The 245,289-nt window shown below is 33.2% G+C and overlaps 20 protein-coding genes, 3 long non-coding RNA genes, 3 other non-coding genes and 4 pseudogenes across 34 annotated transcripts; 15 read left to right on the forward strand and 15 right to left on the reverse strand.

Annotated features, from left to right (window-relative positions):
• Positions 1–4,460: 4,460 nt before the first annotated feature.
• LOC120116161 (26S proteasome non-ATPase regulatory subunit 8 homolog A-like) lies at positions 4,461–7,052 on the reverse strand. The gene is made up of 6 exons (XM_039136715.1): positions 6,874–7,052; positions 6,460–6,538; positions 5,755–5,857; positions 5,225–5,488; positions 4,841–4,952; positions 4,461–4,740 (listed from the first exon to the last, which is right to left on the reverse strand). Exons 4-6 carry the CDS (start codon positions 5,317–5,319, stop codon positions 4,600–4,602), a joined length of 348 nt encoding a protein of 115 aa, XP_038992646.1. The 5' UTR covers positions 5,320–5,488; positions 5,755–5,857; positions 6,460–6,538; positions 6,874–7,052; the 3' UTR covers positions 4,461–4,599.
• A 7,149-nt stretch (positions 7,053–14,201) lies between these two features.
• LOC120116165 lies at positions 14,202–14,944 on the forward strand. The gene is made up of 3 exons (XR_005515533.1): positions 14,202–14,211; positions 14,644–14,729; positions 14,810–14,944. It is a non-coding gene; the product is annotated as an uncharacterized LOC120116165 (long non-coding RNA).
• Positions 14,945–14,993: 49 nt separating this feature from the next.
• On the forward strand, positions 14,994–15,423 carry LOC120116064. The gene is made up of 2 exons (XM_039136625.1): positions 14,994–15,013; positions 15,105–15,423. Exons 1-2 carry the CDS (start codon positions 14,994–14,996, stop codon positions 15,421–15,423), a joined length of 339 nt encoding a protein of 112 aa, XP_038992556.1.
• A 3,575-nt stretch (positions 15,424–18,998) lies between these two features.
• On the reverse strand, positions 18,999–20,093 carry LOC120116065 (annotated as a pseudogene).
• A 2,206-nt stretch (positions 20,094–22,299) lies between these two features.
• LOC120116115 (COPII coat assembly protein SEC16-like) lies at positions 22,300–25,151 on the forward strand (the record flags this gene model as incomplete). The annotated part of the gene is made up of 4 exons (XM_039136666.1): positions 22,300–22,453; positions 23,107–23,551; positions 23,622–23,858; positions 23,983–25,151. Coding segments are annotated over exons 1-4 (1,965 nt in total), but the record flags the coding sequence as incomplete, so codon positions are not given.
• Positions 25,152–26,197: 1,046 nt separating this feature from the next.
• Positions 26,198–35,539, reverse strand: LOC120116114 (protein TOPLESS-RELATED PROTEIN 2-like). Its single transcript, XM_039136664.1, is given in 26 exon segments — positions 26,198–26,463; positions 26,553–26,725; positions 27,183–27,368; positions 27,580–27,675; positions 27,957–28,045; positions 28,048–28,084; positions 28,169–28,351; positions 28,441–28,551; positions 29,642–29,788; positions 29,869–29,970; positions 30,459–30,626; positions 30,709–30,943; positions 31,243–31,370; positions 31,492–31,587; positions 31,670–31,765; positions 31,846–31,919; positions 32,032–32,101; positions 32,313–32,422; positions 32,523–32,661; positions 32,785–32,894; positions 32,986–33,115; positions 33,195–33,375; positions 33,591–33,749; positions 33,833–33,946; positions 34,182–34,361; positions 34,791–35,539. Coding segments are annotated over 26 exon segments (3,387 nt in total). The 5' UTR covers positions 34,871–35,539; the 3' UTR covers positions 26,198–26,270.
• A 2,909-nt stretch (positions 35,540–38,448) lies between these two features.
• On the reverse strand, positions 38,449–42,651 carry LOC120116116 (ADP-ribosylation factor-like). Its single transcript, XM_039136667.1, has 6 exons — positions 42,397–42,651; positions 41,306–41,396; positions 40,332–40,447; positions 39,722–39,781; positions 39,573–39,638; positions 38,449–38,684 (listed from the first exon to the last, which is right to left on the reverse strand). The coding sequence occupies exons 1-6, from the start codon at positions 42,451–42,453 to the stop codon at positions 38,493–38,495; spliced, it is 582 nt and encodes a 193-aa protein (XP_038992598.1). The 5' UTR covers positions 42,454–42,651; the 3' UTR covers positions 38,449–38,492.
• A 1,565-nt stretch (positions 42,652–44,216) lies between these two features.
• LOC120116066 lies at positions 44,217–72,123 on the forward strand (annotated as a pseudogene).
• A 5,162-nt stretch (positions 72,124–77,285) lies between these two features.
• LOC120116067 (cation/H(+) antiporter 11-like) lies at positions 77,286–79,863 on the reverse strand. The gene is made up of 3 exons (XM_039136626.1): positions 79,618–79,863; positions 78,474–79,478; positions 77,286–78,389 (listed from the first exon to the last, which is right to left on the reverse strand). The coding sequence occupies exons 1-3, from the start codon at positions 79,861–79,863 to the stop codon at positions 77,286–77,288; spliced, it is 2,355 nt and encodes a 784-aa protein (XP_038992557.1).
• A 10,865-nt stretch (positions 79,864–90,728) lies between these two features.
• On the forward strand, positions 90,729–101,275 carry LOC120116117 (D-xylose-proton symporter-like 2). The gene is made up of 14 exons (XM_039136668.1): positions 90,729–90,841; positions 91,396–91,493; positions 92,220–92,298; positions 97,182–97,241; positions 97,361–97,427; positions 97,533–97,657; positions 98,079–98,180; positions 98,325–98,693; positions 98,780–98,827; positions 98,939–99,001; positions 99,612–99,692; positions 99,923–100,021; positions 100,347–100,484; positions 101,010–101,275. The coding sequence occupies exons 1-14, from the start codon at positions 90,797–90,799 to the stop codon at positions 101,139–101,141; spliced, it is 1,506 nt and encodes a 501-aa protein (XP_038992599.1). The 5' UTR covers positions 90,729–90,796; the 3' UTR covers positions 101,142–101,275.
• A 2,685-nt stretch (positions 101,276–103,960) lies between these two features.
• On the forward strand, positions 103,961–104,032 carry TRNAP-AGG. Its single transcript has one exon. It is a non-coding gene; the product is annotated as a tRNA-Pro (tRNA).
• A 329-nt stretch (positions 104,033–104,361) lies between these two features.
• On the reverse strand, positions 104,362–105,062 carry LOC120116119. The gene is made up of 2 exons (XR_005515530.1): positions 104,808–105,062; positions 104,362–104,749 (listed from the first exon to the last, which is right to left on the reverse strand). It is a non-coding gene; the product is annotated as an uncharacterized LOC120116119 (long non-coding RNA).
• A 3,410-nt stretch (positions 105,063–108,472) lies between these two features.
• LOC120116118 lies at positions 108,473–109,042 on the reverse strand. The gene is made up of 2 exons (XR_005515529.1): positions 108,678–109,042; positions 108,473–108,646 (listed from the first exon to the last, which is right to left on the reverse strand). It is a non-coding gene; the product is annotated as an uncharacterized LOC120116118 (long non-coding RNA).
• TRNAP-UGG lies at positions 108,859–108,930 on the forward strand. Its single transcript has one exon. It is a non-coding gene; the product is annotated as a tRNA-Pro (tRNA).
• A 6,112-nt stretch (positions 109,043–115,154) lies between the features above and the next one.
• LOC120116120 (protein kri1-like) lies at positions 115,155–118,263 on the forward strand. 2 transcript variants are annotated; one of them, XM_039136670.1, is made up of 3 exons: positions 115,155–115,643; positions 116,022–117,843; positions 118,034–118,263. In XM_039136670.1, exons 1-2 carry the CDS (start codon positions 115,170–115,172, stop codon positions 117,810–117,812), a joined length of 2,265 nt encoding a protein of 754 aa, XP_038992601.1. In that variant the 5' UTR covers positions 115,155–115,169; the 3' UTR covers positions 117,813–117,843; positions 118,034–118,263. The 2 variants fall into 2 exon arrangements, with proteins under 2 accessions (XP_038992601.1, XP_038992600.1); XM_039136669.1 differs by having other exon boundaries at positions 116,022–117,833.
• Positions 118,264–120,326: 2,063 nt separating this feature from the next.
• Positions 120,327–126,551, reverse strand: LOC120116121 (ATPase family AAA domain-containing protein 3-like). Its single transcript, XM_039136671.1, has 8 exons — positions 126,024–126,551; positions 125,654–125,749; positions 124,147–124,257; positions 123,752–124,061; positions 123,318–123,408; positions 121,992–122,322; positions 121,297–121,445; positions 120,327–120,956 (listed from the first exon to the last, which is right to left on the reverse strand). The coding sequence occupies exons 1-8, from the start codon at positions 126,378–126,380 to the stop codon at positions 120,440–120,442; spliced, it is 1,962 nt and encodes a 653-aa protein (XP_038992602.1). The 5' UTR covers positions 126,381–126,551; the 3' UTR covers positions 120,327–120,439.
• A 1,815-nt stretch (positions 126,552–128,366) lies between these two features.
• On the reverse strand, positions 128,367–133,464 carry LOC120116123 (cellulose synthase-like protein D3). The gene is made up of 4 exons (XM_039136672.1): positions 133,231–133,464; positions 131,674–132,569; positions 130,425–131,232; positions 128,367–130,287 (listed from the first exon to the last, which is right to left on the reverse strand). The coding sequence occupies exons 2-4, from the start codon at positions 132,537–132,539 to the stop codon at positions 128,533–128,535; spliced, it is 3,429 nt and encodes a 1,142-aa protein (XP_038992603.1). The 5' UTR covers positions 132,540–132,569; positions 133,231–133,464; the 3' UTR covers positions 128,367–128,532.
• A 4,117-nt stretch (positions 133,465–137,581) lies between these two features.
• On the reverse strand, positions 137,582–141,075 carry LOC120116124 (annotated as a pseudogene).
• Positions 141,076–142,195: 1,120 nt separating this feature from the next.
• Positions 142,196–150,701, reverse strand: LOC120116125 (annotated as a pseudogene).
• Positions 150,702–152,100: 1,399 nt separating this feature from the next.
• Positions 152,101–156,045, forward strand: LOC120116126 (histone acetyltransferase MCC1-like). Of its 2 annotated transcripts, none has more exons than XM_039136673.1 (6): positions 152,101–152,338; positions 153,167–153,384; positions 153,475–153,619; positions 153,927–154,026; positions 154,113–154,341; positions 155,709–156,045. In XM_039136673.1, the coding sequence occupies exons 2-6, from the start codon at positions 153,263–153,265 to the stop codon at positions 155,860–155,862; spliced, it is 750 nt and encodes a 249-aa protein (XP_038992604.1). In that variant the 5' UTR covers positions 152,101–152,338; positions 153,167–153,262; the 3' UTR covers positions 155,863–156,045. The 2 variants fall into 2 exon arrangements, with proteins under 2 accessions (XP_038992604.1, XP_038992605.1); XM_039136674.1 differs by having other exon boundaries at positions 153,475–153,604.
• Positions 156,046–158,736: 2,691 nt separating this feature from the next.
• On the forward strand, positions 158,737–164,854 carry LOC120116068. Its single transcript, XM_039136627.1, has 11 exons — positions 158,737–158,847; positions 158,964–159,019; positions 159,786–159,852; positions 160,504–160,627; positions 160,720–160,811; positions 161,387–161,592; positions 161,864–162,052; positions 163,149–163,302; positions 163,436–163,499; positions 164,502–164,558; positions 164,642–164,854. Exons 1-11 carry the CDS (start codon positions 158,737–158,739, stop codon positions 164,716–164,718), a joined length of 1,197 nt encoding a protein of 398 aa, XP_038992558.1. The 3' UTR covers positions 164,719–164,854.
• Positions 164,855–167,851: 2,997 nt separating this feature from the next.
• Positions 167,852–171,337, reverse strand: LOC120116127 (WEB family protein At3g02930, chloroplastic-like). 2 transcript variants are annotated; one of them, XR_005515531.1, is made up of 4 exons: positions 171,226–171,337; positions 170,494–170,722; positions 167,948–170,370; positions 167,852–167,914 (listed from the first exon to the last, which is right to left on the reverse strand). XR_005515531.1 is itself a non-coding variant. In XM_039136675.1 (3 exons), exons 1-3 carry the CDS (start codon positions 171,240–171,242, stop codon positions 168,055–168,057), a joined length of 2,562 nt encoding a protein of 853 aa, XP_038992606.1. In that variant the 5' UTR covers positions 171,243–171,337; the 3' UTR covers positions 167,867–168,054. The 2 variants fall into 2 exon arrangements, 1 of the variants encoding a protein (XP_038992606.1); XM_039136675.1 differs by having other exon boundaries at positions 167,867–170,370.
• Positions 171,338–185,284: 13,947 nt separating this feature from the next.
• LOC120116128 (V-type proton ATPase subunit H-like) lies at positions 185,285–191,667 on the reverse strand. The gene is made up of 12 exons (XM_039136676.1): positions 191,589–191,667; positions 191,181–191,252; positions 190,365–190,490; positions 190,076–190,178; positions 189,920–189,992; positions 188,683–188,748; positions 188,448–188,559; positions 188,034–188,195; positions 187,793–187,918; positions 187,355–187,480; positions 187,013–187,192; positions 185,285–185,819 (listed from the first exon to the last, which is right to left on the reverse strand). The coding sequence occupies exons 2-12, from the start codon at positions 191,208–191,210 to the stop codon at positions 185,571–185,573; spliced, it is 1,353 nt and encodes a 450-aa protein (XP_038992607.1). The 5' UTR covers positions 191,211–191,252; positions 191,589–191,667; the 3' UTR covers positions 185,285–185,570.
• Positions 191,668–194,806: 3,139 nt separating this feature from the next.
• LOC120116129 (putative gamma-glutamylcyclotransferase At3g02910) lies at positions 194,807–195,479 on the forward strand. The gene has a single exon (XM_039136677.1). The coding sequence runs from the start codon at positions 194,922–194,924 to the stop codon at positions 195,471–195,473; it is 552 nt and encodes a 183-aa protein (XP_038992608.1). The 5' UTR covers positions 194,807–194,921; the 3' UTR covers positions 195,474–195,479.
• Positions 195,480–196,171: 692 nt separating this feature from the next.
• On the forward strand, positions 196,172–196,243 carry TRNAC-GCA. Its single transcript has one exon. It is a non-coding gene; the product is annotated as a tRNA-Cys (tRNA).
• Positions 196,244–200,092: 3,849 nt separating this feature from the next.
• Positions 200,093–204,701, forward strand: LOC120116094 (F-box/kelch-repeat protein At5g60570-like). 2 transcript variants are annotated; one of them, XM_039136642.1, is made up of 3 exons: positions 200,093–200,288; positions 202,039–203,499; positions 204,305–204,701. In XM_039136642.1, the coding sequence occupies exon 2, from the start codon at positions 202,067–202,069 to the stop codon at positions 203,450–203,452; it is 1,386 nt and encodes a 461-aa protein (XP_038992573.1). In that variant the 5' UTR covers positions 200,093–200,288; positions 202,039–202,066; the 3' UTR covers positions 203,453–203,499; positions 204,305–204,701. The 2 variants fall into 2 exon arrangements, with proteins under 2 accessions (XP_038992573.1, XP_038992572.1); XM_039136641.1 differs by lacking the exon at positions 204,305–204,701 and having other exon boundaries at positions 202,039–203,727.
• A 10,005-nt stretch (positions 204,702–214,706) lies between these two features.
• Positions 214,707–215,535, forward strand: LOC120116130 (protein CDI-like). The gene has a single exon (XM_039136678.1). It carries the CDS (start codon positions 214,769–214,771, stop codon positions 215,531–215,533), a length of 765 nt encoding a protein of 254 aa, XP_038992609.1. The 5' UTR covers positions 214,707–214,768; the 3' UTR covers positions 215,534–215,535.
• Positions 215,536–227,938: 12,403 nt separating this feature from the next.
• Positions 227,939–231,218, forward strand: LOC120116131. Of its 4 annotated transcripts, none has more exons than XM_039136679.1 (4): positions 227,939–228,080; positions 229,125–229,388; positions 229,462–229,563; positions 230,331–231,218. In XM_039136679.1, exons 2-4 carry the CDS (start codon positions 229,205–229,207, stop codon positions 231,065–231,067), a joined length of 1,023 nt encoding a protein of 340 aa, XP_038992610.1. In that variant the 5' UTR covers positions 227,939–228,080; positions 229,125–229,204; the 3' UTR covers positions 231,068–231,218. The 4 variants fall into 4 exon arrangements, with proteins under 4 accessions (XP_038992610.1, XP_038992612.1, XP_038992613.1 ...); XM_039136681.1 differs by having other exon boundaries at positions 229,155–229,388; XM_039136682.1 differs by having other exon boundaries at positions 229,175–229,388.
• A 1,360-nt stretch (positions 231,219–232,578) lies between these two features.
• On the reverse strand, positions 232,579–235,903 carry LOC120116133. Of its 2 annotated transcripts, none has more exons than XM_039136684.1 (6): positions 235,815–235,903; positions 235,110–235,503; positions 234,137–234,447; positions 233,980–234,045; positions 233,243–233,661; positions 232,579–232,876 (listed from the first exon to the last, which is right to left on the reverse strand). In XM_039136684.1, exons 2-6 carry the CDS (start codon positions 235,439–235,441, stop codon positions 232,619–232,621), a joined length of 1,386 nt encoding a protein of 461 aa, XP_038992615.1. In that variant the 5' UTR covers positions 235,442–235,503; positions 235,815–235,903; the 3' UTR covers positions 232,579–232,618. The 2 variants fall into 2 exon arrangements, with proteins under 2 accessions (XP_038992615.1, XP_038992616.1); XM_039136685.1 differs by having other exon boundaries at positions 235,110–235,497; positions 235,670–235,903.
• Positions 235,904–237,323: 1,420 nt separating this feature from the next.
• On the reverse strand, positions 237,324–238,961 carry LOC120116135 (50S ribosomal protein L17, chloroplastic). Its single transcript, XM_039136687.1, has 2 exons — positions 238,663–238,961; positions 237,324–237,854 (listed from the first exon to the last, which is right to left on the reverse strand). Exons 1-2 carry the CDS (start codon positions 238,877–238,879, stop codon positions 237,445–237,447), a joined length of 627 nt encoding a protein of 208 aa, XP_038992618.1. The 5' UTR covers positions 238,880–238,961; the 3' UTR covers positions 237,324–237,444.
• Between the last annotated feature and the right edge of the window lie 6,328 nt (positions 238,962–245,289).

The following is a 245,289-nucleotide window of genomic DNA, read 5'->3' on the forward strand; positions in this document are numbered from 1 at the left end:
TATAATATAACTATTTCAGAATAATTCACATGTAAACATAAAAAGCAAATTAAGTATCTAATTCATATAACTTGTTATATTTAAATCATAATGACTCGTATTAACATGTATTTATTTTTATTTTTAAAATATAGCCCAATGCATTTTAATCGAGAATATAAGGTACGTGAGTCTAATCGAGTATGCGCGCTATGTGCAATTAACAGTGCCCTGTAAATATAATTGCACTCGAAAGTGTCTCATTGATTTACACCATATGTGCCATATAATTATGTATCATATAATCACACCACCTATGGCATGCCATTTGTATCTCAAACTCTCAATTCATACACATTAAGCTTTTATCATGATAGCGTATCGTTTATCATATAAGTTCATTAATATATGCTAGTAAAATAAAAATAACAACAATATGTGTGTCGAAAAATTCATGCTTAAAAGCATTTAAACAAAACCATATAAAATAAAATTGCAAAGTACATTTTTTAAAAGTTCCCTTTTAATATTGAATAATTATATAAAACAAGTTAAACGCACTCACCTTAAACCATACTAGTAAGTCTTAGTGTCAATATTGCTATCGCTCTGATCCTTTGCTTTTCTCTCTTTGCTCGGTTTGACTTTGATTACGATCACGATCTTCGCTATGGATTCACGAAATAATGGAGAAGATGGAAGGAGTTTACTTGAGTTTTTTCATACAAATATCTCTTAATTTATCTTAAAAATCAATTAAAATTTATTTTAGCCCAAAAGTCAAAATTACCTTTAATGAATCCTAATTTTTACCACCATGTCATCCTTTTTATCTTCATTTTACTATCATTAAATAAATATAAAAATCTCATTTATCAATTCCCATCTTCGCCCTTTCAATTTTCCAAAAATTCAATTTAGTCACTAAATTTCACTAGAAAATTCCTTCAAATTCCACTAATTCACATCAAATTATACTAATTAAAAATATCAATATAATTTTTCTAACCTCAAACTTCCTTCAAATTTATGTAAACTTTCGATTCGATCTAATTATCCGAATATTTTATCGAACTTTATCGCTCAATAAACTTTTATACCAACTTAAAATCAAAATTCTAAAACTCACTAAAATTATATTCTTTGGCTGAACTACTCAATTGCAGACCCAAAATATAATTTTTGAAAATTTACACTTTTAATCCTTAAACTTTTACAAATTTACACTTTAATCTCTAAACTTTCAAAATTTACTTTTCAATCACTAGTCCAAAATTTGGGATACTACATTTACAGTCTAGATTTGATGAATAAACTAAAATATCTCTTGTTAATGAATCTTTTAGACTTTCTGAAAATTTGATTAAAAATATGAGCAATATTGTAATTATGGAAAATCTAAAATTGAGATATTAATAATTAAGAATTTAATTATTCAATTCAATTGTGTTACATGTAATTTAGATTCAGGTGTTGATATTAGTGATAAATTAAAAACTTTCATCTTTAAAAACTCACATAAAGCAAAAAAGAATTGAAAGACGATAAAAGAAAAGAAGCAGAAAGCTCATCTTCTAAATATTACCAAATAAAGTCGACTCTTCAGGGAGAAATTTATTGTAACATCCCAATCTATGGGTTAGTGACTAAATTGTAAAATTTTAGAACTTGGTGACTAAAGTATAAGAATGGAATAATTCAATGATTCATTTGGAAATATTACCTGAAAGAGGTAAGTAATTATTTGATGAAGTAAAGGGCAAAAGGGTCTTTTGTAAGGGAAATTATTAAATTAAAGAAAGGTTATATATTAATCACGTGGAAGGGAAGAGAAATCTACAAGCTTCTAGAGTTCTCTTTCTCTTTTTCTTCCTTCATGCGTGAGAACCCAAAACAAAGGTGAGTTTCTGGTTAGTTAGTTTCTTGTTAAATTTAAGATTGGTTTATGATTATTAGATGATAACTAAGCTCAAGGAAAGCTTAAGTTATCTTAAAATCAAAAGATGAAGGAATTAGAAGAGATTAAAGATTGTGAGTTTTTGAATGAAATTTTGTTATAGAGTTAATAATGAGAATTGGAAGTTGGATTTGACTTGTCATCAATCTAAATAAGGAATAGGAAGTGTTAGGATGAGATTTAGAACATGTTGATATTTACGTATGATTCTTGAATGCCATATAAATGATATGATTTGGAGGTTAAATAAGTGATTATTGAGTAAGAGTGTAAATATGTGTATGAAAGTTAGGAATATTAAAGGAGGGGAAAGATGAAGAGTTGAGATGAAAAAAGAGTGAATTTCGTGCTTGAAATGGAATTTCTGGGTTGTGTGCATCAATGCATCTTCAATGTATATCGATGCACTCTCAAATAAATGAACATCGAATGCAATTAGTGCATCGATGCATAAGGAGTGCATTGATGCATCTGCTTAAAATACAAACATCGAATGAGATTTATGCACCGATGCATAGATAGTGCATCGATGCACCCGTCAATGGATGCATCGATACATAGTGTAATGCATCGATACATACCTTCATTACGAGATAAAATTAGTCTTTCTTTTAGCTTAAGAAGTGATAGTTTAGAATATTTCAATTAGTATACTGATAAGTATCAATGTATTTCTATGTAGATATAGAATGAAAGCTTATTCCGAAACAATCGAAGGATTAGGATTGATTCAAAGCAAACAAGGCTAAGGTGAGTGCATATGATTATAGTATATGATTATATGTAAATTAGACTTGCGATGAGTCTATTTCCATGTTATTATTTTATGAATGCATGAAAATAAGTATAGTTGGTAACCGTTAGTATGTGAATATGTATTGTTATGTTCTTTTCTATGTGATGATGTGACTCTGTGATATAAGTTATATGATCATAAACTATGTAAATGATAATGACTTAAGTAATGACAAGAGAAAGTGATATAAGCTATGTGGTATAGATATAAATGATTATATGAACATGTAATATAAGTTATGTGATGAGGATCTATGTTTTTATATGTCTATGAGAAGTATGTGCTATGTGATGTATATATGAGCTATGTGATCTTATGAGAATATGAAAAGAGATATGTGAACATGTGAATTATATGAAAAGTTATATGAATTACATGAAAAGAAGTTATATGTCTACATCTATATGTGAAAGAAGCTATGAGCTTATATGAACATATGATATGAAAGTGTATATGTGAAATGATATAAGTGAAAATGCCCATGTTATGTGTATTGAGAGCTAGAGGTATAGTTGACATGCCAAGAGTCGAGGGTCTACGAGGTCCTTCGGGACATAGTGGTCCCTCGGGACATATATATTATATGTAGTCTTTTGGGACATCTACGTGGTCTTTTGGGACATCTACGTGGTCCTTCGAGACAAATTCTACGCGCCCCTAATGAGAATTATACGAGCTGTGGTGACAGCATGGTGCACAACCTCAATAGACTCACATATTTACAGTTCTCACATGTGTACATGGGCTAATAAGAGATGATATTGAATGCAATGTATGAGATATGTATGTTTTGGATATGAATTATATGATAGGATATCTGTGTGTTAGAGATTATTGTATATGTTATAAGATATATGATATGAACATAATAAATCATATGAACAAGAGAATAGAAATATGAATGATAATAAAATGATAATGATAGGAATGAAGATAATTATATACATATATGGATTTGATGGATGAACAGATATATGTTTGGGTATGCTATGGTAGCAATAATTGTTCATGCATGATTACAAGTAATAGTTTACATTATATGTTTATTTGCCTCACTAAATCATAGACTTAGCGTGTAAGTGATTTACACGTAGGTTTCGAGAAGAGTAAATAACAATGTGGAGCAAGACAGGTCAGTTCTCCTTACAGAATGCCAGATCAGAAAATAGGTGAATAATATATATTTTTGTATATAAAGTTCTAGTTGGCATGTATTTCAAAAGCGTATATTGTATAAGTTCTGAATAGTTTTGTAAACGTTTTGAATAAGTTATATGTAGATGAATAAGAAGAGAATTATGCATGCTCTGATCGGTTTTTGCAATAATGTAAATGTATTTTATGTAAGTTAGTCATCTATATGTTATAAAAGTTTTAAATTACTCATTATTTTATACAAGTAAATGTGTTGAAAAGTTAATGTGACACCTCGAACTCGTATTCGGGTTGAATACGAATTGGGGGTGTTACATTTATGCTATTAGGATAAACAATAATAAGATTGATCACCCAACTTCCATTCTATTTTCATTTTCACTTTCATTTTAACCACTTTAACATCAACAGTAACAACAAACTCCACAAACTTGTCTAATTTCCAAATTATTTATGAAAAATTAAGTGATCAAATGTGAAGTTTTTTCATATATTAGTGTCCAAATATATGAAAAAACTTCAAAAATATTGAGCATGGATCAAATACATTCTCGCATATTCAACATCCTATTCGAATCAAGGTAAAATAGATTTGAGCAATTTAGAAGCCACTAATGTATAGGTGGTTTGAAATATGAAATCGAAACAACTTTTTTTAAAGTTTAAATATTTTGTAGAAAGTAAAATCCACGACAAAATGATAGCAACTTGCCTAGACAATCCGCTCCAACTCCCTAGCATAGCTAAGAGTTTGGTTAATCAGTTGTAGGGATGGGATCTCCTTATATGGCGTAGGTTCTTTCGCCTTCTGGAAGAAGACCGATCTGTTCTTCACCTCCCACTCAGGATGCTCCTGCAGTCAAGGTGTACAGGTACAAATAAACTTTGCTTTCCAAAGCCTTTGAAAAAAAATCATTTCTAATGGTTATTATGGATGTTCCTCGATCGCTTACCTCTTTGACATATTCCAAAAGTTCTTGATCAGATGAGAAAAGTAACATTTGGCGGGCATCATTAATTGAAAGATAGTCGTATGCCTTCTCACTGCATCCAGCTATTTCATCTCTGAAAACGACAAGTTATGAATAAGCTAAATACATTGAGCAATAAGGAAGAATACGACATGGATCAGATTACTAAAACATGGAAGCACCAGCAGTACAAAAATCTTAGATGCTGAAAACATGCGGTACCATGAGCACTGTGTCGTGAAGTCATTGAATGAACCTTAGAATTGAAATAGTTGCAAATAAAACCATAATTTAAAAGACAGTTTGTCAAGTTTTTAAAATTGTTATCCTCTGAATTATCCTCAAACATGAAAGACAACTGCTTACCGCACTGTTTTTGCCAAGAGATCCATGAAGTAGACATAAGTTTCATGAGGAGCATTCTGTCTAGCACTCAAGACGCGATTGTAAGCCCCTTCCATAAATGATTGCTCCAGCTCCACAGCATGTTTGATGCAAGGATTCTCCAAAGCAGTGGCTGAAAGAAGTTCCAGTTCGGTATGGAACTCAGCAATTCTGTTCTGGACAAGAAGCCTCAAGAGATTAAGACCTAAAATCAGGTACTCTTGCTGGGATGGTGGAAGACGGGTACTGCTCCAAGAGAAAATTAAAACAATTACAATCATTTCCCTAAAATAAATAATAGAGGCTTCTACAGAAGCAAGGAGCAGAAGTTTCCTTAGATTAAAGCTAAGGGTTATAGAAATTCAATATTAGATACAAAATCTGTCCATATTTTATTAACAGTGACGCAGAGCTTTATAGAATGTGACAGCAGCAATGCTAAGGTGATAGACAAAATTCCCAAACTACAGAGCAAAACCCTTAAGCATAACCCTGAAAGACAAACAACTAACCGAACATCTGTATAATAGGGCTTCAACTGGAAAAAGTCCCTCTCAAAGGCATCTTGATCCTCAATCTTAACACTGAGGACAACAGCATGTTCATAAATTTCCCCTGAAATTGTCAGTGAAAGAAAAAGGATGATTGGTAATCTTCAGACAAGCAGAGACTCAAATTCTGATTTTTATCCAAATGGGTTAAAGAAAAAATTCATCTAAAAGCCAAACACACTCAAATTTTAACTGTTTCTCTAACTCTTCATTTTCTTGAAGTACCCATGTTGAGACATAGGAATGATGATTTAACCGTCAAATAACTCTCCAAACACATGACAAAAATTACAAAAAAGTCAAACATACCCACATAAAACACAAATATGTATTCAAAACTTACGTCTCAAGCCAAGTAACAAAGCTTTGACTAGATCCATACACCAAAAAGGAAGTCTAATGATCCCAAGAGAAGTAAATGGAATCTTGTATGTTCCTAATCATATTTTAGACAAGGTTTCATAGAAGTTCTTCAACAGCCTTTTCAAGAAAGAAAATTTACAGTTATTCCTTGCGAAATGAAGCTTCATCTAGTAAGTTACAATTCGTATAGTGTTGGGGTCTTTTCCGTATGGCATCCTATATGTGAAAGACAGTGCTTGATGGACCAAAATAGAAACGAAAAAGATATGACCCAAAAAAAATGAGTCGCGTCATGAGAATTACTTGCTAACAGCAATTCATTAACCGCATTAGGTGTATTTTCAAACAGCGGAGGAAGGCTCTTGAACTTTGTGAGCAACACCTGCAAATAGAAACCCGAATTACTTGAGCAGCATTTCAATTTAAAACTATTCGAGAACTAATGGAAAAAAAAATACTACCTAGCGAAAAAGAGTGTTTCCTTTTTCCCATTCCTCTCGTTTTAACCCATCGATTTCAACCCCAATTTCCATGCTCAAAGACAGCTAATTCATAACCAAAACATCCAACACAAAACCCTTAAAAAATTAACCCTCCAAAGAAATTAACAATCTACATCATGGGATCTATCATTTCGAGATAAAAAAAACGCAGAAATCCAAGAATTTTAACCCAGATAAAGAATGAGAGGAATTAGGTTTGGAACAAGTTCAAAACCTTAAGTTGAGAAAGGAGATTGGCGCATGTATCGAAATCTTTTCTAACAAATGCAGCTTTGAATCACTCGAACTGCTGCGAAACTTCTGTTATATCCATTCGTCTTACTCTCTCTCGAGCTTTCGTGTTGCCGAATCAATGGAAATTCCTTTTATTTCTTTACTTAACACCCTATATCAAAATACTAAATATATTAGGGAAAACGAAGCTCCCTTCTTCTTGATTTTCTGGTTTACCCATACCCGACGGTCGGGCAGGATTGATTGACCGATCATATTGGGTTGGGCCAGAAATAAAAATTTTGGCACACAAATCGTCCCTCAATTATATATTGTTGCTTTCCTGAATCCTCAAACTATTTACCTTTATGCTTCAAAAACAATGTAGTGTCAACCTTCCCTTTTGAAAAACATTTTTCAATTAAAAAATTTGACAATCTTTCATACCAAGCTTTAGGAGCTTGCTTTAAACCATAAAGAGCTTTTGTCAATTTTAAAACATGATCCGGAAAATTTGAATCTTCAAAACCTGGAGGTTGTTCAACATACACTTCTTCTTTTATAAAACCATTTAAAAATGCACTTTTAACATCCATTTGATATAATTTAAATTCATTGAAACATGCAAATGCTAATAACATTCTAATTGCTTCCATCCTAGCTACGGGAGCGTATGTTTCATCATAGTCTATGCCATCTTCTTGAGTATACCCTTGAGCAACAAGTCTAGCCTTGTTTCTCACTATATTACCACTCTCATCAAGCTTATTCCTAAATACCCATCTAGTACCCACAGTAGATTTATTACTAGACCTTTCAACTAATGTCCATACTTTTCTTCTCTCAAATTGATTTAACTCTTCTTGCATAGCCATAATCCAATGTTCATCATTTAATGCTTCTTTAATATTCTTAGGCTCTATGCATGAGATAAATGTAACATAATTACAAATATTTCTAAGAGAAGATCGAGTTGTTACCCCTTTGGATGGATCACCTATAATTTCACCATCCTTGACATAGTTGTACTCTCTTGGATAAGATACTTCCCTTTCTTCAATGGTTGGATTCTCAAGAGGATAATGAGTTTCCTCATTTTTCGTTTCTTCCTTTTGATGATGGTTCTCCAACGTCATGTCTAACGTCATTTGTATTTATAACACCTACATCATCATTCACACAAGAATCCTTCCTCGGAAGGGGATTATCATCGAAAACAACATGTATAGACTCTTCTACAACTAAAGTTCTTTTATTAAATACACGATAGGCTTTATAATTTAAGGAATAACCCAGAAAAATTCCTTCATCACTTTTAGCATCAAATTTGCCAAGGTTTTCTTTTACCGTTGTTTAAAACAAAACATTTACATCCAAAAGGATGAAAATAACTAATGTTAGGCTTTTTATTTTTGAAAATTTCATATGGAGTTTTCTTTAAAATTGGCCTAATCATTACTCGATTTACAACATAACAAGCGGTATTTGTGGCTTCCGCCCAAAAATATTTTGGCAAATTATTTTCACAAAGCATGGTTCTAGCCATTTCTTCTAAAGTTCGATTTTTCCTCTCAACAACTCTATTTTGTTGAGGGGTTCTAGGTGCTGAAAAATTATGGCTAATACCATTAGAGTTACAAAATTCAGTAAATCCAAGATTTTCAAATTCAGTTCCATGATCACTCCTAACACTAGTTATAGAGTAAACTTTTTCATTTTGGATTACTTTTGAAAACGTGATGAATTGTTCTAATGCTTCATCTTTAGTATTTAAAAAATAGAACCCAAGTATATCTAGAATAGTCATCTACCAAGACAAATGCATATTGTTTTCCACCCAAGCTAGTAGTTCTAGTTGGCCCAAAAAGATCTAAATGGATCAATTGTAAAACTCTACTAGTTGATACATCATTAATGGATTTAAAAGAAACTCGCTTTTGTTTTCCTTTAGCACAAGCATCACAGATTTTATCATTATCAAATTTAAGCTTAGGCAACCCTCTTACTAGTTCTCATTGAATTAACTGTTGCAAAACACTCATACTAGCATGTCCTAGTCTCCTATGCCATAACCAACTATCATGTTCATCCTTAACAACTAGGCATAAATTAGTCATATCAAAAGAATCTAAGTATATGTTTCTTATTCTATGACCAACAAGCATAATCCGATTAGATGCAATGTCAATGACTTTACAACCATTAATTTCAAATAAGACATTGAATCCTTTATCGCATAATTGACTAATACTCAATAGATTATGCTTTAATCCATTCACATATAAAACATTTTTAATTTGTATGGAAGAGGTATTACCTATTGTACCAATACCTTCAATGTGACCTTTTGAATTGTCTCCAAAAGTCACTTCTCCTCCATTTTTGGTGTTAAGCTCAATGAATCGGCTTTTGTCTCCGGTCATGTGTCTTGAGCATCCACTATCAAGGTACCATGAATTTGAATTTGTTTCTCGTGCCTTGTAGCAATGCTCATTTCCCTACAAACATAGATTAATTTTTTATTTTTGGTACCCAAATTCTTTTGGGTCCATATTCATTAGTTTCCAAAATCCTAGTCCCCTTAGGTATCCATTTGTGTAGGATATTTTTATCTTTAGTAGTAATGAGTTCTTTAGGAACCCATATACTTCTAACAATTTTTCTATTAGAGGTTCTTTGGGGACCTCTATGATTGTAGTTTCTAAAACTTTTTATAACAAAGTTGGATTTTGAATTTCCACATTTTTCAAAATGTTTTGTTCCAACTTTATCAAAAGAAGTTTTAAGATCATCAATTTTCTTTTGATGGTCATCATTGATATTTGAAAGTAAATTTTGCAAATCTAAATTTTTCTTTTCAAACTCTTCTAGTTTGATTTGCAAATCTTTGATTTTACTTTCAAGATCGTTGTTGGTTTTGGATATGAGTTTGTTTCCAATTTTCAATTTTGAAACATCATTTTTATATTTTAAAAATAATTTCTCATAATCCAAAGCCAACCCATTATATTCCTCTAATAACTCATCATAGGATAAATCATCAAAATCAGATGAGTTAGAGGTTACCTTAGAATCTTCCCCAAATACCATCAAGCACAAGTTAGCTACTTCTTGTTCCTCTTCATCGGAACTTTCTTCATCGCTCCATGTAGCCACATGAGCCTTGTGCTTATTCTTTGATTGACCCTTTTTCTTCAATTGTGGGCAATCATATTTGACATGCCCTGGCTTTTTGCATTCGTAGCAAATGATTGAGTCCTTCTCTTTCGGTTCATTTTTTAGGCCTTCATTTCGTTTGAATTTTCTTCCTCGATAAGGTCTCATCATTTTTCTGAACCGTTTGGCAAACAATGCCATTTCCTCGTCATCGTCATCGTCATTCGAATCACTCTCATCTTTTGTGGATTTGAGAGCAACTCCAATGTTTTTCTTCTTCTCCTTCTCCTTTGGTGTCTCGTCAATCTTGTCGAGGTCCACCTCATCTTCGAGCATCATTTCATGAGTGAGGAGTGACCCAATTAGCTCTTCAAGAGTTAAGGACGTTAAGTCCTTAGACTCGATGATTGCCGTCTTCTTTGATTGCCACGATTTTGGGAGGGAGTAGACTAACTTCCTCACAAGCTTTTCATTTGAAATGATCTCTCCATATGATTTGAGACTATTTACAATCGTTGAAAATCTATCCGTCATAGCTTTGATATCTTCATTTGGTTTCATCTTGAAATTTTCATAGCTATGCGTTAGAATACTAATTTTAGATTTCTTTACCTCATCGGTACCTTCATGAGTGACTTGAAGTTTGTCCCATATTTCTTTGGCAGTTGTACACGATGAAACTCTTTCGTATTCATCTGGTCCAAGAGCACAAAAAATGATATGGATGGCTTTGGAGTTGAGCTAGAACATTTTTGTCTCTCCTTCACTCCACAACCTTGGATGAGTGAGAGGTTTGATGTATCATTCTTCTACAGCATTACATGCTCCCATGTCACTTGCTTGAATGAAGTACATCATTCTATTCTTCCAATAGGCATAGTTAGCTCCATTGAAGAAAAGAGGCTTGTTGACGGGCATCGAATCGAGACCGGAGTCGAAGTTTGAAGCGGAGGCCATTGATGACTTTGATTATCAATATAACTCTTCCCGAATCGACTCAAGAGGCGATTAAACCTTCAAATGAGTTAGGCTCTGATGCCAATTGTTGAGTTAATCGATTGACTGAATCGGCCAAGAGGGGGGTGAATTGGCAATAAAAATTTTGGTGGAAGCTTTTGCAGAAAATTGAAAGAAATTGCACATCGATTTAGAGTGGTTTGACTTTATCAACCAAAGTCTACTTCCACTACCTTAGCTATTCACACTAAGGATTTTCCAACAAATTCACTAATTTTTTCTTTCTTTTGAGGCCAAAGAGATAACCTTACAACTCCCTCAAGAATATACCCCAATTCTTGAGAACACTCTTTTCTCAAAGAGAAATACAAATTTGCAAACTTACAAGAAAAACCTCACAAGGCAAATATGTTTGCACAATTCTAGAACAAAGAAAGAACACTCAAGAATAAATACAATTGAGCACAATAAGTGTTCTTGAAAGCAAAATGAATATTGAATGAAAAATAGGCTTGAAATGCTCAAACTTGAGGTTTGATGCTTTCTCTTTGATTCTCTCTTGATTCTAATTGCTTGATGTTTCTTGTTATTGATCAATGGCTGCTAAGCTTGCTTAAATACACCTTGAATCACTTCTGAACGTTGGGGATGATTAGAGAAAATAATATAGCCGTTTTAGTGTGAAAACAATTAATAAAACAGTTTGGAGCGTGGGGGGAATCGGTACCCCCTATGGGGAATCGGTTCCCTAAGTGTAAAATTTAAATATTTCGACCGTTATACAAGGGGGGAATCGGTACCCCCTGGGGGGGAATCGGTTCCCTCTGAGCATTCTGGATTTCTCGGAGCCAAACCATTCAGGGGGGAATCGGTACCCCCTTAGGGGGGAATCTGTTCCCTCTGAGCAATCTGGAATTTTTGGCTTTGAAATGGTTCGAAATACTTTGTAAAATTATTTTGAAATTGTTTTAAGTTTAAAACTTAATTTTACACTTTGAGTAAGGATTAAAAATGATCTTTGAAAGATTTGGAGTAATGTTTTGATATTCGAATAATTCTATCGAATATACTTAGAAAAATTATTTGGAAAATCTTAAAACTCATTTAACTTAATTTGTTATATTGAAATATCAAAATATTTTCAACAATTTATTTACTCGAATTAATATAAAAATGCCCAAACTGTATATACTTATTTTCTTGTTTAGGTGCCTAAACTTCTTTTTGGTCAATGTAGGTACCTAATGTTTTCGACGCTACCATTTTAAGTGTCTAATTTGTCACAACCGTTAAAAGTTAGTCAACCAATCATTGTTTGGAATGTGACCTAATTTTTAATTTTCTGTAAATTTTTTAAATATAAAATTCATAAATTGAAAAAAAAACAATTTTTCTTATTTTTCAGGAAATACTCCAAAATTCATAAAACTTCAAAAATATCCCTAAAACCCTACCAATGATCACTTACTCACCTGCTGACCACCATCCACAGCCCCTATGTAGCTCTAATCTGATTAAGATTTAGGTCTTAGGATTTAGGGATTTTGAGGGTTGAACTTACGAGCCTACGACAAGGGGATGATGGGCCGACGACGGGTGGGTAGGTAGTTAGTAGGGACGACAAAGACATGGTACAGTCGATGAGTGGGGTTAATGCTTTGAGAATAAATATTTTGGGACTTTTTTTTGGATTTTAGAGAATTTTTGAGTTTTTTTAAAAAAGTAATAAAATTTTTAACTTTTTAAAAAAACTATAAACGCGCCAGGTGTCATAATTTGAGGGATTGATGAGATTTTTTAACGATCGTGACAAACCAAATACTTAAAGTGGTAATGTTGAAATGTTAGACACCTACATTAACAAAAAAAAAGGCATCCAAAAGTGAAAAAAAATATAATTTGGGCATTTTTTGGTAATTAAGCCTATTTACTCATTAAACTTTTGATTTGCTCATATTTCAGTCACTCGAGTTTTAAATCATAATTGGAAGGGTGACATGGAAGCCACGTGTGCTAACTGCTTTTTATTGACATGGATTCCATGTGTTATCCATGTCATATTTCTCTTTTTTGATTTTATAATCTTCTTCCAAAGTTAAAAGTCTTACAGTTTCATCACAGTGTCATGCAAGCATTGTAATTATCATTCTTCGGCGTCTCCTTCAGCCACTCAAGATATTCTACTCGTTATCTCCTACTACTCTATCCGTTTATATTTTTCCAAAACCACTTTAAAACTCAGCCACAAATTTGAAACTTATGAAACCTTAAACCACTCTGATATATATAATACCCATCATTCAACCAACATGGAATTAAGATATACAATTTGTTTCCTCTTTCTCCGCCTCCCCACTATTATTATTAGGAAGAATATGATTCATTGTTGAGAAATCAAAAGTAATATGAAAGCAATGATTTTTTTTTTCACAAAAAAGAAGAAAGTTTAGGGGTAATTTCATAATTTTTAAAAGAAAATGTTCATTCATGATGTCATTTAGTATTTAAAAATAGAGCGACCAAAATAAGAATAAATCAAAATTTCAATGGGTAAATTAAAATATTTTAAACTTTAATGAACAAAATAAGAGTGAGAAAACATTTTGTGATGAAATTTGTAATTTACCCTTTTATAAAACATGAGAAATCTTTGTCGTTTATTTTGCTGAAGAACCCAATGGGGAGTTTTGGCTTAATCTTGGAAGTCAACTCTATCAAATTCATCATATATATTTTTTAAAATGTTTACAGTTGCATGGCCTTGGAAGAGAGGAAGAGGATAAAATACATCATTGTACAATAAGACAACAAATGCGATATCAATTTTTTTTTATTATGTAAATCATCAATTTATCAAAAGTTACAAAAATATTCAAAATTAAAGCAAAATATTGATGATAATTTTAAAAAAATGATTTTAATTTATTATTATCTATTCTTAACTAATATTTAAAAATTACACGAACCAAACAACGTTAGTAGTTAACAAATTATTGTTATTTTTTTAGCCTTAAGGTCCCGGATTTGAACACCACATATGCATGAACATGAGTATTCAATGTTAAAAATTAAGAGTCTTTAAACATATATTACATTGTATTTACTTCAGACTAATAAAAAATTTAACAAATTGTATGATAATAGTTTAAAATCATCAATAAAGAATTTTTTTTGTCATCAATGTCTTAAATAATAAAATATATCTTTATCTAATATAAAATACAGCGTATCAAACAATAACCCTATTAATATAATTAGTAATATTTCAGTTTTTTAAATAATCTGGAATGATTATAAAAGTAATATTTGTTCAGAATCTTTTTTAATCATTAATAACGTAATCAACTGCTCGAATTTAAAACCTCAATAATAATAACACTCTCTTTTAACTATTAAGACAGTTTGACGAGTTCAAATTTCATTTCCTTTTTATTACCGAAGAGATGAACAATATTTCATAAATATATATTATTAAAATAATATGATACTGTTAATAAAAAGTCCTATAAATATTGCATAAGTTACATCCCAAAGCCATCACAAACAATATACAATCGGTAAATATTTGGTTTCAGAAATCAAACACAGGTTTGACATATTGTCGTTTTTCTCATCAGCCAAGCAGAAAATCTCAGAGTTTTCCGGGAAAGTGCGAGAGAGATGGACATAAAAAGCATTACCGTGGTCGTATTGGGGATAATATCAGTGGCTACTGGCTTTGCCGCTGAATTCACAAGGGTTAAGGTAAAATAATAATAATTAAACCATCAATTTTGAAAAATCTAAGATAGTGAAATTTCTTTTAATTTGAATTTCCATTTTAGGCTTCACAAGTACAGGTAGATGTTTACGGACGATGTTCGTATCCTCGTAGCCCTGCGCTTCTTCTAGGAATAACTTCCGCCGCAACGCTTTCCATCGCTAAAATAATAATTAATTTCGCCACCGGCTGTTTTTGCTGCAAAAGAAGAGCCGCTCCACCGCACGCCTCATCTGAGCGCCGCCCTAATGCCTTTTGCTTCTATATTGTTTTTTCGTAATTTTCAAACACATTATTTTCTATTTTCTCCTCTCTATTTTTTCCCTCAACAGCAATGTTTACTGAGTTTTGACCCGCAGGATCACGTTTATAATAGCTCTTGGTCTATTGCTAATTGGTGTTAAGCTCAACGAAAGACATGACGACGCGGTTGTGAGAGACGGCGTCTACAACTGTTATGTCATCAAACCTGGAGTGTTTGCCGCCGGAGCCATTTTGGCCGCTTTAAATGTTCTTATCGGAGTCTTATATTATGAAACCCTCAACTCTAAAGGGAAGGATGCCAGCAATGTACTGAGTCCGAAACAAGGTGGCATAACCCTGGCACAGCCTCAGCTTCCCGTAGAGAATCCGGGGTTCGTGCATGGAGATGCCCATAAAAAGCACCAAATCGGTTGATCGGAAAATACTTGGCCGGTTTCTTTGGTGGTTGGCAGTTTGGATACTCTGCCGGCGTTGAAAAGGTGCAAAGATGGCGTTGGAATGGGTCAAATTGTTAAAGCAGATAATAAGTTTATTTGAAATTTATACTATAGATTAAGCATGTGATATAATCGATTCGTATATTATATAATATTTTTGTTTTTGTATTAATAAAAATGATCTGAAACCTTGAAATATATATTTTCTTTTAATTATTTTAAAAAATAGAATGATTGTAAAATATTTGGGCACCATTAATTTTAGGGTAAAATACACAAATGGTCTTCTGATTATAGAATGTTATTTTGTTGAATCCTCTTACTATTATAAATTATAAACTGCTCACTTGACTATTCATATGTTCTAAACTCGTCTATTTTTGTGAAAAATTTAACGACAATCTAAGTTGGACATTAATTTGCTGATCAAAATATGATCCCAAAATCTCAAACGAGTATCATATCTTAGTCAGCATGTTAATAACGTTCAGCTCAGACAATCGTCAAATTTTTAACGGAAAAATATGAGTTTGGAACATAAGAATAGTTAGATGACCATTTAGTAACTTTTAATAGTCGATAGACTCAATAAAATAATATTATATAGTAGAATTACAATTTTATAACTTATAATAATCGGAAAACTCAATAAAGCAACGTCATATAGTCGATGAACCATTTATGTAGTTTACCTTTAATTTTATAGGGTAATTGTCACTAAACTATATTAAAATAAATTTTAAACATTAAATTTAAAAAAAAGTTGCATCATGGACATTAAACATTTAATTTTATTACGTAATATCGATCACGCCTTTATTGTCATTAAAAAATTAATATAACATGTTAAATTCATGAAAATCATCTGATTTAACTTTTCACGCGTAACTAAAATGTAATTTTCGATTTTTTTTCAATATTTCTAAATATTACTTCTAGAAAATCATTTTCCCCCAAAAAAATGTATGAAATTTACAATTCATTTTTAAATCATAAAAATAGTTTTTTTAAAAATTATAATTTTTAAGTCATAAAATTATTTTATAATTTTCGAGAACCAACAATTTCAATTATCAAAAAACGAAATTATATTTTATTAAATAATGTGATTCAATTATCAATTTCAATTAGGAATCAATTTTTATATTAGGCTTTTTTTTCTTTCTTTTTTTAGTATGAAAGCACCGTTAAAGCGAAAGCAGATTAGCCGAGGTACATAGATAAATTCCAAATTCCAACAGCGTCTGGTAAGGTTGATAATGCGCGCTATTTATTGCCAAAGTTGAGTGATCAAATTGAAAATGTTTAAAGTTTAATGACCAGAACAGGAGTGTGTTCAAATTTGAGTGATGAAATTTAAAATTTATCCCAAATTTAAAATCAAAACTCAAACAAGCTCCAACCGTAATATTTAAATTGAAAGCATGTGGTAAAGTTCACATAGCATGACATAAATATAGTCAATGCATTACTTTTTCAGTAAAATAATAAAAATAAATTTCTTTAAATAACAACTAATAGGCTTTAACCACTAATCCAAGCTTTTACAAGAAACAGTCCAAGCTTTTCATAGAAATCTGTCGCATTGGTAATAAAATTAAAGCATTGGTTGGAATTATTTTCATAAAATATTACCTGTCAAAATCTACTTGCATCGGTTTTACATAAACTAGACATCCATTTCCTGATTGTTCAGACAAGAGTACAAAATCTGGATGTTTACTATGACTTTTTATGGAATAGTTTGGAAACCAAATATTCATGCAAATTTCAGATTGCCTACTTTTGGCATAGTTTCTCGTTACCTGTTCCCAGCTGCCAAAAGTTTCTTCCACTGCTTACTCGGAACCAGATGTCCAGCAAAGGTGAAAACCTATAAAAAGTTGGGCATAACGACAACTTTACTCCCCAACATTTGTATAAATTGTTACTTTGCAGTATATTTTTTTTAGCATTTTACGCCTAATTTCGTCAAAACCGACCTTGTTAGGTGAAAGTCGTTAATTGACTAACGATCAACTAACGTTATTGATGTGGTATTTCCACATGTGTTCAAATTGTTGAAGTGGCACGTGTCACATCAGTAACATGTCATCACTTTTAGTGACATATGGCATATGTGACATATGACATATCATCACTTTTAGTGACATGGCACATATCATGTCATCAATTGGACACATGTGAAAATGTCACGTCAGTAATATGAGTTGATTGTTAGTCAACTAACGGTTTTCATCCAACAATGTCTATTTTGATTAAAAATTAAAACATTTGGGGATAAAATGTTCCTAAAAAAATAGATGACAAAGTGATCATTTATGCAAACGTTGGAGCATTTTTATCACTATACCAAAAAGTTTCAAGCAATGAATATGTTAATCATATATATACCGTGCAGTGCTGAAAATGTTGTGTTGGTGGCAATGCTACTTTTTTCAAAAAGGATAGATGATTAGAGTTTAGCGATGCTTATTTGTGGGGTGAAGATGCTCAGTTGAACCATCTTCTAGGGCTTCAATTTGAATGGGATGCCCTACAATTTCCTTCTTGTTCATCTTCCTCGTCAATGAAATAATAGATACAAGTTCTTTTTGGTAGCTTGCTTCGACTTTCAAATCCACATCATCAACATGGATCTTGTCTTCCCACTAATATTATGATGGGCAGAGAATATTGGATCAAAGTGACACACCTTGTCTTCTCTGTTTCTTTTCACAGCATCCATTTGTACAGTAGCACCTGAATAGAGAGCGTAGGAAAATTGATTACCACCAATATTTAGACAGGCCATGATGTTTTCCGGACTAAACATCAAATTCCTCAAGTAAAAAATGGGTACAGTGGAGGGTATATAGGACCATAGGATGCCATGGTTTCCCTGAGGTTCTCAAGTTCCTACAATTTGATTAGGTCAAATTAAAGAGTACACACACATACATATATGCAGGATCACAAATCAGATAATAAAATTCTGTGTTTTATATTATTTTCATGCAAATTTTTATATTGGCCTCCTAAATTTTTATACACAGTTGTTCTTGGTAAATGTTGTCACAAACAAGAGTTGTTCTCAGCATGGTTGTTCTTGATAGAAGTTGTCCCGAATAAGAGTTGTTCTCAGTAAAAGTTATTCCGAAGAGAATTATTTTTAAATATTCTTGAACAACAATTGTTCCAAGTACGACGACTTTAAGGATTATTCTTCCAAAATCTATATTAAGTGAAACAATGTAATACCTGTTCTAAAAAAGACATTAAGTAAAACAATATCGATACTTAATTTGGAGGAGATTAAGTGAAGCAACACTAATTACCATCTTCTGAAATGTAATTTCCTGAAAAGTGAGATTGTTTATGAGAATATATAAAATATTAGTGGTCAAAACTAAGTATATACACAAGAAAATCATGTAACAGCAAAAGCAGGATCATCTCTCTCTGGGACATGCAATTTCCTTCATGTAGAAGAAAGCATTTATTTAGGATGCAAGATAACATTCCCAAAAGAATGCATAAAACTAGAATTAAGAGAGAGAGAGAAAGTTAACCTCAGTGCATAGTGATGCCCTCATCAATATCTGGTTGTGTCTCAGAAGAATCAGACCCTGACTCAGATTCAGAGGAAGTTGTTTCAAAATAACAGGATTCAACAACTTCCAAGAACCCATTTATATTACCTTCAATCAAGTAACTAGGTGAAGGATAAGAATCACATTCCATAAAACGGGGGTGATATCTCAATCTGATTGGGAGGAATTTCTTTATAATCCAAGACACCAAAGGATTCAGGAGGCAAGTACATGCATCTGCTCCTATTTGCTCCCATCCACTCTACTCCTGAAATAGAAGCACCAAAGTCAGGTTGCAGGAAAAAAAAAATGAATGAATGAGGGACTTCTAATTTTGCACTACGTTGTTAAAGTGTTCCTACTGTGACATCTTTTCCTTTCATCTAAAGAAGATTTACCATTAATGTTCATGGTTCTTCCCATGCTAGAAACCCTGCTTGAAGGAGATGTAGTGCCATCAACATCCAAAACATCAATAGATGTAAGCTCTTGCTTTATGCATGCAGTCTTGAACTCAAGGTCCTGCAATCTTCTCATGCAGGGGATTTTAGAATGAGCATTTTCCCAACATTGTTGATTTCTAACTTGGTCGTTTTGCAAGTGTATAGAGCTACTCTCTATCTCATCCTTGATGGAAGTATCCAGACTCCAGGATTGATTTAATTTTGAGTTCTAAGGTCTCCCATTACTAATATTGAAACCACCAGAATCCATTTTAGCAGAAGTAGGTGATTTACTTCTTGCATCATAAGGTCTATCTAATTTTCCTTGTTTTCTCAACAATTCCTTCTCAAGTTCAAGTGCCTGACGGATAGCATCTTCCCTTCGAGCATATGTTCCCCTTTTCTTGTGAGGATTCTGCCCTTTCAATGCAATCATCAAACTCCCCAGATCGAAATGCCTTCACACGCTTAGACTTTTCCAAAGTATACCAATCACTGAGAAAACCCAAAAGAAGAGGTTAGAAAAAATAACTTACGAGCCAAAATAAAGCGAAATGTAACAGCAAATTTTACTTGATAAATATTCTAATAAGATGGAAGTAAAATAGAGCTCTCAACCAAGATTCAGCCATTACATCACAAAAGACTATTGTTTGAAAAATAAACAAACTAGGGACAATAATGTAAAGAAATCCCATGAATTTCTCCAAATAAAATGACCACACAATAACAGTTGCAAACCAGTGGAAACAGCTCAAGGCTAAAATGTTATAAATTGCAATTTGAATAGTAATTTGAATAACTTAAATTTTTTAATAATTAGTGGATTGGTTTTCAAGTTTGAATCGAGTCTCTCAACTATGTATAATATATGTATATGACGTGTGAAAAAAATATGAAGAAACATATATGTATTGTATATGGTTATAGAAAATCATTCTAATTGAAATCAAATAATATCATAATATTATAAATATTACAATTAAATTTAAACAGAAACCCAAGCAACTCGACTTGAATTTTATAAACTTGACTCGAATTTTATATACTCGATTGGACTAAAAAAAGGTTTCAAATCAAATTTGAGTTATTAAATAAGAATAGTCAACTCAAATAACTCAAAAGATTTTAACTCAATTCGACTCGATCGACTCGATCAAAACTCACCCCTACTCACAAACATAAGTGTAAATATAATTATAACTTAAAACTTCTATAATTACAAATTTTGGAAAAAAATAATACAATAGAATCAAATATTAAAATATATTTAAATATTTATATTGAAAATTGAACTAAATCTAAAACATAACCACAAATGATTGAAATGAACATTAATTAAGACATGAACTTGGGATCACGTCGTGCAATACCACATTGCACTTTGTATTTTACTTATTTAAAAAAAATACTTTAATTTGAATATTTTAGAAATTTTATTCTTATAAGTAGGAGTGTTCCATAAGTCATTGTACTATAAAAAAGGGTGCATTTTGATTTTTATCTTATATATTTATATGGCTTAATATAAAAAAAATCCTCAAATTATATATCTTTTCTCGTTTAGGTATTTAATTTTATTCAGCCAACGTAGATATCTAATTTTATAAATGTTATCATTTTAAGTGACTTGGCTATAGCGTATGTTAAAAAATTTTGTTATCTGACAGATGTCATAAAATATATCACATCCACAATAAATATTGATAGTATATTATAACTAACGATCTTCATCCAATTGTATTCGTCACTATACTTAACACATCTGCCCGTTTGATTTTATAATCAATTTGAGTGTCGTATTGCAATGTTTTATTGCTACCATTACGAGTTCTTTTGTGAAATACTCTATATCAATACAAAATTCATGAATTCGCTTTGGACCTAAAGTTCTCGAATCATAAATCAAGTAGTTCTAGAAATTTTATTGTATTTATTGTGTTAATATCAGTGTTTCTCATTTGGGATGAAAGTTTATAATGTGGTATGTTCTGAAAGTTTTCGTCAGTTTTTAATTTTCTAACCACTTGTATTTATAAGGATTTCGTCATACGTAATCAATGTCGTCTTCTTTCAGAAAAATCAGAATAAGTTTCAGTTCAACAAATAAACATTTTCTAGAACCATCGATAGCGAGCTTCATAAGTAATTTATTATAGCAGGGTTAAAGTAATTTTTATTTTACATAAATAATATTTTTTTTAATTGAGAAGAGTCTAGTGAATTTTTCTTTATTTATTTTTAAAAATATATATTTCTTTAATATTACTTAATATTTAAAAGAATAATTGGCGGAGGCCAACGTCTGATTGGATGTTATTATGTTCATTATTTTTATATGATATTGTGTTATCTAATATTTAATACAATAAATTGATTTAACTGTCTAGATCATTTATATTGGTCTTAGAAAATACTACTAATTTGATTTTTTGTTTGTTTTCTTTATTTTTTAAATATTCTTTTTTGAAAATTTATTTTTGAATAATTGGTTTTTTATTTTAAATATTGGTTAAATTTATTCCCATTCAAGGAAAAAAACATAAAATTATACGAAAATGTTTCTCTTCCAAAAATTGGAAGAGATTCATATAATTTAGGATAAAATAGGAAGAAATTCATGTGATTAATTATTTAGGAAACCTTTATTATTGGATTTTAGTAAATTCATATAATTTTTAAAAGATATAACATCCTATTCCTAAATTCAAAATTCAAATCCAGCCGCTCCAACGGTCATATGATCTAGGATTTTCTTCCTTCATTTACACCTTTAAAAGGCCGCATTTCTTCACTCTTTCACCCAAAAGAATTTCTCTGTAACCATACAAGCCAACAAACTCTTCGTTTGTTTCTTTTACTTTGATCTTTGAAAAAAATGGATTTCCAAAGCCTTACAAGGAAAGAGCTTCAGTTTCTTTGCAAGAGAAACAAAATCCCAGCCAACATTACTAACGTTGCCATGGCTGATGCTCTCAACGCTCTTGAGCTGGTAAGCCTTTTTTTTCGTTTTTTCTTCTGCTTTTTTTTTTCAAAGCTCTTTTGGATTTGCGTTTTTTATTCTTTGTTTCAATCTTATGACAATCAATTTTTGTGGGTTTTAATATCAGGTGAATAATAATCATTCTCCTGGTATACAATTAGTTGATTCTTTAACCATGAACTGGTTTTGTTTGGTTTCCAAGAAAAACATGTGAAAATCAATAATGCTATTCAAAAAGAAAAATGAACTTTTTTTAAATCAGATGAAAAATAATCATTCACCTGGTATACCGTTATTTGATTCTTTAATTATGAACGAGTTTTGTTTGGTTGCCAAGAATACATGAGGAAAGCAATAATCTTGTTGGAAAAAGGAAAATGAGCTTTGTTTTCAAGAATCCATTTACCAGATTTTAATATCAGATGAAAATAATCATTTACCTGGTGTCATAGTAATAACCCTTGTTGGATTTTTTATTGTGAACAGATTCTGTTTGGTTGCCAAGAAAACATGGGAAAATCAATCATTTTATTTGGGAAAAAAATAAACTGTGTTTTTAAGAACCCATTTACCTGATGTTAATCTCAAAGGAAAAATAATCATTATCTTGAAACTAGAAAAATGTTCATAGGAAAAGATTCATTTTCTGTGTTAATGATTAGGTTGAAGGACTTGAGGAGCTGCATAATCAATCTCAATCCCCAGAAAAGACTGTGAACAAGGAAATTCCTGGTACTGTTACCCGGACTTTAACTAGGAGAAAACCTATCAAGGATGAACATCAAAGCACACAATCAACCATCCGAACCCGAAAAACTGCAAGAAAAACAATGGGAGTGGAAGAAGAAAACAAGAACTTGAATGTGCCTGAGGTTGAGGTTAAGGATCAGAGGAAGAGTGATATGGTTGAGACTCCATTGGCCAGTGGTAGGAGCAAAGTCAGGGCTCAGAAAGAAGGTTCACTGCAGACTGTCTACGGTACAAGGCGGTCGGTGAGGTTGCTGGGGAAGAGCATGGCCGGATTGTGTATCAAGGAGAGTGAGAAAATGCCTGCAAAGGTTGATGAAATGGTAGAAGGTGAAGATGGAAGCAACAATGGTCAATCTGGTAAGTTTATTTCTTTGAATGAATTTGGGATTCCATTTTCAGGTTTTTAATTTGATCATCTCATTTGCAGGAGCTACATTAGAACTACCGTTGGCTCGGAATTTAAGTGCGTCTCTTGAAGATGAAAGGGAATTCAAAGATGATGTTGAAGAAAACATCAAGTCTGTCAACAATGTAGAAACAGATGTGACTGATGAGAAATTGATACCTGAGGATGGTTCTTATAGTAGAACAAGCAATGAGAAGACTGAGATTGAAGGTGAAGACAAGATTGCAGATGATGCTCATGGAATCATAGATCCAAAGGGTATGAATACTACTAATTATTTTCCACTCTTTATCTTTGTCTTAAACATGTGAAACTCTTTTCGAATTTGTTTTTTCAATCCATTTATAATTCTCTTCGGCAATGGTTGTTGTCACACTTGCAGATTTTGATGGTAATGCTGTCTCTGAAGATTCCATCACCTTAAATGAGGAATTGATAGCTGATAAGGCTGATGATGTTGCTGTTTCCAATGATCCATGCGAGATCGAGAACTTAAATGAGAGATTGGTAGCTGATGAGACCAATCATGTTGCTGATGAGAAACCGGTTGTTGATGAGACTAAATCAATTGAAGTACTGATTACAAATGCCGAGGATGTACCTGAAGAAGTTTTTGATCAGTCTTCATCAGCAGCAGATATGGAGGCAATACATGATGATGTAACCATACTTGCGAAAGCTGAAGAGCACGCTGATGCTGAAGTATCCCAAAACGTTTTGGTTCTCCCTGCGGAAGGTCATATGGATTCCTCAGAAGAAAAGGGGAATGAAGAATCTAATGATGATGATGCATTCCTTGATGAATTGGACATCAACAATGACACAGGATCTGAAAGTAAATCACTAGCTGAAGAGCAAATCACTGCTGATGCTCAAAGTATTCCAGATCTCCCTGCAGAAGGTCATATGGATTCCTCTGCAAAGAAGGGAAATAAAGAATCTAATGATGATGATGCATTCCTTGGCAAATCGGACATCAACAATGACACAGGATCTGAAAGTAAATCACTAGCTGAAGAGCAAATCACTGCTGATGACAGCACAGTAAATGAAGAATCTGATGATGGTGGCAGCACAGTAAATGAAGAATCTGATGAGGATGAGGATCCCAAGACAAACATGGTTTATGAAGAAGCATTGGTTGATGCAAATGTAACCGAAGCTGAAACCACCCTTGTGAGTTCATTCCACAGTGCTTCCCAATCTATTGTGGACGACATAGCTCAGAAGAGGGTAAACTATGGTGGTTCGGAAGCATTAATCAATGTCTGCGTAAAGCCAGCGGAGGAATTTGCAGACACAACTCTTGTCTCAAACAGTGAGACTATTACAACCTCAATGCCACTGTGGTCACCATCAAAAGCTCAATTTTCGCATCCAAGTAAATCTTCAAACAAGAAAGAGACAACAGTAGTAGCCAAGGTGACCCAAGTGTCGGATAACCTTAACAAGGAGAACATTGTGGAGAAGGAATTAGCGAAGCAGAAATTGGAAAGTTTGAGTTTAAGACAACTAAGGAAGCTAAACAAGATGTTTGACAAACTAGAGATCAGTGAGAAAATGAAGAACAAAGAAGATAATAAGGTGAGAGGTTGTTACATAAAATATTAGTGCTTTTAAAATGTGCTTTTAGTGTTAATAATTTCATTTTTTTTGGTTTTGCAATTACAGCACCCATCTGGGAAGAGCAGCAGAACAGCCTTGCAAATGTTGCCACAGAATTCAATGAAGAGTGAAGATGATGATGAGAAGCAAAACTGAAACACATTGGTTCGGGATTCAAAAATGAAGAGGGGACAAGGGAAAAAAATAAGAGAGAGTAGGGGTGAACAAAATCTGATTTAACTTAATTTTTTTTTTTTAGTTTTGAGTTATTCAAAGTCATTAGATTTGAATTAAGACAATTGGAATTAATGAATCATTTTTAAGTTAAAATCAAATTCGGAATTTTCAATTTGACAAAATTCACAAAAGAAAAGCATCATTTGGTTCAAATTTTTCTTCGCCTTTTCTTTTAAATATATTTTAGGGCAAACTATAAGTTTAGTATCCTACCTATCATTTTTATTTTATTTTGATCACTCAACTATCTTTTATTTTAAATCTTATCAAACGTTACTTATTGGTCAACATAAGATAATATCACATCATCATTGAAAATTTGACAATGAACGCTCAAACACTCTACAATATTTGCTCAAACCCGAAACTCTAGAGATAAACAATATTCATTTAACCATTAATATCACTTAATTCGTATTACCTAATATGATTATTTTATAAAAAAAGGGGTACAAAATCTAATGACTAATAATTTTATTATGATTCAGAACGTAGTAGACAATCATGCAATAGAAGTTTATTCGCTAGTATTTATTTCTCGAAAGAAACACTTTCAATGACAAATTTAATATTTAATATATTTTAAATCAACGTAACACGAGCTTCTTGTTCCGTTTTTTTATTGATTAAAGGATAATCTTTGCATGCATAAATCGTCAAGTTGGCGTGGTAAAAATGGAAAATACTAACAGTAAATAAATAAAAAAGCAGGGAAAGCAAAAGCAACCAACGTGGTAAAAAAAATACAACGAATATTAAATAACATTGGGAGTGATTTTAAAGGCAATTTGATTACAAAAGTAGAACACTTTCGACCTACATTAGTTTTTACCTACTAGCTAACTCTGTTGGTTGTTTACCAGTTAATGAAGGATTTGATGAACTCGAAGGATTCTGGTACCCGTTATCTTGAGAGGGCTCGACCACGTGCACCGCCCCATCACTCATCCCCAGAGCAATCTGGTTCAGTTCCGATGGGTGAGCAGCTATGACCACGGGATATGCTGCACCATTGCTGCCGCTGCGGATAAGTTGGTTTTCCTTTTTTGGTCAGCGAAGCAGTGTTTAACCATTGTCTGTAAAATTATCATATATTCATGAGCTTCTCACCTGACGGGTAACGAAGGTATATACGCGGAAGGCGCTATTCGACATCTGAGTCTCAAGTTGTCTGAATCAAAAACTGCAACAGCGCCATCACAAAAACCAGCATAAACCAGTGAGCCATCGCAGGAATATATTGCACTCGAAATGGGAGCATTGAGCGCCTCTTTCGGAGACCACTGCAAGAATATCATATCATCGGAAGAATTCTCAAAAGGATATCGAAAATGAATAAAAAACAATATATATGATTTATCATCATGCACAGACTACTACTAAAATCTCGTGCGACTACACTGTTATAGTAAACTCATTGTGGTTCTGCAAATTTATGAACTAAAACCATTCAACTAGCAAATAACCACTTACACGACTTCGGTCGGTTGTATCATATTGCAAATAAGCAACAATTTCATGATTAAAACATGATTTTTAATTCAATATTGACTTATGTATTCATATTTTAGATTGAAAGGCATAAGTCTCTCCAGATCATTGATATTGGCTTAGCTATTCTCGAAATACCCGTCATCGTCAGAGCATAATTCAAGTTCGGAATTTCAACCAGACAGGTACAACCGAATGAAAAATGAGAAATTACTATACAAGGAAAATAATGTGAGGTAGACAACTTACCAAGTGTAAGCACTCGAGCTTGCTGTCATAAATGGCTATTTGGCTTTCATGGACAACCAATAGATGAGTTTGGTCATTGTGAAACTGGACTTTGGTTTCTCCCGCTAAAGGAAACTGACGACCAGCCGGTGCTTGTATGAACCTCGATTTCTTTTTCTCCCATCCATCTATGCTCCAAACACACAGCTGCAAGGGAAACAAAGTCATACTAAAAAAATTGGTTAAACTTGTCCCATGGTACTTGGACCCGGGGATGAATCAGGGATATGGGTATGTGTCCAACATAGTATACTCGATTAACATTAAAGTTGAAGACACTAAATACAAGGGCAACATTTAATTATCGATATATCTACTAAAGTTGATTTATACGGTATTCATTCAATAAATAATTAACCTGCGCATCAGCTCCTGAAGACACCAGAGAATTCAAAGTCTGCGAAAAGGCAAGTCCGGTTATCCGGTTTTGGTGGCCCTTGAGTTTGGTTTTGACCTGCCAAAAAACATCCAATGGCATACAAAAACTTAATATTATTAGTGGGATGCTACAATGAGCTTCAGCTTCACGTGAAATATTTTAGCATTTCCATTTCAGAAACCACTAAACGATTGAATGATTTTAAAACCTTTCATCACAACCCTTTTTTAACAAAAAATCTTGCGGAATGAAGGAGGTTAACAAGGAAACAAAATCTTGTTTTCTAATACTTAGGGGAATGAAGGAGGTTAACAAGATAGTTTCTACAGAAATCCAAGCTAGAAATAATACTTCACCTCATCAACTCGGACATTGTAAATTTGAATTGTAGAATCTTCCATGCCAATCGCAATAATATTATTGTCTTGGGGATGAAATGCCAAAACGTGGCCTCCGGAGGAGGGGACATAAAGGTGGTCATCACCTGTTAAGAATTAACCCACATAAGTCGTGCGGATAACTTCAATGAACAAATAAAATCAAGCACGGGTTTTAAGTGAAAAATCACCTTAAATGTCATCATGTTGAACAAAGAAACCTTCCCTCCTGATGCGGACATAACGTAAGAATCGTTTTTAGATAATGCAATACATGCAGCAGACTCTTCAGCAGGTTTAGTCTCGTTTATATCATTTGTCATAGGAGTGCCACTAGGTGGCTGCCACAATTGCGGTGCAACATACGCAGTAGCCTTCAAGGATTAGAGATGGACAACTATTAGAAATATGTGTTTAATAACTAAGAAATACGGATTTTCTCATTTAGAGACACGAGACAAACCTTGCCTAAGGGACTCCTTTCACTGCGTTGCCATTTCCAAAGCTTGTGAACAGCATTCGAAGCAAGGGCCAAAAGAGCAAGACCAGAGTTGGTATACAGCAGCCTAACCACCTGCAATTAAAGGTCACCGACCCTCAATTACGGAAATATATAAAGCTAAAAGTTGGACACAAATATAGAACAATTGTCTCTGAATAGAAAAAGATTATACATGCATAAGGCATACCATACCTCGTGCACAAATTAACTTAAAAAAATGATACAATTTAACTTAATTTCTCACTACAGGACCTACAGGTTAAGCATTAAAACAGTAAAAATGAATGCATATATCACATCAGTCTAATTTTTTAAATTATGCTATTATCCCGAAGCATGTTGGAAGAGACTAAAAGAAACGATGTATAGATGACCATGTACTCCGTTCCTCCTATAATGGATGTAACAACAGACTAAATATGATAGTTTTGCTTAGAATTGAATATCTAGGAAAGGAAAATAATGGATGTAACAAAAGATATAGCATCCAGTCATTTAAATGTTTTTCTCAAGTTCTCAACTTTCAAAAATGATCTAAACCTATGTTACTCAGACTCATGTGCAAGTAATAGACATGGGTATGTGTCTAACATGGTATATTCAATTTTTTTTCAAGATTTCCATGTATTTGGAAGGACCGAGGATCATATCCCTATACCAATTTCCGAGTAAATGTAGAACACAGGCATCAAGTAGGGATACTTCAAGAAAAATGGAGTGCTGGGGGTACCGTATATACAAATTAATATGCTTCCAAATGTGTTTATATCATCTCTTTTACAGCTTCAACCAATGAACAGCAAAACTACTAAAATATATGCCCTTATTGAATACTTGTATAAAGTATCTTATTCTTGGCATGCATCGGGATGGAGAGATGATGCATTTTTTATACCACAAAAGGAGCTATTATCAAGCCAGATTCAAAACCTGCTCCGTATAGCATGAATGAGCTATTGCATTAGGTAGCAGGTTCAAACATGGCAAAGCATCTCATCCGACAGAAGATTGAAAAGTTAAACATGTTAAATGACCCACAAATAAATATCAAATTAATACCACCAAGGAAAGAAGATAACCATTGCCATCATGCGAGTAAGTTTGTTACGAAAGAAACAGTTGCACTAAAATCTGACAACCAATTGTTCTTCTAAGTGCCTACCTTTCCCGCCGTTATGGCATCAGATAACCGTAGGACTTTCAGGTGAGATGGGTCATTAATGTCAGGAATTTTCCAGCCCTTTACCTTGTCTGAATCATCAGAAACTCGTGGCTTAACATCCACAAGCCTGCTGCTGTCCATGGTACCCTATGAAGTACATACAAATGAAATAGGAATCCTGGTAACACCAAAGAAAAAATGCAGCTAAAACAGCAGGCTGAACTTACAAGGCTGCTAATAGATACAGAAGTGGAGACTCTATCCGGGCGTTCAAGGGATGGTGCAATGGCAACATTTCCAACAGGACCAAGAGCATTAATGATCAATGGCTGTAGAAAAAAGTTCGAAAGAAGTGAATAAGTAACCTATTAGCAACATAGGAAGAATATTCACAAAAAATAGACATGCAGAGAAAGCCGTAAAGATTCTGAAGCCATTTATGTTGAAACAGTCAAGAATTTTTTTACCTTTATGCAGTATAACAACACTAGAAATGAGTTTATTTTGCTATGCTACCAGATATTGTATGGTCAAACAAAAATAATATATTATTCCTTGTGATTGCATCGTATAATAGCAGTAACACCTAAAATTGCATGCTTCTATTCCAATATTCTGACCTTTTTCCTGTAAGAAAGTCAACCCCCAAAAAACACACAAACATGCACCAAGAAATGTCTCCTAGCAAGTTACCTACCAAGCCAACAGCGCATGCAGTTCTAGGATAGTTTATTTCCTCCAAGGGCGTGAGTTACATAGCATTATTTAGATAAGACAATTGCCAAATCCAAGGAATAATTACAAAGCCAAAAACTACCTTAGAATTGGCAGGTTCAGAAGGGCCTCGATTTTTATCAACAGCCCGACTCTCCAACATCTTTATCAAGCGTGATCCATCACTGTTAGCCAAGATTTTGATACCATTATCGCTCGTTGTAACAGCCAACAATGAACCTTCCTTGTTGAATCTTAGTCTGGGACTGGCCTGTAAAAGGATCAGAACAGACTATTATGACATGCAACTTAACTACCAGAAAGAAGAGAGAAAAGCATGTAACAGTACTAACAGGCAACCCGCCATCTGCATCAACAGCTGTCAACATGGCAGTATTATCCATGTCCCAAAACTTAATCTGGAATTCATCACCAGCTGCTAAGAACCTGTTCCTCGTTGTGTCGAACTGGACAACACCTAAAGAACGCTTCCTAAAACCAGAATATGTTCTTTTGATCGCTCCTTCACTCTCGTTCCATTCAACTAAATGGGATTCACCATCTTTACTTGTTCCACAAGAGAAGAGCCTGCGGGAATAAATCAGAGCTTCTGTTCACATATGTATATATAAAGCTTGAAGATAAATAACATCGAAAGTAACCTTAAAACAAAATTATAAACTACCAGAAATTGACTATCTTTGAGGGTGAGATGAACCACAGAAGAAAACCCCCTTACAATCTTCTTAATTTGAAAGAGTTCTAATGCATTTGAAATGCCAAAATCTCAATGCATAATTATGTAAATATTATGTGTGGCAACATTAAACTTTCAAATAGAAAAGGGAAGGAAAAAGGGAAGGCATTCAACAAATTAAAAATTTTACCTAGTTCCATCGTCACTATATGCTATTGTTGTACACCAAAGTCCAGGAGCATCATAGTCCACTCTAGATCCCAGGCAATCATATAACCAAGCTTTAATCTTCCCATCAATGGCAGTGGAAAAGATAAACTGCTCATATGAAAGAGTTCACAAATATTATGTGGATGGAAAATGGCCTACCCATGAACGAACACATAGAAGCAGAAAACAAAGAGTACAACTGTATTAGTAATTTCTAAATGAGATTTACCTGAATATTTTCCTTATAATGAGGGCAAACAGAATATACAGGAGCTTCATGACCTTCAAAAGTATGAAGTCTACGTCCAGCTACAGTTTCCCATACCTGCCAAACATGAGACCTTTTCAATATCGGTAAAACCCATTTTCTTCAACTTAAGGAAACAAACAGAGTTTAAAGTTAATACCTTAATCGTCTTATCGTCACCACATGTGACAATGCATAATTGCTTGTTGGGATAAGCAAATGCTATGTCATTAACACCTCCAACATGAGCATCAATCTAGAAGGTATAATAAGCTGTTAAGGACCATTTTTGTTGCAAGTTTCAATAGATATTATTACGGATTGTGATAAGCTTACCTCCAAATGCTGCCTTAATTCTCCAGTTGGATTATACTGATATATCTGGACTATATGCTTTGAAAACGCAACACCTATAGAAAAAGCAATATACAATTCAAGAATATAAAAGTTAACTTCAAGGAGGGGAAGACAGAGAGATCAAACGGTATTTAATTTTCAAGCAGAAAACAGAGGGAAGCTTACCGAGCATAAGTCCATCAGGTGCCCAAACACATCGATTGACTGATATCACAGCATCATTCAATAGAGCCGTCTAGGGTAGAATAAATACAAAAGATAGTATCACGCCAAAGTTAATCGATATCACAGCATCATTCAACTTTCAAGCCCTTATTTTTCCATGTTTTATGTGGTGGGAAGGTAGAATCCATCAAATATATATTATACAATTGTCAGGAAAGAAAATTTTGTAAGGGTCAATAAAGAAAGATGAACTGGTAAAACCAGAGGAGGTTATACAGTACCTGTAAAGGCATGGAAGCAGCTGAGATATCCCAAACCTTGAACAGTTTATGGCCCAATCTTTCCCGAGATCCTACTTCCCAAAGGCTGATGTCACCAACATTCGTGCCAACTAAAATAAAAAGGTAAAACCATCAATAAATAAGCAATGAGTGCTAAACTTTTTAGAATTTTTGTAGCAAAGTGGCGTGAAGAAGAAAAAATATATTTACTTAGGAGAATAGTTTGTTGTTGAGGATGAAAGTCCATGCTCATGACATTAGATCCTTGATTAAGGGCCCGCACAACTGTTTTTGGAATGTCATCCTGTGAGTATACATTGGGAGTGTGTGCTATACCAGAAAAGGATACCTGCAGAAGCCATATGTCAGCACATTCTCAGTATTTAAATGGATTCGAAGAAAATAATAATATTGTAAAAAAAATAACTGGGGAAACCCAAGACAACAAAGGAATTGTCAAGTATATCCGCACCTCGTCAGGTTGGCCAGTGCGAATGCGCTTCATCAAATGCTCAGAATCAGCAGAATGGTAATCCATCCCTTGTATACCTGATGGTATCCTTGGTTGCTTGAGGAACGCAGCTAAACCATCACAGGAAATTTATCGAATAAAGCAAGTTTACTGAAACATTATTACAACAGAGTCACCAAATGCCAACTACACTGTACCTACCTGCATTTGAGGGTTGGACAAGACTAGGGGGACCTGCTGCCACAGCTGCACCATGAGGTAAAGAAGGATTACCACTTGAAATCCAACCCGCAATAGCACCAGAGGATGGGGAAACAACAGGATGAAATGACTGCACATCAGAGGCATCTAAGAATTTTTGAGAATGTTTAATATATTTTGAATGAGAAAAAATAAAACAAAATACTTACACCATGGGCACCAATAGGAGGGAATGCCCCAGCCTTAGGAATTGGTCCAACAAGGGGACTGCTAGTCGGAGGAGGAGGTCGAGCACCATTAGTAGTGGGAGAACAAGAATGATCCATAAAGAGAGTTTTAATGTCAGGGTTTGAACGAGGATTTTTGCAAAGCTGATGCTGCCAATTCAGACTGAAAAAATAAGAGAAAATGAGCTAACAGAGACTGAACCAATCTAGAGTCAACTGTACCAATTGTTGTTTATGCCCTTTGTACAAGTATCGAGGTACTAACGGAAACACCAAAACCCAGACGTTTCTTTCACAAGGGATGAAAATACAAAAGATGAAACTAAAGAATACTGAACAAGATTTAGTAAAATAATCATCGAGTGGGTAAATAATAACCTCTGGTTTATTAAGGTCCTTAGTCGTGAACTCTTAAAAGGTGGGAATGCAAGCTTATCGCGAAATAAGGGATTTGCTTCAATGAGCTTCTTAAGCTCTACAAGCATTATATTTCGAGCGGATTTTGTGTCACCATATTTTGAAAGCTGCTCATTTTGTCTGATAACAGAAAACAAACAGCAAAATTTAGCTTAATTCAATTAGGTAGCTGTCAAGAGCAAAAAGAAAGCACAAGCACACACCTAAAGTTATCAAGAGTAAGCAACTGGGTAATCTCCTTAAAAAGTTCCTCATTGAAGGATGCAAAAACCTTCAGATCCTTTACAAGAATTTCAACAGCCTTTGCTCGATCCTGCCTGATAGAAGATAACACATAGAATAATCCAAACTTAGAAAGAAGCATGATAGAAAACTGCATAACAGCCAAGACAGCCTCAGGCTGAAATATCTTCCCAAGTTCAAGATAAGCTATCTCCGCTACTCTATGAAGTGCCCCTAACTTGGGAAATATATATGTGTAAGAAGCACAGAGTTTGAAAATCCTAGGCATTCGACAAGCAAGATGTTAATTGCAATACATTATGTGCTCACCTGTCAAGAGCTTCCAGATACTTCTGCTTCCTAATTTCAAAGAAAATCTTCATCGAGTAACGATTATCTTCAACCTTCGTGAACCCACAGAGATAACGCTCAACTTCGTCCCATTCACCAGCCTGGACTTGATCCTCAAAATGTTTCATATTGAAGAAAAAACTAGACTCCTGTTCTAACCTAGAGCACACCATCACCAAGCCACATACAAAGGCAGACAATAAAAGCTATAAGTGTCACATGCCAAAGCAAGGATTAGTAGAAACCTATTCAAAAGTCAATTAACTCGAGCCTATCAAACTGCCAGTGAATGAAAACAAAGGTATGAATGCGCTATTTAAAAGAACTGAAAGATCATGTTCTTGTTTTTACATTCTTATTTCCCCCCCTTCTTTTGCTACTAATAAAGCAGATTTCTATAATGCCAATCAAATATACATGATTTTCACCATTTGCAACACAAAAAGGCATTAGCTAACATGATGGAAATATGCTCTTCCCTCTATCAGCCATAGGCCAAAAAACTCTTAAGCCATTATCATCCTAACCTAGCTCAAGAGCCAAAAAGTTAAAATGAAGCAACATAGCTAAATGAAGCAATGAACTTACTTATGAACAGTTTCCTTGAACTTTTCCTCGTCCAGGAACTGTAATATCAAAAACACCAGCTCCCTACTCAAGGAAGACATTGTCCCGGGTACCCCTAGTCGCTCCAGTTCAAAGATTAAATGATGAACCAAGAAATCAACTTTTTTTTTCAAAACTAACCCAAAAACACCTTACCACACCAACTAAAACCCAATAATTGAAAAAAGCCCTAAGAAATACCCAGAAAATGGCATTCCTTCAACTCCCATCTGCAATCACTTTAACTTCCAATATCACTCATTAAACACTCTAATTTCACTGTTCCAACAAACCAACCATTCAAGCTGCAGCCCGGAACACCAAAGCTCCTTTGGCCAAAACAACAAAAACCCAAATTGTTAAAAACAATAACCAGGCAAAATAACCCTTTCAAGACTTCTTTTACAAGCAAACCCCAACCTTCACATAAACCCTAGTTTCCTTTAACCTTAAATGAAAGATCCAACAAACTGAAGCAACAAAGTCTGAGAATTAGCTAAAGCTTGAATTTCACTCACAACCAAAAGTCTGAAACTTCCAAGCTTTATTTGTGCACACTAAGAGAAAGAGATTACCAAAAAATCCAAAAAGAGTAAAGTCTTGCCCTTTGCTGTAACACCGTAAAAGAGCAGGCAGAGTAAAAAACTATAACAGGGCTAGTTTTTTTTTTAACTTTGTTTTTCTCCTGCAACAACCTTAACTTTAGTCTGAAAAAAAATTAGAAAAGGGGTAAACTCAAACTTTGATTCTCTTTCTCTGTCAGTATCTTTTTGTTTGCAAGATTAGGACAAAGGTCTGCTGGACTTTTTTTTCCCCTTTTTTTCTTCTTTTCTGCTTATGTCTCTCACACAAATACAAATTTGTCCGATTAATTGGTACGACAGTTGGATGCTCTTTCAAGTAATAACATGCTAGAATCTATAGAGTTGATGGTGAAAAGTGAAAACCATGAATGGTTTGGTGTGAATATTTTAATTTTTTTATAACTCATTTGCCCTTTCACAGTGAATAGCTCAATATAATATAATTAGAAATAGACCTTAAAACAAATATTAATAACATTTAAAATATAAATGTAATATTAATATATATATATTGTATTTGTATTTTTAAATTTTTATATAAAAATATTTAAATAAATAATTAAATTTTATTTTTTTTAAATTAAACTCGTATTTAACAAGATTTGTATAAAACTTTTGTCATTATATCAATAATCATTTTTCTAAAATTTTACTTTAATCTTTTATATATTTTTTCTTTTACCTAAATTATAATTTTAACAAAATTTAATTTTATAAATTGTTTAAATAAAAATATGGAATGAAAAAGAATGATATTAACATGATAATAATATATGAATAAACAAATCTAATGGGGTGGGGTGTAGCTGTCCCTTTATTAAAGTGTCACATTAATTGTTCCTATCAGTCTCTACGTTTTAGACCTTTTATATTGTGTTGGATTTTTCTTATTAATATAAAAAAATTCTCAAGTTTTGTATATTTTTTTAATTTACATCTCTAATTTTTTAGATTAATATAGATGTTTAATATTTTTTCGTTATTATTTTAAGTGTTTGTATAATAAAAATAATTAAAAAAATTACATCAATCACTCAAAATATAACATGTGACATGTTTATTAAAAATATATTTAAATAAAAACTTAATTTTAAAAAAAAGTAAAAAAAAAACTCATATTTCTAAAATTCTTAATTCAAAACTTTCAATTATAATCGCCAACATCTCTAGCTGTCATCACCAATTGATCACTTACTCATCGTCAATCATCTAATAACTGACGACAGTTATTTATTATCGACTCAAACCTTTAAATTGTTAAAGTTCTGGTACTTAAATCTCTAATCATTGCGGACACAAAACAACAATTGCTTAAATTCCTAATCATGGCTGGCAGATCAGCTATGATTGCAAACAATTACTTGAACAATTGTTTCGTGGCATTAGGTTACATTAGAAGAGACTTATACGTGGTGGGAGTGTATTTATGAAAGTTTACATGGCATTGGTGGCTGCCTTAGAATGGTTGTTCGAAGGTGAAAATGGGTAGGCGTTTAACGATGATGACAGCGATTGGTGATGATGGTGATAGAGGCATATCTTAAGACTAAGTATCTTTTGAAATTTTATGAATTCTTAGATATTTTTAAAAAATTAAAAATTAGGTTTTTTTTAAGACTTATGAATTTAGTTTTTTAAATATAAGAAAATGTGTTTCTTTTAATTTAAAAAAAATGGATAACCGTCATATACTTGTGTCGATAAAAAAATTAGACGCATGGATGAAAAAAAATATTTTAAATTTTTTACATTAATCATTTTTTTATATTAAACCTTTCTTGAAGTGTGTTTTAGTTTAAAAGAATGAAGGTTTTAAGTTTCATACTCTTAATATTCGGTTACTTTATTAGGTTTTAGATTAAGATTTTAATTTAAGTATTTTGATTTGGCATCAATTTACATTTGTTGTACACTTCTAGATATGAAGGTTTCTAGAGAAAATACCTACGGTTGAGTTTTTAGAAGAATCTTCAGATAAAATATTTATACAATTTTATACCTCTCAAGAAATCACAACCATTTGATAGTACTTTTGACATGACTCACATGTTATATTAGAATCAAAATCAATTGACAATTTACCACATCAATCAGACATACTTATCACGTCAACTTATGAATAACTCTTATATCTATTGAAATTTTTTAATTTCAATCCCTATTTCCAATATAGTCATCTCCCACCATCACCTTTGTTGCCATCCACCCACCCGTCATCATCCTAAGTTTCTAAATCTGGAATCCTAAATTTAATGGAGAAAGGGATTTACACGCTGGAAAGAAAAATAGAGATGGCTTAATATACCACCTTTGCCGACTATCGGGAGAGGCTTAACACAGGGGGTTAGGGCCTTGGGGGTGGGGTGGTGATTTGCACACTGGGAGGGAAGGGATGCGCGGGGGAGAGGACTAGGGAAGAGGGCCGACGCTCGGAGGGACAGATGGAGGAAAGAGGGCTCGCATGGTGCTTATAATTTAAAAAAAAAATTATTTTTAAAATGATTTTTTCAAAAAAAATATATATCATATATAATTTATCAGATTTTTTTAACATCTGTTATGATCGAGACATTTAAAATGATAATATATTATACGTCTAGATTGATAAAAAAAATAGGCACTTAAATGAGAAAAAATATATAATTTAAACACTTTTTTTATATTAAGCCTAAATTAAAAGAATAAAATACTTGTCACAATTTTAATATAGTTTGTGAGAGAAAAAATAAATCAACACTGATAATAATCCTTTATATAAACCATTAAAAATACCTCTGTGTCAAGAAGAAGAAAAAATACCTCCAGTGAATAAACAACTTCCATGGAAAATTGTGTTGCGCCTGCTTTCTTAATATACACAATGGTGGAGTTTAGTTTTCTTTTAAATGCCATTGCCAAGCACCTCTACTTCACTCCATCAGCTTTAAATTAATTAAAATACCTAGGTTTAATTTCCAGTTTTACAAGCTTTCAGTGCCTCTGATGTTACCTGGAGATTAAATGAAGTGTTTACCAATTATTTTTCTCATTGTCAAGCTTTGTTTTAATGCCATAACATAAGCAAGGAAATGGCTTCTGAGTTCGAATATGTGAGAGATCATTAGATTGTTGATGAACCCAGTGACGAATACCCTGCAGCTCTCATCTCCTTGAGAGTTCCAGATAGCCAGTCTAACCCTTCGTAGAGGCCGTCTCCTCGAAGTGCGCAAGTCCCTTGTATGTGCCATTTTCGATTCTTTAGATTGAAAAGACCTAATCCCTCACACACCTCCATCGGGGTCATTGCCCCTTTCTGGAAAGAACACAAGATCAAATAAATGAAACATATTACGTGTGAAACTGTGAAAGAGCTTCAGTTTATGCACAATGAAGCAAAAAAAAAAAATGATAGTTTATTCATTCCAACCGGAAAGCTCGAAAGATGCTTATTGCATATTTCTCTATTCTTCAATCAAAATGAAAAGGAAGGAAATTATATTGCCTTATTCATCTCAGCTATCCAGTTCAAAAGAGAAAAGGCGAGAAGGATGAGGGAAGAAAGACTAGCCCCTCTCATCCGCCTTAAAACAAAACCAAAAATGACGTCTATTAAAAATATGATGTTAAACGGTACCTAATGACTAAGCTACTCTAATTCTTCATTTTTTTAAGAACTACTCGGTCCAACTTATATCTGGAAATGGAATAAATATCTATATCCGACATTCACACCCCAAATTAACATAGTCTGATCGCAACATCCATATTTCACAAGTGAATCCGCCAAAAGCAACATTTAATAATGTTGAGTCCAAGAGAAGAAAAGCACCCAAGCAGCAATTTCAAATGCTTTCTCCATCATTATGCCTCACATAGTAAAGACTAAAGAGGCACCGCATTATGTTACCAAGAGACCAAGAACACAGGATAAAACAATGAACTGAATGAAGCCATGATATACGCAGGCTATATATGACACTTCTCACTGAACCAAATAAAATGGGAGGATCCATCAAGCCAACAGCAGCAGGTGAAAAGGAAAAACAAGAATTTATTTTTCAAACCTAAAATATAATTGAAAATGTTACTTCAAGTTCAAACAACTAAATGCATGTGTGCTCAATAGTTCATCAAGTAGATGCCACATGCATTTTGTTATATACATAAAAAGAAAGGTCTATAACCACTACTGAAATCATACCATGTCTTGCTTGTTGGCAAACACCAAGATGACACTATTGCACATAAATGGGTCGTTGATGATGGCCTGGAATAAAAATTAAGAATGTAAAGAGGCAAAGTTAAACCCAAGTATCTAGCAAGTTTGTGTACGTTTTCTAAATTTACAACCTGAAATTCTTGTTTAGCTTTGCCAATCCTCTCTCGGTCCAAAGAATCAACAACATAGATCTGCACAGAAAAATATAGTACAGATAAGTATGAATGTGCTTATCATTTTAATCAGTAGAGCATAACAAAAGCACAAAACCATTTAAGAAAATAAATCTTCTAGTTTTGATTAAAGGTTGTAAAGTCTTAACCAGCAGAGGAATTTATAAAATCCTCCTATGTTTGACTTTAGCCTAATCTCTCAAATTTCAATAATATAAGTTTCCCTCTGAAGCGACAAAAACGAAAATTATGAAATGAAACAAATTAAAGCAAAATCGGGGAAACAGACAGCTATAAGATAAAAAGGGGATATGTCTACTATCATATACCAAGGATTTTTCAAATAATATAACCAACCAATGGAAAATTTTGGGTCAAACTCAATCAAAGAAACATTACAAGTTTTTTCCATTCTTTTGAGACAGAGCTGATAATTACCAGGCCATACTAGAAGGCATTTTCAAATAAAGTAACCAACAACGGCACAGGTTAAGGTCAAAATCCATCAAATGAAACAATACAAGTTTTGTCCTTCCTTTCAAGAGAGAGACGAAGAGCTAATCATTACCAGTCCATCTGTGTTGTTAAAGTAATGCCTCCAAAGTGGTCTTAGTTTCTCTTGTCCACCAACATCCCAAACTGTGAATATCACATTCTTATATTGAACTTTCTCCACATTGAAACCTGGAAGAGACAGCAAACAGACTCAACTGTCATATCAACTAGTGTATCCAAATTTCACAACATCCAATATTGAGCCAAGAAGATATTTAAAAAGAGAGAGAGAGAGATGGATCCCAAAGATTATAGAAGGAAAAGGAAACAAGACTACAAAACTAATCAATGATATATGCCTATTGGAAATTTTGGAAAAGAGAAACAATATTCCAAAGATCAACAAAGTAAAGTAAATTATCAAAACATATGGCAATCACGCTGAATGAGCCTTCAGACAGCTCAACCACTATGTTCAAATAATTCTTGAGTATGAAGAATAGAAAAGCATGAACTCTCTGTCCCAGACAATAGCCATATATTGCTATAGAAAGCTGGTGAATGACACAGTTAAAGGAAAATTTCGAGAATAATCAGTTAACGCATGTTACTACAACTGGTCTAAATTAATCAGCAAGGCAAGCCACGAGGACAACTACCATGGTCAAAAAGTATAAAATTGAATATAAGATTTCCTTAGACCATATAATATCTTTTGTAGTGATTTGGTATATCTTTTTATAGATGCAAGAGCATCTGCTTGAACAGTTATATTAGCTTCTGTAGCATTAAAGTTTTACTATTTTTAAGGTAATCACTTTTAGTAATATGGTTTTAGCCCATCCAGGAGCAGCACTTCTAGAGGACAAACAAAAGAAAGGACTAAATTATAAAAGCCTATTTATGTTTATACTGACAGAAATGGAAATGAGTACTGCCAAGAGCTCCTGTGTGAACAAACAAAACAAAATACCAGCAAAATACAAGAGCCTCACTCATATACTTGACCCAACCTAAAATCAAATTGTTATGAGCCAAGTTGCCTACCAATGGTGGGGACAGTTGATAAAACTTCTCCAATGTGCAGCTTGTACAATATAGTTGTTTTGCCAGCTGCGTCAAGGCCTAGCATCACAACCTAAATCATCTCAACAAAAACTACACATAAGAATAAAGAGTAAAGGGAAATAAATAAATAAAAATAAACAGCACTTATGTCTGATAATAACCTGCATATGTGGTATAAAAAGAAACGAGGAATATGGTACAGCTTAAGTCAGAAAGGTGAAAACAATATACTACTTAACAACAAACCAGTGGCTTGGACACTATATTCATAAGGACAAGCAAAAAGGTCTGCCAATTTTAAATTTTCCGCTTATACATTATCTATTATACATGCTATTAGTAATAGAACATGTGTCTAAGTTGTGCATGTTGGAATATGTACACTCTTGCCTAAGGAGAAGAAAACTAATGGTGAGTTAAGATACTTCAACTTCTCAGCTATTAGCTATGGTGAGTTAAGCTAGTTTAACTTCTCAGCTACTTACAAGCCAAGACATTTTATTTCTACCAACAACATGATAAATGCAAATACGTGCAGAATTCAGCTGAATTTATGACACAAAACGCCAAATTTTGATATTCCCACGTCATAGAAGAAACAAAAAATCGAGTTTTTGACACGACAGACAGCAGGTCTTATATGATGCATATACATTCCAGAAAACATCAAAAAGTTACAATCAACAACAACTTGATTTCACTATAATCAGGTATTTCTACGATATGGGACGATCCCAGTTTTTAGCACAATTTAATGAAAAGCAATGAAAAGATTGAGCTGAATTTAATGGACATCAACAACTTGATTTCACTAACTAATTAAAGAAAATATCACCAAGTATCTAACAGGAAATTATATCTTGAGCAAAATTAAATCGCTTTCATGGCTTTCAATCTAGAACCAAAAGTAAGAAATTTCATCAATTCTACATAAGGTCATTAACTATAAACAGGAAAAATAAGTTTTTTTTAAAACGAAAGTGGAGAAAAATTCAGTTTAAAGAAAGGAGATAGAAATAGTCAATTATTAAGCAAGAAAAAAGGAAATAAATATGGAGAGAAAGAAGTACCCTCATCTCTGTGTTACCAAAAAAGATATCGAATAGCTTGCGAAAAGCTTGACCCATGCCTTGTTAATTTTCGATTCTTTCTTTCTCAAAAAAATTTCACTTGTGATTTTGAAAATCTTCCCTTTCTTCTTAGGGTTTTCCGCTTGATCTCTCTCCAATAAAAAATATCAAATATTTGGATTAATCACAGAGAATATTTTCTAGAAGTAGAAGAAGAAGAAGAAGAAGAAGACCAGTTTTTTTTTTTTTTTTTTGCTAACGATGATCGGTTAAAAGAGAGAGGAACGGAAAGGGACGTGTTATAAGAGAGAAGAGGTCGCGTTTGTTTGCTGAACAGAATAGCTACCCCGGGCCCATATGGACCAAGCCTGATTATGCATATGGAAATCCCTTCTAATTTTTTGGGTAAACTAACCTTTAGTGCCTAAATTACCACTATTGTTTCGTTATAATCACCCAACTATTTCTTAAATTTCTGTAATAGTTTGATACGATTATAAGGTAATATATGATTAGAATTTTATTAACCAAATGATAACGTATACATATCATACAAACGCAATTGTTTGAACTCAAGATCTTAAAAGAGAATAATATTCCCTTTTATCACTGATGTCACTTGATGGATTCTTTTTTTAAATCATATCTAACGTTACGTTTTAGTTTCATTTTGATTATCTGATGTTTTTTTAAATTAATCTAGGGGTAGTATAATGTAATTTCTGCTCAAATATAACTCTCAATCATTTGACATTGAACGCTCACACCCTGACATTCATGGTGCTTGAACTCGGAATCTTAATTTATTACAATAATTCTTATACCGCCAATAACGCTTGATTGATGCTTATCATTCTTCTTTAAATAATTGATATTGCAGTAACATGGCAACTTCTAAAATTATATAAAATAGATTTATTTTTTCAATATTTGTATTTACACATTAATCAATTTAATATTTTTTTTAAAAAAATAGCTTTAATATTTTATACTATATCAATTTAATCACAACATTAGTAGTTTGATTGCATGTATTTAGTTAGCAATTATTTTTCGTTGTTTGTACTTTTCTTAATTTTTTAATAAGTTTTCTCTTCATTAAAATACATAAATATTTTAACTTTGGTTGTTTTCACATCTCCGAAGGTGTAAACCAGTGCACACTGGTATGCTACAAACAGTGTAATTGCATAGCCGTACATTGAGTGTAATGAATCTTTATAAAGAAATGTGGAGTTGGCTAAAGTGATGTAGAAATACATCGATAATTATTGTTAAGTTGGATAGTATCTGCTTTAGGAATGTATATAGGTCGAGTTAAGTCGAATTTTTGGCTAATCATATCTGACTTAAAAAATATACATTTTCCACCTAAAATTTGATTTGAACTCGATCTGCTTTTTTAAGATAAAACCCGAATTCGAACTTGACTTAATCCGACCTTAAATAAATATATTTATAAGAATATTAATTTTATTCTATAAAAATATGGATATAATTAAATAATAACAATATAGAGAGATAATATTACAATTATCCTTAAATATACAATGTATAATTATATTATTTTTAAGTCACGTCATGTCAATATTTTTAACTTAAACTCGAACCTGACTCGAATATATTTTCTAAAAAGCCCAATTAGATCCAATTCGAATATAATTTTTTCAAAAAAAAAATCAATCCAATAAAATCGATTCGGATCGGAATCAGTTGAGTTTGGATTCGTCCATCCCTAATCTCAATATACTCTAATAATCGTATTATTCATGGTACCTGTTAATTTGATAGAATTTTTTTAACGCTTCCTTGGTATAGTAATGCTTTGTGATAATGAAAGACATTTGTCCAAATCAATGTCACATGGATGTATGATAAATACATTCAAATATTATTATTAGTTATTACACAATACGATAATCGAAAAATTCTTCTGATAATTTTTATCATAGTTGAGAAAGAGGATACTGACTTTAATTTTTTTCTTAATAACTTACACAAACACACACACACATATATATATATTTATTGTTAAAAAGACAACATATGCATAATTTGTGATAAAAAAAAATAGGATTACACCAGCGATTGATCGTTTGGACCGATCTTGAAAACCTTCACATATCTTTCATCATTATTATGTTTGACATATTGCAATAAATTATCAGGGAATATACAAAAAGGATTATCAACTAACTTTGCTTTGTATATGTATTTTTTTTACTATTTTAATATGAATTACCATTGTATTTATTAATTTCTATAACTAATTGATATTTAATTATTAGGGTAAGAATTGTTTTCCTACCTATTTGAGGATATATTCGAATATTTGGAAAGAAAAAATAAGAAAGGTTATGATCATAGACTTAAATAACAATCTGTTATTAAAATAACGACAACTATATAACAGTAATAATATCGTCTATAACCGTTATTGCTGGACCGTGATACTCATAATGATCGTACTAAAATTTATTATGTCCACGTTCACGATAAACGTAACATAATCACAGTTTAAATTAGTGGTGTTCACTACATTGCTTGCATCCTTATAAAGAAATTGGTTCAATCATTTGATGGACCATTGATATGATCATATGACCATCAATTTGGTTGAGGCGATCATTCTTCTTTGAATGGGATGTGCCATTTGCCTATAGCTTTTATTGTGAAAGCAACATATTATCAATTATCCAAGTCATTTGAGACTATTGGAGAATAAGCAGTTACTTTGATGACTGTTATGCATATTGCCAATTCAAAACTTAAGGATCTCCTAAACACATATGTTATGAAATCATATGTCATGTTCGTTTAGAATTTTTCATGTACAAATAAAATATTTTGAATTACCGAATTAGCGCTATCTTTGAAAAGTATAGTGCAAAAACTATATCGAGTTAAACTACTTGAACGTTGGTAAGAATGTAGGGTATTTTAAAAACTCCATTATCCATGCTTACACATCATTGTTACATGTATGTTTATCCATATTGATTACATGACACACGTTAATAACATATACAAGTTTAAGACCATATTCAAGCTTTATGAATATAAGTTTCCTCATATCATTAGCGAACAAGAATGAAATCTGATTAGTGATGAGAGTATAATGCTACCAAATACTTCATCATGTTCACAAGTTAGAAGATTTTCTGGAATTAATTAAGATTTAAATTATTATAATTATTAGAAAAAATATCTTACGATCGAAGTAACGTTTATTGTAAAAACTCATGAGTCACGACACAACAAAAAAAAAATTGTCTTACTTCGTTAGCATTTCATAATCAAGAATTATAATATTTCAATTATTCATTTGTAATTTTTTTTGATAAATTACACATTTAGTACCTAAAGTATATTAAAATATAGAAACATATATATGGAAATATTTTAAAATGTCTCTATATTTCTTGAGTATATAAATATATTTCTGCGCTGTTAATGGGTCTGGAATACCATATCAACATATCTTATGTGGATGATTCAGAGGTCTTTAAGGTATATGGGAATTCAATTTCCTTTATTTGTAATTATTTCTCATATCTGCTCTTCCCATTTTTTATCCTTTTTGAAGTTGGTTTCTAAAGTATGATGTTGCTTTTCGTCTGGTTCAATAGGTTTGCTTGGACTATTGGAACTCCTTTGTCTTGGAGCTATTTGATGCACATCATAACATGGATAATCCTGCAGTAAATGCAAACATGATGGGACTGCAGGTATCAGGATTATTTATTCTACTTGAAGGATTTGTTGCAAACTATTTGGAATGCAGAAAATTACCCTGAATCTCCATTATTGCTCAAGTGTTATCAGTTCTATATGCATTACATTTGTTACGGTCCCAGGTATAGGATCTCATTTGAATAGGACTGCGTTGGCAAGTTGTTTTCTTCTTTCGCTTTCTAGCTATGATTCTCGTCAAAGGTAGAATCCACCTTTAGACTCCTTTGGGAGAGAGTCGCCTGATCTCTATTTTAGGTTTTAGATACATAATTTTATTCAATATCAAAAGACCTCTTATATAGAGGTTACGTGGAATAAAAGACTTGATTAAGGAAACAAGTCTCCTGGTAAGGAAAGACTTCTAAAGCAAGAAATTTAAATTAAGTCTCCTAGTGAGAAAAGGCTTCTAAGAAAGCAAGAAGTTAAAATTGTGCAATATAATAAAATCCAGATAGTAATATTCTGATTACTAATAATGATAAAACTGATCTTTCCTAAAATAATTATATTCTTTTTCCCAGAAAGAAAATTTTCTTTTCCTAGTAATTAAACCTAATAATTAATTTAACATTACTTGCCTCTTGAAAAAAGAGCTTGTTCCCAAGCTCGAGATTGCATGGTTTGCAATTTGTCCCTTTGGATCCGGCTTAGGGTCATCTTGATTTGCCACCTCTAACCAGAATACTCATTGGCATAGATGTCCTGTTAAATAGGGTTCGTATAACAAAGACCCATAGACCTTAGTTCAAGCATCTCTACTTGATTCAATCTTTTGAAAATTGATGGGTTTTCTGTTTTCGAGTTAGATACTTGATTCTGCCAGGTTGTACTTAGCAGGCCAATGTTTTTGGTCAGCTGGTTTTTTTATCTCAAAGGTTCGATCAAGATTCATAGCTTGAACCAAATCCTGTGTTTCTGCATCTTCACATCTATTTGAATTGAATTCGACAGTTAAAAAATTAAGGCTAAAGATGTCAAAAGCCCTAAAACTTTTGGGGGGAAAATCAATTTAGTCCCTGAATCTCTTTGTTTGCACCCAATTAAGCTTATACTTAAAAATTTCATCAATCACTTACTTTTGCAAGTTTAGACAGATGATTTGTTAGATAAGATCTCTCTCTCTCTCACACACACGCACACACACGATTTCTACTTTCTATGGAGATTGATATGAAATTGGTATAATTCTAGATACACTATGGTAATTTATTATTATTGTTGTAAGTAGATGCTGGCTGTATTTTTAGTGAATATATAACTACTACGGAATTTTCCTGTTCTAGATTACTGCAGAAGGGTCACATATTTCTTGTTAATGAATTGAGTCTGGCAGGTGCGTTTGCTTCCTGGCATGGTTGATGGCATTGGTGCCCAACTTCTGCAACGAAGCCAACTTTATGCTGCTACAATGTCGAAGTTAAGAATGCTCATGATCTGCCATATGGCTAAGCCTGAGGAGGTTCTGATAGTTGAAGATGAAAATGGCAATATTGTTCGAGAGACGTTGAAAGATAATGATGTTCTTGTTCAGTATAAGGTGATAAATCTATATAACCAACTTTCATGAAATCTAATTCCCATTTACAAGGGCCTAATCTTTTATTCCCCTAATAATTGTGGACAATTGGATTCAAAGACGATTTTGGTTTCTTCTTAAGAAAGTTTTATTTGCTTTCTTTTTGAAATTATTTGTATGCTTCACCCAATAAGATATCCAACTGGTGTATTTATCTTGTCTGAAGATGCCTGTAAAGTAATTTTTCTTTTATCTTCCAAACACTATGTGACAGGCTTTATTATACCAACAACTAATGTTTTAGAAGTTTTTCTTTTTTGGTTGTTATTTTTCATATATATATATATAGTAGTAGTAGTTTTCTCCTGGTTTCTATTGTTAATGGAGTTATATGTTGCAGATTATGAGGGAGACGTTGATTTATTTGTCTCACTTAGATCATGAGGATACTGAAAAGCAGGTATAGTGCTATGAGACGGGATTGTCTCAGGAAATGCGGGTTAATATACGGCTAATATACGACAGTACCGGATATATTAAAATGTATTTAATAAATTCGGTTTAGCGGTACCTATTATGTTGACAACTAATAATGTTTTAGGTAGAAAATATGAAAAACTATTAAAAAATTTGGTAACCGGTAAACTTTGGTTATCGGTAAGTATCTATCCTTTTTATAAAAGTGTCCATACTTTTAACATATCAAGTAAATTTTACCGGTTTTGTCATAATGAATATGGTTTTGTCATATTTTTACCTGTTATATTGTAAAGTATCTATCCTTTTTATAAAAGTGTCTATACTTATTTCACTGTGAAAATATATTTATTATTATCTTTGGTTAATATTGTTAAATTTAAATTCTAAATAATATTTTATAAAATATCAAAACAATCAAATAATTTTTGTGTAAATGAAATTATTAAATTAATATTGTAGGTGGAAAACATGAAACACTATTAAAAAAAAATTGAAACATAAATTACATAACTTTAAAAAAAGTATATATCATTTTTATAAAAGTGTTTATACTTATAAAAGTAGGTCTAAGTCATGAAGAAATATTAAAAAATTGTGCTACCGGTTCGTGTCGATCCAAATTAAAAATGTGTCGATCCAAAACGATATAAAAGGTAAAATTATGACAAAACCGGTATAGAAATGATAAAACCGGTAAAGCGCTACCGGATACATTTAAAGTGTCGGTACTTTAATATAAGGATCGACACTTCGTGAATTTAAAAGAGAAGCAGTTTTAAATCCTATAAAGTGTCGATACTTTTAAAAAATGTATCGATCCAAAACGATATACCAGGTAAAAATATGATAAAATCGGTATCAAAACGATAAAACCGGTAAAAGGTTACCGGATATATTAATAGTGTCGATACTTTATATAAGGATCGACACTTTGTGAATTTAAAAGAGAAACAGTTTTAGCGCCTATAATGTGTCGATACTTTAAAAAAATATATCGATCCACAACGATATAACAGGTAAAAATATGATAAAACCGGTATCAAAATGATAAAACCGGTAAAATGATACCGGATATATTGAAAGTGTTGATACTTTCGTAAGTACGTGTAATAAATTATCGACACTTTCAAAGAAATAGGTAATTATCCTTTCGAAAGTATCGACACCTGACATAAAAGTATCGACACTTTTGTATTTGTATCGATTAAATATAAATAACATATCCGATGAAAATATAAGCTAAATATCCTCTGAAAATAGATAGAACGTACGAGTTTTTGAAATCGAAGCGTAATTGTTGCTGCATTTCAGAAGGCGTTTCTAAAGCGAAGTTTGTTTGTTTGTTGTTGCAGTCGAATCGAAAAGTATGTTGTCGAAACCCTAATTTTTTATTATTACAGTAATTGCGATAGGGTTTTTATGTGTTGTTTGGGGTTTTGGAGTAAAGAAGCATTTGTGACCGATTGCAGGTAGAAAGTGATATTCAAGGAAAAATATAAATGTCGATACTTTTATTAAATATTATAGGTAGAAAATGATATTATATGTTGTATAAATGTGCCGACACATTTTGGTGTGGCCATTCAAATTCTTTTGAAGAAAACCGTTTTACCACAAGAGTAGTTATCTATATTTGTATATTGAATAAAGTGTATATAACAAAATAATTTGATTTGCGTAAACTGATATATGAAGGAAAAATGGAGTCAATGGGTTGGAAAATTGTTGGTGGAGCAGATGACTTTGAAATTGAGGCCGAGACTCGAAAGCAACCAAAGGGTGTATATATGTACTTCTAGTAAGTATCAATGTCTTTTTGTTATTATTGTTGAAATGGTAATTGGATTAAAGTATCGATAAACTTTAAATTGATTACAAATTTTAAATGTTGATAGTATGGCCGAATGCAAAAGGATGAAGGAAGATGGCACACAGAGCGGTTCGGTATGTAAAATGAAATTGACATTGAGTAGTATTTAGTGTTAATGTATTGATTAAGAAACGTTTATGTTTTATATTAGGTGACAAAAGATGTGAGGTCCAAATGGAATTCAATGAGTGATGCTGAAAAGGAACCTTACATCACACAGTCAAGGAATGATAGTAAAGAATACAAAGAACGGAGGAAAGCACATGAAAATAAGGTATTCATTAAACTTGTAAATACGTTGATACAAAATATATAAGAACTATAACATTATATATTGTTAAAAAATGTAGGAAGTGTCGACAAGATGCAGCATTAAAAGGGTGAATTTATTAATTAAACACCTTAAGGAGAAGGATCAATTGAATGTGCTGGGAGAAATAGGTTTTGGATCGTTGGTAGGAGTAAGGGATCGACCTATTCGGAGGGAATTGTGTCGATCTTTGATGGCGCAATTTGATGTCAGACAATGTATTGCTAAATATGGTGATTTTTCATTTCCTCTCGGGATCCCATGTGCTGCAGCCGTATTGGGGGTAGAAAATGAAGGCAAAAGTGTTGTAGAAGTCTGTAAGAGTAAGGACTAGAAAGCACTTGCCTCCAACTATGGTTTGAAGCATAAGGTGACATATGCTGAAATTGAAGAGGAAATAAAAAGTGGATCTTACGTTGGGGATGAGCTGAAGGCCAGAGTTCTATTATACATTGTCGGTATCTTTCTTTGTCCAACGGGTAATACGTCAACGAACAAAGAACATATGAAGCTCATTTGTGATGAAGGCTTGAAGGGTGAATTCAATTGGGCTGAATATATCCATTCGAGATTGATTGAATCAATAATCACCTTTAAAAAGGGCAGCAGAGATACCTCAAAGGGTGCATAGCAATCTTAGAGGTAAATGAGTTGAAGAATTTTTTTGTGTTTTTATATAAAAATATAAATTTTATTATAAATGCAGGTTGCACTGTTTGATTTTTGGTCGGGCTGTGAGGCAGTGCCGGCTTATGAAAGAACCGGAGTGGCACGCATCCGTGCATGGGGGAAGGAAGAGGTGGTTAGAGTGATGGTGAAGTTGAAGTTGGATAGAACGAAGAAGCAAGAAAGGGTAATAAATGTAATTAAATAATATTAAGAATATAATTAATGTCTTAATATTGTAATTTAATTTTGAAGGTTATTGGCAAGGATGTAGAGGAGGCGGTGGAGGCAGAGGAGAAGAAAGGAGGGATGGTTGTATTGGGGGGATGACGGTGAGTGGGACGACGGTGAGGGAAAACAGAGTAACTTCGACATTTTGATGTCTGAATTGGCTGATATCAAAAAAATCCAATTTGAAATCATGCAAAGACAATCAAGAGTCGAAGAGAAACTTGAGAGAGTCGAAGATACACTTGAGAGGCATAAGGGGGTAGTGGAAGGAAAAATAGATGGAGTGGTGAAAGAAGTAGAGGTGTTGAGGGGTGAAAGAAGTTGGGGTGTTAAGGGGTGATATTAAGATGGTGACGGGTGAAAAATTTGAGGGAGTGGTGAAGGAGGTTGTGGAATTGAGGAGTGAACTTACGGGAGTGAAGGGGGTGGTTGATAAATACTTGGATGAAGGAGATCAATTGAAGGGTGAAATAAAAGAGATGAAGAGCTATGTAGAAAAAAATACGATGAACTGAAAAAATATGAAGAAGAAAAGAGGGAGGAAAGAAGAAGAGATGGAAGAAATGAGGAGGAAGGAAGTCGATGTCATTTATACATCGGAGAGTGTTATAGCAGCAGATTTGGATTCGGAATGTCCTGTACCCCAGAAGAAGAAGCAGAATGTAAGTTGAATAAAAGAAAACTTAATTTGATTTTTATTATGTTGTTGTGACAAAAATTTGTATGCAAAATTGTAGGTTGAAAAAGTGGATATTCCAAGCGGAATTGATGACATCGAAGCTGCAATTTGTGATTATTTATGGAATAGCGAGTTAGAATCGGAGTAAGTGAAATATATTGCTTTGTGAGTTATATTTAATATTTCATGACAACATATTAATCCTAATGATTCATACAGATATTCTATAATATCAATGGGAAATCAATTCGCTAGTGTATACGACGTTGCAACATTGAAGCCTACGGAATGGGTTGACGGTGTGGTAAGTAGAAAGTAGAAAATGTTAAAACTTATTGAATATGTTCTGATTGTGTAATTAATTTTGTTAGGTTATTGATTTGCTCGCCTGGACAGTATGCTACGATTCTCAAAAGTCACTCCGGAGGATTGGCTACCTTCCATACCACTTAGCGGTGAGTTAAATTAATAAATGGAGATAAGTAGTGTTATAGACGGTAAATTAATAATGTTTGTTGCGTAATTGCAGCAGCAAGCGTTGGATGACAACAGCAAAGAAAGTGTTGAGGGTATTGCTAGCTTCTGGGGTCCCATACTGAATAACTATGTGAAATTCACCGACTGTGAGAAGGTAAGACACCATACCAATTGCAAATGATGTTTTCGGATATAGAATGTTGAATTTTGTCAAATTGGGTGTGAAATTTGTTGCAGATCATGATCACAATAAACTACCATAATTCACATTGGTATCTGTTGGTGTTGGATATAGTAGATCGTGTTGCAACAATATATGATAGTATGTTTACAACTGAAGCAGCTAAACAGAGAGTGAAGGATGCTAAGAGATTGGTATGTATGTATGTATGAAAGGACATTATGTAAATTATAATGCATAATTTTTTTGGTGCATAACTTCTTCTATTTTAATGCAGATTAAAATATTAGATTCTTATAATAAGAAATGCATTTGGGTTGAATCCTGTGGATCTCTAGGAAAGTATCCCTTGAAAAATTTCAAATTTGTGGAGCATAAGAAGAATAAGCAATTGAATGGGTATGAGATGTTATCACAAATAGAAAGCTTAATTTATGCAGTATTCATCATAATTGACATGTGTGGTTTTCAAATTTTGTAACAGACATGATTGCGGCATGTATGTGATGATGTGGATGGAATCGATCGGTTCTACAGGGGCAACTGGTGATTTTGTAAGTAGATAGAAAAATTCGTTTGTGGTAAAATTGTTAAAAGTCGTAGATTGAATGCTGTAATTGACAATACTTAACGTTCTGACAATTTGAATATAGGTTGTTGGAGACTGGGATCGATCGCGAATATTAAACGATCTCGTAAGCCACAATCAAAATGAACGAAGACATGAGATAACAAAAGCTGCCATATTACATAAGAATAACAAAAGGATGCAATGATGTAAATGTAAGGTTAATTTTGTATAAGATTTATAATTTTGTATACGATTTATATTTTTGTATGTGAATATAATTATGAATGAGATGAGAAAAGTTAGCAGTATGTTGTTGTACATGTTTCTTATACACATTAAGGGTCATGTTGATACTTTGAAGTAAAAGGCAAATTTACAATATGGCCAACAGGGTGCAACCATAAAGTGTCGAACCATATATAAAAAGTGTCGATCCCAAAAAAATCGAAACCCAAAAGTATAATGTAATATGTAATTTTTCAATCTAACTGGTACAAGTATACCGGTTTTATGAGAGAATATGTCTAAATAATGTGTCGACACTTGTTTAGTTTGTGTCGATATTTTTGGTCCAGAATGAATGGAAAACAGGGTGCAACCATAAAGTGTCGATTCATATATAAAAAGTGTCGATCCCAAAAACATCGAACCCAAAAGTATAATGTAATATGTAATTTTTCAATCTAACTGGTACAAGTATACCGGTTTTATGAGAGAATATGTCTAAATAATGTATTGACACTTTTTTAGTTTGTGTCGATATTTTTGGTCCAGAATGAATGGAAAACAGTGTGCAACCATAAGGTGTCGATCCCAAAAACATCGAAACCCAAAAGTATAATGTAATATGTAATTTTTCAATCTAACCGGTACAAGTATACCTGTTTTATGAGAGAATATGTCTAAATAATGTGTCGACACTTGTTTAGTTTGTGTCGATATTTTTGGTCCAGAATGAATGGAAAACAGGGTGCAACCATAAAATGTCGATCCATATATAAAAAGTGGCGATCCCAAAAACATCGAACCCAAAAGTATAATGTAATATGTAATTTTTCAATCTAACCGGTACAAGTATACCAGTTTAATGAGAGAATATGTCTAAATAATGTGTCGACACTTGTTTAGTTTGTGTCGATATTTTTGGTCCAGAATGAATGGAAAACAGGGTGCAACCATAAAGTGTCGATCCATATATAAAAAGTGTCGATCCCAAAAACATCGAACCCAAAAGTATAATGTAATATGTAATTTTTCAATCTAACCGGTACAAGTATACCGGTTTTATGAGAGAATATGTCTAAATAATGTGTCGACACCATTTAAAAAGTGTCGATATTTTGGTTCAGAATGAATGGAAAACAGGGTGCAACCATAAAGTGTCGATCCATATATAAAAAGTGTCGATCCCAAAACATCGAACCCAAAAGTATAATGTAATATGTAATTTTTCAATCTAACCGGTACAAGTATACCGGTTTTATGAGAGAATATGTCTAAATGTCGACACCATTTAAAAAGTGTCGATATTTTTGGTCCAGAATGAATGGAAAACAGGGTGCAACCATAAAGTGTCAATCCATATATAAAAAGTGTCGATCCTAAAAACATCGAACCCAAAAGTATAATGTAATATGTAATTTTTCAATCTAACCGGTACAAGTATACTGGTTTTATGAGAGAATATGTCTAAATAATGTGTCGACACCATTTAAAACAGTGTCGATATTTTTGGTCCAGAATGAATGGAAAACAGTGTGCAACCATAAGGTGTCGATCCATATATAAAAAGTGTCGATCCCAAAACATCGAACCCAAAGTATAATGTAATATGTAATTTTTCAATCTAACCGGTATAAGTATACCGGTTTTATGAGAGAATATGTCTAAATAATGTGTCGACACTTTTTAGTTTGTGTCGATACTAATTTAAATATCAAGTGTTTTTCCACCGTTCACTATATATAGTACTCTTAATCGAGAAACCATAAACATAAAGGCAAGCAGGCAGAAAATAACTCTTCCTCTTTCTTCTAGCGTTATCATAAGTGACGATCAGATATTCAGGTAAATTTATCGATATTTTATGGGTTTGATTGATTTTTATATTGGAGTTTTTTTCCTGAATGTGTTTGTGTTCCATTGTAATAGCATCCAACAAAAATGGCTCCAAAACGTCAGTGTCAGAAGCGAGGTCTTTCTCAAAGCTCTTCTCAACCCAGTTCTTCTCAACCACAACCTCCTTCTGTAACAAACGATTCTTCTGAGGAAATCAGGTCCTTCGAAACTCTGAACTTTAGATCCGATATGGAGAAACAAAGATGGCAGACGAGTTTTAAAGTAAGGAAGATTCGTCCCGAACGTGTCATTGACCTGGGTTTCTTGTTTGATGATAAATATGCATTTAGTTTTAAATCCACATTTACATCTTGGGGTTGGCTTGAATTCCTTGGTGTAGAACCAAGATATATCCCAACTTAGTTAGAGTCTTCTACAACAATGCTTCCTTACAGCACGAGCCTAATAAGACTAATATAATAGGGATTAATACACATGTCATGGGGAAGGATATATATATATCTCCAGAAACTATTGCGGAGGGTTTAGGTGTAGCGAATACAGGGGATTCAGATGAAAATGGTGTAGATTGGTCTACAATTAAACGGGTTGCTAGAAATAGCCCAATTCACCTCGATGTAGAGTCGAGAGTGTTTCACAAAATGCTCACATGGTATATCCGGCCTAGTGGGGGGAAACATTCAACACTTCGAGACATCGATTATTGGTGGATAGCAAAGTATAAATCCAAAACGGCTCCAAACATTGCAAAACTCATATTTAATACAATTGTATATATGGTCACAAAGGGAGCAACAATTTCAACTACACTACCATATGGATGTGTCATCACCCATCTGTTGAAGAAGAAGGAAGTTGATTTTTCGCATGACGCCCCTGTTCGATTAACCCGCAAGATTGACATGGTATTTATTAAAAAAGCGGGATATGATTTTGTTGAAAAACTTGGTTGGAAGCGTATCAAGGAGGTCAGATTAATCAAGAGAGAGAGGAAATGGACCCCGTTGGCCATGAAGAAGAGCAACCAAGTGGAGACGCAATGATGGAAGAAGCTCCAGTTGCAGAGGATGTCACAATTAAGACCGTGATGGAATACATGGTCAATTTTCGGGAGCATATTGATTCCCTTGTGAGTGGAATGCGATCTGATATTTCATCATTGCAACATGAAGTCTCCATGTTGCGTAACGAATTACGTCAACGATATCAAACGAGTTAGGTAATTCATTATCTATGTTTCTTAACATTTACACGTTCTGAACTTTATTTTATTTTCTTTTAACAGATGTGGACAACCAAGCGGTCAATGAAGATGAAGTTGACGATGAAGATGACGATGATGATGACGATGAAGCTGACGATGATGATGATGATGATGATCCAAACAAGTATATCGTGTCTGCAACGCCGCCTTCAAGAAAACTTTTAATTTTTGATCTCAATGGTGTCCTTGCCTACATCCCAAGACTGCCTGGAGGTTTTAATTCTATTCTTTTGTATCCATTATTTTAACATATAAGCGTAGAACTTTAATCTCATTTTCTTCATGTTGTAGATGTTGTCCTCAGAAGAGGACTATTTGAATTTATGCAATTTTGTGTCGATAATTTTGTTGTTGCCCTTTGGTCTTCAAAGATGAGGTTAGAACATGTTTGAAGCAATTGAATTACTGTAGTCAAAATCGTTAATATACATTTGAATGTTAACATTCAAACTTGATTACAATCTCAGACATAACGTCGACCGTGTACTTGAGAAACTACCTGTATTTTCCGAGCATTTCTATTCGTGTGGGTAAGATGAATGTCATTACAGTTTGCTGACTTTTCGTGTCTATGATTCCTACATATTATGTTCGACTGTTTGTGAACAGGATCAAAAAAAATGCAAAACATACGATTCTGTTACCTACTGTAAAGATCTCAATGATGTTTGGAACGCGTGTCCAGATTTTAACGAGCTAAATACACTTTTGGTCGATGATTCAGCGGAAAAAATGATTTATAATCCGGTAAGTTGCATTTATGCAATATGTTTTTCCAGTTGAACAGGTGTTCATACATTGATTATTTTAACAACTTATGTGTTTATATAGAAATACAATTACATATGTCCACATACCTTTGACGCTGCTTCCCATTCGAACGACAATGCTCTAGGTATGACACAAATTTATTCATGCTTATGCGAATTTAGTTTATTGTTAGTAAAATTGCACCTCATTAGTTTGATAATTGAAATTATTTATGTATGTCCTCAGAAAAAGGCGGAAACATACGAGAGTATTTGGAAAATTTGTTGAAGGCCTCTAATGTTCCGGACTTCGTTAGAAATAACCCTTTTTCATCGGATTAATTTTGTTTGTCGGTACATTATTTGAACATTCTTGTGCATTTATATTTTGGTGTGATTATATTGTGTGTATATTTTCATTAATTATTCCATATTTGCTTCTATGTGTACATATAGATTTGAGGATTGTTGAAATATCAATACTAATGTATATTACATCTGCTTGCAAATGTATCGAAACACATGACTATAACATTGTTTTCGATGATATCCACAACAAAGTGTCGATTTAAAAAAGTGTCGATTGAAAAATATAATAGATAATTTTGTAATATAATCGGTATAAATATACCGGTTTACTTATAAAATAGGTAAATATAAGCGCTACCTATTACATAACTTACATATTATTAAATTAAAAACAATAAACATATATATTACATATTTATTATTATCTTTGGTTAATATTGTTAAATAAAAATTATAATATTATTTTATAAAATATCAAAACAATCAAATAATTTTTTGTGCAAATGAAATTATTAAATTAATATTGTAGGTGGAAAACATGAAACATACTTAAAAAAAATTGAAACATAAATTACATAACTTTAAAAGAAGTATCGATCCTTTTTATAAAAAGTATGGACACTTTCAATATAATAGGTAAAAATATGATGTAATAGGTAGCGCTTATATAATGTAATAGGTATCGTTTATATAATGTAATAGGTAGTGGTTATATTGTAAAGTATCTATCCTTTTTATAAAAGTGTTTATACTTTTTTCACTGTGGAAAACATTAATTTAAGGTTATCTTTTGAGTGAGTTTTAAGATATTAATTTAGTAATTATAAGCGTCTAATGATTTATTTTTTACATTACGATATATATTATTATTAAATTAAAAATTCTAAATATTATTTTATAAAATATCAAAACAATCAAATAATTTTTTGTGCAAATGAAATTATTAAATTAATATTGTAGGTGGAAAACATGAAACATACTTAAAAAAAATTGAAACATAAATTACATAACTTTAAAAGAAGTATCGATCATTTTTATAAAAAGTATGGACACTTTCAACATATTATAATGTAATAGATAATTTTGTAATATAATCGGTATAAATATACCATTTAAAAAAGTGTCGGTAATTTTAAGTAACGCGGTTTTTCTTCCTTCATTCAAAATATTTATATGTACATACAATAGGAGTCATGTTGATACTTACGATATATGGAGATCGTTGTCATTCCATTCCGTCTTCGAAAAAATCAGTTGATGTAGGCTGTGTGCTTGTACTCAAACTGAGCTTGACTTGAGGACATGTTAGTTTGTTATGTCCCTCACCGTTGCAGTACCCACATCGCCTAATTTTCTTCTCGACCTTGTTCTTCGGCACTTCTTTTCGCTTGAGTTGTTTTCGTTGAGGGTCACGAACATTGTTTACTACAATGCTCTGGTTGACTGAATGATTCAAACCAAACGAGTTTTCTAATTCTTCTATTAGTGTTTTCATCTCATCTCTTGCGGTTTTGAAAGACTCGTCTGTCTTTGATGCAATGTAGCATAACCTACTTGACGTTGAATGTAGAGCAGCGAACCTTGCCATTTGCATCACTTCTGGAGACACATTCAAATCAACATAGCTGGGTGCAGAAGCCTTCGCATCATTAGTCCACCTACTTTGAATCAAAGTCCCGGGCAAATATGTGTAGTCCAATTGCTTCAAAATGTGAAGTTGATGGCGACACGGAAGTCCAACGGTCTCGAATTTTTTGCAGGAGCAAATTAGAGTTTTCGTACGAGAATCAAAACTAATTTCAAATTTCCTATTTTTTTCCTGCGTACTTTGACAAAATATAATGTTGACATTCATCTGATAAGGACTTAATCTCTGCCTCAATCCGGTACAATGTCTCCCGTATAAGTTCATCTTGGAACACACGAAAAGATTCGCGGGTAAAAATCACAGCGGCATGGCTTTCAAGGTCGACTAGTTTTGTGATCTGGAAGGGCTTCGTATGGGAACTTAAGTAATCCGCTTTCAACTCGTTCATACGCATTCTACTAATTCCATCTTCAATTGCACGAACAACATCTAAATATGTCTTCTCGTGTTTCAGTGCAATAGCTAGTGAAGCATTCATAGACTCGCACCTTTGTGTTGAGCGAATATTGGCAAAGAAATGACCGGTTAGATATGCTTGTGCCCATAAGTGTCGTATATTTCCCTTCTCAATCACCCATGGATGCTTTTGGACGTTGAATTCTGAAACAACCGAACGCCATTGAATATCAAATTCCTTGGTTGTCCACCAGGAAGCCATGCATTTTGAGAATGCTGCTGTAAACTTTGGGTCACCAATGTTAGCTTGTGCATTGCGAGAAAGATGCCAAGAACATAATCTGTGCTTAGCAAAAAGGATAACAGATTTGATAGCCCTCTGCATTGCCCTATCCCCATCGGTTACAACGGAAATAGGTGATTTATTCATCATGGCTTCTAAAAAATTATGTAGCACCCACTCGAAAGATTGAGACGTCTCGTCAGCGATTATGGCAGTGGCAAACACAATTGTGTTATGGTGATGATTGACACCAACAATAGGCATAATTGGTCGACCATACAAATTATCTTTGTACGTTGTGTCAAACGCAATTACATCACCGAAGCATGTGTAATCCGATCTCGATGTAGAATCCGACCAAATAAGATTATACAATGCCCCCGATTCGTCTACCGAGTATGTCATAAAAAACTTGGGATTATCATGTTTCTTATAATCAAAGTAGGCAATAAGCGCATTCACATCCCCATCGACGATTTCCTTTGCTTTACCTCTTTGAAGTGCATTGTAGAGGTCTTTATGTGTAAATCCAACATTATGATAGCCCCCTGCCTGCTGCGTTAAATAGTTCATTACTTGTGACGTGCCAACACCGACCTCTTTCAATGTTGTTGCCTCATCGATATCAGCCTTACTTACAGCTCTATTAGAACGCATAAATGGTGTTATAGCAGGTGTGCACAATGCATGATTATGTTTATGATCAGACTTACTTATAACCCACTGATCGTTTGTATTTGTTGCTGTAACTACGACTCTATCCTTACATCCTGTTCTTGTGACTGGCGTATGAGCATGTTGACGATCAACAGTATTGACTTTTGATACTCAAAACCCTTCTTTGGAACAACAAAATTCTTGTGTCTTCACATTCCCTTCCACGTCAAGCCGTGTTGTTCCCTTACGTGCACTAAACCCATGATCCCGTGCGAATCCCTTGTAAAAGTATCAAGCTTGATCACGTGAACAGAATAGCTGACCAACCAATCTGTCAGATTCATCAACATTATGTACTTCATGGCATTCCTCGGTTGGCTTAACATTGTCTACATCAGTATTATATATGGCAAAAATTTTGTTGTGCAAGTTCAGTACTCCAGGAGTTGATGGAGATGTAAGCAAAGGTTCATTTTGAACATGTTTCAGTCGTGCTGCTTTCAATAGGATGTGGCATTGGTAGTGGTAGTTAAAGGGTGCGTATAACATTAAATTCGCAGTACATATTTAGGTATGTACAATAACTACAAGTATATTTCATTAAATTAGGTATATACAATAACTATTTAGGTATGTACAATAACTACATATTTAGGTATATACATCTTTTGAGTGAGTTTTAAGATATTAATTTAGTAATTATAGGCGTCTAATGATTTCTTTTTTACGTTACGATATATATTATTATTAAATTACAAATTCTAAATATTATTTATAAAATATCAAACAATCAAATAATTTTTGTGCAAACGAAATTATAAATTAATATTGTAGGTGGAAAACATGAAACATACTTAAAAAAATTGAAACTAAATTACATAACTTTAAAAGAAGTATCGATCCTTTTTATAAAAAGTATGGACACTTTCAATATAATAGGTAAAAATATGATGTAATAGGTAGCGTTTATATAATGTAATAGGTATCGTTTATATAATGTAATAGGTTGTGGTTATATTGTAAAGTATCTATCCCTTTTATAAAAGTGTTTATACTTTTTTTAATGTGGAAAATATTAATTTAAGGTTATCTTTTGAGTGAGTTTTAAGATATTAATTTAGTAATTATAGGCGTCTAATGATTTATTTTTTACGTTACAATATATATTATTATTAAATTAAAAACAATAAACATATATATTACATATTTATTATTATCTTTGGTTAATATTGTTAAATTTAAATTCTAAATAATATTTTATAAAATATCAAAACAATCAAATAATTTTTTGTGCAAATGAAATTATTAAATTAATATTGTAGGTGGAAACCATGAAACACTATTAAAAAAATTGAAACATAAATTACATAATTTTAAAAAAAGTATCGATCATTTTTATAAAAAGTATGGACACTTTCAACATATTATAATGTAATAGGTAAATTTGCAATGCTATCGGTATAAATATACCGATTTACTTATAAAATAGGTAAATATAAGCGCTACCTATTACATTATATAAGCGCTACCTAGTATGTTATTGTACTTTATAATATTTCTGGTTAAATAATATAACATAACCGGTCTAAATTTTAACCGATCACTTATTTAATCAGTCACGCCGTATATTAACCATTTTTTAAGGTTCGCACCGCATAACTACCCCTATGAGACATTTATAATTTTCTGTTTTCTTAAAGGTAAATGATGTTATGTACTGCTTCTGACATTATTTTCCCGAGGTTGGTAGTATAATGTGTTTGCTAATAACAATGAAAAGTGGTCCTCTCTTTCCCTTTATCTCTCTCTAAACAACATAGACCTCTCATGGGGGTAGTCCGGCCCATATGTGCCAAGCCTTTGATAAGGCATATTCAAATTCATGTTGGCCTGGCTCAAATTAATAGTTAATAATAAATATTATTTTATTTAAATTTGATTATAACATATATTTTAATATTTTATTACTTTTTAAAATAGTAAAATGGGTTAACCTGGTTGGCTGGAATTGTTTTTGGACAAGGAAATTTAATACTTATTGGGGCTGCAGCCCAGCCCATGGTGCATCAGAGAAAAAAGAATCTCTCTAATTTTGATAACCTAGGGAGACTGAAGGTTTCCACTATAGTTCAGTCTTGGATCTTTGTATTTCCCCCCCTCTAGGCATCTTAAGCATCAACTATTTTCTATTCATCATTCTTTCTCTGAAGTTTATGGAAGAATTTTAAAGTATATGATTAAATTTTGGTTTGTTTCATTATCTATGTAACACAGATGCTAAAGAAATTGAGCAAGCAATTGACTGGTGAGGATTGGACTTGGAACAATTTGAACACATTATGCTGGGCAATAGGATCTATTTCTGGTTCTATGATGGAAGAAAAGGTATCCTTTACACCAAGAATTGTTAGCTGTTGTACATGATGTGGTTTGTCGTATATGTATTTACTTGCATGAGTTGCTAGCCACTCTTACTTGCATCCATTATACTGATATATGTTAAAATGTTTGGTGTTAATGACAGGAAAACAGGTTTTTGGTTGCGGTCATTCGTGATTTGCTGAATTTGTGTGAATTCACTAGAGGGAAAGACAATAAGGCTGTTATTGCTAGTAACATTATGTAAGATATAGAATTTCATTAGTATTTGTAGACTATTTCAAGCATGCTTCATTTCGCTTACAACCCATGCTTTTATTTTGATGGCATGGCTATCTTTTGGTCACCTTGGCATGTGGTTATTGGTGACGTAGGGATCCTGAAGGATCTTATTTACTGCGTGTCTTCTGCATGCTATACTTGAAAAATATTAATTTAATGTTTGTTGGTTTTATTGCAGGTATGTTGTTGGACAATATCCAAAGTTTTTAAGGGCTCACTGGAAATTCCTGAAAACTGTCATAAATAAGCTGTTAGAATTCATGCATGAAAAACATCCAGGAGTTCAGGTAAACTAATTGTGAAAATAAATAATAGTTATCTTAATGTTTGATCAAGTAATTCAATGATGAAAACACTCATGCTTAACATTTCTGATGTGCTTGTCATTCTAGTATACATTTGTTATTGGTTATAATGTACAAATAAGTTAGACATTGCCTTTTATCTAATTGTGTTAATGATGATATCATTATATGAATTTTCTACTGATGATGGTGATAATACTAGATTTTGGCTATCATTTTTTTACTATAAGGTCCTAATATAATATGCCGGGTACTTCAGGATATGGCATGTGACACATTCTTGAAAATTGTTCAGAAATGCAAGCGAAAATTTATGATTGTTCAGGTATTATCTACTTTGACATTTTGCCCCTATGGTTATAACCTCTTATACGTGTACCCGTGTCAAAACCTTGTTATATTGATAAACTCCATCTTGTTAATTCAGGTTGGAGAGAATGAACCATTTGTGTCTGAACTTCTATCCGCTCTTGCAAGTTGCAACAACGGTTGCTGATCTAGAGCCTCATCAGATTCATACATTTTATGAATCGGTATGCCTCTTTTCTATGCCTGAACTTTTCTGATCCTTGCATGTCTATTCTGTTGCTGATGCTGGATGATCTTGTTCTTCCTTTTTAATTTTAGGTTGGTCATATGATTCAAGCGGAATCTGATCCCCATAAGAGAGATGAATACTTGCAAAGACTGATGGCTCTCCCCAACCAGGTTTCTCATTGATAAAGAGGAACCGTTTATCCTTCTTTTTAATTTGCTCTTGTGTCCTTGATTCTGTATCATTGCATTTAGATGTGATGAGGTTATGCTGGTAGTCTGTTTCTTAAGGTGTTGGTTATGCAGAAATGGAGTGAAATTATCGGGCAGGCACGTCAAAGCGTTGATGTCCTTAAAGTTCAGGATGTAATAAGAACTGTGCTAAACATACTGCAGGTATTCTTCTTTTATATGCAGTCTTCATTTTTTCTGTTGAATTTTTTTGGAGTATAGTTCACCTAGGTAATTTTTCATATTGTTGGTAGGTATCTGCCTTCTGTTGAAAGATAAACACATAACTTTTTGTCGGGTTGTATTGCATTGTTTGAAAGTTTTTCATTTATACGGAGGGGAGGATTCTTAATTGCTATGATAATTGATGATTCATGTCCATGTATCCATTGACTGGATTCGTTGGTGGTGGATTAGAGCTTTTCTTTTCTTGCAGACTTGTTATTTGTGATGTATGCATCCTGTGGTTAGAACTCAATGCTTTTCGGGATTTAATGGGACTTAGACTGACTGTTCACCTTGCAGACAAATACAAGTGTGGCTAGGTCTCTTGGAACATTCTTCTTATCCCAGATTTCTTTAATATTTCTGGACATGCTAAATGTATACAGGTAAACCTGTTTTAGTTGTTCAAAATGCAAGTTTGAGAATGGAAATGCAATGAACTCTCTTCTTGCTATTATGGACAATTTATGGCGTTGTAATGAATTGGACAGGATGTACAGTGAGCTTATATCAAGTAGTATTGCAGAAGGAGGACCCTTTGCTTCAAAAACATCCTATGTGAAACTTCTACGGTGAGACCAACTTTTAGTCTCCCTTTTTTTCTTTGTTCCATCAAAAAAATTATTGTTTATTTATTGTATTTATGAGGCAGATCTGTTAAGAGGGAGACTCGAAAGCTCATAGAGACATTTTTGGACAAGGCAGAAGATCAACCACAAATTGGGAAACAATTTGTGCCCCCAATGATGGATCCAGTTCTTGGTGACTTTGCCAGGAATTTGCCTGATGCTAGAGAATCTGAAGTTTTGTCACTTTTTGCTACAATAATAAACAAGTATGTTAATGATTTCACAGTCTTTCATATTTGTTAACGTAATATTTAACATTAATCAACAACTTGTTGAGTACTTGAAGCACTTGATCCTTCAGAGATTAGGGTTAGGATGAATTTTCTGATAAGTGCTTATTATCGGTATTCGGCCATGTATGCTTTTCATATTTCTTCTTAGGCCCAGCTGAAAAGTGATGTTGGAAGCCACTGAAATTGCCATAATTTTTTATTCCCTTGGTAGTGCAAATAGTTTTGTTTTTTTATGTTGGTGTTTTATTCCCATGTACTCCTGACATTTTTCATTGGTGTGTCAGAACTCTTCTAAGCTTTAGTTGGATATTTAAATTATTTAAGGTCAAGTGCAGCATTCTATTTGTGCCTAAAACATCGCAACATTGACCTTGTATTTATCATACTTGTTCTTGCTAAGTAATGCAAATTCTCTTTAGTATTTTTATTTTGTTGCCAATATAGCATGATATCTTACATATCTTATTTTGGTCCTGTTATTTATTCATGAAGGTATAAAGCTGCAATGATAGATGATGTTCCTTGTATCTTTGAAGCTGTTTTCCAATGCACAATGGAGGTGAGTCTTTTATATATATATATATATATTGATAAGAATTGTAGACCTCATTAAAAACCCCCTTCTTGATTATAGGAGCTTATAACCAAGCTCCTTAATCAGTGGAAGGAGGAAAAGAGTGCCTTAGAAATTTATTCAACACCTGAAATTACATAAGATACATCCAGAAAAACACCCCTTCAAAAACAGAAAAACAGAAGACACCCAAAAGCAACCATAACCAACACCACTGACTTAGGGTAAACCAATTTAGATACCTGATTGGTTTACCTCTTACAAAACTACCACCACCCTTACAGACTCAAAGCTTGTGCTTTGCCCAAGAAAGCACAAAACATACAAACCAAAAATCTACAGACAATCAACCAATCCCCTGCTTAGCTAACTTATCAACCTCCATATTACAGCTCCTAGGAATCCATCTAAGAACAGCGTCCAAAGCATAAATAAGAGCCCCAATTTCCTGTACCAGATCCCGCAAGGAAGTAGGGGCAGGTTGTTGTTTCTTAATCCAATCCACTGCGCTTTTTGAATCACTTTCGATAATAAGTCTTCCCTTCTTACACCAACCCGATGAATAGAAAAAATCAATTCCCTCCTTAATAGCTTTTAGTTCTGCCAGAATAGGAAGAGTAGACCCTGCTGCTATAGAGAAAGTGGCTAAGGTCGAGCTATTTTTTTTAATAAGAATTTCAGGCCTCACTAAAAACCTCCTTCTTGATTGAAGGTGCTTGTTGATAAGCTCCTTAATCAGCGAAGGAGGAAAAGAGTGCCTTAGGATATTATTGAACAAAACAATAATATACAAGATACAACCCTAAAAGTAAAGTAAACAGACAGGTCAACACAAGGCAACCTTGTGACCCATAAACATAAACATTTAATCAACCAATTCCTTCTTTAGCTAAGGAATCAGCCTCTAAATTGGCTGTCCTGCTTACCCATCTAACCACACCATCGAACATATTAAGCCAATAAACAATTTCTGTAACCAAATAAGCATAAACATGAGGACATAATTCAGCCCCCTTAACCCAGTCCACTGCCATCTTGCTGTCACTTTCAATAATCAACCTGTCTTTGATCCTCGTTCGAAAATCAGCATAGAACATTAGCCCCTTTTGAATAGCTTTTAACTCCATAAATGTTGGAGGCCCCGGACCTACAGGCTCCTTGAAAGACCCTAATGTAGTTCCAGAGGAATCTTTTAAAACTCCTCCTAAACCACTCTTCTTCCAATCCTTAGTCGTAGCTGTATCAACATTAATTTTCACAAAACCCATAGGAGGAGGATGCCACGGAATAGTAGACACAATCATATTAGAATGGGTGGAACAAACGTCCCCTAAGGAGGGGTCTGAAATGAGAGAGTCTTTAAGAATATGCACCCCTTTATTCTTCGCTAGGAACCATGAAGCAACCTGCAGGCTCCTTGAAAGACCCTAATGTAGTTCCAGAGGAATCTTTTAAAACTCCTCCTAAACCACTCTTCTTCCAATCCTTAGTCGTAGCTGTATCAACATTAATTTTCACAAAACCCATAGGAGGAGGATGCCACGGAATAGTAGACACAATCATATTAGAATGGGTGGAACAAACGTCCCCTAAGGAGGGGTCTGAAATGAGAGAGTCTTTAAGAATATGCACCCCTTTATTCTTCGCTAGGAACCATGAAGCAAGCCTAAACCTTGCTAAGAAGAAGAATTCAACCTCATCCAACTTCCCTCCTTCAAAAACAATTGAGTTCCTCAATTTCCAAGTAGTCCAAATAACTACACCTGGAATGAGAGACCAAATCGGAGAATTAGTCTTCAACGCATCCCAATTCAAGAGAAAACTTTTAGCATTATAATGAAAAACAGTTTGAATCTTCCAGAAGTTGAGAAATTTATTCTAAACAGCCCACACCACCGAACACGAGAAAAACAAATGTGAAGGAGACTCTTCCTGCATCATGCAAAGAGGGCATAACAAATTCTGAATTCCTTCTATTCTTCTTTTCACCAGTTCTGTTTTAACAGCCAACCTCCCTAGAACAACCTGCCACAAAAAGGACTCCACTTTTGGTGGCAGCTGACCCCTCCAAACAATCTTACTCCAGAAATAGGCCTATCCGAACATAAAGAACCTGATGAGCATAGATTGACAGCAGATTTCACAGTGAACACCCCATCCCCATACCCTTTCCAAATCATCCCATCCGAATTATCCAAATTTAAAGCAAAAGCCAAGATGATAGTCATCAAATTAGTCCACTGCTCTATCTCCCAGTCATTTAAATTCCTGCGAAATTGCACATCCCAAATCCAGCCGAAAGAGCTATACTCCCCAAACTCAAATAATTTGCCTGTTTTGTTAATCGAAATGGAAAACAATCTAGGGAAAATTAATAGAAGTAGATAATCCAAAGCCCAAGTGTCCTGCCAGAATCGAATAAATTTACCATCTCCAACTAAAAAAGAATACAAACTTCTTAACTTTGAGCCGATAGGGTCATCTTTAAAGTGGTTATTAACCACTGATCTCCAAATCCAAGATACTCTATTTGGAGTCTTACTATCAAACAATAACAAAGAAGGGTCCAAATTATTTAGAACAAATAAGATCCCTCCAGACAGACCCCCTTTCATTTGCAAACCTCCAAGTCCATTTTTCTAGAAGTGCTCTATTCATCAAATTTAGATTCAACACACCCAAAACCCCCTCCATCCTTGGTTTGCATACATTCGACCAGCTAACCCAATGGATCTTACTTTTTTCAACACCCCCACCCCATAGGAAATTTGACATAAATGAATTCAGGGTTTTATGAACCGAAGCTGGTATCTTAAAAAGAGATAAATAATAAATAGGAAGTGAACATAGTACTGACTTAAGCAAGACCAGTCTCCCTGCTAAAGAAAGAGAGGCAGTCTTCCATCCTGTTAATTTTTTGGAAAAATTACTGATTACAGGATTCCAGATAGCAGCAGAATTCCTAGAAGCCCCCAAAGGAAGCCCTAGATATTCAGAAGGAAAGCTTCAAACAGAACAACCAATAGTATTAGCCCACTCATTCACCTCCTCATCATTCAAATTCACACCAAAAAGCTTGCATTTCCTCAAATTGAGCTGTAAACCCGAAATAACTTGGAATACACGAAGCACCCTTTTTACATTTAGAATTTGCATTTTCGAAATGTCAAGAATGAGTAATAAAATGATGTATATAAGGGTGAGCAAAACTCGATTCGATTCGAAAAAACTGATTTTTTTTTAATTTCAAGTTTAAGTTGAGTTTGAATTTGAAAAATTCGACTCAACCAAAAAATCAAAAACTTATCTAGATAATTTGATGGTTGTTTGGTCCTTGATTACCTTATTCCTTAAATTTTTCCTTGATTTTAAGTCTATTTTTTACCAAATTTGATCCAAATGCTCCTAAACTATTGTAGAATACCTATGCATCTTCAATTCATCTTTTTGACAACAAATATTTTATTTTTTTCAATTTAGTCCCTCAACTTTGCATGATTTCCTCATTTCTTCAATTCCTTCTTTATATTAATTCTATGTTTTGACCAAATTTGAACCATATGCTCATCTACCACTATAGAATATTTACATAACTTCAATTCCTATTTTTAACAACAAATTTAATCTTTTTGCAATTTAGTCCCTTCGCTTGCTTTTTATTCAATTTGGTATTGCATTTCTTTTTGCAAATTCTCATCAATACTTTATATTCCCATCAATACTTTGTCCTCAAAATACCTTCGAAAGATATTTGTAAGTTTAGATTGTATTTGATTTATTAAATAACATTACAAGGTGAAAAAGAATATGAAGAAATATATATGTATATTTTATATGGTTAGAGAAAGTAGATGAAGTTGTACCAATTTATAGCATAATATTATAAAAATGTGATTAAATTTGAATAGAAACTCGACTCAAAAAAAAGTTTGAATGATAAAATTGGACTCATCAACTCGATTAACACGAATTTTTTTTACTCGATTCGCCTGGATTGAATACTCGCCCCTAGTTGTATACATGTCATTAATAAAACAAAGGCCCCTCAAAAGTTGTATTCTGTTATTTTATTTTTTTGATGGTGGGAATTTTCTAGATTGTTTTCTCCTTTACTTGAGATTTGACTAAATCTGGATTAGTATGCGAAATTGTATTCTGATATTTAACATGTCATAAATGCATTATTTTATAATATTCTTGCTGAAAGTCTGATGCTGATGGCCAGTTAAAGATGAAATGGTACAGTTTGGTCCTATGTTCCTGCAATTGGGTTGAGTGTCGGATACTCGTATGTCTGAGATCAGTATGCTCAATTTTCCTAACTTTTCTACATATATGGAAGATTGTAACCCAATACATACCCGTGTCTGAATAGTGTTGGACACTGTACTTCAGGGAAGATGAAGAGTCAACCTAACATAGGTTTATTCTTATGCTGCATTGGCTATAATTTTCTTGTTCTCATGACCTGCAGATGATAACCAAAAATTTTGAAGATTACCCAGAACATCGCCTTAAATTCTTTTCATTGCTTCGTGCCATTGCTGCACATTGTTTCCCTGCACTTGTTCAATTTTCAAGTCAGGTTAGTGATGAATTTCTTATTTTTGCAGATCTATTATAGCTGTCCTTTAATTAAAAACGTGAAATATTTCTTTAAGTTTCTTTTCTAAGCTTTAATTTTATTGCTAAGAATGGATTACATAATTCTGTAATCTTCTTGTTGGATGCTCGAAAGAGTTTCAAGGCAATTGTTGTTTATTACAAATTTTTTCCCCACTCATCTTCATCAGCAACTAAAGCACATTATGGATTCAATCATTTGGGCATTCCGACATACAGAAAGGAATATTGCAGAAACTGGTTTAAATCTACTATCGGAGATGCTGAAAAACTTTCAGGTCTGCTAGTGGTGCGATTTTTCATTTTTGATAGTTGTGTTGATATATGAAAAAGATGCTGAGTTTTTGGTTTTGTTAACTTGGCAGGCTTCTGAATTTTGTAACCAGTTCTACCGATTTTGACAATTGAGCAAGAAATTTTTGCTGTCTTGACAGACACATTTCACAAACCTGTCTTCAAGTTGCACGTTTTAATTTTACAGCAGCTGTTCTGCCTGGTTAAGTATCATACTTTGCCTTGATTGCTTTAATTTTGGATCGAAGTTACTCTTAGTTAATGAGTTATTTTCAGGTTTATTGACTGAGCCCTTGCGGGATGCTGCTACGGTTCCATATCCGAATAACGGAATATTTGTTCGTGAGTACACGATAAAACTTCTAGTACATCATTTCCCAACATGACTGCAGCTGAGGTAAAATAACGGATTCATATCCAATCAAATTATTTTTTTATCCATAGAGTTGATAAAATCGGTTATATGCGGATTGCAGGTCACTCAATTTGTGAATGGACTATTTGAGTCGAGAAATGATTTGTCAACATTTAAGAATCACATACGGGACTTTCTTGTGCAATCAAAAGAATTTTCAGCTCAGGTAAAAGAATTTTCAACATTTAAGAATCACATACGGAACCTTTTTAGCTTCAAGCTTATTAATCTATGTTACTCCCAGTGGAGTTTAAAATAATGTTGTTTGATAAATATCGGGTTTGCTTTGATGACCGAGCTGATCATTTAGCTGTATTTTCTGCAGGACAATAAAGATCTCTATGCAGAAGAGGCTGCTGCACAGAGGGAAAAAGAGCGGCAAAGGATGCTTTCAATCCCGGGGCTAATTGCTCCAAACGAGATGTTGGACTCGTAGATGTGGCTGATTTTTCCTTGGAAGTTAATTTCTTAAATTTGATATGGGGGAGGTTGTGCTTTGGTTTCAACAGCCATATCCTTGAATGTATACAGACAACAATTTCGCCCATTGTTATTCATCTTTCCCATAACGTGCTACTTTTGTGGTGAACCAGGAAGCTGCTCGAGATCACAATTGCTGCTGCCGGAGATGCTGCATGTATGTCAAAGTGGTAATGTGTAGAATATTTAGGTAGGAGAAATACATAGTTCCAAATTCAATACAAGAGTTTTGGGGTCCAGTTTGATATTTGTACCGTTTAGAGGTATTGATAGATTCATACTAGGGTTAAAAGGAACACTAACCTCGGAAAGTTGTGCAGGATTCAATTTTCTTCTTTTGCTTTTGGGGTTTTTGATTTAAGTAGAATGCCATTATTATGTGGTTTTAGTTTCAGTGTTTTGCTAAGAGGGGCCTTTCTCTATTTTGTTATGAAGAGACATATTTTTTAATTGGTTATAATATATTACTTCAACTATTGCCTTAGTCATGGTTTAAGTTTTTCTTGTATGTATTACTTCAGTTATTGCCCAAGTAATGAAGGACCAAATTGGAAGTAAACTAAAGTTTAAAGGACTTAATTTAAATAAATGTAAATTTTTAGTCTCAATTGTACAAGAGCAATGTTAATTCGGGATTAATTTAGATAAGTTCTAAGAAATCAATTCAAGAATAATAGGGACCAAAATAAATGAAGAACAAACTTATAATGATAGAGTGTGAGACACAAACAGTCTAGGGGTATGTGTTATAATTTACCCATTATCTTGGGTATAAATTCTAAATTTAATTTTGATCTTTCATTTTGACACCTTCATGTCGTTTCTCTACATTTTTTTGTCTCGTTTGTTATTTTTGCTAATTGTTGTCGTCGGTTTTGGTTGTTGTAGAGTACCTTTATCATTATTAGATTCCCTTTGTCCCCTCGATTAAAACCCTAACATTGATATCTTTTGTCGTCGGTCATTGTCATGTAACGCCAAAGGCAATCTCGATTTTAAAAGTCTATTGTGCTTTTCTATTGAATCAATCGAGTTTAGTTATGGTAATGACGGCTAATTATGTTTATCATTTTATCTTCTGTTTTCGATCGAAGAGTGTTGCTGTGGGCTTCCACGTGCCAATGCGTCGTCTGGGCAACCGTCTCCGGTGATGCCGTGATTGATTACCTTATGTTGCCTTAAATCCAAGTCCACTTAGATAAGGCCCAATTTAGTAGCCCATAGCCCAACAACTTATTAGCCATCCATCCCGTTGGTGACTCAACTAGTCTTGGGCCATTGGTCAGTCAAAGTTAGGCCTCATTTAAAATTGAACTGGACTATTGATCAGATCAGATTGGACTCGATCTGTTTGACAAACCTATTTACATTTTGTCATGACGTGTGTTGCATACGTCTAGCTGTAGGAGATCATCTCTTGAAGCGGCGACGGCTGGAACTTTAGTAAAACCGTGGCTTTTGGTTCGTATGAATACTTTAGAATTAGAATCTAATTTCGGGTTAGGTCGGTTTTTTTAAGTGTGATATTTGGGTCGGGTCGAGTTTGGGTTTAGGGTGAAAAAAACTCGAATCGAAAATATATATAATTTTACCTTATATATTTAAGAATAATTACAAGAATACCCCTCTATATATAATTTTTTTCAATTAAGTCACTGTTTTTGTTGAATAAAAATATTTTTTTTATTATTTCGGGTCGGGTGAAACTTTATTTTGGTCTGGTCGGGTCGATTTTTTTAAGTGTGATATTCGGGTCGAGTTCGAGTTTAGGGTGAAAAATATCCGACCCGAAAATATATATAATTTTACCTTATATATTTAAGAATAATTACATTAATACCCCTCTATATATAATTTTTTTCAATCAAGTCATTGTTTTTATTGAATAAAAATAATTTTTTTATTATTTCGGGTCGGGTCGGATTTCTAATTCATATATTCGGGTCGGGTCAGGTGAAATTTTATTTTGGTCGGGTCGGGTCAGTTTTTTTTAAGTGTGATATTCGGGTCGAGTTCGAGTTTAGGGTGAAAAATACCCGACCCGACCCAAAAAATATATAATATTACCTTATATATTTAGGAATAATTACAATCATACCCCTCTATATTTTTTTCAATTAAGTCACTGTTTTTATTGAATAAAAATAATTTTTTTATTTCGGGTCGGGTCGGGTTTTTAATTCATATGTTCGGGTCGAGTCGGTGAAACTTTATTTTGGTCGGGTCGGGTCTCGGATGGAGGTTCCCTTGTTCTCGGGTCGGGTCGGGTGGACCAAAAACCCGACCCAACCCAACCCATGACCATTCCTAATTGGGATGATTTTAACTTATAATGTTTATTAGCATGATTTTTATAATTTATTGAAATTAATAATCAATCAATAAAATTAAAATTTATTTTTTAAATTTTTTTATAATATATTGCTACATGTAAATTTATAAAACAAACTAAAATTAAGCAAAAAAAAAGGACAATTCTGTCATTTTACATTACTGAAATATAATTCATCTGACATGTATGCGAACCAAACAAAATATGAAATTGGATTCCAATTCCTGACAGATTTCAATTCATTCACATATTCCAATTTCCTCAGAAACATTATAGCGAACCAAACACCACCTAAAGTTCCCGACTTTGTTAATGTTATGGGCCTTATTTTCTTGCAGTGATTTGAGCTTGTAATCAAACTTTACATATAGGTCTATAATAAAAAATATTAGTGTTAATAAAGCCCGTTCATTTTTCACATAATCTCTATCTATATATATACACACACATAAGAATGATAATAGTAATTAATAAAAAATAACCATAATAATGATAATAATACTTATAATAGTAAAATAAAAATGAAAATAAGAAAGATAAAAAGAAATTTACATTTAAATTAAGTACAAGATGAAAATGAGTGTCTATTCCTTCCACCGATAATAAATAAAGTAGCCAATAAAGATCCCAAGAGACTTTGGCCAACTGACGTATAGAAACCCTACAGTCATTTATAATATCCTTCATAAAAATATACAGTAGGGGATGATTCCCCACCTCTAGAGTGAAAAGAAGAAGATAGAACCACTCTTGATCGTGACTAGAGACTTTACTGTAACCAATCACACAGCATGACCCCGAGGGAATCTTAAATTCAAATTTATAATTTTCACACAATAAACTTTAACTTATTAAAAGATTTATGGCCTCATTTCAACCATCCTTGCTTGTAGGTGAAGGACTCGCCTTCTACTGTAGACGTTGTTTAAGTCTTCTCCATTCCAACCAAAAAATTTAAAATAAAAGTAAAACTTCAAAAGAAAGAGAAGTTAAGGATCTAAGAACCCTATCCCTAAAAAACCCTTTAAATAATGAAGGGATACATCACCCTCAAATGGTTTAAATATCGCGCATCCTGGCCACTCCAATTACAAGTCAACACTTGTGTAGTTTGCCGTAGACATTCAAGAAAAAATATTATGATGTCCCCCCAAAAGAGAGCCAATTAAAGAGGAATACATCTTCAAATGAAAGTCTCGAGTCATACCACTATAATATATTCCCCTGACTAAGGGTAGATACGATGTTATACCTTGAGAGAAGACCCTCTGAAAACTACTAAATCTCCGTCAATAAAGACCCCTGAAGACTCCATCATCTGAGAAGAGCCACTAAAAATTCCCAGGAAGCATCATACAATCTCTTGAACCATCATCCGTTGGGATCGCTCTTCAAAGTTCATACCCCCAATCTTTGAGGAGACATTTGATATAGCGAAATCTAATATATAAACAACCATGCATGCATAGTCTTCCAACCTATTAGCAGACATTGTGACCATAGTCTTGACACCAGACATGTAGTCAGTGTATTTATACCCCGAAGGAAGGATGAAAGAATGAGTCTTTTTCTCTCTTTTCCAGCTTTTTCATATGTACTATTGATCTTCTCTCATACGCTACTTTTTTTATTCTCACTCTAATAAAGAATCATCGACTAACAACTATCTTTGCTTCGATAGTGACTCTCTATCCAAACCAGAAAGTGTGAATCGCCAGCGACCAATGCAACCCTCCATCATCTGAGAAGAGCCACTAAAAATTCCCAGAAAGCATCATACAATCTCTTGAACCATCATTTGGGATCGCTCTTCAAAGTTCATACCCCCAATCTTTGAGGAGACATTTGATAGCGAAATCTAATATATAAACAACCATGCATGCATAATCTTCCAGCCTATTAGCAGACGTTGTGACCATAGTCTTGACACCAGACATGTAGTTAGTGTATTTATACCCCGAAGGAAGGATGAAAGAATGAGTTTTTTTTATCTCTTTTCCAGCTTTTTCATATGTACTATTGATCTTCTCCCATACGCTACTTTTTTTATTCTCACTCTAATAAAGAATCATAGACTAACAACTATCTTTGCTTCGATAGTGACTCTCTATCCAAACCAGAAAGTGTGAATCGCCGCGACCAATGCAACCCTCTCGTTCCCATCAACAATTTTTGAAAATGGTTTGATCATCATAAATAATTTTGATTAAAAAGATAAATATCTTCGTTATTTCTCTTCTTTTTTGTGGATTTCTTTTCCTTTTCGATCTATCATTTTTTTTAAACATTTTTTACTTCTCTCCTTTTTCTTTTGCAGGTTATGTTCAAGTTTAGTTTTGGTTGATGGGTGGAGAGTTGGTGTCTGACTGAATTTTGGGTAAAAAGAGAATGTGTGGTCAAGGGTGCGTTTGGGTTAGGTGGTGAATATAGAAAGAGTTTCATTAGTGTGTTTGGTGAGGAGGTTGTAGGTGAAGTTTAATGTTGAGAGAGGCATGAGGAGCATGGGTACACATGCTAAGGAGAGAAAAAGATGAATTTGGGCCTTTAGAGAGCATGAGAGTTGGCTTGGTGTTGAGTGAAGTTGGGCTTGATTGATTTAGACCTATTTTTACTCGAATTAAATATAATGTCTATTGTATCAATTTTTGTGTAAATTCGATATTTCAAATCATGTTAAACATTTTATTTTGCATATGTGCAATTGGTCTCATTCGAGGCACATTATTCTAAATTCTTTGAACAAAACAATAAAAATAAATATTTATAAGAAAATTCAAACTCATAATTAAAAAATTTGAAAAAAATCGCCTCATTACACCTATAATGAATAAAATTTTTAATATATTTGAATGTGACATAATCTGATCTAAATAATTTTGTTGCTGCACAACTAGAAGAGATGCCATGATATGTAAATTTGTGGATGCAAGAAGGTCTCCAATGATCCCTAGCTCGGGAAAATCACTCCAGTCTGATAAGCCCATCATTTGTATTGAATCCACCTTGTGGCGTCTACCGATAATGATCAAGTAATAGCCATCTGCAATCGATCAAACGAAACACACGGCTTGCATCCCGTTGTTCAAAACTTATTTTACATACATCATATTGCAAACATTACTAAATCCATTGTGCTTGGTATCTCTCAATATTCCAACATCCAGAATCATGTCTCAGTTCATGTCATTAACATGGACTTCATCAATAATGAAATGGATCACGGTCAACTTCACCCGTAGACGCAACATTCTTTTAACTGTCTATAAAATCCTGTTGTTGCACAACTAGTACGGATATCCTACAATTTAAATCTGGGGATACAAGAAGGTCTCCGATGACCCCTAGCTCAGGAAATTCACTCCAGTCTGACAGACCCATTGTTTGGACGGAATCCGCCCCGTAACGTCTACCTACAATAATCAAGTCATAGTCACCCACAATTGATTGAACGATCCTCGATGCTTGTTGCCCATGTTTCGAAACTAGAACTATATACTTTACGTCGCAACCATGACTATTGTCATTTTGCTTAATATCTTTCAATACCTCAGCATCCAGCATCCCGTCCCAGTCAATGAAATTCCCGCTGTCTTCATCAGCAATGAGATGGATCACAGTTAACTTAACTTTAGGGTCACGGGCAATTCGTTTGGCTAATGTTAAAGCTTCTCTATCATCTTTACCACCTAAGAAGATCATTCCGACGGAGTAAGTTGAGGTCGATGACATAAATAGTTTCCTCCTCCTGTCCACGAGGATCCCCGTCGAGCAAGGGGCTCGGTCTAGGACGTTGCAGTTCATGTTCCTTATCACATTGTTGTCATCTTCAATAGATCCGTCAACAGACCATTTTCTATGAAATGGAAGAAGTATGAAGGATACTTCTTTGTCCAGGGCTAGAGTGCAGACGTCTTCATGCATCAGTTTACTCGGAGAGATTGCTGTGAATGCGTTCACTGTGACTGTTTCCCAATTGTTTTTCTCATATTGATTGAAAGCAACAATGTGGTGGTAGGAATTGACAACTAGATTTTTATGCTTTTGGTGAGCTATGAAGACCGGAGAGTCACGACCGACTAGTTCGATCAGGTGAAGGGCGTAAACAACGTTAGGACTCTCTTTCGTAGGGTATGTAATATTTAGCACATCGACCAGGGCCGAGACATGTTCAGGTCGATGAACACATGCAAGAATCCGTAGCTCAGAGTTAGGTTTTAAGTGCATTATGTTTCTTTGTTGATAGCTTGCGTATTTTCTTGAAACCGGGTCGTAAAGGTACTTCACCAGGATTGGGATTATAGTCGCATTTACTAGAACAACAAGGGTCAACATACTAAAAGTTTCATCCGATAAAACCTGGGGAACCAATAAAAGGAAGATTAGTGTTTTGTTAAGAAAAATAACGAATAGAGACACATGAATTCTGTTGATTCTGATTACCTCACTATCTTTGTAACTGGAGAAATATGAGAGTTCCACGATGCCTTTGCTGCTCATAATGAGAGAAAATGCCAAGGAGTCCCTTATCGGAATCCTACTCCAACATGACGCTATCAAACATGATATGAATTTGGCAAGAAATGTGGCAATAACCAAAATGCAAGTAAATCTGACTCTAGACAGATCAGCCAACATCTTCGTTGGATTAACTCTCATTGTAGATGTAGTTACGTAGATTACTAAAAAGACACCGTTGGCTAAACCATCGAACTTTTCTACCATGGTAGATCCTAGTGGCGGTCCGTCGGGGACAGCTAAACCAACGAGAAAAGCCCCGAGTAAAGGACTACGATCAAGCCAATGGGTAAACACGCCATATGCAAAAGCTAACATCATGATGATCACAACGTACACTCCCTTAACTGGCCTACCTTCTGGTGTTGTTCTAATTACCCAAAACATCCATGGACGAAACACACAAAAAAGAAGAAATAAGTAAAAAATCGTTGCTCCTGCCCACCCCACAGCCAATGATGGTGACATTTTCCAATATCCTGCCAAAGTAAAGCATTTATATAGAAATATGTTGCTCAAGTCACTTACGGCCGCCGCTGATAGGGCCAGTCGTCCCAACTCTGAATTTAGGATATTGAGCTCGCCGAGAAGCCATGCGACGACAGAAAAATGTGTCACGGATTGAGTGACTACCCCCACCAAATATTCTATTGTTATTCTTTCACTTTGATTAGGCGTTTTGTAGATCTCTTGAACAATTATACTAACCAAAAGAGGACATAAAAGGGATACAATGCCAATCACTACGGCTCTCCTTGTTGTCTTTAATGCCAACCTCGCGTCCATTTTCACTCCCATCAGAAACGAAAATATACAGAAACCAAACCCTGCTGTAGTATCAATGACTTGTAATACTAATTCATTTCGAATAAATATGTCTCGAAAACTTTCTATTTTCCCCAGCACTGCAGGCCCCATGATCATGCCAGCCTAGTAAAAAAAAGTTAAACGGAAGATATCAGCCATAAATCGAGGTAGGCTTTTGCTTGCTTCCTATGTGAGAAAAATCAAGATATATATAAAAGAGAAAGAAAAATAAAATAAAACTGTAGGTAATTATTTAACATACAAACATCTGTGAGGCAAAGAGGGTGATTCCAAGAGGCTTGAGGATGCCATACACGAGATGAGTGACCGTGAATATCAAGAGCATCTGTAACTCTAGAAGCGGTAATGAATATGTGAGAATCACTGAAGGAGAAGTCTGATTTTCCCAGATGCCGACGGAATTGATCTTGGGTGGTAAAGCCATGCAAACTTCGAATGTCCCATTCCCAAAGGAAAAAGGTGGCGGCGGCGGCGGTGGTCCAGCCATAACGATCGCTAAGATTATTGTATTAATGAAGGGAACGTAAGAGAATTGGTTGTGATGTCATCGTCATGCTTCAAATATAAAGTCAGAAACATTTTTCTTTGTTTTATTAGTAATGTTAACGATTTACAGTTGTTTTAACTAGATTTTAGGCTACCTTGTTCTTTGATATATTTACTTTGAATATATATAGTTTTGGGTTGGCTTTCATCTAACTCATACCAACCCTTTGAAAATAAAAAGTCATATTGATTCTAATAGATAGACGGTTATGGTTATTTTTAGTTTTTTATTTGTTAAAATGATAATATTGTCTATCTTTAATCGGACAATTATTACTTGTATTCTATCATTATCATTCTTATATTTTTCTTGTTTTATATTTCATCTATTCAATTTTATTATGCTATCTTATTTAAGGGTAAACTATACAAATGATCACTACAATATGAGTAAATTTTTCTTTTTCTCACTAATATTTGAAAGTAATAAGAGTAAATTTTTTTCTCACTAATATTTGAAAGTAATAAAAAAATCACTAACGTCTTTGTTTTATAGTAAATTGGTCACTTGACCGTTGACACTTGTTACCTTAATAACAAAAGATTGATATGGAACGTTAGGATTTAGGTTAGGTTGGCTTACTTAGCACCGTTGTATATGAACGAGCTTGAATGAGAATGACATTCATATATGGGACTCCTAAATTTTGGGACCCTGTGACGTGTTACATGTCACATTTATAACAGACCTAGTGATTCCAATTGGTTCCAAGCCATGGAATCACCGATGAAAGCTATATGCTTGTTACTAAAGAGGTGGAAGAAATTGTTGGGATTAAACCTGGGAAGCCTGCATTGGCTCGGTAAGTTGCCATCTCCAGTAAAGGTAACCTGAGTCGGGTATCGGGAGATGAAATTTTTACTGTCCTTGATTGCACCTCAGGTTGTGCCATTGTACAAAGGCCCCATCTGTCGTTGGTGTAGTCATAAGCTATTTCTTCTTCTACAAAAAGAAGAGTTGTTCATTAATATCACCCCATAACCTAAAGCTGGTGAAAAAAATTAAAAAAAAAAAGTTGACAATATCCATACTTTATTGTCCCTCAAGATACAAAGTTGGTGCCACAATTTAGCAACATGTGCTTGGACTTTGCTGTCCTTACATAATTTCTAATATATGATCTAATGAGCACAAAACTCGTTCAATAATTCATACACCAATCACATGTTGCCACCAGCTGCGATAAGTGCAGTTGGTGACAGGGTCAGTTTTGTTGCTGTGTTGCGTGGTGATGATGCCAGGTTTGTTGTAGCCAAGACTTGGAGGGTGGATTTGCTACAATTGTTCATGTTGATGTTGTTTTTATGGAGTCTAAGGTTGTGCTTTATGCTATTCATTGGTTGCGTGGAGGTGTGGAGGTGGAGAGCAACTGCCTTTTGGTGATAAAGTCTCTTTCGGAAAATGAATCAACCATTTCAATGAATTCAAAGGAAAATGACATTTTTGTCTTTGGTCAAACAATGTCAAGTAAGTCAATTTAAGTGTTTAATTAGTCATATTAACCTTACGTTACTAGAGTATTAACTTTTAACAATTCAGTGACTGATTTGTTATAAAATAATAAGTGGGTTTATAATCTTTCTATGTTCCGTGACTATTTATGTGGTTAATTCTTTATTCACTTTTGATGTTTAATATTTTTTTCGTTATCATTTTAAGTGTATGGTATGTCACGACCGTTAAAAAATTCGTTAATCTCTCAAAGCACAACATGTGTCGTGTTAATATTATTTTTTTTGTTGAAATTTTTACTTTAACAAACTTAAAATTATTATTATTTTTACATAAAGAAAACCTAAATCTATTTAAAATCTAACCCCCCCCCTAAAATCTTAAATAAGACATACGAACCTTAGAACCTTACTTGTGGAATGTTTTTCCACCATTTGTGCATGGGATAATAATCTTACTAGAATTATGAATACAAAGTTGAAACAAAATATTCCACAAGTGAGATTCTAATTTTGCCATGTGCATTATTTAGAGATTTTAAACCCTAAATCTTACAACTTAACCCTTAAATTCTAAACATAAAAAATTCTAAATCCAAAACCTTCAAAATAATTCGCATGGAAGCATTATAACATCTCTTGTAGAATATTTGTTTTATACATCCATTGTATGGGTTTCTAACCCTACACGTGTCCTACTTATGCACCTTAAACATTAAATCTTAAAATATAACCCCTAAACCCTAAAACTTAACATTAAATATTAACACTAAAACTTTAAATCATAAACCTTAAAAAAGGCACGTGATAGCATTAAAACCTCGTTTTTGATATTTTTTTCACCATCAAAATATGAGTATGTATATATATTCTCCTTTTGTTTTGAAGGCAATAAATTTGAGAATCTGTGTACTCTATACATACTCGTTTTAGATTTTATTTTGTGTTTCATTCATTTAATTTTTATTTTTTTAGAATGTCAATTAAAAATATATGGTAACTTTTTAACTCGTCTGTGAATTTGAAGAATTCTATTATGATAATATATTAAGTAACCATTCTATAGTTAGTATATTTAAAATATTTTATATAAGTTTTGATAGATAACTATTTATATCATATAAATTGCAAAGCCTTCTTATTTCTTAGTTTAATTTATTTTAATCATACATCTATTATAATTATATCATGTTTAATATTATCAAGTAGAAATTTATATTTTTCTGTCGAATTTATATTGTTAATCAACCATCACCACTTATTGCTTTTGTCGTATTAAGAATTTAAGAAAACTGAAAAATTATTATTTGTTTTCTCTAATTGATAAAGTTGCAATATATTCCTTTTATAACACTCAAGTGCTGAAATTGTTACTGAAACTGTTACATCTAACAGCCTAACAACCCTAGGCTTAACTCACCTACAACACAACACACACTAGGGAACGTGAGCCTTAGCACACGCTATGCACTTTATCTTCCAACATTCTCTCTACTTCTTCTTCTTCTCCTTTCTTCAGCAAACAAACGTTCACTCTCTCACAAAACGTTGTAAAAGCTGCTTTGGACAATGGTTTTGTTAGCCATCTGTAAGTTAATGAGCAGCAGGGACATAGCTAACACATAACTGATTTCCAGCAATTTTTCCCCTCACAAAATGAACATCTAAGTCTGCATGCTTGGATTGAGCATGATGAATTGGATTTGCACTCAATGCAATCGCACTGGTATTGTCATACCAGTTGATGGGTTTCTCATGTCGAACCACTCCAAGAACGGTCAGAAGCGTATAAACCCAAGCAACTTCTGCTGCAACATCAGCTAAGCTACGGTATTTTGCTTTCATGGTGGACCTCGAGACAACCTTCTGCTTCTTTGCGTTCTACGACACCATGTTATCACCAACCAACACACAATGGCCTGACATAAACCTTCGATCATCAACACATCCACCCAAATCAACATCAGTAAATGCCACCATACGTAGTGCCGCCTTAGATGGTGAAAAAACCAATCCATACTCCATTGTTCCAGCCAGGTATCGCAAGATACGTTTGGCAGCCAACAAGTGACACTCACGTGGCTCACTCATAAATTGAGCTATCTTACTCACACTGTAGACAATATATGGTCTCATATGACAGACATACAACAATGCTCCAACCATGATTCAAAATTCTCGAGCATTCGACATGTCAGTATTCTCTAACATCTCTAAAACAAATTTATTCTGAGTTAAGACTAAAGATTCATCACAACATTGAACCTCAATTCCAAAAACAATAGTGCATATCATCAAGATCCTTCAACGAGAAATAATCATGAAGCAAATGAATCATTAGTTCAATTTCAACAACCAACTGCCCTGTAACAACAATGTCATCTACATAGACAAGAACATATGTATACTCCCCGTGAGCATGAGAAATAAAGAGTGATGCATCAGCCTTCGATGCACGAAACCCCATTTGCATGACCTATCCGTCAGCTTGGTATGCCAATTCCTAGGCGCTTGACGCATCCCATAAAGAGCTTGTGAAGCTTATAGACGAGCTTGTTGCCATCCGTAGCAAATTGTTCAAACCCAGGTGGTTGCTGCATGAAAACGTCCTCTCAAATCACCATGTAGGAAGATGTTGTTAACATCCACATGCCACAGAGACCATTTGTTTATTACAACAAGGGATAAAACAAAATTCAAGGTCTGAAACTTGACCACTGGGCTAAAAGTTTTTTTGAAATCTTAATCGGGCACTTGTGAAAAACCCTTGGCAACAAGACGTGCTTTGTAACGATGAACCGTGCCATCGAGATTTTGCTTCAACTTGAATAGCCATTTGTAACCAACTGTTATTAGTCCAGCTAGCAACAGTACCAATGACCATGTACCGTTTCATTATAGAGCAGTTAATTCATCCTGAACAACAACTACCTAGTTACTAGACTGCATGGCCTGATGAACATCAGCAGGTATTGCAGTATCTAACTCAGCAAGAAATATCCTTGGCTTGAAGATGTCATGCTTAGTTATAGTAATCATGGGATGAGTACTAACAACAGGTAAATTATTATTATTATCACTAACTTCTTCAACAATATGCTGATTTACTTCATGACCATTAGCATCATTGGTGATTGTAGCAACAATTAGAGAGGGAACAACAGACAACAGAGAAGGAAGACTAACTTCATCGCCCAAACTAGAACCATGACCAACTTCACCCGTGACAGCAATTGCCTATAATGGTGTGATAGTATAAGCCTGCAACAGTACCACCACTTGAGGACACACCTTGCGACTCTCAGCAATAACCTCAAGTACTACTGACCATAGAGAGAGCGAACCCCGACGATCTACAACCTACTTTTTTTTTGCAAAAGGAAATACAAGCTCATCAAATTTGACATACATGCTAACAAAGACACGTCCATTTGAGTCAAGGCATTGGAACCCTCGATGGTGAGAGCTATATCCCAAAAACATGCAAACTTGAGACTGTGGCATCAACTTGTGAGGTTGAAAAGCTCTAAGGTGCGGGAAACACCTACAACCAAACACCCACATAGCTTTGTAGTCTGGCTTCTTTGCAAAAAAAATTTCAAAGGAAGAAATATTGCCTAACATTTTGGTTGGCAGCCTGTTCACTAGATGAGCAGTTGTAGTGACTACATATGACCAAAATCGTATTGGGAGAGATGCTTGAGCTAACAACACTAGTGCCAACTCGATCAAATATTGATGCTTACACTCAAGAATCCCATTATGCTCAGAAGTATGAGGACAAGTAACCCTATGCAAAACACCTGCCTGAGCTAATTCATTCGACCAGTTTCTGCACTCCCCACCCCAATCACTTTGCACTACTTTGATTGGTAAGGAAAATCGAGTCTGAACCATACTTTGAAATAACCGAAAAGCAACAATTGTCTGTGACTTTTCTATCAACAAATAGACCCATGTATGCCTCGTGCAAGCATCCATAAAGGAAATATAATATCGAAATCCAACCGAGGGCTCAGGTAAAGGTCCCCAAAGATCAATGAAAATAAGCTAGAAAGGTACATCATAAACTATGGTAGATTCAACAAAAGGTAACTTGTGACTTTTACCCAAACAACAATTAACACAAGTTTGATTCGCATTATTTGGAATGATAACATCAATGGACTTACAAACCGATTTCAAACTAGAAAAAATTGGATGCCCTAAGCTTCTATGCCAAAGTTTAAAAGAATTACAAGAAGCATCAACTGAAAAAACCTCTGCCTTATTACTAGTATTCGATTTACTTTCCAATGTAAATGTATAAAGACCCCCTTGCTATTTCCCTCAAAGAAGAACTTTGCCCATCACCTCATCACGAACGCAACAACCATCAGTATGAAACTCGAAAAAGATGTGATTATCCATAGCAAACTTTGACATCGAGTGAAGATGTTTAATGATTTTAGGCACATGTAACAAATCGACAAGTAACAAAGCTTGAGACGATGAGCATAAGACAGATCGACCAACCATATTCACATTAAGTGAAACTTCATTCCCAACCAAGAGATTACCTGGACCATCAAGATCAGTCGGGTGAGCATTATTGGAAGCATAATGAGTCACATGATGCGTAGCACCCAAGTCAACAGCCCACTGAGCACGAGAGGACGAGGCCATGGTGGCTTGAGGCATGCCACCAGCTTGTGTCGATACAAAAATAGCACCATGCTTGTTGGCATAACATACACAACCAAGATTGTCAATGATAACATAGTTAGCACTACTCGACTCGCCCTTGTATTGTGACCGAGCATTATTTGTAAGAACCGATGCAAAATCACAGTCAAATCAGTACCATCATCTATCAATTGAGTGATCGATCTTACCACACAACTAACATTGTAGTCGCGTTTGACCTCTGCCACCATATCATCTGCCACACATCGAGGTTTGATGCTACTATTTGTGATCATGAGTATTACCATATCATATGGAGTTGATGTGCACTTGTCCCTGAACAACATTGACAGTCATAGGAAAATTCTCAGCCTGAAAATCAAAATCGGTCAGTTGTGTCTCCGCATCCACCAGGATAGAGTAAATCCGATAAAGAGGAAGTGTATATGGGCTAGAAGTGATCACAACCATAAACGATTGATACTCTCTCGGTAAACCCTTTAAAATGCTAACAATATGCTCCACCTATGACATCGGGTTGCCACACGACGCAAGTGCATCACAAACCTCCTTAATATAAGTGAGATACACATGCATCGAATCATCATATTTCCTTAATGATTGAATCTTGTAGTGCAGATTCATCACCATCGTCATGGATTTGTTGGCAAAAAAATTGAATAACGGTACTCTAAACAACCACAGTAGACTCAACACCAATAAACTGAGGCAAAAGATGAGCATTGATCGTAGACACAAGCCACGAGGGAAGAGCATTATCTTGTGCCATAAAATATTCAAACCCCTCATTAACAATGGACGCACCATTGACATCAACAATGAATTCAGGTGGAACCGGTATCGTGCCATTGAGAAGCCTCTCTAGACGATGACTACGAACCGTGAGAAGGATTTGCTATTTTTAGAGAAGAAAGTTTGTCTAGTCCAAGACAATGTTTACATTCTTATTTGTAAACATGACGACCGATGATGAGGAACTTCCAACAACTGAAACAGCTACGAACCACTCAAAGAAAATACAATAACGAGGAAGAAGAAACCCCATAACCCTTAGCGAAAGATACTATATAAAGAATTTAAGAAAAGTGAAAAATTATTATTTGTTTTCTCTAATTCATAAAGCTACAATGCATTCCTTTTATAGCACTCAAGTGTTGAAATTGTTGCTGAAACTGTTAGATCTAACATCCTAACAACCCTAGGCTTAACTTACATACAACACAACGCACACTAGGGAACGTGAACCTTGGCACACGCCATGAACTTTATCTTCCAACATATCGCTATTAATTGATCATCTTATTATCATCGTGCAAAATGTCTTACACTTTGTCGTTTAGCCAATCGTCGTCCACTAGTTCATCGTTATCATCGAACCTACATCGTCACCTAACTTGGATCAATGAATTGCATTACATGAACCTCTGATCATTTAAATGGGTTTATGAATTTTGTATGATGACAAGGGGTCAATCAACCACTAGACGTCCGAGGATAGAAAAGGTGGACAATGATAATTTATTGAATAATGACATATGAATTTCGTATGACTTTTGAACATTCTAATTTCATCATTAAATTATGACTCTCATTTTAAATTGATCCTTAAACTTTTAAATCTTTCAATTTCATCTCCAAATTCATCTAAATATGTAATTAATTTTAATCATAGTTTAGCCTAATTTTTTTTATTTCATACATATAATAGTATAGTTTGGCCTAGTGATTTTATTAACAAGAATGTGATTAGTATATACATATAGTTTGAGATAAAATTGAAATGTTGAAAAAGTTTGGTGACCAATTTAGAATAAATGATATAATTTGGGGATGAAAAATAAAATGTTCAAAATTTGAGGACTAATTAGAATAATAATCTTAGTTTATGGATGAAAATAGAACTTTTAAAAATTTAAGGACCGATGTAAAAAGAGGATCATAGTTCGAGATTAACTCTTAATTGTTTACCAACTGAAGACACCTAATTTTGTTCGTTTCAATTAATATTATTATGTTATATAATATTACAAATTATATTATATAATTATATATATTTCCATTTATTTTGTTTTTACATGTTCAGGCCCAAATAACGTTTTACAAACCTAGCCATAGCTCAGCAGTGGAGTGGACCCGTTACACGCAGGCAGCCCAGGACCAGCTGGAGCGAATTGAAGCTGCAACCCGAACCAGACCCGGGCTGTAACCCGAATCGGCCCTGAAGGTTAGGGTTTCCAGAACCCTAGCATGCCAGTCTCCTCAGCGTCGCATACTCGTTCCAGCCACATCCCCCTTCATCCGTAGACTCCTCGCCATAACAGCAACCCACGACCGTGATTCTCGGCACAACAAACGTGGTTTTCGACACCAACAAACCGACACCAACAAACCAATAACAAACAATAATAAACAAGTTCAGTTGGAGCCAAATTCTCTAAAAGTATGACTCTTTTGGACTATAAATAAAGCATGTAAGCTCGACAATACACAAGAAATATGACGGGGAAATTATACGAAAATAAAGAGATTCGGGTGAGGGAAAAAAGTATTAGGGAAAACAGGGGAATTTCGAAAAGAAAAATAACAAAGATTCGAAAAAAACAAGACAGAAAAGAAGAAAGTCTCACCTTGAACCCAGATCTTATAGCTGTGGCCTCATCGGATTTCGAGGAGCCCATCGCCGAAGGTAGAAAAAGCTTCCTTTTTTCCTATATCTAGAGGTCTGAGAAAGGTTTGAGGTCAGGAGGGTATAGAATATAGGCTCAGGGTAACGAAAGGTGCATTCGAGGGGGGTTTGTTCACTCCGACAGCCGTGGACCGCCACCGGCGGTGAAGGCTTTTCCCTTTCCTGGTGAGTTTTGAGAGAGTTTCAATCTCTCTTTTCCCTCTAATTTTCAAGACGAAGCAAATGAGGGATATGGTCGGTTTTGGCCTTTGGTTGTTATATTTATATATAACGTGAAACGATGCCGTTTTATGAGGGACTAGGGTTGTACTTTAACGCATGGTATAATCACGTTAATGGTCCCTCTGATCTGGTAATTTTATCTTTTAGTCATTAAATGAAATGATACTATTTTGTATCGAATACTGGTTATTTTTAATATTTATATTTAAACCCTATTTTGTATATTATGTTATTTTCGTTTATATTTGACTTTGGTTTTGATATTTGTTAATATTTCATTTCAGTCACTATTTTATATTTGGGTTTAATTATTGTGTGTTCCTTTATATTTTTGTTTAGTTCATTTTAGTCCTTTGAGTTGTTGTTTTTATCAATTTTGATCCTCTAAATTTTTTTTATATTTTTTAATTTTTTCTTTTTTTTCTTTTTCATATTGATTTTATTTTATTACTTTTACAATTTAACAATTTTTCTCTCTCTATGATTTATTTAATATTTTATTAATTTTTTTTATTTTATTTCATGTTTTTCTTTGATTTTTTTTATTTTAATCTATTTTTTAATCTTTTTCTCCTTTGATTTATTTTTCTTATTATTTTATTTATTATTTCTATTTTATTTTCTTTCTTTTTTCTCTCTTTTGATTTTATTATTTTATTATTTTTTTCTTTTGATTTTTATTATTATTATTATTTTATTTTATTTTTATTTTTTTTTTATGTTTTTCCTTTGATTTATTTAATACTTATTTATTATTTTTTATCTAACATTTTTGATTTTTTAGAAGAATTTCATCCAATCAAAGGTAAGTAATTTGATTTGAGTTTTTAAATTTCAATTAAAATTTTAAAATTTTTTCGATTATGACAACCGACAAATTAATTGATACTGAAAGGGCAGTACAAGGGTGTTAATCATTCCTTGACTGTGATCGACTCCCGAGCCTGACATATTTATGGTAAAACGCAGATCATGTAAGATGGTGTCCGATTAACCTAAATATTTTTCAATGATCGATGGCGACTTTAACCCATTTTTTTCAAGTCGAAGCCCAATTCCATACCCACACAAAAAACGGTCGCGACACCAACCATAGTATTTTTTTTATTAAACCATAATGATAAATGAATGTGGCGGACTAGTGAACGAATTATAAAGTATCTGACACCCGTGCTGATTTTTTTTATTAAACCATAATGATAAATGAATGTGACGGACTAGTATAAAGTACCTAACACCCATGCTGATTTTTTATTAAATTTTACTATTGATCACTTAATTATTTACTCTTTTTATTTTTACCATTTATTTTTTAATTTTATAAATTAGACCATATAACTTTTAATTGTTATCAATTAAGTCACTTGCCTGTAATAATTAACAGATAAGGTGACATGGAAGTTAAATATTTTGATATAATTACATATTTTTTCCCTATTACTTATATTTTTTATCAATTTAATTCTATATTTAATAAATTAAAATAAATTTAACCATCAAATCAAATGGTACCATGTATTATTGGTGACAAGTGTCATGACATTGTCACCATTTGGCTGGAGGGTTAAATTAAATTAATTTATTTTAATTTATTACATATATAACTAAATTGATAATATATAATAATAAGGAGCAAATATTGTAATTATACCAAAATATTTACCTACCACTATCCGTATCCGTTAACTCTTTAACGGCAAGTGGGGAAAAATTGTCAAAAGAGTTATATCTATTGTTTTGTCGAGAAAGAAGGAGCTCAAAATCTTAGTCATTGTTAGTCTCTTTTATGTGTTAACTGTGTTGCAGTCTTCAGATTTCCAAAAGAAGCATGGCATCGGATCATGAGCAGCCCAGGCTTTCCTCTCTTTTAAAGGTTTGTTTTGTGTATTCACTGCTCAATCTGGATTTCCTTTTCACTCTGTTTGGCTGCCAAGAAAATACTTTAACGTGTATGAAAATGGACAATATTGGGTATTACTCGGTATCTTTGTTAAAGAGTTTGACTGAAGTCGTGAACCGTTTTGTGGCTCTTGAACATTAATATTTGTTATATATATATATTTTTAAAGTTACCTTGGTGTTTGCTTATCAAACAAAGGAAGGATTTTGTTTCTTTTTCCTTTTCCTTTTCAAGAGCTGGAAACTAACTAAAAAAACCCAGAAAAGTACAAGCTTAATACCTTTCTTCTAAATAGTTTTTGAGTAAAACAAGTTACGAATGCTTCTTACTTCATATTAATGCTTAAAATTGATTCACTTCAATGAGTTTTTGATTTATTTAAATTCATGGTTAGAAGACATTAATGTGCCTTTAATTTGTCAGTATATCATTTAGAGTCCCTGATTTCTCTGTAACTAACCAATAGCCTTCCCTTTTTGCAGCATGAGTTAATTTTGGAGTTGTTAATTATATTGTTATTTTATTAGGATGGAACGTCTTCTGGTGAGATTGGTCAGGAACATGAGCCTCTTATTAATGGGGTTTACAGTTCTGAGAGCTATTCTGCTTCTGCGACTATCTTTCCGTGAGTTTCTCCTCAAGGTTTTTATTTATGGTTTGGTTTTTTTTCTTGAATTATCTTTAATTATGCAATAATAAACAATAAACATCCATGCATTTGTTAAGACATTGGCAACCATATCTTTCTTACCTTGATTGTAACATATGATAACCAGTTGGAAAAATTGTGCTTCGCCAAATGTTCAATTAGGTGCTGGTTAAACTTTTATGATTCGGCCTAGTATGAAAGAAATTCATTTATGGGAATGAGGGGGATATGGTTATGATTATTCCATTATATGCTTCACTTGTATTACCATGAATGTGGCTGTTATTTAGTCGTTTTGAAATAGCATAGTTTGATCAAGAATTGAGTTGCAATCCGAGTTTTCCCTGGAATTTGTGGATCTTTTTCTTTCAAGTGAAAAATATTTTATCATATCTGGAGATATACTATGACTTAAAGAAGTTATTCGACGGAGTAGAAATGTTAATGCTGTGTAAACATAAATGGAAGAAGTTTCTAGTAGAATGTTTACTCGAGAAATATTCTCGAGTCTGGATCCTTCATCAATAAATTCATCAAAACAGACAATTTAGGGAACAGTCCATTGAATTTTCAAAACTACCAATCAAATCGAAACTAATATAAAGCCCACTCTGTGGTTAGCTGATTATTTATTGTAACTTCAATTAGGAGCCTACACGTTTGTGTAATGTTATTTCTTACTGAATGTCTTTCTGATTTCAGATTTCTCTTCCCAGCACTCGGGGGACTCTTGTATGGTTATGATATTGGTTCTACATCCTGCGCCACAATTTCTATTAAGGTATACTTTGTACGAAGTATTGAGCTGCTGTAATGATTGTTAATTATCATGCTTTGATTGTAGTACCATTTGGGTATTTATTGATTAATTCCTCAGATTATATTATACCCCTAAGTTTTAGAGAAATATAATTCTTTGTTTTTTTATTTCTTAACTCACTTACAGAAAAGAGAGTCCTGTCCTTTTTAAAAGCACCTCTTGTACAAGAAATCTAACCCAAGTAAAATTCTATTTAAAACTTAAATTAAAGATAAACTAGAGATTTATCTTAAGCTAACTATTTACAATCATCTTATCTACAATCTACGCTCCCCTCAAGCTGGCGAGTATATGCTATAGAGTCTCAGCTTAGATGTTCGTCAAAAGTAATTTTAGGAAGTGCCTTGGTGAGTACATCGGTTAGCTGCTCACGAGTAGAAACGAAACTAAGCTTAACTATTCTATTTGTAACATTCTCAGAGATAAAGTGATGATCTAACTCCACATACTTTGTTCGGTCATGTTGTACTGAATTTTTGGCAATGTTAATTGTTGATTGGTTATCATAGTTAAGTTCAAAAACTTCACAATGATTCTTTTTAAGTACTGCCAAATACCTTCACAAATTCCTAGTGCCAAAGCTCGAAACTCAGCTTCTGCGCTGCTTCTTGACACTACATTCTGTTTTTTATTTCTCCAACTCACCAAATTACCCGACTCGAGTGTAATACTCACTGGTGAACCTTCGAGATGCGAGCTCTCCTGCCCAACTTGCATTGGTGAAGACTTCTATCTTTCTTCTCTTATTCTTAGTGAAAAAAGCCCATGTCCTGGTGTCATTTTAAGGTATCGCAAGATTCTAGTTACTGCTTCAAGATGCTCCTCTCTAAGATCATGCATAAATTGACTTACAATGCTAACTCAAAAAGCAATATCTGGCCTTGTAAGGGATAGGTAAAAAGTTTATCTACCAATCGTTGATAATGTTCCTTGTCAACGAGAATGCTTTCTCTATCAGTTCGAAATTTCAGGTTCTGCTCCATGAGTGTCTCAGCAGGCTTACAACCTGCCATACCAATCTCCGAAAGTTAATCCAAAATATACTTCTGTTGATTAATCACAATTCTAGTGCTTGATCGGGCTACCTCCATACCAAGGAAGTATCGCAAATTACTAAGGTCCTTGGTTTCAAATTTGGTTGCCAAGAAATCATCACCAATGATAATTATATCATCAACATAAACAATCAAGATAGCCTTTTTATTTTCTAAAGAGCTTTTGACAAACATAGTAGGACCAGTTTGACATTGAAGATAGCCTAATTTTGGTATAGCCTGATTACACCTATCAAACCAAGCTCTAGGTGATTGTTTAAGGCCATATAAAGATTTCAGTAGCTTACATACTTTGTTTGGACTAGAGTTTGCATTTAAACCAGGAGGTTGTTGCATATATACCTCCTCCATTAGATTTTCATTAATAAAGGCATTCTTATTGTCAAGTTGATGAAGAGGCCATTCAAGATTCACCGTAAGTGATAACAAAATCTGCATTGTGTTGAGCTTTTCCATGGGAGCAAATGTCTCCTGATAATCAGTCCCATAGTCTAGAGTGAAACCTCTCGCTACCAGCATAGCTTTGAACCTTACAATGCTCCCATTTGTATTGTATTTAACCGTGAATACCCATTTACAGCTCACTACCCTTTTTCTTGGAGGTAAATTAGTCAAAACCTAAGTCTTGTTGTCTTTGAGTGCCCGAAGTTCCTCTTCAACAATCTTCTTCCACCTAGGATCTTTTAATGCTTCATTTACAGACTTAAGCAGTAAAAGCCTTGAATGAAGGCACCAATTTTCCGTAGGTTACATAACGTTGTATAGGATGAGTAGTATTCAGACACCTTTTCTTTGAGTAATAGGTAGATTAGATGTATCAATCGAAGGAGCAATGTCAACATTTAAAGAATCCATGCAGTGCTCATCATGTAAGGGAAATGGAATTGGGTTCGGCTCTTTAACAGTTCTAACCGGTGTAGTAACATGTGAAACATATCTTCTCTTCCTCCTTGTATAGACATTGAGTTCCCCTTGTTCAAGCCGAGTTGCTGAAGGAGGGTTTACCGTTGTAGGAGAATTTGGTTCAATTTGTAGTAAGCGCTGAGTTGATTATGGTATAGGAGTAGGATTATCAACAGGTAATTGTATTGTTTGAGGCTGAAATTCATCCCAATGCTCCCCTGAATTTCAGAATCTGAGGAATAAGATTGAAATTCATGCAAGATAACATCCATAGTAATGTAGGATTTACGAGAGACAGGAGAATAGCATTTATAGCCCTTTTTAAGAGAAGAATATCAAAAAGAAAAAAAAACACACACTTGACAGGCCTAGGATCTAATTTACCCCAAAACTGCTTATGGATGTGAACAAAGGCAGAAGACCCAAAAAACTCTTATCGGTAATGTGCAAGTCATAGGTTTGAAAAACGAAAACTGCTGAAGAAAGGCATCTCTTGATGTTCTAAATCCTAAAACTCGACTTGGTAGACGATTTATAAGATAGGTAGCAATAAGTAAAGCTTCTCCCCAAAAGTGTTTAGTAACATTAGAAGAAAAAAGCAAAGATCGGGTAACCTCTAAAAGATGTTTGTTTTTTCTCTTTGCAACCCTATTTTGTTGATGAGTGTCGACACAAGAACTAATATGGATGTCTTTTTCTGCAAAAAAGTTGCCCAAGGTATTTGCAAAGTATTCAGTCCCGTTATCACTCTTTAGGATAAGAATTTTACGATAAAATTAAGTGTCAATTATCATATAAAATGCCTTAAAAATACTCCCGATTTCAGATTTTTGTTTCATTAAATATGTCCAAGTGGTCCTAGTTTGATCATCAATAAAAGAAATGAAGCACCTAGCCTCAGAAATGTTCTTAAATGTGACTATGGATAAGAGAAAAAGGAATGTCACTATATATAAGAGAAAAAGGTTGAGATGGTTTATAAGAGGACGAAGGATAGGGGTTTCGTTTATACTTTGCAAATTCACATATATCACAATGAAAAAAGGTTGGATTTTTATTAAGAAACAATTTTAGAAACAACATCTAAAGATAATAGAAACTGGGATGGCCAAGGCTAAAGTGTCCTAACAGAATTTCACTAGAGCTTAAGTTAGACATATGAGAAGAAAAGAAAATAGGATTGTTGGTGCAACTCGACAAGATTTTCTTTTAGGAGGAGATCGACCTTCAATGATAAAAAATCCACCACACAGATCAGCACTGCCAATCACTTTCTCCGAACCCATTTCTTGAAAAACACAACCACAAAAACTGAATTTAGTACAACAATGAAGATCAAGGCACAACCGACTAACTGATAATAGATTGCACTTAAGATTTGGAACATATAGGACATTTTGAAGCACAAGATCATTGTTAACAAAAACGGATCCAATGTCTGTACTGCAACTAAAGTGCCATCAACAGTCTTCACATGTTTTTGGATGGTTGGCTATGAAATTGTTAGAAACAGGTTGTGGTTTCCTGTCATATGATCAGTAGAACTAGAATCGACTATCCATGAAAGTTGAGTAGGATTGGAGAGAAATGTGAAGTTACCAAACTGACTGACAGAGGCAGAATTGGTTTCAAGTGACGAGAATGTCTGTCGAATCAATTTTTGGAGATCTTCAATCTGCTACGGATTAAAGCTGGTTGTATTTTTTGCGGTGGCGATGTTTGCAACAGAATCCTTTTGCGGTCGTATGCGCTGAGGTTTTCAGTCAGCAGGCTTACCATGGAGTTTCCAGCAGTTCTCCCAAAGATGACCAACCTTACGACTGTGATCCCACTGTGGCCCCCCTAATATGATTTTGCTAGTAAATGTAGCATGAGTTAGAAGGGCAGAGCCATCAAGAGAGGAAGTTCCAGCTAGCATGAGTGTTTTTCGACTCTCTTCCCTACAGACTTCAAAATATACCTCCTTGATCGAAGGAAGGGGTTTGTTGCTAAGGATTCTCCCGCGGACAACATCCAAATTTTTATGCAAGTCATTCAGGAACTGAAAAATCCTCTTTTGATTCGTTAGTTTCTTGTAAAGTGCTGCATCATTCACACAATGCCAAGCATTAGTTTCATATAAGTCAATTTGTTGCCAATACCTGGTCATTGTGTTGTAGTAACGAGTCACATTCATGTCGTCTTGCTTCAAATCAGAAGTTTTATTCTCGATCCTAAAAAATTCAGAAATATTATCAGTGCTGGAATAAGTGTCTTTAACAGCACATCATACATCATGCGCAGTTTCGTACAACAATAAATTTTCCCCAATTGCAGGTGACATTGTATTTATTAACCAAGACATGATCATGTTGTTTTCCTGGATCCATTTTTCATACCCTGGATCTGTTTCTTCTGGTTTTGTGGCTCCCCTGTAGTGTAGCCTAATTTTCCCTATCCAGTGATATACATCTTCACAGATTGAGACCATTTAAGATAGTTATGGCCTGGTAATTTGTGGACTGTTATTGAGAAAGAGGAAGACTCAGTCAGACCATCAGAACTTAAATTGTTTGCGAGGCTTGAATTAATTTCTGAAGAATTTGTGGATATCGTGATAGGTTTAGGAACGTATCCAAGCTGATACCATGTAAGGTTTAGAGAAATAAAATTCTTTGTTTTTCTATTTCTTAACTCAGATACAGAAAAGTGAGTTCTATCCTTTTTAAAAGGACCTCTTGTACAAGAAGTCTAACCCAAGTAAAAGTCTACTTAAAATTTAAATCAAAGATAAACTAGAGACTTATCCTAAACTAACTAATATTTACAATCAGTAACAAAAATTTTATCTACAATCTAAAATACCATGTTTCTGGAAGCTTATCTAATCCTTTTATTTTGCTGCAGTCAGCTACTATAAGTGGAATTTCATGGTATGACTTGTCTTCAGTCGAAATCGGTCTCATTGTGAGTGCCAATTTGTTTCTCATTATTAGCACAAGATTTATTTTTCTTTGAAACATATATTTGTAAGTTGCAATGCAAAGAACTTACCTCACAAATTCTGTTTCTGTTGCTCTCTACAGACTAGTGGCTCGTTATACGGGGCCTTGATTGGCTCGATCTTGGCTTTCAGTATTGCTGACTTTCTAGGTTCGTTGATTTAATTATTTTAAATTTTTATGATGGGAATCCTTTCTTTGAACTTGATTATAAGGCTTTTTCTGATGAAATTGCAATGGTTTATCTGAATTATAGGACGACGAAGGGAGTTAATTACGGCTTCCATCATGTACCTTGTAGGAGCACTTGTGACAGCATTTGCACCTAACTTAGTAGTTATGGTTATTGGACGTTTTGTGTATGGCATAGGGATCGGACTGGTAATATACTAAATGCTCAAGCATCAGCTTATGAGTTTTTTGGATGACCATGATGTAGCATACACATCTATGTTTAGGGTTTATACATACTGTTTCTGTTGAGACATATGCAAATGTATAACCTCTATGCATAAAAGTTTATCATTTAATGAAGCATGTTACAAGATAAAATTTCTGTACATTGCAGTATACTCGTATTCCAGGAAAACGCATTCAATAATTAGCTGGCAGGTGAGACATATCATTGGAAAACATCATCTATACCTATAAACAAGAATTTACTTATTTGTTTTTGTCAGTCATTGGAAAAGCATCATCTGTACCTATAAACAAGAATTTACTTATTTGTTTTTTTTTCATTTTAAAAATAATCTAGTTCTTTTTGCATGAATAAATGAATCTTAAGTTTATTCACTTCTAGGCAATGCATTCTGCTCCAATGTACATTGCGGAGACAGCTCCAAGTCAGATTCGTGGTGTACTAATATCTCTGAAAGAGTTCTTTATAGTTCTTGGGATGGTTGTAAGTACTTCAACTCTTCTCTTGTAAGGGATTTTCATTTTGTTTTAAATCATTATAACTTGATCTCTTATGCACCAGTATCTGCTTTAAACTTTTCCCCTTTAATTGGAACTTGGAACAGTAAGCCACGGGATATTTTTGCAGGCTGGTTATGGAATTGGCAGCCTCTTAGTTGAAACAGTTTCTGGCTGGCGCTATATGTATGGAGCTAGTACCCCTTTGTCAGTGATCATGGGAATTGGACTGTGGTGGCTTCCAGCATCACCTAGATGGCTGCTATTACGTGCCATCCAGGGAAAGGGCAATATGCAGGAGTTAAGAGAAACTGCAATATGTTGTTTATGTCAACTTAGGGGTCAATCTATTGGTGACTCAGCTTCTCAGCAGGTAGATGAGATTTTGACCGAGCTTTCTTATGTTGGTGAAGAAAAAGAAGTCACACTAGGGGAAATATTCCATGGAAAATGCTTGAAAGCCATGTTTATAGGTGCAGGTTTAGTTTTGTTTCAACAGGTATTTACCATTAACTAAGGAGCTATGTTATGTAGATATTTTCTGCCTGCAGTTTGACTGACTTTGTATCCTCAATTTCATGATAGATCACCGGTCAACCAAGTGTTCTGTATTATGCTGCATCAATATTTCAGGTATCAAATTGATTTACACTTATGATACTTGCTGCAAATTTAATGCGATTTTCTGATGGATCTGGATAGAAGAAGACGTGTACTCCATTCTAACTGACAAAAATCTAATAGAGTGCAGGATTTTCTGCAGCATCTGATGCTACCCGAGTCTCAATTTTACTTGGTTTACTGAAGGTAGATTCTTTTCCTTAACAGATAAGTTTTTTCAGAAACTTTTAATTTTCTATATGTTTACATATTTATGTTTTATTGCTTCATGCATTCGTGGGTATACATATCTGCTCAGTAAAGTTTCATTTACTTAGTTGACACAACACACAAGATGCTTGACTCCTCTATTCAACCATAGGAAAGATATTCACTAACATTTTCGAAGTCTAGAGTGTTAGCCTTCAATTTACTCAGTTGACATGAGATGCTGGACTATGCTATTCAACCAGGAAAGATATTCAGTAACATTTTCAAAGACTATAAGGGTTAGCCTTGTATTTACCAGATGTATGATGGGGTCCTTTGAGAAACTAAAGATCTTTGGTGTCCTGTTCCAATTCTGTTCATTGCACGATTAGCTATCTCCAATTCTCCAGTTGTACAAGCATCAGCATAATGAAACATTTGTTACATCCTATAAGATATCATCACAAAAAAAATTATTTGTTTTAAAAATCGTTTACACCTATAAGATGGCTCCCATTTCTCCATTCTGCATAATTGACATATCTTCCCCAAATTGGGACTTGGCAGCTGTTTCAACCAGAAAGTCTTGACATGTTTGTTGCTATAGTTGATTATGACAGGAATAGCTGTTGTAGTTGTTGATAGGCTTGGGAGGAGACCTTTATTATTGGGTGGAGTTTCTGGGATGGTAAGTCTCTTTATCTCTTTTTTTTTCTTGATCTGTTAGAGGCAAAAGTTTACTTGCTTTGTCTAATTCATTTGGCCATTCTGTTGGCTCCATGTTTCTACTTGTTCGAGTCTTATTCTTAATCCCTGCAAGTAAATAAATCAAATCTGAGTTCAACTATTTGACTTGAAATTCCAGTGATAATTTAAAACAATATCCTATTATGAAATATGTTGTTGTCTGTGCAACAGGTTATTTCTTTGTTCCTTCTTGGATCATACTATCTTTTCCTGGATGATTTGGCGGCTATTGCTGTTGTTGCACTGCTGTTGTATGTTGGATGTTATCAGGTTATCATCTTTCCTTTCTTCGTGTTAATTCTCTTTTGCACTTTTTGTAATTCTAATATGACTGCTCATCTTTAGTAGAACTCATTAATGCCATCATTACCTTATTGGTTTCTATTGATGTTGGTTAGGCTGAAAAATTATTACGCCCAAGCCATACTTCTATTAATTATTATTTGTGTCTAAAATTCTTTTATGAGCATTTGATTAGTTGTACTAAAGACTTTTTGCCATTTCTCACAATACTGGATTATTAATTTTGGATTCAAATCTATTTATTTATTCATTTATTTTTTGGCTTTTGTGCCTTGTAAAACTTGTGTTGCAGCTATCTTTTGGTCCTATCGGCTGGCTGATGATCTCCGAGGTTTTTCCCCTACGCCTCAGAGGGCGAGGACTTAGTGTTGCTGTGCTTGTGAATTTCGGAGCAAATGCACTTGTAACATTTGCATTCTCTCCTTTGAAGGTACATGAGCATTTCCAACATATTTACTGTCTCAATCATGACTCCTTTGAATGATTTGTTAATTTCATCCCTTAGATGCATCCTATCCAGTAATACAGAGACAGTCATAGTGTCTCTATAAATGTAAGATATGTCTGAAGTGAATAAATAGTAGTATTATTCTCTTAACTATTCTGTTCACTTGCTGTTGAATTCCGTTTCTTTGACTCGGGGTAAGTTTCGCATGTGGGTATGTGTCCTACATAGGTATGCTTAATCTTACTATGTGACCTACATGGTGTGTGTACATTCCAAATATGTGTCGAACACGGCTACTTAAGGAAATGAGAGTTAGGTTGCCTCAATTCCTATATACAGTATAGACACACACATGAAGGATGCAAGATATTTTTAAGTACTAAAGTTCACTAAAATTTTGTTGATCAAGGTCAACTTTTGTTTTATTTTTCAACTCTTTCCCTCTTTGAAATTCCTTTGTTTTTAGGAATTGCTGGTGGTTACTGTTGTTTCGTTTTTTTACTACAGGCATGGCTTGGAGCTGGAATTGTGTTTTATGTGTTTGGAGTCATAGCTATATTATCTCTCATCTTTATATTCTTCATCATACCGGAGACGAAGGGGCTGACGCTCGAGGAAATTGAGGCGAAATGTCTATAAGTTTCAGCGCCATGCTTACCTATGCAATGGTCGAATGCTTAGTAGAATACATCCCTATGCAAGTTCAAACATGCAGGATAGTTCATCCTTTTTTCTCCAAAAGAAAACAAACTTCTGCAACATCTAGGAAAAAAGTTAATTTGGTATCTCATGGATGAAGATAACTTTTTTTTAGTCCACTTTGCCTCTTTGTTCTGATAGAGTGAATTTGAAGGCACGGGGCCATTTGATATAATCTTTTAAATGTATAAACAAAATAATATAGTGGCATCAAATATTGACTTGAATCTAAGAAAAATAAATAAACTTAATTTCAGCTTGCTGCATTTTTTATTTTAAAAAATGAAATAATTCAAGGCAAGCAAAAGATTTTGTAAAATTCACTGCATTTCCTAAAGATAACATTATTATTATGCTCATATGTTAATATTACATTACCATTTTCTTTTACAACATTCACTTTCACTATAAGGAAAAAAGGGGATTATTTAATTTAACATTATTATTTTTCCGATATGTTTGTTGTTCATGTACATTTACGGTTCGAGTCCCCTCGATAATCAACACTCTCTTTTTATCCTTTTATTTGCAAGTAAAAAAAAAATGGTGAAGTTATGTCATTAGTCCTTAAGCTCTTTAGGCTCTATAGTTTGAACTCCAAAATTCATCACATGTTAAATTAGTCCATAAACTTTTGAACATTCTAATTTCATTCATAAACTATGACCCTCTTTTTAAATTGATCCTTAAACTTTTGAATATTTCAATTTCATCCCCAAATTCATCCAAATATGTAATTAATTTTAACTTAAATTTTGTTTTTTTCAAACATATAATAACATCACTTGACCTAACGATTTTATTAATAAGGGACGTGATTAATATATACATATAGTTTGGGATGAAATTAGAATGTTTAAAAAGTTTGGGGATCAATTTATAATGAATGTCATAGTTTGGTATGAAATTGAAATATTCAAAAGTTTGAGGATTAATTTAGAATGATAATCATAGTTTAGGGATGAAATTGAAATATGTAAAAATTAGGGACTAATTTAAAATGAATGTCATACTTTAAGGATATGTGATGCAATTAATTCTTTATTAAATGAACATAAAAATTTTATCCATATTTTTTTAACTCAATATATAAGCATAAATAAATATTATACTAACAGTTCATCAAACGTTATGTTGATTTACACCCTAAACTCGGGTAACTAAATCAAAACAAGGATGGTAATTGCCTAATTGGTAAGCACGACCATAGATATCAAAGGGGTAAAAATGAAAGTAAACAAACAGTGTAAAAGGAAAATAATGTCAAACCTGACTGCAGATGAGGAAAAAAAACATGCATTTTACCAAAAGAAAAGAACAACAAACACATATGCTAAAATCCGAATCCCTGCCCTTTATTAAAGCTCATACAAATCTTGATTTTGTTTTCTATTTAGAACAAGAGTAACATCCTCACCATATCTTTAAGAATTACAACACTTGAGAAGTTCAGTGGAGCAGACTCCATATGATTTGCTGAACAATGATGGACCGAGAGGAAGAGATAGGGCCGTCATCCCTCTTAAAAATTTAAAATTATCATATATTTTAGATTTTTTAATGTATTTTTCTATTAAAAATCTATTTTCTTCCTCTAGAATTTTATAAATTCACCCCTAACACACACACACACTTGACTCCCTACTTTGAGGTTTTCCAAAAATGGGACCCCTAAAATTACTCATGGAATCCTGAATACTTCAGGTTCCTTTTCCGCATACTTGTAAATTTGCACACCAGCGCTTATGATGATACCTATCTGGTTCCACATTATCCCTGTCCTGATCTGCTCAAAACAAAGCTTATGCCTTCTTCCACCAATCCATATTCAATTTAACATCTTAGCATGGTGCGGTAACATGCCCGGTCAGGACTTATACCACTTGTAATTATCTCCTTATAAACTCTATCTTCTTCCCGTGTCATCCCTACTTTTGCAAAAGCATATAATAAAAGATTAAAATGAGCACAAGTTGGCAAGATGCCCATCCTTCTCATAGATGTTATACTCCACTCAACTTCTGCATATTTCAAACACTCGGTATAAGCCTGAATAAGGGAAAGGAGTCAGGTGAGGGACCGTCTCTATGCATGGCTTCAATAAGTTATATCAACTTCATCACATAGACCTGCAGTGGCACGCATGTTGATCATAATTTTGTAGCTTACCTGCATTTCCTCAAAAGGCAACAGTAGCACCAAATGAGTAGATCAATATATGCATTTTAAAATGTATGATATTCATATGGTCACTACATGAACATATGAAATACATTCAAATTTTATTAAAAAAATACATTCAAATACTTATCCTGTGGCTATAACTATGAATCAAACCAATCAAATCTAAAGATAATTCTACCTATATATAGGAAAACTATACAACAACCATATGCAGCAATAATCCTCCTATTAAATGACTAGAAATTGACAGCAAGAATGACACAAGGGAAGAGGCAGTTGTAAGAGAGAGAAATGAAGTTTGGGAGATATGGAAAGCATAGATACGCAAAAAGTAATCATGATAAATTCACATGATTATTGATTCTTTCAAATGTTACCCATAGAGAGGTATTAGGACCTATAAACTGGATTACAACACAAGCAAGAGAATGAAATCACTATAGCAAGGAAACTGGAAGCACGTCAAAAGCAAGAGAAGAAACAATGGCCAGCTCATGTGGTATTACTCATAGAGAGGTATTAGGACCTATAATCCAAAAAATAAATTGTTTTTATAACATTATAATATTAAAGTTGGGCATTTGGTCTAGTGGTATGATTCTCGCTTAGGGTGCGAGAGGTCCCGAGTTCAATTCTCGGAATGCCCCCGATACTTTCATTTTTATAATATTTAAGTCCTCCAAATATCAAATTTATTATAGGAGAATCAGCTGTTAAGTCAAATTTATAAGTAAAACATCATATTTGTTTGTTTTCTGACAAGATTCTTTTGCTGCAAGTGAAAATAAATATAATGTTTACAGAGTGAGGCTGCTTCTTCCCCCCCCCCCCTTCAAATCCAACTAGCATGCTACACTTTATGTGCTGGCTCTACCCCTTCTCTCAACACCGACTACCTTACCCTTTGTTGAAGATGGGATTCAGATCTACATCCTTAAGCAATGACCAAACAAATTTACCAGCTAAATTAGGATGGAAAGACCATGATAACCAGCTTGAAAAGTTTATTAAGACATTAAATAGTGATTAGGTTCCTTCTAGCTGCCCAGTTGTTTAGTAAATTCACTTTTAAAATTATTTTGAAGTACAAATCAGAGTATTCAAGTACGATAACTAAACAAACTATAGATTTAGCATTCAGACTCTTCCCAAATCCAACTTTCTTAGAATGCCTCGGCCTTGCATCTTTCTCTTGTTCCCTATATTATATACTAAAATATTTTTATTAGAGGAATCTATCCCAAAGCCAACTTTAAGTGCATCACGGAGAAGTTTATGGACGTAGATTGATATAGTTTCTAAAAAGACCTCAGAAGAAGAGACGGTTAAATAGGCTGCATATGCTATCTTTGAAAGTGGGCAAGCTAGACACATATGGTAATCGGTCTTAGAAAAATGAAAATCTGGCTTAACGCAACAAACTAAAGAAATAAGAAACCAATCAATATCAATCAGTTTAGTAAAAATGACAAAACAAAAGGCTAACAGAAAAGACATGTGTGTTCTTCTTCCAGAGTATGTGCTTCCTCCATTTAGCCCTTCTCTTGCAGCAATAATCCTTCAACCAATGGTGAAAACAGGATTGAAGCCTTGCTCAAAGAAATTACAGAAAGACTTCACACTTTACAGCTAAAGTAGTTAGCATCCCATGCATGTATAGAAGACTATAGTATCATCCTTCAGATCCTTGCAGAGAAAGGGCTATTAGGACATGTAATTTTTTTAACAGTATGCTCCTCTTTAAACAACTCAGAAGCACCTTCCTACGTATTCCACTTGTAGAAAAGCTAATAACAATCCAGTTCTCAAAAGAGACTTCATCAACAGTTAGAGGTAGTAGTCATTTCTTTAATATTTACAGTTTATAGATGATATAATAATGAGTAAACATCACACACAACCTCATTGGGCATTTGGTCAAGTGGTATGATTCTCGCTTCGGGTGCGAGAGGTCCTGAGTTCGATTCTTGGAATGCCCCAAAATTGTCCTGTAAGCTTTTATTTTACATCACTTTACAGTATTATTCTACGTATCATAAGTTAGTGACAGAGCTTGCTAGACATCTACCTATCAACCAAGCATTTACCCAATAAAGTAATGTAGTACGAAAAAATTATTCTAGGAGGCAAATTCATGGTCCCTAATCTTACCTTTGAATTCAGGGTCCAAATCTGAAATTAAGAAGTATGAACCATCATTTTAAGAGGTAAATTCAGAGTCCAAGTTTTAAGAGGCAATGGTGGCATCGAACTCTCAGAGGGAAACAATAACGGAAACACAACAAAAGCATGAGGCTAAAATCACAATAGCTAGGAAATTATTCTAGGAGCACATCAAAAGCAAGAGAAGGAACATTGAGCAGCTCATGCGGTATTACCCATCGAGAGTTAGTAAGACCCTAGAAACTCATAAAATTACAAAACATTTTAATTAACTAGGTAGGGTATTTGGTCTAGTGGTATGATTCTCGCCTAAGGTGCAAGAGGTCCTAAGTTCAATTCTTGGAATGCCTCTGTCCATTTTCCTTTTTATGTCCCCTTATTTTCAAATATATAATCAAGAACCAACATTTAAGTCAACATTAAAAGCAAAATATCATATCTATTTGTTTTCTGACAAGCTTCTTGTTTAGTGAGTAAAAAATAAATAGATAGATTGTTTCCATCCCCCAAAGTTTCTTGTTGTACCCTTCACCTTATAGTCATCCAGAAAAAGGAAACTTGACTACCAAAGGGTGCAAATATAACATAATAAAGATTACATTTGACTGGCTGTTTAATTTTTTTTTACTGAAGACGCCCAAGTATTTTCCAGAAAAAGATGTAACAAAATAGGCAAAGTACTTTCCTCCTTTCTGAGTGAGTTTCCATCTTCCCTATACGCTAAGATTGCTTCTACTTCCTGATCCAAATACCGCGCTATACTAAGTGAGCTAGCTCAACCCCATTCCCATTCCCTTTAGTGAAGCCCCTACATCATTCCGCAATAACCAGACACAATTTTACCAGATACACTAAAGATCTAAAGACTATGACGACCAGCTTGAAAAGTTTATTAGGATAATAAACAGTGATTTTGTTTCTACTAGCTGCCAGTTTTTCAATAATTTCATTTTTTAAAATACTTTGAAGTATAAATCAAAATATTATAATTTCTGTGCACAAAAATAACTAAAAAGACAATTGATTTGACAGACAGACTCTTCACGATTGAAAGAAATTTATAAAATTTGGGCGATCCACAACATATAGATGTTTTGGCCCCTAGGGGATCCATATTATGAATCAATAACAATATATTGGGACTGAAATGTAGACAAAAGCTGTAATCTAGTGGTAATGCCCTTAGCATCCAATTGTAGCATGTGAATGATACATTGAACCACATCAGAAGTGAGAGATTGGAAAATTTTGGTCTTTCAAGAATGAGTCCCTAGAAAGTCAATAGCAGTCCTAGGAGAACAGATCTAATAACTAGAAACTAGACAAGTTTAGTGTAAAAAATTGGGTATTCAATATAGTGGTATGATTCTTGATTTGGGTGTGAGAAGTCCTGAGTTCAATTTTTGGAATGCCCCTTTTTCTTTTTCGTTTCCTATATTATATCCTAAAGTGTTCTATTAGAGAAGTGTGTACTGAAGTCCACTTTTAAAAAAAATACAGAACAATATAAAATTTATCAACTTCATTTTATTCGTTTTCCAACTTCAATCAGCAAAGACTTGCTAAAACACAAGGAAAGGGAAGAACCACATTGTAGATTTGACATAATATCAGGAAATGTCGGATCTGCTATAACCTCTCAAAGAAAAGGCAGCTCATCCACGTGGGATGAACACACTTTTGAGGAGCAGGACAAAATACAAGCAAAGCTTCTCTTGCACTTGGCCTGCAGGTCCAACAAACAAAACGACATTTTGTGGTTAACTTTCTGCATAATGGGCATATTGTCTGGCAAGCTCATCTTTATATCACTTCATGGGTACCTTAAGTCTATGACAGAGCTCGCTAACCATCTAATTATCAATCAAGTATTTACCGACTAATGAAAGAAAGTACAAATAAAATATCTAAATTCATTGTCCATAAATCTTGCTGTTTAGTTTACCCAAATTTGAAATCAAGACGTGTAAATTAACATCATTTCTATGCAACAAAATGATCCAAATCAAACCCAAGGTCCATGTTTTAAGAGGCAATGGAGGCATCAAACTCTAACACGGAAACTCTAACAGAATGACCAAAAAAGTAAGAGACTAAAATCACTATAGCAAGAAGATTATACTAGGTGCGCATGAAAAGCAAGAGTAGAAACAATGGGCAGCTAATTAGGAACTATTCATCGGGTGTTAATGGGACCATAGAAACACATAAAAATAGTAAACACTATAAACATCAAGCTGGGCGTTTGGTCTAGTGATGTGATTCTCACTTAGGGTGCATCTGAGTTCAATTACCGGAATGCTCCAGCACCTAATCCTTTTGTGCTCGCTATTTTTAAATATATGATAATATAATCAGTTAAGTCAACGTTAAAAAGTAAAAACATCAGATCTATTTGTTCCCTGACAAAATTATTTTGCAGTGAGTAAAAATTAAATAGATTGTTGCCATTTTCCAAAGTTCATCGTTGTATCTTGGGCCTTAATCTTATAATAATCCAGAAAAAAAAAAAGGAAAAAATGAAAAATTGACTAACAAATAGCACAAATAAACATAATAAATATTTTACTGAAGATACCTATTCATATTCCAGCCAAAAACGTAGAATCAAAGGCAAATATTTTCATCCTTTCTTCGTGAGTATCCATCTTCTCCATCTGCTAAGACCGCTTTTATTTCTTTTTTTCCTGGTCCAACTACCAGGCTACAATATGAAGGGCTACTTCTCCCCCTTCCCGCAACCTCACTCAGATACACTTCGGTGAAGGTGGGATTAAGACCAACATCCTTATGCAATAACCAAACAATTTCGCCAGCAGCATTAAGATCTAAAGAGTATATAACCAACTTTAAAAGTTTATTACGGCATTAAACCTACATTAGATTTCTACTAGCTGCAAGTTGTTCGGCAATTTCATTTTTTAAATTAATTTGAAGTATAAATCAAAATATACTAGTTTCAATGAACAATAACTAAAAAAACTATCGATTTATCAGGCAGACTCTTCCCGGTTAAAAGGAATTTATAAAATCTGGGAGATTTATGACATATGGTTTGACCGCTAGGGGTATCCATATTCTGACTTGATATGAATATGCTGGGGATAAAATATAGATAAGAGTTGTAACTTGGTCCTAATGCAATTTCGAAAGCCCATAGTATCCTATGAGGCCAATGATACATTGAACCACATTAAAATTGAGAAATCAGAAACTTTGGTCCTCCAAGAATAAGACCACTGAAAATTAATAAGAATTCTAGGAAGAACGATCTGATAACTATAAACCTGATCTGATGTGTATAAAAATTGGGCATTTGGTCTAGTGGTATGATTCTCGCTTTGGGTGCGAGAGGTCCCGAGTTCGATTCTCGGAATGCCCCAATTTCTTTTTTTTCCATCCCATTTGGTTCTGTATACTATATCCTAAAAGATTTTATTAGAGGAATCTGTACTGAAGTCAACTCTAAGAGCATAGTACAAAATTTTATAGACTTTGGAATGATCCTTTTTCTAATAAGTAATGAAATATTGTACCTGGAATAATTGTCATTATAAAATGGAATGTTGTGTAATCTTTCTAGCATCAGGAAACATTAGATCTCCCATTACCTGTCAAAGAATAGGTAGCCCATCGAAAGTTAATACGAAGTTTCACAAAACTGGTAGTAAAAAATTAAATATGATAAAAATCAATATGCATAATTTGGTCCAGTGGTATGATTCTAGCATAGGGTGCGAGAGGTCCCGAATTAAATGATCAGAGAACCAGGCACCGAAGTCAAATCCAAAAGTGGAATGATAGAGAAATGCTTAACTTGAAAAGGGTTTGTTTTCTGACAAGATTCCTTCGCAGTGAGTAAAAATAAATAAACTGTGCTATTTTCCAAAAGTTATTTTTTGTACCTCTAATCTTATAGTCATTGAAAAATCTGAGATCCGCAACAAATAAATGAACTTCCAGGCTATACTAGCTCGGGCCAGTAGTCATATGGCCACAATATCCACTCCCCTTACCCTTTTCTGAAGGCGGGCTCAGTCCTCCATCTTTCTGCAAAAAGAAAAACAATTTATAAGCAAAACTGACAGCCAAAGACATCGATATTCTGCTTGAAAAAGTTTATCTTGCCATTACATGCTGTGATTAGCTTTCCACACAGCTGCCAATTGTTTCTGCAAGTTTGTAGTTAGAACCATTTTGAAGAATAAATCAAAGGATTATGGCTTTTATGACCCAAAACTCGCAAATGATCTATTTTGCCGTCAGAAACCATTTATTTAAAGAAATTATAAAATTTGGGAAGTTCACAACCTGTAGGTGTTTTGGCTTCTGGTGAAACCATATTCCAAATTAATAAAATATAAAATGGCATCAACATAGAAGAAAGTACAACCTTGTATTTCTGCAGTTTCAAATCCCTCTAGAATCCAATTGTAGCAGGGGAACGGTACACTAAACCGCATAAAAGTGAGAGATTAAAAGATGTTTACTCCTTTACGAATAAGTATTTTGGCAATTAAAGGGAGACCTTCGAAATATATAAACCAGAAATGATAGTTATAATAATTCAGGTGTTTGGCCTGGTCGTATGGTTCTAGCTTTAGGTACAAGAGGTCCCGAAATTGATTCTCAGAATGCCTTGATGCCTTGCTTTTTTTTCTTTTGGTTTCCAATATTATATGCTGAAATATTTTTATTAGAGGAATCTATCCCAAAGTCAACTTTAATTGCATAACAAAGAAGTTTATGGAGTTAGATTGACCTGTTTCCTAATAAGACCGTAGAAGAAAAGAGGGGGGAAAGAACGCTGCACGTACTATATTTGCAAGGGGGAAAGCTAGCCACATACGGTAATCGGTTATAGAAAATGGAAATCTGGCTTAATCCTACAAAACAAAGGAATAATAGATCGATCAACTACAACAAATTTAGCTAAAATCACAAAACAAAAGGCTAACAGAAAAGAGATGTGTTTTTTTCTTCCCAAGTATGAGCTTCCTCAATTTAGCCCTTTTCTTGCACCAATAAGCCTTCAACCAAAGGTCAAAACAGGATTCAAGCCTCGCTCAAAGAAATTAGGGAAAGACTTTACAGTTTACAGCTAAAGTAGTTGGCATCCACTGCACATATAGATTACTGCAGTATCATCCTTTAGAGCCTTGAAGAGAAAAGGCTATTCGGACATGTAAATTTGTGAACAATTCCTGATAAACTGCTAATTGTGTTGTATGCTCTTCTATGAACAAATCTGAAGTACTTTACTGTGTATTTCACATTTCCACTAGAAGAAAAGCTCACAAACAATTCAGTTCTAATCAGACTTCATTGTCAATTAAAGGTATGTGCCATTTCTTGAAGATTTACAACATATACATGTAATAGTGATAACACATTATAGACAACAAGATAGAGAGCATTTGGTCTAGTGTCATGACTCTCGCTTTGGGTGAGAGAGGTCCCGAGTTTTATTCCCAGAATGCCCCAGCCACTGTTTTTTAGGATCTTGTATTGCCGTTTAAAAATTTGGCTAGAGGAATGTGGCCTCAGTCATCTTTCAAAGTATTATATAATTGTTTTAAGGCAACAAAACCTAGTGAATGAAAAATCCATCCAGTTCTTAATCAACACATAGCCTCATTTTCTTTCTTTTTATCTTTTTGTTCAATTAGTAGTGAATGAAAAATCTGCAAAGGTGCAAACAAGTCAAGGTGGGATTCATTTCAGAATTCTTAGCAAAATTACCAAATGGTTTTAGAGGCCAAAGTAGATAGAACCCCCACCTATTACATCAATAGAGTTTGGACTTTGGTTTTGAAAGCTCAACAACCAAAAGGTTATTAGGACACAACATGTAATAATCAGTTGAAACTGCCTAATTGCCGAAAAAGCACATCCTTGAACTACTTCTTTGAATACCAAGGTAGTAGTCAAATCACAGAACAAGTTGCTAACAAGTCAACAGAAACACAAAAATACTTGGCAAAATCTTGAAGAAAAGAGATAATAGCTAAAAACAAATTCAGTTAAACATCAAAGGTTGGGCGTTTGGTCTAGTGGTATGATTCTTGCTTGGGGTGCGAAAGGTCCGAATCAAACAGTCAAACCAGAAATATTGATCATAAGAGTCTAACCAGAAACCTAATTTGGAAGCACAGTATAAAAATTATCTACTTCATCTAGATTTGTTTTCTAACATCAGTCAGCAGGAAGTCACCAAAATATAAGGTAAGGCTTTACCATTCAGTTTGCAATGCAGATCCCCAAAAAGAGAAGGCTTCAGGGACGCAACATTGGTTGAGTAGTCACTAACTACCTAATTGTTCAATAAGATCTTCTTTAAACCATTCTTGTACAACATTCAAGTCGCCAACAACTTAGCATATAGTCATATATACATATAAATTTATCAGATTCTTGAAGAAAAGGGCTAATGATTCTAACATAGGGTATTTCAGCTAGTCATATAATTCCACCAGCATTCAACTTGCAACAAATTAGCAGAGAGAACCCAATCCAAATTTACAAGGTCTTGAAGAAATAGAGATAACTAAAAGCACATTCTAGTGAACATCATTAATTGATCATATAATCTAGTTGTATGATTCTCTCCTCGAGTATTAGAGGTCCTAAGTTCAATTCCCTAAATGCCCCTAACCCTTCTTTCATTTCCAAAATTTGCAGTTGGAAATAATTGATCATCATAATCCAGCTTCATGTGAGCTTTAAATTAAGAGTATACTGACATAGAAATTCATGTGCGAGCGGGTGGATGAGAATCTCTTTCTCATATTATACAAAATATAACAGTTAGCTTAAACCAAGGCTCGAAGCAGATGAAAAAAAAATCAAAGAATTCTCATAACACTAATATATATATATATATATATATATATATATATATATATATATATATATATATATATATATATATGGGGCTAGGATATTATTACATAATGTAAAACTCTTAGTTTTACAGAAAATTAAAGATCGTCGGATCGCATGAGTGAAAATCCATAGCTGACATTATCAGTAATAAATGAAAATATATTCACTAGAGGAATAAAAAAAGTAATTCTCAGTTGACTATTTTGACTTATTCAATTAAATGTAAAACTAATTGTTTAAGTGGATCTAACTCATATATATATATATATATTGAGAAATCATCAGTCGAAAAAACATCCCTTACCTTGAACAAAAATCACCATAAATTAGCAAACAGTATGATACAAAAAATAATCACCAGTATAATACCACTTACAAGCGGTTACTGGTTAGTTTTGAGGAGTTGGGCGGTCCATTTAAATGAGAAGGAAAATGGAGGGAGAACGAAGGGAAAGATTTTAGCGGTTAATTTCCATGGGTTTTCGCTGACAAGGAAAAGGAGTCAAGTGGAAACGAGGAAGACTAACTACTAATACTTAAAATGGAGTCGCCTAGCACGAAACAAGCACTTCATTCGTAAAGAAATTATTCTTCTTAAAGATTTTAGTTAAACATCATAAACATAAAAAATATAAACATTAAATATCAAATATCAAATAATTGAAAATTATCTTTAAATAAATATTATTTTATATTTTACAGATTATAATAAAAAATGATAATAAAGTTTTTGTTAAAGTTTTGAGTTAAAAATGACCTAATATATTATTATTATTATTATTACAAACATTAATTTGACAATTGAAAATGTCTATTTCCGCCGTCATCCTCCCATAAATTAATTGTTAAAAATATGATAACTTTAATATCTAATATCGAAATATATCATTAATTTAAATTATTTTCTACATACAGAAATCAATCAAAAAAATTATTTTTTTTATTTTTATATATATGATTTTGTTTATGCATTTTATATTTAATTTTACTCAACCGATTAGGTAATAACATATATGAAAACAAAATATAAAAAAATTATTCGTGTTTTCAGCTTGAATTGAATCTAGGACCATGGACTGAGTCAGGATCCAACTTAAAAGGAGCAAAGTGCAATCAATCTTAGAAAATGAGGGGTAAAGTATAATTAACCATAAAAAATGAGAGGACAAATTAAAATAAATTAAAATTTATATCCCTTATTTAATATTTATCCCTTTATTTTTTAATAAAAATAAGGGATCCGTTCCTGCCTAGGACACTTGCATAAAATGCAAGACACTCAATTATTGAGCTAAGCTAATCATTTAGGTTAATTTCACCGCATTGTTTATTTAACTTATATAACAGTATCACTATAAAATAAATATTTTTTATGATTATAAGATTTTAATATAAGACACTTTAAATTAATGGTTGAAATCTTAGCAACTCAATTGTAGTATGAATATTTTTTTATTATATTGAACTTAATACTTATTTACATCATTATTAAATTAAAAGGTAAACTTATTTAATTTTTAAAATCATTTTATTTTTTTATCATTTTTTATAATATTATAATATTTATTTAAACTTAAATAGTTAATGGAGTCTTCTAATCTAATAATAATAATAAGTATAGTATAATAAAAAAGTTCATTTAATAATAATATAAGTAATTTACTTTTTATTTTTAGTATTTTTTATTTAATTTTAAAATATTTTATGTTTTAAATTTAAATATTTTATATTTTTTAAAAAATTTACATAGATCCCTAAATTTAAAAAAAAAATTGACATTCGAAATCGACCAAAAAATCATCTTATTTGTCATGCCACTGATTATCGTGAGCATCCACGTCAGCACTATTTTTTTGTTGTTGAAAATAACGTCAACACTGAAGACTATCACATCAACATCATAAAGTATCACGTGAGCATCATAACATCAATGACGAGAATTGTTGGACGAAGGACCATGATACATTTTTTCCTAAGTTTAAAGATCACATTAAATATAAAAATAATTTGAAGACAACTTGGATTTTTTGAAAAAAATTAAGAATCTCATATATCATTAGAGCATAATAATTTTAACTAAAAATAGTTTAAAAACTTCAAGTAAGAAAATGTAAAGTTAAAAAGGCTTAATTACAAAAGTGTCTCCAAACTATACATATTTTCATGTCTAGATGCTTGATATTTTTTGTCAAAATAGGTACATAACAACTTTACTATTTTAAGTGTTTGATCTATCACAAACGTTAATAATTTTTTTATCAACTACTCAAAATGTTACATGTGACATATTTATAAATAAAAAAATAAAAAAAACTTAAAATTATTATTACTTTAAAAAAGTTAAATTTATCTAAAATCTTAAAAAAGTCGCAAAATATTAAGTGTCCAAATCTCAAGAGACAAATCCTTTTGCATGGAACTGTAGATGAAGGTCGATTATGATTGACGAAGAAAATGAAGGAATATTATAGAGTTTTATGAATTTTGGTGTATTTTTTGAAAAATAAAAAATTATATTTTTTGTTTACAATTTTTTAAGTAAAAAAATAAAAAAAAATTAAGTTTTACCTTGATTGATTGATTTTTAACATACATGATAATATAAACCCTTAAAATGATATCACCGAAAATATTAAACACTTATATTGAGGGTATAACACGAGACACCTAAACGAATCCCGTAATTTTGAATTTTTTAACTTTATGCCAAAATAAAATAGAAGCTCTAAGCATTTGATGTTCCTTCTCTATCTTCAGAACGCAGAAGCTGTAGAAGCCGCCAATAACCCTAATTTTTATCCTTTATCATTTTACGGTCTAGCCCTAGACAGCCGCCCATCTCATACTCAGAAGCTCTTCAAAAACCAACGATTATTCCCCATTTCTTTAGGCGTAGCCAGTGGAACGAAAGAACAAGAGGGGAGAAGGCAAAGCTTAAAAACACTGGGTATGAAGCTTTTCAACGAAGATGTTGATCTCCAAAACGATGATATATCAAAGATTGAAATCAACAAAGAGTATGCTCGAAGATTCGAGCACAACAAGAAGCGGGAGGATCTCCAGAGGTACGAGGAACTGAAGAAGAGAGGCCATGTTGAAGAATCTGAAGAAGAATCTTCTGATGATGATGACGACGACGACAATGAGTTGTTCAGTGACCAAATTACCCTCCGAAAGAAAGATGAAGATTTCTTCAAAGCTCTACTCAGGGTAATGAATTTCTTTTCCACCACCCCCCTCTTTTAAAGAAAAGCCTAATTGGTGTTCTGTTTTAGTTGCTCTGCGATTTTTGATTGATTATGGTTTTGCTTTTATGATCATATTTTGATTTGTAGAATCTTTTTTAGGAAGAAAAAGAAGAGCAAATAACGTGCCTGATAATTATACAAAGTTTTCTTTGCATTGAACCATTTTTCTCTTATCACGTTTGTAATCTAGATAAAACAGCATGCTTTTCCGGTAGTATCTGACTTGCTTTTGAATTGATTACTTGTTAGTAATATGAGATAAGTGTTGTCTTACTACATTGGTGTGGAAATTGAAACTTTTTCAATTTATACATTTTGGAATTTCAATGTTCTAACCCAGGTGAGAAGTCGTGACCCAAAATTGAAGGAAGAAGATGTGAAGCTTTTTGAGTCTGATGATGAGGAAAGAAGCAAAGAAGATGAAGAAGAAAACAAGCAGAAAGAAAAGAAAGATAAGAAGTCAATGTATTTAAAAGATGTGGTTGCAAAGCACTTGATTGAAGAAGGGCCTGATTTTGAGGAACAGGATGCTCTTGTTAAGGCAAAGAAGACTTACGATGAAGAACAAGAAGAGATAAAGAAGGCTCTTTTGGATGCAACAGAAGAATTTGAAAATGAGGATGATGGGGGTTTCTTGAGAGTAAAGGACAAAAAGGGCAAGTATGATGAGGAAAAAGAAGACTCGAATAATGGAGAACTTTCAAAAAAGTTGGAGGAATATTTTGGGGAAGATGCAGAAATGGATGAGAATACGAAGTTCTTGAAAGAGTTTTTTAAGAACAAGATGTGGATAGATAAGGAGAGGAAAGTTGGGGATCTTGAGATTGATATTGAGGTAGTGGATGAGGTGTTGAGGGACGAAGAGGAGATTGAGAGGCAAGAGGGGTACGAGTTGGAGTATAACTTTAGGCATGAGGAGAATGTTGAGGATAGAGTTCTAGGGTACTCTAGGAAGGTAGAGGGGTCAGTGAGGAAGAAGGAGAGCAAGAGGAAGTCACAAAGGGAAAGGAAGGAGGAGAGAATGAAGGCTGCAGAAATTGAAAGGAAAGAGGAGTTGAAGCATCTGAAGAATCTGAAGAAGGAAGAAATTAAGGAGAGAATGAAGAAGGTTCTGGAGATTGCTGGCATTAAGAAAGATGATTGTCCGTTTAGTGCAAAGGATTTAGAGGAGGAATTTGATCCTGAGGAGTATGATAAGATGATGAAGGCTGTATTTGATGAGAAGTATTACGATGATGAAGATGTTGAGTTAAATAGTGATAGTGATAACATTGAGAAACCAGACTTTGATAAGGAGGATGAGTTGCTTGGACTTCCTAAAGGGTGGGATGTGCTCGAGTCTAATGATGGTTTTTTGGCTGCAAGGGAAAGGAATAAAAAAAATTACAGAGTAATGGGGGTCATGATTCAGGAGAAGAAGAAAAGGGAGAGGAGGTTGAAGACAGAAATGGCGATGATGATGATGATGATGATGATGATGATGAGTGAAGAACACAAAAGTGAAGATGAAGAAGATGATGGTGGTGATGGTGATGACGAGAGTAAAGAACACAAAAGTGAAGATGAAGAAGATGATGAGGAAAGTAAGGAAGAGGAAACCGAGGAAGGTCAGCGGAAAAGAAAGCGTAAAATGTCTTCTGTTCAGAAAGCTTTACAGGATATGTGGGAGGAATTTTATAATTTGGACTATGAGGATACAATTGGAGACTTGAAAACTAGATTTAAATATGTCAAGATCAAATCTAATAGATACGGGTTGAAACCTAGCGAAATATTGGCTTTGGACGAGAAAGAGTTGAATCAATATGTTTCTTTGAAGAAGCTTGCACCATATACGGAAAAGGAATGGAAGGTACCCAATAGTAAGAGGTACCAGCAGAAATTGAGGATTAAGGAGCTTCTTAGTGAGAAGCGAAATGGTCACAAGTTTGGTAAGAAAATGTCAAGAGATGCTTCTGAGAAATTGAACGAAGATAAGGACACAAAATTGAAGGATCCAAATGGTGATATGAAGAATTTATCTGAGCAGGGCAAGAAAAAGCATCGTCAAGCAACCAACATATCAGAGTCAAGACGGAAAGCATATGGATTGATTTCTTCTAAACCGAAAAAGAACAAACACAAGCATTGATTAACCAACAAAAGTAGTTTGGTACGTGGCGGTAAGGATTTTAATTTCTTGTCACTCGTGTTTAAGTTTATGTAATTGGGTTGTTTCTTAGACATTTTTTATTCCATTATATATAAAAAATAATAATTACTGTTTGAATTGGTACAGCTCTATGGGAAGGTAGGTTTTTTTTTCAGTTTTGAGATATAGGATGATCTGATTGGTTGCATTAATGAATGCAGAATGCAGTATACAATGAAGAGGAAATCTGTGGGCATTTGAGGAATGCAAAAACAGTCTCAAAGTGAAGGCTGGAGGTGCTTACACTTGAAGTAATTTCATTGTTAAAAACTTGTTTTTTTTCTTCCTATTTTGATAAATGGAACTGACTGTAGTGCTTCATGGAAGTGTTTTTAACCTACTTGAAATACTTGGATCTCTTGACTAAATTGAAGCAGTTTTGATGTTTAGATGGTTGAACTACATCTGTCTTTAGTAATGGATGTCGATTTATAAAGTTTGCATTTGCAGGAGTTAGCAAATTATATTGCATTCAGGAAGAGGCTGAGGTCTTTTTTTTTTCCATTAAAATTTCGGCAAGTGATGGTTTATAAAGGACTTGTGTTATGGTCTCTAAACATAAAATTGTTAGGCTGTATTTATTTTAAAAAAAACTGTAAATCCCATGTTATTTGTCGTATCATTAATATCATCCTTCAAGTCAATTAACTAGTTATGAAATTAGAACCTTATGATTACATAGCTAGCGTCTTATGTTATTGAATTTTACAGCAGTCATTTGCTATTGTTACTGATATGTATGACAATGGAGCCTTTGATTTGAACTTGTGTCTCATCTGTTACTTTTTTCAATCATCACTATTGTTGGCAGTCTGCTACTTCCCTGTTCATCTTCATCTTCACCATATATTAAATCTGTATTTATTAGATATACTAGTTACTTATGTTATAGGCTTGCCTAGTCTATATCTGAAATTCACCCCTTGTACAAAAAAAAGTAATATTTTAGGTTGGACAGTTATATCATTTAATTTTTTGGTTACAACTAAAAGTTTTATAATTCTGTATAACTTTTTTCGGTTGAACATAATAATATTTTAAGTTGAAAATCGTTTTAAAGTAGCCTTAAATAGAGTGACTTTTAGAAAATTATAAATTCTTAAAATTCACAAAATTATAGGCAGGGGCGGTATATGTCCCTGCACAAATTTCAAAGTTTTATGTTAAAACAATGGTCAAATCATATTTTGGCTCCCCAATTTTCATAAATTGTAGTTTGGTCCTTGAAAAATAAAATTTGCAATTTCATAATTAAATTTATGAGTTCAGATCAATTATTCATTTCTTGAGAAAGAAGGAAACTAGATAGTAGTGCTGACAGTTACTTAAAGTACAAGTAAATAATATAAAATCTTCTTGGGCTATTTGTTACCCAACTTATGTATCATATCACTTATTCTGTCTTGAATAATAATAAAAAAAAAACCCTTGAAAAACAATCAAATGACATATTTTGGAGAAAAATGTCATTTGCTACTAGATTAAGATATGTATGTATTTGAAATTTAATTTTTTTTCTTTTGTTTTTTTAAATAATTTTTATTTTTAATTAAAAATTATAATAAAATATTAATATTGATAAAATTATTTGTTAAATTTATAAATGTGATATTTTAAAATAAATAAAAACCTAATTATTTGCTCTTCAGATTAAAAATTTTAATTTAATTATTAATATCAATAAAAAATTTCTTTTAAATTCATTGGTGTGTCTGTAAAATCAACAATGAAACTTCGATACTATTAAAACCGAATAAAAAAAGAAGATAAAACTCAATTGATTTTCAATGAAAAACAAAGTTGATCAGCATATTTATTTGGGAATATATTTGACAAATAAAAGATTCTGTGAAAAATAGAGGAAAACAAGTATAATTATGGCGTGTAAAATAAGAAATTTAAAAAGTCAATTATAGGGTTGATAGTGGAATAAAACAATAAAAAAATCATTTAATCGTTTTTCACAAATCAACAACTAATCAGATAATATTTCAACAATCAATACTTTAATATTTAAAACGGTAATAAATGGAAATTCTAAAAACCAACAAATTATTTTCCAATAAAATATATATAAATATTAAAGTATGTATTGATGTGAGATATTTTTTTTTATTTTGCAGTATTAACATAATTTATTACATATATTCTAAAAACCATAATATCGATACGTTGAGATATCTGCCCTGTCATGGAGGGATTGAAGGGATGCCTATGCCACTCTCCTCCACAAGTACCATCAAAGTCGCACTCTATTTTAACAGCTCTCTTTTTACCAAATGCCGCAAGGATCCCAACTAACTGTAAATGTTGACAAAAAATATGTATTCAAATCCCATAAATTCCTTCCATTTCATCTTCTCCAGTTAGAGATCATCACATAGATTATTTTTCAAGAGAACAACCTAATCTGGACAGGGTAACCATGGAAATTCTGCAAACAAATTTAACACATAAACCTCTTGAAAACGATTGGAATCTCAAACCCTTTTGGATGGGGGAAAATAATGACACCATGATGCCCTATAGCCTAAATTTTTTGCCTTTTAATCACCAAAAACTCGAGACTAATTATGCACGTTTCCGTCCGGCGCGGCCAGTTTTCTTCTCTGTTGGTGCTCTGCGACCTTATAATCTACCACTTCTCGAAATAGGCTCAGGTCAAGCACACAATTCTCACTCCCATAAACAGCTGCTTGAACACTGGCCATCAGTTTTGCTATTTCCCTTCCCGAAAATCCATCGGTTTTCGCTGCAGCTTCTCTTAAAATATCGTCTGTCAGCCCTCTGATCTCAATCTGCTGCTGCTGCTTCTTGAAAAGGTTTTCAAACAAACCGGGTTTTCTTGAACCAGTCTGAGCTATGTACTTGTCCAGATAGAGCTTTAGCAGTTTGAAGCGTTCATCTTCCCCGGGCAAAGGGAATTCCAGTACTTCATCAATCCGATCCGCCACAGCCGAATCAAGGTCACCAGGACGGTTTGTAGCAAGAGCAAGGACTATGTCCTTAGACTGGTCACCTGTGCGGAAAAGAAGTGCGTTGAGTGCACTTCTTTGAGCTTCACTCATGTAGGTTTTGTTCCGTCTGCAAATGAAAGTTTGGCCAAAAATAATCAATATTCAAAGGTAACCTCAAGAGTTATCAATGAAATATAATGTTTTCATACATGGTCGTTACTTTCGTGGACAACAATTATCAAGGAATTCTATATCTAACATGTGGTTTTTACCACGTAGCATAAGACTAATTCCACTTCTGGGTAAACAGTTGTGAAAAAAGTCCGTTTCATGGTTGGGAAATGTCACTCAGACTCGAGAGCAAGTGTCGGATACAAGTATCTGACTTAACATGTGTGGTCAGTTTTTTTCTGTCTTCACATCGGACATGGTTGTCCGAGCAACATAACTAAATGGAGTCGACTTACTCGCATAAAAATGCATCTGCTTCATCAATGAACAGCAGCAAGCCTCTGTTGGACTTCTTTGCCCAGTCAAATAACTGGTGTATCTTCGTAACTGCTTGTGGTCCCAGAGGAGCAACATCTCCACCAGTCATCAATGCATAATCTAATCCCTGAACCATAACATACAATACCAGAGAATGAAAACAAATAAACAGGTCACCGGAATTCAAACATTTGCCACGAGTTGTTTTAATGTTGCATACAAACATATCAAACCCACAACCAGAACTGAAACATACATAGATGCTTATTCATTCATAATCAACATACTGACATGGTTTTCCAATCTTATGTTGTTCCAAATCTTCATTTTTCATCAAGTACTAGTGTCCAACACATTTTTGGACATGGGGTATGAGGCCATGACCCTCAAAGGACCCCCATGAAAGAACTAGAAGTTAAACATACCCATATTGCATATATACTCACTATTCAACAATCACAACCGAGTCCACGATAACATTAGACCACACTCATATGTGTACCCAAGTCTAGTATTTAGACTGAACTATCAAAAAGATGGTCAGAGAATCAAAATATGCATTTCTTTAAAATAAAACTGAACATTCCTTCATAACAAAGACATGAACTTTTGCAAAATAAATGATATATAAATGGAAACGATAAATGAAAAATGAAAGTATACGAGTTCATACAGATTTACGAGCCAGTTCTCTTGCAGCCATTGTTTTTCCTGTTCCAGGAGGGCCGTAAAACAGCATATTCCTAAACGGTGCTTGGTGGGATTTTGTATTGGCAGTTGCACCTGCTAGCTGCTGAATTCGTTTTTGAAGAGAAGGGTGCAAAATCACATCACCAAACCCATTTCCATTTTTTGATGATGTTTTATCACCATTGCGTGATAGCGAGCTCATAGCACGTGTAAAGATGCCAGACCAAGGATACTTTCCTCTGGAAGATTCTCGGATAAGTGACGGTTGTCCCAGTATTCTATCCACGTAGCCCCAAATCACCTTTGCACCTTCCCTGTATCATAAGGACGATAAATGAATAAGCAATTACACTCAAAATTGTGGCAAATAAATAAATTGATAATCAAGAGCACCAAATTCTGATAAAAGAATACAGAATGATGCATCAAGGAATGTAAGTTAGATTTCACCAAATATTCGAGAAAATACAGAGAGAGAAGTTCATAAGCTTAACATCTACAAATATCTTCCCAAAATGTTTCATCCATTAGGAAGAATTTTGGGAAAAAGAAATAGTTATATCAACACCCAATTATATAAAATAAATTATCATTACCGGTCCTAAAATACAATAAATGATTCTTGGTTCAAAATTTGTGAGGCTATACCAGCACAGATATGTTGGAAGATACTGAATACACCAAAAGATATGTTAGAAGAAATGTTTCCAGTTTATGCAAGAGGGACGCATGTGCACCCACACAGAAAAATGCAGTCGGAGTGTAATTGGAGCTGCCAGGTTTCGAGTATTAACTGTTAAGTCCTTTTAGTTTTCTTTTTCAGTTCAAAGCTATAATTTCCTTTAAAAATTCCAAGATGGTGTTCTCCAACAAAAAAAATTCGGAAACACCTGGAAGATAATTTGTGTGAGATTTCTTCAAAAATACAGACTAACAGATCACTCAATAGAGAATCCACAAAATCTATGAAGCTGGTATCGGCACATCTGCGTAACAATTTTTAGGGTTTACTTAACAGTTAAAAGCCAATAGAAGGGGTAAAGGAACATCAGCGATCATTGCAAATTACTCTCATTATAAGTAACAACAATGTTATGCGAAAACAAAGATAGCTTTAGGGTATTAGGCAAAGAAATATGAAGCCCCTTAAATCAAAAACAATAATTATTTTAGAAAAATAATTAAATCTATAAAGGGACAAGAACATTGTGGCACAGAACTAGTTTAATGAACTTGAAGAACTCACCAATACATCAAACATATACAAGTATGCATGGTGGCAAATCTTGAAGCAATGTCCATTATTTACCTGGTAGTATAAATGCCTGCTGCCAGAGCAGTCAACCCTCCAACAGCCACAACCAGCTTGTTTTGATCTGTCAAAATGGCTCGCAAACCACCTATATAGAAAGATATTGTCCACATTAATCCACACCTTAAGCAGTAAAAGGTAAACCAATGTGACACAGAAAAATGTCAAAGTCGCATCATTCAGCAACAATTATATGCCAGTCCAGAGAAGGTACATCACTAAGTAAAGAAATAATGCATTTACTGCAGTAAGAAAACGTAGAAGTAGCAAGACTAAAAGGTGAGAACAGATACGCCTCCCTTTTCCTCCACAACAAATGTACAATCTTTTTAAAATTACATCTGAAGAAAATATTAATGAGAATGTCATTTCAGAATCTAGCTGTTTAAAAGCTTCCTACCATGATGGAATGCATGATATGGAATCAATACCTCCAATATGATCAAAAGTAGTATTTATTGCAGCAACCCACTTCTCTCTTTCTGCATTTGCACGATCTACAAGCATGCGCCTATTAACTTCTTCAGCAAGCTTTGCTTCATGGGCTCTACCTTCTGCTTCTGCCATAGCTCTCACTCTGATTGTTTCACGTTCGATCTCAGCTTTCTCCTTCTCTGTTTGCCGACGTTGTGCTTGAATCTGTTCTTCTGTAGCTCTTCGAGCTTGCTCCTGTCTAATTGCTGATTCCTCTTGCAGTTTTACAAGCTCCTGATTCCTGGCTCTTTGGTATTCATTTTCTGCCTACAATAACATAAACCATTATTTCCTTTTTCATATATTTCATGGTAAGTACTTTGTGAATGCAAAAGAATTGAGAGGTACATGCCTGCATCCTCTTCCTTGCCAATTCATCCTCGTAACGAGCCATCTGTGACTTTGTTTGGGCTTGATGCTGGGTTAGCTTCTTCTGTTCATCATATATTACCCTTTGTCTCTCCTGCCAGCAACCAGCCGGGGTAATAGAAAACAATACGGTAAGAAAAATGACATACCATATTGGAATTTAAGATGCAGAACAATATTTGGAAGCAGTTTAGAAAGAAAATGATAAATCACACAAAATATAGAACATTCTGGTTCCAGAACCGGGTGAACCAGCTCTTCAAATGATTCACCTCCCAAAGGCCATTTAGGTGGTGTTTTTTTTATAAGAATTGGAGGACTCGTTAAAACCCCCCTTCATAATTGTCAGATAGCCGTGTAGGCAAACTAACAAAAAGCGGAAGGGGAGGAGCACCCCGAAGATTAAAACCAGGTTGAAACCACAACAAAATAAGACCCAAAACAGAACAAATCATACAACCTAATTACACTAACAAAAAGAGTACATCTGACTATATTGCATAAATAGGGGAGGAACACCCCCAATATTACAACCAGGTTGAAATCACAACAAAATAAGACCCAAAACATACAACCTAATTACCTTAACATTAACAGATCCCTTCTTTTGCTAATTCATCCGCTTTATAATTAGCACTCCTAGGAATGAAACGAATAGGGACCTCATGACTCTTAACAACAGACTCAATGGTGGTGATTGGTTCCTTGCCATCGCCACATTCCAATGGAATGTGCTTGGTAGGTATACAAATGTTGGGAAGATGACATTGCAACATTTGGTTTACACAGGAAAGTACTAATTAAAATGCACGGCCAGTAACGTTACAGTGTTTAGTAAAATAAGAACTTTGCAAATGTGGTGGTGATTCCCAAAATTATCTTTATGCATAAAAGGGTTGTTAATGGAAATCAGATTTGTAATGAAAATGCTAATTTACAAACTCCATTGTGTTAAATATTACTTTCACTCCAAAAACAAATTGGTAAATAACTATGGAAAAAAATTTCCGACAAATTTCAGAAGCATATGTTCCTGCCAAGACTCGTTCACCAAAAAAAAAACAAGGAATTTCACATGAAAAAGCTGAAGCAGAAAATCAAGTGCTAGCCTTGCAATTTTAATTCAGTCACACAACTAACTTCGCAATGTAATACAAAAGACTCCACAGCCTGATGTGACAATCCACTCAGGAGAGTATGCATTAAGAAGTAGCCGTACAATATGGCAATCTAAAAATTTGACTAACTAGAGGAATAGCATATGCAATATGGGATAGGAGAATCAAAATAGAAAGAATTTTCTGATTACTACTTAAAATGAGATTCTTATGCTTAAAATATTCAAGAGACGCAACAAAATTAAGAATGACATACCAAGATAAATGCAAAAGAATGGAGGATCAACACTTGCAATTTCAAAAATAATCTTTAAACCACAAACTATTAATTGATTAACTGAAAAGGTAGGAGAATTTCAGAAGAAATCTTACTGTTTCAGCTTGGGCTTGCATTGCCTTAAATTCTGCAGTTCTTTCAGCCAACTCTGCCTGCCTTGTCTCCTCCTGCTTCTTCATAAGTTCAAAAGCCTACAACAACCAGCCATGACCTTCAGAATTTTACCACTTTAGCAAAATGAATAAACCAAAATTACAGGAAATGCAAAAATGAAATCCTCATTAAAAAAAGGAATAACACTTCCAAAAACCTGACATAAAATCACGAAACCCTTAAAAACTATGAAATCAAAGAAACCCACTTTACAGAAGGCCTTGAAACCCAAATCAAACCTATAAAACAACAAAAATTCTCTCTCTCTCTCTCTTTGTTGAAAAAAGGGCATTTTAGAAGCAAAGCCGAAACCTTTTTGGCGTTAGCAGAGGTGCTGATTTCCCTCAAAGCCTCGGCTCCTCTCTCCAAAGCCTCGGGATCAAATCCAGCCGAGGACGTCCTTGGGTTATCATTCCTAGCCTTAACACTTCCGGAAGCCTCTTTATCAGCCGGAACTGCCGGTGAAGCAGACGGCTGAGACTGCAGTTTCCCTGAAGACGGCTGAGGAGAACCTGAAGAAGAAGAAGAAGGGGAAGAAAATAAAGGGATATTGAAGGGTCCATCAGCAAAAGCAACATTTTGATTGGTTTGGAATAAAAGTGAAGAAGAAGAAGAAGCAGAGGCTGCAGCTAAAGCTGAAATCAGTCCCATTGCATAAGTTTTTGCCATTCTGTTTTGAACTCAAAAAGAAATGTCGGATCGGGGTTGGGGTTCTAAGTCTTTTTTTCAAAAGCTACTGGCTTTAGAAGCAACAAGTTTGAGTTTCCATGGTGAAAAGAAGAGGGGAGAATGGAGGAAATAAAAAGAAAGACGCAAATGAAAGAATGGAACCTTCAGGGTTTTGGTAGGGTTTGTGTTTCTAGGGTGAAACGGCGATTTTTGGAGGCTGCGTTTTAAGTGAACCGGGTCCCTTTAGAACCGAGCTAACGAACCGAATTGGTACAATACTATATAGAACGGGAAAAAATAATCAAACACACTTAATACAAAATAATAGAACTAATATTTAATATTAACAATTCAATGATTAAAATAAAAAAACAACATATTGGTGAGTACTTATAGTGCTGAGCAAAATGACTCGCTTCGAAAAATTGATCTTTTTAACTCGAAAAAAAATCGACTCAAATAAACTTTAAGTCGTAATTTCATAAACACAAATCGACTCGAAAAAAGTTCAAATTCAAGTTGAGATATAAAATAGAACTTTGATAACTCGAAATTAGACCTGCAAACGAACCGAACATTTAACGAACCGTTCGTGAACCGTTTAATGGGAAGTTTATTTATGTATAGATATTGTTTGAGTTATTTAAAATAATATTACGGTCTCGAGTAGATAAAGATATTATATTTTATATTTTCATACTATTTGATTATTTCATGTTTGAGTCCTTACAAAGTCATTTATTACCATTATATGCTAAACAAATTTAGTGGTCCAACTTAATGGTTAGGGTGCTTAGTTTGTTGACTTGTGTCTTAGGTTCAAACCCTACTAGCAACATCTATTGATTTAATTTATTTTCTCTTCATTTAATTGGTGACATGTGGCACCATTTGATTAGATGAATATTAAAAAATCTAATCACACAGTGACACATGTCACTATCGGATTGATGATTAAATTTATTAAATTAAATAAAAATTAGGACCAAATTAATAGAATGTGTAAGTAATGAGAACTAAATGTGTAATTATATAGATTTTATTAACGGCCACATCATCTCATCTTTTAATTTTTAACGACAGGTAGCTTGATTGATAAGATTTAAATAGTTAAGTGACTCGATTGACAAAATTGAAAAATCGATGGTTAAAGTAAAAGAGATAAATAGTTAGGTGGTCAATGGTATAGTTTACGCTAAAATTAATGTTTTATAAATATTGTATTTTAATTAAATTATATTTAGATTTTTTAACTAATTTATAATAATACATCTAGTACTTTATAATTTAACGTTTTATAAATTAATTTAATAGATTCATTCGTGCTCGTCGAGTACGACAATATCATCAAATAAATTATTACTTATTAATGATATTTTTCGTGAGATTACAATTCAAAAAAAAAACCCCCTTTGATAGTAGGCTTTTCCCAGAACCAATCGCCCATAAAATTTCAAGTGGGTTCGAACTTTTTCAAATAAAAATAATGATAATTGAAACCACGAAAATAAATGTCGAGTAATTTCAATGATGATTCTTAAGACCAAAGATGGGAAGATCCTCTAAGTTGTTTAACGTTGTCAACTACAGAATCATCATCAGCGAAGGCATTAGTGGAACCGGCGATATCTGAGAAACCATCGGAGAGTTGCGGAGTGTGTCGTTAGAATAAGTAGGTAAAGATAAGTTGTTTCCCAACAATTTTGTAATCAAAATCGCATCAAACCGAGAAAATCAAAGGTCCAGTGGTGCATGTATTCGGACTGATTATTTGAAACACCGAGGATGAACTCAGACAATGATCTGGGAAGAACAAGATCAATTATGTTATTTATGTTAATTATGTTAGTTGCCATCATCGACTTTGACGTTTATTTGGGTAATAATTCAACTGTTGAAATTTTCTCGGGAAAATGGTTTAAATCCAAAAGAAAATTTCTTTATACTAGACATTAGTTGAATTCAGTTTCATTCACCAATCAAAGCTACAAAAAGAAAGCATTTATGCATATAAAAATGGCCCATCCATAACAAAAGAATTTGAGGTACTATTCAGTAATCCATATAGAACATCATAATCTGCTTGTATGGAGAAAAGAAAGAAAAATAAATGTCATTGAACTGTTTCACCTGTAGTCTAAAGAATGTCGGATCAAGGGAACTGGAACGAACCTCCGATTTGGTTAGTACCGGCCGGGGGGTTGATTGCGACCCAGAGGAGGGATATGGTGATGGCTATTAGACCCGACCATACGAAAACAATGGTAGGCGTCCGCCCTCTTCTTCCCATAAGCCCTTTAGCAAACGGATAGAGATGAGTCAAAACCCAGAAACTGAAGAAAATGCCACCGAGTAGACGACTCCACTGCGGTATGACACTATATATTGTTCGGCTAAACCCTACTGCTATTGCTATTAAGTTGACCATCATGATCGTGATCGGTGGTATCATCAGGGATGTCCATTTGACGATGTAGAGATCAGCAAACTCGTCATCCACATCGTCTCCAGCGGATTTTGATGTCAAAGTGAAAGAAATCTCGATCCCGGCAATCACTTTCAATAGCCCCTGAAGCACGGCAGCAAGATGTGCACTTGTTCCCCCAATCAACCAAAACTGCTCATTCCTCCACCATTCTTCTAACTCGATCCCGGACCACTTAATTTCGAGCACAGCAAGCAAACAAAGAGTCACCGTAATGATGAGGAGGTATGCCAGGAAAGTGACATTGAGAGTCTGCACGATAAACTGGCCCGAGAAGAGGGAAAGAGCAGGGAGGAAGCAGTAGACGATCAGAAAAATTGAGGTGAAAGGGTAGATTCCGACATTTAGATATGCAATCCTCTGCAATAACTTCATTCGTGGACTGGCAAGGAAGGCATTGTTACGAGAAAAGAAGATCTCAACAGAACCAGTAGCCCAACGTAGGACTTGGTGAAGTCTGTCAGTGAGATTGATCGGAGCAGTTCCACGGAAAGCATCACGCTTGGTCACACAATAAACTGATTTCCATCCTCTATTGTGCATTCTATATCCTGTGACCACATCTTCAGTAACAGAACCATAAATCCACCCAACACGATTTCCCCACTCGGTTTTGTCCTCGTACCAGCATGAAATGACACTGATTGCCTCTGCAACAGTTGAGGCATCTAGAAGTTCACGAGGAATGGTTAGAGCACCAGGTGGACGCCCATTCTTCACAGCAGGATGATCTGCAAGGGGACGACCTTGAAATTCTGCAACTGGAATTGAATCAATGAGAAATGTCGAATTCCCAAACCGCTTCGGAAGCAAGGAGAAATTCATCTCCTCATCATCAGAATCACCCATTCTCAGCGCACGATTTTCCTCAGGAGTGTGTGCCATTGAGGAATGCTTCTTGCTACGACCAAAGCAGCAACTACAGCAACCAGTACGGTGTTCTTTTGATCGAGGTGGATCGAAGCCATAAAGGGCAATCCTTCGAAAGAGGCATCCAGTTCCAACATAGACAGGGCCCATAAGCCCATCAAGAGCTCTCATGTTCACGTCAAAGAAAACAGTATTGTGATTGGCATATCGATCTGAAGGGTCAATACCCTCGAACCTCTGAGGGAACTGGACATAACAAAGGCGGTCACCTCCTCGATCCATCATAAAGCACATGCCTTCCCTCATTGCCTGAGAGTTGTAGATATAGTGGTCACAGTCAAGGTTCAGGATAAACGGGCCATTTGACATGATTGCAGATGCCCGAACAAGGGCATTCATGGCACCTGCCTTCTTGTTGTGATCATAGCCCGGACGCTTCTCACGAGAAACATAAACAAGCAACGGGAGACGCATGTCAACATCAGTGAGATCAATGAGCCCATCATCAGCAGTTCCATGCAATGGTTCATCACTTGGAGGTTTCAACATCACCTGCAGAATCAAGATTAACATCACATTATCAGTTTTTCTTGACTTTACTTTTCGATTAATGGGAAACCCGTAAAACACAATATTACCAATCCAAAGCACAAAGGAAAAAGTGTGAAATCTTCTGATAGAATACATACCTGTATAATACCAGCATGGTCACCCCGAGAGTGTTCGGTTGATGGATTCAACCAAGTCCCAGGCCAATGAGTTCCATCAGCCATCCAAGTCGCTTTCGGAATTTTCACACTCTCTACCGGTTCGTCCCCTCTATTCTGTCTCTGAAGCTTCATTGCCTTGATTTCCTCCCTTGCGTGAAAGGCATCAGATCTACGGCGGATGGAATCCGGCAAACCATTGATACGAACCTTGAATTCATCATATTCACGTTTGACTCTCCGACGGTCCTTGACAAAATCCTGTTTGACTTTATTCTTGTAAGGATCCCTCTTCAGATTGAAATAAGATTCTGGATTCCTTGGTTCAATATCATGTTTACGACAAAATGGAACCCAAACATTAGCAAAGCTTGCTGCTTCAGCCATGGCCTCAAATGTTAAAAGTGCTCCTCCATCATCTGAAACATAACAGGCAAGTTTTTCTACAGGGTAGTCTGCAGTTAGAATTGACAAGATAGTGTTTGCAGTAACAAGAGGCGGTTCTTTCTCGGGATCTGCAGTAGAGACAAAGACATCGATTCCTGGAAGGTCAGACTTTCCAGTAGGGTTGCTGGGACTTGGTGTTTCAAATTTGTCCTTCAGCACATTAAGATCCGTAGCACGATTGATCGGGCAGAGCTTGGGCAATTGGTCGAGAAGCCATGAAAAAGCAAACCAAATTTCACAAACCACGGACATTCCCCAAAGCCATATCGCATCATTGTTTGGATTGGTGATCCTCCACTCCAAAAACAAGGCAAGAACAACAACTCGTATAAAAATCAAAAGCCTGCAATCATACATGGCAGTGAAAGCAAGGTTAAGGTAATGACGGAACACCAACAACAAAGACATGAATGCATGCAGTTCACATGAAAAGCTCTTAAGTAGAAACGGAAATGATCCATTTCTTGTCAAACAATGCTAAGATGAACTATTGCAACCACTAATACGCAGGTTAAAAGTTTCAATGAACAGGCTGGTAATAGTGCCTAAAAAGTTGCATATGAATACTTAACAAATAGATGCTTTAATTAAAAGTCTGAAGCATATATATAACTGATTTTTTTAGTGCAATCAGGTAAGCTTCAGTGCATATGCATTTCATAGGGAAGTTCTCGTTAATGTCCTAGCTAGGACACAAATGCGGCAAAATGGAAGTTCAATTTTCAGAGATGCAACATAGTATCGAAATATATCATATGGAATGATTCAGAAATGGAGATTATACCGATATGGGCTGAGAATAGCTGCTGGTATTTTTAATTTCCGAGTAAGTGGCCTCCATGGTTTGCTCATTAACTCTGTTGGCTCAACAACGTCCTCATCGTCACCGTTTCCCAGATTACCATCCTTTGGCCATATAGCATTGCCATAACCGTAAGTCCCTCTAGTCTCAAACAGCCACCGATTGTGATCAAAATCTCCGGTTTGACTCCTCACTAGTGCCGACTTTGTTGACTTCATTAAAGACAATCTCCTCTCCATTTTCGACATTGTACCAGGAGGAAGTGGAAGTGGCCTGGAATTATTATCCACAGCTTTTTCATCTAGATCCGTGTTCTTATACGGCTCCTTACATCCAGGACATATTCCACCCCCAGTTTTCACTGCATCAATGTAACAATCCCGACAAATTTTGAAATCACACTCACATGGGAGAATATCTAGACCGCGTTCATCGCTCATCACCTTTGCATCGCACCCAGGAACTGCACATGAGGATCCTTTTGCACCAGCCATCTGGGGATGATTTGCTTCGGATTCTGTCACCTTGTCCATAAGATGAGCTCGAGTTACACTATTGAACCCACCAGTAAAAAGTGAATTCGACACGTATTGCTCTTCAACCTTCTGAGAAATCGAAGGGTCCATCGGTTGGTTGTCGGGGGTAGGCGGTATATGCACTGTATAGTTCATGAAATCGCTACCCCCAAGCTCACTTTCGAGATCATCCCTTGAATAGCTCACATATCGACCCGAGGAAGTTCTCCTCGCGAAAGTCACAGTTGGAGGCACGGGAGGCTTATGTGACTCAGATGCATCCGAGGAAATCGATAAAGATGATTGATTCCCTTTAAAAGACTTTGATGCCATCTTTTAGCACCAGAGAATTATCCAAAGATCCTGAATTTCCATAATACAACATAGTATAAGTAGAAGCACTAATACATAATCAAGCATTGTATAAGAATTTTTTTTACTAAATTGAAAATATCAAGCGAAAACCAAACTAAAAACACACTCATGATTTGGAAATTTAACAATTCATGGTAAAGATTCATGCATCATATGTAACTTTTTAAGTTCAAATTCTGGAAACAACTAAAATGTTGTTTTTACCAAGCACGGCAATCCAAAATGTTTTCCTCGGTTTCCCACAGTTTCTTGGCAATCAATCAAAAAATAAATAGAATATCATTGTTATCTTCTACCACACTGAAGAGGTCTCACATAACACAAAATCTACACAGATAAATCAAAGAAACCGGAAGTAAAGAAAGACAAATAAGCATACCTGAAAACCAAAACTACAAAAACCCAAGTAACAAAACTCTAAATAGCCAAAAAGCTAACACAAGAAACCCAGATAAAAAAAATATCCTTCATTCAAAAGTCCATATTTTCCTTCTCTTTCCCCCTCATTTTTCCATCAACCAAACAAAAATTCAAGAAAACAAAAAACCCAATATTCCTTCAAGGAAGAAAAGATCAAAGCGTGTCTAAAACAAAGCAAAAAAAAACAGATCTTGTACAAAGCATTAGCAACCATGATAAAAAAGCTCACCCTTTTTCTCCCTGTCAACTTATGAAAACACTTGAAACGTCTTTAAAAAAAGGATGAATTTAGATCCTTTTTTTGTCCAATCTTGACATTGGTTATTTGAGAACCTCTCAAAACCCTGAACAATTCAAACCCTTTTTTATTCTACGATTCTCAGTTGATCTCCAACTGTTGCCTGTCTGCTTAAAAACTTGTAAAACGAGACCAAGTCGTGAGAAGCAAAACTACAAGCACTAAGATATCACGACGACTGGTCGACTATATATGGTTATTTTATGGCATTAATCTAAAAATAAATAAAGGAAGGGCATGTTTTTTGCATATAGCTAAGGATGAGTTGGGATTTTGTGTAATAAAAGGAGAAATTTCGTAGTAATGGGGTGTTTTTTTATTGGGAAGTGGTGAAGTGAAGGAGAGGAGAACGTGTGAATTGATCATCATGAATATGAATGAGTTGGTCTTTGCCGGCCTTACATCATTTTTATTTATATTTATTTATTTTTTATTAATTAAAATAATAATATTTATGTTTTGTATTTGTCACTTTCATCTGTATTTAATGTTTTCACTAAAAAAAATCATCATTTAATGAGATTTGATAAAAGGAAATTTTTTAAATTTTATATGTAATCAAATTTATTTAGCAACTTAGATAATAAAAAGAGATGTTGATATTTTTAAAGGTAATGGGTTTGAGTAGTAGTTTCTGTAAGATATATCGACGGATATAAACGAGTTATAGGATAGACATGTATTCACTCTAAAATTTGAATTTTTCTATGATTATTGTTCATTTTATTGATGGTGTCCATCCTGAAACTTAATTTGTATCCACTTCAATATAATTTTTTTATTAGTATATGTATCGATCCTAAAAAATATTTATGAATCTGTCATTGATAAAACGTATATACTCTATCAATAAATTAAAAATATTTTAAACAAATATTCCTTTATACACCTCATACTAATAAAAAAATTATATGTATCATAATTTTTTGTGTATTTTGTATAATATGAGTATCATATGCAAAATAATAAAATATTATATATTAATGTATTGTTGTTTATTAATTTATTCTTAATTTATTGGTTTATAATATTTTGAATATTGTTATATCATAAAATTAATATAAATTAATAAAGTATATATTTTATTAGTTATTTATTTATTTGAGTTTTGGGCAAGTCTTGTTTAGGTGCTGGATTTGGACAAGAGATGAGAAAGAGTGGGTTGCTCTTCCATGGTCAAAAGGGACAAACCGAGTAAACCAACGCATAAAACATTAAATTTAGGAGGGGTATTATGGGACTTTACGCAAAATTAAGACAAAATGGATATTTATGATGGCAATTTGTGAAATGGAAAGGTCGTTTCTAAAATGTTTTTCATAATTGTTTTTGGTGGATTTTATTTTTAAGATGTTACTGTTTCTTTAAAGATAAAGAATTGTTGGAAATAATTATCAATAATTTTTAAAGCGTGCGATTAAAAGTTCTAATTGACACCTCTTTATCCCTTAAGTTACGAGTTTAATATAATTAAGAATAAAATTTCTCTTTCCTTCTTCTTAAGTAAGAATTGTTTAAAAAATAAAAAAACGAACTATATCCATATAATTTTTTTAAGTTACATCTGATTAATAATCCGACCCATTTTTTCTTCTTTTTAAATAGTCTAAAGTGATTAAAAATAGTATTTATTCAATATATTTTTTAGTCATTGAGAACACACATACATTTATAAACACGATTGTTTGAACCTAGAACTTTGGACAACTTCCGCTGTGTAAAATAGGTTTCATTGACAATTATAAATCAACTTTTTCTTGATTAATGTACAACATAAGTACGTTTTTTACAAGTGTTAATAACTTTGTGTCTTTGAAGATTTCTTCATCACAAAGTTCTACAAGTCTAACATGAGGAAGATTTTCACACTTTGAATGTAATTAAAGGGTGCTTAGGATAAATCTCTATCATCATCACACCAACAGTAAACCATCATGTCCTTCACATCATCACCATACGTACTAGGGAAATTTTCAATCTTCATTTTTCATCATATTTATTATCTTTTTACATATTCTTTATCTAGTCATCATTATATTTCTAACATACATATTCTTTATCAATTAAGTGACAAAACTTCACGAAAAAAAATCTTAATTTTGGTTAAGTCTTTTGTCTTTATGCCAAAGACTTCTTGATTGAATCTATAACCCTGGACTTGAATTCTTTAATGGAAAGCAACATTAAATAATTTGTTGCCATCTCCTACTTATTATTAATATCAGATTTGAGACGATTCTTGGAAAAAACGAGACATTCTTGCACATTTAAACAAGGTATACATCTAATAGAGCCAGTTCGTAAAATTTGAGTGAATTTAGGGTTTATTTATTTTTCTTGTTTATTTTTCATTCCTTCTTTTTAACTTATTGTTGTCCGTCAAAAAGGGAAAAAATAAAAATAAACAAATATAAATAAAAATACAAAAATACAAACGAAGGATTTTGGGGTTTCTCCCAGTTTTTCCTATCTTTCATTATCTCTTATTGCTTAAGTTCGTTTGTTTTACCTTTAATTGTTCCTTTAAATCATCTAACACTTACTTGTCCTTGTGTTAGTAATATTAAAAGAGTTTTCATACTTGTTTCTCCTTATATTCTCGTTTAATTAGTGTCTAACCTTTCTTTGGACTCCTAGGACAACTAAGATTTTTCCTTTGTTTGGATTGAACTCCGACAAGTATTGTGGAATTCCTTGGCAAGAGAGTTTTAAAGAGTACAAGATTGACTTTCTTGCCTAGTGGTGTATTACTTCCTTGGAATGATCAATGTGATTTCTTATTTTCTTTTGATTTTACTTGCCTAAATTGTTACATTTGAGTGTTTTGATTTTCATAATGACAAAAGACACAAAAAGAGATCGAGATTGAACCCATAGAAGGGGAAAGCATCGCACGTACCTTGAAAAATTATTGGCTAAAATCGAAAATATAACCAAAATAGCACATCAAATAAACAACAATAACCCACCAACGAAGCTAAACGATGTCGTTGAAAGGGCAGAACCACAAAGACGAGTGGTTGAATTTAGAAGGCAATCAACGCCCACCCTCAATGCAACCAAGACGAGATCTATGCTTTGACAATCCTCGAATGTTGAACCAGACAAGGAAATCTAAACCACCTCCACTTATGTACAAATTGAAAATTTTCAGGAAGAAGTATGAAGTATGATCAACCATTGTAAAGAGATTGAGAATAAAGAAATCGAGACTGAGAAAAGTCAAATCAATGGTCCAACTTTGATGAGTGAAAACATATATGAGGTAAAGTTCGAGAGAGATGACAAAGAAAAAGATACTCTCCCCATTAATAGAATGCACAGCAACAATCAACTTTCCTCCTCTCTTCTCATTTCTCTACACTTTTCTTTTTATCTTCTCACTTTGTTTTCTACTTGAACAATTTTTTGAGTTATTTTCTTTATTTAGGTGTATAAATTTCAAAGTGTTATGTTAATTTTAGAGATGATGTTCATTTCTATTACACCAGTCATGATGAAATTATTTTTAAAATAATAATTATCTATTATTTATTTATTTTATTATTTTTATTATATATATATATATATATATATATATTAATGCTAACATATTTATTTGCAGTAGTAATTATCCTACAATATATTCATGTTGTATTTTGAAGGAAAAAAAGTTAGATTTCAACTATTTTTGTTGATTTTATATTTTTTTCTAATATTTATTTGACATATATATGCTAGACTAAATATTTAATATTTGACTTCTTGTATTTTTTGTTTCTCATTTACTTTCGTATATCACATATTTACTTTTTTGTTTTTAATAATTTTGCATTTATCTTCTTCTGTCTTTATGGGATGTTTTTGGTATGTTTTGCCAGATTTTTAGGATTAGATTGATGTTTATTTTATATTGATCTTCCTTGTTTGGACCATCATATTGGACTTCAATACACGGTTTACGTTCGTAGTAGTTTTCTCATAACATTCAATATTGATATGCGATTGTAGGTGGTCTTTCAGTAGCTGCCTCTTGTTGTGGTCCGTTTGTCGATGTACTCAGGTTTGTTTGTATTTTTTTATGAGTTTTAACATTTTCATTATATGATCTTTGTATTATCTCGAGCGATTAATTATTGTTTCAGTGATTATAAGAAAATATAATTATATATTTAATTTACGAACTTCATTATAATTTTAAATATTTTTTTTTAATAAAACTAGCAGCTCTGTTTACATTAAAAAAACTGATATAAATATCTCACCAAAATGCACTTAATTTCATTGTGCAACCCAAGATATATTCGTAGTCCATAAATAAGTACATGAATTAAGCAATAATGAGCAAACAAGAACCAGTCAGGTAATGAAACCACCAATATGTCATACAGATAGTATGTATACAAATTTAAGCATGTATTACTTACACATGTTTTGAACAACCAATGGTAGCATGCGAAAGAAACGACTACAATGGCCAGGCTCCGGCCTTCTCTCATAAACTATGGAGGGAGTTGAGCAGAAATTAGAATGTGATTAGATCTTTTGGTCCTTGCTGCTTCTTTGAATCTTGGCCCCCTTCGGATGATCCTCCACCTTTCTTACCGAAAATCATCTCGTCGAGATCATCCATCATGTCTTCGTTGCTTCCACTGTGAGTCCCATGTCTTGTAACTGCTGGTTTTCTAATCAAGGCATCTCTCTCGCGTGACGGGGTGAGTCGTCAGGCTCGATGGCCACAGGAATCATAGCAGGTTCTGGCTCATGACGAACTGATGACGGCTTCTTCAGTTCTTCATACTTCGAGAGGGCTTTCTGGATCTCATCGTTCACATTCAAAGCTTCAAAAAGCAGGGCCTCATTTTCACCAGCAGTATCAATGATTTTAGAACAGTGGATTGGGACTGTCGACATTGCCGGACAAGTGTGGTTGTCAAATCATCCTGCCAACAAAGTAATGAAAATAATAGCCGATTCAACCAGTAAATAAGGCATTAAAAGAAAACCCTTGAACTAGACAGCTGCTCCACTTTACAACTTCCATCTTTGTTTTCTTTTCCAAGCAAGGACAGACCAGACCGTCTACCGTAATGTAAAAATTATGTTAAATTTAATTCGCCGATATCAACCATCACCACAAAGCATCTCTTTCAATATACACTCTTCTAGCGGAGCATACAAAACAAGTCTTAGACATTCACTTTAATCTCCAAGTAAAAACTTGGTATTGTTAGAGCGATCTGAATTCTCACCGATATTCATCGTTGAAGGTAATGTCGTGAAAAGCTTGAAAAACTCTAAAACGAGAGTAATTACTCCATTAAAAATGAAGCCATATGCAAATTTATTGACAAACAAGATCTTTTTGCACATTAAAGGTTCACTGCATGCAACAATGTTCTAAACATTCATTGATATAGATAGACAAAACACATTATTGACTCATACAACCAAGACTTGGATTTTTAGGGTTTGTTACTTGGCACCATAGAAGGGAAGTATACTTCACTGGTCATTTTCATGAGTAGAAACCAAGTGCAATAAAAGACAATAATACCTCAAGAGCATCTTGTTGCGGTGAGGATGATAACACAGTTGAAAGAAGCTCGACACTGTTTCTTGCTACATCAAATGCTTCTTTAGTTTGTTCGGAGGTAAAGGTTTGGAGAGGAGCATCATGCTGAAGCTGCATGTCTTGTTGAAACTGATTTGCAAGACTAGCATCCACTTCTTCTGCAGAAACTGAACGAGCGGGAGTAAAGATAGGTGCCAAGCTCTCGTTGTCACGACCGGGAAACCGGATACCCCTTGATTTTAAGCTCTACAACAGAGAAAAGGATTATTCGAGAAATCTCAAAAGTCATTACAAGATTAAGACATGGGTTCATCTTAGTAGCAACATCACACCACATGTTTGAAGTGCATACCTAATCCTATTGCAATGCAAAGCACAAATAATCCAAGTGAAGTTCATGTACCCGAGACATTAGTCAAGAATTCAGTTGTTAGAGAAAGCTTATATGTAGACTTTCTAAATTGATCTTATGATTGGAATGAACTGAACCAAACAAAGAAGTTAAAACATCTAGGTCCTTTTTATTGAAAATTTTCATGTCCCGTGATTTTGAGGATTTGTAATTTACATCAACCACAATTCCAAGACTGAAAGAGCTACTGAAGAAATAAATTTCACAAATTGAACTAAAGCTAGCCAACTTTCAATCAGGAACACATCTGGAAAACTAACAAACAAAATTAAATAATCAAATTTCTGCAACTTGTTTCAACAACTGCAGAAAACAATATGAAAAATATGCAATTACCTTGTAAGTCTCTTCATAAACAGGCAAATAGCGGAGCTCACTGGTTGACTCCCCCCATGATTCAATAAGCATCAAAGCCTTGTTCTTATTATTAACAACAGTTGTGGATCATCAATAAGCTTAACCATCTCATCGAGAACCCTCTCAGCTGCGACCTCGGAAAATGCCTTCTCACAATTCTTGACACAAGTTTCAAGCAACACCAAGGACAAGTACTGAACCCTAGGGTTCTTAAGCATCATTCTCCGCTTTATGCCACGAATCAATTCAACACTGCTAATTTTTTCATGGGTGATCATGTCACAGATATCGAGATTCAGGGCCCAATCAGGCTCATCAAGGGCCTCTGAAGTGGCATCGTCGACAAGCTTATCAGCAGGGTTTGGGCCTTGGAAGAGCTCCTTCACCTTAAAGCTCATTGAGCTCATGCCAGCACTCATCTTTCTGCCGACCTCAGCTCCTTCCGTCTTGAGGAGTTCACCAAAGGCAGTAACTTTGTCCATCAAATTCTTGTCCATTTCACCAAACCTTCAAAACAACAAATCTGTATCATTGAACAAACATCCGAGAAAAATGGAAAAGTGCAAAGAAATAGTGCCTAAATGCATTCATCCTAGGGTTAGTATCTTTAACATAAAAGTTCCCAGTAAACTTCCATGGAAAATATAAACTTCTAAAGCCTCAAAATTACATGAACGTTATAAAATAATCAAACAGGAATATATATGATTTCCCACATCAACGTTAATTAGAACAATCAATATTCAATAGTTTTTTTTTATAACTTTCATCCCTAGTAAGTACCAGCAGAACTTAATTCAAATCTAAGATTCTATGTGAATAATTTTCAACATCATCAAAATACTTCAAATCCAAAAATGACAGAAACCCTAATTCCCAAATCTTCAGGGAAAAATCATTATCAAAATATTAACTTCAAACCCTCCAAGATTGAAGAAGTTACTGATTAAAGAAATAAAAGAATAAATACCTAATTTAAAGCAAACAACTCAAGTATTTAAAAGTAAATATCAACTTCTCTCTTTCTATTTTAGCAGAAATTACAGAATACAAATACAAGTGCATTGGCACATAATTTTATATATATATAACTTCCAAACCTTTAAAATCTTATCAAAACTAGGGCAAGATTACCATAAAACTGGCTAAAGGGCTTGCTTAACTACTAAGAATTATAAATAAAAAAATGACAAAAAAGCAGTTTCACTAAGTCAACTTCTGGGTCAGCTAAACCCTAGATTCTAGATACTTCAAATTCAAAATCAGAAAAACGGTAATCATTAATTATACAAGAAAGGGTAAGCACAGGAAGATTTGGTGCAAACGAAAAATAAAAGAAGAGAAGAGACGATTAATTTCCTTACCTATGAAAATTGAAATCAAACTGTAAAGTTAAGAGTTTTTGATCTTTCGGAGTTTTCAGACTCGGTCTCTCTAAGACAATTTTTTTTAAATTCTTTTTCGTTTTTTAATAAATAATAATAAATATTGCGTATATGTGAAGGTTATTGCCGTAACCCCAGTTGTCAATTGAAATAAAAAAAAAGTAAGTAAACGACACCGTATCATTCATTAATGTAGCATCTTAGCTTCCTCTCTCTCTCTCTTTATATGTTTTTCTATTCATAGGGTAGGATATTAGCGATTTAGGGTGTATTTATTCAATATTTAAAATAATTTGACTATTTTTATGTCGGTTATAAATTAAAGGAATCATTAAGATGTTAATCAAATGACTATCCAACTTAATTGGTAGAGTACAAGGTTCTTAATTTTTGGATTGTGGGATCGAATCCCACAGATGACATTTCATAATTCTGCTCTCAACCTGACGTTGGGGGCATACTACTATCTTACCTCCCCTTACTCCCATTACATATGGGAATAAGGGTTAACTAATTTTTTATTATTAAGATGTTAATCAAATCTTAATTAAATTTCCTGTATCTCATGCTGAGAGGTTGGGTGGTCCAAATCCGACGCAAGCTTTTATGTCACAATAAAAGAATTCAGTAACAAATACTCATCTTCAACTATAGTGTTATCAGACACTGCACTTTTATAGAAGCATTTTTCTATCATTGCCGTATATAATGACAGAAAAATATCTCAAAAGTATATAACTAGTTCTCAAGTATAGCAGGCAAGTGAATCCCTTAGGCAAAGGTTTTTTTTAATGGGATTTGTCTATCGGCTAATATGGTTGAGAAACAACATACGCGTGTACCATTTTTAATGCTTCTTTGGATAGCCATTTAGAATGTTATTAGTACAAATTAAGCACAAAATAGCTCCTTTTAACAACAAATAGTCTCTCTTTCAACGCAAACTTTTCTTGCCGGCATCATAGATCATCATCAACCTCTGCAGACTGCAATAAAAAAAACCCCATAAATATCGGTAGCCCAAAGATAATAAAAAACAATCTCAGCGAGCTACTTCTGTTACGTTCACAGTAAAAGATGTGTAGAGCTATCAAATGTTAAAACAAATGAACATTTTCTTTTGATATACTGATTTGGGATTGTATTATGTTCGTAAGGACTACACTAATTATCAACAACGGTAAACAGTTGGCTGAAAATTTTACCTCGTTATAGCATGAAATACGCATGTAAACAACTCGAGGGATACAGGGATATCACCCTGTCTGGTTATCTGATGAAAGAAGGTCTATTTGCTTGGTAAGACGGTTCATATGCTGAATCCCATCCCACCTATTCTCTTGCCCTACCGGTGGTGCTTCTTGTTCCCGGTTTGCACCGTTCTCCAGTGAACTCGAACTAATTTCATCAGTGTCCCCAGTGAGAAGGCTTGTTGCAAGAAACTGCTCCCAGAAAACATCGTTAATTGCTGGAAGTTTAGGGGTTCCATCCAGCAAGATGTCCATATCATTATTGGCAGGAAAGTCATCAATTTCTACAGGCATTGTACCATCCAATACGTCTGATATTGGATCGAAATACGCTTCATTGCCTCCCTCAGGACCTGCCAAATTTCTATCGGTAAGTCCAACAGTATTATCAGGCACAAACCCTTGCATTTAAGAAACATTAGGAAAATCTAAATGTTGGGTGATTTATGCTCATGTGACTGAGAAATTTGATCCACTTTAGTAAGCTCAGTAATTAAATGAGCAGTAGTTGACAGACAAGTGACGGGAAATCTGATTCCACTTGCAGATAAGACTGCGCAGAAGGTGGTTGAACTTCTGAAAGTGTTACACCTGAAATCTGACTACACGAGCTTCGGCAGTCCGATGCATTTGAAGGATGTACACCATCAATCATGAAAGCACCTGTGTTATTTATTGAGGGTTCTAGTCTAGGTGATGTATTCATCTTCAGTATCTGGTGAAGCATTGCCTTTGCCGCCTCATTCAGTGACGGCTGGAACTTTACAATCTGCCCATTAGGAGATACGGCACCATTTGCACCATCTGAATTTTCTTCATCCTCACTGGGGACTCTCCTCTTTTTGTTTGCTCCAGTAATGTTCCTGTTGCTTTGATTTTGATGCTGTACAAGCTGACTTAAGAAGCTCGGACTTTGCATGGCCTTAGCGAGAAAAGACATCATTTGCTGATGTCTCTGCTCCATCACCTGTACACGTTGACCAACAGTTTGCAACTGGTTATCTGTTGCTTGCTGTTGCTGCCTCAACCTAACAAGTTCTTGCATGAGTACGTTCTTGTCTCTCTTAAGTCTTTCAACCTCCTCTTCAAGCCCAAACTTCCCAACCTCAATGCAAGCTCCAACAGATGAGTTCTGAACTTGAGGTGGCTGATTACTCTGGACATTAGCAGATTTCCGCCTGCTGATAGTTTTCAAGAGATGTTTTTGACCTCGTAGGAACCCCTCATTGGCAAATTCCCAGCGGTCGGGGTCAACTTTCCTAAAGCCCTAAAGGGGAAAAAAGTATGATAATCAACGACACGAATTATAGTATATACCTGCCTAACTGAAGTTAGCAAACCCACAGATGAGTAAAGCAAGATTGATGTTTAATATCTAATTGAATCACACATCATCTGTCTTTGTTGAACCCGAATGCCTCACCACAATCAATTAGTAATTAAATGCATATACTTAAACCTGCAGATAACAAACACAATTACAATTTGATGAGTTCTTCAGCCCAAAAAGAAAAAGAAAAAGAAAAGGAAAATAAGTCAGTCTCTATCGCCAACCCTCTCAATGAATAACATTTTAAATTACAATCAGTGCAGCAGCCTAGAAATACTGTTCTCTCCATCATGCCTCTGTTCACTTGGCTAAAAATGTCATTTCAAAATGTCAAAAGAACGTAAAAATATATCAATATGGGAAAAGGTAACATGAGAAATGCAGAATAAAAGTTTCGGTATAGCTAATCCTTTGAGTTCATTATCTTACTAAGGAAATCTTCAAGACAAAATGTTTGCTTGTGAAGCTCTTATTCTTCAAGTAAACACGTGTAGTTAGATGAAACATGAAAGAACGAAGAAAAAAGAACCCAAATCGAACAATATAACACAGATTGTAAAATACATCGACAGAGTTTATAGCATTTTGAATTTAAAATAACAACAAAGACATGTAGAATTTATTTTCTAAACATGATATTGGTACATAACACACATGAACACCAAGCTAGATATCTCAGCTGATATCAAAGCAAAAAGAGGGGGGAAACCAAGGATGGCAATCAGGCCAGTCCCTGAGCCTGGGCAAGAGGGACACTTGCCCAGTAAATTCACATATAATTGAAAAAAGATAAACCATGACTTCCGCCTCTTCTTCATTGGATGTCACTTCGTAAATCCTCGTTAATTCGCCCAGTTCGAACCTCTCCGATGCTTCTTCTGCCTCTATCACATGTAGAATTATTTCTGCTACTTTGGCTAATAAATCCGTCACTCCTACTTGGATTGTGGATTCTGGTGCAAGTGATCATATGACAGGTGATCTTCGGCTCTTTCACACTTTTCATGCCGACTCGTCTATCTCTCATATTCGAACAGCGGATGGTTCTCTTTCTGGTGTTGCCGGTCATGGGTTTATTCAAGTAAATCCGAACATTTTTTATCTCATGTTCTTTATGTTCCCAATCTCACTTGCAATCTTATCTATTAGTAAGTTTTCTGCCGATTTATGATGTACCACGAAATTTAACTCTGATTTTTGTGAATTTCAAAATTCGAGCTCGAGGAAAGTGATTGGTAGTGCTAGACTTTGTAAGGGTCTTTACTTGTTTCCAGCAACTTTATTTTCTCAACCACCTGCTTCTTTCAATGTTATACAACAATTTCCTTTACTTAAACCTTCAACTGATGTTATATTATTGCACTTTTGTTTAAGACATCCTAGTTTCTTTTATCTTGCAAAGTTGTTTCCACATTTGTTTGTCAATTAAAGTCCTAAATTTTTTTCTTGTAATATTTGCTCACTTGCTAAACAAACTAAGAGTGTTTATCTACCTTCTCCGTATGAATCGTCTAAACCATTTACCATGATTCACAATGATATTTGGGGACCATCCTGGGTCGCATCTTTACATGGGTTTCGGCAGTTTATTTCATTTATTGATGATCACACTCATACTACCTGAACCTTTCTCATGAAAATTAAATCTGAAGCTTATGAAATATTTAAATGGTTCCATAAGATGGTTGAAACTCAATTTCACTGTTCTATTCAAATGTTTCATTCTGACAATGGTAGCGAGTATTTTGCCAATGTTTTGGGTTCTTTCTTTCAGGAAACTGAGATTATTCATCTTACTTCGTGTGTCAATTCTCCTCAACAAAATGGGATTGCTAAGCCAAAAAACAGACGTCTTCTTGAGGTTACTCGGTCTCTTTTTTTTTCCCACAAATGTTCCTAACTATTTTTGGGGTGCCCTTTTAACTGCCACTTATTTGATTAATCTTCTCCCTAGAAAACCGTTACAATTTAAGTGTCCGAGAGATGTTTTTCTTTAATTTTTTCCCAATTTTAAACCGATGAATTCATTGTTATCCCTTAGAGTTTTTGGTTGTACTGTGCTTGTTCATAACAATGTTCCTTTCAGATCCAAATTAGATCCTCGAGCATTTCGGTGTGTGTTTTTGGGTTATTCTTTGACTCAAAAGGGCTTTCGATGTTATTGTCCTCATACAAAGAAATTCTTTATTACCATGGACGTTACTTTCTCTGAAAAAACACATTTTCCCCTTAAAACTGCTATTCAGGAGAGTCATATAATGAATATTAGTTTGTTAACTCACAACAATTGTCACTTAATTTGCAGTCAGCTCCTTTTAACCAACCAGCATCGCCAAACCAATCAAACCAGTCGAATCAACCTACAAAATCGCTCCAGCCAGACCAAACAGCACTACCGAGCCCAAAAAAATTATCCTTGCCAAACTAGCCCATTGAAACATACTTACCTCAGCATGATCAACATATCACTTCGCCTTAAATACCTCAATCCGAATTGCTGATTTACAAGAGATGACAAAGACCAATTTCTAAATAAATCCCTGAACCTAATCCCGAGTCTCCCACATCATGGACACTGTCATGAACCGAAACCGAATGAGAATCATTTGGAGAATGAAGGAGGTAATTAGAGTTCTTCCACTGAATTAAATGCTTTAATGATAATGACTTGTCGATTGCTCAAAGGAAAGGAGTAAGAAAATGCAAAAATTATCCAATTGATAGATTTGTTACATATGTAAAGCTAACGCCTTGTTTTAAGAACTTTACAGCCAATGTAGATAGCATTATTGTTCCAGATACGGTGGAAGAAGCATTGAAAGTCCTAAGTGGAAAAAGGCAGTAGAAGAGGAATTAAAGGCACTGAAAAACAACAATACTTGGACTATAGTTGATCTTCCGAAAGATAAAAAATTAGTCGACTGCAAATGGGTATTCACGGTAAAATACAAAGCTGATGGTAGCATTGAAAGATATAAGGCGAGATTAGTGGCGAAAGGATTTACTCAATCTTTTGGAGTTGATTATTGCTCCAGTAGAAAACTAAACAATGTGAGAGTGTTACTATCATTAGCAATCAATGAGAATCGGGTATTTCATTAGTTGGACATCAAAAATGCATTTTTAAACGGAAACTTGGAGGAGGAAGTATATATGCGAATTTCACCTGGTGTGAAGAGTAATACAGGAAAAGCATGTAGATTACTAAAGTCCTTGTATGGACTTAAGCAAGCCTGGTTTGACAGATTTACAAAGGTGATTATTCATGATGGTTACGAGCAATGTTAATCGGATCACACTTTATTTGTCAAAACAGCTTCGAACAACAAAAAAACAATTTTGATTGTCTATGTGGATGATATCATTCTAACATATGATGATTGTATGGAGATATAAAGACTGAAAAAGCTACTAGCAAAGGAGTTCAAAACCAAAGACTTGAGAACTTTATGATATTTCTTAGGCATGGAGGTTGCAAGGTCAAAAGAAAGAATAGTGATCAATCAAAGAAAATATATCATTGATCTATCAGAAACTGGAATGAAGGGATGTAAGCCGACATAACACCCATGGAAGCAAATCTTAAGCTAAGGAGAGAAGAACTGGGAAGTCCCGTGACCAAAGAACAGTATCAAAGGCTAGTAGGTAAACTAATTTATTTATCACTTACTAGACCTGATATTGCGTTCCCTGTCAGTATAGTGAGTTAATAAATGAATGATCTGAGAGAAAAACATTTAGAGGTTGTGAACAAAATTCTAAGATACTTGAAAATGACACCAGAACATGGGTTAATTTTCAAAAAGAGTGATGATAGAACGGTAAGAATTTTTTCGGATTCAAGCTGGGCAGGTGAATTAATGGATAGGAGATCTACAACTGCTTTTTGTTCATTTGTTTGGGGAAATCTGGTTACTTGGAATTTGCGAAGGAATTTGGCTTCAAAGACTGTTAACTGATCTGGGGTTAATGTTTTGAACTTCAAAGTGACAGTAAATCTACAATATGTATTGCAAAGACTATAGTTCAGCATGACCGAACGAAGCATGTGGAGATCAACAGACATTTCATCTCTAAAAAGGTGAATGGTGGATCGGTGAAGTTCAATTATGTTTCAACGAATAATCAGTTAGCAGATATTCTCACCAAGGCACTTCCAAGAATTACCTTTGATAAGATTACATCCAAGTTGGGTCTTTTCAACATTTACTCCCCACCTTGAGGGGGATTGTATGTTATGCGATAAGTCTTATTACTTAGTAATTTAATATAATACTAACTCTTAGAAAGTTAAATAGATAAGGATAACTACTAGGTAGTTTATTTCTAATAAAAAACTTACTCCTAACTTTTTCCTATAAAAGCAAGATGTACTTTCACCTATCAATATACGTTTAAGACTTTTCTGTTCTCCACTATGCTGATTACTCTTTAATCAACAATTATTTTATTTATGTTTTAGTAATCCAATTATTATTTTTTTCAAAATCATACTTTACGTTACATTTTTTTTGTTACCCGCCATTAAAAAATTAGCAGCGACAAGTTCGAATTGATCTCTTTGCTTCTCCCATTGCGTCTACTATTCTGCAAGATAAGGTCACTCTTAATATTGTCCCCAGAAGGTGTAATTCACTGTCCGATTTTCTAGCTAAACAGGCGGTTGGTTGAGTAGCCTGTTTGTTTTGGGCGGTTGGGGTGCCGAGGATATGGGTCTGCAGTTTCTATCTACAGGTTTTGGGTCTCTATTCAGCAGCTCTAGTGATAAGATTTGATTGACTGGGTTTTATAAGGCTGGATGGCCACTGTTGATCTATTATTGTTCCATGTCTTTCTTCTGGTTCAAAGTGGAGGTGATTTTTAGTTCTTTGTAAGGAGGTTAAGGTTGTTATGTTCATTGTCTAGGGTGCACTCATTTTCCTCTACTTAGATATAGGGAGATTTTTTAACGGGCTCTTAACAATGCAAGTTTTTTTTGTTATCAATAAAATTGTTAAAAAAATTTAATGGCAATGCTGATGTGACTTTTTAAATTATATTTTCACTTTCCACTTAATTATTTTTTTTATTATTTTTTTGACAAGATAGAGAAGGTTAAAATCTAACATGTACCCTCTTAAAAGAGGATCATATTTGTTTTGTGTGAGTAACTAGGTGGTTAAAAAAATTTCTTGTTTTCTATTTAAAATTTGATGTATTTATTAGATAATTTATTAAACGTAATGAAAAATAATTTACAAGCAAATTTATTTAGTTTTGCTTGTTCTTGTGATTTTTTATACTTGTTATTAGGAGCCTAATTTCTATATTCGCCCCATGCCACTAAAATTTCATAAACAGACATGATGGTAATAAGAATTTAAGCGAAAAAACCAAGATAAATGTTTCTCATAAAAGAAACAAGATAGATACCCGCGTCTGCAATTGCACGGGGAAGTAGTGATGTAATACTTGAGCTCGATTCGATTCCAAAAATTTAAAATTGAGTTCGACTCAACTAGAAAGCTCACGTGTTTAAAATTGTCAAGCTCGAATCGAACTCGAAATCAAAAATTGAAGCTCAACTCGACTCAAAAGCTTAAAATTTTCAAGCTCGACTCGAACTTGAAAAAACTTAAACTCGAAACATTTTCAGACTTGGCTCGATTGAAGTTCGAGCTCAAGTTTGATTTTGAACCTTAAGTACATGAAAGCCTTATATTTTATTTTTATAAAAAAAACAACATATAAATTTTAATATTACTAAAAGTTTAATAGATTATTTTTTTGATAAGAATTCGAGTCGAGTTCGAACTCGAGTAGAGTCCATTTGATTCAAGTGTTGCTCGAACTTTAATCGAGTCAAACACGAGTAACTCGCAATTTATCTTATCTCATTTATAGCCCTACCCCTACGTGGAAATAATTACCTATAAATTGCATACTGAATCTCTTAATGAAATGTCTTTCACTAAATCAAAGCATGCTATATCCACTCATTAAATCAATCAACAACAAAATCTCCATATCAGCGTCAGAAGTCAATTCTTTCAACAAAACCACAATCCAAAATTCTCAAATTTAGCAAGATAAAAAGATTTCCTTAGCTCCTTGATCCCTTGCAGCTGAAAACATTTGAGCCAAACCCCAAATCACAAGCACAAACATTCAGTTTTTAGTTTTTATATTTCACTTCAAACGTCCACATTTGTATTCCAGGGGAAATACATCTTTTCAACCAATCATCCCATTGATGATCCGAAGAAGAAAGCTAAAGAACTACTCTAATATTGTATTTCGTAAAGCCTTATACAGATTCAAGAACGGTACAACTAGCATATTAATGGATCAATTCCTTTCTATATTTCAGCAAACCGATATCACCGTTCAATAAAATCCATGTTCCATTAATTTCATCTCACACACTCACACAACAAACCAACAGTTATACTATAAGTTCATGATCCAACATCTCTATGGCTTCTAAAATTAAAAAAAAAAAAAAACAAATCAGACCCTAAAATAAAAAAAAACCAAACAATGAATTTGCAATCAGCCACAAGGAAATACATCTTAGTGGTCTTAAGCACGTCTATGTAAACCTAAAGCTAAGGCCCAACTACTCTCCAAATTAATAAAAATCGCGATATTAATCCAAAAACAAATAAGATTAAATAGGAAACAAATGAACATAAAAGAAAAAGAAAAGAAATACCCACATAAGTATTGAGCTGCCTCACAAAGCTGGAGAAATTATTGTGCTTAAAATACTTAGGCAAAAGGTCCCTCGCAAACTCCGGCACTTTCCAGACAACGAAGCTGTTGTTACTGCTACTCCACGACACGACGGAGTCGGTCGATGGGTCATCCACCATATTGACAGTTTTTCTGAGAAACGGCGGCACTGTGTTGCCGTTGGCAGCGGCCGCCGCTGATATTGGATTAGGAAGTGAATCCATTTTCAGATTCAATAATAACAAAAGCAAAAAGGGTATTTGGAAAATATTAAATTTGAAGATCAGAGAGTGAGGGCACTGGCATGGTAGTCAACCAAAAGCTAGAATTGATGAAGGACCGAATAAGAAAATTGCAGTAAAAGCAGAGGAAGGGTTTTAGGATTTTAGTGTGCTTTAGCTTTGATTACTTGCACGTGGAATGGAACAAATAAAATTAAGGCGTAATATAAAAAAAATTGTCTAAATTATAGGGTTTTTTTTTATTTAAATGTATACCGATATAAATGTTGTTATTTTAAATTTTTTAACTTTAATGCCAGTTAAAAAATTGTTAAGTAATATATGTCGCGTTTATATTTCTTTTAAAATTTTATTTTAATAAATTAAAAATACTATTAAAATATTAAATCATTTGTTCGATTGGCCAAAAGGATTTAAAGAATTTTTGGAATGGTCGACAACAGGGGCTCGAGGTCGAGTGGGTAGGCTGTTGGTGAAGACGACAATGAATGTAGATGGACAACAAATGGGGTTGGTGTTTTTTTTATTAATTTGACGTTAGTACAATACAATATATATTAAAAAATAACTCTTAATCATTTGATACACCACTGATATTTTTGATGCTAGCCTCAAGGAATAATAGAAATTCTTTTATCACCGATGTCATTTGATTCATGCAGGATTTATGCTTAAAATTAAAGATTTTGGGACTTTTTTAAGATTTTGGAGAAATTTTAGGATTTTTTGTAATTTTAAAAAAATTAGATTTTTTTTTAAAATGTATATAATAATATTTTTAATTTTTAAATAAATTTTTTAAAATTACTAGAATATGATATGTGCGACTTAACGAACCTATTTAATGGTTGTTATAGCCAATGCACTTAAAATAGTAATGTTAGGCATTTGGATTAACTAAAAAATAGTTTAAACACCTAAATAGAAAAAATATATTTTGAGTAATTTTCTATATTAAGTCTAAAATTAAATAGGATATAGTACACAAATGATCCACTAATTATATGATATTACTTTATTGAGTCCCCGACTATTGAAAGTTACAAAATGATCATGTAACTATAAAGCGCTACTTTATTGACTCCCTTGAATATTTTAGTCCGTTTTATTACTTAAACTATTAATTTTGGTCCATTTTAGTATCTAAACTTTTAATTTTTTAGAACCATTCTTAACGTTTAATTTTTGTTTCATTTTAATACCCATATGTTAAAAACTTAACACGTTTAATACCTAAACTATTAATTTTAGCTCGTTTTAATACATAACTTTCAATTTTTTTCAAAACTTAACGTTAATTTTTTAACGATAATACTAAAATAAAACAAAAATTAAACGTTATGTATGATATTGAAAAATTAAAAAAATTAGGTACTAAAACGAATTAAAATTGATAATTTAAATATTAATCGCGTAATTTACCAACATAACAAATTATTTTTATATTTTATGCCAAAAAAAAAAAAGACTTATATTCCACATTGAGTTTTGTTTAGCTTAAGAATCTAATTAAAGTATCGATTCATTTACTTTGATTATTCCACATGTTGACTATCTTTAAATCTTTTAATTCGCGCAGCAGTTCTAACAATCATCAAGATTCAAGAATTCTAGACAAGCAAAATAAAAAACAAAATTCATCAAGAAGACAAAAGCCGCGTCTCCGGTCTCCAGTCGTCCTATGTTCCTCTGCCGTTTTCCCTTTGTCTCCTTCGGTGATCATCAAATAGAACCTCTTCCTTTAACCCGTTGAATTCCCAGGATCCCCTTCTTGTTCAACTCTGAGTTTCTCCGGGTAACTGATTTCCCCCTTTTTTCCACAAATTTTTGGTCTTTGTTCTTTTGATCGTCCTTTTGTTTTTAATTTTTTTCTTCATGTAATTTACTGATTTGGGTTCATTTCCAACTTGGGTTTTCTGAGTGTCTATCATTGGTTACTTGGTTTTTAGTGTATTTGGAATTCTGGGTTTTGTTTCTTTTGAATGTTAAGCTTTCTTTATTGATATTCAATTATTCAAATTGCTGGTGGAATATTTATTGATATATAAATGTTAAGCTCTCTATGCTTTGTTATGTTTTTAATAGAAATAGGTGAAAGAAAGTGAATCTGAGGCTGTTTTTGAAACACTTTATTTTTTAAGAAAATGACAAAGTTTTATTACTTAAACAAATATCAGCGTCCTCATCCGTGCAGGCCTTTGCCAATGAATCTGCAACAGCATTTGACTCTCTTCGAACTCGAGCTCGGAATTTTTTTTAGGTGTAGTTGTTTTTGCTATATGTTCTTTGTTTATTAAATTGTTTATACAAGGAAAGTGCAGATGATTAGAAGTGAAACCATTGATGTTATTTTAAAAGAAACATCCTTTTTTTTTAATTCTTTAAATGATGGTTTGGTGAAGTAAGAAACAAATACCAAAGTAACAACTGGACAGACCAATCATAGATTTTAAATGTTACAGTGTTCTTTGAAGTTCCCTGATGTTCTAAAGAAGGGTGTAATAGCTATAAAATGAAGGGACCCTTTATTCCCGTTGCATCTGAGTTGCGGTTTCGTGTGTTTTCAGCTGGTATTGGGTGTATATGATATTAGATCTAGCTAATGTGCAGTATTTTCTGTCAGTTTTGTTGGCTGCTGCATGGAGATTGTGGCTGATGCTGCATAAATGGAAGGAGAATTTCCTTTTCTCCAATTCTATCACTTTTTTTCTGGGGATTAATGATACAGTCCTTGATGATGAACCCGAGAATCAAACATCGTCCTACCATCTGCTATAGGCCGATAAAGCCATCTGATTTAGAAACTTTGGAACAAATCCACAGTGACTTATTTCCTATCAGGTAAGAAGTGTATTACTTTTCTTTTGAGGTTCTTCAGTAAAGAGTATTTCTCGTTCTAGCACCTTCAAGGAAGGGTATTGATATCTTCAGGTATGAGTCAGAGTTTTTCCAAAGTGTCGTGAATGGATGTGATGTTGTGTCATGGGCAGCTGTTGATCGCAGTCGACCCGATGGTCAAAGTGATGAGCTTATTGGATTTGTTACTGCAAGAATTATAATGGTAAAGGATAGTGAGGTGTGTCATCTATGTGCCTATGCGTATGTAATGCATTAATTATATTTGCTTGATAGTTGAATTATGATTTAAGCAGGGTCTAAAATGTTTGAATAAGTAAAACCATATGGCTGTAAAAGTTGTTTTTCATGGTTTTTAAAATGAATATATTTCCTTGTTGATGATTGTTGAGGACAAATAATACTGACATTCAACACGTAGCTTCTGTTTCTGGGTCTCGAATATTTTCCTGACTTTCTTATTTTTTACAATACTGAAGTATTTGAGTGGTTCCAATAATTCATTTCGACTATCACATATCATGCAGGTAGCAGATTTGCTCAGTTATGACTCATCAAGGTGGGATCAAAATTTAGTATATATTCTGACACTCGGAGTTGTAGATGCATACAGAAATCTCGGTATAGGTAGGATCATTTTTTTCTTCTGCTAACGCTTCCTCTTTCTCCTTTCACATTTTTAATGTATCTTTTGCTTGCTATTGGATCAACAGCTACAGCACTGATCCGTGAGGTTATTAAATACGCTTCAAGCATCCCAGTATGCCGTGCAGTTTACTTGCATGTGATTTCTTATAATAATCCAGCCATTCATTTATACACGAAGATGTCATTCAAGTGTGTGCGGAGGTTGCATGGATTTTACTTGATCCATGGTCATCATTATGATTCATATTTGTTCATCTATTACATAAATGGCGGCCGTTCTCCTTGCTCACCATTGTAAGTCTAAAAGATACCTTTTGAACATACATGTTACTATATAAAAATAGACACCTAGTATTTTATAACCACTTCTGAGTTTACTAAAGAGATAACTGGGAGAATTGGGGGAGAACTAACTTTTACCCTTACTTTTATTGTTCATATAACTACTATTATGGGGATGTGTTGCTTCAACTCTCCGTTCCATATCGGACACATACCCATACTTGATACTCACACCCGATTCTAAGTAATGTGGTTATGGGGAGTATATAGCAATTTAAAGAGGACATAAATCGATGGCCAAAAAAGAAAGAGCAGGACATAAATCGGAAAAGAAATGAGATTATTACCAGTTAAGCAGATAATTTTTAGGGCCATGCTCAACTTTCTACATCACTTAGGTCATGTGCAGATTCCGTTTGACTAACAGATGTTTTATGTGGTATGGTGGATGATTTACACAGCAATACTGTTATTGAAGTTTCAATTGTCATTGTATCCTTTACGAGTAACAAACATGATGTAGTCAGTATAGTATATAGTATTTCCTGGACAGATTGTGTTATCATAGATCAAATTTCAAACCAAACAGATATTTTCCCTCTTCTTTGCATTCTATTGGCCGAACCCGAAGATTGGTTATGCTCCTTGAACTAACCTTGTAAGTTTTAGGCTTTTTCCAGGTTGAGAAAAGGTAAATAGGCTTATACCCTATTATAGTGTTTTATCGATCGGGAAAATATAATTTTAAAAGACCATAAATGTTATTTTCTTTAAATTCAGTACAGCGAGCCTTCAGAAATGGTGTGTGAAGAAATAAGAATGTAAGAGTCCAGATGAACTCCTTCTGTTGATTTGGAAATTTGTTTTTCATTGAACTTACTGTGGCCTGAGAGTAATACGGTTATGGCATTTTTATTGGATTTATTGAGGAAATAGTATGTTCAAAGATTAAATAATCATCTTGATTGAGACAGTGTGCGGTTCATTTTAAGAATCCGGTGATGCCGGAACCTTAATTTGGAGATTTTAGTTTAAGATATTTATTTTTCATTCACGCGGTCATGCTCAATTTTTGCCTATTGTCTGTGCTATAACCAAATGGTCTGATTACAAAGTTTGGGACAATTGTTATAAGAAAGAATAATTTATGAGAATTTTCCAGCAGGTGATTAAGCTCTTTAGACTTTAGCTTTAACATTGATGTTCTTCCTTAGGTTTGATACCTAACCTTGTATCTTTCATGTCCCTTGAAAGTAGAAAATGTTCAAGAATCGGATATCTTTTATCCGTTATGTTTCGTTACTAGCCGACCGTGTAATGTTTTCTATTACTTATTGTTTTTGTGTGTGAAATAACTGCTTCAAACCTGTATTCTGCAGAGAGCTCATCACACTTATTGTTCGTTGCACAAAGACCGGTCTGAAGACTGTGGCTTCTAAGCTGATGATGGCGAAACCGAAATGGCCTAAAGGCAACGAAACTCAAAGTAAGAGAATGACTAATACCGAGTGTTCCGGATTAGAGTATGTTTGATAAGTGTTGTAGTTGTGTGGTTGTCAGCCATCTTTCAAGACATTTAATAAAAAAGAAGAGTTGACACCATTCAAAGAGAAGAAGAAAAAGTCAACTACCGATCTATACTATTCCCTCTTTCTTCATCTGTTAATGTTTCCTAAAGAAATAAGGGAAAAGGAGAAAATAGTGAATGTATGTTTATTTACTTGTGTATGATTGTTTTTTCTATTTGCTATCTGTTCATTTTACTTTGCATCAAATTCAATCTTACTTATCGATTGGATTGATTTTGAAATGCAAGAGACAGGGCCAAAAAGTATCTGGTTAGGTCCTTCTACTGTATGGAGTAGTTCAAATTAGTCCTTATATTGTTAATGAATTGAAACTGGAATAGGTTAAAGTTGAAAAAGAAACAAATACATTTATGTTTGAAATGACACTGTTGTAAAATTTTTTTAAAAAAATAGCAATAACAAAAATATCTCACATAAATAATTTTATTGTATCGTGATAAAATTTATTTTCTTAAAAATATAAAAAATCTGATTGATGTAATTATAAAATAGACATCAGCCCAAGATTAATATAGAGAATCCATATTCGTTCACTCGATTGAGGAATCAATACTTTTCAAAAGAAAAAGACTTGTAAAATATGAGTGGAGATAAATGAGAGGAATCAATATTTTTTGGTTTCGGTTTTTTTTTCCTTTTTCTAATCTAGGTTTTTTTTTCAATATTTTTGTGTTGTCATTTTATTTTCTTTTGATTTTTGTTTAATTGACGATGATGATAATCTAATGCTAATTGTTGACATCCGATGATTATTAATCATCTTTTCATATTATGTCATTTATTTTATTTTATTTCTTTATTTTTTCTTAATTTTGAATAAGAATATCTATTTTTGGATATATTTTTCTTTGTTTTTATGCACGATCCTTATGACTTTTAGTACTCTTTTTGCATACATTTGTTGTTGTTTTGATGTTCGACAGAGTTAGAGTTTTTGTGAAGGTTACTGAGTTCTTTTAATGTTTGTCGTCATTCTCAATGGAAGATTACGTTTTTCTTCGTATCTTTGAGTTTAATAGTTTTATTTTTGTATGAAATTTTTTACGACTATTGTCCTCATTTTCTCTCTCAATATTTGGGTGCATTGTAATTCTGATTTTTTTTCTTTGTTTTTGTTAATAAATTCGGTTGTCATTGTTAAAGAAACAATAATTTTTTGTGTATCAAATGAGTTTACGAAAGTGATAAAATAACAACAATCATAAATAATTATGGTTAGGTTGGTTTTAGAAAATATTTTTTGTTTTTATAGAAGTGACTATTTTAAGGTTAGGATTTGAATTTTTTTTAAGAAATTAGGGTTTTTTTTAAATAAAATAATATTTTTAAAACACAAACTAAGCAACCTTAGTAATTAAATGATTTGTTATTTTTTTTAAGTATCGGATTCGAACATCATTTATGCAAGAGTATGAGCGTTTATTGTCAAATGGTTGAAAATATTTAAATATATACTATCTTGTATTTATCATAGATTTATCAAAATAATAACAATGTTCTTAAGTTTTTTTTAAAAATATATTTTAAAATTATTTGAACGTGACATGAGTTACTTAATATATTATTTTAATAGTCGTTATGACCGAAACACTTAAAATGATCATATTTATAACGTTAGACATCTAAATCGACATTAAAAAAATTTACTTACCTAAATAAAAAAAAAAGTATAATTTGAATTTTTCTTTTTGTATTAAGCAAAAAAAAAATAACTCACCACTCTTCTCGTCATTCACCCAGTCTTATTGTTAGAAGAAAGAGAGATCATATAACAAAAGGAAGGTCAACGAAAGGCACTACACTAAAGATTCCAGAAGAAGTATACATGCATATTCTAGGTGCGGATCAGTCGGTGGCAGTGATTTTAATAGGTGACCGACGACGGAGAAAATGAACGGAGAGAAGCCTGGGGACGGGGTGTGCAGCGCAAGAGTGGGTAAAAAACTAGGATTTCGAAAAGAAAGAATAGCATATTAAAAAGAAGGTAAATTGAAGATTTGTCCCTAAACTATTTGGGTTAAAAAGGCCGTTATTAAAAATTTATCTAAACTTCAAGAGTTAAAATAAAAATTAAATCTTTTTACTAATATTACGTTATCAAACGAACAACCTTCCACGTTACAGTGGTCAAAACTTAATAAAAAATAATATAAATTATCAAACTTAATATTTTTTAATTTGATGAATAAAATGTACAAATATAAAACGTGCGTGCCTATTTTTGATAGTTTACCCTATTAACAATTTCGTCAGTGTTTAAAGTGACAAGGAAGTGAAAATGAGGAACCGTTTTCTCAAACGGCTCATCCAAACTTCCTCTTCCTCTTCGTATCGTTTCCTACACTCTTCTCGAAGCGTAAGTCTCTTTGATTTTCGATTTTCTTTTCTTGTTTTTGAAGGTGGCTCGACTTCTTTTGAGATAACATTTTTTTGACCGTTCAGGTATTGGGGCATTTCATTAGTGGCTTACTTTTTTTTTATCTGTTTATATTCTTTAGCTGGAGTTAAGTATGTAGCATTTTGGATGGGCCTACAGCCGAAAATGGATTCTCACTTGAATTGTTTGAATTAGGGTTTCTAGTTATCTTTAATCTTTTTTTATATACTATTTAGTATTTGTATGGATTTACTTAACTTTGCAAATGTTGAAAGGGGATTCGAACCATCCTTTAAAATTCAACTCGACTTTCTTATATCCAAATATGTTTTGGACGTGAATACTTCATGGAAGATGAAGAGTTCAAGTAACATAGGTCTTATTAATGTGATTTTGGTACAATTTGTTTGTTTTTTCTTTGTAACAGTATAAAAGTCAGATATGTCATTGCATACATTTCATAATCTTCACATCGTCAATCTGCTAAACCCTGGCAAGTCACGTTCTGCAATCCACTATGCTTCCATGCTTCCAACTTCAATTTTGTTACACGTCTGTTTGACTTATATCTTCAATGACTTATGTGCATATGCACTTTCCGTGTTTTGTGATGCTTAATCTGAACTATTCTTGAACTATTAGTACTTTTTTGGTTTTGGTTTTTGCAGAACAAGGTTTCAGCTCGTGTGATTGAGGAGGAAGGTGAAACAGTTTCATCTCTGAGGTAAAATTTTACTTGAAAAGCGATAGACCTAATGCAGTAATGCCTAAGCTGTTTAAGGATGTAATAGCTATGAAATGATTTTGACCGACCAACATGTATTCAAATTTCATGGAGTCAATTTTGGTTCCCTTCCTCCTCCTCTTTATCCTTCCATATCATAGGGTGTTGCTAATATTAAGTATACATCAATTTATTGACATTTCTTCTGGTATGTCAGTGTATCTGGCTTTTGAATGTTTCCTATTACTTCTGCTTATCAAGCCTTGTGAACGTGTATATTTCTTGATTAGATATGATTGCAGTAGCGGATCCAAGAATATTTTTTAGGGTGGGCACACATATATTCATAACATAAATTTTTGTATGGGGTAGGTTGAATAAAATTTCAGGGTGGGCACCCTCAGTAAAATGAACTACTAATGTAAAGAAATTCGGATTTCAGGGTGGGCACGTGCCCACCCTGAACAAAGGCTACATCCCCCACTGGATATTAAGAACTGACCACAGCATATACTCTGCATATCGATGTCGGTCGTTATAAGCCTCTAAGCATGACCAGATATGCATCCTATATGTCAGGACAAACCAAAAAATGTTAGATGTAGTTGATATTACGAAATGGAAAGGACATGGATGGATTTTTTTGCTTTCTAGATCTTTAATCCACAATACAATTTGGGAAAAAGCAAATCAGGAATCCACAATCAGATTACAAAAAAAAAAAAGGAAAATGAACTTATAACTTAAATTGATTTTTTGAACTCAGGATATTAAATCAAGAAAAAGAATACATAAAGAGGAAATCTAGAAGAAAAAAGGAAAGAAGTTGCCTGGTGCAGGCTCCATGAATCAGTGGTTGTGAGTCTTATCTTCTTCAGAGGCAGTGTTCAAGAACCATCTGCAATCATCAGCAAAAAATAAAAGTTCAGTTTCAATTTTTTTTTTTCTGTTTTGTGAATTGCTTGATTGCTTAAAAGCTTCTCTTGCTTTGCCTCTAGAATCATGTTGGAGATTTTTACGCTTCTTTAATCATGAAGGGGGTTTTTAACGAGGCCTCCTCTTCTTATAAAAAATTTTTGGAGATTTTTACTGTTCATTTAGTTTTTCCCTGGGTGATGTTATAAGCTATCCATTTAGGAGTATCTGGACATATTGTTGCATATGCAAGCTTACTATTATGAGTTTAAAAGATGAAAGATAATCTGGGTTGGAATGAGCACGACCTTTGGGTCACCCTTGTGAGCAAATTAATTGAATTATAATTTTAGAGCCTACTTTTAGTGGAAAAACGTGTCTGTCTATCACATTTATTTGCATTAATGTGTCTACCAAATATATAAAATTTATTTTATTATTGTGTTTGCTGTACTCGTATCTTAATAAAGGTGGTGTGATGGTATGCCATGGTATTTGACCCACTGTTTAGTTTGTACATGATGGAAGTAGCATACCTTTAATTCTTCTCTTGGCTTCTTTTAATATAGAGAAAACCCTGGATTTCTTATGGACTTAATTGGGGTCTGGCTGGAAAAGGTGTGATTGTGAAGGATAAAGCTTTCCAAAACTTGAAGTCTTCTGAATTGCAACAAAAAGGTGCAACTATTGCAGGTAAAACTTTATACTATGTTGAGTGAAATGGTACTTTATCCTTTTATTGTTTACATGTTTCTGATTTTCTTGGTTCCCATTTCTTTTGTTAGAATCCTTGTCAGGGCTTCCACTTCATGTTAGAGGAACTCTTGGGGGAACTTCAACAATTTCAAAGGCACAATATAGTAAACTTTTGAAGCAGGTATGTCTTGTTTTTGGGCTGTTACTATTTCTGTTCTTATTTCGCCTTTATTCGTTGGTATAAGAATGAAAGTTTCTTTTCTTTATTCACTCTCCAGCTTGCTTACATGCATTTTTAATTTTTTATTACACATCCCGTCTATGTGCATGGTTAGAATCTTAGAGAATAAACTTGGTTACTTTTTATTTGTAAATGGTAATATTTTTCTACAAAATGTTGCGTTTTGCATACTGTAGTGGGAAATGTTAGTGCCTGAAAGTTGCTTGTGGAAAATTTGACAAAAGAGGGATGCAGAAGCCAAGTCCATAATATATATGTTTGTGTGTGTGAGTGTGTTTATACTTTATATATATTACATTAGCAGTGGAAGTGGACCTTTTGTGTAAAAGAACAGAATATTGGGTACTTTTCATGGACAAAACAGATAGGCATGATGTTTGATTTTCTCGAGTGTAGAGCATAAAGATGTGCTAAGATCATAGGTATATATGTCAGCACATTGCTTCTTGAATTCCTATAGTAATACACAATACGGTGGACAACAAGGCTTGTTATGCTAATCTTGTTTTTATCAGGTCACAACTCACATGTCGTCAATCTCAAACATTTTTGTCCATGATGGGGCTATCGGTTTATCACCAGAATCTGATGCTAAAGTTCGTGTGATTAGTGACAATCCATCTCCTTTATTGACACTTTCAAATGTTCTTTGGGAGACACCTATTCGTGCTGTCTCCCATGATTCATGTCCTTTAACAGTCTATGCAGCTACATCAATAAGGTTTGAATTTAATGTTTTTGTTGTTTTCAATGCATTTTGTAGTTACAACTCACAGATGTATGTGTATAGTGTAGGACCTGAAATAGAGTTCTAATTTCCTGAAAATATCTCAGATACTTGGTTTCTCCTTGTAGTGTTCAGCTCTCTCACCCTGTTTCAGTGGAACTCTAGCAGAACTAATTGTGTTTGTGTGTTTTGGCCCAGTCAGAACTAATAGTGTTTAAGATTTAATAATTCATGATTTTACAGCTTCTGATTTTTACTTATGCAGTACAGCTGTTGGGGATGTCATTGGGCTTGGAGCTTATGGAAATAATGGATTTATAGCTGCTGATGTTGAGCGATCCTCGCTTATTTTGTGTGGTAAAGCATTTGCTGATATAAATGGAACTAAATTAGCATTAGCTGCTTTATCTGAGCCAGTTATATCTGCACGTGGAGGCCTTCCAATATCTGCTAGGTAAGAGCTTTTTATCTACTGTCACGTTGTAAAAATATATGTGTGCATATGTATCTCAGGTCTGTAGGTTGGAAATTTCAGGCTCCTAGTGTCTGGTGGTTCTGTGGTTCTTTGTTTGCTTCAGAGAATTTCATTCAGAGTTGTTCAGATCTATTGTTATCTGCAAATACCGTGTTGTCCTTTCTTCTCAAGGTGTTGCACCCTTGTTTAGAACCAAAAAATACAGTTGCATAAACATATGCAAGATACCATCTGCCATCATCCTTGCAACATTTGATAGGTAAAGCGACACATTATGTTTGTTTCGACAATCATATGCAATATTGCAATGCAACCTGATGTCCCCTCTGGTATCAGTGTCTTCTTTCCTTTGCATCTTCATGAAATATGGTATGTTAGCAAGAGTTATCTTTCAAAAGTTGAACATTAAATATTTATTCAAGAGTTTGTTGAATTTAGTGGCTAGTTCTCTCGCATATCCACTTGTCTTGGAACATTTGAAACCACGACTGCTAGTTCTTTAGCCAAGTAAGAAGTTAACAATTTTTTTTTCTTTTGAAAAAGGAAAAACTAGTTATTTTTAATTTAAAGGAAAATCCATGTTCGTGAGCACTTTTGGTTCTTGCAGATATCTTCCTTAAACATTCTCAAGTTGCTTATGCTTCCTTTGAGATATAAATTAACTAATGCATCCCAAAGACCGAATAAAACCATAGAGAAATTGATAAATATGCAAAGAATCCCTTACGTTTCTTTAGACATCACTCAAAACTAGCAACTAAAGGTGCCTAGAATGTATTGACTTCAGCGGCTTTCCTCCACATTGGTTATTGTATTGTAAATCTTTCTCCTGATGGTGCAATGGAAAATCTGTATGGACCAAAGGTTGTATTTTCAACTTTCTCAGTGGTTCACTGCTTCATTGCCTGCCGTACCATTGGATAAATAATGAAAATGTAATTTAATTTGGTTCCTATATATTTGAAAATCTTGAAGAATCCGAGAAACCATACTCAAATTGATATATTTAGCATGTTTTTCCTGCATACATTGTTGACCTTGCTGTTACAAGAGTGGATTTTTTTTTGCCCTGCAGTTCTGGTAGCATCCCCTCTGTATCAGAACTCTCTCCGGGTCAAGCTGCTTACCACTTTTTGGCTGGCTATCAAAATGGGGACTTTGTGCCTGCTTACGCTAAAGGTCCTACCTCTATTGGTGCATTAGATATTGCAAAGGCCCTTCTCTCTAAGGTTAATATATGATAATTTACTAGCTTATGTAATGCTTTCTTTCAAAAATCATAATACGTTAAATTAATTCATTGTCTTCATTAACTGCCTGATGGGCTGCACTAACATCATATGTTCTAAAATGTTTATGTAGTTGAAAGAGCACCTGATACCGACCTTCCTTGTCAATGTTGGTCATGGAGAAAAGAATGTTACAGGTAAGGAAAAATCATGAAATATTCTCAACATCTACCTACATGCACAGTTATGTTGTTCCGATTCATCATTTTTCTTAAAGCACCTATGTCTGATACTCCAAATGCATGAAAAGAAAACGTAAAAAAATGAAAATATCCACATTAGACACATCTGTGTCTAGCACTTACACTCAAGTCTAGGTAACATAAATGCACCAGATTCTTGTTGATAGACTGATAAAGTAATTCCTCATTAAATCATCTTAACGCTTGAACTTCTAATTTAGGACACTGCCTCATTAAGCTGAACATTGGTGCTACATTTGGTGGGAGTGTTATCTTTTACTCATGTTTTTGTACATGAGTTAGAAATAAACTAACTTCACTTGGTAACTTTCAGCAACTCACATTTAGTTTGAACTAATGGAAGGAATATATTTTGCTTATTTGAATATGTATTATTTTTTACTTATACATCTGTCTAGTTTCAGGTTTATATTTGTACTACTACTAACTCTTTCTTTATGTTGTGAAAAACTATTTTAAAATCTTATGTAATACTTAAGCTTTCTTTGTGTTAATACTTATGTAACCAAACGCAGCATGACTGATGAATGCATGATATCTTATTCAATCTGTACTCAACTTACCCTGATATCTTCAGCTCATTGCTATTCCATTTTGCCTTATGAAAACTCTTGATATATTTTTTCTTTTGATATCAAATCAAATACGAAAGAATACTAAAAGTAGGACCCTTCTTTGGTATAAGATTATCTATTCCCAATTCCTCTTTAATATGGAATACGGAAAATAGTTTTCGGGTCCTACAGATCTATAATACATTAATAGGAGAAAATCTGCCAAATCAAATCCATTACCCTATCTTCCTTAATCTTAACTGGGTGAAAAGCAGGCAGAACCTTCTGTTAGTTTAGGTATTCTATTCATTCCCATTTTTTCTGCTTGAAGGATTTTAAGTTATGATATCTATTTCTATTTTTTTTTCATGTTGATTTCCAGGCAATGATATTTTCAAGTTGGTTAGATCAGAAAATATTGAACCATTTAAACCTAAAGGTGGTAGCTATGCAACCCTCTTTATTTACATCATCTGCAATTGTTAGATCTGGATTTATTTACCTGAATGCAATATTTTTCAGGCGGAGACCTTAAAAGGAAATATGAAAGCTTCTTGTCAGGTAAGTTTCGAGAAATACCAAAAGAATTCTCATTCTAAGAGCCAAGTTCCATAAAGTACAGTGCCTAACACATATCCGAACATGTGTATAATAAGTATAGATCTTTCATATATGTGCACATGTCCATATTCAACACATTTTGACCTTGTTGAAATTTTAACCTCTTTGATGACAGAAAAGCTCCAAACTTGTGTATGGTTTTTGGTTCCTCAAATGGTAATCAGACTAGAAATAAAGATCCATTTGTATATTTTCTTCTTCTCCCATTTTTAAATTTAACCGGATTTGATTAAGATAGCAAATCAACAACATTGTTGAAGCATTTATTACCTTTTTCTTTTGGGTAAATTATACGAATGATCTCTTATGTTTTCGGCCTGATTGATTTTGGTCATTGGTTCAAAAAAAGAGTGGTTTTGATCCCTTACGTTATCGGTATGTTTGGTTTTAGTCTAGTAGCCGTTAACTTCCGTTAACTCATTAACAGAAGTCTGAGTTGTCAATTAAAGAAAAACATGGTAAAAGAAGCAGAGGGGAAGACAAAAATTTGCAGATTGAAATGTAGACGTTTGAGCATGGTGACTTAAGAGGATCAGGAAGATACTTGCTCTCAATACATGTACATATTTGAAGCGTGTTGGTCTCAATCCTATTTTCATCTTCATCTGCAACATAGACAAGCCAATTAAAATTTATTAGCAAAATGAAATGTAGCTTGTAAACTATAAATAAATTACCCTATGGAAACAAGCAAAGTCGGTACACCTTGCATACATAACTATTCAAATCCAGGTTTCTAGATAAATGAATTGTATTTTCTTTTTTATCCTTTATTATATTGTCTCAACAAAATAAATCTATCAATCACTTTTTGAATATAATTTTTATTTCTCTTATTTCATATGATTTATATGATCATATTAATTTTCTAAAACTTTGTACTTAGACAGAAATAATAATTCACATTCAAACGATTCTTACCTTTTTTATTTTTCATCTGAATTTGTTTGTATTTATATTAAAATATTCATATGTGAGATGGATATGAAAGTCAATATTCTTAAGTGAATATAAAACTTTAAAAAAATTTAAATATTTGAATACATACCAATACTCGACAGCAATGATTAATGGCATAACTCTTCCATTTAAATAATAATAATAATTCTTCACGTTTAAATCCTTTTTATCTTTTTATTTTTCATCTCTCAAAATGAAAATAAAAAACAAGTTTTCTCCTCCTCTCTCTCCTTGAAAGAAAGAAATTGGAGTGTGTAAACGAGACAAATTGAGTACAAATATTATTGAATTTGATTTGAACTTAAAAATTTAAAGTTGAGTTTAATTTGATTCGAACTTAAAATCAAAAATTAAAATTTAACTCGAACACGAAAAAATATAAAAATTTGTCACTTTCATTTCTTCAAATTTTAGCGGTTTATTTTTTGTTTCTTTTAAAATCATTTCATAAAAATAAAAAGTTTAGAGTGAGAATTATTTTAGAATTTTGATATTGAGAATCTCAATTATCATGTACATTCTTATTAAAAAAAACTTTTTTTAAAAAAATATTAAATAACTTAAAAATTTAAGATTATTATTCTATCATTTAATTAAAAAATTAAAAATATTATTTTTAAAATTACTTGTGAATTTTTTAGAGTCGATATCGAGTAACTCATCTCAACTCGTAAGAGTTTAAACCAAATTCGAATCGAACACACTTGAGTCAAATATTCATTGAACTTTAATTGAATTAGACTTGCCTATTTTATTATCTATCTCGTCTCATTTACAACTCTTGAAAGAACAACAAACTAAGGCTAAATTTACATTTTGAGTGATTGCAATTTTCCAGGAAACCAAGCAAGCCTTAACAATCCAGTAGTGTTTACAAAATAAAACTCATTTCAGTGAGAAGCTGTACCAAAATCAAGAAAGTTTGACACTTTCTCCGACAATTTTACTATAAAGTTATAGAAATGAAAAGCACATGTATGCTGAAACTGCAAAAGAAAAAAGTATGGACTGGCGACGGCGAAAATAACATTAAAACCAGAGGTTTGGACATTTAAAGCGTGGTTGCTGCCATCAACGATTATATTTATTACGATCGTAGATATAATGGGTGCTATTACAATAATTATAAATATTTTGATCATAAAATAATTGAATCAGACGATACCATTATCATTATATAACGAGCATTATTATAATAGCGAATCACTATTTAAATCTTTAGCTGTCATAGAAGAATAGCCTGTACAACCTTGTAAATGATGCATTTATATTAGTGAAGTCACAAATTATACTTAAAAACATTCGAATTCGAAACTAATTATACTTGATCTCCAAGTCGCTGAATTTGAATGTGCATTTATCTTAAAATAGGGTAAAGTACACAAGTAGCCCCTGACTATAGAGTGATACTTTGTTGAGTCCCCAAATTATTAAAAATTACAAAATGGCAGCTTGACTATTTATTTGTTCTAAATTTGTCATTTTTTTTGTTAAAAAATTGAAGACCGTCTGAGTTGGACGTTAATATGTTGATTGAGATATGATAAAATTATATTTTAATGATGTCTAATGGCACTGTTGTTGCTTTCAAGCACTTGCAGCACGGACTTGACGACATAATGTTTCAAACACTAATTCGGCGACATAATGTAAACGGAGTATCGATCCACAAAATACAACTCAAATAGTTTTGGGATCACATTTTATCATATTACAGTCAACCGGTTAACATCTAACTCAAACGATCATCAATTTTTAACTTCAAAGGACGAGTTTGGAGCATATTAATAGTTGGGTGACTATTTTATAACTTTTAATAGTCGGGGACTCAATCAACGAACTATTTTGTAACTTTTAATAATTGAACGACTCAACAAAATAACATCCTATAATTGAGGGACCAATTGTGTACTTTACCCATTAAAATATTCATACGTGGGATGGATATGAAAAGAAAGTCAATATAAACATAAAACTCAAAAAAGATAAAATATTTGGATACATACCAATAGAGAACAGCAATGATTAATGGCGTAACACTTAGAAGAACAACTTAACACACATTTTCATGAATTTTATAAATGAAGAACCACCACCACCACCACCAAAAAAAGAAGAAAAGAGTTATCTTCATCATGCTATCCAATATGGAGAATCAAATTTAACTTTTTTTTAAAGAAAATAAAAATTAAGAAATTAAACATGAATACAAGCCTCTTCAATTTCAAGTTATATTCCAGAACACACAAAACAAATGAAGCAAAACACATTCAGCTGGCAATATATTATCCCCTGTACCTGCTTGCCAGTAGGGCTAAAGACGTCGTGCCATGGTAGATTTCGGGTTTTGTTATCTACTTGGGGTTGTTACTTCCCTTCTTCTTCAGCAGGCTCTCGAATTTTCGGAGTAAAGGCTTCTTCTTTTTCTGTCGTTGCTGTTGCTTTGATGGTGAGATTCCACCATCGTGGGCATTTTCCGTAGAACCATTTATTTGATCAAATCTTTCGGCTTCGGTGCTCTCCACCTTTGACTCCACTTCCTCGTCAAAGGATTCTTGCTCGGGTTCTCTTCCTGGAGAAAATTCTTTCGTTTCAATTTTGCAGCTCTCCCACATTTTCAATTCAACTTCAACCGAATCGTCCTCTTTGCCTTTTGTCTCATCCTCGTTCACTTCTCCGTTCACGCTCTCCACTTTGGCACCATCCACATGAAGGGCCTCATCTTTTGAGCCGTCATTTAGTTCCAGAGATTCTTTTTCCGGCTCGTCAGGCTGTTCTGCCGGAAGCTCTAACTTGAGTTTCTCTTCAATTCCATGTCCGTTCACTTCCAAGAATTCAACCACCTTGGGCAGCAAATCATAGTCCTTCTCGCTGTCAGATAACTCACCATTTTCCTCATTTTGCTTTTGGATTGTAGCTTCTTCTAACAACTTTGACAATTCCTCGATTTTCTTAAGAGAAGCAGCTTCCCTAGCTCGGAGTTCCTCATTTTCTTGAACGACACTCTGCAGTTCCGTTTCTTTGTCCAACAAACTCTCCTTAAATTCCATGCTCTCGGTTTTGACCTCCTTTAGAGCTTCTTGCAAATAAATCAACTCGGATTCGACTTCCTTTAGGCTCTCCTTCAACAGAGCTTCTTCCTCCTTCGATGCCGAAGCTTTTTCCTTGGATTGTTTCAGCAAATTTACCAGCCTATTGATTTCTTTTTCAAGAGACGAATTTTCTTCTTCTGATTTTTTTACACAATCTACCAAATGCAGTTCTTTTTGTTCCCACTCAGTTTTTGAATTCTGGTATTCATTCTTAGACTGTTCAATGGTATTTGTAAGAAGATCAATCTCATTCTTTGCATCATCAAGCATGGTTTCGTACTTCTCATTTTTCGCTTTTAGGACCAATCTTAGATCCTCTAACTGTGTTTCATAATGTCCATGCTCAGATTCAATCGATAACAGCTTCTCCTTAGCCTCCCTAGCTTCTGCAGAAACTTCATGTAACGCCGAAGCTAAGCTTTCCATTGCTTTTTTGCTCTTCTCTTCCTCATCCCGAGAATTTTCCAGATCAGTAATGAGTTTGTTTTTCTCTTCTAAAAGTGCTTGGACACTGGAAGCCGCAAGCTTCTCATTATCTAAAGCTTGAATCTTTTCTTCCTTCATTGTTTCTAACTCGGACTTCAGAGACTTGACCAATTTCTCTGCTTCTGCAGTTTCTTCCTTTGCCTTAATAATGCGACTTTCCGATTCCTCAAGATCCCCTCTTTGTCTACTGACCGTCATTTCCAATAGTCCGACCTTCTCTTTAAGAGCTGCAATTTCAGATTCAGCATCATGCAATGAATCATTGTTGTTCTCTAATTGCTTCATAACCGATTCCAGAGATTCTGACGCTGATCGTTCCAACTTCTTTGCTTCCTCAATCTGCATTTCTAATTCTTCAACTCTACTTTTGCATTCCTCTAATACACTGTGTGCGTACGATTCGGCCTTTTTCACAGCTTCTAACTCAACGTTAAGTTGTTTAATGAGAGCCTCCTTTTCCACCAACTTCTCCTTGTAGATCTTTGCATTCTCGAGTTGTTGTTTCAACGACTCTATCTCAGCCTTAAGATTCAAAATCATTTCGTTGTTTTCATTAGCCTTGGTTTCATGCTTCAAATCAAGCAAGGACTTCAATCGAACCAATTCTGCTGAAAGAATCTCCACCTTTTCGGCATGGGTTTCAGCAATCTTGGTCGCATCATCAGCATGACTCAACGCTTGATTCTTTGCATCACAAGTTGCGGAGAGTTCCCGCTTCACCTTTTCAAGCTCCTCAGTGGTTGAGAGAAGCGCAGCCACATCCAAAGTATGCTGGTTCTTCATGGACTCGATCTCTTTCTCCCATTCAGCGTCTTTCTTTCTAGCAGCTTCAATCCCCGCCTGTTCCAACTCAAGAGCTCGGAATTTCTCGATCTCAGAGCTCTCTTCAGCTCGCTTTTGTGCCACAACAGCCTCTCTAAGCTTTTCATTTGCTTCTTCCGCAGCTTTCTGTGCTTCTTTCAGTTCATCAGTCGCTTGTGCCTTCTCCTTCTCAATCAACGCTATTTGCTCCGTCGCTTTCTTAAAATCCTCCAAAACCGAGTTCAACTGAGCCTGCAACTCAGATCCCTTATTGACCCGTGTTTGCGGTTTCTGCAAATCCAGAACCAACCACCAAAACAAAACAAAACAAATTCCATTAGTTCCAAAGTTACAATAATTGATATTTGCTTGATTCTCGAACACATCAAAGGACACTAATATTTCACAACTTACTTCAGCCGGAGTGGCGGCCTTTGGGGATTTACGATCAATCGAAGGCTTCGAATTAAGCGAAGGCGGCTTCGAATTAAGCGATGATCGCAAGGTTCGATCAATTGAATGGCGAGTACTTTGCAATGGAGAGGGTGAATCAGGTTCTGATTTAGTCAGTCCCTTGCTTAATTTACTTGCGACTCTAGGTGTTGCTGGTGAAGCCTTGCAAGGAGTCTCAGATAAACCAGATCTGTTTAAATGTTCAAAGTGTTAAACTTTTTTGAGAATCAGAATAAAAACCCCAGAATTTAAAACACGTTATCGGATGAAAAAAAAATAAGATGTGATGTGAAAATTCAAGTAAAGATGGATCTATTCCCAATTTGGCAACTTTTTTCAACAGCAATATCAAATTAGTGAATTAACGTATGTATAAATATGCAATTCAAACAACATATTACGAAATTGAGAGAAGCAATCAAAAGATTAAGGCTATGAAAAGGGAGCGATTTAAAAAGTGAATCAAAGAACACAATCAAGTAACAAAAGTAGTGGAAAGTGACTGATAAGAGAGTTTAAATTTCAATTTCTTGAAATAATCCATAATTCAAGTAAAAACACCCACATTTTTTGGAATGGAAACCCAAAAACAAAGAAAGATAATACCCAAGTGAGATCTGATCTAAAATAAAGGAAATAAGGAAGAAAACTCGAAAAAAAATTCCTGGAAAAGAGAGTGTGTAAATAACTTACTTGGATTTAGCAGACATATTTGCTGATGCCTGAGGGCCGTAGAAGCTGTTCTGGAACAAGGCAGGGAGATAAAGAGAGAAATCAAAGCAGCAATTTTTATGGCTAAAATGGTGACATTTTTTGGAAGAAATGAATTGAAAGTAGCTGAAGAACCCTTTTTAGCAATCCCGGGGGGGGGGGGGATGGAGAAGAAATTTGGTTCTTTGCACTTTGTTTTGTAGAATGAAATTATAAGATTTAAACGAAAAAGAATAGATTGAAGCCGAAGAGGGAAAGAAATATGAAATGTATTTTCTCGTCCCTATAGTGGCTGAAACATATAATCAACACAACACATAACATGCAACTGTTATATCTTTTTAGCTTAATATATAAAGAAAATGCATCGATGTTTCTGTACTTATTTAAAAAATTAATGTGGTCATTATATTATTTTTTATTTAATGTGATCTTTTTATTCAAAATATAAATTTAATATGATTATTTGATTAACGTTTTTTGACATCGAACATTATAATATTAATGTGGTAATTCACGATTTTAATATGATAATTCACAATATTGATGCGATAATTTAAGATATTGATGTGACAATCATAATGATTAATTATGTGACGAATGATAAGGTAGATAGATTAAATTAGTTGTTTGATTTTGTTAGAAGGTTAAATTGGTTTTTTTTTAAATTAGGGGCTTATTTAATTTTAAAAAAAAAATTGAAAAACAAAAAATATTTTAAAATTTAAAGATAACCATATTCAAATATTAAAAAATAACTATAAAAATACTCAAAAAATTAAATTATTAAAAATTTGAATCTATATATTAAAATAATAAAACTATTATTAAAAAGTTAAACAATAAATATATATCATAAATTATAAACAATAATTTATAGATTATTAAAAAATTAAAAAATATTTTAAAAATATATACTATTCATAATATATACATGTAACCTATAGACATATTATCAACACTTATATAAAGTATTTTTACTAGATTAATCAAAACTTACAGAATTTAAATTAGTCGAAACTTAAAAATTTAAGATTAGTCAAAACTTACTATATTTTCTAATTATATAATACATTTCAACATAAAAAAATAATTAGAAAATATAGTAAGTTTTGACTAATCTAAAATTTGTAAGTTTAACTAATTTAATTTTTGTAAATCTCGATTAGTTCAGTAAGAATATTTTGTATAAGTGTTGAAAATATGTTTATGTGTTACATGTATATATTATGTATGAAATGACCATCCAGCTCAGTTGGTAGAGCACAAGGTTCTTAACCTTGAGGTCGTGGGATCGAGTCTCATGGAAAACATTTTATAATTTGGAGGTCTCCTACGGAAGTTGCTCTCAATCTAGTGTTGGGGCCAACCTACTATCTTACCTCCCCTTACCCAATTACATATGGGAACAAGGGACAACCATTTATGTATAATATATATTTTTATTTTTTTAAAAATATTTAATCATAGTTTTAGTATTTTTAATATATATTTAATTTTTTAGTAATTTATTTTATTATTTATCTCTTTGAATACTTTAATAATTTTATATTTAAAATTTAAAGTATTTTTTATTTTTTTTTAATTTTAAATAAGCTCCTGAACTTTTAAAAAAAAATCAATTTACCTTTCAAACAAAATTAAAAATCAATTTAGTCTATCTAGCATGTTATATGTCACGTCATCAGTTATCGTGGATTGCCATCTCAGCAATATAAAGTGCTTCATTAGCACCGTGAATCGCCACATCAACATCGTAACGGTCAACGATGGCAAACGTTAGTAAAAGGGTCACATTATATTTATTTTCTAAGTTAGATGACCACATTAGGTGAAAAAAATAATATGAGATCTACATTAGTCTTTTTTAAAAGTTATGAGCCTTTTTGGCTATGGCCAAAAATTATATCTTTTCTCTATTTATGTTTATAAACTTTTTTCAGTTAATATAGACGTGTAATATTAAAAATATTATTATTTTAAGTGTATAATTGTAATATTTATTAAGTGTCTACGTCATAACGTCCGTTAAAATCAATCATCCAATTAATATTTAATAACACTTAGCCTAACTTTTTATTTCCTTTAATTTTTTAAAAGAATAAAATTCATATTAAAAAACTATTTTTCTATTTTCCACAAAATACTTTAGTATCTTTAATTTCGTCGATGATCACCAATTCACCCGCCGACCATTCACTTATTGGTCACTTATCTGTCGATTGAAATGAATGTGTGTTGAGATTTAAGGTTTGGATGGATAGAAGCTATGAGTTCTGATCGATGATGGGTGGGTAGACTGCAACGAGTGGATAGGCAATCAGAGGGTAACAGTGGGGGGCGACCGATGAATATGATTGATGTTTTGGGATTAAGGATTTTTAGATTTTTTTGAGATTTTAAAAATATTTTGAGGTTTTTTTAAAAACAATAATAATTTTAAGTTATTTTAAAAAATAAGATATTTAAAATTTTATAAAAACATGTCACGCATCATATTTTATGTGGTTGGTGGTATTTTTAAATAATTATTACCGTGCAAGCATTTAAAATAATAAATTTTGTAAAGACACTCACATAGACCGAAAAAAGTTTAATCGCCGACAAAGAAAAAAGATATATATAGTTTAAGCATTTTTTTATATTAAATCTGTCTTTTATATTATACACTTATTAGCAAATTAATTTCTTTACTAACAATTTCATCTTTTTACATTTTATTATCTTGGCTTTAGAAAATCTAGAATTTTTATTTTTTTCCCTTTCATGTCACTTAAACATAAATACATTTTAAAGTTTTTCTTTTTAATTCAAAAATTAAAGATTTATCTTATGGTAATGTCAAAATCAAATTGAATCAGTAAATTAAATTTAAAACTAATGATTCGATCATGATATCGAGTCTAATATAGAATGAAATATTACGAGTCATTAAAAAAAATGGATAACTGTTTTATATATATATATAACCCAATTAAATTACAAAACAACGATTTAACTGAATTTTTAATTCGGCACTTACTACTTTTTTAATCTCATTTGTAAAAAAAAATCATTATCAACACAATACATCTAATCATAAATTTAAAATTAGTTTACATTAGACCACAATTAGAGTTTATTTATTTCACAGAAAATATATTATTTTCGTAAAATGAATTACATTTATTGGGAAATAATTTTTGGAAACAAATTTACGGTATTTGGATGTTGTTATGTAAATCATTTTTTAATGGCTGATGATTTTTTTAGAAATGATTTATTATAAATATAAAATACAATAAATAATATTATTTTTGAAAAATATTAGAATAATATGTTTAATATTTATTATTCATATGAATATTATTATTATAACTATTTCTACAATTTATAAACAAAAATATTAAAACTATTATATTTTATTAGAATAAAAATATTATGAACTATATTAATCATTTATTAAAACAAGAATATAATGTCATATTTATTTTGGATAAGCTATTTATTACCCAAAGAAAGCAGTAGAACTGCTACAAACAACTAAACGTAGAAGCACCATTACAAAGCAACCCTCCAGCCAACACTAAAGAGAGATCCTTTACATTCACAGTCTCCCCTCTCAATGCACCTGCCATATAATCTAAGAATATAATTAAATATATTATTATAATATAATTAAATATATTATTATAATACTAAAAAATACAATATTATATTATTAAATTTGTTAATAAATATATTTTAATAAATAATATTTTTATTAAAATGATACTAAACTTGTTTGTATTGGAGGGGAGTGGGGAAGATGACCGCCAACCAACTAAACTTTGCCCTTAATTTTCTATTTGTTTGGGGCCAATATTTGATTGAAAGAATTAGATTAAATTAGGTGTGACTTTACATCCAAACTATGTTGTAATCCAAAACGGATCGGTTATACCTCACGATCCTAATATTTTTGAAATTTTCTATAAACACTCGAGCTCATGCATCAATCTCTTTCATTATTTTAAATAAAATTCATTTTATAAATGTTTATTAATAAATGTAAACAAATTATAAGATAATTTATTATTAAATATTAACTTGACTCAATTTTCGCATAAGCATTTTGGATTTTAAATTTATTTAATTTCGTACAGCTTTCTCTTTAATTTGAACGTTAGGTAATGTAATAAATTTAGTTTTGTGGGTTTAAAGAAAAGGACTTTATTGGTTCATTTAGGAACATTTATAGTTAAGTTCTGGTGTCACATCTTTGGCAATTATTGAAGATTTAATTAATTGAGTTTATCTTAAATATGAACATCACTTTAATTTTGTTAACAAAATACCCATGTTTTCAAATTATTATAATTGATGAAAGTATTAATTGCGATCATTTTATTTTATTTTTTGCTAAATAAATTATATATTAAATCTTAAATAAAATATTATTATTATTTAACAGTTGATAAATTATATTCTAATACCTTAGTCACCATGTCAATGCAGCACTACTTTTAACTTGTAAAATGCAATATTCTATATAATCAAAAGGGTCAAAATATGTTGCCAATCCCTGTACTTTATCAGAGTTTGAGTTGTAGTACTTCTATTTAAAATTTTAACATTTAAGTCCTCTTTCTTCTTTGATTTAAACATTCTAGTCCTTTTGTTGACACTATTAATATTTTTGTCAAAATTTGCTTTCTATTTGATATTCTAACTTCATAATGATTAACTTCTTCTCTTAGAATGATTGTATCGGTAAAGATGAATGCATGATTTTATTTTATATGGATAAACTTATAAAATTTTAAGATTTTAAAATAAATTATCAATAGAAAATACAAAAAAATATATCTAAAATATATGAGAATTTAAAATTTTCAGGATACGCCTTTGGTATATCCCTGATTGTATGGGTGTACTGATGATAGTTTTTTATGGAAAATATTAAGGGCGGCAGTGAAAAAACTATGGTTTTTAAATTGAAAAAAGTAACATGAATTAATTTTTTAAGTATAGGACTAAATGTCGAACTTTATTCAAGCATGTGGGCAGATAATGAAATTTGACCAATTAAAAGATGTTCATGGAAATTAACATTTATGAAAGAGATTAAAGTAGAGAATTGTTAAAGTAGAGAATTGTGAAAGAAATCGATTTTTGACAATGAAAAACAGAAAAATGGAAGTTCCTTTCGAATTTTCCCCTTTATCATCTCTGAGAATTTGTCCCAAAAAATATATTTTTTTCTTTTGAAAGTTCCAATCCCTAATTGAATTATCGATTCAATTTCATATATTTTTTATGTTATTATGTTTAATATTACCGATATTTTCTTAATGAGAAACTTCGAGCCTCTTAAAATTGTCAAAAAGATATTTATTTTGTACAATTCCTATGTAGGGAGTGGGGAAGGGAAATTTTGCTACTAATGAATATTGAATTCACAATTTAAGAAAGTCGAGAGGTGTCAAAGCTTTTAACTATAATTGTTAGAAAATATATTTTTGAACAATTTATACTAAAGAGAAGGGAAAGAAAAATTTTGCTTCTAATAAATATCGAACCCACAATTTAAGGGGAGAAGAGATGTCAATTGTGATTATAATTAACAGAAAATGTTTTTTTCAAGAAAAAGAAAATGCTGTATTAATGTAATAAATGCCAAAACTTAATCATTATTTGGTACTTTGTTAGTAAAGTTCTCCACCTTTCAAGCAATCGATCTAAGTGGGGATAAGATAGCACAAGTTTAACAATAATATGCTTATTTTCAAAATTTTATAATTTTTTATTTTTCAAGGGGATTGAATTTGATCCCCTATCCTATTAATTAAGCTTCTAGCTGATTTTTTTTTCTAAAAAAAACTTCTAGTTGAATGAGAAAAACAAAACCTTCTAGTTAATAGAGAGTATAAATTTATTTAAAGGCCACATTATCTATTCAAGTATGAAGATTTTTTAAAAATATTAAATAAAAATATTAGATTAAAAATTAGATTTTTTTATATAGTCTGAGGTGATTACAATATAGTATATGTTCATAAATTTCTTAACCAATTGACAACGTACATGCACCTTCCAAAGGCAATTGCTCAAACTCAAGACCTCTAAAGAGAATAATATTCTATTTTACCACTTAGATCATTTGATGAGTTTAAATATAACTCTAACTTTATATATATATATATATATATATATGTATGCATTCTAGTCCCTTCCACGATTTGCTTCTAAGTTTATAATATATTGTATTTTTACTTTTATATTATATAATTTATAACACTTAAAATTAAATTTATTAAAAAATATATGTGCTCTGTTATTTAAGAATAAAAGAGTAAACAAAATATATTGCTCCTCGGAGTAGCAACATAATGCTTCACCCAAGTAAAACTTATCCGAAGCAAGGCATTGGAATCAACATGATCCCCTTGGAATATTAAAGCTTACGCCTCTTCCAAGCCTGCCATACGAGCATAGAATGTTCCAAGTTGCATCAATCTCATCGCATAAAACCTTGAAATTCAGGTTGCGTAAGAGCCATCACTCAAAGGGAAAGGTCAAAGAAGGAGCTTTGTGGATGGCGACGTAGTAGGACCTTTCAGAGATGTCGAGTCCACGAGCAGAACCAGAGAATATGCAGCAGAGTTTCATCTAGAATATGCAACATGAGGGATCATGGTCTAATACTCATAGATACCGGTTATGGTTTGAGAGATTCATCGCAGGTCATATGAATCCATGGACCGGTTTAGGGACTCTAAGCTTCCAAATCCACCTCCAACGAGGATTTGTGTCCTCCCAATGAGATTTAGGAAGGAAAACAGTCTAGAAACCGAGGCGAGAGCATAATGTGTTCCTTACGCCAGAGTTTGTATTGGGCGAACAAAAGATATGTGTTCTATTTGTTTTCCATGTGTCCTGAGTAAAATCCAAAAGGATCAAGAATAGTTTCAATATTGTTAGCTTGCTCGATATCAGCCTTCGCATATATAATTAAGTCATCCGTGAAGAAATGATGGCAGATTGGTGTGCCATTACGGGTAAACTTAAAGGTTGACCAGCTTCTAGATATCATTGAGCGAGAAATATTGTGACTTGGTTTTTCTATGGTCAGATTAAAAATACAAAACGACAGGGGATCACTTTGTCGAATATCCTTCTTCGATTTGAATTCTTGACTGAGTTCACCATTCCATTAAACATGTATAGTAGATGATGAAACACACTACATTATTAATCTGATGAGAGCAGAAGAAAAACTCACATCAGTAAGAGTATCCTCAATAAAATTACATCAGAGATGATCAAAAGTTTTTTGGAAGTAAACTTTGATGGCCATCTACCTCGGTCTACCCTTCTTTGTGTGCATAGAATGGATGATTTCCTAGTTTGTAATATTGTTCTTTGAAATACTTCGTCCTTCGCTCATTTGGTGTGGACCGATTAGAGATGATAGGACATGTTGCAAGAGGCACAATATAATCTTGGTCATGAGCTTATAAAGGATAGAGCACAGACTAATAGGACGGAAATCAATAAAAATCTTATGGCTCTCTTATTGTCATTTGTGTAATCTATTATCCACTTGTTTTATTTTTTTTCAAGGGTCGGGTAATCTTGAAGCCTCCCAGTGTCATTAACCACTCTAGCACAATCAATCTCATTGGCCCAACATTAGTTCTCATACCTTGTGTAGACACTTTGTTTTATTTGGATAATTTAGTTTGAATTCAAGACATTTAGGAATTATAAGATCACATGTCTAATGTTGATCAGAATATTTTCTTTTGATTTCTTTTCATATCCAATGTAACCCCTATCTATGAAATGTATTGATATGATTGATTTAATTTTAAGATAACTCGACTATTCTGATGTGTGAATCCAATTGTCCATGAAAGCAAACAAATCGAGCCTCTCGGAGTCTAGGCATTTGCTCTATTTTGAATGCGGAGTTGTGGGTAGGCCTGTAAATGAACTGAACGTTCAGCGAACCGTTCATGAATCGTGCAGCGGGAAGTTCGTTTATGTTCGTTTATTTATTAAATGAACGAACATGAACAAGATTTTACGTTCGTTTAATTAAATGAACAAACATGAACAAAGGGCTCGTTCGTTCATTTACGTTCGTGAACGTTCGATTATATGTTCGTTCATTTATGTTCGAACAGATGACAAGTTGAATATGTTACGAAGATTATTGAAGTTGTTTGGATTTCAAGAAGATTGTTTTGTTGAACAAATTAACTTTAAGACTTTATTATGTTCATATAGCTTATTTATGACTTATGTATGTTTTTGTCGTATTCGAACAAATTAACTATAAAGTTTCAGATTATATTAATGAATTTTAAGTTGTTATTCATGTTGTTTACTTTTTTTACATTCATTTGTTGTGTTCGAATAAGTTTGTTTTTTGTGTTTGTGTTGTTTGTTTATTGTGTTCATTTATGTTCATTTATTATGTTCGCTCGTTTGTGTTCGTTTATGTTCGTTTATCATTTAAATGAATGAACACGAACAAGCTATATTCTTTAATGAACGAACATGAACAAAAAAAATTTGTTCGTTTATGTTCGTGTTCGTTTATTTATTAAATGAACGAGCATGAACATACCTCCATTCGTGTGCGTTCGGTTCGTTTACAGGCCTAGTTGTGTGTTATTCATGATTCGTTGAACCATGCTTGAAACCAAGGATTTAGAAGGATTGAAATGGAGTCAGATTGTGAAACGGCGGTGGATTTGCTCAACGATTCCTCACAAACAGTGGAAAGAAATGCGATAGTCTTGCTAATTTGCGAGATTCCAAACATGGACCGGGAAGTGAAGATACGGCATATACGGAGGGAAGCTAATACAGTGGCTGACGAGCTTACTGTAATGGTTAGAGACGATCCGATTGGTATGACTCTTCATCGAGATCCCACGAGCGAAGCGGCTGCCTTAGTTAGCCAAGATAAAGGTTCCATTAATTAAGCCTGATTAGTGATTACTCCGTATTATCGTGGGGGGGGGGGAATAAATGATTCCCAAATTACAACCCCTAATCCAAGTGAACCACCCAACATTCAAACACAGGTTCCATAACCCGACATTAAATCTTAAATTAATGAATTATTTATAATCAGTGTAATTAATTTGGTTAAGATGTATTAATAATCCGTTGTGACATGAATAATGTTCCATGTGCTGGGTTTCCTCAAAAACAATTGCTCTATTAGTTGGAGGTTCTTCTTATACCTTCATGCTAATTCATATATTCGTTGATTGTTGCTATTTTTTATTAGGATTAAATATACAAAAGGTCCTAATTTATGTTCTTTTTTTTAAGTTTAGTGTCTTACGTTTATTTCGTTCTGATTTGGTGCTTAACGTTTCATTTCGTTACTAAAAATGAGTCAAGCTGTGACAGACCGTTAATTTTCTCCGTTAAGTGACATTTGTCACACTATGGTAATTTTAAATTTTTTTATATAAAATAAAATAAAAATTATATTTTTTTTAAAAATAAAATACATTAATTTTGAAATAACCCCAAAACTTTGAAAACATTCATTTCAACCCCTAAATCCACATCGACCGCCGCCCTTTGCCGTCGACGAATCTCCACCATACCTCACCTCCCCCCGACAACCAAACCCCTATGAAATCGTGAATGATCAACGACCGATCGACGGCAAATCGACGTTTTATACCCCGCGAACCCTAGGATGAAAATCGCAATCTCAAGTGATTTCGAAGGCCAATTGACGACAACTACAGCGACTTATAACTAGGATGATGACAAGGACTACGTCGGCGGTGGTGGTCGTGGTTGGAAAGGGTGGCGATAACGGGTTAGTGTTAGGATTTGAAGATTTTAGTGATTTTGAGATTTTTGTTGTAATTTAAAAGAAATAAGTGGTTTTATAAATATAATATTTTTAATATTTTAAAAAATAAATTTCAAAATTACCAGATTGTGACACGTGTTATTTAACGGAGAAAACTAATGGTCCGTCACGGCTTTAACAGGATGAAGTGTTAGGCACTAAATTAAAATGAAATAAACGTTAGACACTAAACTAAAAAAAAGATATATATTGAACACCTTTTGTATATTTAAGCATTATTATTATCATCATCACAATTTCTTACCAAAAAAAGACAACCATCTAAATTTATTTTTACAATTATTATATTTCTTTTACACGAAATTTAAAAAAAAAAGTTAATATAAAATAAATATCGAAATTATACCTTTTTTGTATTTAGATGCTTAATTATTTTTCAGTTAATTCAAATGTCTAACTACTAATTATTACTATTTTAAGTGTCACGATCATAACGATTGTTAAAAAGTCTCGTTAAGTGACATCTGTCAAATTCTTGTATTTTTATTTTTTAAGGTTTCCAATTTTTTTTATTTTTAAAGAAATTATATTAGACACTTAAATATTTTTTTTAAATTCTTGTATTTAAATTTTAAATGTTTTTTAAATTACCAAAACATGACATATGTCATATTATCAATTAATGAAATTTTTTAACACAGTTATGATCGAAACACTTAAAATGATAATGTTTATAATATTAAACACTTAAATTAATTAAAAAATAATTTTAAAAAAACTATATAATTTAAATAATTATTTTAATATCAAGCCTTTAAAAAATAAAGATGTTAGAATGCGATGCGAACACAAAACTAAGCAGATGTCACGTATTACAGATGGTTGTATTGATATTACCTATTTAATATTTATTGAAAATTCCTTTATTGGGAGTTGTGATGGAAAAGTAGAGTGTGTGTAAGCTTTTTGTTTTTTTATAATTGGCATAAAATTAAATTAAAATATTTAAAAAATAATAATATATGGAGAAAAGAAATATCCTCTACCATTCTACATTGCACATGTTGGGCCACATGGCATGTTACAGCATTCATGGCTTTGGATCCTCTAACCAGTGCCAATACTGATCTTTCCTTTGAATTTTTTTCATTAAAAAAATGGATTGTATAATATTTTAAGAAATAATATCTAATAAATTTGAGATTTAACTATTCCAGGAAAAGATAAAATTATATAATGAAATCTCATTAAAAACTCTAATAATGAATACAATAATTTTAAATTTTTTTATTAAGATAAGTTATAATGTATAGATTTATATATGAGATGCTAAATATATATCAATATAATAAAAGAGGTTATAAGTAAATAAAGAGATTTGAATTGCTCAAAAACAACTGGCATGCACATGCAGACCAATGTGGGGATCAAAAGTAGCTGAGAAATGCAAAAGCAACAAAAATAATTATGATATCAAATTGGCAAAACTCATTTTGCCAATACAATACCACTCTAGTGTGGGAAGCATGCTTTTTTTTTCCACTCATTCCTTATCCCTTCCTTTTAGTTCTATGATTACGCACAAATCCTAGTTACGTTATTATTTATTTAGGTCTCGAGTTCGAGCATTAATAATGTCAGAGGTATGAGTGTTCAATATCAAATAGTTGAAAGTTATCTTTGAACATATACTACTTTGTACTTACCCCATATTAATCAATAATAAAAAATAAGAAAATAATTCTCGAATGATTACAAGATAATTATACAAAAAAAATTAGGAGAGACAATGAGTTTAATAATGGCTTAAGAGTTAATTAGATCCTGAAAGTTGGGGGGGGGGGCATAGCCCCACCCACCTATAATGTTGGTCCGTCCTTGGTCTCGGGTGATTACGAGATTTAACAACGTATACACATCCTGTAAATATAATTACTCGAACGTAATACTTCTAGAAAGAATAACATTCTTTTTTTTTCACTAAAGCCAGTTGATTGGTTAATTATCCCATTCTTTTGATTTAATCAATCCAATATACTAGACATAAAATCATTAAATATAATTATAATTATATTAGAATATGTCATATTTATTAAATAAATTGTATTATATCTAAAAGGGTTAGGATCCACTTACATAGTGCAGAACTCTTTAGTTTTACATAGATTTAAGATTATTGGATGAGTGAAAATAGACGGTTGAGATTGACTTCTTTTTTTCTTCAGTAAATATCTTTTCATTTTATATTATTAATCTCAGTCATCTATTTTCACTCATTCAACGATCATAATCTGTGAAAAATTAAAATAATTTTATATTATGTAACACGATTACATCCCTGCCTAAAAGTATCTAATTGTGTTATACAAGAGGATTTACGGACATACTAAACCCAATAGGCGACTAGTTAGATTTAGATTGTGAATATTTCAGATTTTGATTTTAATAAATATTTTGGAGCTAAAGCTGAAGAGTCGACATATCTATAATGCTTCTTAAATAGAGATAAATTTAAGAAAGAGATCAAAACAAATGATATAATATAAAGAAATAAGAAAAATAATAATCACCTCGGTGATTAATATTAAAATTAATTTTATCATCAACTAAATAAAAATAAAAAAGAAAATGGGATAAAAAATATTAAAGGAAAACTTAAGTTTATTTATGATATTGTTAAGGTACAAGAATCCAGCTGGATCTATGAATACTATGTAATATGGAAGTCTGATCAGTTGTGTAAATCACACTTGTTGGTAAAAGAAGAAAAAAAGGGAGAAAAAGCTTAAGGCGTAAATAGCTGCAGTTGTGGGAAAGGTAAATAAATTTGCGTTTTGGCATAATATTAGAATTAGCTCTCAATATTTATTAAAATAATCATTTTAGTTAACTTTTTTCATATAAAAAAAATAGTCTCTAACGTTAGATTTCGAGCAAAAGATGTCTCTTTATACGTAGAAATCATTAGTTAACAAATAATTAATGATTCAAAATAGATGTTTTTTTACTCTAAAATGAAACGTTAGAGGCCAAAATCTTCTAAAAATAATTAAAATGACTATTCAATCTAACATTAATGATTTTTTTATCTTAAAATAAGATGATAAAAATAAAAAACTTCAAAAACAGAACAAAAATTAAAATGATCATTTTAATAAACAACTGATGCTAATTGTAACTTTATATAGTGTATTTTTCAAGTCTAAGAGGTGGGCTTGGTCACGGAAGGGCCATTTAGTTTCTTAGGCTTTGGTCCTCTACTCAATTATAGGGCATAACCACTGCATTCCACAACACATCTTAGAGAAACAGAAAACAAAAAATGGGTATCTTTTAATTTATGTTAACTTTTGGATTAAATCTACCATTAAGGTATATTTTATGTATCAAAATAGGATAAAAATCTTTACTCAAAATACTCATATATACATGGGGTAGATTTTAAAATATTTTTAGGACCAACGCAATATATATTAACAACATAAAATTTTTGTACATAAAAGACATAAATAAAATTTTAGAGTGAATATAATTAATAAAATAAATAATTATCTGATGAAAATTCAAATTTCAGTGCACACCTTCTGAATTCGCCACTCCATATGCATTCATTAGTTTTTTTTCACTTGGATGAATATTTTTTCTTCATTTGCATTTCCTTTTCTTAGTTCATCATTCTCCTTCAACTCTAACATAAAAAACTTAGCTCGTTCAAAAAAGGAAAAAAAAAAAGAATAAAAATCATCGTACCACTAAAAACACTCAAAGTTGGTAACCTCGTAGTTAGGGCAACTGAAAACCCCCATATTTTCCTTCATGTTATCCACATTGTTCACCCTCATACACCCACAAATCTGGAGATTGAATACAAGATTTGTTACTTTGAGATGATGATGAAGAAGACATTGGGAGTATGAAATCGAGTAAGGAATATCGATTGCAATGGTTAGTTGAAGAGTTCAATTGAGTATAAAGAGAAGGTTGATATTTAATTAATTTTTTAATTATTTCGAAAGTTTTTTTTAAAGACTTGGCTATAATTTTGTCATACCTTATAATTTTTGAAAATATTTATTAAAATTTTATCATTTACGAGGACCAACATGCAATTTTACCATCATCTTATCTTAAAATTTAAAGAGACAAAACCCATAATTTTACCATTTAGGGGCCAAGTCCCATTCCCTCTCCCCTCTAGCTTCTAACAAAAGGGACTAAAGAACAAAATTACAAAAAAGGGGTTAATAAAATTCATGCAAAAAATAAGTTGTTCTTGAACCATGATAATGGTATTACAATTTATTTAAGCAAATAAGGAATTGCATACATTTTATTCTATACCACAACTAAATTTTTGAAAAATAATAAGTTCGAACCTCGACAATAAAATCGAAGTAATTATTCCTTGAAATGTTGGCAATCAAGTAATCCGACATGAAAAAAACCACTCAATCTACCAAAGCATAATTTACTTACCATCCAATTGGACAGGACCGAGAACGATTCAGCTGAACTATGCCTGCAAAAAGCTAGCATATTTGGCACCTAGGAAAAGCCTCTGGATGCAGAGTAAGGCATTCTTGGTAACCTCGGCGCTGTCATGGTTCATCAACTTCATAACCTGTTCCTTCGCCTTGAGATCGTTCACTATCACCCGGCCAGCGGGGTGGTGCTGAATAAATTGTGAGAGATCGAAGCAAGCAACGGCTAGAGCTCTTGGATCATTAGACGAGTCCATAATTGTAATGAGGACCCTTAGAACCTGAGAAAGAACATGATAACTAATTATCACAGTTTTCTACTTGGATATTCACAATCTAAAAACGCATGTTTTAACTGATCCTGATCTTTCCCGACATTGTTGATAAGCAACAAAATAACTCAAAAATTATCAGAAAATAGATGATGTGAACAAAGTGTTGTGATAATAATTTGTTCCGAGGGCAAAAACAGCAGCAAGAATAAATGAACTGTTACGACTTGCCAAAGGCACCACAATTCCGCTAGTGTTATAAGCCGTGAACTAGGTTCCTCGCCTCAGAATAAGACAACCCCCCAAAAAAAGACAAACCCATTCGAACAACACATTTGATCAAGGCACAAAAAACATGCATACCCTTTTGGGCAAGATACATTTGATCAAGGCACGAGCAGGATGTGTCTAGACAAGCGTTTTTGTAAGGCAGTAGGCACTAAAAAACTCCTGATTTCATTTATTTTTAATTTTTTACTAACAATATCTTAGTCAAGGGGATAATATCAACTCTCTAATGTTTTGAGTAAAACATAAAATTTGGCAAAAAAGAAGAAAAAAATGTTGTGTGTAGGATAAATAATCTGAACTAATATTTGATTACATTATCATCATTAAATACCGAAGCTTATTTTACTTCCACGCACAAATAGACATACAAAAAATGCATACAAACACACACGCATGTATCATGCCTTATATCACTTGGGCATATGATTTTTGTAGCACCTTGCACCATATAAGGATTGTAACACCTAGCCTTGATCCCTTGAAAAAATTGAGCATCATATCAGAATCTTAATTTTACAAGATGCATTCTTTTTTCATAAAACAAATTCTTTGCAAAAAAAATTACAGACCTATACTCGCATATGAAATGATTGTTACCGATAAGTAAGCAATGAGCAGGAAGTTACATTCTGACAAATTAACTTCACCAATTTACCATGTTAGCACTTGCCTCTAAGAGTAATAGTCCAATAGGCATCCCAAAAGACCTAAATTCTTACACATATTAGCAGTTAACATGCGTGGCAGTGAGAGGTTGCAGGTTTTCAGATTGAAAGTTAGAAAGATTTGTGGTCGGAAACTTTTGCACAGACCCAATGGACAAATTAACTTCTTTTAAAATTTGATTCCCTCTTCATAAAGTTACCCATAAGCAAGGATATAGCTTGAGACGTGACAAACAAAAAATATACCTGGAAATCATTCTCTTCAAAGCATGAAATATTATCACGCCAAAACAATGGATCTTTATGCATGGGTGACCAATCAAGATGACCAAGGAGAATTTCTTGCTTATATTTATCGAAGGAACTCAATTTCTTAATGTTATCCTTCAGCCCATCTTCAAGGTGATTGAGAGTCTCCAATAGATCCTAAGAAATATCCAAATAAAATCCGTAAGCAAGAATTGGTATTTAAAGAGTACACAAAATTTAGCATAGCTGCATTGAATCTAAATTTAAATGGAAGGAAAAATAAGATTTAACAATGAGAATTACATAGCCAGATAAGAATTAAATGATCTGTTTTCTTACCTCATCACTCCATGCTTGTGCTTTCAAACTCTGAACAATCTGTGGCAGTCCGAGGTCAACCATCTGAGCACCGAATGTGCCTTTGGATAACAAGTTCCTAAAGGTCAATACAACAACCCTGACAACCTGGCCGCCATTCATCAAGTTCAAAAAAATATTATACAAATCAGTAACACATTTAAAATGATTAAACTAACATAGAATTAGATTAATCGGCCAGAACTTAAAAGCATGCAATTCGTCCTTGGTAATGATAAAAATTCAATGCTGACACAGAATTGCAGAAAAAAAAGTTAAAGGGAAAAGAAAAGGTTGGAAAATAACAGAATCCTGTCCATATACCACATTAAAGGATGCCTGATCACACATACATTTGATTAAAGCAACATAGACATTACAAGACAAAACTTGGATAAAGGGTACATTAGAATAGCTCACCTTCTCCTTTGTGGAACTCTTAACGACATCAACCAGTCTTGGTAGAGCCCTAGATGTCGCTAAATACTCAATTGCTGGTTCATAGTAAGATAAAAGCCACACACAGAGACATGTTTCATAGAGAAGCTGTTGCAAACATTAGTTGTTGTCAATTTCAGAATTATACCACTCAAATGGCTTAGAAGGAAAAGTTACTCCTTTTTAAAACCTAATCACTTCAAAAAGTGAAAAACAAGAATACCTGGTTAGATTGCTGGGTCGATGCTGGAGTAATTAAAGGGATCAGTAACTTCACCCCATCCGCTCGAACAAAGGAAGACCTGACAATAGGTTCCTTCAGTAATGCTGCAAGACAGTTAATAGCAGTAGGAACACCACAAGTAGGATGGGAAGGCTTCTTTAGCTGCAAAGACATTGGACATCAATAAGTAAGAACTGTTATTTAATTCAATATAAATAAAAAGAATCTACTTCAAAAGAAATCATTTTGCAACAAGACGTGTGAGAATGAGGTGATCATAGACTAGAAAATGGACATGGGACCTTCCAGAAGGCATGTAAATTCATAGAGAGCCAAGGCAGTCAACTTCTTCCAGCCAAGAGAATGAACGATGCATTGCAGACTGAAAAAAAAAATGCAAAGCAATAAACTAACCTGCGTGCAAAGCCAGTCAACTAATTCCTTTAGTACATCATCAATGGTAGGGCCCCTTATCTTTGAGGCTTCTCCATTTGCAACAGCACCCTCCTGGGTTCTTGGCCTTGCACTATAAATTAACAGAAAAAAGAATGTAAAGAATCATCAAATAGAGCATGCAATACACTATGTCATTCGATTAAATTTCTTTAAAACTCTATTTTATTACTTGGATGAATCACAAATTTTGTACCTTACTATTGAGGCAAGTATCTTGCAGCTCTTTTCTTGTATGAACCAGTTTCCTTTCCACAACAATCTGAAAGTAGACCAAATTTTGGATAGTTTTAGTTTGGACAATTTAGTACAAGTAAAGGAACCAAGTATACATGGATCAAAATTTTCACATTTACCAAAGAAACACTTTTATTCAACTATTAAGGTAATAAAGCCAAAGAGTAGAATGAAGGATAAACCAGAATATATAACACGGATAACCACATACAATAAACCATGCTTGGTGACCTACACTAAAAACAATTACTGGCATCTAAAAGCTCTTGCAGCTAGCAGCAAAAGTGGAAGAAGCTCATTATAAATACCATGTTTGAGCTAAGACCAACCAGTTGCATAAATGTATCTTTTCATACATGATCACAAATGTACTAAAAAAAAATGCCAGTATTTTTACCAGAGAGACAGCTTACAATGAAAAATCACGTAAGAGTCCATTGTGAGCAAGATATCAAAACTCCTAATACTTGTACATGCTCATTATGCAGATGGAGCCACATCTTATCAACATAACTCAGACTTCAAACAAGAAAGTGCTAGAGAAGAGATAACTGTTGTAACTTTAAGGGTCCAACATCTAGTTTTCAATTAAAAAAAAGGAAGGAAAGGAAAGGAAAGAAAGATGAAGTCCTAAAAAGCGTAGTCATCACTAACAATATAAGGAAGATTCAGCACAGAGGAATCAAATCATTTCAGAGTCAAAATAATGCCATAAAGAAAAAGTAAAGCCAATATGTATAGATACATTAGTTAGAAAGATGACTGTAACCGTGAGGCAATCACCAAGCAGACACTATGCAGTATGCACTATTTTAGGGTACCAAAATTCTGTAACTTTAAGGGTCCAACACCTACTTTTCATTTTCTTAAGGAAAAAAAATACTAAAAGATTATAGCCATCACTAAAAATACAAGGCAGTATCCTGAATTATAATCAGATTCAGCACCGAAAAATCAACTCAATTTCAAAATATATGCAATAAAGGACAAGTGAAGCCAATATGCATAGATATAACATTCGGAAAGGTGATTCAAACTCTAAAGCAGTCATCAAGCAGACACAATACACTATTTTAGGGTACCACTGGTCATAGTTGAAAGATATTAGAGTATCAGCCACCTTGTCCACACAGACACAAAAAAAGCCACAGATTAACTATGAAAGCAATCATGAGAAAGAAAGGAAAAAAACTTAACTTAGGAAAGGTTCATAAGTATCTTCAGTAGCAAGAGACTTGTCATGAAATAATCTGGCTCTTTTTGGATTGGCTGCAATAGAAAATATCAGCAAATAAATTTGTTTATGATGAATGCAATTGTCAAACAACCAGCATTCTTCAAAGTTCAAATACCTGTAAGCATTTCATCAATTAAAGCCAGAACATATTCCACTGTTTCTTCTTTAAAGATATCACGTAATATGCTAACAAACACTTGCACGTAGGCCGGACCATCCTGTCACAGTTAATTTCACCAATCAATATTATTGCAAAGACCATCCAAGATTTTCCTTTCAAAAAGCTTAATCAGTTTATGACTGAAGATAAGTTAATAGAACTAGTGAATTAATCAGAGAGGGAAAAGGAACACATCCACAAAATGATACCGAGCTCATATGTTAAGAAGAGTTATAAAAATTACATCATCCAACAACTGTGCCCTGACACTTTCAGCTCTATTATCATAACGCCTTAACAGCTGAAGGCCTGTTCCTGATATCAGCTTCGTCGTCATGTATGTTTCCCATGGGATATCCCTCTTAAGAACCTTTAAAGGAGAAAAAATGACAATTATCAGCATGCAATCACCACTAATCCTTGAAACAGTTTAAAGAATATAATTATTTAGATTCTTTGAAACAGGGAACCACAAGAAAAACATAACACAGGATAGAATTTTTAATAAAATAGGATCAGGAAAATTATAAAAAAAGGAAAATATAATTTGCTTGTTTTAAAAAAACAAATAAATATGTGTTTCGCTGCCCATTATGAGTTGAACAGACAACAATTTGAAGCATTTAAAAGAATCCAAAAACCTGTGTAGCCCATCAAAGCAGTTCATTAGGAGAATCCCTAACCTATAGTATGATAAGATCCATACTTCTCAGGGTTTCAAAACCTAAAACACAAAAGCAAGAACAAAACTGATTTTCGCATTCAATAACTTAAAATGAAGAGAACCATCCATGGAAGTAAGCCAAATCAACCACGGCAGGCCATATTTTACTGCCTGATCCTTGCAGGAAATATGTTCTTACAAATTTACTGCTGAATTCTTCAAATTTATCATTTGCTTTTATATCCAATCTTACTTTAATTTTGCTTCCAAAAGCAAAATAATAATAATAATAATAACAATGCTCATATGATCCACAAGCTTTCGAATTCCAATAAAAATTCGAAAACATTATAAAACCGTGACAAATAAATTAAATGAGGTGATCGGATGATCAACCTGTTCAGTAGTTAGTTCCGCGCGATCCATTGATGCTCAAAGAGTACTTCGAATCCACGCGAACTCAAATCCCTACAAAAATTCACCAAAAAGAAATTTTAAATAAATAACTTAAAAAATTTTAATCAAACTCCGATTTTAACTACAAATACACGACAGAAATCTATTAAAAATTAAATAAAAATCACAAATATGAAGCATCGAAAACGACAGATCCAATCTGATTAATCTAACTTAAATTTAATCCACTTCTCAGTTAAAAGTTCATAAATCAAAATAAAACTAAAAAAAATCAGGAGAGTGAAAAAAAAACAATAAGAGAAAATGCAAGTTGAACATGGGATAACGCGAAAATTCATCAAGTTAAAAAAGAAACAATTAATTAGGGAATAAATTGTATCAAATCACCTTTAAAAATACAAAAATCTTAAAAGAGCAAAGAAAAGGTAAATGCAGAGATGAGAGAAGTGTGTTTTGTTTTGATTGAAAGAAAAATTGAAGGAAGTTGGAGTAAAACTGGAAACTAGTTAAGAGGGGGGGGGAGAAAATAATAAGTTGAAAACGTTGTCGTATTGCTAACCAAAATTTTGGTTCTTTCTTTCTTCCGTGGACCTTGTTCTTCTGGCTTGACAGTGATCGCAAGGTGGATTTCGATTGAAGAGTCTAAATCGGGTGCTCCCGTGAATAGAGTTGTTTCTGGTTTGTTTGGCATTATAAAGTCGACGCGTCGCAAGCAAAGATGATGAACTTCCTAATTAAATTTTAAGGTAAATTATAAATTCAATCACTCAACTTTCTTCTTACTCTTATTTTGGTCATTAAATTTAAAAAAGAATAATTTAATAAATAACATTTTGAATTACTCTTTTGGTCAATTGATCATTTCTTTCAAATTCTATGTTGATTTTATTTTTTAGTCACGTAAGTAATAATTTTAAAATCAATTTTAAAATAATATATAATTTACAATTCAATTTTAGAATTATGAAAATAATTTTTAAAAGGGTAAATTATATGAATAGTATCATTTGTTTTTAGTTTGACCAAATTTGGTCACACGTTCAAATATTAAGTTCGTTTAGTTTCTTACGTGGGAATTAAAAAAATTAAAAAAATATGTCCATATGCCTCCTCCGCTTTTCTTCTTCAAAAATATCCGTGAGAGAATTGGCTTATACGTTCCAAGAAGTGAACCAACGCATCCGACTATTCACATTCTCAGAAGTGAACCAACGCGTCCGACGAGCCATAGTAAACAAATGTAGTATCCGGGCTTAAAGCCAATGTCGTAACAGCACAATCTTGTTTCAATAATGTATCTGAAAAGAAATGCTTGGTGCATTGGTTCTTTTCCCTGGGCACTCTCTCTTCCATACCTCGACCGTCCCATTGGTCAAGCCTGTAAAAACCAACCCATCGAATACCGCAATAACGGAGTTCACCGCATCATCATGGGATCGGACGGATTCTAAGCATTTCGAATCCAAAACCCTCCAACCTTTGTTTACTTGTTCCACTATTACTTGCTGATCGACGCTGGTTTCTCTGGTTTAATCTCAGAATATGCAGGAGTTTCTTTCTCGGACGAAGGCAGTACCTCGTTCTCCATCTTCTTTATTGCCACAACATTCTTTTCCTTAAGAATCAAAAGTTTGAACCTCTCGCTTTACTTCTTCAACTTCTCACACAATTTGAAGATGTTGATTCTCTAATGGCCTTGTATAAGCATCCTTGGTCTCTGGCTCGCCGACACTATTATTGTTGGAGAAAAGGGACGACGTTACTACATCATCACTTTAAAAGAGATAGCAATGGAGTGAATATTTTGTTACAAATCGATGATATTAATGATTAATATACCTTTGTAATTTCAATGGGGAAACATAAACTTTCTCAAACATTAGTGACAACTTATGTAGTTTACCCTTCTATTTTCTTGGTTTTTTCTTCATCGCAATGTGAAGGCAAGATAGTATCACGTATCTGACCCCCACAACACTAAATCGGTTATATATATATATATATATAACGGTCAACGGTTCATGTTGACTAAGCATGTTCATTGATATGTTTAAGTGTGATGCTACGGTTTCAAAAAAATATTTTTAAATTAATTCAACATTCCAGTCTACATGGACATGCTTAATCAATAGGAAACGTTGATAGTTAGTTAACTAATAATTTTCATCCAACTGAGAGATATTTTGCCTCAATGAAAAGTTAAGGCTAAAGTGCTTCAAAAGAGATTAAAGTGAAAATTAAATATTTTATTAGACTTTAGAAACAAATTTATTATTATGTAAATATATATATTATTTTTTCAAAATCATACTTACTGTTTAGTTTAAGTTTCAATTCAATACCCTACTCTTAAAAACTAACAATGCTGATGTGACATGACATGTCAATTTTTTTTTCCATCACATTTCTCTTTTTCTATCAGTATTTTTTTAATTAATTTTATTCAACCAATCAAGTGGTGATATGTCACTACCTATGAGAATAAATTGAAATAAATCATTCTTACTCCTAACATGAATTGAACATGAGTCTCTCCCATGAGATGCAAGACACTTAACCATTGAGCTAAGCTAGTCATATGTGGTTAATTTCACATTATTTTGTACTTAACTTATATAATAATATCACCGCAAAAATAATATTTTTCGATGATTATAAGATTCAAATATAAGACACTTTAAATTAATGTCTGAAAGTTTAGTCACTCAACTATAGCGTGAATCTTTTTTTATTATATTGAACTTAATACTTACTTATATCATTATTAAATTAAAAGATTAATTTTTCACTTTATTTAGAAATAAAAATAATTAAATAATCTATATATTTTTATAAAATATATATTAAGTCATTCTAAAAAAGCACGTGTAATATTATAAAAATATTTTTAAATTATTTATTTAATTTTAAAATCATATTATTTATTTATTTAAAATAAAACATGGTGAAACTAAAGCAAATGATTAGCCTAGCTTAATGAATCAGTGTGAGATGTAAGAGGTTCAGGTTCAATTCATGTTGGTATCAAGAATGATTTTTTTTTTCATCCTTATAGGCGGTGACGCTAATTAGTTTAATAAAATTAATTAATAATACTGAAGGATAAATAGAAAGATGATGTGGAAATTAAAAAAATAATAAAAAATTGACATATCATGTCATGTTAAAATTATTGTTAAAGTTTTAATGATTGGTACCAAATTGAAATATAGTCTAAATATTAAGTATAATTTTGAAAACAAATAGTTTAAGTACAAAAATAGAACAAAAGTAATAGTTAAGATACTAAAAATATAATTTATCCATATTAAAAAACTCAATGACCATAATCTAAGTACAATTAAAATCAAATTCCTAAAATGGATTAATCATAGATGGCACTTAATATTTTTAATATTTATTTAATAAAAATAATTTAATTAATAGTATATATTTCGATACATTGTACTTATTGATTTTTAAATGCTAAGATACAGTAAAACATCTGTCAAAAGAGTAGAGTATACCGTTTGCTTTAACCCGTATATTTCGGCGTAGATATTTTTACAGTTAAAATTCCTAACCAATCAAAATGAAATAATTCTATCAATAGGATGACTCCATCCTACACGCAGTTCATTAATACACGACTCTCCCCTAATCCATTTTCACTTTCTTCTCCTTCCATTTTCCTTCACTTTCTCGCCAACCAATCACACCACCACCTCCCGTAAACAAACAATGGCCTTCGAAAATGATTGCTGCACGACCCTTATTTTCACGTACGGCACCTTGAAACAGGGTTTCTCCAATCACGTGCTGCTCCAGGATCTGATGCGATCTGGAGATGCCGTTTTCAAAGGCACTTACCAAACGGTAGAGAACTACCCTCTTGTTTGCGGGCCTTACCGCGTCCCTTTCCTCCTCAATATGCCCGGTTCCGGGCACCGGGTCACCGGCGAGTTGTACTCCGTATCGACTCGGGGACTTTCCCGTGTCGACGAGTTGGAAGGCACGAGCAAGGGACATTACGAGCGACGGCCGATCCTGCTGATTCCCTCCGGCGACGGGAACAAAGAGGAGGAGGAAGATCAGGTGGTGCTAACGTGCGCGGCGGAGGCGTATTACGCGCACAAGAGCTTCGAGAAGGAGATGTGGATGAAGAATGGGAGGAAAGGGTTTAGGATATATTCGGAGAAAGAAGCTAAAGGGTATGTGAAAAGGAAAGATAGGCCTCAAAATCTCAGTTTTTTGGAACATATTAGTATTTTCATTTCATCCCCTTCTGCTTAATTCTGGGAAAGAAACATTATGGGTGTTTCTATTTTGATGTGAATTTTTTCCTTTTCATTTCGCTGTACAAATACTACAATACGGAGAGATGAAGAAATTCCAACTGAGAAAATAAATATTGAATTTTCTCGAATTTTGCTCTTTATTTAACAATGATGATCCAACTCCAATTGATCCATTAACACGTCCAGCGTCAAGAATTGAAATTTTGAAATTTGTATCATTCTGAAAATGACAAAATTATATGAAGCACTCAGATTTGGCAGCAAAGAGACAAGCTACACTGCTATTGCACTGCCCATCTCTCATTATCCTCAAATAAAAAGACGAGATAGTGCCTCAACTCAGTTGATCTCTGAGATGACTATAATATATAGACGATACTACTTATAAGCACATATGATCTAATAGATCATAGCTACTTAAGCTTAAGATCATTATAAATACCCCTCAACACTAGTGAGAGAAGGGCTAGAACCTTTTATAATCTAGAAATCATATCTCGTTCTTCTTCTTCATGATTAATAATCTCTCGCATAGAAACATCGGCTAACGACTTAAATCAGAAGAAGAGTCGCCAACAGTTGATGAAAGAAAGTTGTTCCCGTCAACAATTGGTGCGATGATAAAAAATTAGTTTATATTAAAATCACAATTTCATAAGTTATATATTAATTGTTTAGACAGTTGACAGCCGAGGGTCCATAGCTCAGTGGTAGAGCATTTGACTGCAGATCAAGAGGTCACCGGTTCGAACCCGGTTGGGCCCTCTTTAACTTTATTTTAAATTTTCTTCTGTGAAATTTTCGGCATTAGCTCGTCATTGCTTTCATAAACACTAATCGGTAAGAATTCTACTTTCAAAATGAATTCCATTTTGTTTTCTGCTTAATCATACTTCCGCGGGTGGGAATGATAATTTTTTTAATTTTTACAAAATAATTGTTTTTAAAAGTGAACTGTTATTTGTAATACGATACAATTGTTATAAAATAAAAGAAATGAAATGAAATATGAAGAAAAACAATACGAAAGAAAAGATACTAAAAGGTGACGAAGAATCTATATTATTTTTTCAATATAAATTGTGTGCAATATTTTTTAATATTTTATTTTGTAAACATAACGAGTATATCATATAAAACTTTACTTTTAGCAGATATAATAAAAATAAGTCTTGTGTGATGTATATAATTTTAGTCATAATAGACGCCCATATAAATAAATATTTATAAAAATAATTAATTATTTGTATAGATTAAAAAATATTGATGTAAAATTAGTTATTTGTAAGAGAAATATCAAATCGTCTAGTCACTTTTCTAAAACGATTTTTGGCTGGACTCTTTTAAATGTTGATATATATTTAGCCCAAATTTAATTGTTTATCTTTGGAAAATATATTGATCTTGAACAAGAATTAAAGATAAATAAAGAGATACTCAATTAGAGTCTTCGTCTTTTTAAGTAACGAGGAGATAAATATTAGATTATCTTTTATTGTTTGATTTAGATTCATATTCTTCATGGCATTCGAATAGATTATATTTATATCAAGAACTATCATCTTTTATCTTATGATGGTAACTTGATTTAGTGTATTTTTTTATTAAATAAAGATAAATTATATTCTAAGATAAATGTCGAAAGTCAAATTCACATAGAATAAAATAATATGAGTATCATTGATCACTCGATTAATTAATAAAAATCACACAATAAGCCACATATCTTTTAAATTAAGAAAAGAGACAAAAGAAAATAGTCTACAACTCTATGAGGTAGATTACTGATTCGTCTTTGATAAATTGCTTGGTTTTCCATCAGACTCAACAACCTTCGTTTGCTTGCTCATTTGGCTTATTTTGTTCATCATCGCTCAAACTCTTATCAGTTTGAGCTGGTGGGTCCATTTTAATTGGGGTATGTGAGAGAGGTTTTCGTGAACGACATTTGATCTTCTCGTGCGCACCCATAGTTACTTTTAAGATTTAAATAAAAAAGACGTAGATGAATTAAGATATGATTTTATTTTTTAATTAGAATTTAATTTCTCTGACAAAGATGTATTATTCGAATCCTAAAAATTGGTAGACTAACTTTAGCGTCGAAATTCTATTGCTCTAATATTTGGGTTTCACGGTGTTCGGACAACCTACTGCATTCTCAAATCGTGAAAGAAATTTGAGCACTTATTCTTTCATCCACTCACTTAGGGAGAATAAATTAAATCCAAGTTGTGTAGAAGATTTGATTTACATATAATACAATCTCCATCTTTTATCAAAGAATTATAGTCATTGTGAACTTTAATGAATATTTATGATTTTTTATGTCTTTTAAAATCTATTTTATATTTATTATAACCTTGGCATACCCGATTTGTGGTTTCTTGTTCATGTATTTATCCTCGTACTGATAATAAACATGTATTTATGCACCCAAAAAATTAATGTTATGCAACAAAACTGATGACCATGAACCCAAATGGGTTGATCCCTAGCACCACAAATACCTAATATGAACAAAAATAAGAGGAAAATTCAACGAACATAAAATGGCTGCATGTTAAACGAACCAAGAATAGAAAAGGAGAGGGAGAGAGAGAGAGAGACAGGCTAAACGGTGAAAGAAATCTACAATTTGGGGAAAGGCCGAATTCAGGCTAAATCGTGTTATACAATTTGAAAGGCCCATATTTTCATGGGCTTACTCAGCTCAATGGTAAAGTTGGGCTTCTCCTAGAAGACGGAGCACACGTTCGAGCGCTTGCCCAAAAAACAAAAACCGTTTTTTGTCTAATTTATTATTTGGATAAATTACAAATTTATCAACTAAACTTTACTCTCTTTCCTATTTTACTCAACGTACTTTTAATTTTTTCAATTAACTTGCTCAATTTTATGCATTTGGTTTCTTGTCACTTTACTGTTAACTTTCTAATGGCGTTATGACATAGATTAAATAAATATTTTTAATCATTAAAATAAAAATTTAAAAAAGAAAATAATTAGAAAAAATAAGATACCCTTAACACCCAAAACTATTTATTTCCTCAAATTCAAGCTCCACCATAACTGAGTTAAAAAAAAAAAAATCCACCACCGTTCCATTTTCACCCACTATGGTTTTAAGTCTTCTCTTGGGCTCTCACCGTTGATTCTACTTTTCACCACAACTACTCCACTTTCCTCCGGATGACTTACTCTTTAGTTTCGACCTACTGTTTCTATCTGTTTCATTCTCTTCTTACTTTCATAGGTGCCAACCCTTGCCCTTGCTCTCCAGGTATCTTCTCTTGCCTTCAGATGAAATTCGTTCCGTTATCGATTTGTTTTGCAGATCTATGAAGTTGAATGTTGTTGCTTTTGCTTTCAAAACCATGAACAAATTGATCGATGGGTGGCATGATGTTGTTATTTACAACGTTTTGATTAGTGGATAATTGAAAAACGAGGATTTTGAGGAGGCTTTGAGGTTTTATAAGAGGATGAAAAAAAGATGGAGTGAAGCTAAATGTGTGTACTTTTAATACTTTGATTAATGATTATTGTAGGAATAGAAATTTTTGAATTTGGGTTGGAGTTGTTTAGGGAGATGAAAGAGAAAGACCCTAGGCTTAATGTGTCCTTAAATGATCGAAATAATTCTTAACTTTATTTATCGATAGTAATAAAGAAAAAAACATGAATAACGTATTCCATAATTCTTTTTGTCCACCATCGTAAAAAAACTAATTTTTAGATATTTTTCTTATTCTTATATTTTCTAGGGTTTGTTTTTTTGTTGTCGGTCAATAGGTATTACGTTTCAATTGTATTTAGAATATATTTAAAATTCACTTCTTTGAAAATTCAATATATAGTTTTTTTTATTACATTTAAAGTTCAATTTTTTTTTAAAATGATATAATTATTTAATTTTTTATATTTCAAAATTTTAAGATAAAAATGTAACGAGGTGATTGCTTATGTTTAAATGCTTATATATTCTTTAATTTATAGGTGGAAAAAAGTTCAGAAAATATAAACATGGAATGAAATTATTAAAAGAATTAAAATCTAATTAATAAGAAAATAATATATATTTTTAATAATAAAGAAATAATATATTTTAAGAAATTTCCCGTATAGCTCAATTGATAGAGCGCAAGGCTCTTAAACTTGTGGTCGTGGGATCAAGTTTCATTGAGAACAATTCATAACGGAGATCTTCTATAGAAACTGCTCTCAACTTGGTGTATTTAATTAATTGATTATTTTGAATAAATCACTTTATTATCAAAATTATAATACACGTTAATTTTTATTAATAATTGAATGTGTTTTACCTTTCTAAAAAGAAAATTACTTTAAAAGTTGACCAGTCAACCCTTTTATATTCCATTCTAAAGAACGAAAAATATGAATAAGAAAAATGGAAAAGAGAAGAAAAGACAACAGGCGGAAGCTAAAACAGGTGTTAGAAATTTGGAGAGGGAATCCAACCTCAGTTTTCATCGCCTTTTTATATAAAAAAGGGAAATCACTATTAAAATTCAAACATAAAAAATCAATAAATAATAATAGTATTTAATAGTTACGACATTAATTAGTATATATAAATATGTATGGATGAGAATGAGATTACTGTTGGAGAAAGATAAAGAGAAAAGGAGAGTGGTTTTGGGAACTTCGGGATGATCAAAGCTTTAGAGTAATGTGAATTAGGGTTCCTTTCTTCTCCCGTTTGGGCTTTGGAACTTCATTTCAGTGATCAGATTTCATCGGAATTCCCGGGACCGGAAGAATTGGGTCGAATTTTGATTCATTGAAGGTGACGACTTTTTTTCTTCTTCTTCCCGTTCTTTGTTTTAAGATGAATTGGTTGCATGTTAAGATTTGATGAGTGTTTTTCATTTTTAGCTTCAGTTGTTAGATTAATTTAATTTTGCTTCATGTTGTTGTATGTTTTTTTCTTTTTTTTTTGAGAAATTCCATGGCTCCATTTGTTTTTTGTTTTTCATTTTCAAGAATCAAAATATAAAACTATAGAGAGCTATATATATTAGATAACATCAGTTTAGTGTAATTACAATTGCATGTTGGATTACTTGGCTAATTGAGTTCGTAATTAACTTTTTTATTTTGCTAATTGGTGTTTTAAAATTACTCTTCCGGGTTACAATAACAGTATAAATAGTGATATTATCGTTCAATGAATTGAAATGAATAAAAAAAATTGTCTGCAAACATTGAATACAATGTTATTACTATAAATGGAATATTAAGATTAGAGTGTGGAAAAAGTTCTGCTAGTAACTACCAGTCTACCAATATTTTTTAAGAAATTGCATAATTTTAGCAGATAATAATCATAGGAATAAAAACATATTCAATCTATTCGATAAAAGTTTAAAACCGCTACAAGTGGCATTAAAAGTTCCTTGTGTGTCCATGTATGTTACTCGGATTCAGGTTTGCGTCATTGCGTGTTGGAAATGAGTATCCGACATCCTTGCGGGTTAACTTTTTTTCAGTGTTTTTTCCCTTGAGAATAATATACTCATATCCATGTTTGGAAATCTGTATGACATGGATACTTGAAGATCATTTGGTTAATAAGGTTTTACGGTAAGGAAAGAAAAAGGAAAAAATCGTTAGGAACTATAGGTTAGCCTCTGCATCCTACGCCATCCAAACCCTCCAAACTGCTATGAATCTAACCTGCTGAGTGTTGTGTTTTTCTCCCCGTATAATATAAAATGCATAGTGATTTTTCCTCAACTCATAGAAAGTTGTGTTCATAATTAAATTCTATTCGGATGATTATCATTTGCTTATAGTTATATGATGTGCAGGGCGATTTGGCCTGAGAGGCAATGCCGTGCTAATTTGGCCAAGATGCTGCCGATTGCCTTTTTGTTCATCAACTTTTCACTCAGATTAAAGTTTTTAACGGAACTAAAAGTTCTTTTTTCCTACTGGTTTATGACGTTTGCTCAAAATTTTGTTCGTGTGATTAGTTCATCCTGGGACTGAAGCCCGAAGGCTTGGTTATTTATTAAGAACCATAATGCGTAATTGGAAAGATGATTATTTATTTCAGATTATGAAATAGTTGGTTTCGAAGTTTTTATTCATATGTTTCTCTTGCTAACAATGAAAAAAAAAATCAGAAGCTTTGTATTGGGTCTGTTTAAAGAAATGTTGCATTCCATGGATTGTGAGTACTATTTTGAAGCCATATTTATTTTAACTTATCCATTTTTTTCTTAGTTCATAGTCATTGTCATATCAATGAGGGTCAAAGTTCAGGCTTGATCCTTGTACAATTGTTAATTTGACTGCAGGAAGATGATACTTAAAGTGCTGCATTGTTAAATTGTTGAACTATTATATGCTTTTGAGAAAAAATTGTTTGCATTAATTACTCTCGATCATCAAGATTTAGAAGCACATTGGGTGTATCGACATCCTTCCCTTCAAGGAATTCCTTGGTCTAAAGTCAAGCTTAGAAGGAAGCTTATCCTGTTTCCTTTTGGTATCGCCACTTTCTCTTTTAATCAATCTTTTTCCCTTCTCAGGGAATAGTTTGTGTAGGAGACATTCTAAATGGTGTTCAGAGATTCGCTTAAGGAGCCAAAGGTGAAAACAGAAGGGACCGAACATGATTCACCCGTAATGGCTGGTTTGCAAGGTCAAGTCTCAGTGCAGCCTCCAGCGTCTTTTAAACACAACTTGAGAGTTTCAGAAGATGATTTGCATCTATTGGCATACATGCTCTTGGCTAATAAAACTAATACAAAATGTGTCGGGCAAGGTTTGCTGGATCAGGAAGTGCATAGCTTAACTTTTGGCTATATAAGGCTGAATGGAAAGAAACCTGTAATTGTAGCAAGATCTGGAGAAAAAAATTATGGTAAAGCATCAGATGATAGTCTACTACCGGGTCTTAATGATGATATGGCATTGAACATTCTAGCTCGGAGCAGCAGATCCGATTTCCCTAATCTTTCCTATTTAAACAGAAAATTTAGGTCACTGATCGGCAGCGGTTATTTATATAAATTGAGACGTCAACTTGGAATAAGAGAACATTGGATTTATCTAGCTTGTAATCTGATGCCTTGGGAAGCTTTTGATCCTTTGAGAGAGAAATGGATGAGACTGCCGAGGATTCCATGTGATGATTGTTTCACTTGTGCTGATAAAGAGTCTCTGGCAGTGGGGACTGAATTACTCGTGTTTGGTCGTGAGTTATCCGGATTTGCTATTTGGATGTATAGTTTGACATCTAACAATTGGTCGAGATGCCCCCTAATGAATTTGTCTCGATGTTTGTTTGGATCTAGCACCCTTGGGGAGATTGCTATTGTAGCTGGGGGCAGCGATAAACATGGGAACGTTCTAAAATCTGCTGAGCTTTACAGTTCGGAACTGGGTACTTGGCAAACCTTGCCAGATATGAACGTCCAACGTAAATTGTGTTCCGGTTTCTTTATGGACGGGAAATTCTATGTCATCGGGGGCATGTTGAGTCATACAGATTGTTTGACTTGTGGTGAAGAGTATAATATGGGGACAAGGTCATGGAGGAGGATAGAAAATATGTACCCTGGTTCCAGTGCAGGTGGTGCATTTCATCCTGCTATGCGTTCACCTCCTTTAGTTGCGGTCATAAATAATCAGCTTTACTCTGCTGATCAAGCCACTAATGAAGTCAAGAAATACGACAAGGTTAATAACTCGTGGAATGTTGTGAAGAGACTACCGGTTAGGGCCGACTCATCCAACGGTTGGGGACTGGCATTTAAAGCTTGTGGAAACAGTTTACTGGTAATAGGAGCCGGAGGACATGGAAGTGGTGATCATAGAGTAATTGTTCTGCATTCTTGGAAACCAGAGGAAGGAACCAGAGATGGATCAGACTGGAGCGTGCTTGCGGTGAAGGAACGGGCAGGTGCTTTTGTTTACAATTGTGCAGTGATGGGTTGCTAGCTGTTAGCGACACCGCTTTGGTGAGAACATGGGGAGCCAGAAGACTGGTAAGCCTAACCAGTTAATGATTTGAACATTTCTCAGTATTAGCAAGTTGTTATTTGTATTTTCGTTTCTCCATTTATGTTTCATGAGATGAATAATTGACCTGAAATCAGTTTCTGAAAGTTCACTGTTTGTGTCGGTGTCATTACTGAACCTCATACCAAGTAAAGGTGTGGTTTGGCATTGAATTCGTTTATTTGAGCGTTTCAGTTGGTTCTGGGTTCAAATAACTTTCTATTCATATCATAATCATGTTTAAATGTTTTATATTTAGACAATATTTGAGGTAAGTTTATATATTAGCATCGTGTTTGTTCCATACAAGGCCAGGGGATGATTCCCAGAGTTTACAATTGAACTCTGTCTTTCTCATGCTCTTAAAGTCGGTTACTTTTATTTAATGTTGGCATGTGCTTACAAATCTTGTATATGATGTTCTTCCATTTTTTTTATAGGAAAAATATATTTTTAAAGTTCTATTAGACACGTTTTTAAACATAAATATAATATATATTTGAGTGAGTTGCTACCATGTATGAAAGGAAAACTATTCATATCATAATTTTTGGGATAAATATTAAATTTATACATGAATTTTGGTTTAATGGATTTTGGTTTGGTCTAAATACGTTTTTGTTTAATTATGTACATAAATTCTTTAAGATTGATGGTATGAATGTTTTTGTACTTTGCCATTTTTATTAATCTGATGCATGTATTTTGTTACTTTGTAATGTATTATTTTCGACCCTTTACCGTCGATCCTAACCTCGCCATCCTCACCTGATGGGCGATCACCATGCGCAGGCTCCACCTCGTTATTAAATCCCACTTGGCTACAATCAACTCTTGGATCTTTAATCACCTTCAGATACCATCGCTTCCGTCAATGGGATCACACTCACCATGATTCGGCCCTAGCCCTTTACCATCTTTCTTTCATTCAATCAAACTTGAGTTAAACTGGTAAAGATCGATGCTGAAATTGGGGGATTCCTCGAGTTGGGTGTTACTGCTACTCTGTAATTAACTGTGAATCCAACAATGCTGGACGCAGCAATATTAGTAGGAATGTCGCCGGACATCTGTTGCCGCGCTGAGTCATGGTAACTTGAGGTTCAAAGGACTTGTTGTAAAAGAAGCAAGAGTTTTCGAGGTTTTAGGGAAGTTAAAGGCTTGTAAACGAACTGAACGAACACGAATAAGGGCATATTTGCGTTCGTTCATTTAATTTTAACCGAATAAATAAATGAATATGAACAACTAAACGAACATTATTTTTTGTTTGTGTTCGCTCGTTAAGGAACGTAGTTTGTTCATGTTCGTTTATGTTCGTTCGTTAAAATGATAAATGAACATAAACGAGCGAATATAAAATATAATTTTCTTTTAAATCAAGCAAAAAATCTTAAAAGAATATAAATAAATGAACATACATTAACGGATTACCGAACATAAACAAATAAATTATCAAACGTACACGAACATGAATGAACGAACAAGCTCTTTGTTCATATTCGTTCATTTAATTAAACAAGCAGAAAATCTTGTTTATATTCATTCGTTTAATAAAGAAAGGAACACAATCAAACTTTTTTATCGAATGATTCACGATTGATTCATTAAACGTTCTATTGGTTTTCAATTGCTTCTCTTTCTTGTGTGTTGATAATTTGGGATTTAATGGAATAGGTAAATATCTTGTTTGTGTTTTAGATTCTCTCTCTTTTGATTGATTTTTTTTATTTAAAAGAAAATTTGACCATGTGAAAGGGTCGATTTTATTACATGTCTATAAGTTTTTTGTTATTTTATTTTTACTATGAAAAAGAAAAAAAAATAAAATTGTTTAAAGGTGTTTTTATTTATAGTAGTTTTTTCTTTAATATTTATGTGACGGTGAAGTGTCATGTGTTTCTATCGTGTCATTAGTTAATGATATTAGTACTTATGAGGTATTTTAAAGAATACAAATAAAGTATAAAGACACATTTAACATATAAAAAATACATACACCATTACAGATAAATATATGATTTTATGACAAAAAGTGCGGACTTGTATGAAGATATATTAAAAATATTCAGATATAAAATTACAAAATTTCAAGAGTTTTGAAATTAGATCATAAATAAAAAATACTTGAACTATATATGAAATTTAAAATTTTCAGAAGGTGCGATTGTACACCCCGATTCATCTTTTACACCATACTAACAAAATACTAAAGTACAAGAGGTATTCATGTCATAACTCGCATTTTTATTTTGATTCGATTGCACATATTTTTAAAAGGAAATATATTTATTTTATTTTTATACTAGATTAATATAATTATTTATATTTATAGTATTATAATATAATATGATGTAATGTTAAATTTATGTTTTTAAAACTTAATAAGGATTTTCTAAACTAATTTAGTGGGTGAGTTTGACAAAATTGCTTGGATATAGTTGTGGGGAAAGACATTTCCCTCACATACTGCCCTTAAAGAATTATTTACTAGATTAAGACATTTGCTATATTATTATGGAAAAGACACGTTGATTGCAATGTGTTTTCAGCTTTATAAGAGAAGACGTATGGATTGAAGTGCATACTCAGCTCCACAAGACATGCAGTTGGAATCCAAGTCTAAGATAATCCAATCATTTTTTTCACCACATTTTTTTTGACAATTTTGTCAAGGCAAAAGCACATCTAATCGAGAGCACCTTAGTCGGCTAGGGATTATCTGGACATATTTTTATCCAATACAATCGAAGACAATATAATTTATTTAAATAGATTTTTTTAGTATGAATCAATTAGGTGACCTTAATAATTAAGGGAAACATTGTTTTACTTAGAGGTCATATATTCGAGCAGCTACGTTTGAGGGTGTATATTCGTTGTCAATTTTTAAGAATGATTATGAGCAAATACTATCTTTTAATTATCTCGGTAAACAAATGTGATAAAAATGATTGGTTGATCTAGGGTGCATAAGAAATTATTTTCTCAAGTGGGGTGAAATGAACAGTGTCGTCTAGAAGACGCCAGGAACAAAGTGTGTCTTCTGAAAGATGCAATGACAACTATGTGTCTTCCCCTTTAATATTCTCTTACACTCGAGTTCCAATTGCATGTCTCGTGAAGCTAAAGACGCACTGCAATTCTTACGTTTTTTCCTGATAAAACTGAAGATGCATTGTAATCCATGCGTATTCTCCCTGACACTATAGTAAGTGTCCTAGTTCGACAAATAACTCTTTAAGATCACTATGTGGGGAAGTGTTTTTCCTCACAACCATATCCAAGCAATTTTGCCCTTTTGCCCTGCGTGGTAAAAAAGTTGAAGGTGATGTGCACTAAAAGCGTTATTTTATAAAATTATCCCAAAATCCAAATTCAATTATACACCAACTTTAGATTATTAAAAAAATGGATTTGGAGTTATGAAATTAATGATTTCAAATCGGTGTACAATTGAATCCCACGTAGAACAATTCCAGAACCCAATGTCGTCACTCTGTGTCGAAATATAAAACCCTAAATTATTAGTTTTAAAATTATAAATCCAATTTTTAATTACTCCAAATACATTTTCAGTACACAACGTTTTCATTCTTTTGATTCACGCATGGTAAAAATGTATCTAACTACAAATAATTTTAATAAAATTTGATCACCTAAACCCATCTATATTTCCACAATCGAAATTTATATCATTTTTCTAAATATTTTTTTTAAATACTATTCTCTCAATTCTTTTTAGAAGGAATATTATACTCATAAATTTACCAAGAACAAGAATAGGAGGCAATAATAGAGCGAATACGTCGGAGAGTACTCCACCACGAGCTGCCAAAGCACGCTCAGTCAATCGCTAATCTCCAGCCCAAAACTGACCAGTACAACCATGTGTCACCCCTTAGGCCTAAGGCTTCGTCGTATCCTGCCTACTCGTCTTTAACCGGCCTTTTAGTACCCAGCTATAATCTATTCCCTTAGGCCCAAGGGCCCCTTGGCCAATCCTCGCTCGAAGCATGTATATGTAGGTGAAAGTAGGTTTGTTTATAGACGATTAACCGTACTTAAACGATATGAATAATCGCTATAATAATTACAATATGGAAAATATCAAAGACGCAACAAATAAGAAGAAAAACTAGAGTCGCGTGTGATCTAGTTCTTTTTCTTTTGATTCTTGTGTCTCATAGTTGAGAACGATCCACTTTTCCCTGCCCAGAGTCCCCACTTTTCCCGACTTCTTAACGGTTACTCGTCGGATTCTTGCGGCGGTCATTTTACTATTTCGCCGGAGATCTGCTCAAAACCGCTTTTGTTATTTTTTAAAATCCTTCGCTCTATTCCAGTGCTTTGGATCGACTCCCATTTACAGATTTCCATCGGGTTCTCAAGGGCCTTTTGACAAATTGGGTCATTTTTTATGTTCGTCTCAGATTCAAAAATTCTTCGACAGAATTTCTTTAGAGAGGTGTGTATTCTTTTTTATACTTCCAATTTTACTAATTTTAAGCGGATTGTGATCTTTGTTGATTGTTCCTCCTGGAATCTAGGGTTTTTGATTTTTGACCGGGCGATAGAATTTGAATATTTTTAATTGATTGTTGTAAAGCTTGTTAGAATATCGTCGAGCTTTAGATCCATGGGTACAGGAGATCTGGAAAGTTCGATTTACTCTTCAGCGTCCTAGTAGTTTCCCTTACAGCTCGGTTCTTAGTTTTGGTTATTCAATGCAACTTAAACTTGTTCTTTTGAAGTTAATTTGGAGTTATTTTGCTTGGATTATTTATAGAAATTTTACTGAGAAAAGTTCATGTTTTGAGTAAGGCTTTAAGTTGACGACGTCTTAAATATCCATAGAATTTGTTATTTACTTGAAAAGTAGTTACGCTTTGAGTAGGATCTACTGGATCTATATTTTACTACTTTGCTTTGAGTAAGATTTACTGGCTCTTTATTATTTCATTGTCATATACTCTTAGTATCTTATATCATTACCGTTATTTCAAATTGAGTATAATTGATATAAAGATTTATAAATTTTGTTGTGGTTTTACCACTTGATTTCTAGCTGTTGGCCTAAAGTTAAGTAAGATAGTGTTAATTTGTCTTAAAAATTATATTTCATAACCAACTAGGCTTCGTAGTACCCCTCAATTCTCTAGCGTTTTATTGGTGCATCTTCTGTCTTCTTTGCATTTTGTTTCATAGTTCCTCATAGCTTCGGTTATAGATGATTACTTGAGGTCATGTCCTTCTTTTAGATCCCATGGGACGTATAGGGGGAGGGCTCGACAGAGTGGTGACAAGGAGACTAGACTAAGAGTTTGCTCGTTGAATGTAGGCACATTAAATGCTAGGCTGCTGGAGCTGACTGACGTACTTAATAATAGAAAAATAGATTTTGCATGTATTCAGGAGACTAGGTGGAAAGGGTCTCGCGCCAGAGAGTGTAATGGGTACAAGTTGTGGTATTCAGGCGTAGATAACGCTAGAAATGGGGTGGGTATCTTGGCATCCTCTAGACTCAAGGAAAATGTAGTTGAAGTTTGCAGATACCGGGATAGGATCATGATGATTAAGGTTATTATAGATGAGGAAGTAGTAAATGTCTTTTCAGTGTACGCCCCACACGTTGGCCTAGGGGAGGGGGAGAAACGTTGCTTCTGGGATCAGTTAGATGATATACTTAGGAGCATTCCGGAGGACCAAAGAGTTTTCATAGGGGGGAGACTTCAATGGCCATATAGGCAGTGCAACCGACGGGTATGACGGTGTTCATGGGGGTTTCGGTTATGGTAGTAGGAACGATGGGGGGCGTATGTTGCTTGATTTTGCTACCGCTCACGATTTGGTGATCACTAACTCCTTCTTTAATAAGAGAGATGCGAACTTAATTACGTTTCATAGCGGGGGACATTGTACCCAAATCGACTACATCTTGGTTAGAAATCGGGAACGACGGGCTTGCATTGACTGTAAGGTGTTCCCTGAAGAGGCATGTGCATCACAACACATATTGTTGGTTTTGGTGTTCCGCGTACCCCACGGGCGGAGCACTCATAGGAGGGCTAAACTTGGTAAACCTAGGATCCTCTGGAAGAACTTACATGGAGCGACAACTGATGACTTTAGGAGTAAGGTTTTGTCTAATACAGGTTTTGAAACTACAAACTCAAAAAATGCAGATATGTTATGGAAAAATATGGCAAATTCCATCAGAGAGGTGGGCAAAAACACCCTTGGGTTGTCGACGGGGAAGGCCAAGGAACATAAAGAATCGTGGTGGTGGAACGACGAAGTCCAAACTAAGGTGAAGACAAAACAAACTTGCTTCAAGGAGTTTCTACAATGCAATGACGACGAAGAAAGGTCGAGAGCTAAACAAAGATATCAGGAGGCAAAGCGGGAAGCCAAGAAAACGGTAGCTAAAGCAAAGGATAAGGCATACGAGGAAATGTACAAGAGATTAGACACCAAGGAAGGACAAAATGGCATCTTCAGACTTGCAAAATCTAGGGAGAATAGGAAAAAGGATCTAGGTAACATTAGGTTTATTAAGGACAAACAATGGTGTTCTTTTAGCGAAAGATCACGATATTAAGAGGGTTTGGGGTAGTTACTTCTTTGGCTTATTTAATGACGGTGCCTCTCCATGTAGAGATAGTATCGTTGATGGGTCAGCCGACTATCATACTACGACCAATGACTGCCCTACAAGTAGGATTGGGTTTGAGGAAGTCAAAATGGCTCTTAGAAAGATGGGAAGGGACAAAGCTGTCGGTCCTGATCAAATTCCTATCACTGTGTGGTTGGCCCTAGGAGAAGAGGGAGTTAAGTGGTTGACCAACATCTTTAATATTATTTTAGAGACTGCCAAGATGCCAGAGGAGTGGAGAGAGTCTACGGTGATACCAATTTATAAAAATAAAGGAGATCCCCAACGTTGTGGTAACTACAGAGGTATTAAACTACTCAGCCATACCATGAAGCTATGGGAAAGGGTGATAGAGGCTAGGTTAAGACAAGTCACTAGGGTTTCGGAAAACCAATTTGGCTTTATGCCAGGCAGGTCTACCATGGAGGCGATTCATCTACTTCGACGACTTATGGAGAAATATAGGGAAAAGTCTAGAGATCTTCACATGGTGTTCATTGACCTTGAGAAGGCTTATGATAGCGTTCCCCGCGATACGATCTGGAAGACTTTGGAAACGAGACGGATCCCAACTGCTTATATCCGGGCAATTCGTGATATGTACTGTAGATCTACTTCTTACGTCAGGACTACAGTTGGCGACACCGAGGCATTCCCGGTGGAAATCGGACTCCACCAGGGGTCGGCTCTTAGCCCTTACATATTCACCTTGATTATGGATGACATCTTTTGTGCGACACCAGACGGTGTACCATGGTGTATGCTTTTCGCTGACGACATTGTCCTAGTTGCTGAAACAAAATCTGAGTTGAATAGTAGACTGGCTACCTGGAAGACTGCTTTGGAAGAAAAAGGTTTAAGGATCAATATTGAAAAGACAGAGTATTTATGTTCAAACTTCAATGGGAACCAAAACGATGAAGATGTAGAAGTATGCATAGAAGGACACGTTCTCCCATCAAAGGATTGTTTCAAGTACCTAGGGTCTATGATACATAAAGATGGGAGTGTAGATGACGACGTTACACACCGTATAAAGGCGGGATGGCTAAAGTGGAGGGCCGCTACTGGAGTTTTGTGTGACAAGAAGGTGCCTCTAAAACTTAAGGGAAAATTTTATAGAATGGCAATAAGACCAGCGCTGTTGTATGGATCAGAATGTTGGGCAACCAAGAAGGATCACGTAAGGAGGATAGAGGCCGCAGAAATGAGAATGCTTCGATGGACATGTGGTAGGACTCTGTGGGATATGACGACAAACTCTGCTATTAGGATGTCCTTGGGGGGTGTCTGTTTCCAAAAATTGAGGGAGGGAAGACTACGGTGGTTTGGGCATGTCCTTAGGCGACTACCGTCGGATGCGGTCAGAAGGGTAGAGTCGATTACAGTCGACGGTGCCAGAAGGAAAGGACGACCAAGGAGGAAGTGGGAAGACTGCTTGAGATCTGATTTGATGGAGTTAGCCCTTACCGAAGACATGACCTCTCATAGGAAAATATGGAGGCTAAAAACTAGGGTAGTCGAGTAGTGTGGGTCACATCTATAGGGTGTATCATCTCTGTCTTCTTTTAATGCCTTTGTAGTAATTTCCATGACTTCTACTTTTTATACGTTTCTGTTATTGGTATTTATGAAGGATTGGAACTGGGCTTGATATCGTTGACGTTTGTTTATCATTCTCTTCATGTTTCCTCTTTTAAATTTAGCTGGGTCTTATGTTTCTGTCTATATGCAGAGATTCTTTCGCAGGGATTATTTTACAGGGATTAATTCCCATTACAAACGCACATATGATTTTAATGACTGCATATGAATACTGTTTAGCTATGTATTTATTTATACATGCATTGCATTTTATCTATACTTTTAATTTTCTGACTGTCGGAGGTCTTTCACGGAAGCTACTCCCAACCTGGCGTTGGGGGCAGCCTACTACCCTACCTCCCCCTTACCCCATACATATGGGAATTGGGTTTTATTGTTATTGTTGCTATAATAATTACAATATTTTTTAATCGTAATTTAACAGTTATTAATGGTTTAATTACATGTTAACCTATTATAATTATTTTTCAATAATAACACAACATGAAAACTTTAAAGTTTCATAATTCATACTACAAAAAAATATAATATTTATCATATACTTACACTAATGTAAGCAAATGAAAAAAATTGTAACACTTAATATATACTTATACTGGCATAAATATATTAATATAAGTATGCAAAGTGATAGAGTGGAGGGACTAGATTTGTTAAAAAGTAAAAAGTGAGTAAAGTTGTGAAATTGAAGATTGTCGAGTAAATTTTGAAAATAAGACTTAAATTTACTTCTAATTCTATGCTTGAAAGGGCGTGAATTCATGGTGTCGGTGCGTGTGGAGTGAATGGGCATAGAAATAGTGCACGCGCCAGTTTTATGAAAACTACATATTCGATCCCTCATGCTTGTATGGACCAAAAATTAGATCAATTCAAAATGGCCACAAGTCTCCACCAGCTAAGTAAAGCCGAAGTACAGCCACACTTCCGCTATCAACAAGATTCCATATTGGGCCCAAACCAAATATAAATATAAATATAAAATATTTATTACATTTTTATTTTTTTTAAAATAATATTGAACTCATCGAGCGGTTTAGTAGTTAAATCTTGGACTTGAGCAAGTGCATCTACAGAGTGTGCGTACGTTATCTATAGTTAAGAAAAACTTTAAACAAATATAACCTTTATAATCACTTCAAACTATTAAAAAATACATTTATAATTTTTAATTGTTTCTCTCAAATCTATTTGATCATTATATAACTTCTTTATAAAAATCATATATATGTAAAAAAATGTTTATATTCACCTAAGAATTTTCATGATTTAATTTTGGAATTAAGTTAGATCAATCGATTGAATCGATTAAATTAAATTTTGATTCTTTGATCGATGATAAATCATATTTATATAAAATTATTGTAAGCCAGTTGAAGATTTTATGTTTGAACTTTAAATTTTTATTAAAATTATCTCGAATCAATGATTTAATTAACTTTAAAATTTTACAATATTGTACAAATTCAATCAAGAAAATTATACGATAAAAATTAATATGAAAAGTAGTTATATCCTTTATCGTAATTACTTAGTTGATGCAAAACAATTATACACACTTGAAATGCCTCAATTTCTAAATAAGAACTAAATTGAATAGTTTAAAAATATTAAAACTTTAATAAAAATAAATAGAAATGTAGTCTAAATGAAATCTCCATCACATGTTCATTGGCATGTAATCTAAATGGTATAGATAATAATAATAATAATAATAATAATAATAATAATAATAATAATAAAGTTAAAATTAAAGAAGAAATGAGAAACTTCTCATTTCTTCTCCCCCTTTCAACGTGAGGAGGAAGAAGAACAAGTTGAAAAAGAACTGTAGTCTATTTTATTCTTCACAATCTAACAAGATCCAAAAAAATTTAAATTTATTCATAAGTTATTTATCAATTATTAGATTAATTTATGTAAGAAAATTAATTTGGAAAGGATATCTTTTTTCATAAGGAAAAAATAAAATTTAATTTAGTGACCAAAATAAAAAAGTTATATGGTGGTGACTACTAGTGTAATATACAGTGAAATTATTAAATAACCAACTGAGAAAAAACACGTAGGAAAGCGATTCCACGGTTGTACAGTGGGATCATGTCACTGCCCGTCCACATAAAGAACGAATCACTCTCGTTAATTGGTTTCTTTTCACCGCTAAGTCCTCGCTCCTACATCCCTCTACACAAAAATCTCCATGGAATCTAGTAATTGGAGATCATTTTTCTTTTATTTTATCCCACTTCCCACTTAGATCATAAAATTTTACTCCATTCGAAAATCGTTTTTTTAATTTTATTTGATTCGAAAATATTTTAGTCAAATTAATTTTATTCGTAATTTTATAAATTTGACTCGATTAAAAAATTAAATTCAAGTCAAATTATAAAATAAAACTTAAATAACTCAAATAATAAATTAAATTTTTTAATAATTTATGGATTGATTTTTTAATTTTATCAAGTCTCTCAATTCAGTGTGATACATATATATATATATATATATATATAATTTAAGTCTGAGTTATTTGAATTATTTAACAACTCAAATGACTGAAATTTTTTAGATTTTACTTCATCTATCGCTCACCCTATCTATAAGTAGTCTCCAAGAGTGAATCACTCATTGCATTCTTTTTCTCTGTAATCTTTTCTTTCTCTTTCTTCACTCTCAAGAATTTAGAGATCCTGTGTTTTCTTCATTTTTTTCAGGTAATGGTTTTCCTCCTTTTTGTTTTGTTTCCTGGGTTCTCTTTGTTTTTCTGGGTTTTAATGGGATATTGTAGCTGATCTCGTGTTATTTTCCCGTTAATTGTGTCACATTTTCTTGATATTATGGATAATTCTGCCAAGTTTTGATTTGAGTTTTCTTTATGAAGTATTTGTTTGTTTGTTGAATTGATTAGAAGCGACGTATTAATTGTTTTCTTACTTTTACTAATTTTAAAAAGTGTGCAGATCTTCTTTATATTAGAAAACCAGCTGGTGTTAACAATGACTTTGGTTAATGGCAATGCTCACCAAGCTACTAACAATGGCGATTTACGCAAACCCTTCAAAATTTTCGTGGGTTATGATACGCGTGAAGACATTGCCTATGAGGTGTGCCGACATTCAATCTTGAAACGCTCTTCGATTCCCCTCGAGATCACCCCTATGGTTCAGTCAGATCTACGAGAGAAAGGCCTTTACTGGCGTGAACGCAACAATCTCGAGAGCACCGAGTTCTCCTTCTCGCGCTTCCTCACCCCCTACTTGTCCAATTACGACGGTTGGGCACTGTTCATCGATTGCGATTTCCTTTATTTAGCTGACATAAAGGAGTTAACAGAGTTGATTGATGATAAATACGCCATCATGTGCGTTCATCACGATTATTCCCCAAAAGAGACGGTGAAAATGGACGGTGCGGTGCAGACTATGTACCCTCGGAAGAATTGGTCATCCATGGTGTTGTACAACTGCGGCCATCCCAAGAACAAGGGCCTGACACCGGAGGTTGTTAACAATCAAACCGGTGCTTTTCTTCATAGGTTCCAGTGGGTGGAAGATGATGAAATTGGGTCCATCCCGTTTGTCTGGAATTTCCTGGAAGGGCATAACAAGATGGTCGAGAGTGAGCCCACAACGTTCCCTAAAGCTATACATTATACTCGTGGAGGGCCATGGTTTGATGCATGGAAGAATTGCGAGTTTGCAGATCTTTGGCTCAACGAGATGCAAGACTACATCGAAGAAAAGAAGTTGAATGCAAGTTAATCCAAATCGGTGCAGTGCAGTGATGTTTTTGTTCTTCTTCTTCTTGTTAGTTATTCATGCTGTATTCAAGCGTTGAACGCATATCATTTGTTTGTGTGTGTGTGTGTGTTTTTTTTATTCATTTGTCTGTGTTGTTATTGCTGTTGAGAATACTTTTATATCCTTAATATTGTGAACTTACCTTAGGAACACAAGTATCACAAATTACTCCAAAATGCTGCTGCAACACAACCAAAACTGCTGTAGAATTTATTTTGACAGTCAGCTCTACTTCTATGATGATTTTAAAATACAAATAATAACAAAATGCATTTAAAATGATAACGTTTATAATTTTATACAGCTACATTGATCGGATAAAAAATTAAGCACCTAATTGAAAAAATGGTATAGTTTAGATACTCTATTTTTTATTAAGCCAAAATTTTATTAAGAATATAATTTTGGGTAAAGTATAGAAATGGTCATTTGACTATAAGGTACTACTTTATTTAGGTGTGAGTGTTCAATTGAGTCAAGTCGAGTCAAAGAATTTTTGAATTATTTAAGTTGAGGAGTTTTATTTTATAACTCGAAGGTAACTTTAATTTTTTTTGAGTCGAGTCGAGTCAGCAAGTTAACGTCCAACTTACACGATTGTCAATTCTTTAACCGAAAATGACGAGTTTGAAACATATAAATAATCAGATTGTCATTTTATAACTTTTAATAATAAAGAAACTCAACAAAATAACATCTTATAATTAAAATATCATTTATAACTTTTAATAATAAAAAATCTCAACAAAAATACGCATTATAATAAAAAAAAATCATTTATAATCAACAAAAATACGCCCTAAATATATTCAACCCTGAAATTTTAGGTATTATGAGTGGACAGTTCAATGTATTGTCGACTTAGTCCACACAAAATTCGTCCCTACAGTTGGAAATGGAATCTCCTAAGGATTGGGAATGGTCCACGTCACTCTGTGTGATCCAAATTGAGGATGAAAATATTTGAAGATTTTGGCCCATCCGGTGAATAATAATAATAATAATAAAAGTTACCTTTGGTTGCTCTCTCGATTTCTCTGATTTTATCTTAATTAATTAGTGATGTAAATTTTATACATATGCTAGAATAAAAGTTAAAATTATCGATCATTTGGTATTGAATGCTTACACCTTTGTATAAGCAGTTTTTGAATTCAAACCCTCAAAAAAATAACGATAGAAGAAATAAATTTAAATGTGCCTAAAATTTAGTTTAAATATTAATTGAATGACCTCAGTGATAAAATAAATGAATTTTTTAAAAATTTTAAATTCAAACAACCACGTCTGTAAATTATATACGTGTAATCAAAGATTAAAAAAATTAAATATATATTACCTTATACTCATCTTTTAACTATTAAAAAATATTATCTTAGATAAAATGTAACCAATTAAGTACCATAAGAAGTTGGTTTTTGAAAGATATTGTGAAAAATTGTATGAAGAATATTTTTGAAAAGCTTAGTTAAGATTGAAGTATTTAACATGGACTAATACACAATGTAAATTTTTTCAGTTTTATATAAAGTTAGACGACTAATATTAACTAATTATTTTTTCAGTGAATATTCACATTTCTTACTGTTAATCTTAGACGTTTATTTTCACTCATCCAACGATTCTAAATCTGTATAAAAAAAATTAACACTATGTAATTGGGTCCTATCCCATTTAACATTACTATTAAAATGTGCTTTTAAAAATATAAATTATTATTTTAGACAATTTTATAAATTAAAATTTATATAATTAAAATTTTAATATTATAATAAATAAAATATATTAATTTATATTATTATAAAATTATATTTATACAAAAATAGATGTGTAATGATGAAACATCTTTCAGATAATTTTCAATTAAAACATATAGAATTTAATATAACAATTTTATCTATAAATGATTAATATGATAAAATATAAAATGTTTACACTCATAAATAATTTATTAATAATTAATATAAAAATCATAAAATAATCACTTTATAATGTAATAAATAAAGATTAAAAATTAAATTTTAATTAAAATAAAAATTAAATTTATAATTTATAATTCGTATTGAAAAATGACATTAGAATATATATATTTTTAAGAGAAAATAACCTCAATAACTAAAAATGTCTTATAATATACGATTTTAACAAACGTTTTTTGGATTTACCAAAATGACCAACTAAATCGCAATGCGATCGATAATTCACAACGCGATCTCCGGTATCGCAAATCAGTTTCCAGATTCGCAACGCAAACTTCGACTATCGCATTGCGATTTACATATTCGCATTGCGATAGTCCAAGTTCGCGTTGCGATAGTCGAAGTTCGCGTTGCGATTTTAATGAATTTGGAAAATCGCAACGCGAACTTCGACTATCGCAACGCGAACTTCGACTATCGCAACGAATTTGGAATAAATCGCAACGCGAACTTCGACTATCGCAACGAATTTGGAAAATCGCAACGCGAACTTCGACTATCGCAACGAATTTAGAAAATCGCAACGCGAACTTGGACTATCGCAACGCGAACTTGGACTATCGCAATGCGAATATGTAAATCGCATTGCGAATGTCCAAGTTCGCGTTGCGATAGTCGAAGTTCGCGTTGCGAATTATCGATCGCATTGCGATTTAGTTGGTCATTTTGGTAAATCCAAAAAAATTTGGTTAAAATCGTATATTATAAGACATTTTTGATCACTAAGGTTATTTTATCTATTTTTAAAGTTCAAAATGCTTCTTGATTCCTGTTAATACACTTATCTTTTGTCCAGCTAGTATTAATACACTCAACACCTTTGTTCATGACATTATTATTCTATTTTTTTCCTCTTAGAAAAACCAAATGTTAATTTTTTTTTGAAAATCAACATATCCTTTTAGATTTAAAATATGATGAATGAATGAACACGATCCAACTCACTTCAGTGGTTAAATGAATTGTTATTGTTACTAGAGATCATGAGTTCGAGTATCAACGACTGCAAGGATTATTAAACATTAATTATCAAATGGTTGAGAGTACTTTGAACATATACTACTTTGTAATCACATTTAACTTAATCAAAATAAAAAACAACAACTTAATATTACTTAAAAATATCTCAAGTTCGAGTCTTTATCTATACAGAAAATTTCTAGTGAGAGACGTATCTACCATGAAAATATTATGTTTTTATATGTTAAATTCTATAGCGCACATTACATACTGTAATGTACCATTAAAACGATGTACTGAAATACACCATAAACAAATTTGTTCTTATTATGTAAATATTAAAAAGTATAAGAATTTATTTAAAATTTATCATTTATTAAAAATTAAATATAATTTTACTATAGTTATAATTAAATTATAATTTTTAGGGTAAACTATCACTTTTATTTCGATTTAGTACCTTGACTTTCATTTTTTTTCAAAATCATACATAAAATTTATTTATTTTATTTTATTTTAGTACCTCGCTGTTAAAAAGTTAACGGCACAGTTGACGTGGTATTTTTTATTTAGGTAAATTACATGATTCATCACTCAACTATCTTCTCACTTATATTTTGGTCAATAAAATTTAAAAAAAATCAATTTAATCATTACACTTTCAAATTACTTGAATTTTTATCTCTCTTTGATAAAGTGGATTTATTATTATTATTTTTAGTATGACATGACAAATTTATTATTATTAATGTAAAATAAAATTTAAAATCAAAATCCTTAAACTAAATCCTAAATTTTCAAACCTCAACGTCGATCTAAACCCATCTTTAACTTCATCTTCATGAAACAAAGAATACCCAAAACATAGACTAGCTGTAACATCCCAAACTATGGGTTAGTGACCAAATTATAAAAAGTTCAAAAGTTAGTGATTAAAGTAAAATTTTTTAAAAGTTTAGAATTTTAAAGTGATAAATTCTTGTATTGGATTAAATTATGAGGAATAAAAGTTTGTAGGCTAAGGTGGTCTTTTCATGAAAAAAAGATATTTATCTCTTATTTAAGAGATAAGCATGGGGGGTTAAAGGAACATCTGGAGCTTATCTTCTTGCCTTCATCTCCTTCTTCTTCTCCCCGTAGGTCTCCATTAAAGGTAAGTTTTCGGTTTAGTTAATTATTTGTTAATTTTAAGATTGGGTTTTGATCATTAGATGATAACTAAGCTTAAGGAAAGCTTAAGTTATCTTAAAATCAAAAGATAAAGGAGTTAGGAAAGATTAAAGATTTGGAGTTCTTGCGTGAAATCTTGAAATATAGCTTATAATAAGAATTGAAAGTTGGATTTGACTTGTCATCTATGAGAATAAGAAGTTATAAGTGTTAGAATTAAGTTTGGATAACATGGAAAAATTGGGTATGATTCTTAGCTTTAAGAATTTGGATGAGATATGGGAGATAATAAGGTATTGGAATGATAAAAGTTAGTTAAAATGGTTGTAGTTGAGTTTAGTGGTATAAAAGGAGTTTTTATATGAGGAAATTTAATGAAAAATTATGGAATTTTTGGATGAAATAGTCTATTCTGGCTGGTGTATCGATGCACTATGAGTGTGTATCGATGCACTAAGATAAATTTTGAAGGTGCATCGATGCATGGGAATTTCGAACCTAATTTGTGTATCGATGCATCCATAGTGCATCGGTACACCCCTAAAGGAAAACTGAATTTTTGGGTTCATTAAATTAGCTTAAGTTATTAGTATTGAATTATAAGGTTTAAGCTTCTTATAATTGTCTTGAAAATAATATTTATGTAGATATTGAGCCTAAACAAGCTCCGGAACAAGTGACAAGTAAGATCGATCGAGGAAAAGATAAAGGGATATAGGTGAGTGCATAATATAAGTATGATACACTGGAATAAGACTTATGATAAGTCTAATTCCTATGTTGATTTTCATAGTACAATAGTTATGAACATGCATACATGATAATTACTATGATACATGCATAAAGTATATATGTTTGTATGATTTGATAAATGATATATGTTAATAGATTCAAATGCATATGTGATATGATAAATGATATGAGCTATGTGATCACAAGAGAAATGACATGAATACATGAATATATGAAACATAATAATAATGCCCACGGTATACAATATGAGAGCTATAGATATAGTTTGCATGCCAAGAGTCGAGGGTTCTACGTGGTCCTTCGGGACGTATATGTATCCTTTGGAACATTTACAGGGTCTTTTGAGACATATTTGATCCATTGGAATATGTATATGGTTCTTAAGGAGTGGTCCTTAGGGATAAATACAGTACATAGGTCCTTCGGGATAAATACAATACATAGGTCATTCGGGACAAAATTTTATAGCCCTTAGTGGGACCCCATACGAGCTGTGGTGACAGCAATAGTGTACAACCTCAATGTACTCGAATACCTTGAGTTCTCAAAAATGTACATTTACCTATAAAAGGTTATCAAAGGTAAGTACATTATTATAGTTATAGGTTACCATATTATTATTGTTTATATTGAATTGCATTTGACATATCTGAATGGATATATTGCATGTTAATATTTATACGGAATGCATTATTATTATATTTATATGTCTCACTAAGTCTATGACTTAGCGTGTAAGCGATTTACACGTAGGTATTGAGAAGCAGAAAGATCAAAGCTAAGTTTAGCAGAACAACATAACTCCACTTGAAAGTCAGATCAGAAGTAGATTAAATAGTATGTTTTATTATGTGAAAATAGGTTGGCATATAAACAAAGTTGGTAAATTAAGTATTTATGCTCTGATCAAGTTTTGTAATGTTTTAAACATATTTATGTAAATGTAAATGTGTAGCAATGAACGATTAAATTTTTACGAGTTTTATTAACGTTTTACAAAAGTCACTGTAGTAGTATTGTAGCAATACATCGATGCATTGTAGCAGTACTGTAACAATGCATCGATGCACTGTAGCACTGTTCATGGTATTGTTCATTAATGTTCATACCGTATTTTACTGTTCATGAATACGTTTTTGCCTTAAATTTTTATAATGAAGCATAATTCAGTAATATATCATCGTATTTTCTTAAAATGAGTTAAAATATTTGGTTATTTTGGAAGAACATTGTTTTAAAAAGTCAAGGTGACATCTCGGACTCGTATCCGGGTCGGGTACGGGTTGGGGTGTTACACTAGCCCTTGTTTTTACTTTCATTTCCTTCTTTTCCCTTGCATGAGGTAGTGCTACGATTGAGTCAAACTATAGAAAAAAAATAACCTTGCAGTCCATACCTCTATCTTCATCATGTTCTTATTCTTGTTCTTTTTTATTCTTTTCATTTTGATTTTATGATTAGGCCCGTGAAAGTAAAAAAGGGAGTAATGCTGCTTTTGTTTGGTTTCTGATATAGTGAAATGTGTTATCTTTATTTTGTCTGGAAAATGCAAGAAAATAAGTATAAACAAAAACCTAGAGTTTTTGTTTTGTTTTTGTTTCATACTCTTTATCTCTTCTTTATTTTAGTTTTACTTGTTCTAAAATTGTAACATTTTAAGAGGAAATGAGGAAGCATGGATCGCAACTTCCATCTCTTCCACTTCATGCGCTTTCCCTTTTATTGTTGTTGTTTTTGTTTTTATATAAACAATTATGAGTTTTTTGTTGTTTCGATTATGGGTATTGAGTAATTTTTACATTATTTTGACTTGTCTTTCTGAAGGTAATGGTGTTTGTAGTATTCTTGACACTTAAATTTGTTTCTCTGTGTTCATTTGTTTCTGGTTCGCAAACGATTTTTCAAGGGATTCTTATGTGGTGGTTGGAGGGTGATATCGGTGGGGTTGGAGTTTGGATTAATGATTGAGGTTTGGATAATAAAGGTTGGATTAAAATTATAAAATTTTATTTTTATTTTAAATCTTATTTGATATTAAATATTAATTAATTTATCATGTCATAATAAAAAAATAATATATAGTCTACGTCATTAGAGAAGATCAAAATATAAGTAATTCACAAGTTTAATGATTCAATTCAAAAATTTAAACTTTAGTGATCAAAATAGGAGTGAGATGACAGTTGACTGATGAACTGTGTAGTTTACCCAAATAAAAAATATCACGTCAAATGTGCTATTAACTTTTTAACAGTGGGGTACTAAAATAAAATAAAAAGTAAACGTTTGGCATAGTTTTAAAAAATTGAAAGTTGAGGTACAAAAATAAAATAAAAGAAATAGTTTAGATATTAAACGTGTAATTTATTCATTTTTTATTAAAAATAACAAGATCAGTTGATTTCCGACGAGTTAAAGTGGTTGCTGACGGGGACTGATGCTAATGACCGGTTCTAACTTATATAACTTAAAAATACTAATTCTAAACAAATTAATTTACTTAAATTAATTCTTATTTTTAATAAAAATTATAATTAAATTTTAATAAATATTAATTTTAAACAAATTCTATTTATTTTTGAAATTTATACAATAAAGACAAATTTACTTATCGTGTGTTTCAATACATTATTTTAGTAGTGTGTTATGGTATGCGACATATACATTACTTTAGTGATGTGTTATGGTATGCAACATACATTGTATACTTATCTATTTTTGTATATATTTTGATAGCATCTGTTTCTGCCATATTTTAATCCTAAATTATTAGATTGTTCCGTATAACTACCCTGAAGAGAAATAAACGGAAAAATTGAGGCAAAATGCAAAACATTTCATGCTGACATTGCAAAAATGATGTTTTTCCTAATAAATCATCGGTGATCGGTATATTTACCGATCTAACACCTGGTCAGATTATATTTCCCGATCTAATACCCGTAGCAGTAAAGTGCGCCCCCTGAACCGCACTATACGCTGATTTGACGCCACGTGGGTATAGCGCGCCCCTTGATCCGCGCTATACCTGGGTATATGACACGTGGGGTATAGCACGGTGCAGGGGGGGAGCTATACCCCTAAATACCCGCCCATCCATATCCCAATCCTCCCTATAAATACCCCATCCTCAATCACTTTTATCACACCAAATTCTCTCAAATTCTTTAAATTTCTCTCAAATACTCTCTCTTTTTAAGGTATATTTTATAATATTTTTAATATTACGTATTTAATTTATTTAAGTATTTTACTTTATTTAATATTTTACTAATATAATTCTTTTGCAGATATATAATGGAAGACAATCTACTTCGCTCGGATGGAAATCATATATCTCTACACTTTGCTGATACGGTAACATTTTAACGTTTTAATTTAATTTAAATTATTAGTAATAATTAGTTGATTTATTTAATGCATGATTATTAGATTAAGAATTAAATATCTCGACACTTTGTTGATACGGTAACATTTTAACGTTTTTATTTAATTTAAATTATTAGTAATAATTAGTTGATTTATTTAATACATAATTATTAGATTAAAAATTAATTTTTGTAATTATTTATTTTTAGGAGAAGGACCGTGTATTAGATCCTTTTATTAGGAATCTTAAGTTAGTGATACCCAGCCGTGTCTTGCCGTATTTAGTAGAGGCTGGATTCGGTTATATAGGTAGATATCAGGGTCACTGTAAGATAGAGCCAGACCTTATTTCTGCCTTAGTAGAGCGGTGGAGGCCGGAGACCCACATATTCCATCTTCCGTGCGGAGAGAGCACGATCACGCTTGAGGATGTTTCTATGCACCTGGGGCTTCCGGTGGATGGAGATGTGATATCGGGGATAGCTTCCAGTTCTTGGACTACTTTGTGTCGGGATAGTCTAGGACGTGTCCCGGAAAATTTTATCGGAGGTAGGATACTGTTAAATTTGTTAGATGCCAATTTTCAGGAGTTGAGCGCAGACGCCTCTGAGGATGAGGTTAAGATGTATGCACGGGCATGCATACTGCAGCTGATAGGAGGGTTGCTGATGCCGGACAAATCGTGCAACCTAGTTCACTGCATGTGGTTGCGACATCTTAGCGACTTTCGTCTCGCTGGATCATTCAGTTGGGGCTCGGCAGTGTTGGCTTTACTGTACAGGGAGATGTGTGGAGCCACTGACTACAGGCGTAATGCTATCGGCGGATGTCTCCTGCTACTGTAGTCTTGGGCATGGTATCGATTGCCCTTTTTATGTCCCGTTGTGAAGAACCCATTCGTATTTCCACTACTTCTGAGGTAATTATAAAACTGATTTTGTATATTAATAATTTTATACAACGTATAACAATTTTTTTTCCTTGAATAGGTGGTCTACTGATAGGAGAAATCATCAGGAGCTACCTAATGATTTAGAAAAAATCAGGGTGCTAATCGATCAGAAGGCTGGCACACATGTATGAATTTTAATGTTTAAAAATCAATTTTAGATTATAGTTATATAATTAGAATATTATTTTGATAAAAATTATATATTATTTGTTTTAGTTTGAATGAGTGTCATATTCTACTGATGATGTCAGGGAGGTGATCCCACCTGAGTTGAGGAGTCCATCAGATGTTTGGATGGCGATGGTCCCTCTGATCTGTTATGTGACTGTCGAGTGGCACTCCACTGATCGCGTGCTCCGGCAGTTTGGTTGTTTTCAACAAATTCTGGAAGCACCTCACAATATGGACGAGTTGCATAGCTTAGATAGACACGGCAAGACAGATACAGATTGGCTGGTGAGGCATTATGAGTGAGTCGTTTTGTGGGAGGATCGACATCGGCGCCTTCCACGTAGAGAGCCCATTTTTACTGACTTATTGATGTGTGATGAGGATTATTATGAGTGGTTCAACAGTAACATGAAATCGTTTCTACTTCCCAAGGATATACGAGGGTAGACCTTTCCACGACGTCGACAGAGACGTTCACCGACACAGCACCATCGTCCACTGACTCGTGGATGGAGAACAGGTGCTTCCGGTTCATCCTCAGCTGCACCAGCATGACCTTCCCAGCAGCCACCGCAGCCATATATGATGCCGCCATGGCCTTTCCATTGCCAGATGCCGCCGCCGCCGCCTTCACCTGATTTTATGACTCCGCCACCGCCACCGTCACAGATGACCCCTCATAGAGGCTATTATGGGTCTATGTTTGTAGATCCGACTTGGGGTTCATATGCTAGATATTTGGCAGGTTCAGCCTCATCACCCATGGCCACAGCACAGACACCTCATGTACAGTTTTCACACTCAGCGATGTCTGAGTTTTCCCAGTTTTCGCAGGCCGGTGGGATAGTCAGTCATACATCTCCAGGGTCCTTATTCTATGGAGGTGCTTCATCGTCATTAGCTCCTCATCAACCTAATGTACTTGCTCAGGACGAAAATGATGATGATGATGACAGCGAGGAGTCAGAACCAGTGATACAAAGAAATCCTCCTCGAGACCGATAGCCACCGCCCTGCGGAACACATTCGCGACGCAGGCATCGATATTTTTTTTATTATATTTGTATTTACTTTATTTTGTTTAATTGTAATTTTTTATTATTTCTCATTTAATACTTACTTTATTTTGTTAAATTTGTTGTATTTTTTTAATATATTTCAGTTAATTTTGTTTATTACCATTTAATATCAGTTATTGTAATTTGGTTATCATTTACCATTTAATTCTTATTGTAAGTTTGTTGTATTTAAATATCAAATTGTTATTAGTTTGATAAAATTTAATGATTGTGTTCATTTTTTTAATCTTCATCAACGATTATCGAATGACATTAACTTGAAGTAAATGCAAATTAAAATACAAGAATTATTATTTGATAAACAAATACATCATTTCCTCATCAATTGTTACTTGATGACAATAGAAGTGGAAGAACCTACTACTTGCACGCCTTCCCCTTGAACTAGAAGGCATATCGACATTGAGATCGAAAAAGCTCGCAGTCGAATGCCTCCCCCTGGAGCTTGAAGCCATAGTGTCAAATGGAAACTTCACATATGGTTGCGTCGATGATATCTCCATATGGTCAAAGAAATTTGCAGATGAATGCCTTCCCCTTGAACTGGACGCGGTGTTGCCATACGGATCCTTTGTGGACCCACCTCGGTACATATCGTAAGGAGTTGCGGATGAATGTCTCCCCATTATGGCATTAAAATCATTACACATTACTGTAGTCGGGCTGTCAACTTGATCAACTTGTTCAGCCAGCCCATAGTGTGAGCTTAAAGATTAACCCCGAACAAAATGTGCATACATCTCAATAGCGGCGTCTGAATAATTACTTTGAGCTTCAACCATTATTTAAACATCATCATTGTTCGAAAGTTCGAACGCTGTATAAGTTAATGACAACAATGATGTTGGAAATATGTACTGCAACGGCGACATTCTTCTACTACTTCCAACATGAATCTTCCTCGAAATCTTCGTTATCAGCTCCTCAAGAGTTATGTTTCTCTTGAATGATATTTTAACACGCTCATTTGATACGAAAACATCGCCAGTTTCATCTTCTCGAATTTCACCATCATAATAAACAATAGCTGAAAGTCGCGCCATTCTTTGAGTTTAAAAGTGCAACAATATTATATCTGCAAAAAAAAAAACTGAAACAAACCTGATTAAATAAATTATATATGAACGAAAATATAACATAAATTTTTTTTTTACACATCAACGTAAATAATTTAAATAATATAATTTTATATTATTACATGTACCACAAAACTATTTCGACGTATGCTCCCGCTTTTCAATTTTAAAAACATAAAAATTAATTGAAAACAATTAGTATAATATTTTTTCAAACAATGATAATAAATAATAAGTATAATTAAAAAATTATAACAAAATTACCTTATAACGAAAAATCGCACGAACTTCTAAATCAAATATGAGAAGATTGCCAGAATTATTACTCGTTGACGGAATTGTTGTATTAATTTATAAGTTGAGGGGAGAGATGCGAGGAGTTGTGAGAACCGGAGGAGTGTATTTATAAATATATAAGGTGCGATACCTGCACCGCAATATATGTAATTATTATATAGCGCGTACTAGAGACTGCGTTAAATATAATTTTGGTACGGCGTATAGCACGGCCCCTGATCCACGCTATACCCCTACGTGACGTATAGCGCAGAGCAGGGGGCGCGCTATACCCCACGTGTAACCCAGTCAGTGTATAACGCGGTACAGGAGGCGCGCTATACTTCACGTGGCGCCAAATCAGCATATAACGCGGTTCAAGGGGCGCGCTTTACTGCTACGGGTGTTAGATCAAAAAATATAATCTGACCGGTGTTAGATCGATAAATATATCGATAACTGATGATTTTTCGGAAAAAACACATGCAAAACTCTCCATGATTTTATAATTTTTTATTAAAAAATAATTTTTAATAAAAAATTAAAGAAAACCACTCATTAGCCGAAAGCCGCCACTTGAATAGAGCCCTCTCTTCTTGCTCACTTCAAGAGAGCGAGGGAGGCGAACAGTGATAGAGGGAATCACTTCTCCAAAACGACGCCGTGACAGTGTTTCAGGATAAATCCCGGTAGAAGAAAACCCTATTTTTCTCTTTGAATGAGGTTTGCTTCTTTTTTTTCGCTCATGTTTTTCTGCTGTTTCCGATTACTCTGCGTAAGGTTTTTTAGTATTCCGAAACTTTTTGCTTGAAGTAATATCTAAGAGAAGAGAAGAAGGACCAAGGTTCAAAAATGGATAACTTGTAATTTTATAACGTTTCTGATATTACGACATGGAGTTTGTACGCTCATAGCGATATCGACTTAATTTGGCGATTTAAATCGAAGCTCGTGTAGTCGAATGGCCCTTTTTAGAAGATTGAACTGTTATTTCTGCTTTGAGTTAGTATTCGACCAATGTTAATTGATTTAGCTGATTCTTTCCAAGTTGTTTGATGAATGCTTTGTAACAGATAAATTGGTTTAAGAAAAATTACATATAATTGATTTAGCTGACGATAATATCTAATAAGTGTTGTTAATTGCATATGTTTACTTTCGTTATGATTGGTCATCAACACCACTTAGATTTATTATTGATCTGATAACCAATTTGCAATCATGGAACTTGAAGTTGCTCTTTGAGTTTTTGTGTGTTTATTTTTGATGGGATGTTGACACAACATGTTTATATTTCCCTTTTAACACACTAACTAACCATGGATGATATTAAAGTTGAACAGCTTACTTGCATGTTAATCTGCTTGGGTCATAAAGTATAGCATGGGGGAGAATATCATGGCTATCTTATTAAAAACATGTTTTTGATTTTAACTTCGAATATTTTATCATTGACTCCACTTCCAGTGACATTAACTTACCTTCAAGAGCCTAAACACTATTCTAGTCTTCACTAAGCTGTCAATCTGTAAAAAATGTATAATGTCTAGAGAAAGTCTGGGGAATGATTGAAGGATGGATATTGATTCTTTATTTGAATGTCAAATTGAATCAAATTTTAGAGTCATGCAATTTAAGCATTTTTACATTAGTGGTTTATTTCACTTTCAATTCACGAGACCCTTTTGTTTCTTGTGAAGATAGTGGCCTTTGTTGAACTTACAGGTTTCTTGATATCATTTCATCTAATTTTTTTTAAATGGATAGTAATTGCAGTTTGGAACACTCTAACTATAGGTCATCTTTGGATGATTCAGAGATTTCCCCTCTGACCCTTTGCTCTTAAAATGAATACAAGAGGTGGCCAGGCATCTAGGGGTCCGAGGTCAAAAAGTTTTCAGGGAGAGGGGCCAAATTGGATTCTTATTGCTGGTGGTGCCTTGCTGAGTACCTTATCGATCCGCTTTGGTTACAAGCTCAAGCAAGCACTTGACACCAAGCAACATCATAATTCTTCTACTAGATCGAAAGGTAAAGTAGTATCCGTTTCTCCAATTATTTCTACTGCATACATACCTACTTCTGAATTTAAATCTTGTTATAGGGACTGGAACTTCTGACCAGAGGAGTTCTTCAGGTTGCCGTTTACACTCAAACATGTATTCATTTACACAAGAAGATGATGAGTGTTTCAACTGCATTTCAGGTTTGAAACAGCTATTATGAGCAATTGCATTAGCTTTCACCTCTCTATTCTTTAGTTAGAATATTTGGAGCAGGATGACAGAAGTGAAGAAAGACTTGTAAAAAATCCCAGTACTATCTTCCCAATCCACTTTTTCAGTGTAAATAGTAACGTATTGGCTTGAAAGAGAAGAAACAAAGCCTCGGTTTCCTTTAGGAAAGAACCTTTTACAAAATACCATCCTGTCCTGAATCACTTACCTTCCAGTTTCAATAATTGGCAGATTTTGTTTTTACAGGGTTTTTATCATATCTTTTTGAGCTTTGAAGTGTCAATTTGTGACTGACACTGGTAATTAAGAAAAATGGGGAGAGCTATCATTCATCATAGTTCTGAAATTTTGGTTGTGGCATTTATATTTTCCTTGGGCCTTTGCCGTATTGCTCTTCATATTGGGAGACAAGGTCCTTTTGGAGTTCTCAATTGGAGACAAGTTATGGCCGTTCTTAGTTCTTACTTCGGCTAGTCATATATTGCTTTGTGTCGGATACAAGAATGTGTTCAACACGGATGTGTTCTCTGTTTTAATGTTTTTCCATGTAGTTGCCTAGTTGGTAGATCCTTGGAAAGTTATATGACTATACCTATGTCTGAAAATATGATGGATATAGGTACTTTGCAAAAACAAAAGGAGCAACATAGCACTTTAATGCTTTGTTATTTTTGATGTGAAACTTTTATATTTGTTTCTACATGTTGGTTTCTTATTCGAGTTTGGTTGAAAACAGGAGCGGAAAGCATGGGGCGGAAGCACCTGCCTAACGGCCACTTTCTGCCTCCATCTAAAGTTACTCTCCCTCTGGTGACAGTTCCCACCACTGAGTTCAACAAGGATAATGGTGTTATGTGGGCATCATCTTCCGATCCCCTTGAGTTGCCTTCAAAGCCATTCCATCATTTTAATTGCTCCGACTCACCATGTGTCTCAGAATCAGGCTCCGACATATATAGCAAGCGGGAAGTGATACAGAAACTAAGACAACAGTTGAAGAGAAGGGATGATATGATTCTGGAGATGCAGGATCAGATTACGGAGCTTCAGAATTCATTGAATGCTCAAGTGGCACACTCGAGTCATTTACAATCACAGCTGGATGTTGCAAACAGAGACTTGTTCTACTCTGAGCGGGAAATCCAAAGGCTGAGGAAGGCAACTACGGATCATTGCATGGGACATGTCAGCACGAACAAGCAGACTTCAACAGTTACAGCTCTGCCATCTGACAAAAGAAATGGCCATGAAAACGGGTTTCTCGACATCAAAACCAACTTGGAGTTTCCTGAGAAGGGAAGAGGAGACGGGGAGCAAATCGAAATGCTGAGGAGAGAAGTGGGAGAGTTGAAGGAGGTAATAGAAGGAAAGCAATACTTGGTGCAGAGTTACAAGGAGCAAAAAATGGAACTTTCCATGAAGGTCAAGGAGTTGCAGCAGAGATTGGATGAGCAGCTCCCCAATATTTTGTAAGTAATGTTTTTAACATTTTGTGCATTCTTACTTGTTTTCTTTCTTTAATTTGAAATTGGAAAAAATGCCTCTCTTTTACCATTCTTTCCCGCTATCATTGTCTTTTAAGTTTAGTGTTAGATGATTGATATGTTCTTTGCTTATGTCTTATTTTTATAGAAATTAGAAACCAAGTTTTGGGACCCTTTTTTCTCTTGTTCTTAGTCTGTTTTACAAATGCAAAGAAGCTTGGTGATGCATATTTTATTTTTCTTTTTGAGACGTAATTCTTAAACAATAAATAAATCTCCCAAACCCATCACCATTAATTAATGAGATTAAGCACGTTCAAATCCACATCCAACAACAACAATACCTTCACTATATTTATTATATTTTTCTTTGAACATATTGAGTTGAAAATGAAAATATAGGGCAATGCAACTGAGTGAAAATTTGTAACTTCAGTAAAAATTCATGTTGAATGGAATTCATTCTACTTTATGAGATGCTATATCGGCGTTAATTTTTAATAAATATGTTGTATTATTAACTATCAGTTGATCTAGTGGGATGAAACACTAGATTTCTTAAATAACATTAGCGGCTCGAATCCTTACATATCATTTCTTTCTTGGCTACTAGATATCCGAATTCACCTATATAAACATTTTAAAAAATAACAAATTCGTTCATTGTTACTAGAAATCTAATGATAATATAATACTTAATATAATAATATATTTGATTTATTTATTTAATTTTCCTTTTTTTTTTTATTTATCTTCATTATCATTTTGATTTTATTCTTTTATTTGTTAATATGATGAATTTCTTTCTTGGCTTTCTATATTTATGATTCTGCATTTTTTTAATGCAAAACCTTATTGCATGTTTGAATAAGTTGCTTTAATTTAATGCAAAAAGAGGACAACTTCATCAAAAGCTTGTGGAGGAGGGATAAGGGTAATGAAGAATAGATAGTGGCGGTAGAATGTTCATCTTTTAGAAGTAAAAAAGAAGACTAAATGTGTTAATATGTTAGTCTAGATGATACTACCATCTAATGTAAAAAAGGAAATACTTTATTATACAAATGTGGAGGGAATGTGGGTGATGAAGATAACTGTATAATTTTATTATAAAAATAAAATCAAATTATAAAAATTTAAATGTATTATTATATTATTTTTTATTAATTTAATAATAATGAATTAATTTATTATTTCAAAATTTTATTCAAAATATTAAAGAAAATATCAAAACTAAATGCCATCTAATCCGATTTTATTATAAAAGGTCGACAACCTGAATCTATCCAAATCAAACATGAAATGACCAAACTCGAAATAAACCCGATGAATATTCATATAGAAACTGAACATGTATGATGTGTATATTATATCTATAATAGGTTGATGAAAAAGAGCAGAATACACGCTTGGCAATGGCATTTACATGTATTATCATCATCAAAACAGAAAGAAAAGAAAAAAAAAAACTTAACCTCCTCTCCAATGCAATTTCATCCGTCTGAAATCCCGATATTAGTGAAATTCAACTTAATCCATTTTAACCTGAGGATCTACGGCTCCACCGACCAAGGTCCGATCTTTTAACCCCACTAGTCCTTCCATTATCAGCTTGTTCCGACTTGAAAAAATGTGGCTGTGCATTTTGTTCGAGAGAGGTGTTCATCTGCAAGTTGTCTCCAGGAGTATGGACGAGAGCAACTGCCTTCGATTTCTCTACCCGCTGGCTTATAGCACTACCGAAACTGAGTAACTCCTCCTTGGCTGCTTCGTTGGGTATTAGAATTTCAGACTCAATCTATGCAGATATAACCATAGATCAGTTCCATCATGGAAGAAACACCGGACGAAAAGCATATCAGATGGTTAACCCACTGTGTAATCGCTATCGGATTACACCATGAGAGAAAAAGGTTCATCATGCGCAAGATAAACGGAAAGGCGGCTTGCACGGGACAGATCAATATTTATGTTAGTTAGACTTGAGTTACTGTCTAATATGTAGAAGTTGAAAACACCGACACCACAAGTAAAGCCGTTGTTATCTCTGCTACAATTCTAGTAGATTATGCAGGCAAAGGAGAGGATTTACATAACTGCAGTTTATTAAAGAAGAGGAAAACAATAATAAAATGCAGCGAAATTATGTTAAAAAAAAACTCACATTTTCCGATGATATGGCGAGCATACGCTGACTCATGCTCCTGATCAAATCAGGTACAGGGGACACATCTCCATGATCTAAAAGGGAACTTTCAGGCATAATGTTATCCCACATAACACTCTCAGTTGCATGCTGGGATGTGGTACATTGCAAACTATTTTTGTAATCTTTCTCGGCACAATGACTTTCAGGATTGTTCAATGCATCAGAAGGTACAAGCGAACTTAAAATGTTGATAGATGATAACTTTTGAGTTTCATTAACCACCTTGTCCATTCGAGTCTTTAGTGCCCGAATTCTCGACCGTAGCAATTCAGTCTTCTGAAGGATATGTTCTGTCAAGTTATCACCATCTCTAGATTCAAATGGAGATCCATCATTGAATTCATCATCATCATAGCCATTGACCGTTTTATTATCTGTATAAATCACGAGATGGATCGTTTCATTATCTACAGAAACAAACACACTGAATAGAAAAGTGCAAAAATCATTTTTCATTTCATCAAAAAAATCAAAGAACGATTCGGAACTTCAAAAGTTCCACCAACATCAACTTCGAAACTAAACACATAATAACTCCAATTTCACAGCCATCTGCAGTTGAAAAAGTTAGACCTCATCGGGTTAAATAAGCTAAACTTGATTATATTCCAGACAAGACAAAGAAACACAATGGCATATAATGTTTATTATTCATATCCTCATTCATTTTGGAAACAAATAATTCTTCTTACCTAAAACACCCCAATCATCGACGGAAAGAAAAGCAGCAGGAGCAGCAACAACAGACTTCTTATTTTCTATTTGGCAAAGGAAAAACTTATTTAGAGTTCTTTTTTTCTTTATTTTGAATAATATGCATTGTATAAACAATAATCACAAGCGACATACCATAATACGAGAAGATATCATGATGCGACATATATGATGCCACATCTGCAGTATCTTCTACTCGTTTTCTTTTCTTCCTCTTCATTACTTCCTTTCTTGGAGCTTTTGAACAAAATGCACACAACTTTGCATCAAAGCCTTCAGAGGCAAACTTTTCAAACTCAAACCGCTTGCTTTGATCATATTTTGCAAGCTCTCTCTCGTACTTGAGTCCCTGAGACTTCAATTCACGAAATTTAATTTCTAACCATTTACAGCGCCACATTAGAGGATGTATAAACTTCCTCCAGTGATCTGTTAACCTTCTCTTCCTGAAGAATTTAAAAGAGAAACTAATTATCCGACATCTAGAAAAAATACGCACGTCACAAGAGTGAAACATGATCATGTAAATTCTATTTGTTTGTAATTACTTTGCCTACTAAACTGAAGTAAAATTTATACTAGTGCATCAAATATGATAGTCGATAATCCAGATATGTTGATATTCTCAAAAGCACAGAATAAAAACTTTTCAATATCGATACTGCTCAAGTTGTAACCAAGCGAAACCAAATGCAAGTTAAAAGAAGCTCAGGTTGCTTGTAATTTAAGGTTCAAAACTCCCTTCAATTTTGATTTAAGATAAAAACTGAACTGCTCAAGCTTGCTTGATTAAGCTCATTTACATATTAAAAAGAATACTGTTGATTCCCATAATCAACTGCAAACTCAATTGTTAATATTCCAATTCGAGTTAGAATAGAGATTTTCAAATCCTGATTGAGAATGAAAGAAACCTGATTAAACTCAGGCACTACTCAAGTCAAGCATTAAGATACTCAAATTCAGCCAGCTTACTAGCTTGAGCTCGGCAGTGCAACCCGAATTCAAGTTTTTCTCGAGTTGAACACAAATAGCTTGCAATGGCAAGTTTCTTATTTGCACTTCAAGACTATTGCATTATGAAAAAACATGAAACAATAAAGATTACCCCATCTGAAAAGGTTCACTCCAGCCATCAGAAAACGATCCAAACAACCCCGGGACCGAAAGAGGTGATTCGACTTCGTCATTCACAATCAAACCATTCTCATCCCCTGATATCGTGCCACCGAAAGAACTCGAACACTCAGTAGCATCCTGGCATTCAACAACATCAATCATCTCAGACTCGCCAGAATTGATGCATTCAATAAGATCAACCTCCATACCAATGTTTCCTTGCATCCCCTTGTTTTCTTGATTTTGAGCCACGCTCTCTTTATTATTAGTCGAAACCACTTTCGAAGTGGTTTTCTCAATCAGATACAAATCAGGACCCATATAAAAACACCCCAAAACTTAAACCTCCATTCCCAGTCAAATCAGTCACCTAAACCCTGTTAAAATTCAAAACAACAAATAAAATCATACCACTAATCCCATCAACTATACCCACAGCCAAAATCTACTCTCTCTTTTTTAATCATTCAAGCGTTTAATCTTTTTCAAAAAGAAACCCATCCCATTGATCAAGACTGTAAAAAGATTCAAGATTTAGAACAAACTCACGAAGAAAAAGACACAACACAGGGTTTCAAACAGCGGTGTGATCAAAATTCACAGCAACAGCAGTGTGACAGAAAATAACTCAGAATCTGAAGAGTGAAGTAGAAGAAACCAATCTTGAAGGTAAAGTTTAGAGATTCAAAAATAATAATTCCCTGGTGTGTCGGAAACTTGGGAGGCAAGGGAAGGATGGCTTCGGTCAGAGCTTGTTTGGCGGCGGGGATATGGGGAGAGAGTTGAGAACTTTTTTTTTACTGGAAATTTTAGAAAACCATCTTCTAATATATAATTCCCTTTATTTTAGATTTAATTCCTATATTTTCTTTTAGGATTTTTTTAAATTTTAAATTGATATAGTTTCTATATTTAGATTGAAAAATTCTCAATTTTTTTATATAGTACTTAGGGAAGGTTTGTTCAATTAATTGACAATTAATAATTTAAGTGTATTTAATAATTTAAAATTAAAATTATTTATTAGAATCTTTCAATGAAAAAGTATATGCCTATCATTTAAAGAACAATAGTTTTAATACTTTTATTTTATTTTTATTTCTTTTAATTATCTTATATTTTTAAATGTATATTTATCAAATAATATCATCATACTCATTTTTTAGTAAAATACTAAATAAATGTATAATTTAAATTCAACACTTGATTTTTTCAACACTCAATTTTCTAAATTATCAAATAAACCCTTAAACTACCCAAATATTTATCTATTGTTATTGAAGTGACATAGATACATGATATATACATTTTTAAGCATACCTAGATGGAGATAATAGCTTTATAGAAAAATAATATTAAAAACATAATTAATCCTATTATTTACAATATATGAAATCAAAATTAGACTAATTAATTCCCTGGTTTTCTAATATCTATAAAATAGGAAACTATCTTCCACCTCTAAACATTGAATATTCGATATTTCCCTCACTGTACATTGCCTAGTTTCCAACTCGGATGGCTAAGGGTTTATAGATTATTAGATTACTTTTGAACAAGTAGTTTTGTTGTGCGATAATCCAATTAAAAATTAATTTAAAAGGGGTTTTCAACTTAAAATGTTATCATGTTCAATCTGAAAAATTATATAGATTTGTAACATTTTTTGTTGCAACAGAAAATGTTAAGAAGAAAATAATATTTTCGGTTCCAAATTAAATTATTACACTATCCGACCAAAAAGTCACCCTCTTAATAAAATTTTCGGTTGCAACTGATTTCTGTCACATTTTAACCTTGAATAAACCTATAGTTTCTTGGTTGCTGATTAAGGTGCTAGTTGATTAGGAAATAATGGTGAATTGAAATGTTAGGTACAGAAGGAATTGACTCACTACATGGATCTAAGAAGGATTTTTCAAATGTAAGTTGACTTGGAGTATACTTAACATCCGAGGATTTCTAAATTATAATTTTTTTTGTATCCGATACTAAAATGATATTATCATTAATAACCAATATTGCACTAAATTGTTAAATTCAGAGAGATATAGGAGTCAATTAAACTTTTAAGGATTAAATTGAACAAAAAGAAAACGTAAGAGATTTGGCGTGTCATTTACCGTTTGTTAAAAAACAGTGCTTGATTTTTGTTTAAAAAAAAAAAAAAAAACTCCAATTGTATATTCATCTCGCATCAAAGTTGATAAAGGTAAACGCTTGAAGAAATTAAGAGAAACAATGTTCAGCTGCACTAATGTAGCAATCAAAACAGACGACATGATTCCAAGAATCATGCAAGGATACTCAGCCGTGGAACTTATCTATACAAGTTCAATGTAGGCCATTGGTGCATTGTCTCCTCGCCTGGGCAGGGTTCGAATGATTCTTGTGTATCCACCATTTCTATCACCGTACCTGTCTGGTACCTCCGCGAAGAGTGCGTGCACAATCTGTTTCTCGTAAATGAACCCAAGCGCTTGTCTTCGTTTGTGAAGCGAACCGTCTTTCGCCAACGTGATCATTTTGTCAATGTACTTGCGCACGGCACTTGCTCGAGCCCTGGTGGTTTTGATCCTACCGTGTTTAAGGAGCTGAGTTGTGAGGCCCCGAAGGAGTGCGCGTCGCTGGTCAGGAGGTCTGTTGAGTTTAGGGACTCGTCTGCCATGCCTCATTGCGTAGAATCGACAACCATTATCAATAATAGTGAAATTTTCCCCAAAGCTGGACATGTCTGCCAATGTTTGTGTGATTAGTAACACAAATAAATGGTTATAGATCCTAAAACAATCTATAAGAAGTTTACAATGGACTCAAGTTTACGATTTTCTTGAAGTACTCAATATAGATTCGAACACATGACCTTCCAATACCCTTTTAGAAAAAGGAACAAACTCCCTTAAGTTCGAGTAATACAAATGAGTGAAATGACATAACCATAGAGTTGGGAACGATTTTATTTTAGAGGGACGAACTTTTAAAATTTTAGAAAGAAACAATACTATAAATATTTATGGAGAGCGAATACAGTTTTTTAATAAAAAAAATACATAAAAAATAATAAAATATATGATAATTTTTCGGCAACGACTGCCCCCACCGCCCCAAGTCCATCCTCTACATAACCCAAGTGACCTAAAATAAAGCACTCAAGAAATAGCATAATTCAACTCTTAATATCAAAATTTCAACAATCAAATTATAAAACTAATAACATAAGCCAAATTTCAGTAATTGGTGGTAAATTCATCATCAAAGAGTTCATTGATTCTTAGTCCTAAAACTAACAGCAATTAGAACTAGAAAAATAAAGAGAAGGGGGGGGGACCCCAAATCCTTGAACTAGAAATAACATAACAATCCCATGGAAATACAGCAAAGTAAACTCAAAAAATCCTAAATAGTGTTGTGCATCAAGAAATGGGAATAAAAACAAAGGATAAATCAGTTTTCTTCAACAAAACCATTTAACTTTTAGAGAATTAAGTTACTAACAAACACTTTCAGCATATTCTTTCAATGATTCAGAAAGAGGATGTTACCAGAGAAGCCGAGGGAATGGAGAGGATTAACAAGGGAGAGGGAAGAGAAAGAACGAACAAGCTGCGGAGATCTGATTCGAGGAGGAGTACGGTGGCGACATGGTAACTTAATGGAGGAAGCAGCGGAAGTGAGCGGCGGCAGAGCTGACTTCAAGGACACCATGCTCCACCTACTACTACTTCTACAACCGGTGGCCATTGGTATCGGTATAGCCATTTTCACCCTGGGGTTTCTTGGTTGGCCCTTGAAAATGATGAAAACGGGAGAGGATAAGGAATTTGTTGCAGAAGAAAAGATAGAGAGAATTGAGGCTGGCCTGGGATCTTGTACAAATAATCCATTTTTATCCTTTGGGCTAAATGCAAATTATGTTTGATGGGCTATTGCATGAATCGCAGAATTTGGACAACTTTTAAATGGTATGATGACAAAAATACATTTTTGTTGATTAAATAATTGTTTTTATTTACATTTTTTAAAATATTTAAATATTAATATTTTATTTTGAGACAAAAAATGACTCTTCATATATAAAAGCTGTTAGTTAAGAAATAATCGACATTTCAAAATACGAGTCTTTTGCTTCAAAATGAAACGTTGTGAATTAAATGCTTCGAAAAAAGAAAATGAATTAGAATAATTATTTAATCAAAAATTAAAAATATTTTTTTGATGTTACATCATTTTAAATTAATATTTTTTTATTAATTTAAAGTCTTATTTTAAATCAAACATAGACAATTATGTATTATAATACTATCATACATAAATCCACTTCGTCAATTAGGAGTCATTTTTGAATATCGGATATGAATAAAAACTTTATAATTTTTTTTATTTTATGAGTAAATCATAAATCTACTCATTAAATTTTACTATTTTTTCTATTTTATTTATTTATTAAAATTTATAGATTAAATTTTTAATAACATTGTGATATGACAAATTATACTAAAATGACGTGGTTTTGGTTTGATTTTTTAAAAACTTATTTTTTAACATAAGCTTTATAATTTTCTTTACTCTTCTTCTCTTTCTCTTTCACTCTCTCTCTCTCTAAACCAATCCAGAATCTGACCATTATTGTTCTGGCCACAACCAATGATCGACATCGGAGGTCGATAAGTCAAAGATCTCCATCATCCTCTCCCTTTTTCAAAACTTCACCTCTTCCTTTCCTCAGTCTTTACCTCCATCCTTATCGTTCCCCCTTTCTCCCTCCCCAAAATCTTTACAATCTCCCCCCTTCAAACTTTCACTGTATCTCGTTCCCCTCCCCCAATTTTCACTTTCGAAGAAGCAGTTCCTTTTGATTTGGCAATAAGTTGTGGCATCATGGCATTCTCCTTTTCATCATTTTTTTGAACAAGAAAGATTAGCCTTCATCATGGCTTTACTTGAAAGTTATTTCTTCCTTTTGTTTGCTCACTTTTTCAAGCCACCTCACTTCAATGTTGGTTTTCTAGAGCCATGAGCACCTGCATCTACGGCTAGTGGTTGTCGTTTTGATCGGTCGATGATGCTTTGAGGGTTGAGATTTGAGATTAAGGTTTAGCTATTTTGATTTTATTTTACTTTTTATTTTAAGATGGGACTGATTAAATTCAAGACTTACTTTTGACAATTCAAAAATTAATATGTTTAACCACGAGCCTCATAAATTCAATATTGTATACATATGAAATTTCTAAGAGTGTTTAAATATATATTAATTAAGTGATTGAAAATAAAATTAATTGAGTGTTCGTGTAAATATGTATTTTTAACACGTACCACATATGTTTATTTTTTTTACAAAATTTATATAATTTTTCTTTATTTTTTTACTTTTTTTCTTTCTTTAATTTTAACTCAAACTATATATTTTACCTTACGTGCTAAAAAATTTGTTAATTTAGAAAATAATTTAAAATATATATTATTTTGAATATTAAATATTTTTACGGGCGATATTCGGATAGAAAAATCGTATTCCGATTATTTAGTGGATTAATTGAAGTCATCTAGAAACTACCAGAGGTTTAAATCGACATCTTACTTATCCAGGTAGAAGCTTTAATTTTTTTTTTCGAAATTGAGAAATCAACGGTGCTTAATTTTCTTAGCGTTGAATTTATTTATGTCAAAATTTATAAATGAATGGATTTTAAATATTTGCTGTGTCTAAAACGTCAATGGTAAATTTGACATAAAATTCTTAAATGTAAAAGGCATCGCATTCTATTTCCCAACCTTTCTTTGTAAACTAATATTATAATAACTGTTGCATCTTTTCAAACTCAAAATGATTAATCACCGTAAATAAATAAATAATTAGGTGTGATACATATACGCTAATGTCAAACCCTGAATCTCACTCCGTATACATTAGAAAATTCAACGATGAATTTATTAAATCTAAAAACCTTTTGAATTGTCAATCGCATTAGAAATAATTTTAAAAAAAAAATTGTACGATTTAACACACAATGTCTCAATCCATTCATGTGTTATAGAATTTCAAAACTAGAAAGTCAATGCCTTACATTTTTACGTTCAATTTGAAAATAGCGTATATTTTCTTTAATGATTATAATAATAATTATTATTTTAAATTATTAAATTAAATTAATAATTCAATTTTATTTTAAATTAAATATCATTATTTTTTATTATAAAATAATATTTTATATTAAAAAATAGATGAAAAGGGGAGCAGTCAAAAACTTACTCAAACTAAAATTCAATTTTAAATAAGGTTAATTTACTTTAGATTCTCCAAGTTTTTAATATATATATATATATATCGAATTATAATATTAATAATATATATTAGTGACTGATATTTATTTTAAATTTTTTCTTAAAATAATTATATTAATAAATTACATCAACAACCTAATTAATAACTCAATTAGAATTAACAGTGATTATTATTTAATATGTTAGTGGAGTTTTGATGAACTATTTTATTCACAAGTGACTTTAATCTATGATCATATTTTTTTCAATTCCTATCTAAATAAACATTCAAAGGTGCATTATGATAGATTAAATACACTTGTATTTCAAATAATTATCCAATTAAGCATTAAATTAACAAAATCATTTGTGTATAACGCATTTTATTAATTTTTTTTGTATAAAAGGTTTTTTTTACAAAAAAAACTTTTTATATCAAATAATTATCCAATCGAATTTTATTATTTTTAATGTTTTATAACGCAATTAACTTTTTATATGAATGGAATAAAGAATTAATAATTTGGTTATTAAAACTAAGTTGCATATATTTCTAAAATCATTTTGAAAACTCTATTTAATTAAACATCATTAATTTCTAACATTCAAATCATAATAAAATGCGCGGTCCAGATAAAAAAAACATTATTTTTACTACTTTTCTTTAAAAATCTCTTTTACAAATTTTTTATGGTCTACTATTTTAATTGGGATTAATATCCTCTTTAAAAAAATTGGGACTAATATCAATTTCATAATGAATTGCAAAACATTTTTTAGGTGAAAAAAACCCTCAAGAGTGGAGTGTAAATAAATAGAAACAATATCTTAATTTCGATCACACATTCTATTATAACCCAATGTTAAGAAATTGGTATAAAATTAATAAGTTTTATATTAATGTAAGCTTATCATTTTTTGGAAAATAATATAACTTGTTTTTAGGATGGACACTTGTTGATTCTAAAATATAATTTTCGAATTAATCAATTATTTTATTACTTTTATTCAACTTTGTTGGGATTTTTCGTTGAAGCTTGTAACATCCCAAAAGCTGGGTTAGTGATCAAAATGAAAGTTTTGAAAACTTTGTGCTCAATTTCAAAAAAATTTAAAGTTTAAGGACTAAATTGAAATTTATTTGTGAAGGATTGATTAGTCAAAAAGGAAAGATGAGAGGGTATATTGGTCTTTTCCCAAGAAAGATTTTTATTTTTCCTTTATAAGGGAAACCCACGTGGAATGAGAGAAAATAAAAGAGAAGTCTGGAAACTTTGTTTTTTCTTCTTCATCCTCTTCACCGTGAGCTCATTTCAATGGTGTAACATCCTCCATATCAAGTTAGTGACTAAATTGAAATATTTCAAAATGTATTGGTCGAAGTAGAAAATTGAAAAGTTTGGAATTTTATATGAAAAATGTTGTGTAGGATTTAATTATAAAGAGGGAAGAATTGAAGAACAAAATGACCACTTAGTAGGAAAGATAATTTAATTGAGAGAGGATATATATATATATGGTTCCACGTGGAGGAGGAAGAAAAATATCAAGGTCTCCAAAGTTTTCTTCTTTTTCCTTCTTCCAGCCGTGGACTCCAGCTTGTTAATTTGAGATTTCTTATTAGTTGGTTTTAGTTGAAATTAAGTTTGGGTTTTGATCATTAGATGATACTTAAGCTTAAGGAAAGCTTAAGTTATATTAAAACTACAAGATGAAAAAGATAATATGGATTCAAGATTTGGAGTTTTTAAGTGAAATCTTGAAGAAGAATTGATAAGTTAAATTTGACTTGTCATCCATTGAATTAAGAAATAGGAAGTGATAGAATCTAATTTAGAACATGTTGAGAAAATGATAAGATCATTGGTTTCCAAATTTAAGAGGGAATATGGGATATTAAGTTGAGTTCAAGTGATATAAGTTGGTTAGGCTGAGTGTAGTTAAGTTTGAAGGGCTAAAATGAGGTTATATAAGAAGAATTAAGTTGTTTTGGAGTAATTTTCGTGTATAAAATGTGATTTATGGGTTAAGGATATCGGTACCCATTCAACATGTATCGATACCCTCTCAAACGGAAAGAATCACATAATGTAATGAGGGTACTGATACCCCCAGTAAGGTATCGATACCTTCTTTAATGAAAAACTAATAGAATGCAATGAGGGTACCGATATCCTAAGAAGGGTATCGATACCCCCTAAAGGAAAAAGGTGAATAATGATTTATTAAGTTCGTTTAATTTGTTAGTATCGAATTACAAGGTATAAGTATCTAATAATTGTCTTAAAATGTATTATTATGTAGATATAGAATGTAATTCCATTACAGAACAATCGAAGAATTAGGATCAAATCAAAGCAAACAAGACTAAGGTGAGTGCATGTTAGTTATTACATGATGTTTCATGGAAATAAGACTTGCGATAAGTCTATTTCCTAGGATAGGTGTATGAACTCATAATAGGAGCATATGTTTGACATGATGTATGCATGTTAATGGTTATTGTATATGTTATATGATATACATGAGTACAAGTTAGTATAATAGTAAAATGAGTATAAATGGTTTCATAAGAAAGTAAAATAAACTATGAGAATATATGAAAGTGTTATATGAGTTATATGTTATTGTATGTGTGATATGTTTTGTATGAATATATATACTAGTTTGATAGAGTATAAGAACTGGTATAAACGATATATATATATATATATATATATATATATATATATGTGTGTGTGTGTGTGTGTGTATGTGTTTACATAAGTCATATGTTATTGACCTAATGAATGGTATGTTATGTGATGTATAGGAGAACATATGTGAACAAGATATGTCAAGATTGGTTACATGAGCATAGGTGGAATAATATAAACTATGAGACATGATATATATGATTACATGTATATATGCTGAATGTTATATGATAAAAGAAATATGTTTACACATACATGGGGTATGTGATAAAAGAAAGAACATGTGATTATAAGAGAATGCCCATGTTATATGGTACGATTATAGTTGGCATGCCAAGAGTCGAGGGTTACCTATGTCTTTCGAGACATATGGACAGGATTACCTATGTCATTCGGGGACATATGGACAGTTTACCTAGGTTCTTCGGGATCTATGGGCAGTTGTCAAGGTTCTTTATGACCTCTGGATAGGTCCTTCGAGACATTTATACGAGTTGTGGTGACAACATATGGGTGTATAACCTCATAGTACTCATATACCTTGAGTTATCTGTAATGTACATGGGCTTATAAAAGATATGAAAAGAGTTTGTATGATGGTATGTTATCATGTTACCATTGCTTGTATTGAATCATGTATGCATATGAACTAATAAAAAGGTAATGATCAATATATGTTAAGAATATATATATGTTATGAAGGTATAAGAATATGTGGTTGATAGGTGAGGAGATTAATAATGATCTATGCATATGTATTTATTTTCTTGATACGTAATTTGAGATGATTTTATCTTATGTGATGAAATGGAGTGAGTGTGGATAACATGTTCGAATATAGTATGTATACATTGTTATATGTTTAATTGTATTATATATTTTATAATGCCTCACTAAGTCTATGACTTAGCGTGTAAGCGTTTTTACACGTAGGTTCCGAGGAGCAAGAGGATCAAGGATAGGAATTTACAGAGCAGCATATCTTCACAAGATCAGATCAGAAGTAAATTCATAGTATGTATTTTGGTAGAGTTAATAGTTTTGGCATGTACAAAAGTGTAATTTACGCCTGCTCTGATCAATTTTGTAATATGTTGAATTCACTTATATAAATATGGCTTTTGTGTAAATAGAAATTTAAATTTTCTATGTTTTTTTTATAAATGTACGAGCTTCGAAAAAGTTAATGTGACACTTCAGACTCGTATC

Source organism: Hibiscus syriacus, unplaced genomic scaffold (assembly GCF_006381635.1).
Source record: "Hibiscus syriacus cultivar Baekdansim isolate YM2019G1 unplaced genomic scaffold, ASM638163v2 tig00110283_pilon, whole genome shotgun sequence".
Classification (NCBI taxonomy): Eukaryota; Viridiplantae; Streptophyta; class Magnoliopsida; order Malvales; family Malvaceae; genus Hibiscus; species Hibiscus syriacus.

Coding starts and splice junctions, on each gene's coding strand:
- LOC120116128 (XM_039136676.1), bottom strand. CDS start 191,210: ATGGATCGCGCGGAACTAACTACTGAACAG. Junction 188,560..188,682: donor ATACTTGCCTCAATAGTAAG/GTACAAAATTTG, acceptor GTTAATTTATAG/TGCAAGGCCAAGAACCCAGG. Junction 187,481..187,792: donor AGAGTTCCACAAAGGAGAAG/GTGAGCTATTCT, acceptor AATGGCGGCCAG/GTTGTCAGGGTTGTTGTATT.
- LOC120116123 (XM_039136672.1), bottom strand. CDS start 132,539: ATGGCATCAAAGTCTTTTAAAGGGAATCAATCATCTTTATCGATTTCC. Junction 131,233..131,673: donor GCTATTCTCAGCCCATATCG/GTATAATCTCCA, acceptor GTATGATTGCAG/GCTTTTGATTTTTATACGAG. Junction 130,288..130,424: donor ACCATGCTGGTATTATACAG/GTATGTATTCTA, acceptor TTGATTCTGCAG/GTGATGTTGAAACCTCCAAG.
- LOC120116133 (XM_039136684.1), bottom strand. CDS start 235,441: ATGGGTCCTGATTTGTATCTGATTGAGAAAACCACTTCGAAAGTGGTT. Junction 234,046..234,136: donor TGATATCTTCTCGTATTATG/GTATGTCGCTTG, acceptor TTTGCCAAATAG/AAAATAAGAAGTCTGTTGTT. Junction 233,662..233,979: donor CGATGATTGGGGTGTTTTAG/GTAAGAAGAATT, acceptor TGATTTATACAG/ATAATAAAACGGTCAATGGC.
- LOC120116121 (XM_039136671.1), bottom strand. CDS start 126,380: ATGGCAAAAACTTATGCAATGGGACTGATTTCAGCTTTAGCTGCAGCC. Junction 123,409..123,751: donor TACTTTTGATCATATTGGAG/GTATTGATTCCA, acceptor CTTTCTATATAG/GTGGTTTGCGAGCCATTTTG. Junction 121,446..121,991: donor GAGAACTGGCTCGTAAATCT/GTATGAACTCGT, acceptor GTTATGGTTCAG/GGATTAGATTATGCATTGAT.
- LOC120116127 (XM_039136675.1), bottom strand. Junction 170,371..170,493: donor AGGCCGCCACTCCGGCTGAA/GTAAGTTGTGAA, acceptor CTGGATTTGCAG/AAACCGCAAACACGGGTCAA.
- LOC120116067 (XM_039136626.1), bottom strand. CDS start 79,863: ATGGCTGGACCACCGCCGCCGCCGCCACCTTTTTCCTTTGGGAATGGG. Junction 79,479..79,617: donor TCTTTGCCTCACAGATGTTT/GTATGTTAAATA, acceptor TTTTTTTACTAG/GCTGGCATGATCATGGGGCC. Junction 78,390..78,473: donor CCAGTTACAAAGATAGTGAG/GTAATCAGAATC, acceptor TTGGTTCCCCAG/GTTTTATCGGATGAAACTTT.
- LOC120116117 (XM_039136668.1), top strand. CDS start 90,797: ATGGCATCGGATCATGAGCAGCCCAGGCTTTCCTCTCTTTTAAAG. Junction 90,842..91,395: donor GGCTTTCCTCTCTTTTAAAG/GTTTGTTTTGTG, acceptor TTATTTTATTAG/GATGGAACGTCTTCTGGTGA. Junction 98,828..98,938: donor ATGCTGCATCAATATTTCAG/GTATCAAATTGA, acceptor AAAATCTAATAG/AGTGCAGGATTTTCTGCAGC.
- LOC120116120 (XM_039136670.1), top strand. CDS start 115,170: ATGTTCCTTCTCTATCTTCAGAACGCAGAAGCTGTAGAAGCCGCCAAT. Junction 115,644..116,021: donor TCTTCAAAGCTCTACTCAGG/GTAATGAATTTC, acceptor GTTCTAACCCAG/GTGAGAAGTCGTGACCCAAA.
- LOC120116129 (XM_039136677.1), top strand. CDS start 194,922: ATGGCCTTCGAAAATGATTGCTGCACGACCCTTATTTTCACGTACGGC.
- LOC120116161 (XM_039136715.1), bottom strand. CDS start 5,319: ATGGAAGGGGCTTACAATCGCGTCTTGAGTGCTAGACAGAATGCTCCT. Junction 4,953..5,224: donor CTCTTGGCAAAAACAGTGCG/GTAAGCAGTTGT, acceptor TGTCGTTTTCAG/AGATGAAATAGCTGGATGCA. Junction 4,741..4,840: donor TTTTGGAATATGTCAAAGAG/GTAAGCGATCGA, acceptor CCTTGACTGCAG/GAGCATCCTGAGTGGGAGGT.
- LOC120116135 (XM_039136687.1), bottom strand. CDS start 238,879: ATGGCTATACCGATACCAATGGCCACCGGTTGTAGAAGTAGTAGTAGG. Junction 237,855..238,662: donor CCATTCCCTCGGCTTCTCTG/GTAACATCCTCT, acceptor AAACATTGGCAG/ACATGTCCAGCTTTGGGGAA.
- LOC120116126 (XM_039136673.1), top strand. CDS start 153,263: ATGATACAGTCCTTGATGATGAACCCGAGAATCAAACATCGTCCTACC. Junction 153,385..153,474: donor AGTGACTTATTTCCTATCAG/GTAAGAAGTGTA, acceptor TGATATCTTCAG/GTATGAGTCAGAGTTTTTCC. Junction 153,620..153,926: donor TAATGGTAAAGGATAGTGAG/GTGTGTCATCTA, acceptor CATATCATGCAG/GTAGCAGATTTGCTCAGTTA.
- LOC120116068 (XM_039136627.1), top strand. CDS start 158,737: ATGTCATTGCATACATTTCATAATCTTCACATCGTCAATCTGCTAAAC. Junction 160,812..161,386: donor ATAGTAAACTTTTGAAGCAG/GTATGTCTTGTT, acceptor TGTTTTTATCAG/GTCACAACTCACATGTCGTC. Junction 163,500..164,501: donor TGGAGAAAAGAATGTTACAG/GTAAGGAAAAAT, acceptor GTTGATTTCCAG/GCAATGATATTTTCAAGTTG.
- LOC120116116 (XM_039136667.1), bottom strand. CDS start 42,453: ATGGGTCAAGCTTTTCGCAAGCTATTCGATATCTTTTTTGGTAACACA. Junction 40,448..41,305: donor ATCAACTGTCCCCACCATTG/GTAGGCAACTTG, acceptor TGTCTCTTCCAG/GTTTCAATGTGGAGAAAGTT. Junction 39,639..39,721: donor AAGCTAAACAAGAATTTCAG/GTTGTAAATTTA, acceptor TTTTTATTCCAG/GCCATCATCAACGACCCATT.
- LOC120116130 (XM_039136678.1), top strand. CDS start 214,769: ATGACTTTGGTTAATGGCAATGCTCACCAAGCTACTAACAATGGCGAT.
- LOC120116094 (XM_039136642.1), top strand. CDS start 202,067: ATGGTGTTCAGAGATTCGCTTAAGGAGCCAAAGGTGAAAACAGAAGGG.
- LOC120116131 (XM_039136679.1), top strand. CDS start 229,205: ATGAATACAAGAGGTGGCCAGGCATCTAGGGGTCCGAGGTCAAAAAGT. Junction 229,389..229,461: donor TTCTTCTACTAGATCGAAAG/GTAAAGTAGTAT, acceptor ATCTTGTTATAG/GGACTGGAACTTCTGACCAG. Junction 229,564..230,330: donor GTGTTTCAACTGCATTTCAG/GTTTGAAACAGC, acceptor GGTTGAAAACAG/GAGCGGAAAGCATGGGGCGG.
- LOC120116064 (XM_039136625.1), top strand. CDS start 14,994: ATGCCTTTTGCTTCTATATT. Junction 15,014..15,104: donor ATGCCTTTTGCTTCTATATT/GTTTTTTCGTAA, acceptor TTTGACCCGCAG/GATCACGTTTATAATAGCTC.